General features: G+C 45.2%; 1 protein-coding gene across 1 annotated transcript; it reads right to left on the bottom strand.

Moving 5' to 3' along the window:
* Window positions 1-3,375: 3,375 nt before the first annotated feature.
* Window positions 3,376-196,208, bottom strand: LOC125150393 (contactin-associated protein-like 3). Its single transcript, XM_047830275.1, has 24 exons — window positions 196,155-196,208; window positions 163,462-163,572; window positions 149,929-150,122; window positions 107,086-107,233; window positions 96,445-96,648; window positions 95,156-95,340; window positions 93,944-94,087; window positions 90,480-90,741; window positions 83,665-83,811; window positions 74,056-74,227; window positions 65,810-65,916; window positions 61,824-61,943; window positions 47,813-48,010; window positions 43,931-44,087; window positions 37,955-38,082; window positions 30,094-30,264; window positions 28,651-28,869; window positions 26,077-26,316; window positions 25,078-25,308; window positions 23,156-23,289; window positions 22,264-22,351; window positions 9,299-9,520; window positions 9,001-9,072; window positions 3,376-4,374 (listed from the first exon to the last, which is right to left on the bottom strand). Exons 3-24 carry the CDS (start codon window positions 150,052-150,054, stop codon window positions 4,181-4,183), a joined length of 3,669 nt encoding a protein of 1,222 aa, XP_047686231.1. The 5' UTR covers window positions 150,055-150,122; window positions 163,462-163,572; window positions 196,155-196,208; the 3' UTR covers window positions 3,376-4,180.
* Window positions 196,209-288,358: the final 92,150 nt, after the last annotated feature.

Consider the following 288,358-nt stretch of genomic DNA (forward strand, 5'->3'; position numbering starts at 1 on the left):
TCATTATTAGTAATTTTGAAGCAGAAGGTTTACAGGAAGTAAGCCCTCCAGCTTACTCACCCAGCCGTGTGATTTGTGTATGATACATCCGGCCACACGTCCCGGGAACACAGACCTCTCTTCCTAAAGCACAACCCGTATCGTACGCTGAAAGTTACACCACATATTATGGCTGCTATTCCAAAGAATGTCAGTTACAGCAGGAACTCTAGCAGGAGCTACACCCAGACAACTCGCCCAGTAGAAAAAACAAGGATCTTGTAATCTGAACTCACTTGCTAATAAAGCTGTTTCCTTGGAAAAAGCAACTTGGACTTGCTTAGAGAGCCTGAGCAGAGATGAGACAAAGTTTGCACGGCAAGGCAGTTCATGCCCCTGTTAATGGGAAATCTCTCTGATTCTGAGAATAAGGATTTTTTTTAAATAACAACTCGATACTTTCTCTGAACTTGAATTTGCCAAACCAGTGCTTATGGATACTTTCATCTTCCCCAAAAGGAGTCATTCTCATATGCAGGTTTAAGTAGCCCAAAGATCTATCACTAATAACATTTTTATTCAGCTGTAGTATTTTCGACGTGCACAGAATCTGTTAATGACCTGGAGCTCGGAAATGTGCCCGTGGGCTCACCTACACACATAATCCACCTCCACACTGCTTCATGTTTATCACTTCCTTTCTAATCCTTTCTTGCCACACATTATGAGCTTGGCGGGGGAAGGGGGAATCAGCCAGGATCTATTGAAGGCACCAAAGGATTCTTTAACCTAATCCAGGTTAGTACATGGATTGCAAAACAATAGATTAAGCAACCCAGTAAACATGTTTTCATTCAACATGGGTCCACCGCATCTCCCTTGGCGGTCGACTATTTCGATAACCCAGCTGCATCGTCAGAGCAACTGTATACTCGATATGGAAAACACTGCAATCATATTTGTGCTCCTTCAAGAGCCATGAACTTGATAGTTTATTTTCAGAAAGCCTGTTGAAAACAACTACCTATCGGATGTGCTACAGGAAAGAAAGTGAAAAAGTTCCCGAAGCAGTGATTATTCTAGACAAACAGAATGCCCTGATAGGTTTTTCGACATTGTTAAATAATACTGGGGAGGGAATGAAGCGGGGGGGGGGGGGGGGGGAGGTCTTCACTTAATAATGGAGCAAATAGAAGTTCTCAAGTGCCAGTCCCAATAGTAAGTGTTAATTCCCAACTATTTTCCTTTTCTACCGGGAAATAAATCTTGGGGAATTATGATCTTTCAACATTTATTTCATAGCAGGATGTTATTTGCAACTGGAATTTGTATATTTAGAGTGCTCTAGAAACTCAACTCTGGGGAAAATCACGTTTAACCAGTTTTGAGTGTATCGTAAACATTCAACTCAACAAATAACTTACTGGTTGTTAAATTATTGTTCTCTGGCAAAGGTTTAGACTTCTACCTTCACGGGTATTTTAGCTTGTAATAATCAGTACCTATTAGGTACTTTGTGTTTTACTTTGTGTTTGATAATTTAAATACCATCACGAATAATATTAACATACCACAGTGTTCTCTCTGTAGACAGTACGGGTAACGTAGCACACACACCATTACAGAATGGAGACATTTGCACATTTTTTAATAGATTAGGGGAAAAAACAATATAATTCACAATTCAAATTCCAGTCAATTTCTCTTAAAAATATTTTCCTAATTTAATTCAAAAACGTTATTTTATTAACAAATAAGCAGGTTGACGTTTACAAATCGGTAAAGTGGATTATACATCACCGCAATTTGGTAGAAACATTTTGTTTTCTCTTTTAAAAAGAGAGCAGAGTACAACGGATTGCCCTATCTATAAATCTGTAAAATTCCAGCTACCAAAGTGATGAATTCTCTTGGAACTCAACATGATCATCTGTTAAAGTTGCAACGATTTCAGGATGCTCACATTCAACTATGCGTTCCGTAGAAGCAACAGGGCCCATGATTTCGCGTTGAATCCTTCCCCGACCTGCGCAGACCTTTTGGGCGAAAGGTATGGATACCATTCACCAAGGTAGGTTTCTCATGTATTACTATGTTGAGATCCCGAAAATCCTTCATCGCTCACTTAAAGAAACTTCAATAAAGATATAGTAGTGTAGAGAGTGACTTTAAAGGGACCCCATGATCTCAGCCTGCCGGTTACAAGTCCTACGTAAACCCCTCCTCTTGAGCGTGGGCAGGACCTGTGACTTGCTTTCAACCAACAGAATTTGGCAAAGGAGATGGGCTGTCACTCCCATCATCACTTTATGTTCCATAAAACTCCCTCGTATTTGCAGACTTGCTCTAGAGTAGCTCTCTCTCTTGCTAGCCCTGAACAGAAGCAGGCTTCCGTGAATCTTCCAGAACTACGGAACGGAATGTCGTCAATAACCGTTAAGAACGAGGACTCCCTAGCTGAGTCTCCAGATGAGAACACAGCCCGGGCTGACACTTCATTACAGCTTTTTAGGAAACAGAAAACCCATGCCTAGCTCCTGATCCACAGAAACAGTGAGACGCTAAACGTGTGTCGCGTTAAACCACTACATTGTGGTGGTTTGTTACACCTCATAGAAAACTAATATGAAACCCTAAGAAACAAAAAAAGGGGTTTTCTTGAGAAAAGACTTAGTATAGAGGCTGTTTCTATTCTTTAAAAAAAATCACAGAAAAGTAGGTGTGCACTCAAAGGTAATAGCAAGGCTAAATGTGTATAGTCCCAGGTGGTCCCATTGGGGTCAAAGGGAGCAATCTGATTCCCAGCAGGCACGTGGCCAAGTGGCATCTGAAGAGGGTGGCACATCATTTGTGTAACTGGCTGTTGGGTGCAAATGGTGGGCTGCACACAGTCATCTGGTGACCACTGCCGCGAAAGGAGTTCCTGGCACGGTTCCCGCGGTTCGTGTACGTTCTTTGCTCCCCTCGGATGCAAATATACCCTACTATGAACTGAGCTGGTCGATTTGGGGGGCTCTAATGGAAGCGGACCCCGAGATCCCAGATGCTTGAGCGGAACGCCAGATTTAACTCAGATCCTACAGCCCGCGCCCTCCGTTCGCAAAAGCATCCTTCCACCTTCGGGGAATCCAGGGTTTGCGTGGATCAGTTCAGGATTTAGAAAAAGAAATGGAGAGCTTTAGTTCCAAATTGTGACTCTTCCCTAGTAAATGAAAAGACAGTCGTAAGAAACCAGATTGTTGGGACCACCTCAGAAAAAAGGGAACCACAGGACAACAAATAATAGTGACCTAATCACCCCACATTTGAAGGAAATAAATTCAAGATTATATTTCATTTAAATGAAATGGGTGAAGGATACATTTGCAGTGTTAAATATAGAGTTCATACCTGGGCACAGGTTTAGTTAGAAAATAGATGTTTTGGGGGAGATCATGAGGTCATCTTTATCATAATTTACAAAGATTAAAATGAGCAGTTACAGAATAAAATAAGCAAATACTGCAGATCAGAATGCTTTACACACTTTGCTACCTATGCATTTTTCTGTTCCATAAATGAACAGAAGACTAGAATTTCGTAGCTGACATTCAAGATGCGCTTCGTCACTAAAACGTATGCAAACGGACTTAAAAGAGACAAATAGTAAAAACAAGCAGCCAAAAAATGTTCTTTTCCAAGTCTCGAATGCATTTTTGGCCACCAGGCTCTGGCGTGCAGGAAGATGGAAACGACTCGAACACCATCTGAGAAACACTTCCTGCTTTACGAGTGTCAGCAGGTGATCGATAAGGGAAGCAAAATACAGACCTCCACACGACGCACATCAGAGTCCAACTCTGACTTTTATAAACGTCTGCGTCTCCGTCTTAAGCGAGTAGAGCCACAGCTCAAATCCTTGCCCTCACTTAACACCCAGAGTCATTATGCAAAATACATTTGAATTTTCAAAGATCAGGTCAGAACAGTCAGAAACTGCCACACAGTGATTAATGAGCACACCGAAGTCACTTTTACATCAATAGATCATGAAGCAGCACTGAGCAGGGCCTCCTTGGGGCCACACACGAGCAAGCTGACGGCGCCCCACGGCCACCGTCTGTCCCAAGAGGACGAGAGGGGGCGTCATCCCCTGGGAGCCCCTGGCTCAGCCCGAAAGTCGCGTCACCAGGGCCATGCATGAGTGAGCCTCTACTGCCCATCAGAAGAAATACTCCTTCTGGCTTTCACTGGCTGTATTTTGCAGATCGAGCTCACTTCTCAGAGCGGTCTCGGCATTGTCTCCGTGTTTTGGAATATTCGATTCATTTTTGTGGTACAGCCATCTCTGTTGGTAAATGCGTATAGCTATGGCAGTGATGCAGAGCAAGATAAATATCACAACGGCTATCACACCTAGTGAGAGGAGAGAAAGGAAAAACATAGAATATAAGCTTCATAATCTACTATAATATAGAGCGTCATTTACATCATCTCTCTATATATATCAATTACATCATATATATATATTACATCGTTACATCATATATACATTTCATCATATATATATATATATATATATATATCACCAGAAAATTAGAAACCAAATGGTACTATAGCACTGAGTTTACTTCTAAGTCCATACATCCTTTAGATACAGCAGTTTTATGCCCTCGTCCTAAAGATTGATCAGCGTCACTTTCAGTTAATGCCCTCACGCTTACCTTCCGAACTACAACGTGGTCACGCCCTCACTTCATGCTGCTAATTTAATTACTTTAAAAGGATAGGCAGTATAGACCTGTCATAGAGTAGTTAAATGCTTACGTGTGTTTTTCCTTAATTTATTTTTTATTAATGTTTATTTTTTTGAGAGAGAGGGACAGAGACAGAGCGCGAGTGGGGGAGGGGCAGAGAGAGAGAGAGAGAGAGCGAGACACAGAATCCGAAGCGGGCTCCGAGCTGCCAGCGCAGAGCCCGACGCGGGGCTCAAACCCACGACCCATGCGATCATGACCTAAACCGAAGTCGGACGCCCAACCGAGCCACCCGGGTGCCCTGTTGGTGTTACGTATTTTAAGGAAAACTTGCTACTGAGATACTGCTGACTCACACATCTGTGGTGTGCATACGCTTGTTTCTACAAGGCTAGAAGAGTCTTAAGTGATCTCCGCTGCTGGGGGTCCATGCCTTTGTGTGACCCCCTTCCACTGTTTGTGGGTAGGGCCTGTGACTTGTTTTTAACCAACAAAATGGAACAAAGGTGATACGCTGTACCTGATTATGGGATTCTGTTACATAAGGCTGTAGCCCCTGTTTTATGGGACTGTCCGTCCCTCTTCCTGCCGGTCGTGAGGCAGTGAGCAGTCAGGGTGGGAAACCTTACATGGCAGGGAACTTGCAGGGGAGGCTCCAGGGGCTGAGGTCAGGCTCTGGTAGGCAGCCGGCAAAAATGCAGACGCTCTCAGTCCTACGGCTACAAGCCACTCAATGCTGCTAACAAGCATGCAGGTGATGACGGGACTCCTTCCCCGGAGGAATCTCCAGATGAGACTCCGGTCCGGGTGGACACCTCGATCACAGCCTCATGCGACCCTCGGCGGAGGACCCGGCTAAGCTGTGCCCCGACTCCTAACCCACAGAAACCGTGAAATAATCAAAGTGGGTTGGGTTCAGCCTTAAGCGGTGGCAATTTATCACGCGGCAATAGATAATCACTATGCCATTGTGTTAAACTTTGGACATATTGAGACCATCCAACTCTGGAAAGTAGATTATTTGAGATCTCCCGTTGGAAATGCTTGAAGTACCGAAAACATTCGCTACGCCAGTGGTTCGCAACTTTGGGTGCATAGCAGACAATAGCTCAGAATCTTTGGGTGGGAGGCTGGGACATCAGAGTTGTCTTAAAAGTTCCTCAGACTATTCTGAAGCGCTGCCAGGGGTGGGGTGTTCAAATGAGGTCTAGAAGTGTTCACTCAAGCTATCATAGTAGTGAAGAACGCATGTCCAATCTAGACCAAAACAAAGAGGCAAAAAAAAAAAATTTTTTTTAAAGCATTCACTAGTCAATATGCTTTTAAGACAACTCACGTAGGCATTAGTATTCTAATTAGCAAATGCTAGAAAACACGTTATTGCTTTGTTATGTGAATCAAAATGTGTATTATAAAAAGGAAGATTCTTCATTATACTCTGGGACAGACATAAAGAAGCGTGATGAAATGGGATCCAACAACCTCAAAATTGGTTGGGTATATTTGGTCACAGGGATTCCTGAACACATGCTCTCAGGAACCCAGACCCTTCCTTCCCTGAGACGGGTAGTCTATTCATGATTTTTTGAATATTCTTAAATATCAATAGGTAGAATAAGAAACACTCTCAAACTGTTACATCTCACATGAGAACAAACAGTAGAGCTGCTTTAATTGTTGTTGTGTTTACTTATAGGACTTTGCTTTAAAGAGCTATATCATATCCAATTTTAGAGTCAGAGACGGCAACTCTCCATAACAGCAATCGGGCCACTTGATTATACAATTACTGTCACCATTATACAGAAACATCCACGCTGTTACGTATGTAACTGATCACTAGCTTGTTTGTTTTGTGAGTTTGGGTGGGGTCTTAGAACCACCTCTGTCCTCGGCCACTCTCTGAAGATTGAGGTAACTTGCATAATGCATCAGACGCATTCCATAACCTTCCCTTCAGCAATTCCGGGCTAAATGTGTGTGTGACAAGCACTCAGATCTGCCCGCCCTCCATCTACTGACACGTCTGTCCCTTTCTGCCCAGCTACAGTATGGGTCCCTTGGCCAGGAACCCTCCGTGATCTCTGGTTTACCAGGTTTGAATGTTATTGAGATTACTTCTCTCCTATATTGTTCTCTTTGCTTGCAAGAGGAGAAAACGGTAACGCACAATGCAGAACCCACCTATCAGGAGCCAACTAGGACCTCTCAGGGGAATAATACTGGTGCAACTTACTCACTTCGTACATCTTGTCAATGATATTTAACCAAACGCGATAAAGCGCCGAAGACCACATCTGTTCTGTCATCAATTTGACTATTTTCGTTGTTCTAATAAAGGCACTAACCGCGATATTTTGCCCCGTTTTGGACTGTGATTCCTATTTGGAAAACATTAATCACTCTTGATTTATTTTCAATTAGCTTTTGCTTTCTAGCGAAGTCCCCTCATTAAAAATAAATGAGAACGGCTGAGGATTAAGTTTTGATTTAAAATTTAACACAAAAGTATTCTTTTTAGATACACATTATAAGTAACACATTTGCTTTTTATTTGTTCTTGGAGGCGTGAAATCGGGGCGGGGCGTCACATACTTCACTCATCACAAAAATAGAAATGGTTGAGAGAAGAAAGGGAATATTAACTTTCTTACATAGATTTGGTCGGCACTTGAAAACGTCTGAACGCTTTGCTCACGGTCTGGAGAAGCTTGGTGTCTTTTATGAACGGAAGCGAAAGGAACAGATTCGATCTGACCTGGTGCGCACCCCGCCTGAAGAGCGGACTGCCAATGGGGTCACCCGGCTCTGGGACTAAGTCCCTTCTCTGGAACAGCAATGGAATGACCAGCAGTGCACTTCCTCCTTACCCAGCCGACTTTGCAACGGACACATCGCATTAATCTAAGTAAATACAGTTAAATGTTTCTTGAATGATAAGGAGGGAGACTTGATTATTCATTCTTTAAATGAGACCTACATAAATCCTGTTCCAGAGAATACACTGGGAGGTATTTAAGATGCAATTACTTCTACTTCTTCAAATATATTAACCGTATGAAATAGAAGTATTTTATATTCCTATAAATATATATTCCCATTACATAGGAGTTCCTATGTAATGGGAATATATATTTGAATATATATATAGTTTAGCTATCAGGCTTTGCTTGAAAGAGCTCTATTACATTCAGTTTTTGTGTCACATGTAGAGAATACATGTGACATGAAAAATATATATATTATGTAAATATATAAGTAATTATATTTATAAATAGAAGTGTATATAAATCTAAGACAAGACTGACACCAGAAACAGTTTTACATATTTATGCTTACAAAAATCTTTATGTTAGGGGGCGCCTGGGTGGCTCAGTCCCTTAGGTATCCAACCTCAACTCACGTCATGATCTCATGGTTGGTGAGTTCGAGCCCCGCACCGGCTCTGTGCTGACGGCTTGGAGCCTGGAGCCTGCTTCGGATTCTGTGCCCCCCACTCTCTCTAGCCCTCCCCCGCTTTCACTCTGTGCCCCTCTCTCTTTCTCTCTCAAAAACAAACTTTAAAAAAATTTTTTCGAAGAAAAATCTTTATCTTGGCTACCTTTATGTTTAGGAAAATGACAATTTGCCTAGTTTAGGTGTTTTTCCCAATGTATGTTTTACTTGTAATATTATTTAAAAAAAATTGTTTTAAGGTTTTTGAGAGAGAGAGAGAGAGAGAGAGAGAGAGAGAGAGAGAGAGAGAGAAAGCAGGGGAGGGGCTGAGGGAGGGGCAGACACAGAATCCAAAGCAGGTTCCAGGCTGTGAGCTGTTAGCACGGAGTCCGACGTGGGACTCGAACTCTCGAACTGTGAGATGATGACCTGAGCCAAAGTCTGACGCTTAACTGACTGGGCCAACTCAGGCGCCCCTACTTTTCATAGTATTTTTTAAATGTTTTGGGCTAATGGACTGAGAGGCCCGTGGCTATTTTGAATCGGAGAAGTAAAGGTGAATGCGTCTTAAGCATACATATCCTGAGAAATATCAGTGGCTATTTTCAAATGAAAAACCTTATTATTCTGCAGTCTGGCAACTATTTAAAAAGCGTCTCCGTGGAGCCACCGGGGCCTTGAACTAACAGCCTCCAGAGGCTGCCTTCGGGGCGGTCACACGGGGACCATCGGCCAGTGTCCTGCGTCCCGCATCGACCCGGAACAACAGCGCGGATCCCCACAGACGCTTTTTGGATCCGGCCAACCGTGACAACAACGCCAGGGCCCGGGTCATTCACAGCCGTGTTACCTCCGATGACGGCGGAGTCCCTTCCGTCAGCAGTAACTAAGGGCTGTCCCCCGTCCGTTGGTCCAGAGCCACCTACGGAAGAAAAAGGGAGAATGACAGAGGCGAGAGGGAAGGGGGCCTCCGGAGACGCGCGCGAGCGTCACGCGGGCAGAAGAGCGGGCCACCGTGTGCCAGACACGCGCACGAACCCCACGCCCCAGTGGGGCCGGCCCAGCCCAGCCCGCGGCGGGCTCCGGAAGGTTCCGGGGAGGGACGGGGCGGGGGACCGCGGGCGGAGGGGGCAACGCACCTGCGCCACCTGCCAGCGGGCGGGTGGCCTCCCGCGCCGGGGCTCCGGGCCCCGCCCCCTCCGCGCAGCGGGCCGCGGCGGCCACGTGGCCGCGCACCGTGACCGGGGCGGGGCCCCCGGGGCGCAGCGCGGCCTTGAGCGGAGCGGCGGGGCCGAAGCGCACCGCCGAGAGGCAGCCGGTGAAGCCGCGCGCGCCGGCCCGCAGCGTGTCCGGGTCCGCGCCGGGGGGCTCTGCGGGCAAAGAAGCGGGGCACGCGTTAGGGCGCGGCCGCAGCACCCTCCCCCCGGATCCCCCGTCCTTCCCTGCTTTGGAAGAGGCGGCCAGAGCCAGTGCCCGCGGCCCTGGCACCCGTGGCCTTGGTGAACGACGCCCAGGTGCAACTCTGCGTGTGGGCACGCCGAGCCCCTCCCCCCTGCCCCCGGATGCAGCCACGCGTTCCAAACGAATTAAAAATCCTCTGCGGCGGCATTTTCCAAATGATCAGCACAGTACTTTGAAACAGGATTTGTGGCCAAGAATCGAGGCGGTCCCAGTGAAAGGTCTCCGGAGCTTGGGGACGGCGGTGCTCTGGCGGAGTCCTTACCGCAGCTCTGATCTCCCCACGCGCACTTAGGTCTGGCTCACTGTTGACAGAGGTCCCCCGCTAACTGCAGGCGCCACGGGGGGGGGGGGACCCCACACCCCACTGCCGCTCCCCCCTTTCCAGTGATGGTCTCTGCCCCCTTTCCATAAGTTGAGGCTTGCCTCTCCCGGCCCTCACCCCACTCTGACGGAGGTTGGTTGGCGGGGGATTGACTCAGGAGACATCATCAATTCCTTCGCTTCGACCATGGTCAGGCCCTCAGTGCTCTCGCTCAATGGCCACCAAACCTGACCAGCGGCAATGAAGTGTAGACTCCAAATGTTTCAATGCAGTGAGTCGGGGGGAGGGGGGGGCATCCGTGTACCCCACAAGGGAAGCCACCTCAACTTAGTAAGGACGTGTGGCCTCTTGTCACACTGCGTCCCTGCTTCAGTCAATGAGCTGGCTGACTTCCTAACAACCATGAACAACTACCAAGAATTTATGTGCTGGCTTCCGCAGGCTGGGCATTGCGTCAAGGGATCTGCAGAGGTTACCATGAGTGCCCTTACTCCTACTGAAAATAACAGGGGCGCCTGGGTGGCTCAGTCGGTTGAGTGTCCGACTTCGGCTCAGGTCATGATCTCCAGGTTGGTGAGTTCGAGCCCTGAGTCAGGCTCTGTGCCGACAGCTCGGAGCCTGGAGCCTGTTTCGGATTCTGTGTCTCCCTCTCTCTCTCTGCTCCTCTCACACTGTCTCCCTCTCACAGATAAATAAACATTAAAAAAATTTTTTAAATAAAAAAATAAAAAGAAAGTAATACTAGACCTTAGTAAACAAAGGTCTCTCAAGCGGGGGGACCTGTATCTGAGCTGGTTATAGTAACCCCCTTTTCAATAGGGTATTATCCCTTTTATTATGTCAGTATCTTTTGGACATGTTCGTAATTATTCACATTAAGGGACAGGTAAATGGGGGTCATTATAGTACTCTTTCTCCTTTAACAGATGCATATACCTTCCATAGAATATACGTATACGTTCTAGAAGTGTTTTTTGGATTGGCCTAATAGTCCGTCTTTAATTTCACCCTGAGAATCTCAGCTCTGATCCAGTCTATCTCGATGTTGCAAACCCTTACAGGACAATCTTTATTGCCTTGGAGTTTGAGTTTTTGAGGGGGTACTGCCCTTTTGTCTCCACTTCCTGATACTATAAGTAACTATAAATAGTTTTGATTGGATATGGATAATCTAATACATACATGCTAGGTGCTGTGAAAAATAAAGAACTATTATTTTCTTAGGGGGAAGAGGGTCCCCTGTGAGAAGGGGGTCAGGCTGGAGAAATCTGTACACGCAAACCTTGTTAAAGTAACTCCTACCCCCACTTGTCCCGCCCCCCCCCCCGCCCCTGTACATTTAATTACTCATGCACAATTACTATACCCTGTGTTCAATCTAACATATAAACACTATCTGCTTTTTGGGTCTTCATTTTCCTACGGAGGCGCCATATACATTTAAAAATCTACATGCTTTCCTCTTGTTAATCTGCCTCGGGTCAATTTAATGCTCAGGTTTAGCCAGAAACCTTAAGAGGGGAGATGTCAAGTTTTGCCTCCTCTACAAACTCAGGGGGTGGAGTTCTTCAGTCTCATCACACGTCTCGCCTTTTTTCCTATCAAACTTCGTCTCACCATCTCAGTCTGTCCTTCCTGAAAGTCCAATCTTTTGTATCCTTGCTCCTTCAGCTTTGGAAAAGAGTCATATCTTTAAGAAAAATGATCTAACTTTGGGAAACTTTGAATAAATTCATTGGGAGCTACTCGGACTTATAAAATTCTGTTCAGTAATTTTAAAGTTGCGCAAGTAAGTGCTGTGTAAGAGGCCTCTACAAGCAACTAAAATCAGGGACATGTTTACATTGTTACAATCACACACACACACAAAAAAAGAATTTTCTGAAACATTGCTATCTTGGCCAGGCTGATTATATGAAGAAGCATCAAGGAGCGTTACATATGCTGAATTTCAGGTAGATTCTTACAGTGAAGTGAGATGAGCTACAGACAACTCAATTAAATGGTTATTTTATACTAAAAGAGTTCTTTAAAGATGCGATAACTTTTTTTTTTTTTTTTGCATTCAGGCAATATATATTCCTTGAAGAGAGGCATCTTCACTTGAATATACTTGAGAGAATGTCAAGAAGAAAAAAAATGGGAAAACACCATAATAGTAACATAGGACTTCTTCTGCAAACAAAGAAACAAAAAACCCCCCCAAACCGCAAACAAACAAACAAACAAAAATACGGACCAAAAAAAGGTCTCGGCTGTTGAGCAAAAAGAGAGACTGGTCAAAGTCTGACACGAGCACTACCGGGCTAGGGTGGGAGAACAAATCAGGGGCCGACATTGACCTTAATTCTTTAGACTAATCCTGTGACATGTAGGTTTTCAAAGGTAACTGACCTTCGTTTCTGCAAGCAGTCTTACTACTCAGGAAAGAAACATCAGTAGAACATTACAGTGCACTATATTTTCACGTTCTTCAAGACTGTGTACTTGATGTTTCTCCATGTATGTGCGTTGTGGGTATGGACACGTGTGGGTGGATTTATGTGCCCACATATTACGTATGCATGTTCAATGTCAATATACGTCAAAAGGTTTACTGCTCACCGTTCCCTATTGCCTTCATGGTTTCCATCCTGAGGCCATGGTTGTGATTCACTTTTTGACTGGAATAATTCTCTAGTATCTTCCTCGCGTGGGATGCATGGTCAATATTTAATCTCAATCCTTCCTTGTTATCCAAAATATCTTTTTTTAACCTTGTCAAATACATTATATATCAGATGCTTAAGCTGCAGCTCATTCCTCGGCAGTGTAATGATATTCTGTCGAGTTGTTTTTTTTTTTTATCCCACTGTTACAAATGAGAAGTTGGGTGCTGATGCCATGATCATTATTTTTTCATTGTAGTAACTTCTGTCTCGAAAGTTTGGAAGCTTTCTTCTCTGTGGTTTGGCAATTCAGAAATTTTCCCAGATGTACGTCTTTTCTCCTCAGCATTGAGGAGTCCTTTCAATTTGCGACTCAGGTTTTCCTTCAACTCAGAGAATTGTTTTAAATGCACAATTATTGTCTTTGCTTCTAATTCGGTTTCTGGATCTCTAGTTACTCGTGTTACATTTCCTCTTACTTTCCCTTCTAATTTCTCTCTCTTAAGCTTTTTCGCTCTGTGGTTTGAGAGACTCCACCTACAATATATTCCAGGTCACTGTTTATGCATAATCAGTGATGATCCCCTCCTTCAGATGACCCAGTGAAATCTCGAAGTTATATTTACTTTAACCCCCAGCGTCTGTGTCCGCATGTGTGACTTTTCTCAAATTCCCTTGAGCCCCAAGTTTCATCCTTGTTATATTCTGGCTTCTTTAGCAGCTGTTTGGATGTGGATATTCCATTTGTTGTTTTTAATCCTCCTCCTCATCTCCCTAAGGGGTGACGTTATTATTATTATTATTATTATTATTATTATTATTATTTACTTATTTATTTCTTGGTCTGCTAGTTTCAGAATTCCATGGTTGGGGACCTTACATGATGATATGGGGGTCCTGGCAATGTGGAGAGTGCACCTGTTCTGACACGGAGCCCACGTTGTAGGAAGAAGTCTCTCTCCCTCACCCTCACCATGACAGAAGGAATGTGGCCCAACCAGCCAGCCCATCCTCCGCTCAGGGAGGGACTCTGAGCATGAGCACAACCATGCTGAGCAGTGTTGAGCTTCCTTCCCTTTGGAGGCCCGGAGTTCTCTCCAAGCCAAGCTCTGCCCAGGATCTGCAGGCTTCGCACTCCCTCCCTGAGACTCTGCTCTGTTCCAGCCCACGGGGCAAATCCCCACCGCGGGTCCCTCATGCACACCTTCCCGCCCCTCCTGGCAACTGGGCTGGCCCTCCAGTCCCTCTGTTCAGGGCACAGACACAATGAATTGGGAGCGGAAGCAAGTGTTTACGGGTCCAAGCTGCCATTTTCCAGAACAAGGTCCACACAATATCAGCATCAGAAATAACAGAACTGTGTTCAGGAAGACAAAGAGTGCAAATCTATCTTCCCTAGTAGCTGACTCCTGAAATTCCATAACCGAGGCCCTTCCTTCTGGCTCAAAAGTTTTCTTCCCTTTAAAATGTAAAGAAAAAAAACACGACGGAAACCTTAGGAGAATAGTTAGGCGGTATTAGAAATTCACACATCAGGGGCGGCTGGGTGGCTCATTGGTTAAGCAATCATCTGACTTCAGTTCAAGTCATGATCTCCTGGATTGTGGGTTCGAGCCCCAAGGCAAGGCTCTTTGCTAATAGCTCAGAACCTGGAGCCTGCTTTGGATTCTGTGTCTCCCTCTCTCTCTGCCCCTCCCCCACTTGCACTCTGTCTCTCTCTCTCTCTCTCTCTCTCTTAAAAATAAACTTCCAGGGGCGCCTGGGTGGCGCAGTCGGTTAAGCGTCCGACTTCAGCCAGGTCACGTTCCCGCGGCCCGTGAGTTCGAGCCCCGCGTCGGGCTCTGGGCTGATGGCTCGGAGCCTGGAGCCTGTTTCCGATTCTGTGTCTCCCTCTCTCTCTGCCCCTCCCCCGTTCATGCTCTGTCTCTCTCTGTCCCAAAAATAAATAAATGCTGAAAAAAAAAATTTTTAAAAAAAAGAAAAATCAGGAAACAAAGTGAGTGGTTCGAGGAATCGCAGGAAACCAGGAAGTACATCCGAAAGTGTAAAAATGTGGATAGAATGAAATGGACACTGACTGTTTTAAACAACAGCAATAGTAACATCTTGCGGAACAAAACAACATGTAAACATAAAATACGTGACAACAAGGGTGGGGGAGGAAATAAAATGTTCTGAAGTTTTTTTATGTCAATTTAATCCTAGGAGTAACAGGTAATGATAAAAGGAGGCATAACTATAAAGTTGATGCAGGAGATTAACAGCCCCAAAGACAACCCAGCTGCCCGTCAACATGAGAATAAACTAACTGAGAGATACTCATGCAATAAAGGGCGCAGCAAAGACAATGAGTGAACTTTGTACGCGCAACAGCATGAATGGATGTTAGAAACACCCGATGAATGAAAGCCGTGCCCCTGAATCGACCTGCTGTTTATTTTGGAATTGATGAAACAGCAGAGTGAACTTTTTTTTTTTATTCTAAATAAATGACATAATTAGAAGATGATGACTAGACAGACTTTCCCCGTCTGTCTTTCCAACAATTCAGGGCTGGAGGGATGTGATTTTCAGAGTCAGAAAGAAGTGAATTAATTACACCTCCCTCCTCTCCAAAACACATGCTCGCCATGCACCAAGAATCCCAGCACTGGCAGCCAACGCCTGGGAAGAAATCCGGGGTCATTTGGGACCCAGGGCCCTTTGAACAAGCATTGCCAGCAGGTATTTACTAGAAGAGCAGTCTTTAGTAAATAACGTCACCTCCACGTGTCACGACGTGAGCGGTCTCTGCCACTCGTCTACCTAACAAGGGGATACGGTCACAACTCCGCACGGTTGCTATCTCTGTCCTTAGTTCTTAGTCCTTTTCAAAAGTATGACTAGGCTTGTGCAGGAACCGCTGATGTGGCTTTGCTCCACCTCAGCAGTCTCGGGCGCTGGCCCCTACCAGTTCTCTACTCCCTACCTCCCATCACATCCTGTTCTCAAATAAACTCCTTCACCCTTCAGAATAAACGTCCAGTTATGGCTCATCACTCCGACTCTCCCAGCTGCATGGAAAAAAGGCACTGGCAAAAGAGAGAAATCTCTAATCGATTTTTTTTCTTATTATTGAGATCCAGTTCACATACCATAAAATCCGTCATTTTCAAGTACACAATTCAGTGGGGTTTTGTGATTTACAAAGCTGTAACACCATTACCAGTATCCCCTTGCAAAATTTACCACTTTAACCTGAGTTATTTGTCTTTTTGTTCAGTTGGATGAGTCCTTTATATATTCTGTACAAAAGTTTCTTGTCAGATACATGAGCGGCAAATATTTTTCTTCATTTTGTGGATTGTCTTTTTACTTTCTTGGAAGTGTCACTTGAATTACCAAAGTTTTTAATTTTGATGAGGTCCACCATATCTGTTTTTCTTGTGTTGCTCGTGCTCTTGAGAAACCATGACCTAATGCAAGGCTTTTGAGAAACCTTATCTAAGAAACCACTGCCTAACCCAAGGTCACAAAAATATACAACCATAGTTTGGTCTAAAAGTTTTATAATTATAGCCCCCCCATTAAGACCTACCATTCCTTTTGAGTTAATTTTTGTAAATGGTGTGAGGTAGGGGTCCACATTGTTTTTTTAGCCTGTGGATATCCAGTTGGCTCAGTTCCATTTGTTTAAGAGACTATTCTTCCTCCATTGAATGGGCGTGGCATGAATGTCTAAGTCAACTAGTGATAAATCGAGGTATTTCTTGACTCAAGCTACTTCACTGGCCAATGGGTTTGCCCTTATGCCAATACTACACAGCTTTGATTAGCATGGCTCTGTACCAAGTTTTAAAATCAAGAGTGAGACCTCCAACTTAATTCTTCTTTTCAAGACTGTTTTGGCTACTTGGAATCCTTTGCATTTCCATAGGCATTTTGGGACTTGTCAATTTCTACAAAAATTGCAACTTGTCAATTTCTACAAAAAGGCCATCCGGTTGAATCCGTAGGTCAATCTGGGGAGCACTGCCGTCTTAGCAACAGTATGTCTTCCAATCCATGAACGTGGATGTCTTTCCGTTTACATAAGTCTTCCATAATTCATTCCAACAAAGTTCCATAGTTTCCAGCATATGTGTCTTATACCTCTTTTGTTAAAGTTATCCCAAGGTATTTTATTCTTTTTGATGCTATTTTAAATGGAATTTACATTTCATTCTTCCTTTCATTTTCGTATTGTTCATTGCTAGGATATAGAAATAAAGTAAATTTCTGTATATTGATCTTATATCCTTGCCCGAACTGTGTACTAGCTCCAATAGCTTTTCTCCTGGATTCCTTACAAGACCACATTCTCTACAAATAGAGATAGTTTTACTTCTTTCTTTTTATTCTGGATACTTTTTACTTTTTTTTTTTTTCCTTGCGAAATAGCCCTCACTCCAACGAGTTCTATAGTCTTGAACAAAACCAGTGAGAGTGGACATTCCCATTTTGGTCCTGATCTTAGGGAAAGACTTGCATTATCTTACCATTGAGTATGATGTCATGTCAGCTGGGGGTGTTTGTGGATGCCTTTTTTCATGTGAGGAAGGTTCCTTCTATTCCTAGTTCGTTCAATGTTCTTTATTGTGAAAGCAGGGTGGAGTTTTTGGGTTTTTTTTTCCAAATGCTTCTTCTGTGTCTACTGAGGTAACCATGTGGTTTTCGTCCTTTATTTTACTAACATGGCATATTACATCGATTAATTTTTATCTGCTGAACCAACCTTAAAATCCTAGCATAAATCTTACTTGATCATGGCATATAATACTTTTTTATGTTACCGAATTAGATTCCCTAATATTTTGTTGAGGATCTTCGCACTTATATGCATACTCCTGAAATTTTATAAACGTTTTGTGTCTTTCTTTCTAAATGAGATAAATTCTTTGGCAAAGCATAGAAAAGGCATACATGTCACATAAGTCACATAGAAGTCACATAATATCTAAACAGTAGTCTGTCCATGACGGTGTCGGTAGGTAATTTCCACAAATTATGTATTACTCAATTCTCATATATGGAGCTCCATTTCAATTTATAAACCTTCAATGGATTTCCTTTCCCCACACTGGAAATTGACCCATTAAGGCTTATCTGCATGACTGTATTGATTTGAACTACATTCAACCTATTGTATTCTCTCCCAGGAGGAAATAGAAAGGCACGTCTTTATTCTGCATACTTCAAAACGGATTTTTGTTCTGATATTTGGGGAATTTTGTCATTGTTTCTTTTTATGCACTCACACAAAATCAACAGAATACCGTTTATATAAACATCTCTAGAGAAATAAAACTTAGCAAAACAATGCTAGGGCACCTTACTGGTTTGTTGTATTTTAAAGCTCTCCTACTTTGGGACTATAGGCCACATCCAAGTCAAGACCAGACAGAAAATCAGAAATCTAATGATGTGCATTTAAAGTAGGATTATACTAAAATGATTTTATAGTAACTGGGAAAACTTAACCTGATTGGTCACCATTAAGAAGACCACTAATTAAGAAGAACAAGGACAGCCTGTTAATTTAGAAGGTGATCCTGAACTATTCTGTCCAAAGCACATTAGGGTAAATAATAATAACGCTAAAGTAGATTAGTTATGAACACTATTCCGTTGTTTATATTCCCTATTATATTGCAAGTGCATTAAGGGCAGGTGCATATATCTGTAGGTCTTGTTGGTAGACATCCAAAATATCCTGTGAGGGACAAGTGCGCATTAGGGACCACAGAAGTTTTTTTAATGAATGGATAACTCATTGAGTCAAAACAGCTAACAAAATGTAAGTTCTGGATAGCTTGCCATAGTTTGCGACAACTTTCTTTGGCAAATTAATGGCTCTGTATTAACCAATCTGTTGGGTCTATGAAGGGAAGCTCCGCTTATATTCTCCAAATCTGGACACAAAGCAGTGTCTCCTTAGTTACTCACTGCTCTGAAAGTGCCAGCAGAATCAGGGCAGAAGCCATCCTGAAAGTTGTCCAGAACATGAAAAGTTTTATTCAGCTTTGATCAAGATGCATAGCTCTATGTACAGATGAAATGAATATTTATAATTTTATTAGACTCAATTGCTTCAGGCAATAAACTTCATTGCTGAGTTTCAAGTTTAATTTTTATAGCCTGAGAGAGATGCTCCTGAATATACCATTCTCGAATAAAAACATTAACGTCTTCGATTCTGCACTATTGTCCTCTGTATATTAGCTTGTGGGAAAATAAAACTTTATATGATAAAATTTATTATTCTCCTTTTTTATTAAAATGATTGCTTTTCATATAATGCAGCCTAGTTATTAAATCAATATTTCCATCGTCGATCAAAAGCCAAATTGTCTTTGAAAACATTCCTTTGTCAACTTCACACTTTCTACCTTGCATCACAGACATGTCTTTTTTTTTTTTTTTATTTTTTTTTCAACGTTTTTATTTATTTTTGGGACAGAGAGAGACAGAGCATGAACGGGGGAGGGGCAGAGAGAGAGGGAGACACAGAATCGGAAACAGGCTCCAGGCTCTGAGCCATCAGCCCAGAGCCCGACGCGGGGCTCGAACTCACGGACCACGAGATCGTGACCTGGCTGAAGTCGGACGCTTAACCGACTGCGCCACCCAGGCGCCCCGCATCACAGACATTTCTGAACGTGCCTCACCTCTCCTCTCAGAGGCTCGAGTCACTGAGGGCAGGAAGTTGCGTGTGGGGTGTTCATTTCGTTCGTTGACCCTATCTGTCCTGGTGGCTGGGAAAAGTCCACGGACACCTGCTGTGGCCAGGAAGGAGCGATCAGACGGCTGGGGACAGGCAAAGCCGTCACTCCAGTCGCAGACTGCACCACTGTATGATAATCTAGCTCTGAGGTTTGCACGCCCCTGAGACAATCAATTACTCACGCTGTTCAAACCGAGGAGAGTAACTATCCTTACTATCCAAGAAGAGTAAATAACTATCCTTGAGTGGAGCTCAGTATCAGATAAAAAAGGAGCAAATTCTTTACCGCTTGGATGTTAAAAACAATTATAATATTATTCAACTGACAGCCAAGGAAGGGGTTCCATCCCACTGTTCTCTGAAACTCAACATGGGCTTTGAATTTGTAGGAATCTCATAGCCTCCTCTATCTAAATGTATACTGTGATTGTCATGGGTGAAAGCCGGGGAAGGAGCTCATTTCTTTCAATTGTTTTTCCAGTTCTTGTGGTTTTCTAGACTATGCCACTTTTTAAAATAGAACAAAAAACCCTACTGGGCACTGTATGTAAGCGATGAATCACCAAATCCTACACCTGAAACTAATATTACACTGTATGCTGACCAATTGGTATCTAAATAAAAATTTGAGGGGTGCCTGGGGGGCTGAGTCGGTTAAACATCCAACTTCCGCTCAGGTCATGATCTCACGGTTTGTGGGTTCGAGCCCCGCGTCGGGCTCTGTGCTGACAGCTCAGAGCCTGGAGCCTGCTGCGGATTCTGTGCCTCCCCTCTCTCTGCTCCTCCCCCGCTCATGCTCTGTCTTCTCCTTCTCCCTCTCAAAAATAAAAACAACATTAAAAATTTTTTTAAATAAAAACTTGAGGGGCGCCTGGGTGGCTCAGTCAGTTTAAGCGTCCGACTTCGGCTCAGGTCACGATCTCACAGTCTGCGAGTTCGAGCCCCGCGTTGGGCTCTGTGCTGACAGCTCAGAGCCTGGAGCCTACTTCAGATTCTGTCTCCCTTTCTCTCTGCCCCTTCCCTGCTCACAGTCTCTCTCTCTCTCTCTCTCTCTCTCTCTCTCTCTCTCTCTCTCAAAAATAAATAAACATTAAAAATTAAAAAAAAAACTTGAAAAAAATAGAATGAAAAAAACATCTACTAATGTCACAAAAACATGGGTGTCCAGAAATGCCTAGAACACATCCAAAGTCACACATTAGAGACTGAGAGAGTCCCCTCCCCAGTGGGCTGCAATAGCCATAAACCTCTCCCAATGCTCAAGGGGAAGCAACTGTTCTCATTTTTATTTCTGGGTTAACTGCTCGATGGTTATTTTGCTTGTGCCGCGGGGACCGGAGCCGTGAGCCACACGAAATCACCTGCAGCACCAGCTGCCTTTCTGCCAACACTTTGGGAGGCCCTTTCTTTATCCACCTTGAAGGCATGATTATAAATCAGGACCACCATTTCAGCCTGAGGTCTGCTATTCTTTATCCGACGTTCCCAGCAAAGACCTCGCGGACCCTCCTTCCCTGGTGTAATCTGCACCTGTAACTGCACATGACCGGCCTGGAGCTTCCGGTGATGCTGCAGCATCTAAATTACATGGTTTTTTGGTTTTTTACCATTTTCTTTTTTTTTTAAATTTTTTTTTTCAACATTTATTTATTTTTGGGACAGAGAGAGACAGAGCATGAACGGGGGAGGGGCAGAGAGAGAGGGAGACACAGAATCGGAAACAGGCTCCAGGCTCCGAGCCATCAGCCCAGAGCCCGACGCGGGGCTCGAACTCACGGACCGCGAGATCGTGACCTGGCTGAAGTCGGACGCTTAACCGACTGCGCCACCCAGGCGCCCCGGTTTTTTACCATTTTCAAGAGCACCCTGGGATTCCTCGCCTTCCCTCTGAAAAACTAGAACTCATAATTTTACTACCCATCGTCTGTTTGGAAAATATGATCGTTTTCCCAGTTACTGTGCTTCTCAACATATTTTGAACATCCATTCCCGTGCCTTCTCTAAATCTCCAGTTTGCGATGTTACACACGCGTGCAGCGGCCGAAACGATCAAAGGATCCGGGTATAAATGGCTGGAAACCTAGCAAAGATTCCACCGATCACCTAGGGCTCAACGGAGCCAGGCGAGTATCACGTATCAGAACAGGAATAATAAATATTCCACAAGACGATTTCTGCCAAGTAACTTTAAATGTAGATGATATGGACAGTTCATGCGTAAGTGATCGAAAAGAAAAGATATACCTTCCAAAACCTACTTTTCTTTCGGTTTAATTCTTGGCGACAAAGGGAAAAATAAAGGCATAAATCATTTGATGCCTAAATAGGATAGTATTTTTACTCTGGCGCTCTCATGAACTCACAGCCATCAAGAGCGGGCGCGGGATCTTTAGGCTGCGACGTCCCGAGAAGCAGCAGGGAGCATTAAATACATCTCAAAGCAGGGCCCAGGATATACAGCCCGACACGTACTCACTTGCTACAAGAAAACTAAGCCTTTTCTCTTCTTCTCGTAAATGTAAAGCTATACTTATCATTCAGTGGTTTCTGCATTTGACTCCTGATTAATCGAGAATTTGTGGCCTTGATATCTGCTTTGACTTTGTCTTTCCTCACTTGCTAGAAAAATGCCGAGTTTTGTTCTGCCTGATTGCCAAGGGAGAGGGTTAAGTGTAAGGACTTCTCAGGGATCACCCTGGTGCCTGGAAGACAGCCCTCACTCATGACTGCAGGGGCACTTGGACAAGAGAACAGTTTCCACCTTGATTATCCCTCGCTGGGAAGCCGTGATTATCCCTCGGGAAGCCCCTGGGAAGCTGGGATTATCCGTCACTGGGAAGACCACAAGGAGCCTTACTCAGCGCCGCGACCCCTTCCTGTGTTCGCGACCTAACGCTTCTGACCCATGGGCTGTGGGGGGACGCATTTTCTGCCACTTACCTAAAACTGTGCCCAACATAAGGGATTTGACAGCGTTGAATTCCGTCCCCGATGACAGGATAACTTGTCTCCTTGCATTCTGGTTAACCTATGAAACGTTCCACGAGAAGCAAACATCAAAATGGCAAGCAATTTTGATGGTAAGAGAGAGGGAATCACAGGGACACCAAGAAAAACGGTAAAAATCAGCCATATGTTCGAATTATCACAGAGGCTAAAAGGAGAAAGCTGTTGCATAACAATTTTTATAATAACTCGGATTTCACACCACCCCATTCCTTATTCTTTTCCCTGTTTTTCTTCGTGGTTTAAGGGTCTATAATTGGTATAATCCACAAAGAGACGCAATGAGCTATTGCAAACCTTAAAGCTTTTACTTATTTCGAATAGAAATTAGTAACAAGCCGGAAAAGGTATTATTCGTACAGATTCAATACATAAAGGCTATTCAAAGCCCAGTGCCAATGAATCATTTAAATACCGATGTTTTTAAAAATGTATTCCCACTTTAAGCAAAACCTCGCTTTTCCCCTTGTGTTTACATTTCTATGGCACTTGCTTTTTTTGTAGTCAGATGGGAACAAGTTCCCATCGGAATATCTCCAGCAGTCGCTGTAAACCAGACAACATTCCCCTACCGACAAGGACGGCTTAGCATTCATTCGAAATGGTCAAATATTAACAATAACTCCGTCAGCCTCTTGCTGAACAAACACAAAAATTGCTAAACCAAACACTCTAACTACATTTTCTGTCCCCAACACTTCCGGAAAGACCATGTTGAATGTGTATCTCTTTTATTAGGATTTATTGTCAAAGGTTTGCTTGAAGTCACACATCCTGAGCGTCACAAGTTTGGGGACTGTTGCCGTTGCTGAATCCACCCCCTTACCTCTACAGAGACCATGGCCGCTTCCCTGTGAATCTTCACTTGGTGAAACTGCCCATCGGCAAGGTTTTTAAAACCAAAGTTAAAAACGTCAGGTGCCTGGTTTCTGTCCAGCTTATACCTGATCTGCAAACTTCCTAAAGAAGAGAAAAATGACATTTTTAACTAAACTAGAATCTTAAAAAACCTGTCGACGCAGGTTCTAGAGCATATTTTATTTTTATTTATTTAATACAATTTGAATCCAGTGGGCATTCGCTTAGCACACCAAGGATTTTTCCTGGAAGACTGATTGTACGTGTGCTATTCCAGGGCTGAATTCAGAATCCAATTACACTATTTTATTTAAAAAAATTTTTTTTTCATGTTTATTTCTTTTTGAGAGAGAGACAGAGAGAGCACAAGCTGGGGAGGGGCAGAGAGAAAGAGAGGGGACAGAATCTGAAGCAGGCTCCAGGCTCTGAGCTGTCAGCACAGAGCCCAACGTGGGGCCCAAACTCAGACTGCGAGCTGAAGTCAGACTGAGCCACTTAGGCACCCGGAGAACCCAATTAAACGCTATTTTATTTTATTTTATTTTATTTTATTTTATTTTATTTTATTATTTTTTAAGTTTTTATTTAAATTCTAGTTAGTTAACACGCAGTGTAACATTAGTAAACGCTATTTTAAAAGTCAAGACCAGGGGCGCCTGGGTGGTGCAGTCGGTTAAGCGTCCGACTTCAGCCAGGTCACGATCTCGCGGTCCGTGAGTTCGAGCCCCGCGTCGGGCTCTGGGCTGACGGCTCGGAGCCTGGAGCCTGTTTCCGATTCTGTGTCTCCCTCTCTCTGTGCCCCTCCCCCGTTCATGCTCTGTCTCTCCCTGTCCCAAAAATAAATAAACGTCGAAAAAAAATATATTTAAAAAAAAATTAAAAAAAAAGTCAAGACCAAATAAATGGTCTTTTTCCAAGTTCTGCCATTTTCCTTAACGAAAGGAATAAGTCTAAGTTAAGCATATGAAAACTCCAAGCTAGGCTCTAAGTCAATTATTCATGTGGTATTCATACTATTAAATGGTAAAACCTCAAGCAATATTGCATTAACATTCAGTTTCTATAAGCATAACTTCTTTTAAGGTGACTTACTTTAATGCATTTTAATGTATTGCTGACATTTGCATAAGGATTTTTTTTTTTGCACAACCAGAATTTTCTCCCTAATGTTTCTGCCATAATCAAGAAACAGAGAAAAGAGAAATGATTTGCTACAGTATCTAAATCTCAAGTTATCCACAAATGCACCACTGACTCCTGTCTGTCATAGATGCTCCAGAAGGTCAAGTTTCTGCCCTGCTTCTCTGTGAGGCAAGGTTCCAACTTGGTTTTGCTCTCCAACTGGAAAAGTCTTGGAAAACCCTGGTGGCCATGGGTGGGGTAGCTCTCCTCCCACTTCTTTGTATGTAGAGATGACCTGAAAGGCTCAACCACTGATGGGTAAAGAACAATCCTACTCAGCCCATGCTGATCAAGATTAGATTTTATATGGTTTAATATACTTCTTCGCTTAGAAGGAGGAGGAAACGTTCTCCATGTGCAGAATGAGATATCTTGTTTCAAAGTGAATTGCAAAACTAATTTAGATTATTCATGTCTGGTAGGAAAGACCCCGAGAAGAGCAAGGCACACATCTGCACGGGGAATACATTAAATGACCAAACTTCCACGGGAGAATGGCATCCTGAATGGAACCATTGAAATGTTAACTCTAGTGATAAACATTGAGGTTATCATGAAAAATAAACTACCCCTAAGAGAATGAGAATCTATAAGCCTTGCAATTGTGTTTCTTTTTTGTGGTTTAACGCTGGAAAAGCCCCCACCCCCCACCCCATGTGGTCCTGATATCCTAAGTCAGTCTTCTTGTTTGTAGAGTCTGACACTCACCATTGGGGGCGAGGATAACTGATAGGTACTCTTCGTAGAAAGAGCTCACGTAGAGAAGTAAGCTGGGGGCCCCTGTGGTCCGGAAGCTCAGTGTGGCCATTTCTCCGGTCAGCGTCAGATCCTCATGAAATAAAGCCGCCAAGGAGCTGGCGTTCTTACCAAAGGTGTGATTATGATGTTCTTGAAAGTTGTAGATAACGGACGAACCGCTTCCAAAATATGCAGAAATCTCTGGAATGACACTCGTTTTCGTTATGTTACCAATAACATAAGAAGAACAAGAACAAGGCTCTTCTTAATGGATAGTTACACAATATCTCTAACTCTTAAATTTTTTTTTTAATGTTTATTTATTTTTGAGACAGAGAGAGACAGAGCATGAGCGGGGGAGGGGCAGAGAGAGAGGGAGACACAGAATCTGAGGTAGGCTCCAGGCTCTGAGCCATCAGCACAGAGCCCGACGCGGGGCTCGAACTTGTCAACCACAAGATCATGACCTGAGCCGAAGTCGGATGCTCAACCGACTGAGCCACCCAGGCGCCCCGACAATATCTCTAACTCTTAAACATCTCAAGAGAGAAAATAATAATGGCATGCTTTGCTCATTGTTTTAAACATCTAAGCATATTTAAGATTAAAGAAAATAATCAAGTATGGACAGAAAGATAACATCCCCACCCACATTCCCATAACGTAGAACTCAGTATTTTCTTATTGCCTGCAAAATTCCCCTCAAGATTTCCATAGCTTTGGCTACCGTGGTTCTCCGTGTTGATGATTCCGGATCTAACAGAAGTAGTCACAAGCTTCTCAAGAATAGAATCATGCCTCTTTCCAAGTTAAACACAGAAATTTGGGACCGAAACGAGTCTATTTAAGCTAATCACAGAGAACTGCCTTATCCCTTGTTTACAGGGTCAGATGGCAGAAACACAAAGGGAATGGGAAAATGATGCGCCGTCCTCTCCGGTCCCGGTCCCGCACGTGGGTCACACTCACCATTTTCGCAGAATGGCCCGTCATAGGCAGAGAAGGTGCAGTCACAAGCGATACCCCTGTGTCTCTCTCTGCATCTCCCTCCGTTGCGACACAGGTGTCCGTAGCTGCTGCAGTGTCCCGGGCACCCTGGCTCCACGCCCGGCGTCATTGTCGCTCTTTCTTCCAGGTCCAGGGCCAGCCCGTTCAGCCGCAGCGAACGAATGCACCCCAGGAAGCCTCTCTGTCTGGTGGCCGTCCCGCCTGCAAGGGAAACACTGCAAATGCAAACATGTTCTTGCGTGTCTTTGCGGGATTTCGTCTTCACGTCCCACGGAGGCCATACAGATAATGTCAAAAAAGTGACCCGTCCAAAGTTTTATGAACAAATACAATTTTGAAAACAGAGGCTGTGATCAAATATTCAGAATCATCAAACGACACTGATTAAAGCCATTGACAAAAATATTTTTGAAGTCGGCCTTGGTAAATATTTATTCTAAAAAATACTTCTTTGGGGTTCCAGGGTCGCTCAGTCAGCTGAGTGGCTGACTTCGGCTCAGATCATGATCTCAGGGTTTGTGAGTTCGAGCCCCCATCGGGCTCTGTGCTGACAGCTCTGAGCCTGGAGCCTGCTTCAGATTCTGTGTCTCCCTCTCTCTCTGCCCTTCCCCAACTTGTGCTCCGTCGCTCTGTCTCGCAAAAAGAAATAAACTTTAAAAAAATTTTAAAAATACTTCTTCAAGTTTGATTTAGAAAGAGTTGTACATTTTTACATTGCTTCCTTCATAAAAAACAGAAGACCACTTATCCTTTTTAATGTTTAAGCATAGAAATAAACTTTAAAAAAATTTTAAAAATACTTCTTCAAGTTTGATTTAGAAAGAGTTGTACATTTTTACATTGCTTCCTTCATAAAAAACAGAAGACCACTTATCCTTTTTAATGTTTAAGCATATAAACTATGAGGTGCACAATAAAGTTACATAGTTGAAAATCTTTGCAATATGATATATATTACAAATGTGTATATTAAAATATACAATTATGCATGTATGTATATATATGTATACGTAAAATATACAAGAGTTTTGTTGTACATATTGAACATATATAATATACATTAAAATTTGTATATGCGTTATATATACATTTTTGTTATATATTTGTTATACATATGTATATGATAAATTATATATGTAATACCAACCCTTCTTAGAAGTGCCATCAATGACAAATCCATGAAATCCAGCTCTCAGGTCAGGGGGAGTAACATTAACTGAACACTGTAGCTCTCTGTATTTCTATCATGTCTCATGGGAGCCTACACAACTGGGTGCCCAGGAGTCATCTAGAATGCATGCTAAGAACCGAGGTGGGGTTCATTCTCAGGGACTCTGATTCGGTGGGCCTGGGGTACATATGCCAGATCAGAATGTTCCGCTAGCTTCTCAAGCTCTAGAAACATCTCAGTGGAAATGTTACTTCTAGGTAGACGTTCATGCAAACTCTGTTCCTAGAAATTCCATGAGTCAATCTTCAGCATTACAAATCAGAAAATAAAATTATTTCATTTGATCCAGCGTCATGACTTGATGTGAAGCCTACCCGGTAAGAACTGTGCTGGAAGCAGACGTTTATGGGGCCATGGGTTGTATGCGCACACACGCACACACACACACATGCACACACGCACACACACACACATGCACACACGCACACACACACACTCACGAACTCCCCACACAGCACCAGCCTCCAGATGCTGTAGGTATCCCCTGGCAAAGCACACAGAGTGCTAATTTGTGATTTAGATCAGTGGTTAATTAGTCCACATCCTTATTTACTTGAAAATACATGAAAAATGACCAAGTAAGAGCTACTTCAGTAATCTGCTCGTTTTCGAAATTAGAACAGAGTTGTCTGAAAAGCCACGTAGCAAAACTTAACTTTCCCCGTGGGCAAGAGAAAAAATTATAAAAAATGAGCAAACAAATGAAAGGGGAAGATTCCCACTCCCCAGAGCCGTTGATCTTTAAAGGATGGGCACCCAGGATAAGGAGCCAGAGTCCGGTTTTGAACCCGGCGTCTGCAAGGACTGAGCTGCAGGAGGGCGGTGCTGAGGAGCCGCGGCTGGCGTGGTCCTGGGGAGCACGGCCACGCGAGTCTCCTCCGGTCTGCGTGTGAGGGGGCACTTGGCGAACCCCGCCACGATCGCAAGGCAGGTTCTCCAACTTCCCTGAGACGGGCAGCGGGAGACTCGGATGAAAATCGCTAACAGATTCCTAAGTCCTATTGACAAGAAGTAACAAAAACAAATGCGAATCATCATCGGTGCGATTGCGCGCAAGCCTGGGAGAGAGTCCACCGCGGACAGGGTGTCTCTGCTCTCGGAGTTTCGAGACTGGGAAATCTAGGGAGGCCGTAATCAATGACAACAGTCTATGGGAACGATAGTAACGATCTGGGGAAAGGGATGCTATCACATGGGCGCTCGGCCCAAGGCGCGGACAGAAGTCTGCTGGCTGCCGTCACCGCCTGTCCAGTTAGGACTTTCTCTGGGTCCACAGCGCTCAGCTAGAAACCGGCCGCACTCACCCACGAAGAGCTGGCTGTTGAGCTGCAACCGCGCGTGCCCGTCGGCAGGTGCAGCTTGGGTCTCGCTGGGGAGCTGGTCCACCTGAAGCGACGCTTCCTTCACATTCCTCTCGGCCCTCACGTGGTGCCACTGGTTGTCATTAAAGGGGGTGGGCGACCGCACCGTGACCTCGCAACGTCCGTTCCCCACATCAAAGGAAAAGGTCACTTCCGAGGGAGCTGCAAATACAGATAGGGAGCGTCACTCAGTTGGGTCACGGGGGAGGAAGTTCAGTCTATCAAGACAGGAGGCAAGTGCCATGACATGCCCCTTATGAAAGCACAAAACAGTGACACTGGTGCACACAGATGTCACGCTGAGCTGGCTCGGAGGGCAAGATAAATCTGTATCCCGGAGGAAGAGAAACAAAGCGATTTTAACACATTCCTGCTCAGAGCAGACTGTCCATCTTGCTAAAAACCCTAAAGAGTCGAGATAGTCACCTAGAGGAAGAAAACTAACGTATTAGCTGGCTTCAGATGTATAAGTGGGTTTATTTAAAGGTGGTTTAAATCTTCATATACTTTAAAACACGACATAACATTAAAAAAATTTTTAATGCTCATTTATTTTTAAAAAAAAAAAATTTTTTTTTCAACGTTTATTTATTTTTGGGACAGAGAGAGACAGAACATGAACGAGGGAGGGGCAGAGAGAGAGGGAGACACAGAATCGGAAACAGGCTCCAGGCTCTGAGCCATCAGCCCAGAGCCTGACGCGGGGCTTGAACCCATGGACCGCGAGATCATGACCTGGCTGAAGTCGGACGCTTAACCGACTGCGCCACCCAGGCGCCCCAATGCTCATTTATTTTTGAGAGAGAGAGAGAGAGAGAGAGAGAGAGAGAGAGAGAGAGCACGTAAGCAGGGGAGGGGCAGAGAGAGGGAGACACAGAATCCGAAGCAGGAGCCAGGCTCCAAGCTGTCAGCACAGAGCCAGACGCGGGGGCCCTACTCGGGACTCAACGCAGGGCTTGAACTCACCAACCGTGAGATCGTGACCTGAGCTGAAGTCAGATGCTCAACCCACTGAGCCACTCAGGCGCCCCACTACAAGAAACTTTGAAGTAAGGAATTGAGCTTCGAGGTACATGCATAAGTGATGTAACCAGTCAATTAAATGAAGTGATTCTGCAACGTAGTGAGTTATTTGACCAGTTTGGTTTTAAATATCCTGATCGCACACACAGTTAGGGCAGCTAAGTGCTGCTCCACAGACCGGTATGTGTTTTCTGAATCGCTATTTTCCTCTCTATTAAAAATAGCGAAGTAAAATAGTAGACCCTTAGCATTTACGAAAGAAATACAAGTGACAGCACATTGCAATGTGGCAGGAGTTAGGTTCTCAAAGGGGTCACTGTTAACTCCTGAGCGCCCGGTGGCTTCGTCCGGGGGGTGACTCACCATGTAGCTCTAGCCTGATGAAGTCTGTGATCCCTAGGTTCTCTACAAACACCCCAGAAGGAGCTGTTGTCTTAAAAAAGAAAGACACATCAGCACTGAACTCTCCGCGGAACGTAGGGAAATGAAGGTATGAAGTCTCCGTGTTGAAGGAAGCGGAGTTCCAAAACGAATCTGTTTCCAAAAAGAAAAGACAGCGACAATAGCAATGAACCAGAACAAACAAGAACTACATTTTGGATTTCTAGCATTTTTTGCTGTTAAATGCCATCAGGGGAGATAATCACTGGAAACGGCCTGTGTTTTTTAAAGAAAACAATATTATTTTAAAATTATCATAGAAGGGCACCTGCGTGGCTCAGCCGATTAAGCGTCCGACTCTGGAGTTTGGCTCAGGTCATGATCTTAGGGTTCCTGCGTTTGAGCCCCGCGTCAGGCTCTGCTCGGTCAGTGCAGAGCCCGCTTGGGATTCTCGCTCTCCCTTCCTCTGCCCCTCCCCTGCTCGCACTCTCTCTCTCAAAATAAATAAATAAGCCTAAAAAAAAAATGAAATTATCATAGAGTAAAATTGACTTTTAGAGAAAAATTGATGTTACATGAGTTTTAATACATGCGTGGAGGGGGGCCTGGGTGGCTCAGTCAGTTAAGTGTCCGACTTCAGCTCAGGTCATGATCTCGCAGTTCACGACTTCGAGCCTTGGGTCGGGCTCTGTGTTGACAGCTCAGAGGCTGGAGCCTGCCTCTAGTTCTATGTTTCCCTCTCTCTCTCTGCCCTCTGTTTGCATTCTGTCTCTCTCTCTCCTCTCTCAAAAATAATTTAAAGCATTAAAAAGATTTTTTTTTAAATACACACACGGATTTGTACAACCATCACCAAAATCAGGATAAAGAATAGTTCCATCCCCCCAAAACTCCCTCTTGCTATTTCCTTATAGTCATACCCTCCCCCCACCCCCAAGCCCTGCCTACCATGATCTCTTGTTTTGCCTTTTCCTTTTGACATTGGCTTTTTTTTTTCACTCAGCATAAAGCCTCTGAGATTCACTCGGGTTGCCACGTGTTGTTACTATTCTGTAGTATTCCACCAGGTGGATGGGGCCGCCATTTCTTTGTCCACATTTAGCAGACAGATTCGGTCATTTACAAACAGAGCTTCTATAAACACTCGTGCCAATCAAGCACGTGTTTGTGAACAGTCTTCTTTCTTGCTTTCCAACCTGTATGCTTCTCCCTTCCTTCCGTACATTATTGCACTGGCTACGACTTCTAGTATGATTGAAATTGTGGAACAGAAGTGGTGCCATTGGATATCCTTATCTTGTTCCCAGTCTTGCGGGGGGGGGAAGGCGGGGATCAGTTTTTCACCAATAATTATGCTAGGTGTTCTGGATAGAGATACTCGTTACTAGGACGAAGAAGTTCCCTTTTATTCGTAGTTTGCGAAGAATTTCATTGTGGATGCCATCGTGATACAAATTACCACATTGATTCATGATATAATCATAATACGAGTTATTGTATTTCTATCAATTGATGCAGAAAAAGCATCTGGTGTGATTTTTCTTCTTTCCACTGTTAAAATGGTAGATTACATTGACTGATTTCCAAACACAGCTGATCCCTGAACAACCAGGGGGTTAGAGGCACTGACCTTTGCACAGTTGAAAATCCATGTGTGACTTCTGACTCCCCCAGAACTTAACTACTAATGGCTCACTGTTGACTGGAAGCCTTATTGGTAACGTCAACACATACTTTGTGTGTTATATGTATTAAATGCCGTATTCTTATAATAAAGTAAGCCAGGGAAAGCGTAATATTATTAAGGAAACCATAATGAAGAGAAAATACATTTACAAGACTGTACTGATTTATTGGGGGAAAAAATGTGCATATAAGTGCACCTGCACAGTCCAAACCCGTGTTGTCCCAGGATCAGCTGCACTGAATAAGTCTTGCATCCTGGGGTAAATCTGTCAGTGTCGACGTATCATTCTTTCATGTATTCCTGGATTATTTACTAATGTTTTGTTGAGGATTTTTGCAAATATGTCTGTGATGATGCTATCTGTAGTTATCTTTTTTTTTTTTTTTTTGCATTTTCTTTGTCTAGTTTGGATATCGGGGCCATGTTGGCCTCACGTAATTTTGGGAAGAATTTCCTCTTCTATTTTCTAAAAGAGATTGTGTAAATACGGTGTTATTTCTTTGGGAGAATTCACCAGCAAAACCATCTCAGACTGGATTCAATTCCATGACTACTTTTAGGTCTGTTCCAGTTGTCTGTTTCATCTTGAGTGAGTTTTAGTCGTTAGTGGTTTTCAAGGAACCGATCTGTTTTATCTATGTTGGAAAATGTATGTGTGTAGAGTTGTTTGGAGATTGCCATAATTATGCTACTGATGTCCGTGGGGTCTGTAGGGATACTCCAGCTTTCACTCCTCACATTGGTAATTTTTCTCTTTTCTCTTTGAACAGTTCTGCTAGAGATTTATCCATTTTATTGATCTTTCAAAAATATTTTTTCCTCTTATAGATCTCTATTGGTCTGCTTTTAATGGAATGGCTTTCTCTTCATATCTTTATTATTTCCTTTCTTCTGCTTACTTTGAATTACTTTTTCTTCTTTTTCTAGTTTCTTATGGTAAAAGCTTAAAATTATAGAGTTGAAATTTTTTTTCAAAACACAAGCATTTAATGCTATAAATACCCCTATAAGCACTGCCATAAATGTACCCCACCATTTTGATAGGTTATATTTTCCTTATTGTACAGGTCCATATGTTTCATAATATTCACTTGAGACCTCCTTGACTCGTTTATTAGTTAACAGCTCGGGGTTAAATTTCTGAATGTTTGTGGAGACACTCACTGTCTTTGTTACTTACTTCTAGTTTAATCCATTGATGCCAAAGAATGTAGTTTGTATGATTTATTTGGTAGTTGCTAACGTTTTCCTGTGACAAAGAATATGCTATATCCATGTGCATGTGAAAAGAATGTGTATTGTACCGTTGGGAGGGAGTTCCATAAATGTCCATCAGATTCTGTTGGTTTGTGGTGACATTCAAGCTTCTGTACCCTTGCTCATTTTCCCTCTCTTAGTTGCATAGGTTAATGAGAGAGGCATATTGGATTCTCTAATTATGATTATGAATTTGTCCACTTCCCCTTTCCATCCTGGCAGTTGTTGCTTTCTGTAGTTTGAAGCTCAGTTATTAGCACACCCATTCACAATTCTCATGTCTTCTTAATCACTTTTTGTGTCTATTAATTTTCTATGCTTTCAAGCAAAGATTTTAATATAGAAAGTCCAGCTTTCTTCTAATTAGTAATTAGGCAGTGTGTCTTTTCCTGTCCTTATTTTTAAACTTCTGATGTCATTATATTTGAAGTGAGTTTCTTGTACCCAATACCTAGTTGAGTTGTAACAATCGGTCTTTCAACTGGTTTACTTAGACCAATCTCATTAAATACAAATGTCGGCATGTGGGATTTAGTTCTACCGTTTTATTTCTTCCTGTTTGTTACACCTTTTTTTTTTTTTTTTCATCTACTTCGCCTTTTCTGTCTCCTTTTGGGTTATTTAAACATTTTTTAGTATTCTGTTTTTATTTCTCCCTAACTGTTCCTTGATTGGTTATTTTAGAAATTACAGTATATGTACTTACACATACTTACAGTATAAGTATTTACATGTACTTAGTGTCTGCTCAGAATCTCCATTTCAACCACCTTGGCTGATTCGTAAAAATGTCACCAACAATTCTGTCACTTTCCCTGCTCCCCTTTATGTTGTTGTTGCTAAACGTATTACATCTGTGCACATTCAAAACTCTATGAAATAATGTTGTATTGTCTGCTTTTAACCCTCAGATGTTTTTACGTAACTCAATAGTAGAACAGTCTGTTATACTTACCCAGATATTTATCATATCTGGGTAAATATTTTTTAAAACATTTTTTTTAAGTTTTTTTTAATGCTTATTTATTTATTTATTTTGAGAAAGACAGACAGAGAGTGAGCTGGAGAGAGGCAGAGAAAAAGGGAGACACAGAACCTGAAGCCGGCTCCGGGCTCTGAGCGGTCAGCACAGAGCCCAGCGCAGGGCTCGAACTCAAGGACTCCAAGATCGTGACTTGAACTAAAGTCGGACACTGAACTGACTGAGCCACCCAGGAGGCCCAGATATTTACCAATTTTAATGCTGTTTTTCTACCCCTGATGTCCCAGATTGCCTTCTGACATCATCTCCCTTCTGTCTGAATCTTCCTTTAGAAAGTCTTTCAAAGCATCTTCTGGTAACGAATGCTTTTCGCTTCCCTTCATCTGAGAATTTTATTTTATCTTCATTCCTGAAGGAGATTTTTGCTGAATACAGAATTCCGGACTGACAACCTTTTACTTTTAGCACTTGAGAAATGTTCTACCACTTACTCTGGCTTTCATATTTCTAATGAGAAAGTCACTGCCATTTGAGTTGGTGTTCACTTATAGATGACACATTACTCTCTCTGGCTGATTTCAAAAAATTTCTCACTGCCTTTATTCGCAGCAGTACGATTACGATGTGTCTGGATGTGAATTTCTTTGAGTTTATCCTGTTTGAAGTTCATTCAACTTCTCAAGTCTGTCTTTTGCCAAACTTGGAAAATTTTCAGCCATTATTTTTTTTAAGATATTTTTTCCGGTACCACACTCTTTTGCCTGCTTCTGAGTATTCAATTACATGAATGTTAGATCTTTTCTTGGTAACTCATGGTTCCCTGAGGCCCTGTTCGTTTCTAGATTTGTTTTTTTTTTCCTTTCTTTTGTTCAGATTGAATCATTTCTATTCATCTTTAAGGTCACTGACCGTTTCATCTCAGATCTGCTATTTGGCCCTTCTAGGGCATCTTTTATTTCAGTTTCTGTATTTTTCAGTTCAAAAGTTTTCATTTAGCTCTTTATAGAGCCTATTTCTCTGATGAAGTGCACTTTTTCCATTTGTTAAGAAAGTGTTTAGGATTACTTATTAGGGCTCTTACGTAATAGCGGTTTCAAACTCTATCAGATAATTCTAACCTCTGTATCGTATTTGCATTAGTATCTGTTGATTGTATTTTCCTAAACCAGCTTAGATTTTCCTGGTTCTTTGTGCTAAGTAATTTTGGATTATTTCCTAGATATTTTAAATAGTACATTAACAAACTCCAGGCTTTGTTTAAAGTTTGTGGAGCATGTTGAATATAGACATATAGATTTCGATATCTATATACAGATATAGATACCTGTATATAGATACCGATATATATATACGCATCTATATCTATCTGTATATATCTTATTTTTTTATACTTTTTCATTTACTTTTTATTTAGTTATTTTGCAGGTAGTCGGCCTGGTTAGGATCTGGCCACACATTCCAACGGGCCTTCTGTGGGCTGTCTCTAATGGCAGTCCAGTTTGCAAAGGTTTTGCAGTACTTCAGATCTGCCTCCCTCATGCGCCACCCAGTGGCCAGTCTGGGTCTTGGGTGGTAGCCGCTCCGCTCAGTTCTCAACTTCTATGGTCTACGATTCGGGTCAGATCCACTCGGATCAGATCCAGTAGCTCTGAGATGAGCCCAGGACTTCGTAAACGACGTATGGCACGCCTTCCTGAACAGTTCCCTCTCTGGGCCCTTCCAGGTACTTTCTGGTCCCCTGGTCTCCCTTCTCAATCATGGGACCAGAAAAAGGGTCGTTTTGAGCCCGCTCTCTTGTGTGCTCTATGCACCTCTGCAACTCGACCACGTCCATCGTCAAGCGACGGGTGAGAAGAGAAATAAAACGAAATAACGGGAGTCCGCCTACGGTCTCTGAACCAAAGCTGCCCTATTCAGAGCAAAAGGTCCTTTCTGAAGTTCTGGCTCTTGCGAGCTCCCGGGGCAACTTCTGCTGTTATTTCCATGGCTCTGCCTGGGGACTGGGGCCTCAGAAAACACCAGGAGAAGAGGGAACTGGGATCCCTGCATTCCCTGAGAGTTGGGACTCCTCTGTTCTCTCCTCCGGTCGGGGCTAGAGGGCTTCTCTTGGAACCCTGTCTGTCTGTGACCCAAGTCCGCATCTGGGACCAAGGCCGAGCGATGCTGGCGGGAAACGTAAATGGTGCATCCTGGCTTCTCTTTCTTGCTGCTATTTGCTTCCCAGCGTCCCGAGACGGCTGCTTCAAGGCATCCTGTCCAGGTTTTAGAGGGGGACCCAGGGGGAGAGGGGAGCCGGGGCGTGCTAACTTCATCTTATCCAGAAACAGAACCGTGGTCTGCCTTTTAAGATCACAAGTGGAAAAAAATATCTTCTACCATCAGTCGAGGCACGTGACTACGTTCTTCACATTTTGACTTTCCACGTCTCAAAGCTGACGTTGTCCGAGATAGGAAACGCTTACTTTTTCTCAATAGCAAGGTTGAGAGGGGTCAGGATTTCTTCACAAGGCAACATCTCCTACGGGATGGGCTGTGTGGCTCCACGGGCTCAGAAGGCCACAGCCTCGGTGGACGTTGTGCTTCGGCCTCTCCTCTGACGTGCGTGCCACTGCAGAGTTCGGGGCAGAGGACCGACATGGCCTGGCCTGGGCGCCTGGCTGTCAGGTGGAGTATCAGCTCGGTGGGGAAAAGGCAGCAGCAGGCAGGCCGGCGAAGCCGCAGCAACAACCCAGGTGCTGGTGGTCATGAAGGTGGATTCGGATCCATTTTGAAGTTGGAAACAACACGACTTGTGGGTGAATTAGATGTGTGTTGGGAAAAGAAAGACGTTGTGGGTGACCGCCATGTTTTCAGTCTAAGCAAAGGGGGAATGGAGTTGCTGTGTACCGAGGTGGAGAAGGTTGTTGTGGAAACACTTTTTCCCCTCGTTTTCAACAAACTGATTTCGCAATGCCTAGGGAAATACAAGCCAAGGTACTGAACAGCCAGCTGGATGCCAGGGTTGGGAGTTCAGGGAGACTGGGCTTGAGGTGTAGACAGGGGACTCACTGACATCAGTGTGGTACGCGTTATGCCAATGTCCCCAATGGGCCTGTTGGGAACAGCTGGAGGGCAGAGAGAAGGGGGGCTGAAGCTCGGGGGACCCCAAGACACGATGCCACTGGTGAAGTGAAGGAAGATGGAGGGAACCCAGAATGTTGTGGTATGTTGGCAGTAAGGAGGCGAACCAGGAAAGGAGACCAAAGTGGCCGATAAAGGTCAACGCAGACAACACCGGAGAATAAAATTTGGATTTAGCAACATCGTGGTCTCATTGGTGAGCTGGAAAAAGCAGTTTCTAGGGAGTGACGGAGGAGAAGGTCTGAGGGGTTAGAAAGAGGTAAATTAAATGCAGAACCGATGTATTTTATTTCAATTAGTTTGAGAGAGGGAAGGATATGAAAGAAATCCAGATGTAGCTGGAGGGGTAAGTGGTCAGAACCACTGAGGTTTGCAGAATTGCCAACAGGTATGAATGAACAGGTCCACTGGATGGGTCCTGTCACCCCATTTCTCATCATCTTACCAATTTTAGGCATCTCAGCACTCAGCCAAGTGCCTTATACTTAGCTGTGTACGTTAGATGTTTGCTGACCAGGTGATAGAATATTTCAGCTGATTCCATGAGTATTCGCAGCAAGAGTCTGATTTCAATACTGCAGAAAGGTCACTACTCCAAAGGTAATATCATTTTCTCACTTTTCTTCCTCAGTTACGACGACGACAGCACACACTTCGTTTATTAAGTTAACACATTTCTAATGAAATACGGATTATCAGGGTAGGTAGTGTTTTCATGAACGTGGGCAGCTGCATTTCTCCTGAAACCCTGACACGCGTTTTCAGGGCTCAAGACAGTTCCTCTTCCCGCTACTTACTGTCCCCCCAGCAGAGCAGAGGCCCCAGCGCATACGCGGCTTCTGAATGTGGTCGGCCTGTGTCTCTCATCACAACCTGAATGACCGGCAGGTGCTCCTTATGGGAAAGGACTATTGTGTCGCTGGTCCTACAAAACAAATACGACCACCTTAACATTATTCTCAACGACACCCGGAAAAGTAACAGTCTTTCAATGCAGTTCAAGAAGGTATTTAGCTAAATGTGTGACTATGTAACAGTGGGGAAGTCAAACGGCCCATCTGACCGCTTACACGGTAACGTATTTTAATAAGGTTGTCTGAGGACCCGAGACCTTTGTTTGTCTACGTGACCCCAGAGAAGAAAAGTGGCCAGGTCCAAAATCATGAGCCTCATGCTGGCGTGAGATTACACTTTCACTGCAATTAAGCAGTTCACTGCTCTTTCCAATTTAGCCGCCGTGTAAGATTTAAATGCAGAACTTACACACGCAAGATCTGTCTGGCTTCATTAAAAAAAAAAAAAAAAAAAAAAAATCTGACTGACAAGATTTAGGTTTTCAATTCTTAGATTTTTTTTTAAACTGTATTTTCCAAAATTCCTACTGCAGTTACTAGGCATTTCCTTATTTATTAATGCCATAAATTTAAAAACAAATTAAAAAACAAACCAACCCCAAAACAAAATACCGATTCGAAACCAAATCGAAAGGATGATACAATGGGCACTTAAAATTAATAAATGAGATAATTCATGGGAAGTGCTTTGTCCATGGCTGTCACCATCCATCCATTCGACCAACACTTACTAAACAGCTTCTACTTGCCCGGCCCTGTGTTTTGGGGACGTGGACATAAAAACCATGAACAATGTCCCCAAGAAACCTGGCAGATATTATAACTATAACAAAAATATAACTGTAATATAACCAAATCATGTAAGTGAATATTTAAGACAGCATTTGTAGCTATGGTTCCAATACAACAAAAACTAGAATAAGGGCCAGAGGTCCTGGGTAATAAGCCAGCTGACCACCAACCACCTCTCTGGACAAAGAAAGATTTTTCTGCACATTGTAAGCTGTTCATATTTTTACTGTATATTTCAATATACAATTGTACTTTTGATTTAATAATTCGTCTCATGTGTCATTCTGATGCCCTGTATCTGTGCAGAACCTAGGAAGTTTTCATGCCAAACAATTACAAAGCCACCACTCACTCTTCTAGGTACAAATGGAAGCACTTGAAACTGACAATTCTGCAAGTCGAAACAATCAGCCATTTCGAACGGTTCAGCCCAATAGCTTTGCTGCAAAAAAGAATCTGCATAACTTAATAGCTAATTATTCCAGTTCTGATTAGGCATCAAAGTAATTCTTTTAAGGTAGAAAGTTGAAAATTATTAACATTTTTATTTTGCTTAAAAAATGTAACAACGTGACTGGCAGTGCCTATGGTAAGACATGAAAAATTTGAACTAGATATCCTGAAAGTTAAGAAACAATTTTTTTTTTCAATCAGAGTGTTTCCCCAAAACCAGACTAAATAAAGCCGCATGGCTTTATCTGGTTAAGGCCCTGCAATTTCTGTGGGTGAAAGCACATATCCCAAACACATAACTCCTGGCTTTGTTGGGAACAGGTGGTCACCAGCTAGAAGATTCCATGGATTATGGGGGGAGTCAATCTGAAAATATATCTTGTTATAAATGTGGGGATAATGCACCGAATTAATTCCTCGTGTTAAATATCAATCAGTGTTACAAATAGGCATTTTAATTCTTGTCATTGCTATTTTGGTAGAACATTCTAGAGTAAAAACATAAGTGTATTAGTTATTCATTGAGGATCCCTGAATTTTAAAGAACCATTTAAAAGCTACATTTATAATGCAGTGAAAAAGCTACACTTTTAACTGTTTTTAGCAATGACAAAGCACAGAGTCCTGAAAAGAACTTAAGGAAAATCATAAAAGGTAACTGCGTGTAGGAAGGCAGATACTGTACTAAGTTCTTTTCTCATTCCATTGTTTGTAAAGTAACTTCCTGATTCTGAGGAAATTTGAAACAGCTCCGATTTTAAAATTTATCAGCACAGGTCATTCCCAATTGCCTACGCTTCACGTAGGATGTTATTCATTGCCATGGTCACCAGATTCATTCGAAATTGCCTAATTTAGTTATATCTCAGTTTTCTTCTTGCTTCTCTATTGTTTTCAAAAGTCGGAAGCATTGCATATCTAGGCATGATGATTTCTCACGATAGGTTCCAAGCATTCAGTACTAAGAGAACTTCCAAAGCCACTTCTCTTTTGTTTTCAGTCCCAAGCGCTCCAGAGACCGTTCTTACTGCTGGCTGTTCTGCAGGGGACTTTCTGAAGTCTAACGGGGCCGTCACGACTCGGGATTGTTGCGAAAGCCACAGGGAACAAATATTGGGTCGGCTTTCACATTTCCTAATTGTTCGGGGGAAAAGAGAGACTGGAGACAACCTAATTATCGCCACCCAGAGTCGCATATTTTGAGAGCTCCCAGGCTCGCTCTTGGGTTTTGCTATTCTATTTGACAAACCCTTTGACAAACCCGGGCGGTTTAATTACTGCGGCACCGTGACACTTCACGTCCAGCAAGGCCCGTCTCCTCTCCTTGTTTCCGTCTTCCGTTGTTATTTACCATGGCTTTTCCATGTACTTTTTCCCAGCTTGTCACTGACCCAAACACAAAGCACATGTTTGGCGTTGGCATTACATGGAATCAAGGAACTACATATTTTTCTCACTCACGGCCGTTGTGTGATACCTCGTCTTCTTAGAGTCTCATAATAAAGTTTTACGATGTCTTTTCCCTAAAAATTTTCCATACTTGTGTCATCTTTATTCCAGAGTACTACACTCTTTTTGCTGATTTTGCGAGTAGTTTGTATAATATCGTCTTATACTTAACACGTTCTTCATAGGAATGCAGTTATTCTAAGATTCAGTAAGTAGCCCTACTAAATAAATTCTGATTAATTTCATAATATTTCTGTATATGCTCTTGAGTTTTCCTGGTCGACAACCATATTTTCTATGAATAATGTGATCTTCATTTCCTTGTTTCTAATCATGTGCGGTTTTCAAATGCCTCGTATATTTTTTTATCTCTCTCCTATTCATTTCTAACCTAACTGCACTATAATCAGAGAAATTGTCCATAAGATAACAACTATTACAAAATGTGGGGGGTTTTGCTTTACAGAATATCAGAACAATCAACTTGCAAAAATGTGCCACGTGTGCCTGAGAAAATTATACATTCTATAACTTTAGCTGGCTACCAAAACAAGCTGTTGATTTCATTTAAAAATATTCTGTATGCTTAATAATTTTTGTCCACATGATTTACCAGTTGTTAACAGATGTATGTTTAAATGTCTTCCTACAATGGTCGATTTGTATATTCCTTCTTTCAGTTGGGTAAATTATTTTCTATATGTATTTTGACTCATTTTTATCAGGAACAAATTTAGGATTGTTACGGGGTTTTTTGGTGAAATTAAAAAGCATTATTTATATAGTGAGAGTAATCGTCTCCCATATTAAGACTTTAAAACTGTACTTACCTCTGTTCGTACTTGCTTGGTAAACTTGTGTTCAGCATTTTGCTTTCGACGTTTCTAGGTGCACAAATGAAATATACTTATTCTTAGTTCAATATGATCTATCTGGATTTAAATGGCTATTTTGGCCACATTTATTGTGCATGATTATTCATTTTTTTGCTGCCGTTATCTTGTTGCCTGTTGTTTCCTCTTTTCTAGATTTTATTTCCTCCCTTCTTTTGAACTAACTAGGTTTTTAAAATCCCATTTTGGGGGTGCCTGGGGGGCTCAGATGGTCAAGCGTCTGATTGCCGCTTTGGGCTCAGGTCATGATCTCACAGCTTTGTGGGTTGGAGCCCCACATCAGGCTCTGTGCGGACAGTGTGGAGCCTGCTGGGGATTCTCTCTCTTCCTCTCTCTCTGCCCCTCTCCCACTCGTGCTGTCTCTGTCTCTCTCAAAATAAATAAATAAGCTTTATTTAAAAAAAATTACATGAAACAAAATCCCTTTTGAATATTGCACTCTCCATGGCTAGTCTTTAGTGGTCACACTTAAAATTTTAATCGTATGTGCTATGAACAGTGTAATAATGCTGACAAATATCTACGAAACAAGTTTTAAGTTTCAATAACATTTTCATTTCTAAATTTAACTCCTTTGTCAATCACAATCATTTTGTAATGGGATTGGAATGCCTCCTCCCGTTTCAATTCCGTATATACTGTGATACGTGACTCGTGTCCAGTATGCATCTCCTAGTTTCTTAACCTCTCAGTTGACACATTTCTTTACTCAATATTTCTTCGAGCGCCTGAGACTCTCCTACAAGATCACCTACTCTCATTCTGAAAATCATTCTTCAAACTTCCTCTTGTGGAGTCTGCTGGTGGTGTATGCTCCTTCAGCGTCTGTCTGTCTGTCTGTCCGGGCGTTCACTGTATCTCAGCTGGGGACACGCTTGGAATGGGACATCTTCCTAGTGCACGGCGAGGGGAGAGCCAGCACCCGTGGGTGGCGCTGGGTTCCATGGAGGGGTGGGAGGGGCCTGCTGGCTCCGACTTCCTTTCACCTCTGCTCCCTTTAACGTTCTCTTTAATTTTCTTTGGTTTCGCCGTGATGTGTCTGGCGATGGACTGGCTTTTACTTATCCTGCTTGGGTTTCCGGTACTTTCTCCCATCCGGGCATTTCTTGGCTATTTGATTATCGCCCTTAATGATCTCCAATCTTCTCTTTTGAAACTTGACTCAGATGCCTGTTCGACCTTCTCCACACCACCCCTCCATGTCGTTTGCCTTTCTTCCTGCCATCGTGTGTCTCTCCACACTACAATCCACACGTTTTCCACTTCCCCAGTTTTCTGATCCACCTGTGTCCACTACCTGATCCAACAAGTCTCGAATTTCAACGGTAATATTTTCATTTGTAAACATTCATTTGGTTCTTCCGTAAATCACAATCACCTCCGTCAACAGTATTTTCTCATTGCTTTCTCGTGTTTCGGTTCCACTGCCTATTCTTCAAACGGTTCCCCACATTGATTTTATCTTACGTTCTTAACGTATCCGTGATCTGGGATTTTTAGGCATCTGTTTACTCTGTGGTGTCTTCTGCCTCCCACTTCTGTCCCCTGGGGCTCTGTAGCACTGGACTGCGAGCTCCAGTTTGGTGGCATTCTATCTGTGGGAATCCTTTACCCGCAGGAATGCCCTCCAGTAAGAACGTCAAGTAATTCTATGATGAGCCACCGCCGTTGCCAACCTGCGGCCCCGCTAACTTAATTCAAGGATCGTGTGACATTGGACTCCAAATCTGCGTGAGGGGAAGTCTGTAGACGTGAGTTTTCAGGGAGTTATTTCTTGCTACCTAGGGTGCTAGCAGGAAGAGCTGTCGTCTTCCGCCTTCTTTTTTTTTGGGTCTGGAAGCCTCCTGAGACCTCCAGCGGTACGGAGAGGCTTGTGTTCCACACCTCCCCTTTCGTGCAAGCCAGACCGTGTTTGGTTTCCCCAACGTGGCCATTTAAAAGCACGGCCAGCAGCGAGGGAGTTCAGCAAACAACCCTGGGTCAACCGTGGGGCAATCATCTTATTAACTGGGTTAAACTGAACTTTCGGAAGTCTGCGTATTTTACTTCCGGCGAATGGGAGACGTTAACCTGGTCTTCCTATTCTGTCTTATTAGAAACAAGAAATAAAATGGACATGATTAGTTATTCACAGGTAAACAGAAACAGCTCCCTAACACTTTAGGCTTCAGATTAATTACACTGCACACATCAAAGCTTCTACTTTGAGCTTGCTAGGGAATCCTTTCAGCTTTTCTCTTTATAGAACTGTCTTGTCCAACGTCTGCCTAAGTCACATCGTTTAAGCAACAAAAAAATCACAGTTTGCACAGGGAAATTATATGGAAATCACCATTCATTCCGGTCAGCATCACAGTTGCAGTAATATTGAGAATCAAGGCAGTTCCCCTGTAATCCACAAGCACATTTTTGAGCATCAGGCAGAGAACCTCCCCAGTAAGTGTGTGTTTCATTGGTTCTTCCAACCCACCAGCTCACTGGGGTTCCATCTGAAAGACAAGTATGAGAAAAGTGACACCTACTTTGCCCCCCACTGCCTGCCTCCCCAGCACAGTCCTTTGCTCCCCTCTATTTCAAACACAGCGACTCTTTTAGATGTGAGCAGATGTTAACTCCGCCACAGGATAATTTTTAAGAGGATTTCCAACTGTTTAAAGAATATTTCCATATCAAGACTTACATTCTCACCATATGTTTTACTTTTATTAGAAAATGAGCAAGCGGCCCCTAACTCAATCCAGGCGTGATATGTACGTATTTCTCTTGAGGACTCCAATGACCTAATTTATTTGAAAATAACATTCACAAAAGAATCCTCATTAAGAAAAAAAAAAAAAAAACTAAAGAAAACCAGAGTGATTTATACACTGAGTCTAAAATCTGTTCGAGAGCCTAAGACGCCATTGAAATAACATAATATCATGCAAAACAGGGATGTCTTTCACTTTATTTATTAGCGGAAAACACTGGTCCTTCCTGTCAGGTCTTAGAAGTCTCATGGAGACGTGTGTTTCTTCTTATACTGAATGGGTTGGCTTTGTAGTTGGGAACTACAGACAAGGTCCTGACGAGCCTTCTCCATGCCTGGGGTGCGTCCCAGGCTCAGGACAACTGAAGTTACCACAGCTCAATTCTTTAGCACAACTTCCTTCCTAGTACAACCCGCAATTAACCCGCTGCTGAGGCCCCAGGGTGGGACTGTAGGCCACCTGGAGGTTGAGGATGGTCAGGAAGGTGAGCCTTCAGGAGCGTGGAGGAAAACAGTACCTAATAAACAGAGCATCAGAGCAGGAGGGCCAATGGAAGCGACATCCCTCAGTGGGCCTGCAGAGATGCTGGTCCATTTTAGCGTGCTCTGTCAAACCCTCGGGCCGTCCCCATCCAGCACCCCCCGCCCCCCACCGGGCATCTGGAAGACATCCCAGCTTCTCCCTAACTTACAACCACCCCTGCTCATCATGGCTCCCTGTCCCATGAGACTTCCCGTCTGCCCGCAACCTCCCAGCTTGCAAACACACCGGCCACGTTCATTACCACCCACCGCAGGCCCACTGGGGGAGATGTGTACCAAGAAATCAATATCTGCGGTCTTCCCCCCGGCCCCCAGTGTGTTGAAACCTTATCTGTAGGGGGTAGAAGAGCTTTTCAACATAACAGATATTTTTCAAAACACCATTTGGAAAACATGATTATTCAACACTCACTCTTTCCTAGATCGAGGAGTGAAAAGAATCATTGCACCTAAATGCACAATTGTTTGTTTACATTGGAATTTTTCATTTTCTCTATAAAGTAAGAAGCATCGGGGGTTGCTAATGGTACAGGATGCATTTGGCTCCATTCAAGATTTCTTTGAGAAATCTGGAGAATTTGCATGAGGAATCAGTAAGAACAACACGAAGAAGAACTAAAGCCGAAATGGAAAGGAACATGGCTTCCCGGCCGCCATCATCGGTCCCTGGTTGGCCGTCCTTCATGCCAGCCATAACTACAATCCTCAGGGACCTCAGTGTCCACAGTACGGAGACCGAAGTTACCTGAAATCAGCACTTACCACCCCCCAAGCTCCCTCTTTAGCCACCCATAATCACATCCCCTGAAGCCATCTATAGCGTAGAGACCTAACAGCTGCTAAAGGAAGACGCTGCGGGACCCTAACAAGAGTCAAGGCCCATCTGCTCCCCACTAGCCCTCCTGGAAACCGCAGGACACAGGGGTTGCTGCAGCGAGGCCCGGCCCTGCTTCATCTCCTCTCACAATTAACAAGACCTCAGGCTCCTGGCAATGTCTGAGAATTTGAACAGAGGGAAATTCTTGGGGGAAAGTGGATGTCGACTCCCATTCCCCAACGCGTTTTATGACGTTCTTGAGCTACGTGGTCCCCACAGTGCGGCCGCCTTGAGCGATTTTTGCCATGGCGACATTCTAGCGAAGGCTCCAGGGGAAGGCTGGTTGTGGCCACTCCTTTCGCACAGGGTAGCATCATGCCCCCCACGTCTGTTCGTGCCTATCAATAACACACAGCAAATCAGCGTGCCACAAGTGTCGGGTGTGTTAGGCTACACTATTTTAGGCCAACCTCGTGTGTACTGTAACTAAGAGACTCTGGAATTACACAGGTCTGTACCGAACTTGTCTACATTGACTTTGTGCTACAAACTGGCCAGTGGCAGAATATCGGAAATGCAGCTGCAGGGCGCCTGGGTGGCTCAGTGGGTTGAGCGTCCGACTTCGGCTCAGGTCATGACCTCGAGGTCGGTGAGTTCGAGCCCCGCGTCGGGCTCTGTGCTGACCGCTCGGAGCCTGGAACCTGCGTCGGATTCTGCGTCTCCCTCTCTCTCTGCCCCTCCCCTGCTTGTGCTCTCTCTCTCAAAAATAAAAAAGGTTAAAAAAAGAAAGAAAGAAAGAAAAGCAGCTGCTTGAAGTGTGTACAGATAGAAATCCCTCACTTTGTGCCTTTAGCGAGTGTTCAACGAGTTGGAAAGCTGGAAAGCGTTTTCTCTTTCCACCTTTACCCCAACCCCAATTAAATACTTGTCTTTGCTGCCGCTGTTGCTGCTGCTTTCTATACTGATATAGAAAGGATGACAATCGAGGAGGAGTGATCGCTTGCAAATCAACAGGCGCGGACACCGGCCTTCCAAGTGTGAATTCTCTACTGAGGCAGCGGTGTCCAGGTTCTGGGACAGACCACGTGCGGGAGTTTGCTCCCAGACTCACCCGGTGGGTTTGTTTTCGGACTGTGTTAGGGGCTCGCACACCCTGCCCTGCCTTCGCCTCGTTTCCCTGGTGAGACAGCCCAACCCGCCTTGTTCCACAGCACTGCCTCACTCTCCCGGGGCCCGCTTCCTCCTTCTTCGGGGAACATTCCATTTTAGCTCAGTCGTCTGTTTGGCAGCAATCAGCTCACAGTACGCGCTGAGCCCTCCAGCACGAACTATAAATTCAATAAATTGGAGAGATGCGGATAAGCAGCATTTGACTTGGTGCAACTTCTACGTTGTGCGAGTAAGGCCTGGCGAGGTGGGTGTCTGAGAGCTGAAGGCTCTGAGGGACGAAGCAAGGTCCCAGCTCCCCTGGCTGCTGAGTGACGGGCTCGGAACGTGAACCCGGGGGACCCTGACTACCGCCCTCTGCTCACTCCTCTCCCCAGACGTCTGATCAGCCTCCCACAAACCCAGGAGTTTCATTCGAGCAGGGTGGGGGCTGCACATTCTGAAAGAATGAGCTATTTCAGAGGAAGAAAATACAACACCAAAAGCAGAATTTTCAAGAGCAGAATGGGCATGAAAAACGAACCATGAGCAGGCACGGTGTGTGAAAGGGGTGCATGAGACTAACGTTGTTCCCTAGTTAATAAGTACCCCAGACGCTAATTACATTCAGTCTCTGCAAAAGAATCTCACGGAATAACCACCCCCGGAGAGAGAACTAAGCCACGCATGTCGTCCGCAATCCTTTCTAAGATAACCCCGTAAGGAGGCTTCCACCGTCCAGTTGTCTAGTGGGGTCTGGGAAGGTACGTCAGGTCATTCACAGCTTCGAGCAGGCAGCGATATCTATTGACCTTGCTCTCTGCTCCGAGGAAAAGCATCTCTGTGACTTCCAGATTGTGACGTGAGCATTATGGCCACAGATTCTCACGCATCCGTGGCAAGCCACGGCCACCTGTGGGCACTGCAGCCCACGACGGCTGAGCACGCTGATTACTCACCGTGGCGAGCCGAAAGCCTTGACTTCTTGCAGTGGAAGGCCAGCTCCTGTTGGCAATGGTCCGCACGGTCGATTATGGCTTGGAGCTGGTCCATGCTGGCTGTGTACTTGAAAGCCACAGGGTGGGGGCTTTCTCCATCCGAGCTTTTGACCCTGGCCAGATGTGAGCCATTGTGCTGCACTGAGGTCCCGGTGGTGTCTTGTGGGCAGAAACGGGGTGGGAGGGAGAAAGAGACTGTGACTAGGTTGGAAGAATTAAATATAAATACGGAAGTCCGAAGCATCTTTTATCTGAATTAGGGCTTTTATGTGTGTAGCTATCCGATCTCTTCGATGTTAGAATCAACATGAGTGTCACTGTGAAAATGTGAATAATAGAGACTCTCTTTACCGAGTTTCGTATCACCCTGAATGTGGTCAACGTTGTCTGGGGCCAATTTTTAAAGTTCTGTGTTATAATGCTCACAATTGTAAACACTACTCTTTCTCCCTGAATTTATTTCTTTCCATTACCATAAAAAGAAAGCCAAATGTCTACTGTGTATACATTTATTTTTATTTTTTGAATGTTTACCTATTTTTGAGAAAGAAACAGACAGAGTGTGAGTGGGAGAGGGGCAGAGCGAGAGAGGGAGACGCAGAATCCGACGCAGGCTCCAGGCTCTGAGCTGTCAGCACGGAGCCCGACGCGGGGCTCGAACCCACGGACCGTGAGATACTGACCTGAGCTGAAGTCAGATGCTTAACTGACTGCGCCACCCAGGTGCCCTACATTTACTTTTAATAAGCATATTCCTAGGGGCGTTTGGGTGGCGCAGTCGGTTAAGCACGTGACCTCGGCGCAGGTCATGATCTCACGGTTCGTGGGTTCCAGCCCCGCATCGGGTCGGGCTCTGTGCTGTCCGCGCAGAACCCACTTTGGATCCTCTCTCTCCCTTTCTCTCTGCCCCTCCCCCACCTCTCAGAAATAAAAAAAAAATAATAAGCAAACATTTAAGAAGCACATTCCTCATCTGACTGAGCATCTTTTCCTCTGGAAATCAAGGAAATATGTAGAAGACACATCTGAGGAATAACCGGCTGACGTGATCATGCAAAATAATAAAAAGTAAGTGTTTCTGACAAAAATGGACTGATCGCGAGTCAGCAACTCGTTCGTGGCCAGCACGCGGTCACGCAGCGCCTTGAAGTATCTAACGTAACTATCCGCGGCAGTAACCACAACTCCACAAATGTCTGCTGGCCAACTCGGACGCATTTCTGTCATATTGATTACCTGTATTTTAAAAGGGGATTTAGAAGCACGCCAAACGTGCTCCACAATGTTTGCAACAGAAGAAAAACATCTTGACTTCTTTGACCTTCCCCGAAAACATACCTCCTCCCACGGTATAAAAGGGCCCTGGTTGAGTGGCCAAAAGGCTGGCTTCAGAGTTGCCCTAACTCAACTACATTTATAACATCAAGTCACATAACCTCCTCTGTAACATGTGTTTGGTCCATACACGCTCGGTCTCCATATTTCCAAACTATAGGGGCCGGAGACAGTCATGTGAGGTTCGTTCTGATTACGTTTAATGGCTAATACACACCCAAGGTTAAAAACTCAAAGTAGTGCTACCAGGAACTCAGAGGAGTCCCCACCGCCCCCGCTCCCTGCCCCCGCCCTGCCCTGGGAAAAATCTAACAGCCATACTGGTGCTCGCAGACCCCAAATGCATCAAATACATCCAGAGATCCAAGGAAGAGAACCCCGCGGGCCAGGGAAAGAACTCTGGCTCCAAGCCTATGAAAAACATCACCAAATATGCCAAATCTAGCAGGAACAGGAACAGACTGTGAGTCAGCGTGACTGATGCAGTGGAATATTCGGTGGAGAAAAAAAGGCTTAATAGATCATCCCCTCTCGCTGCTCGCTGAAGGGGCTATGAGTGTTCCTATAGCAACTTGAATCCCACAGGTTTTTTTCTTCCCCCCTCTAATCATGTTTTCGCCAGGCGTTTTATATTTCAACGTCTTCCTGGAAAATGACTTAGATGGACCTGACGTTATTTTTGGTAATTACCTACTCACATTCGCCCTCAGGGTTTCTTCTATCAGACGACACAGGGTATAAAGGAGCCATGGAAAAGCCATGCGTGAGGCTTGGGAGTTCATCAATTATAACGCCTGTGTGTCATCTGTTTTCATGGTTTACGACACAAAGAAAAACGATGTGCCTGAGTAGCTCACGCAGGCTAGCGGTCAGTATGATGGATTCGTGGTCTTGCATGGTTAAAAGGTAATAATGGAACTCTTTTTCAAGTGGAGAGAAGGGAAAGCAGGAAAAGAATCTCAAAGCTGCCTTTTGAAAAAAGACAAATTTAGGGGCGCCTGGGTGGCGCAGTCGGTTGAGCGTCCGACTTCAGCCAGGTCACGATCTCGCGGTCCGTGAGTTCGAGCCCCGCGTCGGGCTCTGGGCTGATGGCTCGGAGCCTGGAGCCTGTTTCCGATTCTGTGTCTCCCTCTCTCTCTGCCCCTCCCCCGTTCATGCTCTGTCTCTCTCTGTCCCAAAAATAAATAAAAAACGTTGAAAAAAGAAAAATTTAAATGCTTGCTCTTTCTGGAAATATTTTTTCCCAAGACCCCAACAAGGGCACATTATGTTTCCCTAATGTTCCGCAACGTACGATTTCCATAGATTTCCAAACTGTAAGTGGGAAGGCGGCTTTGAGACGCAATATAACCTTAGCTTTCAAGCATGAGGAGACAGACCAAGGAATTCAAGTGACCAGCGTGATGGAAAAATACTTGGCTGTTATACACTATAGTCTGAAGCGCAAATTAGATCTGAAGAAATTCATGGTAATAAGGGACATTTTTAAATAGGAGTTTTGAACTGTTGAATCGGGCCACATCATATCATGTTCATCCAGCTCAGTGAGGTTTTTTTCATCTGCACCTGGCGTGGAGAGGCTGTCTGTGGCTTCTGGTCCACCATTTGCTTAGGCAAGTCAACCTAAATTAATTCGATGGTTTAGTTTGGTATTAAAAATAACACTGGGGCGCCTGGGCGGCTCAGTCGGTTAAGCGTCCGACTCTTGGTTCTGGTTCGGGTCACGATCTGGTTCCAGTCCCGCCTCGGGCTCTGTGCTGAGAGCGTGGAGCCTGCTTGGAATTCTCTCTCTCTCCCTCTCTCTCTGCCTCTCCCCTGTTCGTGCCCGCTCTCTCTCTCAGAAATAAACTTAAAAGCGTAACACTGACGCACCATATCATAGAACACCTAGTTTCTCTTTATTTTGCCAAATTGTATCCACTTTGCAAGCTACAACACTGTCTGTACTTCATAGCATACCTCTGAACTATACACGGAGTCTTTTATGGGAAAACAGTGGGTTGAATGGAGGAAAAAAACAGAACAGAACACATTCAGGGAAATGTGGATCCAGAGCATCTCTGCTAGGCTCACTTTCATCTTCCCTGAGAAAAAAAGAAGGAAAAAGACGTCATTACAAAAAAACGTGACGCCTGACCAGCCTGTAGGTCTGTCACCCACGCGCTGGAAGTTGACCTCGAGGAAAGGGAAGGCAAAACATCCCTTTTCTCATGGACGCCTGAAATGCAGTCCGATTTGGGTCTGAACACCACTTCTTTGGGAATGAGGCCAGCTGCCTGCATCTCCTGCGGTGGAACAGAGGGGCCGGAGCTCAAAGGAGCCAAGGAAGGCAATGTGCCAGGTGACCGGACCTGTCACTCTCCCTCCGCACGTTAAGAAGTGGCCGAGGAGGCACGATGACGCATAAGGACAGACTGATGAACATACTAGCGGGTGTCCCTGGATCCGCAGAGATGATGGGGACACCACGTCCTGCCTCTGAGAGGTAGAGCCCCAAGCCTTCTCAGAACTCCACTGTGGAACTCTCTAGAGAGAGACACGGCTGCAGTTGGCTATCATCTGTTCCTCAGCCCAATCCTCCTGGCACACAGAAGCCGAAAGGGAAGCCTAGGAAAAGGCACTTGCCCACCTTGGGGAAACCGGGTAACTTCAGCACACATTTCTAAGCGTCCCTGGGCTTTCTGGGTAGGTCAAGTTCTTGAAGACCACTGAGGTCCATGAGTCTCTCGAGCGCCTCATGCACCTGAGCCCTCTCCCGTATTTCCAAGGAAAACAATCCAGGGGGGAGCAGAACTAGATCACGGGCACTTACGGGCACATATGTGCACACAGGGCTGGTGATGGCCAAGCGGCTGCTGGGAATGTCTGGTAGGTGCCCCGAGGAAGTCAACGGTCGGCCCTCATCGGCCCCTGTTCCAGATCTCGGAGGCACTGGCCCTGCCATGTTGTGGGTCTGCATCCGCCAGAGCCAAGGACGACTTGATGTTTGGGTTTTCCTGGGGCGGGGGCGGGGGCTGACTTTTCTAAGCAGGCAGCTTCCGGGTCCTGGGGGTGGCCCAGAGGTGGTATCGTCACAGCCCTACTCCTTTGGGTCCCTCCTGATCGATACTGGCATCAGGGCCCTTGTGAGGGCGGCTGTTCTTGTCACAGTTCTGAAGCCCTGGAGCTTTTCATGACTTACTTGAATATCTTCGACATAAGAAAATGCTCTACGATCCGACAAGATATCCCCAAGAGGATGCAGCCGCTTCATAGCCTTCTTCCCCTGGGATTTCAGAGGATGTTCTTTCCACTTAATAGGTCACACTGAATACAATCTTATGTGTCTCCTCATTCATCAGTGTAGGCACCTGCTATTTACCACGCAGGGACACTTCTACGACACGACTTACATTCTCTTGAGGCAACAGATACATGTGCTTGGTTGGCCCCATGCCTGGCGTCTCCCGAGGGCTTACTTGCCATGAAATGTTATTCGTGTCTCCCCCTGCGTTGAGCCCAGCACACAGCAAGAGAGCAGAATGATTTCCTCAGAAAGAACACTGCGTACACGCTTAGAAAATTGGACAGAGACCAGTGTCATGGTCAAGAAGAGAACATGGGTTTCAATCTCTGTTCTCGGAAAAGTCAGAAAAATCCTCTAAGCCTCCAATTCCACATTTGGGAAATGGGGAGAGTGAACCAGGTGGCGTCCAAAGATCGAAACTATTGTTCTGGCCATCTTCAATTAACTAGGCGCGTTACGGGCCGAGCGGCTCTCTTGAGTTTTGTATTTCAATTGTTCATCGAGAACGTGCGCCTGTCCGTCCACAAGCAGGGCCATGCTGTGCGGCTGATGAGAGCAGCAAAATGAACTTTCCAGAAACGTGTGTCTCTTCTCCTCTTTGGGAGCAGTGACAGGATCTGTTCCAGAAGTGGTCTGGGCATGCCTACTTTGGGGACTTATCTTGAGAAGCTGCTTGAGATCAGCCAGAATGACATCCCCTCAGTGGGAACGGGAAGGATTCTTTGCGGGCAAACGTCCACATAAAAGAGAATCATGGTGTTGGACCATCATCAAAGAGTCACTCTTCTTTCTCTCTCTGTCTCTCTCTCTCTAGAAATTCTAACATTTCGACATTATAGAATTTTCTGTCAGAGACACTATTTTCAAGCAAGACTTGCCACCCAGGACATAGGGTGATGTCACGCTTACCACCAATCCCAGTTTTCAAGAGCAAAGGAGGGAACAGTGAAATCACAACTCTTCCCGAGCAAAGAAAACTATAGGCACACATTGTGCGTGTGCTTATGAATGAAACTCTCCAACCCACACTCAGAGCCTCGTTTACAAATTTCCATCAAGTGTTCGTATATCCCAGGCATCCCTCAGAGATAGCGCGGGTCCAGTTCCAGACCACAAGAAAAGCACACACTGCGATACAGCGAGTCAGAGGAATTGTTTTGTTTCCGTTGCGTATAAAATGTATGTTTCCGCTCTCCTGTAGTCTATTAAATGTGCAACAGAATTCTGTCTAAAAAACAACGTACATCCCTAAATTAAAATACTTCATTGCTTAAAAAATGCCAACCATCACCTGAGCTTCCTGCGAGTCGTGTCTTCTCCGCTGGGGGAGGCTCTTGCCTGGATGTTGATGGCTGCTGACCGAACGGGGTGGTCGGTGCTGAGGGTCAGCGTGGCTGTGGCAATTTCTCAAAATAAAACAACAGAATTTGCTGCATCAACTGACTCTTCCTTTCATGAAACTCTCTCTGCAGCATACAGTGCTGTTTGATAGCATTTTGCCCACAGAACTTCTTTCAAAATCGGAGTCAATCCTCCCAAACTCTGCTGCTGCTGCTCCATCAAGCTGGCTGATGAGATATTATAGATCCTTCATGGTCATTTCAACGGTCTTCACGGCATCCTCACCAGGAGTAGATTCCATCTCAGAAAACCACCTTCTTTGCTCATCCATGAACAGCAACTCCTCACCTGCTCACGTTTTATGACATGACACCAGTTCTGTCCCATCATCAGGCCCCACTTCTGATCCTAGTTCCCCTGCTGCATCAACTTCCTTCCCTCAAGTCTCGAACCCCTCCACGTCATCCAGAAAGACTGGAATCGACCTCTTCCAAATTCTTAATAATGCTGGTATTTGGAGCTTTCCCCATGAATCATGAATGTTCCCCATGGCATCTAGGACGGTGACTCCTTCCCGGAAGGTTTTCAATTTACTTTTCCCAGATCCATCAGAGGAACCACTATCTATGGCAGCTAGAGCCTTAAGAAACGTTTTTCTTTAACAATAAGATTTGAAAGTCAGAATGACTCTCTGATCTGCAGAATGGATGTTTTGTTAAAAGACACGAGCGAGACAACATTAATCTCACCGTCCAACTGCATCAGAACTCTTGTGCAATCAGACGCACAGTCAATAAGTGACAATATTTTGAAAGGAATCGTTTCCATCTCTGCGCAGGCCTCAACCGTGGGCTGAAAACACTCAGCGCACCAAGCAGTAAGCAGATGTGCCCCTCCCCGCACTTCCACGTCGGGACGACGGCCTCCTTCCTCAAACCTCCGGAAACCACCTCCGCTCGCTTCAGACTCGTCCTCTGCAGGCTCCTCACCCCTCTCAGCCTTCACGGGACTGAAGAGTCAGGGCCTCGCTCTGGGTTAGGCTTCTCTGGGTTAGGCTTCCCGGAAGGGAAGGCTGCGGCCGGTTTCATCTTCTGTCCAGACCACTAAAACGTTCTCCGCATCAGCAAGAAAGCTCTTTGGTTTTCTTATCCGTTGTGTGTTCACGGGAGTAGCGCTTTTAATTTCCTTCGGGAGCTTTTCCTTCGCTTCCACAACTTGGCTGTTTGACGCAAGAGGCCTTCCTTTCAGCCGTTCTTGGCTTCTGACATTCCTTCCCCACTAAGCACAATCACTTCTCACTAAGCGCAATCACTTCTAGCTTCTGATGGAAAGTGAGAGGCGTGTGACTCTTTTGTTCACCGGAATACTTAGTATAAACTGGCCTCATATCAATCCTGTCATGTCTCGGAAGGGGGGAACCCAAGGAGAGGGACCGAGATGAGGAGATGGCTAGTTGGTGGAGCAGTCAGAACAAAAAACAACATTTACCGATGAAGTTCGCAGTCTTAGATGCACATAGTTCATGGTGCCTAAAAACAATCACAGTAATTACATCGAAGATCACCGATCATCGTAACAAGTACAATCTTAATAAAAAAAGTTTGAAATACTGTCAGACTTGCCAACATGTGACACAGAGACACGACGTGAGCAAATGCTGTTGGAAAATGGTGCTGGTAGACTTGCTCAACCCAGGGTTGCCCCAAACCCTCAATTTGTTAAAAAAAAAAAAAGGAGGGGGGGTGGGTATCTGCGAAATGCAGTAAAGCCAAGTGCAATGAGATGACGTATGACTGTATTTAGAATAGTAAATGCAGGGAAATTGGCTGGCTCAGTCAGTGGAGCGTGCGGGCTTTTGATCTCGGGATCATGAGTTGGAGCCCCACGTCGGGTGTAGAGTCACTTAAAAGAACTTAAAAAAAATGAAATAAAATAGCAAATGCAAAATTCTAATATTTATACTCTGTTTAGTTAGCCGAATTACATCTGTCTACCTCACTAGTCTGAAGGTCTATGACAGGAGTCCGTCCCCGTTTTCTTACTCAAACGCACTACGGTGCCCGGAAGGCAGCAGCATAGCAGTCAAGTGTGGAGAATGAGCGAGTGCATACGTGAACTGAATGGCTGGCTGCAAAGGTAGCTGTTTGAGACAGGAACTGTGGCAGGAAGGCAGAGGCGAAAGAAACAGAAAATCTACACAAATAAACCAACATAAAAAGCATAGCAGTATGGCTTCACCGGTACCCATTCCATAGAGTATTTTTTAAAGTAAATGTGAGCTGTACGTAGAGCAACTGGGCTGACCGTGCTTTGTTATACCGCGATGCTGGCTGGAGACCTGTCCCAATTTCTGACACAGGAAAAGACTATTTAAGAAACACAGTGGCTTGGGGCGCCTGGGTGGCTCAGTCAGGTGAACATTCAACTCTTGACTTTGGCTCAGGTCATGATCCTGGGGTCGTGGGATCAAGCCCCACTTCAGGCTCCAAGCTGAGGGTGGAGCCTGCTTGGGATTCTCTCTCTCTCTCTCTCTCTCTCCGTCCCCATCTCTCTCTCTGTCCTTCCACCCCCTCTCTAAGATAAACAATAATAAAAAATTTTTAAGATGATAGCTCATGAAAGAGAGGAAGGAAGGAAGGAAGGAAGGAAGGAAGGAAAGAAAGAAAGAGAAAAGAAAGAGAGAGAGAAAGAAAGAAAGATAGAGAAAGAAAGAAGAAAGAAAGAAAGAAAGAAAGAAAGAAAGAAAGAAAGAAAGAGAAAGGAAACACAGTGGCTTGATTTGCATAAGGGCAACTGACTGAGTCAGTAAGAAATGCTGAGTTATTGACATGCTGAGTCAATGAACCGGGATCTGAAAGGGGAGTGGGCTGGGGTACAAAGACCCAGCCCTCAACTGGTTCCTCAATCCCCTGTTGATTCTTATGAACGTGATATTGAGTCATCGCTCTGACTATAACCCATCTCCTCCCTGTGACAATTGTTCCCGTGGTACCACGTCTGGGAACCAGTTCCCGAAGCACAACTATGAAAATCGCACACAACGGCACTGTGTTTCAGGTGGGTGTGGACAGCCCTGCTCTCCCGCCGGGTATCCTGCCATCAAAGAAATTATCTTGTTTCTTCTGTTTAAAAAGGGGATCGATCCGTTAACAAAGTTCACAAGCAGCCCCTTCAAAATAGTTGATTTTTTTGTTTCGTTTGGTTGTTTTTATACTAAAGGTAGTAAGATGCGTGCAGAGTATATCCTGGCACTAGATTTTTGAAGGCTGTTACCTAGGATGGGACTTTAGCCATTAGTTTAGTATTTTGCTTTTTGTACATTTCTCCAAGTGTTGGCGTTTGTTTATAATAATTAAAGCATACTTCATCGTCCACAGGCATCGTAGTAGCATCAGGGAGAATGCGAACTTCACAGCGGAAAGATTTCCAGGCTGGGACAAGACCAGGATCGTGGTTCTTCCACCACCAATAACTAGATTGGTCACCGGAGCACCTCATGTGACCCAGATCAGTAAGGACCATTTAACTGTAACTCTGGTTCATTCCTGTAATTTTCCCAGGATCATCTTGGATTTTGTACACTTTTGGTTAAATGCTTTGTTGTATGGCTCCTAGAAATATTTCCTGTCTTTGGGTTAGCCTCTGTAGTTCTTTGTCTTCAGCAAGTTGCTTTCCTTATGGCTTTGACCTTAATAAAAACCCTTGGTATTTTGGAAATCCTCTCTGCCGTGTTTTTAACTCTTGCTCCCCATCCTGCTTTGTGTGCGTGTGTGTGTGTGTGTGTGTGTGTGTGTGTGTTCCATCATCCATTTGATGTTCCATCTCAATCCTAACTCATGTGACCTTAGAATATTTGTCTTACCACAAAGAATAGGAATATGCTCATTTCAGGAGTTTTCTTTTATAAGAGCTGGGCAACTATAAACTTCTCTAAAAAACTTAATTACCAGAAAAGTCTTGCAATGATGATCTGTAATGAACGTTTGGTCATTTGCGAAGTAATATGAAGACATACACAGTTATTAAGTATATTTGATAATAAAAATATACACCAATGTTGATCATTAAATTATTCCCCATAATTTTCATGAATTCCACCCCCTCACACACATGTGCACACTTCAAAGCTCTAATAATTCCAAGATGAAATGAGAGAGTTTAATGTCTTAGACATTATCTTAATGTAGATGAGTGATTCTTGTTGCGTTTGTGGATAATTAAATGTCACCACAGCCACCTATACAACCGGGAAAGGACAGGACAATTGCCTAGACAGAAAAGTGAATGGCAGCACCAAAATTTCACATCTGCGTTGGTTTTATTTCTCCATTCTGTGATACTCTCTGCCCTCCTTCCATTTTAATATTTGTGGAGACGGCAGGCTGTGCACGGTCAAACCAAAGATCCTCAGCTCCCTGGCGGTAGTTTCTAAACCCGTGTGTACATCAGAATTTCTTGGGAAGCTTAATAAAAACACAGGGTTTTCTGGGATGCTGCCCCAGAATCTGTGTCTGCAGAGTGCAGAGCTGGCCCTCAGTGGACAGGGGACAAGCGCGTGGGGACCCAGAGATGCCCCATGTTGCTGTAGGATGCTGGACAGTGCCCACCACTGTCCGTAAACCAAATGGAAGCCCACTGGTCTGTCAAATTAATTCACAAAGGCACTCTCCAAAATATATTTTAGATGTTGTACTGCCAAGGATGTTACAACCACCCAGTGGGCTTTCAGACTGACACATGACACTCATTTTTATGACCAACAGGTCCTCACTAACTAGACGAGCGACAGGCAACCCAAACTTCGCGGATTCACAGCGGGAATCCTGGTGCTCCCTTCCAGACATGCTTCGTCCCCACTCTTAATACCTCCACCTTCCTTTCAGGGTTCGGATCCAAACACGGGGGACTTTTCTGGACGCCTGTCTTCCTCCGGCCACGTCCCGTCCCCTGGTTCTGACTCCGACTTCCTTCCCTCCTCTGTTTGTACCTGTTCTGCACCACCGCCATCTGGGCTCAACCACTGGGGCAACCCCCCAACTGGTTTCCTCACCCTCTCCCGCCGCTGGTGTGAGTCCTGGACCTGTCACTTTCCAGTTTCGTGACTCAAAGGCCATCTTTTGGCCCCTCCAACCCGCGTTTGCACAATACATGAGGCTCCCTCTGGCCGCAGGCTTGCTACACTTGTACGCTCCCTCCGTCCAAAGGCTTGCTCAGACTTTCTCAGAGCTGTTTCTTTCATGAGGTTGGTTCAAACGTAACATTCAAACTGAGTACTTTCCTGATCCCTCTTTCTAAAACCGCAACCCACCCAGAGGCACCTGGGTGGCTCAGTCGGTTAAGCATCCGACTCTTGGTTTGGGCTCAGGTCACGATCTCACGGTTTGTGGTCTTGAGCCTCACATCGGGCTCTGTGATGACAGTGCGGAGCCTCCTTTGGATTCTCTCTCTCTGTCTCTGCACCCTGCTGGTGCGAAAGAAAGAAAGAAAGAAAGAAAGAAAGAAAGAAAAGAAAGAAAGAAAGAGAAAGAAGAAAAAGAACAGAATAAAATAAAATAAAATAAAATAAAATAAAATAAAATAGTAACCCACCCTCTCACATCTGTGCCCCTGGCCCCTGCTTTATTCCACTTCACAGCACCCACTCCTTGGCAACAAGCCACATATTCAATTAGCTGCTCTCAATGGTCCAGTTCTGCACCCAGAAATGTGCACTGTATCAGGGGAGGGATCCGTTCCAGCCCCACTCCCTGTTGTGGTTACAGCCATGCCCAGCACAGAGCAGGTGCTGAGGACACACGCGTTCAACGTCGTTAGAAACTTTTTCTCAACTCTTCAGTTTTGTGCCTTTACTCGGACATTTCTTTGAGTTACCACGGGGAAGAAAATGATTCACATCCTCGGCAGACAGTTTGCAAGGCCTTCATCTTGTCTATAAATTCACTAGGAGGGTTCATCAGTAGATTTCACCTTCTCCTTCCTGTATTTAGAGGCTCCTTCTTGCCTCAAGGATAAAAAAAAACTGGCTTACGTATCATCAGATAGTACCCTAAGTTAACGGAAATCAAAAGCTGACCATCTGTTCTTACTTTCTCCTTGCATTTTGACAATAACTACTCTCCCCTCTGGTAGCGGGTGCCGAGGTTCACTCTGAAAAGGTAGCAGCAATTAAGGGAAATCAAAACACATCAGTTATGTTGTGAAATCAGTATTAAAACAAACGTCTCTGAACCAGTCGTACATTCCAAAGGGGCTTTACAAATATGCACCACAAAAACCTCACGGAGACGCCCGAATCGCGTGTTCACTTGTGATGATTAAAATGTTTTTTTCTTTCATTATAACCATACACTGTAGACAAATAGGCAATTAGCTGTCCGTTACTCCTCTTGGCAGCAAATGCCCTTTTTTTTTTTTTTTTTTTTTTTAATGAACTTGACCTCAGCCTTACCAAAAGCTGCCAACAGTTAATTATCAAGAAAACAGCTTCAGTCATTGAAACCTTACTCATCTTGGAATGTGCCAGTTGGGACCATTTTCATCTTTCGAGGGATCTTGAAATTCCTCAGTGTAGAAGGAACTTTGCTTACAGGGTTAACCAGGATAAAAGATAGAAGAATCGTTAACGTGTCCTAGACTTCTATGATAATGAAGCAGGTGACTGATAAAAGGAGAATGTATTATTGGGATGCCAGCATATTTATTTAGCTTTGTCTGTTCTTGGCATTCGCTTGAGCCATGATAATGCAAGCAAAACAGAGCAGAAATTAAGTAACTTGAAGGCCTGTTATAACCTCTGGAGCCCAGAACATCTAGAAAGATCCTCTTGGCTGTTTCGTCACGTACTTGACCGATCACACACCTTCCAGTAAAGGTTAAGTCAATATATTTATCTCCTATGATCACACTGCAATATTTTGGTCAGTATCTAGGAGAAAATGCTTGCCCCAGAGCCCCAAACAGCCACACCTACCTCCAGTACAATGCCGGGGGAGCTCTCGCATTTTCTTTCCTTTTTAACTTTTTTAAGTTCGTTTATTTTGAGAGAGACAGAGACAGCTGGAGTGGGGGAGGGGCAAAGAGAGAAGGAGAGAGACGATCCCAAGTAAGCTCTGCACTGGCAGCGCAGAGCCCAATGCGGGGCTGGAACTCACAAAACCGCTTAGATCGTGACCTGAGCCAAAACCGAGAGTCGGATGCTTGACCGACCGAGCCACCCCGGCGCCCCTCACGTTTTCTATACCAACCTTGGGGGTAGTTTGTACGCTGGAAGGTAGAGGTGCCCCAGTTCGGATCAAATCGGTTGGGTAACCACTGCCCAAATGCTCCGATTTTGTTTTATGTATGAAGTGACAGTAGGTGTAAAAACTGCATCAGGACTTTCATCTACTCACAAACCACCATCATAAATTCACCCACAAATAACTCCTTCCTTACAGAAACTGCGACCCAATCAGGGTGACCTGTGGCCAGAGCGGAGAAACCAAATTATAACTAGGTCATGGTTACCTTAGAACCACGTACGGCTGACTCTTTTCTGACCATTTGTCTCCGACTGTGCGGGGCCAAATTCTGTCGTTGTTGGGGAGTACCTGTTATGTCTACACCACTGAAGCAGCAGGGAAAGTTTCATAAAGGAGGGTTGTTTTCTGAGCACGGGGAGAAAAGGTAGCAACTGACACACACACACACACACACACACACAGGGAGAAAAGGTAGCAACTGACACACACACACACACACACACACACACACACACGAGCGTAAAAAAGGCGTTAGAATTTGTATCAATTCTATCGTTCACTGGGGTGGGTGCACTGGTCCTTTGGAGAGCTGGTTTATTTATGACCTACCTGTACTTATCCACCATATATAATGGGGTCTCCAGGAAAAATGAAATATGACTTATACAGAGTTGTACACGAACCTGCCACTCAACGAAGTAAAACTTGGTTTTGCGCACAGCAGTCAACTACATGAGCTTAACTGGCATAATCAAGCTTATCAGCCTACCTGTCATGTTGCAATATACGAGAGCAGGTTCCAGAGGGCCACTTCCATCGGAATCGATATAGTAGAGCCCGGAAGAGTCTCCTCTGTGCTTGTGGGCTTCACAGGACTGCTCGTACAACGCTGAAAAGGACAGGGATCTCAGCCAGGGGCAGCAATAAGATGGGGCCCTCCATGTTGTTAATTACGCGACACTTGCCCCAGTGACACTCATTCTGCGTTGCTCTCGGGGGCATTTTGGCTAGAGGAGTGTTCCCCTGCTCCGATCAGGCAGCGTGAATACTCTGAGGCACGGAGCAAAAGATGTTAAGGGGTATCTCTGTGCGGCTCTGAACCCTGCGTGCTCTAGAAACGAGACTCTTTCCAGAGCCATGGTAACTGGACTTACACAGTCTAATTTTATTCTGCCCCATAATATCTAAGCATCTGAAGGGCGCTGGCTTCATCTCCCTAAGTGATCTGTTATTATCTAATAATCACGGTGATTTTTTAAATCGCTCAGTAATTATACTCTCTGTTTACTTAAAACACTCCACAGGGGCAACGCATTGTTTTCAAGATGGGTTTTGCAAAGCACCGGCTTTTCTTCGTTCAGCGTTTAAGTGTATTTTAAAAGGAAATTTCCTTAAGTGCTTTGCCAAGGATTACTCAAGAAAACTGAAATTCAAAAAAAAAACAAAAAGCGTATACACACGAAACATCTCTTTGTAAGTTCAATGTATCCTGATTCTTAGTTGAATTTTTTATGTGTGCGATAAATGCTTTGCTAGCACATGGCAAGTGATTAACATCTGCAGATAATGGACTTAATTAATATTCAGCCTAAGCTTAAATGAGTAATCAGCCGAGCAGTGTCTCCCATGCACATCAGTCATCGCCTCGAGAGGAAAGACCCTTTGAAAACCTGAAAAGCAGCTAACGGCCACCAGGAAAGAAACGCATCACTGCTTCTGGCACGGTGTGGACTGGATCTTTAAGCCACCCTAAGGATGAGGTCCGGCATTCAGGAACACAGACTCAGGAAGTGGCTAGCCAAGATCCACCACCGAGAGTGATCCCGGAAGGCACAGAGAGGGCAGAGTGGGGGCCCAGAACTGATGCCCTTCCCCACTCACTGGGTTATCTACATTTAAAAACTCGGCCGATTTCAAAGAATGAAGCAAAACCCGGAGAGGGGGCGGGGTGGGGCAGAGGGACTGTTTTTCTCCCTTCGCACAGAAGAAGAAGATCAAAGGAATGTTTGCTTGTCCGGGGGATGTTACAAAAGAAAACATTCTTTTATTAAATATGGCCAGGTGTCAAATGGGTCAAATGAGATCGGCCCAAATCAATAGCACGCCATCGACTCTGGTGGCTACAGACACAACATGGAATGCTTTCCCAACAGCGTTGGCTTGCATTTTGCCCACTCATGTTTACGCTTCTATAAATACGTAAACGTGCTTGCAACTGCCCTGGAAAAGTGTCCAGAGGGACACACACAAAGTGACGACAGTGGTTACGTTTGGATCGGGGCTGGACCCGCCTGGGGAATGAGGGTAGAGGAGGAAACACCAGGAAGGCACCTGCGTTAATCGTGCACTTACACCGGAAACTAACGGCCTTATGAACCCTTACTGTGGAACTGGAAATCTCTCCCTTTCATTTTGGTCTACTATTAGAGTATCACAACAAAGTCAATGCGGTTATTAGACCAAATCAAATTACTAAGGCCACAAGTGAAAGACTCCATATAATACACCTGTTAATTTTCCAATCAGAGTTGTTTGGGATGATGGTTAAATCAGAGTTACCGGCAACACCGTAGCAAATCATTCCTCGGTCATTAACCTTCAGTAGGTATCTGCTTTGTGTAAGACACCTTGCTGAGTGCCATCTGTGGCAGGGGGAGCACTGTACGTAAGAGACCGCCCCCATACTTAGCCGTGACTCTGGACAAGTCACCGAGCCTCAGACATCCCAGATGTCCAGCTCCTTCCAAATAAAGAGGTGCCTTGGAAAATTCTTACTTGGCACCATAAAAGCAAATTCAGGTACAATTGCTCTGGTTGAACTAATGGGGTGTTCAGTGGGGTGAGTCACCGCCCTTTGACTGCAAGAGCCTCCCGGCTCTTCTGTGGAACATCCCGGACCGGAGGCCAAGGCTTCTCGGCCCGACGCTGATGCCTGCTGCTTTGAGGTTCAATTCGCACAGGCTGGAAACTTGACAATCCGTGCTCTGCCTCGGGGAATGTCCACGGCGGGCTGTTTTCTCTAAAGGCCCAGGGCGGGGACACGTGCTAAAAAGAAGGGGCTCAGAAACGTCGGCAGTGATACGCCAAAAAGGAAAAAGTAGAAGAAAACCATAAACAACGAAAGCCAAGAGTTAGGCAATGAGGATCTCAGGGGCTCTGTGGCAAGCCTCCGGCCGGTAATGAATTTGGGGTCGCTCAAGTTTGGTTGGCTGCGGCCTGGGAGAATGATTCTTCGGAAAAGAGCCTGGTGTTCAAGATGGAAGACGTGGGGATGGTTCAAGGCGGTCGAGAGCCCTGGCCGGCAGCTGTGGGACCTTGATCGAGGGACCTGACCTCTCTCTTTCCTAAGTGCACAATGTGGAACACTCACCTTCTAGGATGATTTTGAGGATCAAAGGAGTAGAAACATGCAGAGAACTACAGAAAACTAGGATCCCACAGGCACACGGTAAGCTTCCAGTGCGGTCACCACCGCCATCATCAAAGAGCATCACGACTGTGAGGGACCTGGACGTTTACCCGGCCTCTGGCTGACTCTAGAAACCCTACCATGTTAACTCTCATCCTGTGCCCCTTTCTGCAACCCCCCTCATTAGATTTTATAAATACTGATATTCAGTAACTCGTCCTCTTTACTGGAGAACTAAAACCGGATCCGACGCGAGGAACAGAGTAACGTGATCATGCTGTCTAGATTGTTTCTCGTACTGGGGGTTTTTATTACATTTTATTTTCCTATATTTATTTTTCTTTGCCTGCTGCTTTCTTTCTTTTTTTTTTTCCATCCTATCTGATACTACGTATTTCTGTAAACTGCCTTGACATCACTAGGAAATAAAACTGATTAAAAATAAACCAGGCATGGGGCGCCTGGGTGGCTCAGTCGGTTAAGTGTCCGACTTCAGCTCAGGTCCTGATCTCACGGTTTGGGAGTTCGGGCCCCTCGTGGGGCTCCGTGCTGACAGCTCAGAGCCCGGACCCTACTTCGGATTCTGTGTCTCCCTCTCTCCCTGCCCCTCCCCCACTTGCGCTCTCTGTCCCTCTCAAAAATTATCTCACCAACCATGAGTTCATGACATGAACCGAAATCAACAGTCGGACACTTAACTGACTGAGCCACCCAGGCACCCCTAAATATGTATTTTTTGTTAAGAAAGATAAAATGTTAAGTCTTACCAGAAAATGTACAGAAAAACCATAAGGGGGGGAATGCTGAGCTCTATCTGAAACTTGATAATGCTTAAGTTTTGTTTCTTTAATAAATCAGCATTTGACAAAAAAAAATTAATAAATATTCTAAAAATTAAAAAAAAAAGAAACCAGACAAAAATTGGTCTCAAAAAACTTGTTTTTGTTGTTACTTCCCAGAACGTGGTTGCACAGACACAGACACATATACACGAAATAATGAAAAGGAAAGAAGGCGGCACCTGGGGGGCTCAGTCGGTTAAGCCTTTTGACTCTTGCTTTTGACTCAGGTCAGGATCTCACGGTTTCATGAGTTCGAGCCCGGCATCAGGCTCTGTGCTGAAAGCCTGGAGCCTGCTCGGGATTCTCTGTCTCCCTTTCTCTCTGCCCCTCCCCCACTCATGCTCGCACGTACACGCTCTCCCTCTCTCTCTCTCTCTCTCTCTCTCTCTCTCGCTCTCTAATAAATAAATAAACGTTAAAAAAAAAAAAAGAAAGAAAGAAAAGGAAAGGAGAACTGCATGGAAATCAGGACAGAAAAGGGAACAGGCAGGGTGTGGGGCTTACGGGAATGGCAGGTCGCGCCCAGGTAGCCAGTGTGCGCACAGTCACAGGAAAAGGTGTCCCAGGACTGGGAGCATTCGCCCCCGTGTTCACAATAGCTGGGCAAACACCTACAAGAGAACACAAACAACCGTTACTTCCCACATTCAGTCAGGAGAAAACGTGTACCTTCACCGACACGTTACAGCAAAAGACAGTAATGACAGTGGCTTGAAGAGAAAAATTGCAACATGAACAAAAATTGTTAGATCTGTCAAGAAGGTTTCCTAAGGCGATACCCACGACCAACTAAGAAACCCATTAGATGCTGCCAATTGTCACGTATTTGCGACAGATAAATTTTCTACCCGCTGCATTATCAAAAAATGTGTTTGCTTTTTCACGAATAAGGCAAGATCCATTTCATTACATGACCCGAGATATAAACTGCTAGCAATGGCCACAGGCACCCACAATTGTTCCCTGCTTCCGTGTCCTTGAACTGGGACCTACAGATCCTTCCGCAGAGAGGCATTCCTCTCCACCTTGAATCTGGGTTGGGCATGTGACCAGCTCCGACAGATGGGACATCAGCAAACAGATACAGCAGAGGCTAGAATTTGGGAGATGAAAGACCTACCCCCGGAAAATCATAATACATTGATGACAGAAACCGAAGACAACACAAACAGAAAGACATACTATGCTCATGGATTGGAAGAACCCTGTTCGTACTACCCATGTCCATACTATCCAAAGCAATCTACAGATTGAATGCAATCCCTATGAAAATGCCAATAGTACTTTTCACAGAACCAAAACAAAAAATCCCCAAATTTGTGTGAAACCACAAAAGACCCTGAAGAGTCAAAACAATCTTGAGAGAGAAGAACAAAGCTGGAGACATAATTCTCGATTTTAAACTATACTACAGAGTTGCAGTAGTCAAAAGAGTATGGTACTGGCACAAAAACAGACACAAAGATCAATGCAACAGAAATAAGAGTGCAGAAATAAACCCACATGTATATGGTCAATTAATCTATGGCAGAGGAGGTAAGGATATACAGTGTCGAAAAGACAGTCTCTTCGATAAATGTTGGGAACACTGGACAGCCACACGTGAAAGTATGAAACCGGACCACGTTCTTACACTACACATAAAAATGAACTCAAAATGGGTTAAAGACCTAAATTTGTGGCCTGAAATCATAAAACTCGTAGAAGAAAACACAGGCAATAACCTCTTGCACATCAGACTTACTAATATTTTTCCTCAGGCAAGGGAAACAAAAGTAAAAATAAACTATTGGGCCTACATCAAACTAAAACACTTCTGCACAGAGAAGGAAGCCATCAACAAAACAAAAAGGCAACTTATTGAATGGAAGAGGATATTTGCAAGTGATAGGTCTGAGAAGGGCTTAATAACCAAAATATATAAAGAATTGGTACAACTCAACAACAACAACAAATAATTCAATTAAAAAAGGAACATAGAATCTGAATAGACAGGATTGCAAAGAAGACATCCAGATGCCCAACAGACTCATGAAAACCTGCTCAACATCACTCATCATCAGGGAAATGCAGATCAAAACCACAGTGAGATACCACCTCAGACCAGTCAGAATGGCTCGTACCAAGAAGACAAGAAATAATAAATGTTTAGAAGAATGTGGTGAAAGGGAGCCCTTGTGCACTGTTGGTGGGAATGTAAATTGGTCCATCAACTATGGAAACGGTCTGGAGGTTCTCCAGGAAAGTGAAAATAGAAATACCATAGGATCCAGTAATGCCACTTCTCAGCATTTACCCAAGGAAAACAAAAACATCACTTTGAAAGGATACATGCACCCCTATGTTTACCGCACCAGTGTTTATAATATCCAAAATATCGAAGCAACCTAAGTATTCATCCATACATGAGTGGATAAGGAAGATGTCGCATATATACACAAAGATATGTTACTCGACCGTAAAATAAATGAAATCTTGCTATTTGATACAACAGGAATGGGCCTAGAGAGTATTACGCTAAGTGAAATAAGTCAGAAGGGGAAAGACAAATACCAGATGGTTCCACTTATATGTGGGATCTAAAAAACAAATACGCAAACAAAAAACAATAAAAAAAAAGAGAACCAGACTCAAATATGAGATGAAAATGGTGGTCGCCAGATGATGGGGGTAGGAGTGGGCAAAATACGTGAGGGGGATTAAGAGGTACAGACTGCCAGTTATAAAACGAACGACAAGATGAAAAATACAGCATGGAGAACATAGTCAACAGTATTCTAGTAACTTTGCCTGGTAACACATGGTAACTACACTTCTCCTGGTGAGCCCCATAATGTATATTCTTGTTAAATCACTATGTTGTACGCCTAAAATGTACTATGACAACTGTATTGCAATTAAAAATGTTAAAAATTTTAAAAGTTAACTCAAGGGAGACCATAGACCTAAATGTAAAATACCGAACTCTTAAACTCCCGGAAGACAACAAAACGGAAAATCTAGCTGATCTTGGGTTTGGTGATGACTTCTCAGATACGGTCTATGAAAGAAAAAAATGGGTAATTTAGATTTCATTAAAATTTAAAACTTCGCCATCAACGACATTGTTAAGGGAATGAGGTTACACACCACAGTCTAGGAGACAGTCTTGGCAAAACACACACTTGACGCAGGCTTGTTATCTGAAATACAGGGGAAACGCTTTTATTTTTTCAGTTTATTCATTTACTTATTTATTTGGAGAGAGGGAGGAGAGAGCACAGGGGAGGGGCAGAGGGAGACAGAGAATCCCCAGCAGGCTCCGTGCTGCCATCGCAGAGCCCGACACGGGGCTCGATCTCGCCAACCGTGAGATCGATCATAAGCTGAGCTGAAATCAAGGGTCGGACGCTTCACCGACCGAGCCGCCCAGGAGCCCCTAGGTAAAACTCTTTTAAAACCCAACAGAAGGCACATGAACCACCAATTAAAAACTGGCTCACAAGATCTGAGCAGATGCCATACAAAAGAAGATATAAAAATGGCAAATACACGTATGAAAACATGCTCCACATCGGCAGTCATTAGGAAAGTGCACACCAAAACCTCAGTGAGATGCCACTTCCCACCCACCAGGATGGCCATCATCAGAAAGGTAGAACAGGTGTTGACAGGAATGAGAAGGATCTGGACCCTTCTACGTCGCTGTTGGGACGATAAAATGGTGCTTTAGAAGTCAATCTGGAAGTTCCTCAGTTAGACGCAGAGTCACCACCGGCAGCAATTTCACTCCTGGGTACACGCCCAACAGAACTGAAAACACATGTCCACACGAACACCTGCAAGTGAATGTTCTTATCGGCACGACTCGTAATAGCCAAAAAGTAGAAACCACCCAAATGTCCACCAAGTGACGAATGGATAAACCAAATCCGTCACAGCCTTACAAAGGAACAGGATATCACGGCTTTGCCAATGATGTAGAAAAGAAGACCCGCGTCAATTCAAAGGTGGAGGACCTGGGTCCCCACAAGCCACACTGCCTCTCAGTTTAAGCTCTAAATACAGTCACTCAAAAGCCTCACACGTTTGCAGGAGCTACGTAACTATTCCCTCTGGAGCTCAAGAAGTCAAAGGGATGAGTAACTTTGGGTTACTTCTACTCTATGAGCAGTGAGCACTGAGCACTCCCTTACTGTTTGAGAGAGAGATGCTGGAAATGAGCCCAATTTCTTGCCAAGGACACACAGGCACGCTCTCTGCTGGGCCTTCTGCCATTTGAGTGGGAGACACCTGATTCCAGGCCAAGAACCAGAAGGCGGGCTTCCTGGGAAAACAGAAGGGTGTCTCTTCACCTCCAAGGATTACGAGGCAGGTCAGTCGACATCGGGGCCCCTCCCTTCGTGACTGCTGTCCCCGTGTCTTTGGCCCTTTTGGTTCTTCCCTCAATGGCTGCAGTTTCCTGGGCCCTCCCACGCCTGAGGTCGGCTTTGTTACCCCAAACCTCCTGCTTTCCTGGCGGGACCCAGCGTGCACACGGAAGACCAGAGAGAGGTATGAGCCGTAGTAACAAAACCTTCACGTGTGTGCGTGTGCAGGCACACCAGTGTGTATCTTAACCTGACTTGGACGCCGCGCCACCGCCAAAGATTGGTGGGGAACCGGAAGTCTAGCGCCCGGGCTGTGCTCACACGCAGATGACGAGAGCTTAGTCTGTACCAAGTTTCTATGGGAAGGGAAGTTATGAAACCTACACACCACGCATGGGCCAGGTTCCTTCCGCTTTCAGGGAAGATGTTGGCCAGAGTTGATGCGCAGGAGGGCAATCAGGGTGGGGATAGTACTTAACCTGTAAAACATTGCTAAGAGAACAGACTCGCGCCCGGACGAGAGCCAATTCAGGGAATTCACCGGGGACTTGTCGGGCTGCGGGGGGGTAAAGTGGGCACAGCTTTACAACAGGGAAGATGAAGATTAAAGCTGGAAATCTGGGTGGGACAGAAGACACGGATGAAGCGTTCGGTGAGCGGGGAAGCGTCCGGTTCCTGAAAGGTGGAACAGAAGCGGGAGCCTCTTCTCCACGGTGAGTGAAAAGGAGATCCCTGCTTGGGGATGGAAGCGTCAGCAGATGTCATGTTTAAGGTTCTCCCCAACCTAAGGATTTTGTGCCCCTAGGGTTCTCAAAATATCTTAAGACCTAATAACGAAACCTCTTGACTCTGGGCCTCCCAAGATGGTGCTTCTCCATCACTATCCCATCGAGCGGTGAGGTCACCCTTGATCCAGCTGTCCAGGCCAGAACCTGAGGCCCATCCTGACTCATCCTTCTCCGCCACCCCACGGCCCGGCAGCACATCAACTTGTCAAGATGTTCCCCAAACATGTACTTGTCACGATGTTCCCCAAACATGTAGGAGGGAGCCCTGTTTTTCTCTTCCCTACTTCGGGCCATCATCGCTTCCCACAGGTAGGCAGCCCCTTCCCCGGCCTCCCACCACACACCCTCTCTCTTCAGCCCACACCCAAATCCTCTCCCCGCCGTGGACCGTACTGCCTAACTGAAGCCTTCAGAGATGCCTCAGGGAGCCTCAGGTCAACGCCCAGACTTCGGCTTGGCCGCCGGGCCTCTGTGGTGCAGCCCCGCGCAGTGAGGCAGCCCCATCTCTCACCACCCCCTGCTCCTCCTTCTCAGACACCCAACTGGTACAGCAGGCCGTGCTCGAACAGGTAGACTCATGGCTGGCTGCACTTTGGGCTTGGGCACAAGGCTGTACCTTCCCTGGATGCGTATGTAGCCCCTCTCACTTGACGGACTTACCCACCTTGCACCCCACTCTAGAGGTCCCTCCCTCCTCTCCAAAAGCCCTGCCTCGTCCCGGAGCAAATCAGGGACCCTTCCTCCATGTCTCCACAACCCCCCACAACCTCAACTACTTATCCTCTCTAAGAGAATAAGCCTACTAATTCTCTCCAAGAAACGACGCGTATAGGGCACGATGGTGCGCTTAGCGTCTAGAAGATTAACGCCGGACAGAGGCCAAAGAAGTGGGAAAAGTGGCCCCATCCGTACAATCCAGGCCTAGCGGTGTTCAAGACGGCACTCCCGTGACTCTCAAAAGAAACCTTGACCGGACTGTGAAACCCGAGGTATATGACATGAAATCCTAACGCCCAAACCACAATTGGTGTAAGACACGATCCCTCCTCCCGGCTACCTCCTCCTGGAAACCTTGTTCCAAAGAACCCACTGCTCTCCCTGTGTCACGGGGGCCCCGGGGAAGACAGACCACCAGGTGCACGAGTCCTTGTGTGGCTCAGAAAGGTTTCCTACGTCCCATGAGATTTCAAACATCCTTTCATAACCCTGCGGTATCGTCGGGCCAGGAATGCTGTTACGCATCATCAATTATGAACTCCCATGCCTGACGGATAAAAGTCATAAAATCACTTGCGTTTTAATAATAAATCTCAGCTTTACTGAGCACACCACGACTTGCTCTGGACAGGCAGGGTGTGGGCTGGGCGGGTGGCCGGGCTCAGCAGCGGGCAGCCGGCAAGAGCCTGGGCGTGGACGTTTGCTCTGTCGTGTGTTCACGTGAATCCAATTTGTGGTGCATTGGACACTCAGTTGGTACGTATGGCCGGAAGGGCTAAGGAGAAAGGGACGTTTTTAGTAGTGGAGAATAAGGACACGTTTTTAGACGTTAAACCGTTAAAAATTGCGATTATCGACTGTATCGGCCAAAGAGTCAACAGCTCTTTTCACACCCATGAACCTCAATTTGTGCCGAAAGGAGGTAACTTAATATGCCAGATGTCTCCATCCATTCTTGGAACATATTTCTAAAAACCATTTTTGCGTGTGATAAGGAAAATCTTTCTATTTGGTGATGTATCATACATATATACACACCTATACATGCACCACACACGCTTTTGGCGGGGGCTAAAAGACTTGTATGCACAAAGGGGCAACATGCATTTCTTATGTCAGAGAAATCACTGTGACCACATCATGCTTTGGGAGGGAATTCTCCAGGCACCGATCTAACTTCCCACAGACGAACAGAAGGTGAACCATGCACATGAACATCGGCATTAACGAAATCACGTTCTCACGAGTTAATACTTCACGTACTGGAATTCACGGTTTCCTAACACGTTGCCAAACTGCAACGTAACTCGTAGTTTATCGGACACGACGTGGAATTGCAGTGAGCGCTAAACTTGGAACAGATTTGCCGTGGGGCACGTAGGTGGCTCAGTCAGTTGAGCGTCTGACTTCGACTCCGCACGGGGCTCTGTGCTGACAGTGCGGAGCCTGCTCGGGATTCTCTTTCTCCTTCTCTGTCTGCCCCTGCACCCCACTCTCACTCATTCCTCTCTCTCTCAAAAATAAATACACATCAAAAAAAACCTTTTTTAAAGAACCAGATTTACCGCACAAAGCACTTTGCAAAGTGCGACCTTTGAAGGGGTTGGCCGGGCACGGACGTGCGAGGGTGTCTGGAGCGCGTTTGTTTATTCAGCAGGGATATATGTCACTCCTACTGCAGGAGGCTACACCCAACAGGCACAGGAAAAGATTTAGTCCCTTTTAGCCAAAATAACTGAAAGTCCGATAGCATGACTAATGAGACCATTTGAATAAAAGGTGCAATGCTTAGCAATTTTAACCCGCTGTTGTTTCAAAGCTCTTCTCTAATTGACTTACATTATATGAGTTTCAGGGGGACAACATGATGATTGGATATTTGTATATCTTGTCCCGTGAAAAGTTTTTTCTTGCGATGAAAGATCTCCTTCCTCCCTTAGCAACTTTCAAATATACAACAGTATTATTAAGTCTAGGCATTATGCTGTACCTTACATCCCCATGAGACTTCTTGTATAACTGGAAGTTTGTGCCTTTTTTTTTTTTTTGGAGAAAGAGAGCACACACCGCGGGGAAGGGGTAGAGAGAGAGGGAGAGAGAGAATCCCCAGCAGGCTCTGTGCTGTTAGCACACAGCCTGACGTGGGGCTCGATCCCACGAACCATGAGATCACGACCTGAGCCAGTAACAAGAATCGGACGCTCAACCGACTGAGCCACCCAGGTGCCCCAGGACCTTTTCACCTCTTTCAGCCACTCCCACTCCCCCACACCACCACGGGCACCACCAATCTGTTCTCTGTAAAAGCCCTGCTTGTCTCATCTCCCTCAGGGAACCAGTACCATGTTCAGCCTGTGGTAACTGGGTTCGTTCCATTCTTTGTTGTGTTTACATGACCAGAAATCCCCAAAGGCTCAACCTTTCTCCAAGGAACAGTTACTTTCCATTTTCCAAGCAGAAAAGGGAAGTGTGGGGTGAATCCAGCTGACCACATTGACTTACTGGTCCTCGGTGATTCATTATCTCTGTAGACTATTCTAACCTGTTTTGTGCAGTGGAAAAATTCTTAAAAGTATTTCTACTCAGTATTTATGCTCAGTAATTATATCACCATCAACAGAATTCTGTAACAACTAAGCAGTGTGGGGACAGACACAGGGAAAATTCATGAGAGTGCGTCTTCTAAGAAAATATTATCATTCAAAGGAGCAATTATTCAAAAAGAAAGACTGTCATTTTCTGGTTTTCAACGTAATCACAACTTTTCCATTGGGACTAGATATCAGGAAGAGAGAAGGAGCTAGAAGAAGGCGCTTTTTCTCCGCTGTCCATTTTTTTCAATCTACGATCAAACGACTGAAATCAAGAATGCTAAAATGACACGCGATGGCTTTACCTGTCTGTGAGGCCGCATGTGTCTATCTGGAGGTCACGGAAACTCCCCAGCGCCCCCTGCTGCACCGTGATGGGATCCACCGCCTTGTCGCCAATGGAGATGAGCCTCAGGCAGCCCTGAAAGCCGCCCAGGGGACCTCCACATCCAGAGCCAGAGACGCTGTCAGGACAGCCTGCACGAACACGGAGATACACAAAGGAGAAAGTCAACCGTCGTGACCAAAATAGGGCACAGTGTTTCTTAAATGCAAGTTTGCTGCCTCCTCCTGAGGACGAGGCTTCCTAACTTTTCGGAAGGGCCATACTGATCGCGGAGAGGGTGGCGGGTGGCTGAAAGAACAGAAGCTAGCGGTTTCGGTAAAGCACAGAAATAACAAGCGGAACCAGGCTTACGGGCGGATGGGCCGAAGGTAGGACGTGCAACCCTACCAGTAGAGTCAAGGCACGTTTAATTCCAGCAAAATTTGATTCCTCTCGTGCAAGCGCACAGAAAAAAATCACTCCTTTTAGCATGATATGAAACCATGCGAATAAAGGGCATGTGATAACAGAATCAGAGAAAAAAACTCACAGGCATGTGAAATTTCTACTCTGTATGTTCATGCGTGCGCACACAGACACAGGCATAAAACATTGTTTGAGGGGCGCCTGGGTGGCTCAGTTAAGCGTCCGACTTCGGCTCAGGTCACGATCTCGAGGTCCGTGAGTTCGAGCCCCGCGTCGGGCTCTGTGCTGACAGCTCGGAGCCTGGAGCCTGCTTCCGATTCTGTGTCTCCCTCTCTCTCTGCCCCTCCCCCGTTCATGCTCTGTCTCTCTCTGTCCCAAAAATAAATAAACGTTAAAAAAAAATTTAAAACAGAGTTTGATTACAACTGGTCAGAGAGGGGTGCTTGGGTGGCTCAGTCAGTTAAGCATCTGACTTCGGCTCAGGTCACGATCTTGTGGTTTGTGAGTTTGAGGCCCTCACTGGGTTCTATGTTAATGGCTCAGAGCTTGGAGCCTGCTTCAGAGTCTGTGTCTCCCCTGCTCTCTCTCTGCCCGCCCCCCCCCCTTGTGTCCTCTCTCTCTCTCAGAAATAATAAATGAATAAACTTGAAAAAAAAGAAAAAGAATTATGTATGTGAAACTTCCACTCTGTAAGTGCATATGTGTGCGCACAAGCACAGGCATATTTAAGTTTTTTCAGTGTTTATTTATTGAAATAACTCCCAGAGTGTGAGTCGGGGCGGGGGGCGCATAGAGAGAGGGAGACAGAATCCGAAGCAGGCTCCAGGCTCTGAGCCGTCAGCACAGAGCCCAACAGGGGGCTCGAACCCACCAATCGCAAGATCATGACCTGAGCCCAAGTCGGATACTTAACCGACTGAGCCACCCAGGCACCCCAAGCACAGGCATATTTAAAACCATGTTTGATTTTAACTGTCCAAGGAAATCTAAGAACAATCCATACGTACATTTCTAATTGTTTCTGAATTAGGCAATTTAATCAAATACCTTTTAACAGTAACACACAAAATGAACAAGGATCTCACGATGATATGGCACTGAAAATAATGGAGAAAAATTAGCATCAGACTACTCCATGAAAAAAAGAAATGGGCTTTGATGGTTTCCAAGAGTAAGAGTTAAATTTTACAAGTCATGCCGCAGTCACTAATTGGTGCGGTGTAATTACTGTTAAATTAATTAAGCAAGGGGGCCACCAGACAGAGGCGGCTCACCAAAAGCTTTGGTGGCCTCGGAAAGCAAACCGAAGTCTGGGCCTTTAAATGCCCCCGGGTTCTGAAATCAAACCCTAAGGACAGCCCATCACGAACAGCTAACCAGGCTTTAAGCTATAGCCAATCAATAATTTCCTTTCTTTGCTTCCGCACCTTCTCTATAGAAGCCTGTCCCCTGGCTCCTGTCTCTACGGAGCCCCCCTAACCACCTCTGGTTTGCTGTTGCCCAATCTGAATCAATCTTTGCTCAAATAAACCCTTAAAATTTCTGATACGCCTCAGGGTATCTTTTACCATTACAAACCACAATTCCCAGTGATTTTATTGTATCCCCTTGGGTTTCCCAAGAAGACGATGCTATCAGAGTAATGATGAGCCAGGTCACGGCTTTGAAATACAATCAAAGCAAATGGGGTTCAGAACCACCTCCTTCCCCATGTGTGGGGCCACGTGTGGGGCTCTCCCAGCCCCTGCTGAGCTGCCTCCTACAGGCATCGCAGATTTGAGTACTGCAACATGCCTCAGGTATGGGAGGAAAGGAACAGAAAATGAGCACAGTCACCGTAAACGCTTTTGTAAAAGGCAACAACTGGAGGAAATCTGCATACAGAGCCTAGTTCCCAAGACACCGCCCAACCCACCGCACTTCATTTTTAGGACAGAGGCTGAGGGTCTCCCCCAGAACTGGGGGGGGGGGGGATGGCCAGTGCCCAGGGATGCAACAAAGTGGTCAGTGGGTGGTCTACCCCCATTTCTCTCCTGGGACGTCCCTGAAGGGCAGAATGCTTCAGAGCCTCCGCGGGACGTCCTGAGGCTCCTGTTGGAACTGCATCCACACCTCAACTTGTCTCTGTTCATCCCAGCTGCTCTCTCGACCTTCGGAGGATTGTTCCCAAGAATTAACCTCACCAAACCCCGGTACACAAATGTGCCAGGCAGAGAGGCGGCTTCCCGGGGAACCCACCTGCAGCGACGTGGGATAAAATCACAAAGTGTTCACCTAACTGAATACTTGATTTCCATAGGCAAACACGAACGAAGCACAGCATTTTTAAATAATCAATATGGCTTTAAGCCCGAGAAATCGCGCACTAAATTGCATGCTTCGTGAAAAATTTACCTATTTTATTTATTCTTTCCCTTATATAATTATGTTTCATTCACATCACCTCCAGGGGAATGTTTTCTTTTAACTTATGAGATAGAAGATCTTAATTATTCATCTTTTTAAAAAAATCATTAAAAAAATCATTTTCCAATTATTTAAATATTAAGGATTTTTTTTTTTTGGTTAATATTTACAGCCTGGGTTTGAGATTATTTTATAAGGCTCTTATTTTTTTTAATGAAAAGGAATCCATAATTTTATAAAGATTTTATTCATTGTACTCCCATGTGTTTCTTTCCTCTCTCTTTGAACGTTTGTCCTGAGGTCACTGGTGTCCTTCCAAAGGGTGGGGGGACAGAACATGGAGCCCCCTCGGTCCCAGGAGCTTGCTGCCTAAGAACTTCCACAAAATGCACTTTTCCTTCAGTGACTGAGGCTTTGATGCTTTGTATTCCTGGCAAATACAATCCAAAACCAGCCAAGGCCTGCCATCAGGTTCAACTCTGTTGGGCCCAATGCAACCCCATAAGGTAGCCTCGTGGAGACTTGACCCTTCAAATGTGGTTCGACGTCACAAAGAACTGCTTAACTCTAAAGTTCTGTACCATTTCCTTGCTTTATGCGAAAATACGCACATTTCGGCACGTAAAAGAATTTCTGAAGGGTTATATTTGGAAGAAACCTGGTACATCTTTATATCTTTACAGGTGACTTCGACTGACAGTGCTTAGGAACAGGGCATTTGCTTACTTCTCTCCAGCCACCGTCCCTTCCTCTGGATCACGAGCCTCAAACTCATCTAAAATACAAGGCAGAATCTGGGGCGCCTGGGCGGCTTAGTCGGTTAAGCGTCCAACTCTGGATTTCGGCTCAGGTCATGATCTCACAGTTCATGGGATCGAGGACTGTGTCTCGCTCTGCGCTGACAGTGTGGAGCCTGCTTGGGATTCTCTCTCTCCCTCTCTCCCTGCCCCTCCTGGGCTCATGCTCACACTCTCTCTTTCTCTTTCAAAATGGATAATAAATATGGGCACCTGGGTGTCTCAGTCAGGGAAGCATCTGACTTCAGCTCAGGTCACGACCTCGCGGTCCGTGAGTTCGAGCCCCGCGTCAGGCTCTGTGCTGACGGCTCAGAGCCTGGAGCCCACTTCCGAGTCTGTGTCTCCCTCTCTCTCTGCCCCTCCCCACTTGCACTCTGCCTCTCTCTCAAAAATAAATAAATATTAAGGAAATTCAAAATAAATAATAAACAAATAAACTTAAAGTAAAATAAAACACAGTGCAGCACCTAACTATTCCCGTAAAGGACAAAACTAAGCAGAATCTAGCGGTCACAAGGAAACGTTGTCAAAGTGGAACGTTCCAAAGAAGGAAAGGTCAGACTGCTAAGTGCTTCATTGCTGCAGAGGTCGGGAAACGAGGGGAGCCACAGCCCCAGAGAAGCCCAGGCCGGAAGACGCCCATTCATTCATGCTCAAGACTGCCTGAAATCCTGACGGTAAAAAGGCAGAGGGTCATTCCTCGCTGACCTGACTCGAGATGGAAGTCAAAGCGGAGAGGGAGTATTCACTGCTACATTAATGGAACACACCCGTCACTATCCAAGGGGTCGGAAAGTTAAGTACCTCTGAGGATGGCGGAGAAACTGTCACTTTATGGCACTCACCAGGATGGGTCCTCAGTGAGGCCTCATCCCGGTCCTCATTGGTTCCCCGGCCTGTTCACGTTTCACGCAAGGACGCTCGAGAGATGCTCAACATGATGTAATAGTCCCCCACTCTGTGGCGCAAGCGTGCTATTGAATGGTACAGAGATCCCTTACCAAAGCTCCGTACGATCCGCCAGAGCAAAACCATCGTTGGAAGAAAAATTTACAAACAAAGCTCAGACTGAGAAAAGTGAGGGAAGTAAAAAGGGAACCCCGGAGTGTTGACAGGACACACGAGAAAGGCTGCTAATTGGCAAGAGGGCACGTCGCGTGGAAAGAAAGCCACAGAGCCCTGGTTTGTGCCGCTGTCCCATCATAATTAAGGAGATCATCTCCTTCATTGGCTAAAGTGTCCTGGCTTGCACAATAAATCATACGGCCACCCTAACTGTAACTGCCAGATGTCCTCATCCGTCTTTATGGGAAAGCATGTGACTGATCGCATGGTAAATGGGAATTTACAATTGGCCCCTCCATCGGGAGAAACCCAAGGGGAACAAGAACTGGTTAGGGAGGGTCCCAGCACATGGGGTATTGGTTTCTGTGAAATACAGGGCATGAATTGGATAAAGTGAATTTGCTTGTTAAACATGATGCATATTCTGCTTCTGGTGGAAATTAATGACGAAGATAATTAAATAAATAGACGCTGGCATCAACCATTCTTGGGACTGGATAAAATAACTCTAACATTGACGTCTCGGGGTCTCAAGGTTTCCACTCAAGTTGAACCTGACATGACCCACTTTACCCAGAACAGAGCTGGAAAGTCAAACAGACTGTAGAGACAAGGGGCTCTGAACAAGGGAGTCTTCACCTGTGCATAAAGCTTGTGAATACAGTACATCTACTGAGAACCAAAACTCCATGTTCACTGGTCCCCAGACCTCCCTTTCTTGATTTTCCTTGACCGCAAATAATATTCGTCTTTTTACTTAGTATCAGTAAATTGGTCTGTTTTGCTTTCGTTTGTTTTAGCCTGGTGAGGGCATCGGTGGAGTGTTTTGGATAGTATATATTCTTCCTCCAGGAAAAAAGATGCTGTGATGTTGGTATAACACGCACAGTTGATTAGGTTAGTTTGAATCATTGCCTGGAAGTGTTCGATAGGCCCAAGTTGGGTATTTACAGCTACGTATGTAGAGGTCATTCTGAATTTATACATTAGTTAGGGATAATGTGCTGTGACCTGCAAGATCTTACACTGTCTTTGCCACTTAGCGGCAAATTACAATCGCGGCCAAAAAACAGGAAAGTGGTAATGAAGAAAAGACATTCTACCCTCTCATGGGATGTTTACACTTTGTAATTCCGCTCATCTGCAGGACGCTATTTGTTACGGGAAGCCCTACTAACAAGACAGTTGTTCTGCACACCAACACAATTTTATGAAACTATGTGAGGAAAGGCCTATTATGCTCTTCTCAACACATCGCCTCCAAATCTCCAGGGTCCTTTCATAGACCAGAGGCTGGGTCTCTGTGCAAAACCCATGCGACTAATGCGAACTCGCGAGCGTCGATTCGGCGTAATGACTGGAGTCTGTCGCTGGAAACACCGCACGCGACCTTGTTTCTTCGTATCGACTGTGCGTAGTAGGAAAGCTTGGTAGTTTGTGCATAAGGAAAATTTTTAAATCACGGGCAAGATTATTCTTGGCCGCCGGAGGAGGACATTTATAGAACTTTTTAGAATAGCAAAAAAAAAAAAACCAAAAACTGGGTACAATCCAACTGTCAATCAATAGTAAAACGGGACAGATTTAGTAAGTAAAACATGGCATAATATACATCAAAAGCCACAGAGCGGTAAAAATTAATTAACTTTTACCTATAGACATTCACACGGTGGATCTCAAAAATAAATATAAAAAACAACCACAGTAATAATTAAAAAAAAAGAAAAGAACACAGAAGGATGCATACTGTGGTACCCTATTTATAAAATTAAAAGCAAGGCAGCACACAACACTCTTCTTTTAAAGTCCCTACATAGATAACAGGTTTAAAGAAAGGCAATACATTAAAAATTACAAACTTTCAGTTGTCAAATAAATAAGTTATAGGGATAATGTACAGCATGGTGACTACAGGTAATAATGCTGTATTATGTATTTCAAAGTTGCTAAGAGAGTAGATCTTCCTTTTTTTAATTTTTTTTAATGTTTTATTTATTTTTTTGAGACAGGGAGAGACAGCATGAACAGGGGAGGGTCAGACAGAGGGAGACACAGAATCCTAAGCGGGCTCCAGGCTCAGAGCGGTCAGCACAGAGCCCGACGCGGGGCTCAAACTCACGGACCGCGAGATGGTGACCTGAGCCGAAGTCGGCTGCTTAACTGACTGGGCCACCCAGGCGCCCCGAGAGTAGATCTTCAAAGTCCTCATCACAAGAAAAGAATTGTAACTATGTCTGTGGATGGATGTTCACTGGACTTACTGTGGATCACTTCCCAGTACAGACAAATATCGAGGCATTATGTTGTACATGTGACACGAGTATGATGTCATACATCGGTTTTATCTGAATTTAAAAATCAAAGGGACACCGGGGTGGCTCAGTCGGTTGAGCGTCCGACTTTGGCTCAGGTCACGACCTCATGGTTCGTGAGGTCGAGCCCCAGGTCGGGCTCTGTGCTGGCAGCTCAGAGCCCGGAGCCTCCTTCGGATTCTGTGTCTCCCTCTCTCTCTGCCCCTCCCTGACTCCTGCAGTCTCTCTCTCTCTCTCTCTCTCTCTCTCATGAATAAATAAACTTAAAAATTTTTTTTCTCAATTTAAAAATAAAAAAAGCAATACAAAGATTAGTAAAAAGAAATGCAGGGTAATACTTAACTGGGGGGGATGAGAATCTGGAGGAATAAGGGAAGCTTTGAAAGCATTGTAATGTATGTTCATTTTGTTATTATTATTATTTTTTTTATTTTTCGAGAGAGAGCATGAGCAGGGGAGAGGGGCAGAGGGGGAAAGAGAATCTTAAACAGGCTCCACGCTCAGCACAGAGCCTGACATGGGGCTTGATCGCACGACCCTGGGATCATGACGTTGAGCCGAAATCCAGAGTCGGATGCTCAACCAACCGAGTCAGCCAGGTGCCCTGAAAGCATTGTAGTGTTTAACTGCATACACTGGGGGGATGAGCCCATAAATATTCAAGAGACATGAGTAGTATTTTAAAATACATACACACGGGGCATCGGGGTGGCTCAGTCGGTTAAGCGTCTGACTTCAGCTCAGGTCGTGATCTCATGGTTCGTGAGTTTGCACCCCGCATGGGTTGTGCGCCAACAGAGCAGAGCCTGCTTCGGATTCTCTGTCTCCTTCTCTCTCTGTCCCTCCCCTGCTCGCCCTCGCGCGCATGCTCTTTCTCTCAAAATGAGCAAGTAAACGTTAAAAAAAATAAAATGTATACATGTATTGCGTAGCAACTACTGATTCATACGACATCAGCGTGTAAATATCTAGGAAGTTACCTACTCAGGTAGGTTAACTGTTGCCCGTTGGGAACACGTAGAGCGTTCAAATTATGAAAGAAGGTTCAAACATCAAAGAAGATTCTGTGGTTTTGAAAAGTATTTTTTTTTTTACTCTTTAATAAATATAACGAGTATTCTATTTTGTATCGTTAAACAACATAGCAAGGATTTTTCTTCCTATCCCTTTTAGTGTCTCAAACTCCTTTACCTTTTAAGTTATAGCTCCTAGATAAATTCTTTATTTAGTTTTCAAGGAATCTGTTCCTCTGCAGAGCTATAAAATCTATCATAAGCATAAAGGTTTAAAAAACTATCTGGGACAGAAATGCACCATATTTAGCAAGCAACGAAGGCCAGCAATCCGATCTTTTAACGCTGCTGGCAATACTCCATGTGCACCGTGATGGCCACTTTCGGGGGCTTGAAAGATTAAACACCCTGATTCATGGTTTGTGTGCTTATTGTCAATTCTTAGGGAGGATTTTATACTTTCTTCTTGGGCTATCAAGCTATCTCCACCATGATTCCAAACTTATTTTAGAAAAAAAAAAAAAACAACTATAAAATGCAAAACAGGAAGAACATCAAGGCCGGCTTGCAGCCAAGATTAGAAATAAGTCTTACAATTGACAGGTCTAAGCTTCTGGTGGCTCAGGATTTTTCACTTGAATGCCTCAGGAATGGAGATTCATTACCCTCAGAAGCTCCCCCTCCCTGGTTGAAAGGATCCCAGACAGACTCAGTCAAAGGTCTACTGAACACGCAGCAGTCCATGGACTATAGTCCAGGGAGACGGCCTGGTGTCGTGTTGGTAAAGTTCATCGCGAAGTAACGAGTGAATCCTCAACAGCGATTAAAGTGCTCTCTTGCTCTGTTGTATACAATGGGGCCCTTCTGTATAGACGGTGGGGACAGAATGCTTCCTAACTATGTAGGGAATGTTTCTGCACTTGGTGACATGGAGATTCTGGTTCAGGAAGTCAAGGATGCTCCATCCAAAGCTCTGATAAACTCTCACGTGATGCTGATGCCGCTGGTTCCCGGATCACACTTGGGGAACCAGGTTCCTCAGGGAGAAGAGAAGGCTACAGAAAGAATACCCACGTGCAGCAATAAAATTGTCACATAAAAACCTGAAGAGAAGGTTGGGAGAGTCACTTGGCATTAGCAAAATTCTCGACAGCAAAATACTAAAGGTAAGAAACAGGGAACAAGGACCCTCCCAGTTGCCCGCACACAGAATTGCCTGGAGACCTTAAGAAATGTGTTGCCCAGGCTTCAGAACCAGATAAATCAGGATCCCTGGGGACAGGACCAGGCGCTAGCATTTTTGAAGCCTTCCAGGTTACTGCAGGGAAAGCAAGTGCCAAATCCAAAGCCAATCTTAGCACAGGTACATTTAAACAAGGCCACACAGGAGACGTGCATTTGAGGCCATAATTTACCGTCTTTGCCGACTCAACATTCTCAGGGACTATCACTGAAAGAGAAAGGTTGTCCTTCAGTATTAGTCTTCATTTAAAACGGTCGGTTACCTTAGAAAGCGGGAGCTGGAAAGACAAAGATGGTTTGACTGCCAACAGAGCCGGTCTTCACTTACCGCCCAAATAATAGGTGTCCCCGGAATCAATCCGTCCACGCAAGGAATGAGCCACGGAGGCTGCCTCGCCATCCACCATCACACTCAGGTGACTTCCTTTCAATGATAAGGACACCGAATGCCACTGCCCGTCACTTAATCCAGCACCTGGAGGTAAACAAAATGGGGAAAAAGATTTTCCTATAAACCCTACAGATGCCTCCAAACAGAGCAAGTGCTCGAAAACAGCACGATGAAGATCCTGGACCATCTACCAAAGACCACCATGAACTCACCTGAAGCCTCCCCAGGCTATTTAGCTGGCTGGGCAATGGAGAACCACCACAGAGGACAGCTGGGGCCTCTCGGGGGGACAGGGTGAGGCTTGGGATAGATGTGGGCTTGCCTGGGGGTTCCAAAGAGGCAATGAGATGATGTGGTATCCTGATCAGGTTTATCCAGGAGGAAGGTGTGGCCCATGCAGTGAGGCTCATCGAGTAAATGTGTGGTTGTGGTGGGTCCTTGCGTCTGACCCTCCACAGTCACGGACTGGCCAGTCTGGTTCTAACAAACATTATTATGTTCGGTCAGGAATATTTATGCCCTGATGGGCGCACTGCAATGGCTGTGTTTCACTGTCTCATCACGCAATTAAATCAGAAAAGTACAGGGAGAAAAGAGGAGAAAAGAAAGAGACCCGAATCAAAGGGGTAAAGAAGAATCAAGAGTGGGCGATCCAGACATTCTGCTTTGGACGCTGTCGTGTTAGTTTCTCCTAGTCCTAGGGCCTTTAGAGAATAACACAACTGACCCTGAGCAACCCTGAAAGAATGAGACCTTTCCAATCACACGGCATAGGGCATACCTCATTCTCCTCTAGCTTGTTCATACTTGAGGATGTGGAGAAGCATAGGCATTTTCCACAATTGTAAGTTACAAAAATAAATTTTTTTCAGACTTTTTTGTATTAGCATTATCTATAATGATAATTATAGACCATTTAGACGATTTACGGTAGACTATTCAGACAAATATATCGTATATATCAATCTAACTTTCTAAAAATATTTAAGTATTTATTAATAAAACATGAAATTTCACTGAAATCATTAAATGTAAAGTTAAGAAAGCATTATATTACAGTGTGTGTGTGCGTGTGCATACTCAATCACTGTATAAAATCAATGTATAAAAATGGAAAAGAAAACTGGTAGGAAATATTCTTAAATATGAACGTTAACTTTTGGAGAAGGGAACGGTGTTTGCTTTCATTTTATGTCGTTTTTCCATTTTGTTTTCCCAAATTTGACACAGCACTCTCCAGCTATTGCTGTGTTATTATTCTGAAAAACTAATATTAGTCCCTCCTAAATCAGCCACCGTCTCTCGAGTCCGTGAGACGAAGTCTCTATTTTTTTCTTAAAGTGATGGAGTTGGGAATGGCCATGTGGTCCAGCCAGCGACCAGCCACCAACCACATGTGACTTTACCTTCTCCTACAGACTTACTGGCCAGGTGTTAGACTGAATGAAAATCCGATGTTGTGTCACGGAGAAGATAAATCAGTCAACAGTAGGTGTACCAGCACACTCACCAAGACAACGTTTGTTAGTTAGCCCCTCCTAGATTATTTTGCCAAAGCAAACAACCCCTAAGCTCAATGAGTAACAATTAAGGGTTTGGTTCTCACTCTGGTCCTGAGCCAGTCAGGTCTCCATCCTCTGTGCCCCCAGTGCCTCTGCATGGAGGACTGGAGCTAATGCATGGCCCCATTTCTGCCTCAGGGCTGAGAACGAAACGGTGCTTGGCAGCATCTTGCCATGGCTTCTGCTCGGATGTGACAGATATCACTTCTGCCCACATTCCATTGGCCAAAATGAGTCATCTGGCCAAATTCCTCCCCTCCAAAACGGTCACGGCGACCCCCACATGCACAGAGATGCCTGTTGTGTTAAGGAGGACAGTGAATAATTGGAGATGATTCAGAAATGGTCTTGGGGGCATCTGGGTGACTTGGTCCGGTAAGCGTCTGACTCTTGATCTTGGCTCAGGTCATGATCTCATGGTTGGTGAGTTCGAGCCCCGTGTCAGGCTCTGCACTGAATTCTTTCTCTCACTGTCGCTGCCCCTCTCCAGCTTGCTCTCTCTGTCTCTCTCTCCCAAAATAACTTAAAATAAAAAAAGAAAGAAATTGTCTTGCCCAGGAGGGAACGAGGCCATAAACACCTTTACTCATTTAAAAATAACAAAATGATGACTTCTTGATTTTTTGATGTCATGCCCAAGCATGATGATGAGTCTACTTGACTCTAATCATCTTAGCGAATTGTCCCAATAGATTAACTAATACCTCTTATAAATGATAAAGTCAAAGACTGCTTAACAGCCCTATATATTTGGAAGTCAACCTACGAGAATCAGAGTTATTTTATAGCCCATGGGGATATAAGCCCCAAAGAAAATATGACCATATTTCCGGTAGAAAGTTAACCAGTCATATTTAACTTAATACCAGATTCCGGCCCGATCAGTCTAATCAACCACACAAATTCATGTCTGTAACATGTTCTTCAATATGTCAATTACCCTTCAATTACAAATTAAAATTAAAATACAGCTTTTTCGTTTTTGCTTGATCTCTCATCAGTGACTTCCACGTGGACCTGAGATCCACATGTGTGGGAAATATGTTTCTGACATGACCCAGAAGGTCATAGATCCCACTCTAAAAATAGCTACAACTTTGGGGCTCTTAGGAGGCTCCGTCGGTTAAGGGCCCAACTCTTGATTTCGGCTCAGGTCATGATATAACAGTTTGTGAGTTTGAGTCAACGCGTCGGGCTCTTTGCTGACAGCGAGGAGCCTGTATGGGATTCTCTCCCTCTCTCTCTGCCCCTTCCCTGCTCGCTCTCTCTCTCTCTCTCTCTCTCTCTCTCTCTCTCTCTCTAAGATAAAGAAATAAACTTAAAAAAAATAGCTACAACTCTGTTCTTCTCAGACTACAAAATACTAGTTAACTTACTTTCCAGCACTCACTTTCAAGGAAGGGACAGTTTTTAAAGTCACAAAGGTGACTTTGCCACGGACACGCATCCAGTGTGATAAAAATGCCAGGGTCTCACTTTCTGTTTCACATTTGTGGAGCCAAAACCGTCGCAAAGGGTCAACACCTGTTAGTTTCATGAATGGATAATGAGGAAGGTGACAACAGAACACGGAGGATTTGGGTTACTTAAAACATACATTATGACATTGGCCCTGAAGCGAGCTGAAGGAGGTCCTGCAGTCCTGGAGCTTAAAAGGAAATAAACACACCAGATTCCGTGAATGTTCCTTCCAGTCTTCCCATTCGGTATGGATTTTAAAGCTTACTTAGCATATCTGTCAGGACGGTAACCACATCCACTTAAAGCCTGGTATTAAAACCCAATATTTAATTTGGTGTGAAATATTCCCTCCCACCCCCTCCTGCCCTCCGCGTGTCCACCCACCTGTCTAGGACATAGAGTTATTTCACGGGAGAGCCTGCAGAAAACACTCCCGAAAATCTCCTTGAATTGGTTAATAGATGCCATTTGGCTCTTTTATAATAAAAGACTGGTTTTTAATAAAATCTGTCATTCTCACTTAAAGTGAAACGCCTGCACTTAACGCGCATTCTTTCCGTCTACCCATTATAATTCTCACCCTTTGTGTGTGCTCTACTCTCCTTGCTTCGGATGGAAGAAGCCAGTCTCCCAGGCAGCCCCGGAGGCAAGGGATAGATGAAGAAGAGAGGGTAGACCGTGCTTTTGGTTTTGCTACTGCGAAAATGATGCTAATTCTTTCCCTCAGCCCTTCCCAGCTCCCCCCTTCAAAGTCTCAATCTAGGAGGTGATGGTGGGGGGGGGGGGACTAGTTGGGGGATAACGGTAACTAAAAGTTACCGAGTGCTCATCAGTAGGCACCGTGCTGACGGTTTGCACGCACGGTGTCATTGTTTACACCGCGAGTCATACTAGAGTCATTTCAAAGGCGAGGACGTGAGGCTTGGCGAGAGCAAAGGAGGCGCCTTATCCAGCCCATCAGACATAAAGGGGAGCGCGCTGTCCCTCCTCCGCTTTCCTTCTGTTCCCACCACACTCCCCTGGGCCAGCTCCATAAACACACGCACACTAGATTACACGCCCTTGGACCGTTCTAGATCCTGAGATAACTATTAGGAAAAAGGATCTAACACCTGGGAACAGGATGAAAGACGAATGGACGTCCTTTTTGCCATTCAATGCGACTTACATGGAGCTTATCCTTTAAAATCTGGTTCTGGGTTTGGTACGTGCTTTCGTGCTTCATACAAGTTTAAGACGAAAACCCATTGCAAGCGGTCTCATTTTCCATCTACAGGCACACCTCGTCGGATTGCGTTTCGCGTTACCCGATTCGCAGATACCGTGTCTTTTACGAGGTGAAGGTTTGCGGCAGCCCTCCCTGGAGCGTGGCTCTTGGTGCCATGTTTTCAACCTCATTTGCTCACTTCGTGTCTCTGTGTCACATTTGGTAATTCTCACAATTTTTCAAACTTTTTCATTACTACGACATTTGTTATGACGTTCTGTCACCAAGTGATCACAACTCACTGAAAGCTCAAATAACAGCATTTTTTAGCAGTAACGTATTTTTTAAAATGTTTATTTCTTCTGAAAGAGAGAGAGCGAAAGCTGAGGAGGGGCAGACAGAGAGGAAGAGAGAATCCCAAGCGGGCTCCAAGCTCTGTCAGTGCAGAGCCCCGTGGAAAATTCCATCTCATAAATTGTGAGATCGTGGCCTGAGCCAAAACTCAAGAGTTGACTATTTTACCAACTGGGCCAGCCCGGCGCCCCAGCCATAAAGTTTTTTTTTCTTTTTTTAATGTTTTATTCATTTTTGAGAGAAAGAAAGACAGAGTGCAAGTGGGGGAGAGGCAGAGAGAGAGGGAGACACAGAATCCGAAGCGGGCTCCAGGCTCCGAGCTGTCAGCACAGAGCCCAATGCGGGGCTCGAACCCACAGACCGCGAGATCATGACCTGAGCTGAAGTCGGACGCTCAACCGACTGAGCCACCCAGGTGCCCCATAAAGTGTTTTTTTTTTTTTTTTTTTTTTTTTTTTTAAATTTTTTTTTTCAACGTTTTTTTTATTTTATTTTGGGGACAGAGAGAGACAGAGCATGAACGGGGGAGGGGCAGAGAGAGAGGGAGACACAGAATCGGAAACAGGCTCCAGGCTCCGAGCCATCAGCCCAGAGCCCGACGCGGGGCTCGAACTCACAGACGGCGAGATCGTGACCTGGCTGAAGTCGGACGCCTAACCGACTGCGCCACCCAGGCGCCCCAAGTGTTTTTTAATTAAGATATATACATTGTTTTTCTAGACTTAAAGCTAATGCACACTTAACAGACTACAGTATACTGTAGACAAAACTTTTATATGCACTAGGAAACCAAAAAATGCATTTCACTTGCTTTATTGTGATATTTGCTTTATTGTGGTAGTCTGGAACCAAGCCCGAATACCTCTGGGGCATGCCTGTATTTCAAATGCAGAAAACATCACCCCTCACAGGCTTCCAAAGCAAGCAGCAAATACCAAGAAAAATTCACCTTTGGTTTGCTTTTGAAAATCAACACGTTGCCCTGTAAAGGCTTAGAAATCAATGCAATAAATTGTGCAATGTTTCAGCACTGGCCTTTAAAAAAAGTTAAATAACTAATATATGTGCGTGTTGGAGGGGACCGCGCTATGTACCCACGTGACACAAGAGTAAAAAAACGATCTTTTTTAGTTAATACTACATGGGGCTTGTAAATCTGTACAAGCAAAGGTTGAAGCAATTTACTGAATCTGATTGGACACTATTGGCTCTGTTCATTTGCTGAGGTCCACAGGGAAACTCTGTGCGCCGGCGGTCAGATTTTTCTGATTTATAAAAAGAAACAAAAAATTTACGTTTCATTCCTGGTTTTTCAATCCCAAACTGGTAACCCCAGGTCGGGTAAGAGGGTCCTTCCCTAGTCAACATTCATGGAAGGACACGCCATGAGCCTGCCTGGGTTTAAATTTTTATCAGCACTCAAATGCAAAATAGCCCCCTAGGTTCAAAGATAAGACATCTCTAGAAGTGAGTTTGGAAACATGGGTGCTTCTTGGAAGACGGGGGCAGAACATCTGCCCATGGTTATAAGAACTTCATCCAAAACAGGGTCCCCAAAGGGAGCAGGAGCTGTGACAGAAAGGGGAAAAATGAGAACTTAAAATATTATGAAAACCAGGGGTACCTGGGTGGCTCACTTAAACAACCGACTTCAGCTCAAGTCATGACCTCACAGTTTGTGAGTTCGAGCCCCACATCCAGCTCTGTGCTGACAGCTCGGAGCCTGGAGCCTGCTTCGGATTCTGTGTCTCCCTACCTCTCTGTCCCTCCCCCGCTCATGCTCTGTCTCTCTCTCTCTCTCTCTCTCTCTCAAAAATAAATAAACTTTAAAAAATTATGAAAACCAGTGTGTAAACAGGCTCAAAAGACAGCAAACAGAACCCTATTTTCCCAAGACTACTCAGGATCAGGCTAATGGCCTCCAGTATTTCAAGTTCACGGCCAATTACTAACCACTGACTTATAAATAAGTTATTTTTTAAACTTTTTGGCAATTATGTTTGATGTAGCTAAATTTGTGTCACACACCAACAGCCTGCAGATACCTATTTCAAAGGTAAAAGAAATTTAGTTCCTTCTAGAAGGATTATGAATATCTTATTGGTTCACTTGCTCATTTATTGTAGAGATGACAAATCTCGGGTTTACACGTGACAAATGTCTATTACCTGCTGTGATATCCCTCGATGGATGTCCGGGCTGGGAGAGACTCAGCTTGAGTTTTCCATCATTTAGAACAAGGACAAGAGCCCCCGACCCGTGTTTTAACTGACTGGTCAGCAACAGCCCTGCTCTGTTCCACGTCCGAAACTGGAAAGCGACTGACACTTTGTCCTCTCCAGAGGCACCCGGGAGAGCCAAGTAGCTGCTGGAACTCAGGAAAGTCACAGGGACAATCTGAAGGTGTGAGCACGAGTAAGACACATTTCCCTGCGAACACAGCAAAAGAGGATTTAGGAAGGTGCCGGAAGGATACTTCCATTTCACGAACAATGGGTTTTCCAAGATTTACCTAGCAAACTAGGACTTTCAAAACTAGGCCTCCCCATCAAACTTAAGTCCAGATTTACCTTACAGGTCCTTCAAACCACAGCACCGCCCTCTCCGGGCAAACCTAGTTCTGAGTCCTTCAGGGGAGTTCTGTCTTCTCCATTTCTGGGCTTTGGCAAAGGAATCTCGAGCCACCTCTTTCCCAGGCCTTGTGCTGGACGTGGGATACAACAGACGAGACAGACTTCTCCCCTCAAGGTGTTAGGTGTTTATATCTGGTACGAAGCCCAGCACCGAGGACCACCTTCTCCAAGAACTTTCCCGAATTCGCCTTGGTTATGTAAACGTGCTTATAGCTGTGTCACTCAGGGTGACGCGTGTACATCTGACTCAGGCGGGCAGTATGCTTCTGCACATCCGAAGGGAAGGATGTGGCCAGGTGACCTTTCCAAAGGCAAACAGGCTGCCTGTCAGAAGCTCTCACGGGCCGGGTCGCCCAGGGTGTTCACCCAGCCTAAAGTCTGACCTGCCTGAGAGGTTTTTATAACTCTTTCATTCTATTTTACCAAAAAAAACACACACCTTTTATCTTTAGATTATTTCTCTGGCTCCAGGAGCAAACTTATTTTTAATCGCAGCATTGGGAAAAGAAGGAACTTAAGTTCTTAACATAACTCGAATTAAGATCGAATTTTTGCCTGGGATTGGATACATTTTCATAAATTCCAGAGGAATATGTACCTAAACATTGCCATTCCTCTCCAAAATATATTATGCAAAGAAATACAGTGAGATGGGACTTAATTCAGCAGACGCCAAAGCATCCACGCCATAAAGGCACCGTAGTTAAGTCATTATTGTATTGCTATAGGAATAAATGTAACAGCAGAGCCCAATAAATAACCCACAGAAAGATCTGAGAACATACGTACAGTCAGTGTGTAAAAAAGGTACGATTCAACTTAGACACAAAAGGCTGGGCTTAATTACTACATAGCATAAGAATAAATGGGTATCCCTAAGGCCTAAAATGACAACTGATCCACAGAAGGAATAAATCCTAGACTATCAAAGGCTTAAAGATATTTTTTTCAATTTTAAAACACATAAAACCAGCTTAAAACTTTTTCCCGGAAAATCCATGAGACTATATCTAGCATCTCGGGTTTTAGAAACATTCCAAATACTACAAAGCTGTAAAAAAATACATAGACACATTGACCACATACAAATAAAAACATTTATATACTCAACGCAGCATATAACATTTAATATAAAAGATACGATATACAATACATAATTATATTAGAACATGACTTCACATTTAATATAAAATTGATTAGTCTGAAAAATCTATCTGGACCCTGAATGACAAAGGGTAATAATCTGCCAAACGTAAAACTCTCTTATAAATTGACAAGGAAAAAAATCGTTTAATAAAATTGAAAATGGGCAAAAGAATAAGAATCAACAGTGATCGGAAAAGCAAATCCAAATGGACAAAAGATTATTTCATTCATCGGTAGTCAGATAAACACGACATAACCATCCCCTATTAGTTCATGTCCGTTGAGCTGGCAACAGTCTGAGAGCTGTTTGACGCGTGTGGCTGCCTGACATTGGATGGAAGGACCGTGTCACACACTGCTGATGGCAAATGTCGTGTTACAGTTTGGGGGGGGGGGGCGGCAAACAGCAACATGAATTAAAATGTCAAGCTGCTTAAAACTTCCAGGCAAGAAATCCTACTCCTGAAACTTTTCCCACCCAAATAAAAGACCCCGTATCTGAAAACAACGGTGCGACTGCCCGTTGGTGGTAAAACAGAAGTAGAAATAAAGCAAACGTCTTGATTAGAAAATGACTTTCCTAATGGCAAACTGTGCAGCCGTGACAACATAGACCTACACCTGCTGACGGAAACGAATTTCCACAAGGTTTAGCGGAGTCGGAAAACCGAGACTGAGAAAGGCTTCTCTAAAACGATCCCCTTTCTGTAAATGGCGCCGGACACGGAGGCATCCACGTTCACACATACGTGGGTGAACCTGAACCCGCTGATCTGTACAGGATTTGGTTATAAGGGCCCAAACGTGGAAGGACGGGTGCTGGCTTAGTAACATGCCAGGCTGGGCGAGGGCTGGCAGCCATATGGAGAGACGGACCTGTCACAACTCTCCCATCCATCTTAGGGGTTAACCTGCTTCCAGATAACAAGCTCCTTACGTTGCTGACCTAAGTCCCTGCATCCACAGCAGGCAGACCACTGGCCTTGAAGACGGAGGGACCCAAACTCTCCCAGCCAGTCGGTTCAAAGCCACGTCCACTTTCTCAACAGCCTAGACCTAACCTTTTTTAGCACGATGTTTTTCCTTTGGGAGTCACACAAATGCTTTTGCTAACCTCCCCCTTGCGTATCCGCAGACCCTGCCCCCCCTTCGCAGAAACAACGGAGCGCTCTCGCACATCGCAAGACGGAACCAGATCCCCACGCACAGCCCCCGAGCACGGAGATAAGGTTCGAGGCCGGCGTGATCAAGAAGTGTCGGAGAAATAGGGGCGCCTGGGTGGCGCAGTCAGTTAAGCGTCCGACTTCAGCCAGGTCACGATCTCGCGGTCCGGGAGTTCGAGCCCCGCGCCGGGCTCTGGGCTGATGGCTCGGAGCCTGGAGCCTGTTTCCGATTCTGTGTCTCCCTCTCTCTCTGCCCCTCCCCCGTTCATGCTCTGTCTCTCTCTGTCCCAAAAATAAATAAACATTGAAAAAAAAAATTTAAAAAAGAAGTGTCGGAGAAATATTTGAGAAATTTTGCGTCGGCTTCCATCCGTACGTACAAATTAGGACAGAACGCGATGGGGGTTAAGGCGTACCCTTGGAATGAGCAGCGGGTGTTGGGGGGAAATGCTGAATCACGACATGGCACACCTGAAGGTGATATTACACCGCTCGTGAACCAACCGGAATTAAAATTTTCGCCTGTAAGCTGCATTTGAAAATCTAATCGATTAATTAACATGGACGAAATATGAACTGACAAGTATATACGACTGGTACTTTCCCTGCCTTCAGGAGAGCTGTATTCTAAAACCGAACCAATCAGGCAAGCGGCAAGTTTCTCTTGACCTCGCAAATAGACTTTCTTACCACGACGAGGGTCTGCGGTTTGCGTTTCTTGGACAAATCAATGATATCCACTCCATTATAATAGAGGTTTTCGAAGCAGCCGTGAAAGTTTTTATGTGGGAACACCACTGATTTTCTGTGTCCGGGAATCCCTCCGAAGCTGATCTTAGAAAGAAAAAAATGACATAAATAATATTGTTTAATGATTTTCTGATTATCTGCCTAAAACATTTATGACGAGCAGGCGTACAATAACTGTCGCAAATCTATCCAGCATTATTTTGCATTATCGTGTTAATTTCAAATGAAGTTTTCGATGTAGATTAGCAATGTTTCATTATATCTAGATAAATAGGTTAAATACCCATCTTGCAAGGTGCTGCTCAAACCGACTCTGTCACTTTAGCCGATGGGGAATATCGCACATCGATTTCCACGGTCACTCTTGATCTATGCGACCATACCGCTGCCCGTGATGACATTCTACTTTATAAACCTTTCTGGAACCCAGGCTTTAGGGTCCTGGTCCTTGCGGTGGCTCTGCTGATAGGTTAGAATAATAAAGCCATTGATAATCTCATTCAAGGCCAGGCTCTCCAGCTGGCCTCCTCTGCTGAGGCCACTTATCCTAAATGAATGTTGAAATCCTCCCATTTGCTCGGACAGATGTGCTGAGCAGAACCGGCGGAACAAAAGGGGCATTTCAGCGTAGGGTCAACCCGCGTAGGCAACACGCTGCGAATACGTTAAACCTTTAAATATCCCAAGAAATGGTATCTGGAATCCTGCACTTCTGGCTCTCCTGCTCCTCAAAAAAGCATGTTGGAATATACAGGGATCACTTCTCCGAGGTCCCCTAGATCGCTAATTCCGTGTAGGATTGCCCTAAAACACAGAGAGATCTCCAAGGTAAGTGTTGACATCCGACACCAGATGTAACACCAAAGAACTGTCTGAACAAATCATTTTTAAGCGCGGCCTGCTGTCCTGGTAGCTCTTCACGCACACACTTCCCAGCTTTAACGCCCACTGCCTCTCGTGTGAAAACTAACATCGACGAGTGATGAAACGTCTCGACGGCACACGGGCACGTCACGCGCTGACGTCAGCCGTGGGAAACGCTTCACCGGAATTCTCAATTGCTAGCCAAGGGGATTTCTCTGTGTCGTGCCATTTTCCTAGAAGGTCAGGTTGCATTTAAATCCGTTAATACTTAAAAAGTAATTTTCACACCTCATCATCAAGATCCAAATAGCGGGACCCGCCCTTTGCCTGGAAATGCTGCGTGTGCCTGTCCACGGTGAAGTTGACGTGTGCGTTCAGGAGCTCCAAGAGGACAGAATGCCAGTGCTGGTCGTCCAGCAGGCTGCCCAGGGTGAGGGTCACACGGGCGTCAGGGGACGGCAGGTTAGCATGGCCTAGAAGGACAGGGGAAGTAATGCACCACTCCAATTCAACACTATGACGGCCACGTGGAGGGCAGCGTTTCTCACAACTACACTTTCCTTCCCTCCTTCTCTCCCAAGCACTGGTCGGCTGCTCTGACATTAGTCTCACACACAACCTTCTCTCATTTGTGAATAAATTCTTCCGCGTTTCTTGTTTATATTATTATTATTATTATTATTTAAATGTTTTATTTTTGAGAGACAGAGCACAAACGGGAGGGGCAGAGAGAGAGAGACAGAGAGACAGAGAGAGAGACAGAGAGAGAGACAGAGAGAGAGACCCAGAATCCGAAGCAGGCGCCAGGCTCTGAGGTGTCAGCACGGAGCCCGATGCGGGGCTCGAACCCACGGACCGCGAGATCACGACCTGAGCCGAAGTCGGACGCTTCACCGACTGAGCCACCCACGTACCCCTTTGTTCTTCTTATTATCAATTATTGCATTTTCATTTTTCTTGAAAATATCTTCTTCCGGGGACCTCATTTCTAATACTGCCTTAAAAATTCAATGCTCCACCCTTGCCGCTACAATGTTATCAGGTTACTAAGTACAAACGGTCTTATACAGTTATCAAGCATTAAAACTTTTCACAGTAAAGTATGTTCAAGATAAATACATGTTGCCCAGAGCACACCTCGACCAGAGGACAGTTTGCCTCGGACGTTCTGGTTTACAGCTGTTGCTCCAGAGTAATGACGTACAGGGTCTCCCTTCTTTCTCCAAAGTGTTCTGGTTGGGGTGCCTGGGGGCCTCAGTCGGTTGAGCGTCCAACTTCGGCTCAGGTCACGATCTCACAGTTCATGAGTTCGAGCCTAGAGTCGGGCTCCGTGCTGACGGCTGGGAGCCCGGAGCCTGCCTCGGATTCTGGGTCTCCCTCTCTTTCCGCCCCTCCCCGGCTCGGGCTCTGTCTCCCTCTCTCTCCAAAATAAATTTAAAAATGCTAAAAAAAAAATTTTTTTTAAAGCGTTCTGGCTTCAGGATGAATTAACTACGTAGCTGTGAAAAATTTAGCACAAAAAGATACTTTCATCTCAACAAGCTCATTTTCAAAAACACCACCTGGTAGGTTTTTACCTGAATTAAGGGATAAGATGAGTCTTCCTTTAACTAACTCCAGGGTGACGTGTTTGCCATTTTGTCCTTCTCGGTGGAGTAGAATCCCATCGGTCTGCCTGGTCTTAAATTTCAAAGAAATGACATCTTTTGTTGGACTCACGGACTTCTGGTTCAATGTGTATATCAAGGAGCTGTTTCCATCAAAATTAACCACCTCAGATCCTACAGGGGGAGACGTTAAAAAGTAACCTAAGTACAACATGTCTTTATTAGTGCGTTGAGACGTGTAAGTCCACGCACACATACGCAAGGGGGAAATCCATGTGGCTAATTTTCCCTTCCTACCAGTAGCCGATACCCCTAAACTCCACTCTTGGCCTTTCCTGACGTTTTCCCCAAAATGTATCATCTAGACGTACATGCGTTGGCCAAGTCCCGGTTGCTCCTGCCTTTCTAATGGCCACTTCTCATCCTGTGAAAAATGAAGATCAGTAAAGAAGTTGAAGTCACCCCCCCGCTGCACCACCCCCCCGTCACACCATGGCTACGACGCTGCCGTTTTCTCTCAACTTTCTGACAGTTTCATCTTTCCAACCATCAAGGTCCCTTGCATCTGAAAAAGTTGTATTTTATCATTAACGTGGAAAGAACACTGGCCGAACCACTTGAAGACAGAACAAGAGAGACACAGAGGGATTCGTATTACCCGGAAAAATCTCCTGTGTTTTTCGTATCTCACAAGTAAACAAGACAAGACGTGACTGTGCCTTAGAAAGACAAACACCGTGTGATTTTACTCGTGCGTGGAATCCAAAAACAAGACAAATCAATAAACAAACAAGAAGACAGACAAACAAGAAGAGAGACAGAGCACGGACAGGGGAGGGGAGGGGCAGAAAGAAAGGGAGACACAGAATCCGAAGCAGGCTCCAGGCTCCGAGCCGGCAGCACAGAGCCCGACGCGGGGCTCGTACTCATGGACCGTGAGATCGTGACCTGAGCCGAAGTCGGAGGCTCAACCGACTGAGCCACTCAGGTTGCCCCTGTTTATTTATTTTTAAATGTTTATTTCCTGAAGGAGAGAGAGAAGAGAGGGAGGGAGGGAGGGGCAGAGAGAGAGGGAGAGAGAGAATCTCAAGCAAGCTCTGCACTATCAGCACAGAGCCTGACGTGGGGCTCTATCCCGGAAACTCTGAGATCATGACCTGAACCAAAGTCAAGAGTCCAGTGCTTAACTGACTGAGCCACCCGGGGGCCCCTCAAAAGAAAAATTTTAAGAACACATATGTATAACAAATAAAGGTGCAAGAGAAAGCCAATAAAATGGGAAAATTCAGAAGCTTGATTTTGATTCACACACACAGTGGAAAATATATAAACACTGCCGTCTGTCTAAAAATCATGTAAACAAGCAGTTATTCTCTGTTGCATAATTAAATGAATGTGCCTGATAAAAACATAACCCTTTGTCAAATTCAAACAATGTCCTTTAGCGTGTTAGATGACAGTAATGAGAATTTGATAATGAAGGATTTAAATACTTTCACATTTTACTAGTCTAGTTTTTCTGCGGGCACATCACCGAAAGGCAATGATAATAATTAAGGCTTCTTTCTTTTTTTTTTTTTTAACGTTTATTTATTTTTGAGACAGAGACAGAGCATGAACGGGGGAGGGCCAGAGAGAGAGGGAGGCACAGAATCTGAAACAGGCTCCAGGCTCTGACTGTCAGCATAGAGCCCGACGTGGGGCTCGAACTCACGGACTGCGAGATCGTGACCTGAGCCGAAGTCGGACACTTAACCGACGCAGCCACCCAGGCACCCCTAAGGCTTCTTTCTGAAGTGAGCAAATGAGAGCTGTTTGTTCCGTGAATGATTTTGTCAGGATTATTCTGATCCGATAGCTTTGGCCCTCAGCTTCCCTGGGGCCACTGTTGCTTTGTAAGTGTAATATTGACCTTCCAGGGATGAGAACATGCTGGAGTGTGGGGTAAGCGCCAACTGCTGGGCCCCATCCCCAGAGTTCTGACTCTGCTGGCCTGGGGTGGGAACAGAGAATCTGCATTTCTAACACGAACCCCCAGCAATGCCGCTGCTGGCTTGATGACTACATTTGAGAACCACTGCTCTCCAGCAGCTAAATTCTGTTTCCTGGAACCTTCCCCTCAGGTAAAATGGAGCAGTGAAAAATCTACTGGATTTATAGAAACGCAAAAGAGTGGCCTTACAACCCTTGAATGTTTTCAGCTCTCTGTCCAACGAGATCACGGACACTTGGACGTCGCACAATCAACCACATGTTAATCATCACATGAGATCTTATGAGGCAGACTTCACATGTCTTTTGACAGGTTTTCTAGGCCTGTAAAGTGGCGGAATTATATCATCCAGCTACGTCATCAACCGAGTCAAACAAAACCACTTCAGAAATGCATCTTGTAACAGTCCTGGTTAGTTTCACTAAAGTCTTAAACGGTAACAGACTTAAGCTCCATTAAGTCTGTTACTTAAATGGTAACAGACTAAGGGGGTGAGAATGACACGGATAAAATTCAGGAATTGCTTTTAGAAGTCTGGAAGGTCAGGCTGCTCCTCCTCTTCATCGGAAACTATCCACATCAGTCTGCAGCCTGTATAGCCCCGGTGAGCTACTTTCTGTAAAGGTTTGTTAAAAGAACAAAGAACAGTGGCAGAGGGTGCCCACCGAGCCTAAAATGTGTGCTGTCTGGCCCTTTACAGACATGCGTACATCTTCCACTCCGTGGAATCGACCGGTGACGGTCACCGGGCTCGATTCCTGATTGTTCAGAGGTGGCCGTGACGAGAACCAGTTCAGGGCCGGACATTTTGTGGTCTTTCTTTGATTTCAACATTAAAAACCCTATTTTAGATGGGAAATCACCAACTTAATTATTTTTTTGATCTGCCTACTGCATAATTCGATACACTTCATCGGTGGCTATTCTTTTTTTAATGTTTATTTATTGTGAGAGGGAGAGAGAGAGAGAGAGAGAGAGAGAGAGATTGTGCATGCACGAAAAGGGGAAGGGCAGAGAGACAGAGAGAGGGAGAGAGAGAATCCCCAGCAGGCTCCTGGCTGTTAGTGCAAAGCCCGATGCAGGGCTCGATCTCATAAATGTGAGACCGTGACCTGAGCCGAAATCAAGAGTCGGATGCTTAACTGACTGAGCCACCCAGGTGCCCCCACTTGAGACTATTCTTGAATGTATATTTATTTATAAAGTATGAGAAAGTATTTTGGCTCCTGTGTCGTATTATAAAAGATTGGTTTTATATTGACAAGCCTCCATAACTTCAAATTCGGCTTCAGCAGGGATTCTGCTTTGGCAAATACAGTTTTGTTAGTAAAAGACCATTTTTCCCCATTTTCCTCCCCCTCCCCCCGCCCCGCCCCTGCCTTGACTTCATTTTCATCCATTCCCCAAATGCAGCCCCATTTTCATTTCATATTGACATAGGCCACGAGGCGCCACACTGTATCGATGTCGGGGTAAAACAGAAGCAGACAGATGTGGCCGGACCCTCCCAGAGCGGACAGTGCTTCCCTCGTGTCCCCACTTCGGCTCTCGTGAAAGAACGCATTTCTGCAGGAATCATCTAGTCTTACCGTGGGGCTAAGAAATTTGGTGACGGGGAAGCAACTCACAGTCAAGATGAGGGAAGCAGGGGCGAGAGGGCTTTTCTCCGGGGAAGCATTTGGCGAGAAAGAATGTAAACATCCTACTAATCACATGGTGCCTGTCACATGCAATTTATAGACAGGCACCAGAAAGAAGCCAACATGGTCCCAACAGTGGGCTGTACTGTTAATCAAGAAGCCCCTCTGTGAAGCCCAGCATATACATTATCACAAAGATGCTTTACAACAGGAGCATTTAGACTGGAAACTCAGTGACAGGCCTCATCAAAGAGAATCAATTCTGCAAAATGCCCTTTACTTACAGATACTCAAAAACCAATCCGACTATCTGAAAACAAATTGACAGGTCGGCAAATCCAGAATGACTTTTTTAAACACGTATCCCTCAAACACGATTTTTAAAGGCCATAGAGTTTTCAAAATTAAACCAAAACATCATATTGTGGGAGACAGAAGGCTTAGCTCAGTGAGTCAGTAGGAGTGAGCTCTCTGAGTATGGATGGGGGACAGCCCCGCGGTCCTCAAGCCTCAAGCTCCACCTTGACAGTAATCTCCATTAAACAGAGGTTCCCCTGATCTCTATACCACTGATTACAGGCTGACTAGAGAAACCACCTTTCCAGTCTTAGAGCTCACTGGTGACGCTCAGGTGACCTTTTATCAGCTCATGAAGGTAAAGTGTTTGATACTGGACTATTGTAAGAGCAAATACAACTTATGATGCCCATAATTCATACAAATAATCGACTACAATATTTATTTGAATAAAAACACCCAAATGATGTAGTAAATTACCGCTTAGCATCACACTGAACTTCCACAAGAAGGCTTCATGAACAATGTCTTTGTATGTCATTCAACTAACTAAATAATTGGGGTACTTGAAATAGAGGTCACTTGTTACGCATTAGAATAGGAAGCGGTACTTTCCTCTATTGGAAGAGTATAGAACCCACATTCCAAAACAGAAAATGTGATACTTAATTGAAAATAACAGCGTTTTTCCAATTTTACGTGATTTTATCATTATGAGTTTTATTTATTTATTATTTTATTTATTTTGAGGGACAGAAAGCATGAGTTAGGGATGGGGCAGAGAGAGAGAGGGAGAGAGAGAATCCCAAGCAGGGTCCGCACTGTCCGCGCAGAGCCCGACGCGGGGCTCGAACCCATGAACCGTGAGATCATGGCGTGAGCCAAAGTTGGATGCTTAACTGACTGAGCCACCCAGACGCCCCTCATCATTAGTTTTATTAACTGAGATTATGCTTTGATGACTGAATCACCAACGGTATTATGAAAAAGGGCCCCCACACCAGCCAATTAGAGACATCCAGGTTACTAGTAGTGAGACCAAATTTGTGCTAATCGACTCATAGCCCCTGGATCTGGTCCCACAAACAGTCGTTCAGGACAACACAGAGCAGCAGCAGCTCAGAGAAAGGACCAGCATTGTCCCGTGAGGGTCCAAATTCTGATTCCACTGTGGAAGACCTTCACCTGTCCAGGTCTGTTTTCTATCCGGAGAAGGATGAAGAGGGCTTTCCCACACAGCAACTGAAATGAGTTTTAAACAACTTAACATCTTGACGGTGTGTGCAGCAGTGACCAAAATACGGATGTTGACTGCCTTATTACGTTTGAGCACCGGGCAAAGAAAAATACAGCAAGAGCTAAAACCGCATTTACGACTTCTGCTCCTGACCAAGATGGAGTGACCAGATTTACTCTCTCACTTGAAGGTAGAAAAAAGGGGGGGTGCTGAGGAGGACATTAAACAATGGTTTTCATGCCCGAGGGATGGGAGACACAAGATGAGCCCTGGAACACCAATTGGGCACTGCCTGGGGAGAGTGTCCAGGTCATAGGGCAGAAAGGAGGAACTGAGGCAAAGCCCAGCTGACGTCCTGGGAAGAGGAGACAGAGTCAGAAGTCTGGGGGGGCACAGAGCACCTGGAATCCACAGGCAGAGTACGAAGAGGAGAAGGATGAAGGGTGAGAACATGGGCGACCAGCAACACGCCCCTCTCGAGTGTTCGGCAAATGCCGATCAGTGTGTGCGAGGGACGGAGCCCATTAAGACCGGGAAATGAACCACCTAAGAGGACGAATGGCTTGGGAACAGTGCCCACTGTTATCATCCAGACCGGAAACCTCACCAACATCTGCCAGTGGGTGGAGTACTCAGAAGGCTCTTACCTCAGTGGTGGGAATAATTACCCTAGACTAAAACACTGCTTTGGTTGGGCTAACACACTTTTTTTTAATTTTTTTTAACGTTTATTTATTTTTGAGACAGAGAGAGACAGAGCATGAACGGGGGAGGGGCAGAGAGAGAGGGAGACGCAGAATCGGAAGCAGGCTCCAGGCTCCGAGCCGTCAGCCCAGAGCCCGACGTGGGGCTCGAACTCACGGACCACGAGATCGTGACCTGAGCTAAAGTCGGACGCCCCAACACACTTTAAAAGCAACACCTAGAAGAATCAAATCCCTTCAATTCAATGTGTCCTTGAAGAAAGCTCAAGCATATAAGAAAGCAAGAATATCCAGCACCCAAGGTAAAAATCAAAATGTCTGGCATCTACTCAAAAATCTCCAGGCATACTAGGAAGCTGGGAAGTACGGCCCGCAGTGAGGGGAAAAAAAAAGCAATCAAAATAGAACTGACCCAGATATTGTAATTAGCAAAGAAAGGCATTAAGGCAGTTGTTACAACTGTCATGCATATGTTCAAGAAGTCAGGTAGCTACACAAGAAATACTTCTAAAAAAGTGAAAATTACAATGTCTGAGTTGAAAAACACACTGACTGGGACGACTGGCAGGTTAAACAATGCAGAAAAATAGACTAGTGAACTCGAAGACACAGCAATAGAAATATTTTAAAATGAAACAAGGCATAAAACAAATTACTTGAGAAAATAAACAGGACATCAGTGAAGCTGTGTGACACAACAAAATCAAACAGCCTAATATGTGTTTTATCTAATGACAATTGGGTCCCTTAAGGAAAAATGTGAGGGGAAAATGTAGAAAAAAAATATTTGAAGAAACAATGGCTGAAACTTTCCAAATCTGATAAAAACTATAAACCCACAAATCAAAATAACCCAGTCAGCTCCAAACACAAGAAACCGAATAAAACAAAAGCAAACTACATCAGAAACAAATTGCTCAAAATCTTAAAAGCAGTTAGAGGGGGAAAAAAAGGCATGTCACATTCGAAAGACACATAGATACAGATAGCAGTGGGTTTCTCTGGGGACAGGATACAAGTGAGGAAACTTAAGAGCAATGTCTTGAAAGTAATGAATGAAAAAACATTATCCTGGAATTCCATACTGAGCTCAGATAACTTTCAAAAATGAAGGCGAAATACCAGCTTTCTCCAGACATCCAAAATGCGAGAGAAGTCCTCACCAGCAGACCCACACGGCAAAAAATGCTAAATGGGGCCTTTAAGGTGGCAGGAAAATGATATGTGGAAATGTGGATCAATACAAAGGAACAGAGAACACCAGAGTTTACATGGGTCGATGAATATAAATGTGTATGTATACACGTATATCCATACGTGTATCTCATCAGATAGAAAATATTAACTATATGTTGTATATAAAATAGAATGGTAACTGAAGGATTATAAATAGTGACACATGTTGAGGTTGTTAAATAAAACCATTTTTGATGCAATCATCGGTCTGTTTTTCTATTTTTATTTTTTTAAATTTTTTATTATTTTTACTCTTGAGAGCGAGCAAGACAGAGTGAAAGTCGGGGTGGGGCAGAGAGAGAGGGAGACAGAATCCGAAGCAGGCTCCAGGCTCTGAGCCGTCAGCACAGGGCCCGACGCGGGGCTCGAACCCACGAACCACGAGATCCTGACCTGAGCCGAAGTCAGATGCTTAACTGACTGAGCCACCTAGGCGCCCCGTCAATATACTTTTTAAATAAACACAATATTTTCAAAGAGTCAATTACCTGTTTTATTCCCTTATTCTCTTCCCTGCTAACCCATTTTATTTGCCTTTTTTTAAAACATTTTTTAATGTTTATTTATTTATTTTGAGAGACAGAGAGAGAGAGGGGGCAAGTGTGCGAGCAGGGGAGGGGCAGAGAGAGAGAATCCCAAGCAGGCTCCACTCTGTCAGCGCAGAGCCCGATGCGGGGCTCGAACTCATGAACCGTGAGATCAGGACCCAAGCCCAAGTCAGGCGCTTAACCGACTGAGCCACCCAGGTGCCCCGAACCCATTTTATTTTCAATGCCTGATCTGACACAGGACTGGAGGGCCACACGGACGACTGGTGGATTACCACGTTGTTCGCCATTCTGTGCCTACATATTCCGCATTCCCAAGGACTCACACACTCCTTCCTTTGTCTTTGCTTTCCTTCTGTCCTCCCCTCCTTCTTTCTTCCTTCTCTTATTCACCAATAAACACACCAATAAACCATGATGGGAATGGAGCCAGCTCAAGGGTAGACTTGAGAAGACACTGACCTTGAACACGGGGAGTCGAAGTAGATGGCCGAAAAGAAGCAACTGAAGATGCCCCAAAGAGGAATAACAATCAAGAAAGAAATGAAGATAGACCTGGGCACAGAATGCCTGTCTGTGACTTCAGAGACCTGCCTCAGGGATGTCAACTTGGAATTGATCAGACAGTGCATAAACGTCCCTGAAAACTTAAGAAAGCAGAAAGACACCCAAGGGGAGACCTTTTCAGAGTAGAATACAAAGCCAAGAACAAGTCCATGGGGAATATGAACACTGGACACTGGGGGCTGCTGGAGGGGGCAGGGGACTCTAAACAGACTGTGCACTCTAGACGTCGGGGGGAGGGATTTTCAGGAAGAGAACACTCGTGTGCCAGGAAGCCACGAAAATGCATGAGGTTGGTTTCTACGAATGGCCAGTGTCATTGGAGTATAACTGGGGTGTAAAGAAATGAAACCAAACAGAGACGTTGCATCTAAGGGACACTATATGCCAAGATAAGCAATCTGGACATTTTCTCACTATCAACAGAGAAGTGAAAATAGAAATGGGGGGGGGAGATAATCATTAGCCCTTTGGGCTATAAACCGTATCATATTCAAACACTGTCAAAAATAAAAGTGCAAAGTGCTAGGCTTCAACAATTATTCTTATTAATAATAAAAATGAAGACAATACAGAGAGAGGCCCTACTATCAAGGAATGTACTCCGCAAAGTTTCACAAGCAGTGAGGACTATTGTAAGTTACGGTGGGAACTCCTGATGCCCGACAGCTCGTGTTTGCTGAATTTTGGATGCACGCAGGCCCCAGGAGAGCTACACAGCCAACCAGCCCTTCCGGGGATCAGGCGCACAGCTTTGATCTTTCTGGCACTGACCTCTAACCGGAGGAACCATGGTAATATCTCCTCAAGAAGAACATCAAGGTGATGGCAAATCCCCATCAAAGAGCACGCACGGCTTTCAAGTAGTAAACCTGACGTTGTTTCCCGGGTAATGGGAGAAAGGAGAAACTCATTTTATGGGATCAAAGAGAAACCGAGTATCAGGCATCCCGGCCGTTGCGGCCGTGAGCGTGTTCGTCGATCCCAGAAACAAAAGGATGGAAGGAGACGACCGACGGAAAGAGAAAGAAAAAGACGGACGGCCACGCAGCGTCACGTGGGCTAAATGGTGCATGGAAATGCCATGCAGAGGTAGGATTTGGAAACAGAGTGGAAGGGGAGCCTGTCATCTGGCAGCTGGATGACGCTGAGGCCGAAGGGGACCCTTGAATCTAGAACGGGGTTGCTTCTGGGATGGTGAGCCTCACCTCCAGAAGGTCTCACTGTCTGTGGGGTTAGCGAAGGGGCAATGGTATCATTCCTACACAATCGCTCCCTGTGCCCTGGAGTGCCCATATCCTCCTTGATCCCTGAGCCAACAGAAGCTGAGATTCCTGCAGCCACTATTTCTCCACGCATTCCTCCTCCCTCCCCGGGACCCCTCCCGGCCCGCAGCTCACCTCCCAAGCCCTTCACTTGGAAAACCGACTGACCGCTCTACTCCCTGTGCCCCGGGGTCACGTTCCAGTATTTTACGTCTGTTTTGTACAATTTTATGGCTTCTCATAAAATCCTGACAACAAAAATGAATCATTCTAGAACGGCCCCCCACCTCCAATGTTTAACACAGTTCTTGGCAAATGGCCAAGTGTCCGATAAATTCTTAGCTGGCGAGTGAGGGAATGAGGAAATGAAGGCCAGGATAATATAGCGGTTATGAGAACCGAATTGGGGAGAAAAGACATCGCTTTCGAAATGAAGTGGGACCAAAAACCCAACCTTACGAGATGTCCCCATCCGATATACTCTTTGAGTTAGTCTCCGGTTTTCTAGAAGGTATTTTTTAATCATTATTTTTTCTTTTCGTATTACTTTAAGTAAATACTGGTATATTCCAGATCATCGAAATGGCAACCGTAGAGTTGATTCCCCCACATATTTCACTGAAGGTGTTTATGCTTGTATTTATGCGATTCTTGTTACTCTTCTCATCAGTAGAGAAAAGAGGGAAGACACGACACGTAAATGACGTTCAAAAGAGGCCTCGAGTAGAGCAAAGTGGAGACGCAAGCAGTGAACCTAAAAGAAGAACTGAGTCATCATCGTGGGGCTCGGGGAAAACAAGATCACCAGCGTCCCCACACGAGGGTCACCCCAGTGACAGCATCAGAGAACAGCATCATCGGTCCCAGTAAATTACCGCTGTTGATTTGGAGTTCGTTACTTTCATGAAGTAAAGGTTCTGAGGCTCAGGCCAGGTGCACCTGTAAATTCGACTAGAAAATAACTAAAGACAGCATAATATCAAGGCGTTCCATAAAAAACCGTTTTACATAGATATTTAAAAGGCTGAAAGAAGTCAGGTTCAGTTTTCAGTTCGGCATTTAGAGCACGTCAGTCCGTCATCGATGTCGGCGGGGGGGGGGGGGGGGGGGGAATAAACACCACTTACTGTATGCACATCCGTACACTTCTATCCGCATCCCAATCCTGCCCTTAGGGTTCCAGGCTACGGGGAGGAAGCGCAGGAACCTGGCTTCGAAGGGAGGCTCGAGTCTGTAATGTACCACGCTGTCTGCGTTTGTGTTTCCTGGAAAACCCTGGGAGAAAACGGAGAAAGGGATCAATGTGTCTGCAGAATGCCGAGTTCACGCTGTCACCTCTCGTGCCTGTGAGGGATGGGTGCCTCACCTCGTTAATATGCAAAAGGCCGCCCGCTTTATAGAAACACCGCTAACATTTGAGAGGCTGTGCGACAACCTTTCTTCAGGGCCTGGATTAGTCGCCATGGTCTAACTTTTCCTTATTTGCAGGGTAAATAAGGAATTTGCAGACGTTCACACGCAGCCCCACATCCAAGGCAATCAAGCGCAACATGGAGCCCGATGCACGGCTGGATCCCACAACCCTGGGATCATGACCTGAGCCGAAATCAAGAATCGGATGCCCAACCAATGAGCTACCCAGATGCCCAACCCCTGATGCTTTATATGGCCTTTTAAAGTTGATTCCATTGATTCGTCATCAGATTCTTAACCAATTTTCCCAGATGGCCTAGGCTATAATAGTCATAACAATCTAAAGTTTTCCTGTTACACAGCATCTTACTAGAAAATGCTACCCCCTCCAAGGACCTTACCGGTCTATGCTCCGCAAAGAACGAGTCAGGGCCCTCAGCTTCTAAAACGTAATGCCAGACGTTAAGTCTATCTAAAATTCTGTCAGTTCTTTGGAACCCACAGTCAAAACTTCCAGTTGTACGCTCTTTGATCTCTCCCAGTTTTATTATTCAGAGAGGCAAAAGATGTCCTCGTAATACTCCTGCATATGACAGTAATATAATTAGGGGGAAAAAGTCGACCCTTCCTTATGCCCACTTGCATCAGAAGGTCAGACTCACCTTCCTGCCTGCATGTCACACGAACAGCCAGATACAATCAAACAGCCCGGGAGCGAAGTTCTTCTTAGCTCAGCCAGGAATGACGCCTGCCTCGTTGTCTGGCCTTGCGGAACACTAGGCCCCAGCTTAACGACCAAATCAAGTTCAATCCCTAGTAAGCCACGACAACGAGGTATAAACAGACGGAACTAAGGATATCAAAAACTCCAATGTGGTGGGAATCTCCGATGCTATAACTCTTCCTCTGGGCTAGAGAATGAAATACCAACTCAGACGCACTCAGTCCTCTCTCTCTCGTCCAAAGGAAGCGTCATCTTTGTCCTTTACGCCGTCTTCGTTTTCAAGGATTAGCAACTGCCACGCCACGATCAGCGTGCCTCCACGCTCCAGGTGTGAATTTGGAACCGCATTGTACCTGCCCCGCCACTTGCCGGCCCGTGGTCTTAGTTGTAGTCATGGGCTGCGGGCCACAGTTCCCTCGCCTACAAAACCAGCTTGTAAACCCTAACTCCACAGGTTGAGATGCTACTAAGTTAGACAATATCTGAAAAGTAACATTCACATATCGGCCTGGAGGTAGGCGGTCCACGAAGGCTGGCCACTGTGGCTGTGCTCCTGACTGCCATTTTGGATACCGTCAGTACCTTCGGCCGAGGGGGCTCATCTGTCAAACTCAGCATCCTGTTACTTAACGTCTCAGGTTCAGTACCCAAGATGTGCAGGTAAACAGTGAAGGGAGAAACATCAGCTCCTACATTCACGGTGATGCCCAACTTGTAATTCAATTTAAGAACTGAAGTCAAGGGGCACTCAGGTGGCTAGTCAGGTAAGCAACTGACTCTCGATTTCCGCTCGGGTCATGGGATCAAGCCCAGCGTCGGGCTCTGTGCTGACACGGCGGAGCCCGCTTGGGATTCTCTCTCTCTCCTTCTCTCTCTGCCCCTCCCCGCCATGTGCTCTCTCTCACTCTCAAAATAAATAAAGAAAAAAGAATTGAAGTCAATATTTATTTGAGCGTAGCTGACAAAACTTGTAAATCTCAGCATGAACCATTTAATTAAATTACTTCCTAAGAAGGATACTTAAGTTGTATTTTCTTGATATATAATTACTTCCTTCTAAAATATTGTTTACTGAATATAAATTCTGAAAATCGCCCTTCAGATTGTGTGATGATAGTGCCAGACAGCAAAAGGAATTTCGGGTTCTATTTTAGTGGAATTTAAACAGAATACTCTTTAAGAAATACTTCAAGTGGCAACAATGTCTTAATAGTCTATGAAAAGTGGGGATTCAAAACACACTCTTCACAACTTCTGAGAATCCGTGTTCAAAACAAAACATTCATTGTGTCCGATTTTAATTATATTCAAATACTTGGAACCTATGTATGTGTATGTATATGTATACACCTAGGTGATTATCATAATTCATTCTAATTTTAAGGAATTACATTATTTGTGTCTCATGTAGAATTATTAACAGTCCTTTTGGATACAAATCAATGATACGTGTCCTTAAAGACACAGAGATTAAGTGAAGCGAGTCCGGCACAGGTGGGATCTCTACCAGCATATCTATGCTCTCATGTTTGGGGCTAATTACTGAAATGATCCCGTATATTTTTGTTAAGCTAACGTTTCTTTTTCAGAGGTGGTATAATCTATTATTCTATTCTAATCTATTATTCTATTCCATTCTATTCTATTCTTCTATCTATATAATCTATTATTCTATATTTTTGGTTTAGTGTTTCCAGAACACACACAGATGCACAGGCTGAACGCAGACGGACAAGAACAAAGGGTCACCCTCGCCCCGTTCTAACACGCGGGAAGGGGCAGACCCCACGGGAGCAGAAAGCAGCGGTCCCGGTGGAAGCGAGCTGCCCTGGGCAATTCCTCAGCAGCTCTCACCCAGCTTCCCCTCCACTCAGACCTACGAAAATCGAAAATCGGCTCCATCCAACTTCTTCCCCATCTCTCGTTACAGGAGTGACCTCAGGGAAGCCAGCACCTTCATGTATAAAGTAGGAAAAAGAAAAATTATCTTACAGTTCTGATGGGCTAGGGTATGAGAGTTTCACGGGTTCATCACCTAACCATTTTCTCCATGGCATTCCTGCTGAGGGTCGCTGGGTGGAGGGATGGGCTAAATAGGCCACGGGCATTAAGGAGGGCACTTGTCGGGATGAGCACTGGGTGTTATATGTAAGTGATGAATCACTAAATTCTATTCCTGAAATCATTATTACAGTATATGTTAACTAACTTGGATTTCAATTTTAAAAAATACGCTAATATTTGAAAATGTTCATAACACTACCTGGCTGGCATGATAAATATTATACATCACAATTAAACTAATTGCACTCAACAAATATTATACATCACAATTAATAAATAACACATGAACTGGAAAAAAAAGAAACCAACACCCCCCCCTCCCCACTATCGATCAGAAACACTTCAGCTAGACGTGGACTCAATATTCAATCACTTTAAAAGCATCACAATTGAGTGTTTCATCCACGATTAGGAACAAACAACGTCTGATGAAGTTTTCCGTTTCCCCGTTAGCTATGCGGAAGGGAACCCGAGTCCGCGGCTTGGGCTCCATTCACATGCTACAGATGCGTTTCCAAAATAATATGTTTTAGCAATCGATGACATTTCTGAAAAGCTGCCCACTCTGCATTTCGTTTATTCGGCAGTCACATCAGTAGGATCTAAATCACAGGAAAGGATCGTTACGAGGCTCAGGCAAAGCCCCAGTCTCCAGCGTAACGTGCCCCATCCCATGGTGCATTAGAGTCAACAAATGACCTTCGAGATGCCGATCATGGATCTGTCACTGTACGTTTGAAATATCTGCGTCGTGAGAAAGGCTTTCCTACCAATTCTTTGTTTCAAAATAGGAGTGGGGCTGTCTACGGAAATGGGTCTCAGTGGTTTTAAAAATAGATAATCATTAGGGCTCTAAGCTGGGCCCCTACGAAATCCAAGCTTCACTCTGCACTCACACTGTTCCCTGCATTTTAAGACCTCTGTGGTAGGAGAGGGGATGTTGCGGGGACTAAGGGGGTATGCGGGAATCCCCGAGCTCTGAGCTCTAATTCTGGCCATTTCAAGTGCCGGACCATGATGGTGTTGGACAACATATACTTAATCTCCCCACGTCTCTGCTTCTTCATGAGTAAGGGGGGAATACTAACAATTATTGCTATTGCCAAATATAACATTTCGTCCCTGTTATTTTTGGAGGCTCGTGGGCCACGAAAGGACGTACTAAAATCATTTCCTGTAATCAGACCATGCGAACGCTGTGGTTGGTTGCTTTCAAGTCCATGCTCTCGTGATAAATTATTTTTAACATTTTAGTGAACCAGGAAGTACCACAAGGTTTACACTTAAAGAAAACAAGGAAAGTATCCTCCTGCCACTTTGGTTTTATTGACTGAACTGGACATTCAGTAACACGGACTGGATGTCACGTGTCGGACCCGGAAGGAGCCGCTCAGTCATCCAGACCAGCAGGCTTCGTGCCCGGTGACCGCTCAAGCTTCAACGCGTGCAGATACGTTTACTTCAACGTGTTCTAGAAAGAGAATGGATAATCTCTCGTCTGGCTTAAAACCAGAAAACACGCCCCCCAAGTGTGCTTAAAAGATTTGCTTGTGTGTAAGACGTATGTCTGAATGCACACAACAGGTACATTACAGGCACGTAAGTAGTATATTCTGATGTGAAAATCTCCATGTGCTGGAAACAGTGTGCACTTAATGAGTGGTTCCTGGTATGTTTTATGGCCTCTTCGTGGAAGCAAGTCACAAAGTCAGACCCACAGCTGACCCAAAAGACACAACCACCTCTCTGTGTCCCAACACCTGCCCCTGCCTCCAGGCGGAACCCACCCCATGAGCGAGTACAGCTACGCCACCCAGAAACCCACGGGGGCCTAGCCCTGGAGCCGTCCACACCCCCGGGGCCAACACAGACGCAAGAAACAGGTCCTAAATGCCACTGCTCTTGATTGACGTGATTTTTTTTTTTTTATCTGCGCGGTATAGAGAAGGGCAGTGTAAACATTGCCGAAATATGGTTGAAATAAAGTATTTTTAAAACTTTATTTTTGCTCAAGTTGTATTGCTAAGTGTTAGGCTTTTACCACTTTGTTTTACCTTCTGCCTGAAATATGAACCCAGGAGAGAAGTCAGGTTTCCTTGACTCTGCAGGAAAACTAGAGTTTGGGTTTCTCCATACTCTTCCCTTCCCAATCTTCCTAAATGATCAGGAGAAATACATTTTATAAGCTATCTGGCCATTTTTTGCTGGCAAAGAGGTAAAGAAAAAGCCAGGAAAAAAAATATTTCCAATGACAACAACATGGTATTTTATTTGATTTTACTTTAATATTTACTTATGTATTTTTGAGAGAGAGAGAGAGAGAGAGAGAGAGAGAGAGAGCATGTGCGTGCAAACACAAGGGAGGAAGGGGCAGACAGCGAGGGAGAGAGAAAATCCGAAGCAGGCTCCATGCTGTCAGCCCAGAGTCCAATGTGGGTCTTGATCCCACGAACCTATGAGATCATGACCTGAGCCAAAATCAACAGTCAGACGTTTCACCGACTGAGCCACCCGGGTGCCTCCACAAGATCGTGTCTTAAAAACAACATACGGTTATTGAAAACAATACCAAAACATTGCAAATAAGTGTGTGTGACTTCATATATGGCACAAACTTAGTTTCTGAAAAATGACTTAGCTTTCAGTATTTAAGGAGTCACACAGAAGAACAAAAAAAAAGTTTAGCTGGTTTTATAAGAAATGCCTCAAATGAGTGTTTAATAGTGTGCACATCCGATCAGCAACTGGAAGAAATTAAATAAATTGGTTGAAATAAAAGAATTAAATAAAACGTTTAAATTTGACTCTAGGCATAGTTTTGAGGGCATTCTTTAACAGTTCAGATTACTGGCAGAATAGCACTATCCTGTTAGCCTCCTGTATATGTTGAAAATAATGATATATAAAATAGATTATTTATACAAAATTGAGAAAGATTTCCCATTGAGAAGAACCAGTGACTTGAACTGATACCAGTTTGTGTTTAATTCGACATTAAGGGGCTACTGGGCGGCTCAGTTGGCTGAGCATCCGACCCTTGGTTTCGGCTCAAGTCATGATCCCAGGGTCGTGGGACCCAGCCCTCCATGCTCAGCATGGGGCCTGCTTAAGATTCTCTCTCCCTCTGTCTCTCTCCCTCTCTCCCTCTGCCCCTCCTTCCTGCTCGTGTGCACTCACATGCTATCCCTATCTCAAATAAAAATACAATTTAAAATATTTAAAAAATAAAATACGTCATAAGGCAGGGAACTCCTGTCACTCACTATGATGGGCTAAACTGTGTCCCCCTCAAAATTCATATGTTTAAGCCCAAACCCATAGTGCTTCAGAATATGACTGTATTTGGAGAAAGGGTCTATAAAGAGGTGATTACGGTAAAATGAAGTCATTGCAGTGAGTCCTAATCCAGTGTTATTGGGTTGTTATAAGAAGGGGACATCTGGACAGACGGACAGACCCTAGATAGGGTACACACAGAGGGAAGACCATTTGAGGACCTGGGGAGAAAGTGGCCATCGGCAAGTCAAGAAAGAGAGGCCTTAGGGGAAACCAAAACGGCCCACATCTTCATCTTGGACTTTTAGCCTCGAGAGTCACGAGAAAATATACGAGGTGCTGGGTGCTGACCACGCTCATCGTGAGGATCATTTCGCAATACGTCCACACGTCAGATCACCACGTTGGACACCTTCGTATGATGTGTCAGTGACGGCACCATAAACTGGGGGGAAAAGAAGACTCCACAGTAGTGATATACAGCTCGAACGAAAACCCTATTTTTAAATAACCTCTGAGGGAGACTGAGCAACTAAATACTTCTGAAATATTCGGTGTGGATTTTAATTTCTTTCCAGAGGCTAACTACCGGGGCGCCTGGCTGGCTGGGTCGGAGAAGTGTGCGACTCTTGATGTTGGGGGCAGTGAGGTCCAGCCCCACACTGAGTCAATATTTAAATAAATAAATAAATAAATAAATAAATAAACTTTAAATAAATACATTTTTTTTTAAAAGAGGCAAACTGCCTGTTTTAATATAGGGAAACAAGTAAACAATCCTGCAGCAACGGAATGCAAATTTTTTCCGTTGAAAATTTTCTTCTCAAATGAGACATTTAGATTTATCCTACACTGTTTATAAGGGAAACATACTTACCATCACAGAATCTTTCTAGCCTTTCTAGAAAAAACTAAGTCATTTCTGAGTGGTAGCTACAATTCTGCGTTCAAAAGGAAGTGTTAATAACTTAAACAGGGTTTAGCCAAAGAAGTTGAAAACTATGTCAAGATCAAATAGCTGCTTTTCAACTAATTATCTATCCCAAACTGTTTGGGTGGTTTTAGTAACAAAACGAGATGCTCTTTTCTTAGCGTTTTAAATCTGAATCAGCAACACCGTCCAACCAAGATGATTAGGGCCACTAGAAGTTCAAAATTAACTCTGACACAAGAATCCTACTTCGCATAGGACAAAAGAAGGCTGTATCTGAAAAGTCAGCTGACATAAACACGAAGGAAGTCCTTTGCGCCACATAATAGCCATTTCATAGGGAAGACAAAAGGCCGTGTGGGGGCCAGAGCAGAGGTAAGACAATTCTCCATGGGTTTCTCACATTTCTGCACCTCTTACAAACAGAAGCCCTGACTATCTTTCATCCCGAACTATCTTCCAAGGACATTTATACAGAAAGCTTCCTTGTGAGATAATCTTTTTCTTCCAAGCTAAGGGCAAGCATGTGTCCTGCACAAAAGATTCAGGTTCCCTAAGCTCTCGTAACATAACCCCACGTGCATGCAGGCATCCACCTGAGCCTATAAACACGGCCCACGGGTGACGCAGGGTCAAGGAGAACTGCGGCCGGTACGTGAGGCTGCCTGCTGGGCTTTCTGGGTAACCAAGCAAGTCACACACGCCTCTGTCTCTGACCCAGGTGTCTCTTGTCTTCTCCCAGCATCCAGAAAACAAGCAGGCGGGCCTGCTGCAAATAGAGCAAAAGTTCAGACACCTCGCAGTTCTGGGTGGAAATTTTAAAGTCCGTCTCCCTGAAGACACTGGAGAACGGGTATGAAAAGGTGGAGGACTAAAGAATCTATTTAACTCAAGTCGCTGTGCAATCATTTATATATTTTCACATGTTGGTCTGTTAATTTCTGTCTTGCTCTTTTGTTCGCCATTATGAATGCACGACGGCAAACTATTTTTTTAATTTATTCCTTTTTTTTTTTTTAAATACTGTGCATTCTCCTGTTGCTTAATACAAAATAACAAGAAAGAACAAAATGTCATCTGTGTTTTCACTAGCAGGAAAACCCTTATTGACTAGCAGGAAAATAAATGATACGCATAGATGGCCTTGGCTAGAAAATTCGAACAGTACAGAAAAGCTTAACATGCAGAAGCCACTCTTTCCCCAGCCCCATAGTTAACCATTTTTTTACGACTTATTATAATTGTCTTCTGCATTTACCGCTTCCCATCAATCCTCTCTTTTCAGATTTTCTAATAGGGATCCCCCTGATTCGAGACAGGGCACGCATCAGGCATAGTGAAATGCTACCTGTCTGCCACAGGACCCTTCCTATCATTAACAACGTTCTAGAGAAGCTCGAGCCTACGTCCCAGGCACTGGGGAAAGCATTAGCAAACACCGCCTGATCCCTCGTCCCTACAGGGAAGACCGCCGGATCCACAAGTCGCCAGTCCCTGTCACTTGGAGATACCCTCCCTCTTTCCTCCTCCAAAAGGGGGGCAGGGAGGAGAGACCCACCCTGTTCCCAATCTTCAGAAAGGCACATGAGGCACTCATCCTGGATGTAATCAGTCAGAGGCAGGATCAAGTGACGTCACTTTTGTAAACTGCTTGCCATTCATTTTTTTTTCAACGTTTATTTATTTTTGGGACAGAGAGAGACAGAGCATGAACGGGGGAGGGGCAGAGAGAGGGGGAGACACAGAATCGGAAACAGGCTCCAGGCTCCAAGCCATCAGCCCAGAGCCTGACGCGGGGCTCGAACTCATGGACCGCGAGATCGTGACCTGGCCGAAGTCGGACGCTTAACCGACTGCGCCACCCAGGCGCCCCGCATTTTTAATCAACCCGTGGCATAATAAAAAGCACGCATCTCATTAACTAGACATCCCATTTGCTCATTATTAGTTTTGCGGCGCTATATTCTGCTCATATAATTAGCCTCCGCGGTTCGTTTCTGCCGTCGAATTTGCACCTACGTAAAATTTTACAGAATTGGAAACTACATTGTGCTATGTGTACAATCCAGATCTTTTCCATTTCAAAATGTTTACCTCAGTGCTTCAGTATGCTTGATGATCTCATTTATAATCTTAGGGTACATTTTGGACTCTTTAAATATGCAGACGGAAGTAGAATCCTGAGATTTCAGAATCACAAGGGATGATGATAATCCGCCCTGAACACCTGCCAGCATCAGGGAGGAAAGATGTCCTGAGTCCCTCGGACGCAGTGACTGAGGGTCTCAGAATAAACGGACATGGGGCGCCTGGGTGGCTCAGCTGGTTAAGCGTCCAACTCTTGGTTTCGGCTCAGGTCACGATCTCACCGTTCGTGAGAGCAAGCCCCGCATCAGGCTCTGTTCAGACAGCGCAGAGCCTGCTTGGGATTTCCTCTCTCCCTCTCTCTCTGCCCCTTCCCTGCTCACACACACACATACACTCTCTCTCTCTCTCTCTCTCTCTCTCTCTCTCTCTCAAAATAAATAACCAAACAGAATAAACTGACAAAAGGCAGATGAACAGGAGAAAAAATGTGTTCACATAAATAGGAGTTAACAAAAGAAGTAGCTGGCTCCCAGTTGGCTCACCAGTTGGAGGCTTGCAGACCTCACTTAGCAGGGAAAGACGGAGGAGACGGGGCTTCTACGGAAAGAACAAAAAGGTGTCTTTAGGAAAGACAAAGCAGTTTCGCGAGAACAAACCAGAGGCAGGGAGAATTATGGTAATATTTGTTCATGCAGGGGACAGTGGTCTTTCTTTTTCTGTGCCGTGAAACCCCGTGGAGAGGGGATTTGTGGGAGGTTTATCTTGATCTCTCTCCCGGGGTCGGATCCGCCTTGAGGAGGGGATTCACGGCAGCCTCACTTCTCAGAAGCAGCTGCTTTTAAGTCAGATTAAGAAAGTTCCAAGAAGGCTGCTTTCTGCAGCCATTCATTCCCAAATGCCTTCAGTGTAAACTAATCTTTATGCCAACTCTAGGGTCCGGAGAGGGTCCCCCCACTGGATGCTCCTCACCCTGTGTCATCACCATTGGCCCCCCTGCCCATGACCCCGCCAGGCAGTGTCTGCTCTTTACTCAGCACAGATTAGAAAACTGGTTCAGTACTCAGTCGTCTGCCCCAGGGGAACAGCTGGCCGGGGTCTGACCAAAGGGCTGTCTGACCCCAAAGCCCAAGCTCATAGCCCTTTGAGACACGACCGCTCGAGAGATCTCAGAGCGCATCTGATCCAACCTTCTTTGTGTCAGTTAATAGATTTGTTTACTTCACTGTCAACCAGTCACTGGGAGATCTTGGACAGTTTCCTTAGCCCATCCGTGCCTATAAAATGACAATAGTACTCCCTTGCTGCGAGGAACAGTGGCCGACACTTGGGAAGTGCCATGTTATCTGCTTACCACTTTGTCATTTCCTTATTACCATTTACTTTGTAGAGATCAAGGCGTTCTCATAAAACATTCAAAAGCTAAGTATTGACTTAACATGATCTACCCGTCCCATATTGATAAACACCTAGGTAGTTGTTGATTTTTAGCTGTTACCAACCATGTTGCAGTGACCACGAATGCCTTGGTGCATATGGGGGAGTGGGGAGATTGCCCAGATTCAAGGAATTCGGAAATACATGTTCCTACGAATGGTATTTCTACTTAAAGGTTGTACACGCTACTGCATAATCACTTTTCCCCTCTATGAGGGAAAAGCTTTTTAATGCATCATCCCAAATCAATTTTTTTTTTAATTTTTTTTTCAATGTTTATTTATTTTTGGGACAGAGAGAGACAGAGCATGAACGGGCGAGGGGCAGAGAGAGAGGGAGACACAGAAACGGAAACAGGCTCCAGGCTCTGAGCCATCAGCCCAGAGCCCGACGCGGGGCTCGAACTCACGGACCGCGAGATCGTGACCTGGCTGAAGTCGGACGCCCAACCGACTGCGCCACCCAGGCGCCCCAATCAATTTCTTTTTTAAGTTTATTCCTTTATTTTGAGGGGAGGAGCCCTGGGGCAGACAGACAGGGAGAGAGAATCCCAAGCAGGCTCCACACTGTCATCACGAGCCTGACACGGGGTTCGATCTCACGACAATGAGATCACGACCTGAGCTGAAACCAAGAGTCAGACGCTTAAATGAGTGAGCCACCCAGGCACCCCCCAAGTCAATTTCAGATGGTATTTTGCCACCAGGCAACAAAAGCCCATTGGTTTCCCAAATTTTGTGAAATTCAAATTCACTGAAATTTGTGAACTGGCTTTAGAAGTATCCAAGAGAAGTCTATGGCCGTACCACCCCGAATGCGCCCCAATCCCGACTGATCTCAGAAGCTAAGCAGGGTCGTGCCTGGTTAGTACTTGGATGGGAGAAGTACCCAAGAGAAGAGAACCCAAGTGAGAAGAAAATATATTACCAAATTATTCACGAAATGGTCATAATGATGATGTTCTGTGTTTGTGGACAGCCTCCTATGAATAAAGTTCAGAGCCAAGAACTTTGCTTAGACCTCCTCACTTAATTATCAGGACAACTTAAACCCCTACCTACATATGATCCAATCAATCTGACCAGACGAGCACGAGAGTTTGTTGATGTTGTCTGGTTTGTAAAGCAAAGTTGCTCGTCATTACCACCCTTCCGGATTATTTCAGAGTCAGACAAAGTTTTAGAAGAAAATCCTCCATTGTGGAGTATAGTAGGTCTGCCCATGTTTTATCACAAGCCTTAGCTACGAAGATTTCAGAAATACTATATAGATATAGGTATACATATACATATATAGGATATCTAATGTCTTATATAAATAAATAAATAAAAGCAAAGATTTATCCCATTCATGTAAATGCTGAAAACACAAGGTGGCAGAATTAATGACTTATGCCTAACACCTGACTGACAACAGGCTTAAGCAGATGAGCAAAGGTCTACAGTAGATAAACTATAAAGGACAAAACGCAGAAGCAACATCCACTTTACCATCCCTGGGCGATCTATGGCATACGACCTGAAAAATACCTGAAATGGTCGTTCTCCTCCAAAATATCCATCCTCTTCTTTCGCACAGAGTCTAAGGGGCCACCATGACATTGAACTTTTGATTCACCCTGAGTGTGAAAGCTTGCAATCCGGAGAAGTCTCTTTCTGAAACAGAACTACCCTTTCAAGGCAGGATCTTTCAAGGGCTCTTTTAAGTCAGGATCTCTCGCTCATTTATTCATCCAACAACATTTATTGAACCACAGCAGCGGGAAGGCTCTGTGTCAGGCTCTGTGGAGGATGGCACAGAAGCGGTCAAGCTGCTTTCTAGGAGAGCTTACATTTCAACGCCCTCTATTCCTACCTGGGGCCAAGGACACAGACGGAGTGGAAGAAATGCTCATCTCTGAACAGGTAGGAGGGAGATGACAGAACGCTTTCTTTGACTGCCTTACTGTCTTGCCTCGGGCTCGTTCTGTGGACGGAACAGAAAACATGCGGGCCCCTGGGGCCCCTGGGTGGCTCCGTTGGTTAAGCATCCGACTTCGGCTCAGGTTGTGATCTCACAGCTTGTGAGTTCGAGCCCCACGTCGGGCTCTGTGCTGACGGCTCAGAGCCTGGAGCTGCTTTGGATTCTGTGTCTCCCTCTCTCTCTGCCCCTCCCCTGCCCGCACCCTGTCTCTCTCTCTCTCAAAAATAAATAATAAAACATTTTAAAAAATTTTTAAAAAACAAACATGTGGGCATCTGCAGGTGCTGAACTGCCAGCCAGGGCACCCCTGCCTTTGTCATTGTCCCCACAGCCTCTCTTTGCTGGCCTCCACCAGACAGACACCCATCTGAAGAAAAGGGCTCACTGGTGTTGAGATCCTCCTATTTCCTGGACACTAAAAGTGATTTTTTGGGGGGAGGGGGGTGGGGCGCCTGGATGGCTCAGTCAGTTAAAGCCTCTGACTCTTGATTTCAGCTCAGGTCATGATCTCACGGTTCGTGGGATCGAGCCCCAAGTCGGGCTCCACATCAACAGCACAGGAGCCTGCTTGGGATTCTCTCTCTGCCTCTGCCCCTCCCTCGCTCGCATGCCCGCTCTTGCTCCCTCTCAAAATAAAAAAAAAAATAAACATTAAAAAAAAAAAGAAACACCAATATTTAAAAGTGATATTTTTTCATAAGCAGTATCTCAGTGAATCCATACCATGACCCTATGTGGTAGGGTTTAATCACGCTGTTTTTGTAGAAGAAAGAAAAACAGTGACTCAGAAAAGGGAAGTTTCTTTGCCAAGCTTTACAGCAAACAGTGGAGCAGGGGATCAGCCCCCCGACGCCTGGCTCCCAGGCTGAGGGCACGAGCCCTTCGGAATAACACCCGCATAGACTGTACTAGGGTGCTGGAGGTTTCATCTACCCATACTTTTGGGTTTTCCTACCAACTAAGACTGCTGAGTCGCTAAAAAACTAAGTCGGAATTCTCAGGAGAAACTCCAAAAAAAAAAAAAGAAATATCAAGAGTATGATGCCAAGTTGCTGTCTGTCTCAAGCCAATGCCTCCTCCGTCTCGCCCCTCGGTACCCAGACGGCTTGGCCAGATGGGTTCAGAAAACCCTACCAACTATGGTTAAAGGCAAAGCCCATGACAAGATTTTCCCAGTTCGCAAGAGTTTAAAGGACAAGGGTTAGAGCCAAGATTCCGCATCAGGAGAAACCAGGGAGGGACGGCTGGGTGGCCCAGTTGGTCAGGGGTCTGACTTCGGCTCAGGTCATGACCTCAGGGTCGCTGAGTGCGAGCCCCGCGTCTGGCTCTCTGTCAGTGCGGAGCCCGCTTCAGATCCCCTTTCTCCCTCTCTCTCTGCCCCTCCCCTGCTTGAACACTCTCAAAAATAAAAAACATTTAATAAATTTTATTTAAAAAAAAAAAAGAATCCAGCGACAGCGGGGGAGAAAGATAGAGCTTGGCCCCTCACAGGCCTGCTCTGCAGGGAGAGGGAGAGAAGAAACGCTGGTATTCCTCCCTCCAAGCATCGAAACACCAGGCTCCCTTCATGAAAGGCTTCTCTCCGGGAAAAGCAAACCGACCAACCAACCAACAAAAAATGTGGGAAGATATTCCCAGGGTTAAGCGGTTTCCACACCGACTGTTTCTTAGTATTATGGTCTTCCAATATCTCACTTTTATTGTTTGACTGTCTCTGCTCTGAGTACATTTCAGAGAAAATTCTTAAGTGAGCATTCAAAAGCAAAGCAATAAAAATGTTCTGGAGTGTGATCGAGTGGGTATTTTAACGATTGATAATTATGCTTCTAACATATAAAATGCTCCAGGCTTCCCAAGTTGGGCTTGTTAGGAGTCAGACAGATTCACGAATGTGTGCAATCTCGATTATATTTCTGTCCTGGGCTATTTTTCTTAAAAATGTTTATAGCTGCTTAAGCAGTGATTTACAAAAAAAAAAATACTTTGACTAGCATTTTCACTTTAAATGTTCACTTCAAATATCATAGAACTATTAAAAGATAGAATTCTCCTGTCCTGTTCTGGTGCCTCGAAGCTTTTTAGTTTGTATCTTTTGAGTTGCACTATGCATCGAAAGTGACATAAACGTGGTGGGTGTCCCGATACACGGATGGCATTTTCCATTCGACACCTGTTTCTCAAAGGTTCAACGGAGCACAGAGGACCGGCTGACATCCGCCGATGCTTCTGTGTGGCCCTGCCTGTCCTCCGTGTCACTGATCGTTTACAGGCCCCTTGGGGTCTGTGTTCTGGGATTCCTGGCTTCTTTTCATCTTCTCGAACTTCCATGCTTTCTATGCAAAATAGAGGCGACAGGGATTGCCCCGGCAACCCCCCACCACGGAGGGAAGGTGTGCTCGTGACTTACAGATTATGAGAAAGCACACGAATTCCGTGGCCGATGATTTGTGGAATGAGGCAAGGTAGAAAGAATGGAAGTGAAAGAAGGAACAAAAACAAAGACGAGGTGTTCTTTTCTTTGAAACAATCATAAAATGCAGTGAGGAGTCTGAGAAGTGCCAGGAGCTGGTGTCCAGAGCCCCACGGACTCTACGGAGACCTGAACACATTGTCACGTGTCTCAATTCTGCGTCACCAAGAGCCAAGAGAACACATTTCTTCTCTTCCAGTGTCAGGTGACTACAGTCTGTTTCTATACTTGAGAACCGTACTGGGCAAGATCAGTCTTGGTTCTCATACCCGGGGAGGGAAAACAAGGTTGAAACGAGAATAAAGAGTGAAGATGATCGGATCGTAAACTGTTGACACTTCTTTTCCTGATGGCTCAACGTCCCCACGCAGAGGCTGTGACTTCCCACCCAGCGCCCCTGTGTGGTCAGGCTGGCTCCTGTCACAAATACCCCTTCTCGCCCTCCCCTGTCTGGGATCCAGTGACACTGAAATAGACCAGTGAGATCCCCTCCAGGCTTTGCGTGCCCTCCTGACCCCCAATAAGGGTACTTGTCCAGAGATGCCCCCGCCTCTGCTCCCCATCGGCCGGGTGGGACCTCTCCCTGGCCACTCCTGCCATGTGGCCACTAGCCAGGTGTGGCCTGCTGTGCCCCCCTCCCTAGGAGCTGTGCATCTAATAAATCCTGTAATTTCTTAGCTTGAGTATAATTTGCACAACCGCATTGAAACGCTCCTTAAAGACCCCACAAGGGGGACTTACTCCCCCATTCACGACACAGTGATACTGGCAGAAAACAGAATTTTAATTACAAATACATGCAGATTGCGAAAGCGAAGTGATTTGCTAACCTAGACTTCTAGAAGGTCTCGCTGCCCCCTAGATGCCTAATAAACTCAGAGAACCCATTTCCTGGCCAGTGGATCACAACAGCTAAGTTTCTCTTGGCTTCCATCCTTGTTTCTCTGCTCCCAATGAACCCTCGCCTCGTGACCCTCAGGCACAGTTTATGACTAGTAAAATCCCCGTTGTGCAAAGCGCACTACAATGAGGACCTTGCACAACAAGTGATTTGGCAGAAGTCAGACTGCTGCCGTATTCTTTTAAAACACTAAATAACTTTTTTTTTTTAATTTTTTTTTTTCAACGTTTTATTATTTATTTTTGGGACAGAGAGAGACAGAGTATGAACGGGGGAGGGGCAGAGAGAGAAGGAGACACAGAATCGGAAACAGGCTCCAGGCTCTGAGCCATCAGCCCAGAGCCTGACGCGGGGCTCGAACTCACAGACCGCGAGATCGTGACCTGGCTGAAGTCGGACGCTTAACCGACTGCGCCACCCAGGCGCCCCTAAATAACTTTTTAAATGTTTATTTATTTTTGAGAAAGAGACAGCGTGCAAGCCGGGGAGGGGCAGAGAGAGAGGGAGACCCAGAATCGGAAGCAGGCTCCAGGCTCCGAGCCGTCAGCCCAGAGCCCGACGCGGGGCTCGAACTCACGGACCTCGAGATCACGACCTGAGCAAGAGTCGGACGCTTAACCGACTGAGCCACCCAGGCGCCCCACTAGATTGACTTTCTAGCCCAGGAATGAAGGATGTCACGGTTATCCTCAAGCACAGGTGGACACGCAACTGAAACTCTGGGCAGGTGCATCCTCAGATTATTTGCCATTTACGACTTATTTTAAAACGACGTTCTGCGCTAAGTAAATGTAACTGAGCTCATATAATTCTGCAATGTTTTATGAGAAGGACAATCATACTGCCCAGGATTATCTTTTTATTACTATGAAAAGAGTTAGTTTGACCCTTGCTCGATATTTATTTGAATGAGATTTTTAGGTCTCATTTTAGTAAATTACATGAACTATAAAGCTATGGGATAGCACGGTATCGGCAATTCAGAAGTCATCAACGCAGCTTAAATGCTAACCCGTTCAAAGAGGATCTAAGTGCATCACGAGGCCCTCAGGGATTGTCACAGTGGGCTTGTGGATCTATCAACCATATGCTTGTGTCACCCGCAACTTTTCAGTCTTAGAATGAATAGGTTTTGTGAATTAAAAACTATCCCGCAAACATTGCCATCGCTGTCCTTGCCTTTAAACATCACTCTGGTGATTCGGCACTAGGGATAATGTAAAACATTTTGCATCGACCCTCCCCACCCACGAATGATTAAACTACAGGATGTTCTATGCACGGTGGGTCATTTCAAAAAGGTTATTATCTAGGAGATGACAGCGGCTTGCACCTGGAAATGCAGTAAATGCTTCCCTTCCTTACAACATTCAGACGACTGACTGGTGAGAAAACACACTGGGCCCGGAGCGCAGGGAGCCGGCGCTGGGCTCTCAGGCTGGTGATGCAGGCGGGGAACCAGCACCACGCGGTCCTGGAGGCTCCTCCCGGGTCCGCGGGGAGACGCAGCAGGTGCGCTGCCCCCTGGAGGAGGTGGCCGCAGGTGAGGGGCTTCCACGTGTGGGAGTTTAGACGGTGGCCAGGAGAGGAGGAGCGGCTGGGGCAGAGCACCTGCCGGTGAAGGCGGAGCTGGAAGGAGGCCGTGGGTGGGACAAGCAGACGCCACAGGGAACGTGGTGGTGGATGAGTTTCCCTTCTTTTCTAACCCCGCTGCAGGGAAATCAGGGTCGGGGCAGAGTGCCAGGAATGGTCACTCTGGCCGGTGGGGGGGCGCAGGAAGCAGGGCCCCACCTCCTTGTGCACACACTGCTCTTCCAGGGCTCCCCGGGAGGAGGGCTAGTGCCCTGAAAGAGTCCGTTATCCTGAGTCCTCACCCTCCCCAGCCTGAGGTCTGAGAGGTGGGCTATCCCCTCGTTCCTCTGGAAGGGGAGCCCTGGGGTGGGGCTCTGAGAGGCGGCCCTGAGGACTTGTCCCTCCTTTGCCTGTGGCATCCACACTGGTGCCTGTTAGGGCCCCTGGGCTGTGAGGACGCGACCCACAGAAGAGGCATCTAGTGAGTCGTCCATACGGCACTGCTCAGCCTGGGTGGGGGTCCCATCTAGACGGCCCTCGGGAAACATCTGATAGGAAATGGTACGTGTGGCTCACTGAAAATGGGCCTGAAGGAGAGGATGCTGGAGGAGGGAAGGGCTTAGGGGACTTGCAGAGCCAATGACAGGCATAGAGGAGACACCCTGGGGGCCAATGGGACATGTGAGGTGAAGGCGTTGAAGGAGCACGCTTTCCAAGCTGTGTCCTAGCTGGGATGTCAATTTCCTATCAGTATCACCTCCGGGCCACACACGTTCCCTGAGGGGTGAAGGCTGCCTTAGCCACTGGCACGTCGTCACATTAGCATACTGCTGTCACTTCCTGAGCACGAACGGACCTGGTCGTTGGCACATGGGAGCGATGTCGGTACCCCCTTAATTCCTGTGAGTGTCCAGGCACGCGGTGCTGTTTCCAGCGGCATCTGGGGAGACTAATGCCAGCCCGTGGCGGAGGAAGCAGATCCGTGTTTAAGGAGAAGCATCTCCAATTAAACGAGGCCGCTTGGTTCTCTGTAAAAAGTGCCAGTCTCCACGCGCAGTTCAAAAGGTCCTCTTAACCATCACACATGACAGACAGGTTGGCAGAGGAAAGACCTTTTTTCTTCCAGCAGGGGCTGGGATCTATCCACATTTTTGTTTTCATTTTAAAAGTACGGGAAAAAGGCAGACAAAAATGGCAGAACACGAACATGTATGCATCAGCACATTTTGAAATAGACGGGGTATTTTTAAAACTGATTTTCGAAATGGAGAGTGATGTCAGCAAGATGACAGACAAGAAAACTCCAGGCCTGTTCCTCTACAGAAGCATCACATCAAATAAACAGCTAGAGACTGACTAAACTCACATTACGGAAATGATGGGAATGATGGCAGTGATCAAAGATCTACAGCAACCAAGTGAACACCCGGTCCAGAACACGCCACCTTTAAAAGCGCAGGAAATTTCGTGACAGTGTAGGGCGGCACAGCTGAAGGAAAGAGACTGCCACCTGCTAGTCCCCTGTGCAAACCAGAGAGAGCAGAGCAGGCTGATCTGTAAGCTTCCAACCTGTCCGTGGGATACCTGAGGGATTGGTCTTGGGACACCCAACTCAGAGTTCGGACAACCAAAAGTGGCTCACATCTCAGAAGACAGAAAGCCACAGGAATCATCAGCAGGTACAACTTAGGAAAACCGCCCTAGACACAAACTACAGACACAGACACCTGGGGCAAAAGATGACTGACTGTGGAATACAATAGAACAGCTGAGGCCCCTAGAATGAGCAAGGCTGCGACCCTCACAGAAATTAAGACATTTAAAAGCAGCCATATAAATGGGAGAACTAGGAAGAAAGCACAGGCACAGATCCAGGGACGACACAGGCCTGAGAAGGTCTGCTTCGCGAGCGTCTTCCCCTGCATGAAGCCAGCACACAAAGACTGGGAGACATGACTGTTTCCTAAAATGCCCAGTTTTCAACAAAAGATCATAAGGCAAAGAAGCGGTAAAACATGGCTCCTCTGAAGGAACAAAATCCATCTCCGGGAACCATCCGTAAAGAAACCCCGGCATTGGGGGCACCTGGGTGGCTCAGTCGGTTAAGCATCCGACTCTTGATCTCTGCTCAGGTCATGATCACATGGTTCGTGGGTTCGACCTCCGCACTGGGCTCTGTGCTATCAGCAGAGAGTCTACTTAGGATTCTCTCTCTCTCTCTCTCTCTCTGCCCCTTCCTTGCTTGCTCTCTCTCTCAAAATAAATAAACTTCAAAAAAAGAGAAAGAAACACTGTTTTTTTGGACTTACTAGAGAAAGACTTTAAGACAACTGGCTTAATCAGTTGGTTAAGCATCTGATTCTTGATTTCAGCTCAGCTCATGAATTCACAGTTCATGAATTCAAGCTCCACATCGGGCTCTGCGCTGATAACACAGAGCCTGCTTGGGATTCTGTTTCTGTCTCTGTCTCTCTCAAAAATAAGTAAATAAACATTTAAAAAAATAACTGCCTTAAATATTCTCTAAAGGCCAAAGGAAATCACGGACAAAAGAAATAAAGGAAATTTAAAAATATATGAATAAGATGAGAATATCTCCAAAGAATCTGCAATTATGAGAAACAATCAAGTGGAAATTCTGGAGATGAAAATATAATCACTGAATTGAAAAATTCATTTGAGGGGTTCAACAGCAGACACAACAGGAAGAAATAATCAGCCAACTTGAAGACTGGCCATTTGAAATTATTTAGACCGAAGAGCAAAATAAGAAAAGAAGGAAGAACAGGGAACAGAGACTGAGAGACTGATGATGGCAGAACATCAAGCCAACCGATGTAGACATTATGGGAGTCCCAGAGAGTCCCATTATGGGAAAGGACAGAGAAAAAGGCAGAGAAGTTATTGAAAGAGATAATGACGAAACATTTCACAAATCTGAGGAAAGACGTGGATACATAAATATAAGCTTAACAAATAATAAACAGGGGGCACCTGGGTGGCTCAGTCGGTTAAGCATCTGAATCTTGATTTTGGCTCAGGTCATGATCTCGTGGTTGCGAAACTGAGCCCCACATCAGGCTCTGTGCTGACAGCACAGAGATTCTCTCTCCCTTTCTCTCTCTGCTCCTCCCCCTGCGCTCTCTCTCTCTCTCTCTCTCTCTCTCTCTCTCAAAATAAATAAATAAATATTAAAATATACCAAGTAGGATACACACAAAGAGACCCACACCAAGAGAAGAGTGACTCATCCCATACAAGGGAGCCTCTGTAAGATTATCAGTGGATTCCTCGGGCCAAATGCAGGCCAGAGGGAACTCTGTATTAGGCAAATGTCCTACAAAAATGAGGGAGAGATAAAGACACGCCCAGAGAAACAGAAACTGAGAGTGTCCATTACCACTAGACCTGCTATAGTAAGTCTATCAAGTTGGAATGAAAGGGTGCTAGAGGGCAACTCAAGGCCATATAAAAATATCAAATTCCGCAATAGAGGTAAATACGTGGACAATCGTAAAAACCAGTTATATTGTAATTTTGGTTTGTTACTCCACCTTTTTACAGTTTTATTGAGAAATTATTGACATACACTATAACCCCACTTTTTACTTTTCTACAAGATTTAAAACAAATAGCATAAAATGATTATAAATCTATGTTAATGAGTACAAAATATATAAAGATGCAATCTGTAGCATCGATAACATAAAATGCGGGAGAAAGAGCTATAAAGAAGACTTTCGGTATGCAATAAGGTATCAGTTTAAAATAGATTATGATAGGGGCGCCTGGGTGGCGCAGTCGGTTAAGCGTCTGACTTCAGCCAGGTCACGATCTCGCGGTCAGTGAGTTTGAGCCCTGCATCAGGCTCTGGGCTGATGGCTCGGAGCCTGGAGCCTGTTTCCGATTCTGTGTCTCCCTCTCTCTCTGCCCCTCCCCCGTTCATGCTCTGTCTCTCTCTGTCCCAAAAATAAATAAATGTTGAAAAAAAAATAGATTATGATAACTTCAGGATATTCTATGTAATCTCCATAGCAATCACAAAGAAAAAAATCTATAAAATTTATAGAAAAGGAAATGAGAATTCAATCAAAATGAGTAAAAAAGTTAACTAAATACAAATGAAGATAAGAAAAGTGGAACAAAACATATAAGACATAAAGACAACAAATAACAAAATGGCAATAGTGGTCCATCCTTACCTGTAACCACTTTAAATGTAAATGGACTAAACTCACCAATCAAAAGATATAAGTTGGCAAAATGATACCTAATGAGAAGAGAAGAGAAGAGAAGAGAAGAGAAGAGAAGAGAGAAAAGGGAAGGGAAGGAAAGGAATGAGAAAAAAGAAAAGAAAAGAAAAGAAAAGAAAAGAAAGAAGAAAAGAGAACAAGATCCAACTTCGTGCTATCTTCAAGATACTCATTTTAGATGTTAGGACACAAGCATAGATTGGAAGTAAAAAGGATAGAAAAAGATATTCTGTGCAATTAGTAACCAAGAGCAGGGATGGGTATATTAATATATTATTTCAAGCAACAAAGAAGGACATTATACAATGATTAAAGGCTCAATTCACCGAGAAGACACAAGAATTATAAATACAGGTGCAACCCACATCAGAGCATCTACATATATAAAGCAAACCACAGAACTGAAGGGAGAAATAGACTGACCCAGAATAATAGAGGGAGACTCCAATGCCACATTTTTGATAACAGATAGAAGAACCAGACAGAAGGTTAATAAAGAGCTAAAGGGCTGAACAACACTATAAGCCAACTGGTCCTAACAGAGATCTACAAAACGTTCCATCTAACGACACGCATCTTTCTCAAAAAGGCATGGAACATTCTCTAATACAGACCGGATGTTAGTCCACAAAGCAAGTGTTAAAAGTTTTAGAAAGATGGGAATCATGCAAAGTATCTTTTCTGATCAAAATGAAATGAAACCAGAAACCAGTATCAGAAGGAAAACTGGAAAATCTACAAGAATGTGGATACTGAACAACACGACCTTAAACAATCAATGAGTCAAAAGAGTAAATCACCAAAGAAATGTGAAAATGTTTTGAGACAAATGAAGACGAAGCCACTACCTACCAAAACTTACTGGATGCAGCAAAAGAACTGCTAAGAGGGAAATTTATAACTGTCAATGCTGACATTAAAAAAAGAAGAAATATCTCAAAATCAGCAACCCAACTTCACATCATAAGGAACTAGAAAAAGAAGAACAAATTAAATCAAAAGCTAGAGGAAGGAAGAAAACATTAGGGGTTAGAGCAGAGAAAAGCAAAACAGAGAAGAGAAAAGTCGAGAAAATCCACAAAACCAAGAGTTGGTCCCTCAAAAATCAACAAAATTGACAAACCATTAGCTACGTTGACTAATTAAAAAGGAGAGAAGGCTCAAACAGCTAAAGTCAGGAATGAACGTAGTTCATTACTAGAGACTTTGAAGATACTAAAGGGATTATAAGAGAGGATTAGGAACACTGAACAGTAACAAACTGGATAATCTAGATGAAATGGATAAACCCCTAGAAACACCAAATTTGATCAAGGCTACACCGAAAAAGAATCAGAAATTATGAACAGACCCATAACAAGTAAGGCTCCTAAATCAGTCATCATAAGTCTTCCGACGAAGAAAAGCACTGGAAATACTAACGAATATTTAAAGGAGAACTAACACCGATCCTTTCCAACTTTTCCAAAAATATGAAGAGGAGGGAGAACTTCCTAACTCATTCCGTGAGGCCAGCATCGCCTTGATACAAATCCAAAGAGATGCTACAAGAAAAAACAACTACAGACCAACATCCCTTATTAAGACCAATGCAAAAACCCTCAACAAAATACTAGCAAACTGAATTTGACAGCCTATTAAAAGGATTAGACGCCATTACCAAGTGGGATTAATTCCTGGAACGCAAGAATGATTCTATATACAAGAAACCATCAGTGTCGGACGCATTACAAAATGAAGGGAAAACCACATGATCATCTCAATTGCTGCAGAAAAAACATTTGACACCGTTTAGCACGCTTTCATGATGAAAGCACTCAACAGACTAGGAACAGAAGAAACTACCTCAACCTAATAAAAGCCATATATAAAAAAAAACCCACACGGGGCGCCCGGGTGGCTCAGTCGGTTGAGTGTCCGACTTCGGCTCAGGTCACAATCTCGCGGTCCGTGACTTTGAGCCCCGCGTCGGGCTCTGGGCTGACGGCTCGGAGCCCGGAGCCTGCTGCGGATTCTGGGTCTCCCCCTCTCTCTCTGACCCTCCCCTGTTCATGCTCTGTCTCTCTCTGTCTCAAAAATAAATAAACGTTAAAAAAAATTTTTTTTAAAAACCCACAATGAACATCGTATTCTATGGTGAAAGGTTCAAAGCACTTCCTGTAAGACTGGGAACAAGGCAGGGATGCCAGATGTCGTCACTTCTACTAAACACGCACTGGAAGTATTAGCCAGAACAATTGGGCATGAAAGGCATCCAAATTGGAAAGAAATAAGTAAAAGTATCTGTTTGCAGATGGCATGATCTTGTATGTAGAAAACCCCAGATTAAAAAAAAAAAGCCATTTTTAGAACTGATCAATGAATTCGGTAATGGTGCAGGATACAAAATCAACACACAAAAATCTGCTGCGATTCAACACCCTAGCAATGAATAATTTAAAAGGAAACTAAGAAAACAATTCCATTTACAACAACATCCAGAAGAACAAAACACGCTGGAATAATCTTAGCCAAGAGGCAGTAGACTTGTACCCTGGAAACTATAAAATGTTGCTCAAAGAAATTGACGAAGACACACATAAATGGAAAGCCACATCATGTTTCGGCAAACCTCATATTTTTAACATGTCAGTATTTCTCAAAGTGATCTGTAAGTAATTTTCAACACCAGTGCCAGGACTGTTGAATAGGGAAAGGGCAGTTTTTCCAAGAAACGGCACTGGGAAATTGGATATTAGTATGCAAAGGAATAAAATTGGACTTTATCTTATACCATACGCAACATTGAACTCAAAACGAAACAAAGTCCGAAACATAAGACCTAAGGCTGTAAAGCTCTTAGGGGGGAGAAAAAAACAGGACAAAAGCTTTATCACAGTAGATTTGGCAATGATTTCTCAGATATGACACTAAAAGTACAGGCAACATAAGATAAAATAGATAAATTCAAACACATCAAAATTTAAAACATTAGCGTATCAAAGAACACTATCATCAGAGTGAAAAGGCTACCCGTGAATGACAAAAAGTATTTGCAAATCACATATCTGGTAAGAGGTTCCTATTCAAAATACAGAAAGAACTTTGTACATCCCAGCAACAGAAAAATCAAACAACTGGGTTTTAAAACGCACCAAGTACTCAACCGACTTTTGTCCAAAGGAGATTGGAGACAAGTGTCCAACAGAGCACATGAAAAGATGCTCAACATCAGTCGTCATTAGGGAAATACAAATCAAAGCCACAATGAGATACCACTTCTTGCCCTTTAGGATGGCTATTTTTTTTTTAATGGAAAGTAAGATGCGTTGTGTAGTGCAGTGTGACGATCCTTCAAAAAGTTATAAATAGAATTACCATATCGTCCGGCACTTTCACTTCTTGGGACATACCCAAGAGAATCGAAAGCAGGGTCTCAAACAGATACCTGCTCACCCAAATTCAGAGCAATGTGATTCACTACAGCCCAAAGGTGGAGACAATCCAGGTACCCATCAGGAGACGAGGGGAGAAATAAGTCACGGCACATACACACAGTAGAACATGATTCAGGCTTAAAATGACGGAGATTCCGGCACACGTCACAACATGGATGATCCTTGAGGACATTATGCTAAGTGAGACCAGCCAGTCACAAAAGGACAAAAATTGTATGACCCCACGCACATGAGGTAACTTGATTAGCCAAATCCATAGAGTTAGGAAGTGGTATGGCAGTTGCCAGGGTCTGGAGAAAGGGAGGAATGGGGAATTAGTATCTAACGGACAGTGAGTTTCAGTTTGGGAAGACGAAAAGGATCTGGAAATGGATGGTGGGGACAGGGGCACCCAATGTGAATGTGCTTAATGGCATTGACCTGTGTACTTAAAAACAGTTACAACAGGGGCGCCTGGGTGGCTCAGTCGGTTGAGCGTCTGACTTCAGCTCAGGTCATGATCTCATGGCTCGTGAGTTCAAGCCCCACGTCAGGTTCTGTGCTGACAGCTCGGAGCCTGGAGCCTGTTTCCGATTCTGGGTCTCCCTCTCTCTCTGCCCCTCCCCTGCTCGCGCTCTGTCTGTCTCTCTCAAAATAAATGAACATTAAAAAAAATACAATACAGATGGTCACAACAGGAGCGCATAGGTGGCTCAGTCAGTTGAGCCATCTGACTGGGTATCAGCTCAGGTCATGATCTCACGGTTGTGAGATGGAGCCCCTCATCGGGCTCGGCACCAAGCGTGAAGCCTGCTTGGAATTCTCTCTCCCTCTTTCTCTGTCCCTCCCCTGCATGCTCTCTCTCTCTCAAAATAAATAAATAAAATTTTAAAAAATATAGTTACAATGCTAACTTTCATGGTATGTATATTTCTACCATAGTAAAAACTTTTAAACAAAATTAAAGGTGCATTTTCATTCATGTGAAGGTTGCCAATGAGACCCAGACTGATCTGCGATCAGTTCCTGCAGATAAATTCCCTGTGGTGATGGGGAATGCCACCTGTCCCAGTCACAGGTACAGGTTTCCTACGCATCGGCCACCATGCCTATCCCCAATTTCATGTCAACAACATGGGATCCACCTGCCATCACACCCCATTTGGAGTCACAGAGTGTCAGCACGCATGGCAGAATTTCTCTTCTGTACCAGGAATATACTCACAATTGACTTCACACAGTGAGAATCTCAAAATGCCCACAATTGTATCTGGATGTTGCTAGCACTAACACCTTTTTAATATTAGGGTTAATGAACTCCCAAACCTTAATCCAAATAAAGCCCTGAGAAACAGAAAGTTAGAATCCCAGGATTCAATCAGAATAAAAGCAAGGGGTCTACCTCCCACCCCCTTATGATTTGCTCGGTTACAGGTTACAGCCCGTGTAGCTGAGCAACCAGTTCTGGCAGAAGCTACCCTGCTCTGAGAACAGGTAGCGGCCTCCCCAGGAAGGTTCTCCGTGAGCCTGCCTCTCCCTGACTTCTGGGGAACCCAAAGTAGGAAAGGGATCATCTCGGCAGGCTGCCAAACAGGCTGAACAGGACTGAGGCAACAAAATCAGCCTTGGGCAAGCAACGTAAAATGGTATTCTAAGGGAAAGTGGCAAAAAAAAAAAAAAAAAAAAAGTACGACTTGGAAGTCATAAAGCTAAGATCAGTAGAAAAAAGCAGAAAGCACAACCAAAGGATGTCCCCCCACAACGTGTAAATGAGAAAGGGAATTAAAAAACGAGACTTGACGATAACACAGAGCACTGCAACCGGAGCACTGGCCAGCCCCCGGCCCAGAGAGCATGGAGCGAGGTGCAGCAAGCTGCCGGTCTGAGGCTCTGCAGGTGGGGATGGCCCCAGAACCTTCCTACCGCCTCTCATCTGCATCCCCTTCCCTGCTTTCTCCCTTCTCCTCACTCATTCTTGGCCTGCAGTGGTTCTTTAGGACCAGGCTCTGGGTCTGGAGTAAGTTTGAGAATAAGATGTGTAAGGGCTGGAGAGGAGGGTCTCCTGTGGCAGGGGCTTCAGAAAGGACCAGTGAAAGGCAGAGAGGCGGAGAGAGAACTGAGTTCAGAGACACTGTGCCTGGACAAGGGCCAGAGAAAACGAGCCAAGCCTGCTATAGCAGTCCTCACTGTCTTCCATTTTCCCGAACCAAGATGCCCCAAGGTGCCGAACGACTCCACACCCCTATATAAAGCAGGACAGGTTTTCCCAATGCTGAGCAACTCTTTGCTGGGTCCCACACCTGAAGGAACAGCCATGCCTGGTCTACGTTTCGCTCCTACCGGAGACAAAGAATCCACAGAGGCACCATGTGGGAACCCTGAACAAAGATGGCGGACCTCTAGGAACGGAGGCACCACCTGGGCTGGGATGGCAGCAAATCCCATGGTTTTGAATACCACCGAGGAGCCTGAGGCCAGCAAGTCCCCAAATGTCTCCTAACCACTGTCCTCGGGCGCACCTTCACCTGCTAAACCCAAGCTCTGGGTGACGCAGATTTGCCTCTCTCTCACCAAGAGCACGACCGTCCTCTGATGACGTCCCCCTCCCGTTCTCAAATGCCTTCTGTGTTTGCCAGGAATCTACCTCACAGCAGGTGACAACGATAACAACAATAATGAAAAGGAGACCAAAGGGCCACTTCAGTCGTATCTCACAATATTCCAGGGTGGCATAGACACTGTCCGTTGTGTAACCCTGACCTTCAGTTTCTTGTTCTGTAAAATGAAGACACTCGCTGAAAAAGATGAGGTCATCAGGGAGGTGCCTGCGTGGCTCAATTGGTTGAGCATCCGACTCTTGATTTCAGCTCAGGGCATGACCACGGGGTCATGGGATTGAGCCCTGCGTTGGGTTCTGTGCTGAGCGTGACGCCTGCCTGAGATTCTCTCTCTCTTCTCGTGCCCCATCCCCTGCTCGTGGTCTCGCTGTCTCTCAAAAATAAATAAAACGAGCAAAAATTGTTTTTAAAAAGATGAGGTCATCAGGATGGGCCCTAATCCAACATGACCAGGGTCTTTATAAGAGGAGGAGAGACAGAGTGGAGAGGAGAGGACACGAAAACACACAGGAAGATGCCTTGTGATGACGGAGGCAGACATCAGACCGATGCATCTGCCAGAATCACCGACAAGGTCACGTGCTATGAGAAAGATACGGAAAATTTTCCCCTAGAGCCTTCCGGGGGAGCGTGGCCCCAACAGACTGAGTTCAGACTTCTGGCCTCCAGGATTGTGAGGCCATAAATATCTGTTGTCTTAAACCCTAGGTACTTAGTTAACAGCGGCCCTAGGAAAAGTTTACGGGGCTAGACTTAATTCCTTTCCACCTAAAGGTGCCCGAGAGCGTGAGAAGCAGGTTTTTCAAGAGAGCCTGGAGATCACAGTGCACTTCCTTCGACAACTGATGAAGGCAATTAATCAATTTCAGGGTAGGAAATCTACTGGCAGTGCAGTGAACGCATTGACCATTTCACTTATTATTATTTGGGGAGGTACAGATGGAAAAGCAGCACCACGATAATTTCGCGCTCCACTCTCAGGATACTTCTCTGCTAACCCTCAGATTTCCGTACAGGAAACAGGAGCTTTTCGTGTGTCTGAATTTTCCCTCAGTGGGAACTTGAGCTAATAAAGCTTTTGCTGCAGCATACACGCGAGCTCCCCGGGGGTCCCTTTCTGCTGCTCCTGAAAGTTTTCTCTCCTCTCTTAAAAAAAACAAGGATATTGAATCGTTAAAATGTTCAAAGGTCTGAAAGGAGGATAAACCGCTCAGGTCTGAATTGATTAAGAATGTGTAAAAATACACAAGACAGGACTTCAAATCCAAACCAAGTGCATTTGCCTAATGCACATCCAGTGTGATTTATTTCAAACTTCTCTCCCTCGGTCACAGGCGTAGCGTGAGGCTAAACTCTGCGATCTCCACTGCCTGCCCTTCTTTCTTGCTCACAGCTCCTTCTGGAAAAGGGCTCGGACCTTGGGCTCTTTTTCAAACCTGGGTTTTTTTGATGGTTCGAAGTGATTTCTCCTCGAGGGCATACGGAAAGGAAGATTATGCCAGGAAGGAAATAAACAGAGTGCTCCGAGCACAGCACAGGGTGACCGGGATATGACTGGCTGGTGGCCATATCTTCCAGGTGTGGCACTCACCTGGCAGACAGATACACAGCAGACGGATGAGCTCGTCTCCAGGCACACAAACTTCTGTACCGTAATCCCAGAGGCAGCTCGTCCTTTTAAATGCGAGAAGAAAGTCACCTAAAAAAGTTCCCTTAAATTGGAATAGTATTTGTTCCGATCTGTACCATCAAAAAGCCTGTATCAGGAAGACAGTCACAGTGAGGAGGACCTAAGATTCTTTTTACGTGGAGGACACTCGAGCCTCAATCGTCTTTTCAGCTGATAATCTCAAATAAGTGCTCAACATATTTTTATTTTTTTTTATTTTAATGTAAAGACAGTATGAATGATATGCCTTGTATCCATTAGCATATAGATCTTAGACTTGACATAATTTATGCGAGAAATTATGGCGAGAAAAGCCAGCATAGAAGTGCCGTGAAAGAGGAAAGTCCGTGACTGAAGGCATTCCAAGTCCCAGCAGGGAGAGACTGGGCATCATGTAAATCACGGTCATCCAGAAAAGTATCTGGGAAATGACACCAGTTCGGAAGCCAGAGATGCAAAGGGGCCCGGACAAAGACACCCAGAGAATGGCCTGCGTTAAAGCACAGCCAGGGACTTGCGTTACCCAGCAAGGACATGGAGGGCCGCTCGGGGGCCATGAGGGATTGCCTCTCCTTACAAATCTCAAGGGTGAGAGAACCAAATAAACACGCTGTTCAGATGAGGGCGCAGAGAAATGAGAACCTGGTGCACCGCTTGTGGAAATGCAACATGGTGCAACCACTGTGGAAACCAGCTGGGAGGGTCCTCACAAACTTAAAATAGAATGATCATACCCAGCAGTTACACTCCTGGGTTATGTCCCCCCCAAAAAATTCAAACCAGGATATCCCAGAGATATGGGCACACCCACGATCACTGCAGCATTCTTCACAATAGAAACTCAAGTAGCCATTGATGGATGAATTGGTATCTTAGAACGGATAACAGAATACCCCAGACTGCATGCCTTATGAACAACAGAAATTTAACTGCTCACAGTTCTGGGGGCCGGAAGTCTGAGACCGGCGTGCCCGCATGGTCGGGTGAGAGCCCTTTTCTGGGCTGCACGCTTTCCGTCCTCACCAAATGGAAGAGGGCGGGGATTTCTCTGAGCCTCTTTTATGAGATGCTGTCCCTTTCAAGAGGGTTCTGCCCACATGACCTAAGTACCTCCAGAAGGTCCCACCTATTAATACCATCAATACTTTGGGGGAGGGGGTCGGGTTACAGCAGATGAATGTTAATGGGACACAAACATTCAGACCATAGCGATCGATGAAATACAGTGTACCAATACGATGGAATATTATGCAGCCTTTAAAAAGGAGAGGCACCTGGGTGACTCAGTCAGTTAAGTGTCTGACTTTTGATTCAGGCTCAGGTCACGATCTCACCGTTCACGGGCTCAAGCCCCGCATCGGGCTCTGTGCTAACAGTGCAGAGCCTGCTTGGGATTCTGTCTCTCCCTCTCTCCCTGCCCTTCCCCTGCTCGCTCGGTTTTTTCCTCTCTCTCTCAAAATAAGTAAGAAACACTAAGAAAAATTCCTCAAAAAGAAGGAAATCCTGTCACATGCTATACGTTGGAGGACTTGCAAGGACATCACGCTACGTAAAATAAGCCAGTCGCCCAAGGCCAGACACCGTATGATCCCACTTACCTGAAGGATCTAGAAACGTAGAATCAGATAGCAAAATCATAGAAACAGAGAGTAAAAAGCTGGTGGCCAAGGGCTGGGGGGAGAGGAGGGAAAGGAAATTTGTGTTCCCCGGGTTCAGACCTTCCATCCTGCAAGATGGAATACTTCTAGAGGCGTGTCGCACAATACGAACCTACCACGCCCCACTGAACCGTATACCTAAAAATGGTTGAAGTGGTGAATTTAATGTTCTGTGCTTTTGACCACAATACAAAAAGAAAACTCTACTTGGGATTTTCTTTCTTTTTTTAAGTTGTTTCAACGCCTAGTATCGAATTGTACAGCAATACGTGCACGTGGTTTAAAAGTAACAATTATTGTGTATTTTTAGCCTCCAGCCCTTTACCTGGAGTGAGTGTTCAGCTTGGGGACTTTAAATAGGAGCACCTTGCTTTATTTTTTTATATATATTTTTAACATTTTATTTATTTTTGAGAGATAGCAACAGAGTGCGAGTGGGGGGAGGGACAGAGAGAGAGAGAGAGTGACACAGAATCGGAAACAGGTTCCAGGATCCGAGCAAGCGGTCAGCACAGAGCCCAACGTGGGGCTCGAACCCAGGAACTGCTAGATCATGACCTGAGCCAAAGTCGGATGCTCAACCGGCTGAGCCACCCAGGCTCAGTGCCCCTGGAGCACCCTGCTTTAAAATAATGTTTTCAGGGGCGCCTGGGTGGCTCAGTCGGTTGAGCATCCGACTTCGGCTCAGGTCATGATCTCAGGGTCTGTGAGTTCGAGCCCCGCGTCGGGCTCCGTGCTGACAGCTCGGAGCCTGGAGCCTGCTTCCGATTCTGTGTCTTCCTCTCTCTCGGGCCCTCCCCCACTTGTGCTCGGTCTCTCTCTCTCTCAAAAATAAATAAAAAGTTTAAAAATAATAATGTTTCCTTGACTCATTATCAATAAATAGATTACCTCACTTTTTTTTTTTTTAATTTTTTTTTCAACGTTTATTTATTTTTGGGACAGAGAGAGACAGAGCATGAACGGGGGAGGGGCAGTCTAGAGAGAGGGAGACACAGAATCGGAAACAGGCTCCAGGCTCTGAGCCATCAGCCCAGAGCCTGACGCGGGGCTCGAACTCACGGACCGCGAGATCGTGACCTGGCTGAAGTCGGATGCTTAACCGACTGCGCCACCCAGGCGCCCCTACCTCACTCTTTTCAAAGGAACGCATTCTACGCAGTATTAGATTATTCCATAAAACAGAAGTATCGTAATTCATCTATGGGCTCAGTGACCAGTGGAGACCTGGGTGGAGACCGTCAGGACATGAGCACTGGTGTCACAGGACCTTTCCGTGCACCTAACCTGTCTCTGCGGCATTCATCCCCAGAAGTCAAGTTTCTTCTTGGTGTGGACCGTGTATTGAAGAGACTTAAAAGTACCTCTCTTTTTGGACCATCACCTTCAGAGGTCTGAATAACAGGAGCTTTAAACACTGTAATTTTATGGAAATCCCCTGCAAGGGTTTGTGAGAGCGAATACCTTTTCATGCACGTATAAGCCTCTCTGTTTCATTCTGTTTACTGTCTATTTATATCTTTACCCATTTTTATGTACGGGATTTTTAAAATCTTGCCCATTTATTTTTAAGAATGTTTTATAAATTAAGAAAACTTGGGGGTGCCCGGGAAGCTCAGTCGGTTAAGAGTCTGACTCTCGGTTTCAGCTCAGGTCACGATCTCACGGTTTGTGGGTTCGAGCCCCACGTCAGGCTCTGTGCTGACAGCTCGGAGCCTGGAGCCTGCTTGGGATTCTGTCTCTCCCTCTCTCTCAAAATAAAATTTAAAAAATTAAATAAATTAAGAAAATGTGTTCCTTGTCATATATATTTAAATTTCCCCCAATGTATGTTTGTCGTCTTCTGATGGCATTTTGTTTTTGCACATCGTTTTTAAATTAATCGAATTTATCACCCTTTTCTTTTGTAGCATCTGGGTTTCCATCTCACTTAGCATGCTCCCTCCAATAATTAGTACAACACATTTTCTAATTGCGTTTCATCCTTTCTCTGTGGCTGATTTCTTTGAAATTGTATCTACTTTAGGTAATTAAGGCAGGGATACAGCTTTATGTTTTCCAGGTGGCTAGCAAGTTGTCCCAGTATCGTCAATTGAATAATCCATTTGTTATCATTAATGTGAAATGCCACCTTTATTTCGTGCTAATTCTATAAGTATATTTATTAATGAACCCTATGTTTTTTCACTAATTTTTGCATTAATATGCTAATATAAACAGCATTCCTATTAAGTAGCTTCAAACAGCTAGATTTAAGCTTTATAAAGCATTTTCCTAGCTTACCGGGAATAATTACCTTTAATACTATTCTCATTACCAATTGCTGTGGCTCGTCCTGCATACAAACATTTTAAGATGAAATTTAGAAAAACCTCCTTTGATTTCAGGGTTAGTTGAAGATGAGTATACATCATGATTACACTATCAAGTCTTGATAGGACAGGGATTAACCCCACTTTTCTTTTACGCCTCTTAGTGATGCTTTCGATGCTTTTTGGAGCATTTCTTATCAATTTTATTGCCTGTGATTCTATTATAAATGAGGTCCACGGTTCCTTTATCTGTTAGCTAATTACTTGTAGGTATAAAGAGAAGTTAATTAATTTTGGAAATTACTTTCGTAAGGAGGTACATCGCGGAGCTTTTTTTTTTTTTAATTTTTTTCCTCAGGAGATTTCCTTATGTTCTCAAAGAGCATATAATGATAATTTACCTCCAGTTCTAATTTTTGTGCTCCTTCTATGACTTCCTTCTCTACCTGAATGTACTTGATAACTTGAGAATGTGAGGATGGAGACTTAGAAAGGGCTTCACACATTTATCTTTTAAGGTCATGTGGAATAAACGTTTTTTAAAAGCCCTCTATAGCCTCAAAAGCAAGGGAAACCCCAAATTGATTGTCTCTGGGACTAAGCTCTGAAATAAGGCAAAAGTAGAGGTCTAGGGCTGTATCCAGAGACGATCAAAAAATAAGGGGAAAGACTACTTTCTAGGAGAGTAATCCAACCCGTTGGTGAAGACAAGTCACCCATAGGAATCCTCATCACCCATGTGATTCCTCATCACAGAAATGTTGCAAAGCACTGATCTATTTCAGATTGGTGAACAGGCACCTCTTTTACATCAGTGTCAATACTATTTCCTACTTAATGCTGTGCAATAAATGATACTGGAATAACGAGGTAGCCATTTGAAAAAAATAAATGAAGCCATATCCCTACCTCACACCTTCAACAGACAGAAAATGAACTACACCAGGGATCGAGCAACCTGGAGGCCAGGGTCAAAGGCAGCTGCTTGCGTGTTTGTGTAAATAAAGTTTTATGAGAACACAGCCACACCTGTTCATTTACCTAACGCCTGGGGCTGTTGTCACACAACAGGAGAGTTCAGTGGCCACGACAGCGACTGTACCGTCTACAACGCTGAAAATATTTGCCACCTGTCCCTTTACGGAAAGAGTCTGCAGACCCCTGGTCTACCCTGCTGTTTCCCTCAGTCTGAGGCCTTTAAATATATTTGGAGGACATCCAGCTTCTCAGCTGACGCCCCGATCTTCTGCTCGGAAAGTATGAGGATTGCCAATCAGAAATTCTCGTCATCTCAGAGTTTTGAGACCCCGTCTGGCACGAAGCCACTTTTGAATCTTTGATGCCAAAATGGCAGGCCCAGGAAATCCTCCACAGAGAGACCAAAGTACACACCATGCTTCCGCATCTGTGTAACTACAGCATGTGTGCAAGCTGCAGGATGTGTAGAGTTGACTGCCATTGCAAAGGAGACCAAACGTTGGTACATCCTCCGAAGCTGAGCTGCCCGAGTTGCAACAGGAGATCCTGATGGAAATGCTCCCTGAACTCCCTTGCTTCCCCCCACCCCCACCCCCGGGGACGTGGCTCAGCACCATTTCCTTTCAACGACCGTGCTGCTGGAGAAGCTTTTCTGCTAAGAATTTCATTTTTCCGCCATGCGCCTTTCTTGCGTAAGACAAAAACAGAGCACTTTTGCGCTCTTTCAATGAATAAATAACCCTACTTTTCAAGCTATCTCCCCCATGACTCTGCCGTACTCCATTCACATTACGGTCTACAATGCACCTTTTTCATAAAGTCTATCCTAATTTCCACGGGTTGCTACACACAACCGCTTGGTTATATTCAGAGTAAAGGTGCAACTTGTAACATGTCTCCGGATTTCCTATTCGTCTTGTTACATATTTAAGATTCCACTTCCCTCCCTCCCAAGGTGATAACGTGTGGCAATTCTAATAAGCCCAAACGTTCCTTGTACCAAGCGGTGAAGTAGGTACAAAGGATACAGAGATAAACAAGCCTTAGTCCCTGACTCCAGAACTGATGTGAAATAGGCACGAGATGGGTAAATATAGTCGAAGAGAGGAATATGTGAGAAATGAAAAAGAAGGGAGCGTCTAAGCAATTTCCGTACACAGTGAAGCTTTTCCGGTTGCGGAAGGTTGTCAGTGACAGAGAAGGAAGGATATTCTGCACAGAGAGCAGGGAGCTCGGACAAAAAGCAGTTGTTACAGGACACCCCGCCTCTGGGGAGCCCTTGGTTTCTTTGCGCTTCGAGCTCAGAAGGCTCATTCGCTTCTCTGCCTCAACCTTTCCAGCGGCTCGGAGAGTTTTCCGCAGATCGAATCCAGCATTTATCTTGTCACTGACCCCCGCAGTTAAAGGCAGACGGGACCACCTTAGGTTCAACAGGACATCATCCTCGTACAACCTCGTGGGGAAGCAATGTTAAACTTCTTACACTCAGATGTGGCACCAAAAGCCTCCTGCTGCGGAAGCAGCATCACATGGTTGGCTAAGGCTTCGAGATGCGTTGACTACCCATCTGGCGGAGGTCTGTTGAGAACAGCAACTTTTCCTTAATTCAATCCAACAGCCCTTTACTGAGACACCATAATACGCCTGGGCCTCTGGGGAGATCAATCCCTGACCGAATGGCTCTCAGCGCCCAGGAGGGGGAGCCACGCATAGGAAATCCGATTGTGGCCCACAGCGGTAAGCGCAATCAGCAAAGTACGGTCTGTACAAAGTCACTGCCGTGGTGGCCAATATGCTGAACGTGAGGAGGTGGCTGGTTAAGAAGGAGACAGCCACGTCCCCCACACGGCTGAGGATGGAGGTGATCGATAACAGAATCACCAAAACGTTACTCCTGTTCCTTCTGCTGAAAGCCAATCGGTCTCAGAGCCGAACTTGGCAGTGGTGGGCACGGCTGTGGTTGGCCGGGGCCTCACGTCGGACCCTGCAGACCTGCAGACCCTTTCTGCAACATCCCGTGTGATGTGAGGCTTGGACTTGTGGAGTCATGAACTCCACGATAAACGTATTAACCTAGACCTGAGATAAACCAACACGTATTTAAGTGACTGAATTAATATGAGCCTCGATCAGGTGAATTTCCACTTCCGCTCCCAACAAAGCTTCCCATATAGCACAGTGATTACCTCCCTGCACACGAAACACTCTTCCTTATTTCTGATTCAAGTCGTTCCTACGATAATTTGACGCGGTTCTTATCCCTCTCTATTCTGAAATCACATATGGGTCACATGATCTTTCTTTTTATACCAAGCAGTCACGGTTCTTTATTATTTTTTTTTTTTTATTTATGCAATATGTCAAACATACCCATACATACATGTACCTGTGATCCGGACTTAACAGGGTGAATATTTTGTTATCTGTACCTAAGCTCCCTCCCCCCAACAGATAAACCACTGCAGATATAATGAACACCCCCTTATGCCATCTGTCTTGCTTCCAATATTTCCCTGTCATTTCTCCTACCCTAAATCCTTGGGGTCACCTCTGTCGCTCTTGTAGAACACTGTAAGGTTGTCATGTCTTTCAATACAATATTAATTAGCCTCACTAATTAGTCTACATTTTTCTATTTGGCTTAGGTTATAAATTACCGAAAGTAGACTAAAGTTTCAAATGGTTGGCTGTTTCGATTTTATCTTCAGCTGTGGACCTACTGATACACATTTTTTCAAGGAAAAAGGAATCTATTCAATAGAATTAGTTATACTAGATCCTATGTCTATATCAAATAATTTCTTTTATTTTTTTTTTTCAAATACAGTTTACCAGTCTGTTCTTAGAAGAATTCCTTTTTCACACAAACGTCCTGCATAGGGAAGAAACATACACTTGAATTGTAAGTTGTCAATGCATTCAGAGTTAACAACCCAGTCTTGAGTTCCCATGGGATCTAATCGTTGAATTTGAGTTCTGAGGAGTTCAAAACAGAAAGAATGAAGTCCTAATTAATGCAAAATGTACAGATTCAAGAAATAACATAGTTCTCAAAGACGGAACTCACTTTAAGCACCTGGTTGTTATTCGTCAATAAAAGCAACGAGAAGACACTCTGGGCTTGTGTCCCACGAGGTTGGTGACAGCTGGGGAGAAAGAGGGTGTTCTCCAGCCACAGGACAACAGAGCGAGGTTCCTGCAGGGAGGATCGCCTGATCAGGCTGACACCGCGTGGGACACCTGCGTCCTCCAGCAGGGGCATGACCCCCTGTGAGCCAGGCATGTACAGATGTCCTTGGTCATCTCAGTCAGCACTTCTGGGATCCCCTGAGAATCTTCTTTAAATGCAGATTCGGATTTAGTACACCAGATCCAGCCCCCCTGAGATTCCATTTTCTATCGAGATCCCAGGTGATTCCGATGGTCTGTGCGCCACAGGTGGAGATGTGGGGCCTAGAGTCATCTGGGCCCTCTCTCTTGTAGAGAAGGAGAGGACAGGAGAAGAAAGATGTGAGGATAAGGAGAGAAAAGCAGAGAGAGATATAAGAAAGGCAAGGCTCAAGGAGAGAGAGACGAAGGACAGGAAATGTGATAACACGGCCGTCCCATGAGGGTGGCCACTAGGTCCTTACATGGCTCCACCCACCATCCAGGGGCTTTGGTCCCCAGTGCGGGGCAGATGGAGCCGGCTGGTGGCATGGGCTCTTCCGACGACCAGGGACATGCGTTCCCCGACGGCCCCTCGGCAGAGCCAGGCAAGTCACGGCGCGTCCACAGACTTCTGAACCCGCCCTTCTGTACAGGGAAATAAATGCCAGGAGCGAACCCAGGGAAGGCGAGGGGCAGGGAAGGCTCTCGGGTACAGCCAAGACAGAGACCACCGAACCCCGTCCTTACAGTGTGGCTGGACTCTCAAATCACCTGGACCGGTTCGAATCACAAGGCTGGCCCGTTCCCAAGACCCTAATGATGAGAGCGGCTCACTGTGCCTAACGTTTGTGCAAACGGTATAGTTTATACTCAACACCGTCGTCCTTGTAGGGGGTCTCACAAGGCAGAGGGTGCCTATGCGACCAGCCCCCCCAAAAAATACCCCGGCTGTTGAGTGTCTAATGAGTTTCCACGGTTGCAACACCTCACGCAGATTGCCAGAACTTTCTTGAGGAGGAATGAAGCATGTTCTACGGGTGTCCACGTGGACAGGACTTGTGGGGGCTTATGACTGGTTTGCCACGGGCTGTGCCCCAAGCACCTTCCTTCTCTCCTGATTTTGCTTTGTGTCCTCTCAACATCAGTTTTAGGACTACACACTGGTCCTGTGAGTCCCCCCCCCCCCCGCCCCAGTGAGTTGCACAACCTGAGGGGGGTCATTGGGATCTCTCCAGCCCTTCCCACCCCCTACACAGAGGACCCAGCCGGTTACACCCCAACTTCAGACCTGCAGAAACCGTGACGTCACAGCTCTGCCTTGCATCGGGCCGCGAAGGGCACGGTAACTTCTTACCCTGGCAGCACGAAACCAAGAAAACGGCAAAGTGTCGCTAATGAAGAGTGTAAACCTTTCAAGGGAATTTTGTTTAGACTCTCAAATTCACTCTCCAATTAAGGTCAGCGATCCGTAATGAAAACCACACCCTGACGGAGGGGTCGAGCCTCCGTTGTCATTAAGAGCCGCTGCCTCTACGTGAGAGGGCCAGAGAGCAGCCAAGTCGGCCTCATCTTTTTCCAGAAACTGTACATATAATCTCGTAATGATCGCCCCGTGGGGCGTCCCGCTGTCAGAGTCAACTGTATAGAGAGGCGGGCCCGGAGCAGGAAACGAATCCACTTAAGCCGCGGTGACGGACCAAAAGAAGGCAAGGATGAGCCACCTTTCCTGACGGAGATCAAGACGCAGGAGAAATCTTTGCAGTGGAGCGTCAGAGACCCCTGCGCTGAGACCAAGGGCTTTCGAGCACAGCAGTCACTCAAGAGCGACTTCCTGCCGGAAGGGAGACCCCACGCACGCACGCACGCATCTAGCGAACGCGTCCCAGCTTTCTGCTGGGGGCCAGGCACCGTGAAGTTCTGGGGATGCAGAGGAGGAAGGCGGGTCTTTAGCTCCCCAGGACGGGGAGGTAGGCCACCACACCAGTCCTTACTGTGTGATGGGCGCAGGACCGGGGGGCGCTCCCCTGCGTGGTCGCCGATCGGTAAGGCCACTATCCCTGCCCCCACCTCCCCTGGGCTCCTCGAAGCAAAGTGCCAGATGGTGACGCTTGGAGATGGTTGCCCCCGAGCTGCTGAGCCGAAACACAGGAACTGTCACAATTTCTCAGCCATGTATCAGAGTGGGATGGGGGTAAAAAACATGAGCCGTAGTTAGCGCGACTAAGAACAGGCGTGCACGAAACTCTACACCTGAAACCAGTTTTAGCGTATATGTTAACTAACTAGAATGTAAATAAAAATTTGACATCAGCGGCGCCGGGGTGGCTCAGTCGGTTACGCGCCCAACTCTTGATTTCCGCTCAGGTCTTGACCTCACGTTCGGGAGTTGGAGCCCTGTATCAGGTTCTGTGCTAACAGTGTGGAGCCTGCTTGGTATTCTCATTCTCATTCTCTCTCTCTCTCTCTCTCTCTCTCTCTCTGCCCCTCCCGTGCGTGCTCTCTCTTTCTCTCTCTCTCTCTCTCAAAATAAATAAACTTTAAAAACTTGAAATAAAAACTAAGCATGCACTATCAGTTACCTGATTTCCAAAACCAAGACTTAATTTTGAATAAAAGTTCTCTATATAAGTAGATGCTTCGTTAAGCTTTAACTGTTACTTGTTCTTCTTTTTTCTAAGAGAGAGAAGTGGGGATGAGGGCAGAGGGAGGGACAGAGAGAGGGAGAGGGAGAGAGAATCCTAAGCAGACTTCCACCCTCAGCACAGACCCCGACACAGGGCTCAATCCCACAACCCTGGGATCATGACCTGAGCTGAAAACAAGTCAGATGCTCAACCGACGGAGCCAACCCGGGCGCCCCTAACTGTCACTCATTCTTAATTAATGTTTATCTTAACCCTGCTTTGGACCTGCTGTTCTAAGAATTAACTCCACCTCAATATCTACTTCTGATCACACACTTGGCAACTGCTGGTTTGGGAAGTCAGCCAGCCCTGAAACCCCAAATCCTCTCCTAGTCTGTTTTACCTCCTGTTAAGACACCTGACCAGTTCGGGGCGCCTGGGTGGCTCAGTCAGTTGAGCGTCCAACTTTGGCTCAGGTCATGATATCTCACGGTTCGTGGGTTCCAGCCCCGCGTGGAGCCCCAAGTCGGGCTCTGTGCACCGACAGCCTGAAGCCTCCTTCGAATCCTCTGTCTCCCTCTCTCGCCGCCCCTCCCCTGCTTGCACACGCACTATCTCTTGCTCTCTCTCAAAAATAAACATTAGAGGGGCACCTGGGTGGCGCGGTTGGTTAAATGTCCGACTTCAGCTCAGGTCATGATCTCACAGTTCATTGGTTCGAGCCCCACACTGGGCTCTGTGCTGACAGCTCAGAGCCTGGAGCCTGCTTCAGATTCTGTGTCTCCCTCTCTCTGCCCCTTCCTTGACCACACTCTGTCTCTCTCTCTCTCTCTCTCTCAAAAAAGTGAATGAACGTCAAAATTTTTTTTTCAAAATAAACATTTAAAAGATATATTTTTTTAAAAAGTTACATAATATCCTTAGCCTAAATTAAATGGAAAGTAAGCTGTACATTTTTTTATTGTGGGTAAATAGTCACGATATAAAATTTAACACTTTGGCCACTTTTAAGTGTGCATTTCTCTGGCATTAACTAACATTCACACTGTTGTGCACCCGTCCCCACGGTGCATCTCCAGAACTTTTCATCTTCTCAACTGAAACTCTGTCCCCACTCCACGCTGACTCTCCATTCCTCTGTTCCCCTAGCCCCTGGCAAGCATCTAAACTACATTTTTAGTAACAAGAAAAGAATAAGTCCTTCTCCACCTGACACATCTCCCACAGGCCACACACCCCCCATCAGCCGCCCCACCAGCCAAGTGCAAACACTGTGCACACAGAGCTTCTCATTCAGGGCAGACTGTGATTTAAAAACACAAATGCTGGGGCGCCTGGGTGGCTCAGTCAGTTAAGCGTCCGACTTCGGCTCAGGTCGCGATCCCGCGGTCCGTGAGTTCGAGCCCCACATCAGGCTCTGTGCTGACCGCTCAGAGCCTGGAGCCCGTTTCGGATTCTGTGTCTCCCTCTCTCTCTGACCCTCCCCCGTTCATGCTCTGTCTCTCTCTGTCTCAAAAATAAACGTTAAAAAAAACCACAAATGCTAATTAGATAATAAATTTCACATAGTTTCATAGTCAAAAAGTCAGGCAAGGGGCGCCTGGCTGGCTCGGTCAGCTGAGCGTCCGACTCTTGATCTCGGCTCAGGTCATGATCTCACAGTTTGTGAAACTGAGCCCCAGAATGGACTCTGCACTGACAGCACAGAGCCTGCTTGAAACTTTCTCTCTCTCTCTCTCTCTCTCTCTCTCCCTCCCTCCCTCCCTCCCTCTCCACTCATGCATGCACACACACTCTCTCTCTTAAAATGAATATTTAAGTATTTTTTTAAAAGGCAGGCAAAATTCAATTCTTCCAAAAGAAACACGATATGTAATCAGAGGTCGAAACTATGTCACGGATGCAAAATAATCACGATTCCAACGAATCCCAGAGATCTAGCTCCCATGAATTACAAGGGGCCACCCAAGTACACAATTTCCTGTTGGAGCCGGATTTGTGTCCCCCAACATGCCGTCCATAGGGAGACTCTCCATTACACCTATTTTTAAACGTTTGGGGTTTTCCAGAAATCTCACTTAATCGGAGGACACAGAAGAATGAATTTACTTAATTGAACAACGCCAAGGCAACACCAGCCGCTGGGTTCTGGAACAAAAAATATAGCAGGTTGTATATGTGGCTTTATTCCTTAGATTTCACACTATGTTAAGGAATCATGGGAAGACATTTTCAATATTTCACTACATTACAAAATTGTTTTACTTTTACTTATTTCATAAATTATACATGGGCAGCACATTTTAAAATGCCACATGTGTCTTACAGTCACTTGGAAACACTTTTCGAGTAATTTAGGAGGCTCCATTCTACACTTGATCCAACAGATTTGCAGCAACAGGCAGTAATTGGCATAATTCATGCTCTGACAGACCCACTCGCAGGGAAGGAACATACCGAGATGCTTTCTTCTCGCCGATACAGCTTCCAGTTCCTCCCGCCATCGCTGAACATAAGGACGTAGCTGGTCACCCAGTCGGAGCTCCCGTATCCTCCCTGGGTGGCCACAGCTGTGACCTCCATTCTCTCTCCGAGGTCAATCTGCAGCCACTGGTATTTATCGGACACGCGTGGAGACCAGCCGCCAGCCCCTTTTAGTGGAAATAGAAACAGGAAAAAAAAAACCAGTAAGGGGAAAGAAATCTTTGGGATCTATACTATCCTGTAAGAAGGGGATCATAAATAAAATTTATGAAAATCACAGTTTCAAATTCTGGAACATGTAACTGCTCTTAATTACACACACACACACACACACACACACACACACACACAGACTCAAAACCATGGGTTAAGTAAATAGATGAATCCTACGTAAATTACTTTGGTTTCTGGCTCATAACCCCTAAGTCCCCGGTGGTTCCCAATAAAGTGAAAGTGCTTAACGCAACAGGTGGATGGTTGAACCTGCCACGTCAACACTCAGAAGGGTGTTACTTTACTTTATGTATGACCTACCCTTGGCTGGACCTAAAGGAAACTATTTAGTCCATGATAGAACTAGAGAGACTTAATTCTGGAATGGCAACGTAAACAAGTACAGTATTACATATTGGGAAAAGGAAAGGGGCGAGGGCACAGTCCTACACTCGATATGCTCACAGATTCACGCGAGAAACAGACGTTTCAAAGAACGATTTGAAATGCAGCGTGGCAGGGGGAGGAGGTGAAGGTTTCTCTGTGCAGGGAGGGAGAGCCCTGAGAGGCAGCAGGGAGGTGCAGGGAGAGCCCAGAGCGAGTGACAGGCAAGGGCTTTCTCAGGTTTCCAGACAACAGGTGCAGAACAGGAATCACGGCACTCGGCTTTGTCCGGTGCCGATGAGAAACAGAAAAATTAGAACTACCCGATTGCGTACGGCTGACGTGTTTGGGTCTTCGAGATGCATTCCGGAATTCGTATTTTGCTACTTATCCATGTCTAGAAGACACGTGGGATGGAAACCATCCCTAATAGGACAAAAGTGGTTTGTTTTTTATTTTGCCCCACTGTTCTGACACCTGACTTGAGGTCCCCATGATAAGGTCTAATGCGTTAGACAACATTTACTATCTTCTCATCGGGAGCTCTGATTGACATCCACGCTCGGGATGCTAGAGCCACCAGGACTGGCTGTGTGTCAGGAGGGGCGTGACGTGGTCGCGTGGCACTCGGAGGGGAACAGAAGCGGGGCGCTTGCATCGGGGTGTGGGGGCATCACCAGGAGGTGAGCGCGTGCGCTTCTTCCCCGCGTCTTCCACGAGCAGCACTCGGTGTACAACCTTTTAGCAAAGTCTAAAGCTTCCAAGTTCTTTAGAGCCCAGATCCTTTCTAAGATCTGCCCATTTTCCTGCCGTGAATCTTTGCTCAAATACTGCACATTTTCCTCTCGACGTACCACAGGTGCAACGCCTTCTCCTTGGACTCAGAATCCTAAATACGCTGCGATTTCGGTTGTTCTGTAATGCAGTTCTGAACATCTCATTCTGAAAGAATTTCCCACGGACAAAAGAGCCGCAAACGTGTACAGGGGATTCCTGTTTGCTTTTTACTCAATTTCCCCGACAGCTAACACCTTACACCATCATGGCACTTTTATCAAAACTAAGAGATTTATAGGGGCGCCCGGGCGGCTCTTGATTTTGGCTCAGGTCGTGATCTCAGGGTTCACGGGATCGAGCCCTGCATCGGGCTCTGTGCTGACAGTGCGGAGCCTGCTTGGGATTCTCTTGCTGTCCCTCTCTCTCTGTCCCTCCCCCACGCATGCTCCCTGTCTTTCAAAATAAACAAACATTAAAACTAAGATATCTACACGGGTACAAGAGTAATTAAAAGGATGAACTTTATTTTGGTTTCTCCAGTTTTCCCATTAACTCCCCGTGTCTGCACCAGGATCCTATTTAGGGACCGTGTCCTCCAACCTGGGACAGTTTCTCAGTCTTCCCTCGTCTCGAATGACAGGCCTGGCTGTCATCCAGCACACCTACATTTCTACTGCTTTGTCCAAGGGTCCCACTAAGTTGAGAAATGGAAGTCCTTCCAGATTCTACAAATTGGTTTTAAGTGTATTTATTCATTTTGAGAGAGAGAGAGAGAGAGAGAGATAGCAGAGTAATGGCAGAGAGAGACAGGGAGAGAGACAATCCCAATCTCTGTGTTAACAGTGTGGAGCCTGACTCGGGGCTCGAACCCATGAACCATGAGATCATGACCTAGGCAGAAAATAAGAGCCTGATGCTTCACCGACTGAGCCACCCTCCTTCTGGATTCCAGCTGAGAACTAACTAACAGCCCTGGGGACACTACTCTGCCACTGTGGGTGGTTTTACAGTTGTCACAAAAATAAAGTTAAAACCTAGGGGTTGCCATATAGCTGATCATCTTAACTTGGAGATGCCACGCTGGAAATTTTATATGAATCAGTTCAAATCTCTAAGAAACTACATAACGTCCTGTCTCCCAGCTCAGGCTGGTTGGTATTAAAGTTCTAAAGAAGGTACTAACAACACCCTCTTTTGCATTTCGTGATCTTTCTGTCATTTTTCATCTCTCTTGAAGCCAGGAAACACCATTGGGACGGTACCGGAGAAAAGCACAGGGAGTAAACAGACGGTGATGTTTCCAGCATGTCGACCTGGCCCAGCCTCTCCCACATGCCAAGCGGCCTTCAACGCCTACCCGTTCCCTACAGGTAACAGACCCTGAACACCTTCCGATGCTACCAGTATGCAAATTAAGCTATGTGATTAACTAGGTACTTGATAAAGGAACAGAGCTTGAGGACCCCCTGTGCCACGGGGCAGTTCACTTCAGCAGGCAACAGGGCCCCGGGTCGTCCCCAGATCGCTGCTGGGTAATGACTCAGGCTGCCGTGCATTCCTTCCTGTGTGCGCCGTGCACTGTCTTTTTCCCCCACCACCTGCCTCTGTCCCACCTCAGGCCCTTGAGGAACAAAGCGTCCCAATTTGTACAACGGAAAACACATCCAGAGGGCCCAACTTTCACAGAACGAGGGTCCAGTGCCTGGATCGCCAAACAGCCTTCTCACTCCTAGGGAAAGTGTGGTAGGCGTGTGTTCGGCCTGGAGGGAGGACTCGGCCAGAGGAGGTGTTAAGCATCCGTGAGGATGTGTCATTAAAGCTCGGGCCCCCTTCCCACCCTCCACCCCCTCTAAGAAAATACCCCTGCGGTTTCTCAGTTAGGCAGTGTGGGCTGCCTACCAATAACCAGACTGTATTTTATGTCTATCTATTGGAAGGTTCCTGTCTCTGGTTACTCCTGTGTGATTGCTTCCTGCCCCTTAGGTCAGCCCAGACACAGGCAGTGACAATTCCTCGGGGACAGGAAGGGTTGAATAGGAAACGTTCACCGGGGCCTTAATTACTCTGTCCACTGATCATGATGACAGTGACCGCCACTCCTGGTGGCCACGGGGCACGCGCTCTCGTAACTGCTGGCTTTACGCAGAGAAGAACATCGCCCAGAGGCGAAAAGCAAAAGCCTGTGCCTTCTTCAAGTGTCAACGAGTTCCAGAGCCGGGAGATACCCAAGGGAGCAAAGGTCAAGTGGGTTAACTTGACGTGACCACACCCACCCATCTTCAGGGCATCCAAACGCCTAGCAAGTAAGTGGTGAAGTTGAGACCACTGCCAAGGGAAGCTTCCCCCCAAGGTCATTATTCCATTGTCTCAAATGGGATCTCACCCGGTTGTGAGGGTCCTTAGCTCCCTGGCACACATCCTAATTCACAGAAGCTTTACTCGGGAGTTCCGGGCAGGGCCCAGGGCGACAGGTAAGGGCACCAGAGTGTCCCCCTGGGAAAGAAGGGCCAGCACGCAGACACCCCCCAGATCTCCCCACTCAGAGATCCTGGGGTTCGACACGCTGAAGCCCGTGTCACAACCCTGCCGACATTGCTGAGGGTCTCGGCACATTTGCTGCAGCTCGGATTCCTTAGGAAGCAACCCCAGCTACCTACACGGGGCGTTTCGGGCTCTCAGGAAGGAGCCAGCACAGAAACCCCGCTCTGGGTCTGCCTAGGTGTGCTCCGATCCCCTTCTGGATCCCCTTCCCGAAGTGCTTCCTGCATTCCTGGGCAGGGGGGAGGGTGGGGGAGGCAGGAGGTGGGGGGTCGCGAGTGGGGAGGGACGTTTCCCAAAGAGTGCATCCCTAAGGGGAAAGTCACACGCGGGTGCCTACTTGTGAACCAGATTGCTATACGCAGTGCAAAGGTAGCCTGTAATGGTTTTGTGAACAGACAAGTCCACAGCTAAATAAAAATAGGGGCACGCTGGTCGGTTTGAGATTTGTCTGCGAGGCCAGTGAACCATCCACGTGTGGCTCCCGGAAGCTCCCTCTGTGTGCTGCATCCCCGGGGAAAACTCTCGATGCCCTCTGGCACCGAGCGTGCGTTACCGCGGCTCCTTCTGTGAAAAATAAATAAAAACCTATCGAGACGGCGTGTCTCCTTTTGCTGAGCCCACATATGTTCCTGACCGGGTTTTCCAGGAATGTATATCCTCGAGAAGCACTCAGACCTGAGTCGATGTGAGGCTTTTCAGTTCTTACTTGTTGGCAGTTCGGCACGGACAAGACTGTGAGAGGATTCTGCTAATTTCTCACCTGAGAAATAGAACAAGAATTGCCCGGCAAGCCTCGAACCGTCTGAACATGTAATCGGTCCCTCATTTACGACCGAATAAAATGTGGGACAGAGCCTCCTCATATCCCGTGAAATCTCCATGTTTACGAGGAGTGGCAACTCTGGGACGTGTCCTAATTCCGTGAAGGCATCATTCCAGAGGCCCCCTGAGTTGTTCAGAACAGACAGGAGGGCAGTCAACCCTCGAGGCCAGCGGGAACAGCAGCACCTCCCTCTGCTGCGTCCAGACGGCCAGGGAGGGCAGGGGTCCAGGCACCGAGCTCCCCCCTCCTCACGGATTTCCACGGCTTTTCTTAAGGCTCTGTCTCCTTTTCTAAAAATCAAATACGGTGCGGGATCATGTCAGGAGACGCAAGGGTGAGACGCTCAGAAATAAAACCAAGGCCACTCAATGATCCGCCCATTTGTGGCCGCTCGGTCAGCCAAACGCCTCTGGGAAAAAAAACCCCACTGACGCTAAAACTTACATTCCCTTTAAGGACGTCGTGCGGCTCAATTCGTAACCATCTGTAAGCACGCCGTGAGAGCCTCGGATGAAAAGAGTCACGCACAGATGACCTGTTCTACCAAATAGGGTGTTCTAATGAATGCGAAAAAGAGGAGACCCGGTGCTAACGGGGAGCCCTTTGGGAGGGGGCACAGGAGGGCCCTTGAATGCGTCAGAGCAAAGCCCGTCCCGCTTGATTTCCTTAGAGGAAACGTGGCGACAGGAAAAGAGCCGAGCTGCAAGAATCGTGAGAACAGTGAGCCCCTGGATCACCGTCTCCCAGGCGGCCCCTAGTCCGGGCAGGTCTCTGCAGAGCTGTAGAGCGGCTGACCACAGGGCCCAGCGAGAGGTCCCATCAGCCTCTGTCACGGGCTACGATCTTCCTGCGTCACAAGAGACGCGTGCCGTTCAGGACTCCCGTGTGCTTTGATTCTAACGTGGCATCCAGGTACCAGGAGGGATCCCAGGGGCCTCACGAAAGATTGCCGATTGGACCTGACCACTTTGGCAGAAAGGAAGGTCACCTTAGCAGGTGCACTTTTACCAGGGGTCCTGAAGAGAATAAAAAAAAAAAAAGGAAATCCCCAGAAGGGGCAATACAGCTAAATGTGGGTGGATGGGAGACCCTGGAGAAGCGTGTGAAGGGATCAGACAAAATACAGCTCTGTAGGGATGATGCGTCTTAAAAGTTCAGTGAACGAAGACATCATAAGATACGCCAACGGTACGTAACTGTTGGAACGCCCGGGTGGCTCAGTCAGTTAAGCGTCCAGCTCCTTTTTTTTTTTTTTTTTTTAACATTCGTTTATGAGAGACAGAGAGAGAGTACGAGCAGGGAAGGGGCAGAGAGAGAGAGGGAGACACAGAATGTGAAGCAGACGCCAGGCGCTGAGCTGTCAGCACAGAACGCGACACAGGTCTTGAATCTATGAACCGTGAAATCATGACCTGAGCTGAAGTCAGACACTTAACCAACTGAGCCACCCAGACGTCCCAAGCGTCCAGCTCTTGATTTCGGCTCAGGTCACGACCTCACGGTTCGTGGGTTGGAGCCCCACACTGGGCTCTGTGCTGACAGTGCAAAGCCTGCTTGGGATTCTCTCTCCCTCTCTCTCTCTCTCTCTCTGCCCTTCCCCCGCTCACATTCCTGCTCTCTCTCTCTCTCAAAATAAATAAATTTCTTAAAAAGGTATTGTTAAATAAATAACTTATATGAACCTCTCTGTGTATTATGAGTGATACAAAAAGTGAATTCATTCGAAAAGAGCCCAGACTAGAATTTTCTGGACAACTATTTTAGAATGTGATAAGCCCTTAGTAAGGCTGCCACACACCATGTGGGAAGTTGCCCCGTTTGTCACAGGCACTGCTGACTCTTGGAAAAGTGAAAACTCTCATGGCAAAATTATGGCCGCCGTGAGGCGCTTACTATGCAGATTATAAACACAACAAATAACTCTGAAAAGTTAAGTTGCTGTGTTTTTTCACTCTTTTTGTCCAGCAAATCCTGGTAGCCAGTGACCATTATACCACTGAGCCCCAGAGAAGCCAAGAGGGCAAAGAACAACTCAGAAAAATAGGAACGCCAATGCGTGAGGAGTTGGTGTGGGACAGGAAGAGAAGGTGGGAACCGGGGGCCTTGGAAAGAGCCAGAATGGAGGACGAGTGAAGGTGGCTGCACAAGGTGAGTCAGACATCTTTGCTCGGGAATGAAGCCCGTGGACCAAGAAAAGGGAGAGGAATAAGCAAAGAGCAGAGGACCGGCTTTGGCTTGGCTTCCGCTGGAATTCTGGGAGATGCGCTGGTAGGGGCCATGCAGTCACTAACTGTTTGCCAAACGTTGCCTGCTCTCTCCCTTCTGGGCATGTGGAGGACAGCAGTCCAGGCCCCTTGCAGGGGGGGCAAGGCTACATGACCAACTCTGGCCAACGAGCCGCGAGTGGAAGTGACAGGTCACTTCTGGGCCTAAGTTGCCAGGACAAAACCAGGCGGTGCTCTTTTCCCCTCGGCATGGTGACCCAGAATTCGCCATTGGCCATCAAAAGGGGACACAGAAGTTAAAATGAGAGTCCCGACTCGATCGTGTAACGTGTAATGGAGGGCTCAGGCCGGAAACCAGGTGAGACTCACGGTCAGATCTCAGGGAGCCCGGAAGTGACATGGGACGTATATTCCTCAAGGGACAGAGGACCCAGGGAGTGCGGCCTTGCCAAGAAAGCGCCACGAGGTATAACCACCATGGGCTTTGGGAGAGGATGCCAACTAACCCGCAGGGTTAAGAGCCAACAACCCACCCTCAGCAGACAGCAGAGGGAGTCCCTCTCACCATCCAGCTCCAGGAGGGCATGAGCCCATCCTCACCCAAACGTGGTCTTGAAAAGAGCAGGAAAAAATGCTCAGAAATCTGAGCATCTCCAGGAGACACTCACCCACCCATCAGAGGCCACTGAATCTGGAAGAGAGGGAGGACTCCCTCCTCCTAGGGTAATTCTATAATTTTGGGCTGCTTGGGAGAGAAAAGGACCAAAAACACCGCCTCCCTGAAGGTCACTGGCGACACTGGAAAACACTGGGTTTGTTCTGGTTTGTCTCATCAAGTACCATAGACTCCATGGCAGGAACCTGGGGACTCTGGAGCTTGAGGAGGGCTCCGGGAGGATCAGAGCAGCTCCGTGTGTGGTCCGTGTGACAACTCTACAGTAAGGTCAGCACACACCCTGCTGTTCGGGCTTCTCTTCCCACGTGCTGCCATCTTGCATTTTAGACAAGCTGTGATTTAATAAAGCTGCACAGCCATACAGACAGTGCTCATGGGCATATTTTGCATCAATGCTCTTATGTTTGGCCTGCCCACTGCACTCAGTATCCACAGTGCATCTGCAAAGTTATTTTGGGAAGGAGAGGAGAAGAGAGGAGGGGAGGGGAGGGGAGGAGAGGAGAGGAGGAAGGAAGGAGGAAGGGAGGGAGGGGAAAGAAAATAAATTGTGGTTTAAAAAGAGAATGCGCATGGGATGCTTGGGTGGCTCAGTCAGTTAAGCATCGACTTTGGCTCAGATCGTGATCTCACAGTTCATGGGTTGGAGCCCCACGTCAGGCTCTGTACTGACAGCTCAGAGCCTGGAGCCTGCTTTGGGTTTTGTGTCTCCCTTTCTCTCTGCCCCTCCCCAGCTTGTGCTCTGTCTCTCTCTCCGTCCCTCTCTGCCCCTCCCCTGCTCATACTCTCCCAATAACTAACTAAATAAATAAATAAACTTTAAAAAAAATTAAAAAGAGAATGTGTATTAGTCCTGCTAGGTCTAAAAACTTTTAAGGAGGACAGACAAACAGAATTCAGAATCTGGTGTCCAAGACCCTTCACTGCAATTGCTCAGTCTCTCATCTGGGAATACCGGCCAGTTCCATCAGCCTCCTGGCCTGTGAACAAAAGATAGGAATATACAGGAACTGCAATTTAATGAAAAAAAAAAAAAAACATGACAGAAAAGTTTACTATTATGAGATTTGCATCAAACATTTTTGAGGTAATATTTTGATGCATGTCGGGAGTTGACACATTTTCACTTTACTTACTCTTTCAATTTTTAAAAACATTTCTTTGTTAAAAACCAATGACTTTTACATCATGTCCCGTGTAGAATATTGCAGAGTTCAAGTAATCGGAGTCCCCATGTTATAAGAAAGCGTATCTAAGCACTTTCCCTAATGTAGTCAGTTTTCTTTATCTTGCTAAAACCTACAGTATAAACTTGTACTTGTCACTCAACTTCATTACCAAGAAATAAATATTGTAAATCTGAGAACAGTTTCTGAAATCCTCAGCCATGAATTGTATTGGCATCATTAGACAAAAATCTTTCCTGACTCTGCCCAGTAATGCAGTCTGCATTTTATGGGCTCAATGTCTCCATATGGGAAAGATGGAAAACTCAAAGAGAAAAGAAAACACCTAGTCAGTTCAGTTTTCCCCCATTTATTTTCTGTGTGCAACAATTAACGTGGTATCCTGAAATGCCATTTTTGAGAAAGTTGTTTATTTTTTTTATTTTTTAATGTTTACTTATTTTTGAGAGAGACAGAGTGCAAACAGGGGAAGGGCACAGAGAGAGGGAGACACGGAATCGGAAGCAGGCTCCAGGCTCCGAGCTGTCAGCACAGACCCTGACACGGGGCTCGAATTCACAGACTGCGAGATCATGACCTGAGCCGAAGTCGGACACTTAACCAACGGAGCTACCCAGGTTCCCCTAAGTTTATTTTTTTTAATGCTTATTTATTTTGAGAGAGAGAAAAAGAGAACAAGTGGGGGAGGGGCAGAGAGAGAGGGAGGGAGAGACAGAGTCCCAGGCAGGTCCCACACCACATTGTCAGCATGAAGCCTGACACAGGGCTCGATCTCACAAAGTGTGAGATCATGACCTGAGCTGAAATCAAGAGTTGGGTGCTTAACTGACCAGGTGCCACAATAAAGTTAAGTTTAAAGCACTCTCACTGCATTGTCACCAATGACGTGACTTGCCGCATTAAAACCCATGATGTTCAGCATCCGGGTGAGGAACAGAGCAGCTCGTCTGTCTCAAAGTGAGTGTTCATGCAAGCATTTGAGGGGAACACACAGGGAGGACAGCGCGTGTGCATGTTTCTTCCTAGTCAATTTCAAATAGCTTCCGGCAAGACCACGCATCTCACCATCACGCCTGCACTTACAGATCACATGACTGAAAAGAACATGGTGTCCAGAGCTGGAAAACAGCCTCTGCAGTGCTACTGAGCCAGCTGGAGGAAGGGTCACCCGGAGTAACAATAATTGGAAAAACACAGAAGGCTATTTCACAAGCAAAATGCAGAGTACAAGTCCAGCATGGCTTACTAGAACATAGTTGGCGGGGAGGGGCTGTTTTTGTTAATTAACTTTTGTCTGCATGAACTTGGGAGTACAAAGAGTCTTTAGGAGATTTTTGAGAAGACAGATATGAAGTCAAGCATGTTCTTATTTATATTATACAGCCAGATTCCTGCAGTCTTGATTTTGCATAAGAAATATTAGATAACTTGTAATTTTAGGAAATATTCAATTTAATATTGATGGAAACAAAATCAGCCAATATGAACGATCCAACCCAATTTTCAAGGACTTTACACTTTTATCTAATGGCATCAATTTTCTGGAGCAGGTACATGAATAAATGTATGTGTCTATGATTTACTTCTTAAAATCTATCAGTTTTGAAATATTACACATTCAGGCACATGGGGATGCTAACTTTTCGGCAATTTATGTTCCTTTGTATAAAACAGTAGCGTGCATTGCATCAGTGTGGGCATTTTGTGCAATGTATCATCGGGAACCCAACTCCGGACATCATAATGGGAACTTTAAAGGAACCCGAATAGAGATTTCAAAAATAAATTACAGGAGCACTTAGTCTTATGTTGAGAGATGATACTAACTCAGCATTATCTCCACAATGACTGGCACTTCCATTAGAGAACTCGCAAGAAAACACGGAAAAACATGTGGTTACGTAGGAGTCAGGAGTCATGGCTTTCTGAGCCCCTTAAACCCCGCTCTCCCCTTTGACTTGCAGATATATATTCTTACTACTCTATGCAGTGATCAGCTATATACAAAATTCCCGGAAGAGGCCATGATATTTCAGATATTTCTAATTTTTCATACAAAGTCGTAAAAGCTCAATGACTTCTATGCAAAATAAGAAACTAGGAAGGTAAGAAAGACCACCTTCTTTAAAACCTCCAAGTCCCACAACACAGACCAAGGAAACTAGTCATACAATCAGGTAGTCTAACAAGATCTTCGTCAGCAGACCACGCACAGAAGTTTCAAAAAAGCTAAAACTACTATGTATGAAGAATCATCATCATCATTATAATCATCCACATTTTATACAATTCACATTTTGCATCATAATACCCTAAACTGAAGTGAACCAACACGTTCTCCAGCATTTACAAAGGCAAAGGAGATGGCAGGAAAGAATCTGGGATGCTGGCTTTTAACAGAAAATATATACAGATAATCCTTCCGAAGGAATATTGATTGATAAACTGTGTATCTCGGTCTCATTTTAGGAATGCGTATGAAATCAGATGGTAAAATGAAGGAACAGTCAGTGAAATGTGCATTGTGTACAATCAGAGTAGCAACAACCTCGTCAGTTGATTGCCACTCTCTTAAAAAAATTAAATTTGCAAAGAGAGTGGTCTGAACATAATAAATAAGCTTTATACTTACCATTTTATAAAGGCTGCTTATCATATGCTGTTATTAACTTCTTAATTAAATGTAGTAGAAATAAATTCATCTCAAACATCAGGATTTTCCCTTCTAATGTTTATAAACTTCCCAGTGTCACCATACTGACAGCACAAGAGGCCTGAATCATAAAGATATTCTGTCCGTGCAAATCAGAAACACAATACACAGGCCCATTGGGATTCTTTAAACTAATTAAATATGGTGCTTATTTAGTTTTGACAGTCTTTGGGCAACCACTGGAAAGTTTAGATGTTGAGCTGGCTATTAGAGTAACCACCAGACCAAAAATAGTAAATTTGATCATTTATTTTTTTAATGTTTATTTATTTATTTTGAGAGAGAGAGAGAGAGGACATGCGCGAGCCCAAGAAGGGGAGGGGCAGAGAGGGGGAGAGAAAATGTCAAGCAGGCCCCATGCCGTCAGCACAGGACCCGACCCGACTCGGGGCTCAGACTCACTAACAGTGAGATCATGACCTGAGCCGACATCAAGGGTTGGACACTTAACCAACTGTGCCACCCAGGTGCCTCTGATCATTTAATTATTAATTGGAACCTAGCTTCAAATGAGAAGATATTTTTACTGGAATGCTAAAAATTATCATGAATGATGCTTTGTAATTATCTGGAGGAATAAATATCTGGCCAGAAATGCTTCTTCATAGTAAACGGCCATGAAGGTGGTCGTCGGGTCAACAGCGGGCATGCTCTCCCACCCTAAACTCACCAGAAGTCTTCATTGTGTCCTTACTCCGCCCTTCCAGTCTATTTGGCCACTTACTGGGTTCCCACACTTGATTTTTAAGGACATAATAAAATTCAAGCTATACTTAAACTATGATCTTAGAAATACCAAAGGAAGGGAGAAAAATACTCAGTTCCTTAGTAATACCTGCAGACTTTACATTTATAAGGGACACGGTTAATTTAAAATTTTACTTTCTGGGGCGCCTGGGTGGCTCAGTCGGTTAAACGTCTGACTTCGGCTCAGGTCATGATCTCACGGTCCGTGAGTTCGAGCCCCGCGTTGGGCTCTGTGCTGACAGCTCAGAGCCTGGAGCCTGTTTCATATTCTGTGTCTCCCTCTCTCTCTGACCCTCCCCCATTCATGCTCTGTCTCTCTCTGTCTCAAAAATAAACGTTTAAAAAATATTTTTTTTAAATAAAATAAAATTTTACTTTCTGAATTAATCTCACCAAAAAATGCATCTATCCCTTTACTTTTAGGTAATCTCTACACCCAACATGGGAGCTCAAACTCATGACCCCAAGATCAAGAGTCACACACTCTTCTGACTGAGCTAGCCAGGTGCCCCTAATCTATCCCTTGAAAAGGTAGTAAAATATTTGATTTTTAAGTGTGCTTATTAACTTATTTAATCCACTGAACTAGTATTTGTGCAAAAGATAAAAAGTAATGTAATCAGTGACACTCAAGAAGCAAGAGTGAATGAATGCATCTCCAAAAAAGAAAGCCATCAGCTCCCTTCCCACCGATAGGAAGGGAATCTGTTTTCAACAGGAGCTGTCACCCAGGTACCTGCCAGGCCACGTCCTGGGACGGAACCGTTTCCCCATCACGATCCCATGGCAGCTTCACATCGCACGGATGCCAGGCAGTGGCTTGTTAAGTGTTCTGCAGTGCCTGTGACATTGGCTCATTCACTCGTTTTAGTTACTCATGAGAAGCATACTTGACTAGTCACCCATCCGGAGTGTTCTAAAACTAAAAAGGGATGATAAAATAGGAAATAGTCTAGAGCCTCCAATAATTCCCTTCTGATTTGAACCTCACTTACAATCATTTGCTGGCAACCAACAGGGAAGGGAGATGTCAAAACAAACAAAAGAGATTAATACTAAAGAAGGAGGGAGCTAGCAAAATGATAACATGTTGAACCTGCTTCCTCATTTTCATTAAACTGCAATACAATTACTTTTTGAACCGCAAGAATGAATATTAACGAAGAATAATTATTCTGAGGCAGAATCATGATGGATTAGCAACAAGACGGCATCAGACTCACCATCTCTGCGATTAAGACTTGCAAACCCAGGGCCGTGGCTGCTGGACAGCTCCGAGGAGCTGCTGAAGGACGCTCGAGGCAAGGTGGATGCCAGCGGGGCGTCACAGCTATCTGTGCGGAAAATACCAAGTTCAAGTTAACCCACTGCTTGAGGCTGTTCTGTCTTCTTCTCTGCTTCCCTCTCTTCTTCCCTCCCACCCTTGCTCCTGTCCTTCCTTCTTTCTTTTCTTTTTAGTTGACAGGCTAAGAAAATGAGAGAACCTGCAGCAAACAAACATCAGCCTTAAGCAGAAACGTGTTAGTAAATGTACAACCACGGTCTCTTAAAGCAAATAAAAGCCCTGATTGGGGACCTTGGCCATTTTCCGTGGTGTAAAGATTCCCATGGTGGCCACTTCGAAGCTGTCAATGTGACATCATCAATCATGGAATTGGAAAGAGGTTCACACATGTCACGTCATTAGATAGTATTTCCACCATATGCAAATACAAGATACAGAAACAACATCCAGCGCACAGATAAATAAATAGAAAAAGGCCATGAAATTAAGTAATTAAGCTGTGTGTTTGGAAAATTTACCTTTGTTTTTACCATGATTTACTTAATTGTAACTTCCTATCATTTCATCTTTAATGACGGCTGTATTTTAACAGCTGACTTAACAAAATTCATGAGAAGTTAGTGATTGGCTCTTGCTAGCTGCTAAAAGTTGGCTCCAGCCCACTGCCCCTCAATGGGGAACTATTAGAATTTCCTTTAAAATCAAAAAGAAGATTTTAATAGGCATCACCACTTCTGTTGAATGCTTCTCTGAAAGGCCTATCAGTACATAAGAGAACATTTAAAAATTAAAAGCACAGAATTGGGAAAAAACAAAAAAAGGAACTGTCATCACTTCCAGATGATATGATTGTGCAGGTAGAAAATCCAAAAGTAACTGACTAGCTTAATAGCCCGATTTCATTTTAAACTCAATCTAGGGTTAGAAAATAAATTAACCAGAATATCAAATAATAACAAAACACATAAAGTTTTATCTAAGAATGAATCTTCCAAAACTGAAAAACATTTATGGGGATTATTATAACAACTGTATTGAAAGACATTACATAAAATACAGACTCCAGTCGTCGCCAACAGGAAGACAGTATTTTTAAAGGATCAGTCGTCCCCAGGTTGATCTAAGGATTCATTACAAGTCCAATGAAAAGCCTAAGAGGGCTTTTCAGACACACTGAATCAAGGAACCCTGCCTGACCTGGTTCATAACATGGAATACAAATAGGATTTAAGAAGCCTATAAAGACAAATAGAAAACAAAAAACAAAAACGACACCTTCATTTTCATTAACCTCTAGCTAAAATTCAGCATTGTCTTTAATCGTGAATACAGGCAAATCACAATGTTTTCAGTAGTGCCCACAAATTTGTTACCATCCTAAGTTACAGACATTTTTATGGCAGTCATTGTTGTCACGGCTATCTAGAAATATTATTTATGATTCTCATTACTTCAAAATAGCAATATTCAACTCACCACCGGATTTTGTTATTTAATGTGCTAATAACTAAGGAGACTTATTATATTACAATTTCTAATTTATTGATATCAGCATTTCACTATAATTAGCTTTCTTCCCAATCATATATATATATATATATATATATATATGTATACACACACACACACACACACACACACACACACACATATGGGTGTGCACACTGGAAGCACAAAGCTGTTGAGTTATTACCGGGGCATCATTAATATTTCAGAAAATTCCAGAGGAGGGGGGTTGTCTACAGTTCACAGTCAACAGTGCTAACTTGAGTGTTAGCCTAGAACTTTCTCAGGGGATGCCAGCACGTTGAGCAGACCAGGCCCGCATTATTCTGCCGGTACGTAAAGAGGTCCCGGGGGCCTCGCCACTACCTTGAAGGTTGAGAGCAAGACAGGATTATTTCCACTAACGTCGGTCTTGGGAAGCCTGCTCTTTTCCCAGCCTTGGCCGCCACACAGATTCCTTCGAGAGTCTTTCCCGATGCTGCCCCGTCAGCCCCCTCCACTCACACCACTGTCATCTCACTATTTACAGTCTCCCCTTAAGCTGGAAACCTAATGAGAACTTAGCATAGATTTTGGAGCCAGACTTGGGTGGGGCTGGCATTGGCCAGGCTGCCTACTCTTCCGGTGGCACTCACCCTTTCCTAAGCCTCAGTTTTCTCATCAGTTCAATGGGAATAACTGTGCAGATAGCGCATAATTATACCATGGGGAGTCAACTCTCCCAGCAGTACAGCAAGGAGTCACTTAACTGTCAATGGGGAGTCACACACTAAGAAGACCGCTATGAGCGTTAAAAGTATTTGCTTTTATTATTCTAACTATCATAAAACAAGTCAGCGCTTCGTAAGTTCCTTCAAAATATTCTAGAAGGACACTTTCGTGTATATGTGGAAGGCAATGTTCAAAGTTCCAAACCATATTGTCATTTTTTTATTCGTTCCTCAAAGAAGACATAAGAAGCTTGGTCTTTAAAAAAAAACAAAAAAAAGTAATAGCTTTTGTGATGTAATCCTTCCTTTGGAATAACAATTTATAAAATTTATTTTAAAACTGTCTTTAGTCTAACTCAGAGGCTTCTAAAGACGGTGTTCCAATTTACTCCAACAGAGTAAATCTTGAGAATATGTGTGGTCTAAAACAAGGTGGTCACATCCTATGAGGCACCTGGAGAGGAGAGGTTGTGGATTTGGACAGTGTTTTCCAAGCATTCGGTGTGTTTCTCACTGAATTACATCCACGCAAGGTAAAGCCTCAGGAGTCATCCCAAACCTCCAGTAACTGCGGTTTTCAATCTGAAATGTCTCTATTTTCTACTAAGATTCCTGGAGCAAAAAAGTGTCAAGACCCAATTTCATTTTCTTTTTCTGGCATCATGAAAAGACATTCGAAACCCACTAAATGAATATCATGCTTACGAATAATCTGATGAATACTATTTCTGTCCAAAAAAACAGAAGATCCCTGAAATGTTTCAAAGCTACAAGAATTATTCACAAATTATGGCTTTTAACAAGTGAAATGGCAAAACAACTTTAAAGAATCACTACTTATCACTTAGGGGGAGAAGCAACTTGAGTACAAATAATGAGCTTATGAGAATTAACATATGAAAATAGACAGAGAATATTACAGTTAAAGAAGCTAAAGTAATTTTATTTCCCTTCATAATAACCACTCATAGTCATAAGAAGGATTCTATGCAATAATCTTAATTTTGAAATGCATTCATCCGTCAGTGGTCCAAATGTACTCAAGGTTACGTTCTCAGAGAAGCTTAAGGATGCTAACAGAAAGGCGATGATCCATTGTCATGTGTTTTAGAGGAAAAAAAATAAACACACCACAATTGTTCATGATTTATGTATGACTCAGATCAGAGTGCTAGGGACATCCTTGTGTGCATTCTGATATAACAAATTCATATTTATGGAATGCTCAAACCTGGTCTCAGTAGTTGTCCCTATTACAATGCCATTTTAATCAAAAGCCTATTGTTTGTCTCACCAACAGAACAGCCTTAGACTGAAATTATAAAACAATTATTTCAGCTTCCGTTTTTCAAACTCGTATCTTTTTTTTTTCCAGATGAAATCTTAGAAATCTGGAACTTCCCGCAACTGGGGAACATAGCCAATCTGAGTGTGAAGAGTGGGGGAGGGGCAGAGAGAGAGGGAGACACAGAATCCCAAGCAGGCTCCAGGCTCTGAGCTGTCAGCACAGAGCCCGACACGGGGCTCGAACTCACAAGCCTTGAGATCATGACCTGGAGCCGAAGTCGGATGATTAACCGACTGAGCCCCCCAGGCACCCAGATGCATTACCTTTTGGACAAGATTAACAATTCCTCAACACAGAAAATTCATGGTTGCTGGCTGCTTGTTTTTCGGACTTGAACATATCATAACGGACTCTGGTCCCTGGAATGGACAAGAGAGCGAGTCACAAAGTCCCCTGGAGCTGGACTTCTGGCCCTACTTGCCCTTCCCAAGTGGGCAGCTTGAATCAAGGCCCAGATGCACACAATGCCACGCCCCTTGGCCACTGGACCAGCAAGAACATTTGGACTCAGTAGAGCCTGGTGATACCTGGGAATCTCTCTCTGTCAAGAGGACTAAGACCTGGAGCCGGTCTGTCACTCCAATATCCACCATTCCTGGTGGCCCATCGAGGCCTCTGAGAACTTTGGGAACATCTAGGGCCACCTTCCTGCCCTTCCCGAGGTATATGCTTACAAAGTCCCAATCCATGCAGATTCCCAATCAATGTCTTCACTACTTTGGACCACAGTACTGAACAAATGTTCTGGGGCATGGGCCCGTTTCCAACCTTCAGAGACATACACCGTGGACAGGAGGTAATGACCCCCCAGAATCTGTAGGACATTCCAAGTTTGTAAGCATGGCATACGGGATGCTCTAGTGACCCCTGAATAATTCTCCACCCCATCTCACCCACCCCTACCCTCACTTGCCCCTGAAAATGTGTGCTGCTGTGTGCTCAGACCTGCAACTACCCCATGTGGGTCTCTACTTGGCAATAGCAACTGGGCATTCCATGAGCTTGGACAACTGCACCAGTCTGTGCTGGTTACCTGCGTGACCCTCATGGCCCAGCCTGTTAGAAATTCAGGTGGAGAAAAGCAGAGGTGATTTCAGATTTCTCGTCTGCTCCAATAAGTTACACATTCCAATAATAGAATATAGTTGTATCTCTGGGAGAACAAAGTCAGAAAGGGCACATTATTCCAAGTTCCTGGCTACTTTATTTAATAATTGCACACCTGTCCATTAGTACAGTCCAAAGTGAAACACTTTTGTTTTTACTTCTAGGCTTCCTCTCTTATCATAACGTATGTCATGAATTATCTCAAAGATTTGGTTTATGTTCACTGTATTGAATCACAGCTGTTGAATGAATACATCGAGATCCAGATGTTGCCTATGAAATTACTCCTCAGCAATGAAGGATTCGCTGTTTATTGTAAATCAAATAGTAACACTACAAAAACAACTTGCCATTAATTTTAGTGATGCGATATAGCAAATTAATATCCATTAACTGCACCTATTATTAGGTATGAATGTGAAATAATCATTGTTCTTACGATTAAATTATACCTCATGTTCCCTCCAGCTGACTGAATTCATACCGGTAGTGTTTCCTCTTTTAGATCAAAGCATTTGTAAAATGCCTTATATGTTTTTGAGAAAATTTTAAATTACAAAATACTATATTCCAAATTCTGAAATCCAAATGGTAGGTAAGATGTAGCTGGGCAGATATTTGCTAATCAAAGGAGCTTCCGGGGCGCCAAGGTGGGCTCAGTTGGTTAAGCTTCCGACTTCGGCTCAGGTCATGATCTCACACGTTGTGAGTTCGAGCCCCATGTCGGGCTCTGAGCTGACAGCTCAGAGCCTGGAACCTGCTTCCAATTCTGTGTCTCCCTCTCTCTCTGCCCCTCCCCCACGCATGCTCTGTTTCTCAAAAATGAATAAATGTTAAAAAAATTTTTTTTAAAAAAGAAGTTTCCTGCCTACTGATCTGACTTTAAACTTCCAGAAAATCTGTAACTCAAATACACAAAATCACCTTTGAAAAAGTCTTCTTGTTAGAACACAAATCAATAAAATTAAAAATAGGAAATCAGTGGAGAAAATCAACAAAACCAAAAGTTGGCTCTTTGAAAAGATCAGTAAAAGATTCTAGCCAAGCTGGCTTAAAAAAGAGAAAGAGAGAAGACAAAAATTATCAGTATCAGAAACGAAAGACAGAACATCACTACAGATCCCATGGACATTAAATGGCTAATAAAGAAGTAATACGGACAACTCTTTGCCCACAAATTTGATAATCTAGATGATATGTGAGGGTTGATGGGGGGTGGGAGGGAGGGGAGGGGAGGTGATGGGTATTGAAGAGTGTGTCTTTTGGGATGAGCACTGGGTGTTGTATGGAAACAAATTTGATAATAAATTTCATATATTAAAAAAATAAAAACAAAACAAAATTAAAAAAGATAATCTAGATGATATGGACTCCTTATAAGATATAATCTGCCAAATTCACACAAGAAGGAAGACAATCTGTATGGGCCTATATCTATCAGAGAATTTGAATCTATAATTAATAACCTTCCAAAGCAGAAAGTACCAGGTCTAAATGGCTTCAGTGGTAAATTCTACCAAACGTTTAAGGAAAAAATTTTATCAATTCTCTACAAATTCTTTCAGAAGACAGAAGCAGAGGGAATACTTTCTAATTCATTTTATGACAACTGAATTACCATGGTACCGAAGCCAATCATTGATTTTACAAGAAAAGAAACCTATAGACCAATATCTCTCATAAATATAGATGCAAAATCCTCAACAAAACATTAGCAAACTGAATCCAACAATGTATAAAGAGAATTATATACCGTGAACAGGTGGAATTTATCCCAGGTATACAAGACTGATCCAACAACATTCAAAAAGCAATTAATCTAACCCACCACATCAACAAGCTAAACAAGAAAAATCAGTCATTTAAACAGATGCACAAAAAAAGTATTTGACAAAATCCAACACCTATTCATAGTAAAAACTCTTAAACTAGGAACAGAGGGGAACTTCCTCAACTTGAAAAAGGATATCTACAAAAAACCTACTGTGAAATCATACTTGATGGTGACAAACTTAAAACTTTCCCACTAAGATCGGTAACGAGACAAGGACGTCCCATTCTTTTTCAAAATCCTACCGGAAGTCTTAATTGATGCAATGAAACAAGAAGAGGAAATAAAAGGGATACAGATTGGGAAGAAAGAAATCTGTCGTCGTTCACAAATGACACGATCATCTATGTAGAAAATTCCAAAGAATTGACAAAAAAAACAACAACCCTGAAACTAATAAGCCAAGAGGATATAAAGTTAACACAGAAATATCAAATAGGTTTCTATATACCATTAATGAATAAGTTGAATTTAAAATAAAAACACACCATTTACATTAACGCCCGCCCAAAATTATGGAATACTTGGGCATAAATCTAACAAAATATGTACAAGATGTATATGAGAAGAACTATAAACACGGATGCATAAAATCAAAAAAAGACTAACTAAATGGAGAGATATTCCATACTCCAGAATAGGAAGACTCAATACTGTTAGGATGTCAGTTCTTCCAATTTGGTCTATCAACCAAGGCAGTCTCAATCAAAATCCCCGCGAGTTACTTTGTGGCTGTCAACAAAGCGATTCTAAAGTTTACGTGGAGAGAAAAAACAACCCAGAATAGCCAACACAAGGTTAAAGTTGGAGGACTGACACCACTCGGCTTCAAGACTTACTACAAAGCCACGGCGATCAAGATGATGCGTTATTGGCAAAAGAACTTGACAAACAGATCAGTGGAACAGAACAGGGCCCAGAAGCAGACCCACACAATACAGCCGCCTTATCTTTCAAAGGAGAAAAAGGCAACACAATGGAGAAAAGAGTCTTTTCTTTTTTTTTTTTTGAAAGAATTAGATTAGCACTTTATTTTTTTATATTAAATATAATTTATGGTCAAACTGGTTTCCATACAACACCCAGTGCTCATCCCAACAGCTGCCCTCCTCAATGCCCATCACCCACTTTCCCCTCTCCCCCAACCCCCCCCCCCACCAACCCTCAGTTTGTTTTCAGTATTTAAGAGTCTCTTATGGTTTGCCTCCTTCCCTCTCTGTAACTCTTTTCCCCCTTCCGCTCCCCCATGGTCTTCTGTTAAGTTTCAGGATCCACACATGAGTGAAAAAATATGGTATCTGTCTTTCTCTGCCTGGCTTATTTCACTCAGCATAATACCCTCCAGTTCTATCCACGTTGCCACAAATGGCCAGATTTCATTCTTTCTCACTGCCAAGTAGTATTCCATTCTCTATATAAACCACATCTTCTTTTTCCATTCGTCAATTGATGGACATTTAGGCTCTTTCCATAATTTGGCTATTGTTGAAAGCGCTGCTCTAAACATTGGGGTACAAGTGCCCCTATGCATCAGCCCTCCTGTATCCCTTGGGTCAATTCCTAGCAGTGCTATTGCTGGGTCATAGGGTAGATCTATTTTTAATTTTTTGAGGGACCTCCACACTGTTTTCCAGAGCGGCTGCACCAGTTTGCATTCCCACCAACGGCGCAAGAGGGTTCCCGTTTCTCCACACCCGTTCCAGCATCTATAGTCTCCTGATTTGTTCATGTAAGCCACTCTGACCGGCATGAGGTGGTATTTGAAAAAGATACATCTGACAAAGAACTGTTGTCCAAAATACAAAAAAAAACTCTTAAACTCAACAATTAAAACAAAAACAAAAACAAAAAAACTCCATCTCCAAGATGGTCCAACGACTTCCAGGCACCTCCACAAAGAAGATACGCAGATGTCAGATAAACATATAACAAGAGACTCAACACGATATGTCATCAGGGAAATGGAAATTAAAACAATGATATGCCAACATGCACCCATCAGAATGGCCAACACCTGGAACACTGCCAACAGAAAATGCTGGCAAGGGTGTAGACCAAGAGGAACTCTCATCCACTGCCGGTGGGAATGCAAAATGGCACAGTCTTCTTGGAAGGACAATTTGGCACGTTCTTACACAACAACTAAATATACTCCCGCCATGCATCCCAACAAGTGTACTCCTTGATATGTGCCCAAAGGAGTTGAAAACTTAATGTCCACACAAAAACACGCACACGTGATTTACAGCGGCTTGATTCGCTGATTGCCAACACTTGGAAGCAAACGCAATATCCTTCAGTAGGTGAATGGATAAAACAAAAAACCTCTGGGTGCCACAACCAGGTAATGGAGTATTTTCAGCAATAAAGAGAAATGAGCTGCCAAGCCATGAAAAAAACATGGAGGAACCTTAAATGCCTATTTCTAAGTGAAAGAAGCCAGTGTGAAGAGGCTACATCCAGGTTGACTTCAACTCGACGACATTTTGGAGGAAGCAAAATTATGGAGACGGGAAAGAGGTCAGCAGTTGTCAGTGTTCAGGAAGTGGTCACCGGATTTTGTGTGACACAGCGATGAGGGGTGTGTGACATTACACATTTGGCAAATGCTGCAGAATACACACCAAGAGTGAACCCGAACTTGGGTGAACTTTAGGTGGTAATGACGTACCAACCCCAGAGCATCAGTTTGAATAAATGAACCCCTCTGATAGCGGCTGTTGATAACGAGGGAGGCTGTGCATGTGCGGGGGGGAAAGGGGGAGATATGGGAAATCTCTGTACCTGCTGCTTAATTTTGCTGTGAACAGAAAACTGCTCTAAAAACTAGTGTCCATTAGACAACGAAGGCTTTCTTTGTATCAACAGCTGAGAATTCACTTAAGAATCCAAGGCTGTGATTCAAATAAGTTCCCTGAAGAGGGACATAAATGCTTCATCCTTACGCTGATTTTGTTCCAGCTCTCTGTCAAGAAGGCCCTTTGTGAAATTCAGCTCTGGCACTTGGCCCGGCAACCGAAAGGATCAAGTCTATTCCTTCCTGGCTTTAAAAGCACGCACCGCTGCGTGAGTTCCGAACCTCAGAGGAATCACGGCTCTGGAGAGAGAACTTTTCAGTTTCCTCTCCGATTTCCCTGCTTCCGCGCCCTAAAGGAGCCGAGAATTTGGACCTGTTTGAAAGGCAAAATCTTAACAATCCCAATTATTATCCGCCAAGGCCCCTGAAAACTGACATTCAGCAAAAGGCACCAATGACAACTGTGGTTCTAAAAATTACACCTGGTGCCATTTTCATGAATCACCCTGTTCTCGTACGGGGTCAGCAGGTTTTGTAGAGAACCGGTATTTGTCTTTATTTCCTCAGCTTCCAGCACCGTGCCTGCCACGTGGTCAATGTGTGCTGAATTAAATCGGCCATGAGTTGGAGAAACACTTCCTTATTTAAAAAAATTTTTCTAATCTTTATTTATTTTTGAGAGAGAGAGAGAGAGAGAGAGACAAAGCGTAAGCAGGGGAGGGGCAGAGAGAGAGGGAGACCCAGAATACAAGGCAGGTTGCAGGCTCCGAGCTGTCAGCACAGAGCCCGACGCGGGGCTCGAACTCCCGAACCACAAGATCAGGACCTGAACTGAAGCCGGACACTTAACCCACCGAGCCACCCAGGCGTCCCGAGAAAAACTTTCTTGAGTCTCCGCATCTAAGCCCTGGTTCCTCTCCGACGCATACTGAGCTTGCAACACTGAGGCAGCCAAATTCGTCCTGAGAGACAGAGCATGCGTTTCCTTGCGGGGTGTGGGACAGGCGTGTCACAGAGGGACGCAGGCAAACACGAGGAGGGGAGAGGGGTCCCCACCAGCCTGTGGAGATAGCGCAGGAAGGATTCGTTGCAGGAGACATTCTAGCTCCTGCTTAGACACGGCGTGTCAGTGCGAGTCAGTAACTCGCCACACCCAGGTATCTTTCAGGAAGAAATTCCAGAATGGAAAGAACATCCCTGAATTAGAAGAAAGTGACATCTCTTGATGGGTCAAGATCATATGATTTTGTGCAATACAATTCGGGCAGGGGCGGGGGGAGGGGAACGGGCAGAGCAATTAGTCTCTCGTACACTGATGCCCACGAGACCTGTCTTCATATGTGAAATTACATGGCTCCCCGACAGGACCCCCAGAGACACAGAGGTGCTCTGGCTACAAGGTGGCAGGGGTCCCACGCGGTGCTTGCTGGGGCTTCTCCCAGACCCCAGGCAGGACCCACTAATCCCTTACACATCAGTGAGCAAGTCACCGAACTAGAACATCAGTGAAAAGCACCCGGGACATTTTAAACATTGGCATTCTCAGGGGCACGTGGGGGGCTCAACCCGTTGAGCATCCAACTCCTGATGTCATGGTCTCATGGTTCACGAGTTCGAGCTCCACATCGGGCTCTGCACCAACAGCGTGGACCCTGCTTGGAATTCTCTCTCCCTTCTCCCTCTGTCCCACCCTCACCCCTGCTTTCTCTCTCTCCAAAAATAAATAAATAAACTTAAAAAATAAAAATAAAACATTGGGCCACCTGGGTGGCTCAGTCACTTAAGCGTCCAACTTTGGCTCAGGTCACGATCTCGAGGTTCACAAGTTCGAGCCCCGTGTCGGGCTCCGTGCTGACAGCTCGGAGCCTGGAGCCTGCTCGGGATTCTGTGTCCCTTCTCTCTCTCTGCCCCTTCCCCGTTCGTGCTTTGCGTGTGTGTGTCTCTCTCTCTCTCAAAAATAAATACTTAAAAATAAGTAAGTAAATAAATAAAATACAATAACAAAAATAAAAAATTAAAAAACCGGGCATTCCCCATGCCCCACCCCGGGAAACTCTTGATGTAGTGAGTTTTGAGCCCCACCAAAGCAGGGTATTTCAGATACAACCGATGGTATTTGTGTCCTCAAGGCAGACACAAATCTTCCCCTGCTCTTCAGAGGAGGAAACTCACACCATCTCTGCTGTGCAAGAAAGCCTCCCTTGCAGGGACGGCGTCTCTACGTGGCCACCTGTTTGCCCATGAACGGCCCTGGCATCCGTGTCCTGTTCGGCGGGTAGCGTTTGAACCAGGATGGGCGAGCGGGCAGCACAGAAGACACCGTCTCAAAAGTCTGAAACCCTATCGAGCTACTGCCCGGAAAGACGCACGTGAGAAACAAAGCTGTAGGCTCGTGTGGGCATTGATTTTGCCCTAAATGTTTAGGTTGAAAAGATTTTAGCTTGCCCACAGCTCATTAGCTAGAGAACCAACCGTTCGCACGTCAATCTGAAACAGCCGGGTCAAGGGGCAGAGTCTGATGGCCCACAAACTATCCTCACCTTGTTAAAATGGTCACAGGGCAATCCGGGGTGCCTTGATTCTCAATATTCTTAATATTTCTGTTTGCGCATTGCTCCCGTGAATTACCAAAGCATTGTAATTGTCACAAGATCACACAGCTTCATTCTATAAACGCTGCTTCTAGAGGAACTGCTTCCTAGAGCAAATGCCTAATAAACATTTCTTGAGTGAGGAGTGATTTCTTTTGAAACGCTGGGCAAACTTTGTAAAGTTTCTCAATTTTCTCCACTGAACATTGGAAGCACAAGTTTTTTAAATTTTTTAATGTTTATTTTTGAGAGAGAGAGAGAGAGAGAGAGAGAGCAAGCACAGGCAGGGGACGGGCAGAGAGAGAGAGAGACACAGAATCCGAAGCAGGCTCCAGGCTCCGAGCTGTCAGCGCAGAGCCCGATGCGGGGCTCGAACTCATAAACCATGAGATCATGACCTGAGCCGAAGTCAGACACTCAACTGACTGAGCCACCCAGGCACCTTCAAAATTATTTAATTCCCTGAGACTACATGATTATAAAACAATTGAAAACTTTTGCATGAGTTTTTTAAACTTAACAAAATGTAACCAAAAATCCTAAAAACGTGCTATCATATTTGATCCATAAATATTGTAACAAATAGTTGGATTTTTAGGACAAGACTTAGGTTACATGAGAACTTTTTATACTATCTTGGAAAGAATATTTGGTGTTTGGGCATTTTCACTGCAAAGGATTTAAAACAATACAAACAAAATAACTAACATATTCCCAAGCTAAAGGCTCACTGCTTTATAAGAATGAGAAACAGGATACACGCCATTGTAAAGAAATATGTATTTCCTGGGATGCCCGGGTGGCGACCGACTTCGGCTCAGGTCACGGTTCGTGAGTTCGAGCCCCGCATCAGGCTCTGTGCTGACAGCTCAGAGCCTGGAGCCTGCTTGGGACTCTGCGTCTCCCTCTCTTTCTGCCCCTTCCCTGCTCGTGTTCTGTCTCTCTGTCTCTGAAAAATAAACATTAAATAAACAAGTAAGTATGTATTTTGTGCTTGAAATAACCAACTGGGAAGTTCAAAACGCTGGTGTGACCTCAGGTGAAAGTCTGGTCACAAGCTTTGTTTTGTAATATGGATACACTTGCCTTTTCTACCCATCCTCCCTCCCTCCCTCCTCTGCTCCTTCCTCGGCTTCCTCCTCCCTTCTTCTTTCCCCTCAGAGACTTAACAAAGGACAGTTGTTCAAAAGGGGTTTGCAGGTGATGGAAGGAAGTACAGTCAATGCATCCCAAGCACGGGTGTTTGTACATCATTCCTCCACAAAATACCGTTTCTCCCATTTTGTTGGGGGGGCGGGGGGCAGGGAGCACAGGACAGTAATTTCTTTGCAGAGTTCCAAGAATGTATACAAAATATATGGTGGGGGGGAGAAAGAAAGGTTTTGATATTATGGAATTAGATGCGGTATGGAATTCAGACGATACTTAAAGTTTTAATACAATTCACTCACTGTTAAATATTTTGTGGTTTAAATCTACCGAGGTTCTAGTATATTACAGCATTGCTGTTTAATGTAATGTTTACCCAGAAATTATTTAAATGTAAATAGTAACAGTTCGCTGGAAACTTGGGTCTCTGCCAAAAAAATTTCCATAAAACAATCATTTGCTTTAATTGTTCATGTTTATTCAAAACTAGAGGCCACTGCTGTTACACGAGTGGAAAATCCAATCATTTTTAGGGAGCACGCATGCGCGGGCGTGTTGCGTGCACCTACATACCCATAAAACTGAGATTACTACCGAATAAAGCCCTACATTCTCAGATATCTCATTAGATACACTTATAAACATAATATATCTACTTGGTGTTATTTTCACAGGGTACAACTAAACATTTCTTTAAAAAATGTACCCAAAGAGGGTGGGTTTTTCTACTAACCTTCCAGGCTGTGCTGATACATATATAGCACTCGTGTCAAAAAGGAGGGGAAATGTTTTAACTCAGGAGCGAGCAGAAATTTAAAATTCACAGCATGCGCTGAATTATACCATGTATAGACACTGCCTTTTCTTTTATAAACCTGACTCTTCTCTCTCTACCATGTAAAGCATTATATAAAACCACACAACCTAAAATTAGTTTATACAAGACACAAATCTGCTAACCCTCAGGGAACGCCAGATTTTAACAGCAAAATGCATGATAAAGTCTAATATTTTGTTCTCTTCTAAAAGATGAGACATAGCTCGAGACTTCAATCGCCCACAGAAAAATGTCCCAGTAACTTATCACCAATAATAATTGCTGAAACCAGTCTACCGGTAAGGTGTGACGAGCATGAATTAAATTGTGCCACCCAGACCCGCCAGTGCTACCAATTGTCGTTTTTACAACTGTCACTGAAACTCTGCCAGCAGGGCATAAGGAAAGGAGATTAGGGGCGCCTGGGGGGCTCAGCCGGTTGAGCGTCCAACTTCGGCTCAGGTCACGATCTCATGGTTCGTGAGTTCGAGCCTCGCGTCGGGCTCTGTGCTGACAGCTCAGGGCCTGCTTAGGATTCTCTCTCCTTCTCTGCCCCTCCCCTGACTCTCTCTCTCTCTCTCTCTCTCTCTCTCTCTCTCTCTTTCTCTCTCTCTCCCTCTCTCTCAAATTAAATAACTAAACTTTGAAAAGAAAAGGAAAAGAGATTAGATGAAACCCTCCACATACTTAAATGACCCCACTCACCCATTCTCAACATAAACACATTTCCTTTGTTTAATGAAGAATACTCTCGATATCAGATAAGAGACAAATGAATGAATAAAAGCATACGATCGTAGCAAAACATGAAGCAGAAAACACGACTTTTTCCTAAAGAGGCACGTCGGCTTCGGGACGTTGAACGGCATGCGTAATATCACATTTAATTCATTTTCCACTGATTATCCTTTATTTTAACGCAACACTTTTTTTTTTTTCAACGTTTATTTATTTTTGGGACAGAGAGAGACAGAGCATGAACGGGGGAGGGGCAGAGAGAGAGGGAGACACAGAATCGGAAACAGGCTCCAGGCTCTGAGCCATCAGCCCAGAGCCCGACGCAGGGCTCGAACTCACGGAAAGCGAGATCGTGACCTGGCTGAAGTCGGACGCTTAACCGACTGCGCCACCCAGGCGCCCCTTAACGCAACACTTTTTGAACAACATCCAGGGCTAAATTTTACTTATTTCCCAAAGAAGATTAGTAAGAGTTTACTCTCCCTTGTCATGCTCCCCACTCATGTCTTACGGCGTTTTACGTAACAGTTCGACCGCAAATTTCTAGCATAAAAGTTATTTTCCCTCCTAGCTTATATTTCTCTCTGCCCTTCCTTTCCTTTCCTTCCTGATTACTGCTCCACAGCAAGCAAACTGTCATTCCCTTATAGCAAATCAGTTCACGTCATTCTCTTCGGTGGCCAAACCCGGGACCGTGTTTCCCTGTTTTTCCACTTCCGCTATTTTCATTTGACAATTTCCACTGTTGTCCTCCATTTATCTAACTCAGCACCACATGGGCTTCTGTAATCGAGATGCATTATTTCTTTTCCATTTTGGGAAATTTTCGTTTACTTTTATGTTAACAACACCTTGAAATCGGTTGAAATTGGCTTTTTGGTCAAATAAAAAAGTATATATTTTATATGTAGTTGAAACTGTGAATAATACTGGCCGATGTAAAATAAGCCCATAAAAATAAAACCTGGAATTACTTTATTCAAATCTCTAATTTTTTTTAATGTTTATTTATTTTTGAGAGACAGAGAGACAGAGAGTGTGTGCACGCATGCACACGAGCAGGGGAGGGGCAGAGAGGGAGGGAGACACAGAATCCGAAGCAGGCTCCAGGCTCCGAGCCGTCAGCACAGAACCCCCACATGGGGCTCAAACTCAAAAACCACAAGACTTGAGCTGAGCTGAAGTCAGATGCTTAACTGACCGAGCCACCCAGGCGTCCCTCAAATCTCTATGTCCGTATCACTTTGGTATATTTTACTTTATGCGCTTAATTTGTCTATTGTATCCAAAGCTTTTCTTTCTTCCCCTCTCTTCTTGCTTTCTAGTGAATAGATTGAAATTTCCCCCTGGACTTATTCTATTTTTTTTTTATTACATTGGTTTGGAATGTGTACTCTCCATTACTATTCTTCTCATGGGCCTCCTTAAAATTTTACACTGCATTCTGGTTAACAATTTAACCAAGTCTACAATTAAACAGATTTTAATTCCTTCCACAAAACAATGCAAGGAGCACAGCACGCTCTGTCTGATCACCCCTTTCCATGTTTCTTTTCAGTTGCTCACATCAATCTACCTTGTCTTCTCTCTTTGCATTCCACCAACTTTCATTCCACACCAATGCCATACATACAGCTTTATTACTGCTCAAATGTGTGATCAGATTTGCACACCAACTACCAGATTCTCACCTCTCATAACTGCCCTCTGTAATCATTTCCTTTCTTGCTAAACTTATCCATCAACATCTCTTTTTTTTAAGTTTTATTCATTTATTTTGAGACAGAGGGAGGGCGAGGGAGGGAGAGCACAAGCAGGGGAGAAGGGAAAAGAGAAGGGGAGAGAGAATCCCAAGCGGGCTCTGTGCTGTGAGCAACGAGCACAGAGCCCAACACGGGGCTGAACCCACAAACCGTGAGATCATGACCTGAGCCAAAACCAAGAGTAGGATGCTCTACTGACTGACCCACCTAGGGATTTTGAGTGACTACCTGAATCTAAAAGATTGGTGACTTTGCAATTCTGGACAATTTCTTTTTTTTTATTTTTTTAATGTTTACTTATTTTTGAGAGACAGAGAGAGAGAGAGAGAGAGAGAGAGAGAGCGCGCACAAGCAGGGAAGGGACAGAGCAAGAGGGAGACAGAGAATCCAAAGCAGGCTCCGTGTTATCAGTGCAAACTCCAACATGGTGCTTGAACTCACAAACCATGAGATCATGACCTGAGCCAAAGTCAGATGCTCAACCAACTGAGCCACCCGGGCATCCCTATTCTGGGAAATTTCTATATATTACCTCTTCAGTGTTTCTTCTTCCCACATTTCCTCCTTCTAGAACTTCTATCAGACACAGAGATCTTGTCACGCTCTTCACCCTGCCCCTTGGTCTGGCTTTCGTACTTCCTGCCTCTCAGTCTCCCTGTGGCGCATTCTCGTTATTTATTCCACATCCGTCTTCTAATTTGCTGAGTCTCTCTCCACCTGTGTCTAATCTGCCATGTCAGCAGTCACTGAATTCTTTATCTCAGGGTATCCATTTTTAACTTCTCGACACTGTTCTTTTACACTTCTGCTATTCATCTTATTCTCTCCATTCTTCCCGTCTTTTATTTCTTTGCACATACACAACAAACTGTCGTTCTAAATTGACTTCCATATCTACATTTATTTTTATCTGACTGGGCAGTTTCTTATTTCTTCTGATTCTCCCTCATGGTTGTTTGTTTCTTTTATGTGTCTCATGTTTCTGTTTTTACTGCAAGCGTGTGTTTCCTGGAAATGGATCCACGAGCCTAGATGACTGCAGAAGTAAAACACATTCAACAGGAAGACAAGACAGGAGGAGACAGAGCTAGAAGCAGAGGGAGAGGGCGTGAAAGCCGTGGTGAAAGAAAACCAGTGCCGTGAGGTGGCTGTAGTTCAGGGTCGGCTAAAGGAGCGGGTGAAAGCAGTGAGTAAAGAGAAGGGACCTTTCAAGGACTGTGGGTGCGTGTGTGTGTGTATGTGTGTGTGTGATGTGAGAACACATAGGAAGGTTTTACTGAGGAGAGTAAGATCATCAGGTAAGCAATCTTTAGAAAGATTACTCTGGCGATAGGATGCAATGGACTAGAAGGAGGTAAGTTGGTGACAGGGGAACCGTGGAGACAATTATAGTATACAAATTCTGGAGAAATGGAGGGTGTGAACAAGTCTGGGCTGGGATAACTCAAGAAAAGGGAACAGGAACAAATTGGAGAGACAGAGCTAAACCTAAGCTTTCAGAATCAAGCAGTAACCCTCCCTTCTCCAGGGATCCACACCAGCATCTTCATATCCGTTTTAATTGAGACTGCGTCTCAAAGCATAGGCAAATATGTGGCGTGAGACTCACACTCATCTAACAATCATAAAGGCTGAACAATCCACGCTGATGCCAGATACTATCGATCCTCGAAGACTTCAGCAAAAATAGCCAGACAACAGGCAGTACAAGTTTCAGGGACATGTTATCTTGATCTGGGGAATCCTTCCCGGCTAAGGGAGAAATATATATGATTGAAAGAAGTTAAAGATTAAAATTGTTAATGACAAGTTAACACACGGAGGGCTAAATCTAAGGAACTTCATTATTTACAGTGATATGGTATTACAGAAAGCCGAAACATATCAGTGTTCTGTAGGAGTTTCTGATACTGTACCGTGGCCTTTTTTTTAACATTCTTAGGAGGTAATATTACCTTAATCTTGATTATAATGATATGTTGGACAATGGAAATACCCATTACAAATGTTTTTCTTAAAATATTGCTTATCTCATTATTCCACCCAGGATCATGGAATAGAGTCACATTTCAGCAAGAACAATAATAATGGCCAAAATTTCCTCAGGATTTGCTATGTTCCAGACATTATTTACAGAAGTAATTAATGTAATCTTCCTAGCAACTCTATGAGGCAGGTCACTATCGTTAATTATATTTTTTAGAGATGAATAAACTGAGACACACAGAGGGTAAGGAAATTACCCAAGACCACACAAAGGACATTAACATTAACATTAACATTAACATTAACATTAACATTAACATTAACCGAAGCAGAATTCCCATCCAGGCATCCCGATCAAAACGACCCCACCCCTCATTATAGAACCATCTCAACAGGTGCAGAAAAAGCATTTGACAACATTCAACGTCTGTTCGTGATAAAAACTCTCAACAAAGTGGGTTTAGAGAGAACATACCTCAACATAAGAAGGCCATACATGAAAAACCCACAGCGAACACCACACTCAATCGTGAAAAACTGAGTGTTTCCACTAAGATCAGAAACAAAGCAAGGATGCCCACGATCATCACTTTTATTCGACATGGTACCAGAAGTGCTAGCCAGAGCAATCAAAGAAAAAACAGGCATCCAAATTGGGGTGGAAAAAGTAAAACTGGCACTATTTGCAGACGGCATGACACTACAGATGGAAAACCCTAAAGACTGCATTAAAAAAAACCATTAGAACTAACACACTAATTCAATAAAGTTGCAGGATACAAAATCCAAATCCAAAAATCTGTTGCATTTTTTATACGCAAATAACAAAGTAGAAGATATAAAAATTAAGAAAATGATTCCATTTACAAGTGTAACCAAAAGGAATAAAATACCTACAAATAAACTTAACAAAGGAGGTGAAAGTCCTGTGCTCTGAAAACTATGAACACTGATGAATGAAACTGAAGATGACACACACAAAAACTAGAAAGATATCCCATGTTCATGGACGGGAAGAATTAATATTGTTAAAACGTCATATATCCAAAACAATCTACCAAATCAATGAAATCCCAGTCAAAATGCCGACAGTATTTTTCAAAGAGCTAGAATAATTCTAGAGTTTATACAGAACCACAAGAGACCCTGAATAGCCAAGGAAATCTTGAAAAAGAAGAAAAAGCCAGAAGCATCGTAATCCATTTCAAGATATAGTACAAAGCTATAACAACCAAAACAGTATGGTACTGGCACAAAAACAGACACATAGGTCAATACACTACAGAGCCAGAAATAAACCCACGATTATGATCAATTAATCTACCACAAAGGAGGCAAGAATATACAGTGGGGAAGAGAGTCTCCTCAACAAATGGTGCCAGGAAAACTGGACGGCTACGTGCAAAAGAATGAAACTGGACCACTTGCTTACACTATATACCAAAATAAACTCAAAATGAATCAAAGACCTAAATGTGAGGCCTGAAACCATAAAACCCCAAGAAGAAAACATAAGCAGTAATCTCTTGGACATCAACCTTAGAAACATTTTTCTATAATTTTTTAGGTTTATTTTATTTATTTTGAGAGAGAGAGAGAAAGAGCACACACAGGAGGGGCAGAGAGCGAGTGAGAGAGAGAGAATCCCAAGCAGGCTCCACACTGTCACCACGGAGCCTGATGCGGGGCTCGAACCCACAAACTGTGAAATCACGCCCCAAGCTGAAATCACAAGCCAGATGCTTAACCGACTGAGCCACCCAGGCACCACAGAAACATTTTTCTAGATACGTCTTCTGAGTCAAGGGAAATAAAAGCAAAAAATTTGTTACCCTAAAACAAAAAGCCTTTGCACAACAAAGGAAACCATCAACAAAATGAAAAGGCAACGTTCTGAATGAAAGAGAATATTTGCAAATATCTGGTAAGGGCTCAATATCCAAAACACATAAAGAATTTATGCAACTCAACACCAAATAAATAAATACATAAGTAAGTAATCTGATGAAAAATGGGCACAGGACCTGAACTGACATTTCTCCAAAGACATCCAGATGGCCACGGACCCACGAAATGAGATGCTCAACGTCACTCATATTTGGAAGAGCGCACACCAAAACCTTACACCTGTCGGAATGGCCAAACCCAAAAAGACAAGAAATAAACAAGCGTCGGTGAGGCAGTGGAGAAGGAGGAACCCTCATGCACTGCCGGTGGGAACGTAAATTGGTGCATCCACTGCAGAAGCAGTACGGAGGTTCCTCAAAGAAAAATTGAAAACAGAAATACCATACGATCCAGTAATTCCATCACTGGGTATTTACTCGAAGAAAAATAAAATACTAACTCGAAACAATATATGTACCCCCCAATGCATATAGCAGCATTATTTACAATAGCCAAGATATGGAAGCAACCCTAGTGTCCATCAATAGATAAATAAATGTATAAAGGAGATGTGGTATATGTGCATAATGTACATATACAAAGGAATATTACTCAACCATAAAAAAGAATGAAATCTTGGGGCGCCTGGGTGGCTCAGTCAGCCAAGCGTCTGACTTCGGCTCAGGTCACGATCTCGCAGTCCGTGGGTTCGAGCCCCGCGTCGGGCTCTGTGCTGACCGCTCAGAGACTGGAGCCTGCTTCAGATTCTGTGTCTTCCTCTCTCTCTGGCCCTTCCTCTCTCTCTCTCTCTCTCTCTCTCTCTCTCAAAAATAAATAAACATGAAAAAAAATTTTTTTTTTTTTAATTTTTTTTTCCAACGTTTATTTATTTTTGGGACAGAAAGAGACAGAGCATGAACGGGGGAGGGGCAGAGAGAGAGCGAGACACAGAATCGGAAACAGGCTCCAGGCTCTGAGCCATCAGCCCAGAGCCCGACGCGGGGCTCGAACTCACGGACCGCGAGATCGTGACCTGGCTGAAGTCGGACGCTTAACCGACTGCGCCACCCAGGCGCCCCAAAAAAAAATTTTTTAAAAGAATGAGATCTTGCCATTTGTGACAACACGGACGCACCTAGGAGGCACAAAAAAAGACAAATGCCATATGATTTCATTTATATGTGGAATATAAAAAAAAAAAAAAGAACAACAACAACAACAAAAGTAGAGAGACCCATAAATGCAAAGAACAAATCGGTGGTTGCCAGAGGGGGAGGACAAAATGAATGAAGGGAAGTGGACGGTGTAGGCTTCCAGGGATGAAATGAATTAGTCATGAGCTGAAAGGTACAGCCTGGGGGGTGGTCAGTGGTCTTGTGACAGTGTTGTACAGTGACAGACAGGCGCCCCGCTTCGAGTGAGCCTAGCGCAAAGTACGGAGTTATCCAATGACCACGCCGTGTGCCCGAAACTACTGTTAACGCTGTGTGTTAGCTATACTTCAAATGACCTCTCCCTCTCACCTGTCTGAAAGTGTGGCCCATGACTTTAAAGATTTGTTGAATTTTATCGTTTTATGCTACTTGAAAGAAGCCTGCTGGAATCATCGTTTATACACCTCCACGGTGCCCCGCTCCGTAATTCTGAAGATGAAATTAGAAACGATGTTTGTCTGAAAGTAGAGATGATAATTACATGTCGTCATGCCCTTGAGCTAGCCAGTCATAAAAATGGCCGATAATAGCAGGTTTTGTTGGCAGTAAGGACCATCCAAGAACAGACTCAGAAATCCCCCCAGCCCAGACCAGGCAGGGGTCTGTCAAGTCTGAAGGCACACCGGGAGCTTCCTCTCGGCGCGACAGGTTACTGGACACAGAGTCCACGGCCACCACGCCAGAGACAGCTGTGACTCAAATGAATTCAGCCTCCCGGCTGCCAAGGAGAGAACTGGACACCCACACTGAGGTGCCACGGCCATCTGTCTGCCCCGATGCACCACCAGCCTTTCCCACCGGGATTAAATGCCGCTTCCCTTATCTAGTTGATAAACCAGGCTTCTGGAGAACTCCAGGTACACGCTGCTTCCCGGCACCTGTTTCAGACCCCGACTATGGAGCCCGGCTCAGACTTGATCTAGGATCTCCCTAGAAACAGACATCTTGTCTAACGGCCCCTGCCCAGAGGCCTCCTCTTTCCTGCTCACAGGTCCTGGGTAGCGCCCCTGACACCTGGCCTGTTCAGTGCTCCCTCGGGGGCTCCCAGCAGTTTTTTTGTTTTTTTTTTTTTTTATGAAATGTATTTTCCGATTGGTTTCCATACAACACCCAGTGCTCATCCCAACAGGTGCCCTCCTCAATCCCAGCGGTTTTTATAACACGCACCATGCCTCTCATCAAAGCCTCGGGGCAGAAATTATGTCATGCGTTTTGCTATCGAAAGAAAATGAAACATTCAAAATCAGCCAGTGGATCTTTCCATGGACAAATGATGAGCTTGGGGATACTCACGTGAAAATTAATTTTTTATTAGGCTACCTGCAAAATGATTCTAAAATACACAAGAGGATTCTCCAGGATTTCACCATATACTTTCAAACTAGCGTATTTTCAATATATTAATTTCTTCTCTCTTTTTTTGGTAAATAGTTACAGAGCACCATCAGCAGAACTGTAGGGACAAAGAAATGTGTTTCTGTTCTCAGGAAGTTTAAAATCTAATGAAGGAGGCATACACGTAACCAGCCATCTGTTGTATGAAGCAGATAAGAGCCCCAAAGCCAATGCTTCATAATAGATGTTAAACTAATTACCTAAATGGATGGTGCATTTCACTTTCTCATCAAGAGATGCAGGCAGAGCACCCGGTCAAGGACCAAGTCCCGGTCACTTCTTGGCCCCACCCCTGGTCAGTCAGAAGGCCACCCCCTCCTGTCACAGTCCCCGGGGAAGAACGGTTACCCAACTCAGAAGAGACAACGCAAGTCAGGTCTGGGGATTTTGCTGGCATTTTGGGAAAGAGAATCATTCACCTTTTTACTTACCCTGCAGCCCCCTGTCTCCGAACTACCCCTGTTCCCTCAAGCAGTCCCTGCTTGCTTGGAGTTTGGAACAAGGGAACGAACAAATAAATAAGTGCTCACTGCTTCAGAGCGATAAGGGCCACAGTCCAAATAGGGGGAGGCATTCCCTCTAACAGCGCTGCCCAGACAGCTCGACCTTGGCCATGGAGCTGCCAAACAGAATGCTGCCTGAGCCTCCGGCCAACGTGGAAAGCCAGAGCCGAAAGAGGAAGAGAGGCCAGCCCTCGTGGCAGTGTCACCAAGTGTCTCCAACTTGCCTGAAATGAAATGATGTGCACCGACTATTCCCGTTCTGGTTTAAGTCCACTGGATTGGGTCTTCTGTTCACTTGTAACTGAAAGATGCTTGCCAATACCTAATCCTGACACCCCCCACCCCGTTTCTTACTAGTCGACGTACCAAATCCAACAACCACTGAGTCCTAAAAAGTGTTCCTGGGCACACGCAACCTTCTCCTCCTCACTGCCACCCTCCCACTCAGTGCTGATCCCACGGGCAGCAGCGAAGGCAGAGGGACACCTCTTGGGACAGCCCAGTCCACCCAAGTCAACCCAGGCAGACATTTGGCCTCACAGCCCAGTCTTCCTCTGTCCAAGACAATGGAGGAGGAAGGTGCTCCTGGAGGCTCCCGGAGTGGGGGGTGTGGGGGACCCGGGGGGACTGCCCAGCCTCATCCTGGAGAACAGGGCCACGATTAACGACATCGGTGTCTTTTTCATGTTAAAGCAAACACTAGCCCTCCACTCCCTCCTGCCTCACTTTGCAACAATATTCACGAGGGAAAGGATCTTTTTTCCAGGCAAACGTGCAACCTGTCCTCCAACAAATGAGTCTCATCGCTTACAAGGAGAATGAGTAAAATCGATCATCAGCAGTGATGTAAATTTGTCAAAGACCAGGTTTTCGGGTTTACTAAAGCAGATCAGTAGCTCATCATGACAAGAAATAATAATAAACTCTTACGATCAAAATTTTATTCTTATGATCCAGAAAACCAACATCGTGCTTTCTTAGCCTTGCACTGTAATTCAGAAGGGATCATCTGCCTTTCCCTAACAGGGAACAGACTTTGGTATCTGTCGACTCTCCTGGGTTCTATGTCTGCAAAATTTATTTTCAGAAATGTTCGTGATTCTTTAAGAAAGCCTAATTTTGGTGTTTGCTCCCCTAAACTCCCTGAAATACACCTTAAACTCTATCAACCTACCCTCCTTGAGCCCTCCAATTTTTTTTTTAACTCTTAGCACTGCCTACACATTCCACATCATAGAAAAGGATGTGCTTGAGAATGTCAAGGCTCACGGGGAATCAACTCAACAAGAAGTCTAAGAATCACATCACAGACTGGCTAGCTTGCCTGATGACAGTACACAGCTATTTATTTTTTCCTTCATGTTGTAATACCATTAATGTCACAATGCTCTTATTCTCAAGTTTTATTTTTTTATCTTTTTAATGTTTATTTTTTTTTTTTAATTTTTTTTTCAACGTTTATTTATTTTTGGGACAGAGAGAGACAGAGCATGAACGGGGGAGGGGCAGAGACAGAGGGAGACACAGAATCGGAAACAGGCTCCAGGCTCTGAGCCATCAGCCCAGAGCCTGACGCGGGGCTCGAACTCACGGACCGCGAGATCGTGACCTGGCTGAAGTCGGACGCTTAACCGACTGTGCCACCCAGGCGCCCCGAATGTTTGTTTATTTTTGAGAGAGAGAGACAGGAAGAGCATGAACAGGGGAGGGCCAGAGAGAGAGGGAGATACAGAATCCAAAGCAGGCTCCAGGCTCTGAGCCATCAGCAGAGTCCCACATGGGGCTCGAACTCACAAACCGTGAGATCACGACCTAAGCCAAAGTCGGAGGCTTAAGCGACTGAGCCACCCAGGCGCCTCCATCATTCTCAAGTTTTAGACGTCAAAAACATGGCAAATGTAAAGCTACACAATAAATCCTTAATCTTGATAATCTCGAAACATTTGAACAGATGTCTACAGACACGTATTATTTTTCTTAAATCTGCCAAATCGGAGACATTAAAATCGATCACAGTTCTTTAAATATTTTCTTCCAGGGGCGCCTGGGTGGTGCAGTCAGTTGAGCGTCCGACTCCAGCTCAGGTCATGATCTCACGGTTCGTGGGTTCGAGCCCCACGTCGGGCTCTGTGCTGACAGCTCAGAACCTGGAGCCTCCTTCAGATTCTGTGTCTCCCTCTCTCTCTGCCCCTCCCCTGCTCGCGCTCTGTCTCGCTCTCTCTCAAAAATAAACATTTAGGAAATACATATATTTTCTTCCATAATAGTGATTTTGATTAAAATGACTTTCTTTGATCTGAATCAAATTATTGCATTATTTTCTAATGCTAAAATGCTAGAAATTCGTGTATCTACTGGCCTTTAAATCCAAACCCTACCAGCGCTTCCTTGGTAAGCTCTTCCCAGGGACCAGGACGGGGTAGGGGCTGCGAGATGGGGACGGCTGCGTACCAGCTCCAGGGGACCCAGCACCCGTGAGATCAACGGGGACAGGGCGGATGCCGTATTTCTTAATTGCTCACACGCTCAGAAATCCAAACTGGAGAATATCCATCTTACACAATAGCTGGTAAGAAATGACTCCATCCTGCATACCTGGATTGCCAACTAATCCACCACGTGCCTCGCTTACAACGACTGACAGGGGTTCCTAATCCCTCCAGCAGCTCTCTGCCCGTCCACATCCTCGGGACACACACACACACACACACACACACACACACAGAGCAGTCACTCCACCACCCCTGCCGTCGGTTCCCCACTCCCAGAAACAGTGTGCTTAGCTTAACTTTATCAAGCTCTCTGGTTGCCTGGGGATTTATAGATGGTAAAATTTTTTTAAAAAAACCACACACACTAATTAGAACCATGAGTCCCGAAGGCAGCGCCTCAGTTAATGTCGCAAGGCAACCGGTCACTCCTGCTGTCATGCAAGCTTGTAATTTCCCTGGTTGCTCGCAAGCTCCGGAGAAATCTTCGGCTGGGTCCTGAACACCCCGAGCAACGGATGGGAATGACGGGGGCATGTGGGACATTAGATCTCAGCCACAGCGCCCGAGGTTACAGGACCACTACAGATTCCAGCAAGGTTGTCCGGCCACATCCCACCCCCCCCCCAGCCCCCAGGGGTGGCCCCACGAACACTGGGCATAGGAATCCCTCCTCCGTGGACAACCACCACGCAGATTCGCGGATGGGACCCCCAGTGGGGAAGTATCGGAAAGCCACATCTCAATAAAACTCAGGAAGACATGAATTTGCGTATGTGGCGCACTATTGACCATATCCCCTGAAAGGATGCGTTCAAAAATATTATATTTGCCGGTTAAAAAAGCAAACTCTTCTCGTGTTTCTCTCTCTGAGTTAGAGGTAACACACCCTCCGCGAGCATCTTATCAGAGTGCCACCGAGTGATAAAAGCCACAACCCACAGAAGATACATTACACCATTTTTTTGTCCTACGACTGCGCTAGCGTGCAATAAAACCTTTATAGTTACCCTTCGAACCTAAAAAAAAAAAAAAAATCAATTTAACTTGCAACATCTTCGTGTCTAAGCTCTGGTCAAATAGTAAATGACCAAGTCAGGCACGGGTGCGTTCTTCTGAATAATTAAACGATCATGTGGGCATTAAACAATGCTCTGCGTCACAGTAAAAAGGTCATGGTGTCATACTCTTTTCGCAGAATTTACAGGCTGTGTATAATTTTTCTTAACGCATGATAAAAGACTTGTTTTCATTTTTTAAATTTTTTAATGCTTATTTGTTTTAGAAAGGGGGAGGGAGGGGCAGACAGAGAGGGAGACACAATCTGAAGCAGGCTCCAGGCTCCGAGCTGTCAGCACAGAGCCCGATGCGGGGCTCGAACCCACAAACCGGGAGATCATGACCTGAGCCGAAGTCGGACGCTTAACCCACGGGGCCACCCAGGCGCCCCAAGACATTTTTAAAGCGTGTAATCCTATGCCATCAAATTCAAACTAGGAATCACAAGGATGTCTACTTTGAAAGAACGTGTTACATTTAGTCTAATGCCTTTCAGAAAAAGGCCGACATTAATAATTTAGTTTTTAAAAGTTATTCAACACAAAGCAAGCGCCGCCCAAAGCAATCAGCAGCACAGCAGGTCACAGGTGACAGGCGGGTGCAAAGGGGACCCTGCAGAAGTTACTCTGAAGAATTCTGTACGTGGAAGCCAAGCCTTTTAAAGCCTCTAAAAGTAAGTGGTGGGAAGAACCTTGGGTCTATTACTTCCAAATTGTTGGAGCTATTCTATACTTTTATATTCAAAGTCTAATTTTGACTTAAGGAGAAAATTTCAACTTGAAATCTGTTCAGTTGAGACGTTTTTGTTAGTGATTATGTCCCTTATGAAGTAGTTCTGAATGAGCTGGGTTTTGTCCAAAATCAACTCAAAAAAGTGGATTCTCATGACCTCCAGTCCTCTCCCCAAAACACCCTTCCAGGCTTGGGAGGGTCACCGATGATATGTCCTCAGGGTTATTTCGTTTATTTTTGCTTAGAGAATCTTCCAAAATCGTGAAGTGTCAACCCCCAAAAAACCCAGCTCTGTTCTTGCCTGTCACTTTGTGCTGACAGTCACCATGGACTTTGCAAGTTTTCCGGAGAGAAGAGGTTTTTGTTTTCTCTCTGCTTCTGAAAAGCACCTTCACCTTCAGTATTTCTGGGAAGTGTATTCGAATACTATAACTACGGATATATTTACTAGTTTGTGGAAGGCTCTTTCCAAAAATCCCTCAGCTCCAGTTCCTGCTAAAACACACATCCCCATATTCTGGGCTCATCTTCCCCAACACGTTTCACTGCATCGAGAATGGGTTCCCCATTCACCTGCTCCACGGGCACACCCTCTGACACCTTAGGCTGATTAACTTGGAAGACTGGGCTCCCTCTAGACAAGCACTAAGCATGCTATTAAGGCAAAGGAAAGCCTGAGCCTATTAAAATACTGGAAGGATTTTAGTCCGTAATAGCCAAGGCGAAACTTCTTTGTCGACTACATTGAGCCTCTTAGCACTCATGACATTACTGGAAGATTGAGTAGGCTCAGTTAGCAGTAAAGAATTTTGATGACACTTAGCAAATAATTACAAAGAATCTGCGTCCACTATTTCTGAAAAACAAAACCCTCGAGAAGAGATATATGACAAATACTTTGCTTAAATAAGTTGTCGTGATTTCATACTTCTTAGCAACTGTACCATTATGTCCAGTCACCCAGTCTGCATGCCTATATTTTTATACCAAATTATTAAGGTTAATCATGTCACCAAGTTAGGATAATTCACATACTTCAACTGTCTCACTATTACATCAAGCTATGTATGTTATTCATATTACAAAAGGATACTATTGGACGATAATTTCTACCACGGGATTATATGAATGCACTTTCGTCAAAGAAGATACAGTAATGCTTCTGCACATAAAGCAGCTTAGGCTCGAATGAAGATAGGGTTCAACTCTGGTACAAATCTTCAAATTGAGGTGTTAACATGTTTATTGCTTAGATCAAACACTTGGTAGTTGTGAAGGTCATGGGTTTGTTTCCCACGCTGGCAAACAAAATGGGCTCGATCCACACCCCCTTTCATGGTCAGAGACCTCTCTGGTCTAGGATTTAATGGGGAAGAGGACAGGTGTCAATATAGAAAAACAAATTTACATGATCACCCCTACAAGGGCAATTCAAAGTGTATACCCCACCTGCAGTGGGCCAGAAATAAATCTTTTTTTTTTTTCCTTGAAACGAGAAGGGTGCTTTTGACAGGGGAAGGAATCACAAGGAAGCTTCTAGAGAAAATTACAAGTACTGAGATTTAACGAAGGAAGAACAAGTCAGTCATACTCACTAAACTGAATCCCGCGATCTGTAAAAATGTCATCATTTATATCACAAAGAATCACCATCAACGACTGAAGTTTCTAACATATGCGTCTGTCCTTATTCAGTGGAGATGGCGGGGCGGGGGGGGGGGGGGGGAATCAGCTATCAGCCACAGCTTGTACCTTACTTACACGGGGAAAATAATTCAGCTGCACATTAACTTTCACTTGTGTTGTTCCTAAGTGGGGAGGGGGTGAACGTTACCCCTCAGACTGAGGTGCGATCCAGGAAACAGGCTTACAACACTAAATACACAATCGAAATGTTGACATTTTCATATTCAGATCCTATCTCTTCTGCCTCCAGAAAGGTCTTGAAATTCATAAAGGAGTCGTGGATTTACAAGAATAATTCTAAAACAGAGAGCTATTGCCTTCTTCCATTTGTGGTGCTTCGTAAGAATTAAAGGAGGCAACAGCCTACATAAGAACTTCTAGAAAGCAGGGCTCTAACTTGGAAACCTATATCATAACCTCCCTCTTGAGTTATTTCAGAGGACAGATCATATTAGAACACTCTCGTCTTGACTTGGGACAGAGGGTTCTAAAAGGCAGACTAGATAGATGCTCACATGTTTTTTCTAAATCTCAAGTCCGTGGCCATATTTTGGAGGAGGCAGTTCAGCCCACTTGTTTTATCTTCAAAAAGACAGAGAATACAGAACAACAAAACAAGCCCATGGTCGTGGCCATTTAGAAACATTTTCCCTCCAGTGTGTCGTTTCCTGATTTAAAATTGCTTGAGCAATGTTGATGTTCGCCATTTCTTGTTCGTAGCTTAAATCCCACATTGCTGGCAAACTCCTCTCTAGAATTTCTCAAATGATGGGACAGAACAACAACAACAAAAAAGACCCCTCTGCCTTGACTTAGTGATAAGAGACTACAAATCCGTGTCTGATGTGCCCTGCTTGCACACACATCAAACACACCCTTCCCAAATATGCTGCAGTTAAAGAAAAACTGAATCCGGCAAACTAGCTAATTCAGCCATGAGATTCATTCACCATTTACGTCTACTGCTACACATGATGCCAAAGGGGATTACTGGGAAATTATCAAACGCCATCTGGGTGGCCCCTGTGAATCTTCAAAGTCATTGAAATGTATACTTGACCCTTGAAGAGGGTCATCTTTGTGGTGATCCCATCAAGGACTTGAACTTCAGTTATCTAAAATGTCCTTAGCACAGAGAAAGACAGATACCATATGTGTTCACTCTTATGTGGATCCTGAGAAACTTAACAGAAACCCATGGAGGAGGGGAAGGAAAAAAAAAAAAAAAAAGAGGTTAGAGTGGGAGAGAGCCAAAGCATAAGAGACTCTTAAAAACTGAGAACAAACTGAGGGTTGATTGGGGGGGTGGGAGGGAGGGGAAGGTGGATGATGGGTACTGAGGAGGGCACCTTTTGGGATGAGCACTGGGTGTTGGATGGAAACCAATTTGACAATAAATTTCATATACTGAAAAAATAAAAATAAAAATATAAATAAATAAATAAATAAATAAATAAATAAATAAAATGTCCTTAGCAATGCAAATTTACATAGGTTCTTTAATTTATGGAACTTTTGATAAGAGTCCCAAATACACCTAAGTACACGAGGCTGAGAGGCAAAAAAAAACAGCATCAACATCTGAAGAGTCACCCAGAGACTCAGTCCCAGGGGGACTGAGCTCGGGACACATCCAATTCAGACACGGGAACTTGCATGGATAATCAGACACAGGGCACCCCAGAGCAGGTGCCTTGTAAAAAGGATGCTCTGTGTGAAAGAACACGATACCTACGTGGGTTTCAGGGAGTAAAATACTAAGTGAAAATAAATACCACTGATCTTGCCCATATGTTGCAATCACCACTAAGAAGCCGGCCCTCTGCTTTCTCTCCTGGGAAGGATTTTCGAAGCCACGTCTCCTTGAAGTAGGAGTGACCTCCGGTGACTTTTTAATGGCACCTCAGAGTAAGGACGTTGAGTTATTCTCCAATGTACGAACATCAGCAAATCACTTAGTACTAGTCATTTTGAATTTCTTAGCACAATGACAAGTGCTCTGCCGAAGGATTTAAGGATTTGATTGTATGTAACCGCCCCCGTTTGAATTAATTCAGAGCAGTTGTCCCACCAAGCTAAATTAAAATTGTGTCTGAAACGCGGGGCAGTAGCTGCTTCAAGGAGATTAAGGCTCATTCTGAGGAGTGACTCACGCACGACATGGCATTAAATAAGCTGATACTAGACCATGACACCGCAAAACCTTCACAGCCCCGCGGCCTCCGTGCACGAATGGGCGCGAAGGTAACTTTAGGTGCAGGGCTTCCCGCTTGAGCCGGCTTCCCAGTGAGGACAGAGGTGGGGCCCCAAGAGCTAAATCCGGATACCCAGCAGCAAAGTCGGTTTCTGAGCACGCCTGCTAGCACTTTCTTGAAATGTATTACTAGCTTGTCCGAAGCCCTACACCTGATTTTTTTTTTTTTTTAATTTTCTTTAGGCGGATGGGACAGGAAGGGAAGCGGGGGGGCAGGGGGAGGACGGGGAGTTTCTTAAAATGCATCAAGGGAAGAAAAGCCCTGGATGGAGATGTCAATCTGAACAACACTCCTCAAACTTCTCCTGATTTCCAGAGTCAGATACCTCGAGGCGGGCTAGCGAGCATCTTTAGACGGGACTCGGCGGCAGCTAGCCCGGGACCCAGAGGCTACCGTAGCCTCAGGGAACCTACAAAAGCAGAAACACGCACGTCGCCACACACAAGCAGGTGCACGGACTACAGGAGCTTGGAAGGCAGGCTGTCCCTCCCTTTACCTCGTGAGGGGTCCGGCTTCCCGGAATCCCGGGGACCCTCCAAGGCAGGGTGGGCGGCGCCGCGGCGCCCCGAATTCCGCAGAGCGCCCGCTGCAAACGTGTGCGCTAATGCAGGACCCGCCGCTTCGCGCTGACACGCTTCCTCCCCGACGCGTGTACACCGCAAGGAGATAAATGACCACGCCGGCCTGCTGGCCTCCCCTCCTCTGAAGCTATTCTCCCGCCGGACTCTCCGCGCCTCAGTATTCTCATGCCCGCTGCAGGTTTTACTAAAAACTTGAGCTTTCTCAGGGAAGATTCAGCTCGCCGGCAAAAAAAAAAAAAAAAAAAAAAAAAAAAAAAAAAAAAGTCAAACACAGGCTTTTGCTGGATCTCAGACTTGGCAGGAGGGAAAAAGCAAGAGAAACCTTCCTATCTTGGCGCTGGTACTTGGGAGAGATTTTTTTTTTTTTTTTTTTGGAATGCCTCCTTTTCCCAAACACGCCAGCGCTGCCATCTGCAAACACTCGTTACTAATAAAAACACAAATCCTAAGTTGTCAACGCAAGTTGGAAAAGATGTGCCGTACTCACAAGGGCTCCCTGCCGCCGCCGTGCTCCACGGCCGAGCAGACAAAAGAAAGAGCATCCCGAGGACGGCGCCCGCCGCACGGTCCATGGTCCGCCCGCCCCGGCACCCGAGGCGTCCGGCAGCCGCTCCGCGCGGGCCTCTGCCCGCTCGCTCCCGGCCGGGGTCGCGCCGCCGCCGCCGCTTCCGCGCTCTGCGCACCCGCGCCGCGCGGCCGCCGGGCGGGCGCCCCACCTGCGGCCACACCCACCCCCGCCCTCCCCGCGCCCGCGCTGCGGGCTCGCGCGGCCCCGGGCGCCCCTGGCGGCGGCGGGCGGAAGTGCGCTCGCGGCGCGGCCGGCCTGCCACCTGCGCGGGGCGGGGGGAGGGGGGAGGGAGGAGGAAGGGGAGGAGGGGCGGAGGGCAGGGTCGGGGGGCGCCGCGCGTCCTCGAGTCCCAGCGCCTTCACCTGCCGGGCGTCCCCTTTCCCGGCGACCCGCAGTCCGAGGGGGCGAGCGCCACCCGCGTGATGCTGCTGCTGCAGCAGCCGCCAGGCACTGAGCGTTCGCCCTGACGCCAGGAAAACTGCCTTTCCTTTCCTTTCCGTTTTTTCTTTTTGCTGTTGTTGTTGTCTTTTTTTTTTTTTTTTTTTTGGTAGAAAAGATGAACTTAGGAGAGAAATAACGAATCGGGTTGGGAGAGAATATTCACACGCATTGCAACTATTGGAAAGAAGATTTCTTGTTTTCTGAACGCATTTCATGATTCGCAGTGAAAACACCTTAATGAACTCCATATTCGTGTATCAGATGGTCGCGTGGAACCCTCTAAACTTTGGCAGGGATGGATGGCCAGTCAGAGCTCAGTAAGGGGGAGAACAGGAAAATGTATCTATTTTAAAAGTGTAACCCCCACCCCACTTCCGCTGGAGCGTTAGCATTGTAATTATGTATATTCCTACCTGGGAATTGGAGGGCTACGACCAGCAGCAGGTCGATACAACCATAAACTGGCATCCTGATGGAAGGAATGTTGTTCCAAACACAATCGCAGAAGTGACCTGATACCAAGGAGGTGAAAGGAATAGATTTCGTTGAAAAATGAAGTTATTTTGAAATAACTTGTATCTACTGTAGCTGTGTTGCTTTGCACTCAGATTGTCTCATAACAATCCCCAAAGGGGACATATTTTTTATTTTTATTTTTATTTTTTAAATGTTTTGTTTATTTTTGAGACAGACGGAGAGAGAGCAGGGGAGGGGCAGAGACAGGGAGGCACAGAATCTGAAGCCAGGCTCCGAGCTGTCAGAGCCCGGATGAGGGACTTGAACTCACAAACCGTGAGATCATGACCTGAGCCAAACTCCAATACTTAACCGACTGAGCCACCCAGGCGCCCATGGGACATATATTTTTTTAATGTTAGAATATTAAAGGAAAAGCATCTAAAAGTCGGGGGGGGGGGGGGCTTCAAAGCCTAAAGACCGAAGCCAGATGGCCCACGGAGAGAGAAGGATTTCAAGACTCGTGACTTCAAAATCCGTTGCCAGATTAGCGGTTACTCCCTGCAACAGCCATCAGAAGGTGTAAATCCAGGAGTGGCGAGCCCGGCATCACCGGGATCAATACTCTCCTACAACTGTGATCAGACTCCCCGCAAAATGTGCTGAGATTGGAAAACAGGCTCCAGGCATTCTTGTACCTTCCGGAGTGATCAGAATACAAAGGGAACTTTAACCTTTAGCAGAGCCCCACCTGCCTGACCACAAAGCAAGCAGAATAGGTGATTTCATTATTCTTATTTTGCGGCCTGGGAAACAGACAAAAACAAGACACAGAAAATGCGAATAGCTTTGGCAAAGTCGAAGAATTAACAGCCAGAAGTGCTGAGAATCAGACCCAAATATAGAGCTTCGGATCCCAACTTTACAGTAGGCTTGTGCAGCCCACGTGGGGCCCTCCCTGAGAATCCAGAACACCTCCGGCCCACCCCAGCTGAAAGGCAGTGGCCCGTGGCGGGGAAACGCTGACCGCAAAGCCTGTGCAGCAGGTGTATTCGGAAACTTGCAAAAGCCACAGGCAGTGGAGCGACATTCATTCATTCATCAGACACTTCTCCAGGGCCCCCTGGGGTCCTGGGACGAGAACATTGTATTTCTAATTTTGTAAAGCAAATATAAATTAACTATTTACATTAAGGATGTAAGGTATTTTTTAAAACAACCCTGAGACCAAGCCGTGTGTGTGTGTGTGTGTGTGTGTGTGTCTAAATAAATGGTCACAACATTCCTTTGAAGTCAATACTATGCCCATTTAACAAATAGGCTGGACCTCAGAGAGTGTAAGAGTGTCCAGGGTCACTCAGCAGGTCAGGAATGGAGGCCAGGTTAACCGAGCTCGGGAAACACCTCACAGAGAATCGGTGTCTCTGTAACAGAAAAGTTGTCACCCTATGAACACTGTACTCAGGGATTCACAGGAAACCCACGTAGAATGCATTAGTAATCACCTCAATAATTGATGCCGATAAAGCCCAAAAGGACAGTGATGGTAAATCACCTGAGCAGGGCTTAGGATGGGTTTTTACAAGTCAGAGGAGACCCAGCAAACGCAGGGAGTGAGGCCCCTGGGTGGTCTTCACCCTGAAGGTGCACAGCACTGGACTGTTAACAAAAATTCAACTGAGCAAATTTTAAAGCCTCTTTGACTTTTTTGATCAATCCCAGAAGTGGGCCGCATCTATCCCATCTAGCAAGTGGAGGGGAATTCCAAAGGGCTATAGGAGGGAACAGGTGTTTAGAGAAAGGCTGAGGAAGTCATAAGCAGAAAAAGAAAAAGAAAAAGAAAGAAGGATTATTTTGGGTGACGTCATCTTCCTTTAGGCGGATTACTTGATCTTCCTTTGGGGATTGGAGAGGGCCCATAGCACAGATTACCTTATTACCTTATTAATGCTGACCAGAAAAGTCCTGGTTGAAAGGGAGGTGGAAAATTTAGGTTAGATATTAAGCCCCAGTTTGATGGCTTGGCCTAGCCTAAGTGACTCCATCTGGGGCTTGTGGTTTTCTTTTTAACAGAATGCCGGACTGGACATCAGCACGGGGCCATCGTATGGCCTCCCAAGACAAGGGGGACATCAGGTGAGGAGGGTTCATACCACACACAGTCGTACCCAAAGCAGAGACCTGCTAGCCTGGGGCCCAAGTGGTTTCTCGGTTCGTCTCTTTAGTAGGCGAATTAGTGGCCCCTGGGAGCCTCAGCATCCTCGTCTGTCTGGTAAGGTTTTCATGGTCCCTCCACAGAGCACTGGTCCACGCATTCAAGGAGAAAGTGAATGGCGAGTGCTTAACATCATGCCAGTCGAGAGGGCACTGGATCAGGCAGGCGTGATGCTCCAGGCGTGGAGCTCTGGGCTCCAGGGAGATAGGGCACCTGCCGGAACACCACCAAACACCGGAAGCTAACTCGGTGCATCCCTGACCCATGTCCCTAGCTCTTTGCTATTCTAAGTAGGAAAGACAAGGGAAAAAATGTGGAGACGTAATCTGGCACGTTTCTAGAGCTGATGATTCAAACCCACAAATTGCGCCCGCGGGTACGTGGCTGCAGTCAGAGGTTATACGAAACACAAGAGAGAAGTTAATATCAGCAGGAGTCACAAACAAATGACAAGGAAGGAATCCACTGCTGATGTCCAGGAGTACGTGGACACTCAGGTAGGAAACTGCAGACGGGGTGCCTGTTCTAAGTGAAACTGAGCCCATAGCATTTCCTGACCAACGTCCTCTGTCTTCCCTGCACACCCGGGTCCACTGCATCCTGGAGCAGAGGAAGGACCAACTTTCCCGACCGGAGCGAAGACCCTTCTCAAGGCTCGCCACAGATTAGAACGAGATTCCATTCATTCCCTCTTCATTCAGCAATTTTTTCCCTATCAATTCTGATTTCTGCATGTTTTATTTAAATCTAGAAATACATTTAACTTTACTCTCATAATGGGAACAGATTTGTCATTAAATCCTCTGAAAGTTAGAATACTGTGAATAAAATATAATAGTATTTCTATTAGGAGTAATTTTTCCCATAAGCCCCTGAGCAACAAATCCTGAAGAACAATTATCGAGAGACAGACTCCAGCGAGAATAAATGTCACACGTGTGATATAGGACACACTGCACAGCGTCTTTTCAGGTTCTCTCTGATGAGCTGTGTTCCCTATAATTAGTCCTTGGAAAGCAGAGGTTTTAACAGCCAAAGGATTATGCATCTGATGACATAAATCTCGGCTACAAGCATAGTCAACCTCATATTTCTTACACATTCAGCCTGTTTCAACCCAGTAGGACTTTTTGTGACCAGCACCGGTATCTAAGACAACCCAAAATAAGGCACCGTTAAAGAACTTGACATAGAAAAACAATACTACACGGCATTTCCCGAAGGGCATTAGGGCACATTCCCCATGATGGCTTCTAGGTAATCACACACCCTTTCCCTGACATTCTGGCTTGGATAGAATCAGAGAAGCTTAACGTTAAACTGGAAGGGGGCCTGGGTGGCTCAGCTGGTTGAGTGTCTGACTCCCAGTTTCGGCTCAGGTCATGATCTCACGCTTCTGGGCTGACGGTGCGGAGCCTGCTTGGGATTCTCTCTCTCCCTCTCTCTCTCTCTCTCTCTCTGCCCCTCCCCTGCTGGCACTGTCTCTCTCGCGCGCGCTCTCAAAATAAATAAATTAACTTTACAAGAAATAATTAAATTAAATTAGATTAAATTGGAACTCGGAGTCAGCTGGCCAGCAGTCCACCCAATTCAAACACTCCACGCTCCAGTGTCAATCCTCATACATACCCACTGATGGCAACAGTCAGGGCGCACCCTTGAGGAGAGGCAGGAGACACTGGAATCTCCTTCAATCACGACACGCGGGCGGATACACTCATGGGATCGATTACACGAGTTCCCACAGACATTTCTCTTTTCCTTTAAAAATAAAATGAGATACCTTTGTACCTTTTGAACCAGACGTCTAATTTTATGGGAGGCATGAAAGGTAATTGGGTTTTTTCCTCACTTCTTTAGGGATAGGAGTGTATCTGAAAAAGTTGTTTTTTTTGGTTTTTTCACTCAACGTTGAAATCAACACGTGATCCGGACATAGGAATCTTAAGAGCTCTACTTGAAGAGGCACGATTTCTAAATACAATTTTATGCATCCAGAATCTAAACGATACCTCTTCCAATATAGGAAGCAAAAATAAATAAATAGGTAAATACATAGGTAAATACATAAACAAACAAATAAATGCATTTGGATTGAGAGATCTGGAGCTTTTTGCCCAAAAACAAAATGCCGTTTGAGTAGAAACTGAAAGGGAGTTAAAAATTTGTACGAGTTTAGCTGTTGAAATTGGTAGGCTTCCTGGTGAAAAGCTAAAGAAATCCTTTTTTAGAAGTATATACTTCATCTCTAAATCGTGGCCACCTCAAACAAGATAGGAAGAATGTAAAAAAGAGGAGAGAGAGAAAGAGAGGAAAGCAAAGAAAATGGGGTCTGTGTGAAGTTTTATTACAGGGTAGGACAAGTAATAATATCACCTTGAGTATCCAATTCCAGGTACAAAACTTACTTTCTAAATTTGGTTGAGAATAAAATTGGCTTTAGTCTCCATGTGAAATCTACCAGAAGGCACTGAGCTGTTCGCAGAGACGATATGCACCATGTTTTATTTGCCATAGTCAATAAGCATAAGGTTCATGCTTCAGAGAGAAAGCAGCATGAAAATTGTTGTATTCTTTTCTCCTCTTAGGTTAATACTTGGATAAGACATTGCATTAATTTCACCATCTTTTTTTTGGAGGGCGGTGGGGGGGACGGGGGGGATAAAGGGCTTAAAGTCCCGAAATGATGTTTGTAAATGCCATTTATGTTGATTTGATCACTGGTGAAGAAAGGGGACCATTTGTGGTCAGTCTGTATCTGACCCTTACTTTGACAATAAAGCACGTCCCGAACTGTGCAGAATTGGAGAATATTGAAACTCACCATGCAGAGATCACACCCACAAGATGGCTATAATTAAAAAAAAAAAAAAAAGAGAGAGAGAAACGATCATAAATGTTGGTAAAGATGTCCAGAAGCGGGAGCCCTTATACGCTGCTGGAAGAAATGTAAACTAGTGCAGCTTCTTTGGAACGAAATCCGGGGGTTTTTCAGGTGGTTAAACGTGGAATTACCAAGATACAGAGCAGCATGGCTCCCAGCGACATATGCAAGAGAAAACATGCCCACGCAAAAACTTGTACACGAATGTCTATACCAGCATTATGCACAGTAGCCAAAAGGTGGAAACAACCCGAAAGTCCATCAACACGTGAGCGGATAAATGAAATATGGCTGCGACATACAATTAAATACTATTCAGCCTTTAAAAGGGAGGATATTCTCATACACGCTCCGACCCGGGTGAACCTTGAAAGCATCACGCTCAGTGAAAGAAGCCGGTCCGAAAAGGCAAAACATGATATGATCCCGCTTCCATAGGGCACCTGGAAGAGACAAATGCAGGGACAGAACACAGAGTAGTGGTCACCAGAGGCTGTGGGGAGGGAGGATGGGGAGATGATGTTTAATGGACACAGAGCTTCAGCTGGGGAAACTGACAAAGTTCTGGAAGGTATAGTGGTGAGGGTTGCATTGTGCATTGTGAATGTAATGCCATTGAATTTTGTGATTAAAATGGTGAATTTTGTGTTATGCATAGTGTATCCCAATTCTAAAAAAAGGAAGAAAATATAGCTTCGTTAGATACAAAAGGTGTAACCTTAGTAAGATTTACAGATCTTAATTTGGATTGATTGTGGCTACAAAAATGCTGACTGGAGAAAAAATGCTAATAAAGGATTGGTGCGTACTCCAACATAGAGGGGCTTTGAACACATAAGTGAAAGTCAGCCTCGAGGACTGTGTATTATATGGGTCCATAGATAGGAACTTCCCCAGAAAAGGCAAATCCATAGAGACAGAAAGCAGACAAGCTATTGCCGAGGGCTGGGAAGGGATAGAAGGATAACATCTAAGGGGAGTAGCTGTTTTCAGAGCACTCTTTTTGGAGTAACAGAAGCACCCGGAAGTGGCTTGTGGGAGTTGAATGTCCAACTCTGTGACTATATTAAAAACCATTGAATTGAACACTTGAAAGAAGGGAATTGGGTGGTAGGTGATCTCAAAGCTATTTTTAAAAAAGAATACAGGAACTCTAGAAATACACTGAAGCCATTAACATCTACTTTACCACGACTATCCCAAATAGAAATGTAACGAGAATTCAAAACCATAAGCGGCTCCGTCAGGTAATTCTTGCCGTCATAATGCTGTCAAACAACCCCCCCCCCCCTTTAGTGGCAGGCAATTTGCAAGTGTCCCCAAGACAGGTGTGCTGAGCGGACCGTGGCCCTGAGAGTAGGGACACTTGGCCCATCTGGGCTGATCTAGAATGGCCCCCTCTGGAATGACTCAGTTCTGACTCACCATGTGGCCAACGAACCCAGGCACCCCTTACCATGGTGGCAGGGAAGCAAGAGAAGAAATGGGGAAAAAGGCAAGGCTGTTCCAAACCTCTTCATGTATCAGCGTTCCACTACCCAAAGCAAATCTCGGGGCCCAACTCAGAATCCGGGGTCAGGAGAGCAAATTCTGCCTCGTCTGTATTTCCTCCCCACTACAATTATATCAGAAACTTTGAGACATCTTGCCTTTTTCCCCCCAGTTTAATCTTGATTTAAATAATAGAAACATTTAACATTTTTGTAATTCAGCTGGATCATGACCGCATCATTCAAGTAGATTTAAAAGCAACTAGAATCTGATACGTAACAGCACATTCTGATATCAATGCCCCCGGACGATACTGTGCGTGATGGGAGCCTTGACTGTGTCTGGTATCTTCTCTCTAAAGCATCTTTGTAGCAAGATGTCTCTGCTGCAAGTATTTTTCACCACTGAGCATTTTTGCTGTGCCACTTAGCGGTGAGGCAATTTTGCCATAAAAAAATTAAAAGAGATAAAAAAAATAAATAACTGTTGACAGTTTGGTTTCATTTCTCCATTGACATGATACCCTCATTTTTACAGCCTATAAATCTTAGCCCTCATAACGGTCCACACGGGGGCACGGATTTGAACCCACATTTCCATTAGAACTTTGGAACGTCTATCAAAGGACATGTCGACAATATGCCAAGAAAACAACAGTGTTTCACAGGGGCGCTTTCACAACACGCTACCATAATCAGTTACAAACATGTATCCCAGTATTTGGAAACTGACACCTCTCTTAAAGAAGGAAGGAATGTTAGCAAAAGAAAAAAAGAAAAAAAAGAAAGAGCATGATGCCAAACGAAGAGACAACTTAAGATGAGCAAATATGTACATATGGATACTCTGAATGAAGTCTTCGAAGACAAGTGCTTAAGTACAAACCACAAAATAAAATCCGTTATTTGCACAGTGTGCATGACCCTCCACACACTTTAAATGCATTCAAATATTTTGTCCTTCTCAACAAAGCCTTTTCAATTTTGTTATCGATCTTTCAATGCTTCATCGTGTCCTTTTTAAGGAATGGCTCTCCTTAAAAATCTTTTCGTGATTTTTAGCTTTTATGGCAAAATCGCCTTATGGCCAATTAGGAATGTGGCAAAAGCGTTTGCAGCAAAAAAAAAAAAAAAAAAAGCTTGTGGCAAAGATGCTTACGGCCAGACTACGGAGAATCCAGCTTGATGATTTGCCTTTTAATTATAGGAAATTTTAGCTTTTACAAAGATAACTACTTTTTAAAGTGCCTTTCTAAATATTCTTGTCTTATCACTGAAATGCATGCCTGTACGCACAAGTCTAACTGGCCTAGGAAAACGCCCGCTCGCGCCCACACCCCCACAGCTCTAGACTGTGGATAAAAAGTGCTATGTCACTGATAGAACACATGATAACTCTTTATGTTCGTTGACCAGACTAGGTTCATTTTATCTGTGTTGTAATTAGACTGTGATGTCTTTCTGCATCTCGTTCTGCCTTTAAGTTTTGGATTTGCGTTTTTTATTTCCAGAGAGTGGCTTCTTATGTGGGAAATGAAACCCTATTTTTGCCTGGCAGTCTAAAATGACTTTGAATCCTAAATGGGTCTCACGTGGTCAGCCTTTAAGACCTCCTTTTTTTGTTGTTAGATTTTCTGCGTGATGGACTGGATCAGTTACATGAATTATGTAACAAACGCCCACCTTATATTGTTGGGTACACTTTTCATCCCCAGGCAAGGATCAGAAGAAAGAAATGATTATATCATTAGATTTTTTTTTTTTAAGAGGTGGCTGTGGTTGATTTTGTAGGGAGTGATTTGAAACTGGTGGCTCCGGGTAGGAATCTAAAGCCGATCCTTTACTGGGAGGCTTAAGTAATTGTACCTGCCAGGAAAGAGACCAGAGCTCTGTTCTCACTCACCTCCCCCTTTCGTGTGTTCCAATTACCGGGAAGGTTAATGGTGCTGAACAACAGAGGTATGAAGGCGCCTTTCATTGCCTGCAGCGTCAGGAAACCACCCCCTCCCCAACTCATTTACCTTCCCTTGGGGTTTATGGAGAAAGACAGAGCATTCTCTCACACGCCAGAGAACCTGAGAACCGACTTCTCACAGCCGAGCACAACTTGGCCAACATTTTCTGGACAACAGTTCTGTCCCGTTCAGAGCCAGCCTGGAATGTCATGTGAACTCGAAGACCGAGCCCAATGTCCTGTAAGAGGAGTTAACGAAGTTCCTTAATCTTGGGAAATCAGCAAACTGCCTTGTGCGACCACACTCTTCTAAATGTTATCCCCAGTGAAACTATTTACTAATCGGGCAAATGCAGAGGAGGCGAGGAGAGTTTTTCCTTGCATTTTTTTATGCTGAATTAACAACAAGAATTGGGGTATAAAGGCTAAGAGGCAGTACCGGGCCCGTGTGTAAAGGCACCTACCTGTGCTACGTAGATTCTTTCATCTTTCTTTCACGGTGTAGCACATCGCGATGTCGCCACGCGTAACGACGAAAGCATCCCGTAGATGTCCTTTGTGACCTCTCTTCTTGAAACATCGTCCTCCCTGCAGACTCCGTCAGGATGAACCTTACAGGGAAGTGATAGGTGCCTGTGAGCAGGGCAGATTTTCAGCGAGTGGAAATGAACTTCTGACCCCAGCAAATCTCTCTCGTTTGCTACAGACTTGCTAACATTTAGCCTAAGACAAAACCCTTGCCTCCTTTTCCTCGTTATTGTTTCAAACACGTAGCCGAGGCGACTGTAAGGCAGGCAATGTTGCTGTAAAGGCTCCCTCATCCAATCCCTCCGCTTTGATCCGGGGCAGGACATCAAGCCCCAAGAGAGGGTGACGTATGTAAAGAAAAGATCACTGGAATAGGGTTTGCCGAGATAAAATACAGCAGGCCCGGATGAATTCGAATGTCAGAGAACATGTAGTTTGGGGGACACCTCTATCCTGAACAAATATAAACCTGGCAACTCTCCATTAGGGTGCAATACAGAGATGGGGGTGATAAAGGGGGGGGCACAGAAGTAATAAACATGATACTTCACTGTTTTGTCTAGGGCAAGGGTCAGCAAACTCTGGCCTCAGGGCCAAATCTGGTTTCAATGAAGTTTTACTGAGACACAGCCACATCCACTCTCTGGATACAGTCTAAGGCCGCTCCCGCTCACCAGAGTCCAGAAGCTGCAAGAAATGCAGTGTGGCCCATAGAGCCTAAGATATTTACCATCTGACCGTTTACAGAAAAGGCTGACCACGCTTTTGTCCCAGGTAAAGTCCTGAAATGACAGTTGCCATCGTAAATACTTGTGATTGTCATCTCTGCTGAAAGGCTTCTTTCCATAAGCGTGCCCTCAGTGACAAAGCAGAAAATACGTAGGATATTAAACAAGGGACACTATTTTACTCGTCGGGATTAAACATAAGACCGTCATGTTACTTTAAGAAAAATAAACAGGGGCGCCTGGGTGGCGCAGTCGGTTAAGCGTCCGACTTCAGCCAGGTCACGATCTCGCCGTCCGGGAGTTCGAGCCCCGCGTCGGGCTCTGGGCTGATGGCTCAGAGCCTGGAGCCTGTTTCCGATTCTGTGTCTCCCTCTCTCTCTGCCCCTCCCCCGTTCATGCGCTGTCTCTCTCTGTCCCAAAAATAAATGAACGTTGAAAAAAAAAATTAAAAAAAAAAAAGAAAGATAAACAGAGCTTTGAGAAAGTGTCCTCTACGTCACCGTTTGTGTTTCAGAGCTCCAGACAGCCTCGAGGCGACCTTTAATCTCTGGGCACAATGAAGCAGAGGATATTATGGAAGATTCGGGGGGGGGGGGGGGGAATCCAATCCACCCGCCCACCAGCTCTCCCAATCTTCAGCAGGACATTTCCTACCCAATGTGGTTCCAAGTGGCTTAAGGAAGCAACTGTTTCATTCTCATGCGAATCACTGTGGTTCTGGAAGAAGGAGGGAACTGTAGAATTAATCTCCAAGTAGTAAGAAGAAAAGGCGGGCTTACAGAGTCTGTTGATGCGCCGGTGAGCAGCTGGAAGAAAGAGCCTTCACGTGGAAAGTGGGGTTCTATTCCCCAGGGAACCGACACGAGCCTGGTGCCCTGGGTTGAAGCCGGCTTGGTGGGTGGGTAACGCGAGAGCGGCCTGGGGACCAAAGTCGCCCCCCCCCCCCCGCCCGTCCGCTGCCGCGGATGGCAGGCAGAAACAGGATGAAGTTCGCCCGGCAGCTCAAGGTTTGAAAATCTAGTTTGCAAACCAAAATCAAAGACGAAAATTCTATTTCCAGTCTACCCGTACAATGTCTGCGTTTAATTTTCAGATTACGAAGGGTCAAAGGAGGAGCGATCCCTCAAAGCGTATCAGCTGCCGGGATTCCCCGACTCGGCAGCCGAGCGGTGATGGTGAAGGAATGAATCTAGACCACTGCCAGCCGCCTGGCCAGAGACTGAAGGACGCAGGTGAAGGGATTTCCTGCCGTGCACGGTAAACAACGCTGCACACAAATGGGCCGTGACCTACATGGTGTATGAGACCAAAGAAGAAATAAGGAAACCAGCTGGTTGGCGTTGAGGACAGAGGACCAGAGCAGAGTCAGTGGGGACTTGAGGCTCCCGAGTGTCTGGGCACGGAGACGGTACAGAGGCCAAAAGTCAGGACACGACAGCTTGGCACGGGGCCCCTCACCGGAGGCCCGTACACCTGTCTCCGCACTTCTGATGGGAAAGTGGAATCGCCTGGATTTTATAAAAGCGCTTCGTAGAAAATGGCCAGGCCCAGTGACAGAATGATAATTCAATAAATGCACATGATTAGTAATAGAAATAACTGTAAGAATCTCATAAAAACATGCCTAATAACCTAATGCCTTTTGGGTTACCCATTTCTATTAATTTTTTTAACGTTTATTTATCTTTGAGAGGGAGAGAGAGAGAGAGAGAGCATGAGCAGAGGAGGGGCAGAGAGAGAGAGGGAGACAGGACGGAAGCAGGATCCAGGCTCTGAGCCGTCAGCACAGAGCCCGACGCGGGGCTCGAACCCAGGAACCGCGAGATCCAAGGATTTAATCTCTCCTACCGTGGCCTCTAAACCGTAGTCTATCCTACATTTGCCAAGACATGCCAGGATGAAATGTTACTGTTTTTGGCCCCATATTCCTGTAGTTCCCCGTTGCAGTGTTTCAGAAGGATGCTCCCCAGGAGTACTTTTTATATGAATAAACAATTGAAAGTAAGAAACCTTCCTGTAGAATGCATATTAAATATTAAAGTGGGAGCAATTCTAATTTGAAAATAAAAGAATTACAATTATAAGTGAAAATCTGACTACGGTGCCTTTCAGAGGCTGCTCTCTTCACCGCGGAAAATGTTAAGTTGTGATAGAAACATTCCTTGTGGAAATCGCACCTGACAAAGAGAACTCTAACGAAACCTCACATCCCCCAGCTAAACACATTCCTAAATAAGTACTGGGATGTGGGATGGGGGAAATTATCAGATGGGATCAGAATCTGTCAGCTGGTAATCTCTCGGCGAAGCAGACCTAAATTAATTAAACCTCCAGCAGTGAGGACCCTCTTGACAGAATCGTAGCAGGAGTCAGAGGCTGCGAGTCGCGGGAGCACATTTATAGGCCTCGGAATGGGAACTCAAAGGGTTTGAGGTGGATGTTCCAACACGAGAATCTGGCTGGGTTTGGGAAACTCTTCTGACATGAGAGTTATGATTTTGAGGCTCGTTATGAGGGACAAGGGCAATTCAGTGGAGAAAGGATAGCATTCTCAACACATACCATGGGAGTGATTTGTGTCATTGTTTTTAATGAGCTTTCATTTGTACTTCATAGATTGGACAAAAGTTAGCTCGAAATGGACCATAGACCTAAATAGAAAACCTGAAACGATATGATTTCTAGAAGAAATGTAGGAGAAAATTTCCGTGACCTTGGATTAGGCCAATATTTCTTAGGACGCCAAAATCACAATGTATAAAAGAAACATCAATGAACTGGGTTTTATCAAGGTGAAAACACCTACTCTTTGAAAGAAGCATTCACAGTTCGTATTTCTATGAATTATTTGTATCTCATAGAAATAGAAGCCATGAACTGGTTTAAAAAACTTCTTGCAAGTAACAGATTTTATTTTAAAAAATTGTATGTATAAATAGCTCTTAAAACTCAATAATTAAAATCTGAACAGGGGCGCCTGGGTGGCTCAGTCGGTTGAGCGTCCGACTTTGGCTCAGGTCATGACCTCACACTCCATGAGTTCGAGCCCCGCGTCGGGCTCTGTGCCGACGGCTCGGAGCCTGGAGCCTGCTTCGGATTCTGTGTCTCCCCCTCTCTCTGCCCCTCCCCTGCTCATGCTCTGTCTCTCTCTGTCTCAAAAATAAATAATAAACACATTAAAAAAAATAAAAATAAATAAAATAAAATCTGAACAGACCAATTTCTGGTAAGGAGACTAAATTAGTAATCAAAAACCTCCCAACAACAACAACAACCACCACAAGAAGTCCAGGACCAAATAGCTTCACTGGATGCCAATAAGGCTGTCAAAAAAAATTCGAGGTCAATATCCCTGATGAATACAGACAAAAACATTCCTGACGTAACAGTAACGAACCAAACCGAACTGTACATTAAAAGGATCCTATGCCCTGACAAGTGGAATTTATTCCAGGGATACAAGAATGGTTTGGCATCTGCAAATCAATCCATGTGACACACACAGTGACAAAATGATGGGTAAAAACCATATAATCATCCAACAGATGCAGAAAGCACATTTGCAGAAGTCAACATCCATTCATAATAAAGAACTCTCAGCAAAGTGGGTACTGAAGGAACATACCTCAACGTAGTGAAGTGGTGTTTCTAATCTGTGGTGTTTCTATACACTACGAAAAAAAAAAAAAACTAGTAGAAAGAGAAATTAGGAAAACATTTCCAGTTAAATTTGCATCCAAAATAATAAAATTCCTAAGAATGAATTTAACCAAGGAGGTGAAAGACGTATACGCTAAAAACTGCAAAACATTAACGAGAGAAATTGAAGAGGAACCAAATAATAAAATTTTTCTACGCTCACTGATTGGAAGAATTAATGTTGTTAAAATGCCCGTACTACTGAAAACGATCTATAAGATCCAAGGCAACCTCTGTCAAAATTCCAGTAGCATCTTTCACAGAAATAGAACAAAGAAGTCCTAAGATGGGTATGGAACGACAAAAGACCCTGAAGAGACAAAGCAATCTTGAGAAAGAACAGAGCTGGAGGCATCGTGCTCCTTGCTTTCAAAGTATATTGCAAAGCTATAGTGATCAAAATGGTAGGGTGCTGGCATAAAAACAGACACATAGATCAATGGAACAGAACAGAGACCCCAGAAATAAATCCATACACATAGAGCCGATGAATTCATGATGAAAGAATCAAGAACGTATTATAGGAAAAGGACAGTCTCTTCAGGAAATGGTGTCGAAAAGGGTCACACACCAAAGAGTGACACTGGACCACCATCCTATACCATACACAAAAACTAACTCAAAATGGATTGGAGACTGGAAAGAAAGACTTAAACCATAAAAATCCTAGAAGGAAACATGGATGGTGAACTTCTTTAAATATATTTTTTTAATGTTTATTTATTTTTGAGAGAGACAGAGACAGAATGCGAGTGGGTTAGGGGCAGAGAGAGAGGGAGGCACAGAATCCAAAGCAGGCTTCGGGCTCCAGGCTCCGAGCTGTCAGCACAGAGCCCAACGTGGGGCTCGAACTCACAAACCACGAGATCGTGACCTGAGCCAAAGTCGGACATTCAACCGACTGAGCCACCCAGGCGCCCTGATGGTGAACTTCTTGACATCAGTCATGGCAGTGATTTTTGAGGTCTGATACCAAAAACAACGGCAATAGAAGCAAAAATAAATAGGTGGGCTACATCAAACTAAAAAGCATCTTGCGCAGCAAATGGAACCACCAACAAATAAAACGGCAACCTACGGAATGGAAGAAAATATTTGTAAATCTTATATCTGATACGGGGTTAAGAGCCAAAATATATAAAGAACTCTATAATTCAATGGCAAAAAAAACCAAACAATTCAATTTAAAGAGAGTTAGAACTTGGGCGCCTGGGTGGCGCAGTCAGCTAAGCATCCGACTCTTGACTTCGGCTCAGGTCATGAGCCCAGGGTCGTGGGATCAAGCCCCGCATCGGGCTCTGTGTTGAGCCTGGAGCCTGCTTAAGATTCTCTCTCTCTCTCTCTCTCTCTCTCTCTCTCTCTCTGTCTCTCTCTCCTTCTGCCCCCCTCCCCCACCTGTGCTCTCTCTCTCTCTCTCTCTCTCAAATGAAAAAAAAGAATGGGTAGATATAAACAGACATTATCCCAAAGGAGACATCCAGATGGCCAACAGACACACGAAGGATGCTCAGCATCACTCATCATCAGGGAAATACAAATCAAAACCACAAGAAGATATCACCTCACCCTTGTTAAAATGGCTATTGTCAAAAAGACAAGAAGTAACGAGTGTCGATGAGCAAGTGGAGCAAAGGTAACCCTCATGCATTATTCATGGGAATGTAAATTAATGCAAAATACTGTGGAAAACAACGTGGAGGTTCCTCAAAAAATTAAAAATCAAACTACCGTATGTTCTTACAATTCTACTTCTGGATATGTATCCAAGCGAAAACCACCAACTCAGAAAGGTATATGCACCCCCATGTTGGCTACAGCATTATTTATTCTGGCCAAGAAGTAGGAACGACCCAAATGTCAATCCACAAATCAATGGTTAAAGAGTATGTCTGTGTGAGTAAGGTGGGGGGAGGGGTACGCTCATACACACCAGAATATTCCTCAGCCGTAAAAAGTATAAGATCTTGCCACGTGTGACAACAGGGATGAACCTTGAGGACACCCTCTACCATGAAATACATCAGGCAGGGAAAGGCAAACACCAAATGATCTCGTTTGTGTGTGGAGTCGAAAAAGAAAACAAAAAACTGAGCTCCTAGCTCCCAGGAACAGATCGGTGGTGGCCAGAGTGGGGGATGGGAGGGCGGGCGGGGGGGGGGGGGGGGGCGGAAAAGGTGAAAGGGGGTCAAATGAAGCAAACTTCCAGCTATAAAATAAATGTGTCCTGGGCATTAATGTACCACATGGTGACTACAGTTGATAATGCTGGACTGTAGCTTTGAAAGTTACTGAGAGAGTCAATCTTAAAAGTTCTCATTCCAAGGAAATAAATGTGTTATCTATGTATGGCGTAGGTGCTAAATACACCGAGGGGAATGATCACCCCGCAGTATATACAAATACTGAATCATTAGGTTATACATCTGAAGCTAATATGATGTTATAGGATATCAACGACACCTGAAAAAAAAAAATAATAATCAAACAACCCAACTTTTTAAAAAGTGGCCAAAAAATTTGAATAGACACGTCGCCAGGGACAGATAGAATGCAAATTAGCACAGGAAAAGATGCTCTGATTCACAGTCATTACAGAAATGTGAATAAAATTCACAATGGAATCACGCTACATGCTTATTAGTATGGCTAAAGCTAAAAAGACAGAGACGATACGCAAATGTGTTATCTGTAATAGCCTGGAACTGGAAACTACACAAATATCTGTCAGTAGGTGAAGTATCTATCAATGAATAAATGGGGGCATAGCCATACAGAATATATGACAATAAAAATAAATGCATTACAGGTAAGTATAGGAAGGTAAACGAATCAGAGAATAATTACAAAAAGTCAAAGAAACCGGGCAAAAAGTAGCATATATTTTGTGAACTCTGTATGAAATTCTTTATGAACACAAACTTATATCTAGTGGCAGAAAATAGATCACTTATGGTCAGTTGATGAGATTGACAAGAAAAGTTTATAAAGGAGTAAGAAAAATCTTTGGGTGGAGATGGTTATATGTTCCTTATCTAGATTGTGAAGGTGGGGTCATGGGTATATACATATATATCTCAATACTTACCAAATTATACACTTCAAAATAGTTTATTTCATATAGATTACATGTTCATAAAGTTGTTTATAAAGAAAAATATTCTTTTTTTAAATGTTTATTTATTTTTGAGAGAGAGACAGAGCATGAGTGGGGGAGGAGCAGAGAGAGAGGGAGACACAGAATCCAAAGCAGGCTCCAGGCTCTGAGCTGTCAGCACAGAGCCAGACATGGGGCTTGAACCCACGAACTGTGAGATCATGACCTGAGCCGAGGTCGGACGTTTAACCGACTGAGTCATCCAGGCGCCCCTAAAGAAAAATATTCTTACAAAAAAGAGAACGTAAAAATATTAGCGAATGAGCATTATTACCTTTACTGAGTTAGAATTCTCAAAGCCACTTTGTTAAATGGTACTTTTTCAGCGAAATGTTGTAAAGTGTCCTCTTTGGTGTGGAAAAAAAAAAAAAAATCAACTCCTAAGACACATTTCAAGGGATCAGATAACACACTCCACTTATTCCTTCTGTCACATCCTGCTCCACCATTAAACACACATCTACCCAATAAAAGTATAGAAAAGACCGACTACAGTCCAAAAATGCCCTGAAGAATGCCCAGCCTCTCCCCCATCACCCCACCCCAGCGCACCAATGGAAAAGCTGTTCTAAAAAGTGTATCCCCACTCAGAAAAACAAACCAGTGTACTGAGGACAAAGCTTGTAGAATTCTAGCAATCAAATGAAAACAAGAAGCTCGTTGGAATTAAGCCTATTGAGAAAGACCGATACAGCATCCAGGAACCTCTCCTCTTTGCAGGCAAGTGGTGGGATTAAGGCACGTAATTTAACTTCACTAATAAACCCTCAAAAAGGATTTCTGAAAGCAGAACAGAATGGATCCTTCCTGTCAGGGCAGAAAGGCCTCTTCCACGTGCTTGAAGGCGCTGAAACATCAGTGAAGGCGATCAGGGTATGCCACCCCCAAAATATGCCACTTTGGCATCAAGGTTTGTCTTTTGTTTTGTGGTTTTTTTTTTTTTTGAGCTAAAGGCAACTGGAAATCAACAGGTGCAGCAAGAACTCTCCCCTCCCCCCCTCTTTTTCGGCTAAAATCAGAGCTTCAATCTCCCTTATGAAGGTGCACCTGCTCCCGGACAACCCATCACCAGAGACAGCACTGAGATGAATTCACATAAGCCAAGCTTACCAAAATAGCTCTTGTCTCCCACCATTTCTCTCATAGATTTCCTAGTCACCTTCCTACGACTTGTCTCTTCAAGCCCGAACCCCCTTTCCTTTGTTAAAAATGGAATGTAAGTTCCCCAGCCACCACTGTCTCACTGATTCTTTGATTTTTCACTTCCTTTCTGTGGACTCTCATCCATAATAAAATATCAATAAAAATTTTATGTCTTTTCTCCCGTTAATCTGTATTCTCTTAGTTTAATTTGCACACCCCCGGGGACCAAGTCAAAGAGGGTAGAGGAAACGATTTTCTTCTTTACTAGATAAAAAGGAGGAAACGTGCTTTCGTGGGGAGATAAGAATAAACCTGGGAGGTGATCCAATCATTACCTGAGTCACATCAGTCTTATGTCCTTAGCACCCCTCCCTTGGTGTCCTTGTCCTGCCCCTGCTTCTCAAGACACCTGGGAGAGCTGCAGCGTCCAGGAACATAATGTGCTGTCTGCAATGCGAGTCCCATATACAGACGTTGTTTTAGAAACGACTTCCATACATCCCCTAAAACACGTTCGAGGTAAAGCCGTTAAATTCATGTTCTAAGCATGACAGCGGCTCAGCCCACATGGCAGAACCTTGAGAAAGTGCAACACGCCCAGGGACTCCGGGTGTGATATCAATATCCGCCCCAGGATTGTGTCGAAAAGCAGAAAACGCTGCTGTCCCTCGTACTGGCCGAGCAGGAGCAAAATACATCTTTTGGTGCTTCATTCTTCCCAGTGATGCGCTTCCCTGGGAGCCTGCAAGATTTCACCAATACCGTGCTTTCTAAGAGCAATTTCTGCTTTCACTCAAATTTATACCCAACAAAATCTATCTTAAAAAAATTTTTTTTTCATATGTATTTATTTTTGAGAGACACAGAGAGACAGAGCGTGAGCAGGGGAGGGGCAGAGAGAGAGGGCAATGCAGAATCCGAAGCAGGCTCCAGGCTCGGAGCTGTTGGCACAGAGCCCGACGCGGGGCTCGAACTCACGGACCACAAGATCGTGACCTGAGACGAAGTAGGACACTTAACCGCCTGAGCCACCCGGGCACCCCAAAACGATTCTTGCTGGACAGCAATACAGACAAACTTTGTCCAGCACAACTGATTCCTGTCTGAAAGGGACGAGAATCCCCCAAGTGGAGAATTTGAGCTGGTGGTTCCTATGGAACGTTGGCTGGTTTTTTACCGAAAGTTAGTAATCTTGTGTAAGAATTCTCTTTTCCAGCCACTGTAGAGGCTTCTGCTCCCTCCAGTTCTCACCAGTGTTACCGTCATGCTGGGTCTTTGATTAATGAGCTAATAAAGCCTATGACATGTACTCATGTTACACTGGCTTGAGAGTCCTGGGTTTAAGTTTCAAAAATTGCACTTTAACAAAGAGCAAATGTGAGTCGCAATGCCTGCACCAGTCGGTAAGCTAAGGGCGTGTGGAGAACGGTCACCTGTTCAGATACATACACACGGGAAGACTGGCCCCTTTCGAAAAGTATCTCAGCAATCTTTCCCTGCTTTTATTCTGGTTCATAAGAGCTAAGATTTCACAATATCTGGTAAATATGTTAAGTTTTGGGGCTCCTGGGTGGCTCAGTCAGTTGAGGATCCCACTCTTGATTTCAGCTCAGGTTATGATCCCAGGGTCGTAGGATGAAGCCCCGTGTTGGGCTCTGTGCTGAGCATGGGGCCTGCTTAGGAGCCTCTCCCTCTCTTCCTTTGCCCCTCTCCCCTACTCACTCTCTCTCTCTCATAAAAAATTAAAAATAAGTAAATATGTTGTTTCTCTGTTAAAAACCCACCAGCTCTGGGGCGCCTGGGTGGCGCAGTCGGTTAAGCATCCGACTTCAGCCAGGTCACGATCTCGCGGTCCGTGGGTTCGAGCCCCGCGTCGGGCTCCGGGCTGATGGCTCAGAGCCTGGAGCCTGTTTCCGATTCTGTGTCTCCCTCTCTCTCTGCCCCTCCCCCGTTCATGCTCTGTCTCTCTCTGTCCCAAAAAAAAAATATATATATATATATATTTAAAAAAAAAAAACCCACCAGCTCCTATTTGTTCTATGCCATCGTAGTTTTGGACCACGTCCTTTCTCCTACTTAATGCCCAGCACTCTGTGTGTGGGTCTGATAAGAGGCTCTCAAGCTGAGATGGGTTCTAGAAAGTTAGAACCTACAGTTCCATACTTCCTGAACACTGGGACAGCCCCATGACACCCCATCCCTGCCCTGGCTGTTCCCACTGTCTGCCAGAGAGAGAACCCCTCTCCCTTCCCTCCGGTCCTCCCACTTTCCCGGGGAGGCTGGAAGGGAAAGGTTTCTCTTCTTCCCTCCCCGTAGCTGCCCCCCCCCACCAAGTCTAACCATCCCTGTTTAAAGGGGCTATTTTGGGGCGCCTGGGTGGCTCAGCCAGTTGAGTGTCTGACTCTTGATTTCAGCTCGGCTCATAATCCCAGGGTTGTGGTTTTGAGCCCCGTGTCAGGCTCTGTGCTGAGAGTATGGAGCCTGTTTGGGATTCCCTCTCTCCCTCTCTCTCTCTGCCCTTCCAGTGCTCTCTCTCTCCCTCTCTCTCTCTAAAATTAAAAAAAAAATTTTTTTTTAATGAAAAAAAAAATAAAGGGGCTATTTCCCATACATTCAGTTTCATAGCAATGACTCTGGTGGATACCGACACCATCCCACTTTCAAAAAGAACTGATCAGATATCTTACCTGCTGGGTGGGGATCCATCCTGCTCTTAGGGAAGCTGAGACAAGAGCGATTTTGTAAACGTCCTAGTGAAGTTTATACCTGTAAACAATTTTCTGTCCCTGCACTGCTCGGTCCTGGTCGATCTGTGAAACTGAGTTTTCAATTAACAAAGACTCCTGGTTATTCGAGTCAAAGGACGTATGCTACTTAGTGCTGTGTACCAGAACACGTGCTGAACGTGGTCTGGAGATGAACAAGGCATCCCAGCAGCACTCACGAAGGCCCCCGTCCAACGGGGTTCACAGACATACACGCAGAACACAGAGGGTCTGGCTCATAAGTATTAGAGAGGTACAGACCAGGTGAAAATAGGGCATGATCAGGGAGAAGCACTTCCAAAGGTTTCAAGGGCGTGAAATTTTAACTGGGCTTCCCGCAATTGATTAAAATAGGGCAAGTCAGGGGCGCTTGGGTGGCTCAGTCGTTTAAGCGGCTGGCTTCAGCTCAGGTCACAAACTCAGGTCATGGGTTCGAGCCCTGGGTCGGGCTCTGTGCTGCCAGCTCAGAGCCTGGAACCTGCTTCGGATTCTGTGTCTCCCTCTCTCTGCCCCTCCCCTGCTCATGCTCTGTTCTCTCTCTCTCTCTCTCTCAAAAATAAACATGAACAATTTTTTTTCTTAATTAGGGCAAGTCAAAATCAGCATGGGAAGAAAGGATACCCAGGTGAGGAAGCAACCTGTTCAAGAAGGAACAGCCTGTTTCTTTTCCGTGCCCCGAAAAATGTCACCGTCACTGGCAGTCATTACTTAGATATGATACTACTCGAAAGACTTATTTTTACCAAGAAAAATTTTTCTTAAGGTAGACCGAGGCTCTATTTGAATTAGATCCCCTCAAGCACGGTATCACCTTTTGATTTTGATTACAAGGAGCATTTTCAAATGGGGGCCTGTTTAAAGACACACAATAAAAACAATGGTTTCTCTGATTTCCAAGCAACCTTCTCTCTCCTCCCGGCCTCCCCCCAAGCCCATCACCATCTGAGAAATGTCACCCATGGGCCACGAGAGCCAGAACAGGAGGCCTAGCCATGCGCCCCCGAGAAGGCACCCAGGGGAAGCAGCAGATCTCCTACCTCTCAAAGACACGCGTGGAACATTCGGCATTCTCTCGCACCTTCTCAAATTGCTTCCCAAATCTCGAATCGCCCATAATAATGAAAATTCCAGAGGTCACCCAGAACCAGATCGAAAGCCAAAAGCCGAAAGAAATAGCTTGCAGTCCCAGTCTGACCACAGGCTGTAACCTTGGCCTTTGGCGGGTGGGATGAGAATGTTTGGGCAGGTGCAGATCGGGAGCTCTGGCAGAGAGGCTGTGGACATAACACGGGGCTCCATCAGAGAAAACCGGGTTCCAGCCCTACCTGGGAAGCTATAGGAGAGGTGGCTGACCAGAGGAGGTCACGGAGAAAGGGGTGCATCAAGAGAAAACAGGAGAGCGCTTGGGAGGCAGGGCGCATGCACAAGTTATTTCGCTGTTTCCAGAAGGGCAGGGGACAGAAGGGCTGTTGAGAAGGGCAGCTGGGGAAGGCCGGTGGGAGAATACGGGACCAGCAAGACCCTGGGAGACTGACTCTCCACGGGCACCATGGCCAGAGCATATGTGAACGTTGAACTCCGACCCCAAACCTGCAGTCACCGCCAGGAGGCCAACCCTTTGTCTCTAATAACTGGCCCAGCAAGGGAGCCGGACTTGTAACTCCGTATACACCGCGGGAAGCCAAACAATAACTTCTGAAACGATGAGGCAAAAATGGCCAGGACTTAACTGATAACTGCCAGCTTTCCTAGCTCGGGTCTTACTTTCCAGCCTAGGACCAGCCAGAGACAGCCAAATGTGCTCCCCGAACCCCCATCCCCAGGATGCGCCCCTGCCGGTTAGCCGCCTCCAGCTTCCCCCAGCCCACTGCTTCTGCCCAGGGCACACCCGAACCTCCCTTTTCGTCCCACTAGAAAGTTTTCCCCCTCCACCCTTCTGCCTCTGAGTCTGTGCCAGAGGCAAGCGATGGTGGCTGACTCCCTTGCTTTCGCGAGCTCAGGATCGACAGCTTCTCCTCGTTTTGGTGGTGTTCGTTTGCATCCACAGCACGATGGGCAGATGTTTCTAGGAGGCAAGAGTGTTTAACCGGGTGCATCACTAGGGCTGGGCTGAGGGAGAAATGTGCTTGGCAGAGGAGGGCCATCGGTGACCGTGTCACTTCCCAGGAGTGCTGGGACACAAGCCAGATTTGAATAAGGTGAAGAATTAAGAGGGGGTGAGAAAGGGGTGCCCGGGAGGTTCGGTCGGCTGAGCGGCTGACTCTTGGTTTCTGCTCAGGTCACGCTCTCAACGGTGTGCGGGTTCGAGCCCTGCATCGGGCTCTGCGTTGACAGTGCAGAGCCTGCTCGGGATTCTCTCTCTCCCTCTCGCTCCGCCCCCCTCCCTCACTCGTGCTGTCTCTGTCTCTCTCAAAATAAATAAATCGAAAAAAAAAAAAAAAAAAAAACAATCCGAGGGCGTGAGGAAGTTGCCCCAGCAAACACGGGCAATTATTTCGTAAAAATTCTACGGAGACAGAGGAAGAGAATTTGGACAGGAAAGGAGTGGAAATAGACGGTTTTATGACGGACTTTTTAAAACGATCCTGGAACATGTCTGTTGTGCTGGGAAGAACCCAGTTTACAGAGGAGCCTCAGTGACGCCAAAAAGAGTGCAACTGATCAGAGACAGGAAGTCAAGAGGGCAGGAGACTGAGAGCAGGGGTGCCAGGCAAGGCCTGTCTTCGACAGGAGGAGGGGACTTTACCCCCTGAAGGGACGGAAGAGGCATGCAGTTGGCAGGAAGTAGGTGGCTCGTGGAGGGAAGAGAGAATCCTTCCAAAGGCTTCTGCTTTCTTCATTAGGTAGGAAATAAAGCCATCACCAGCTGAGGGGAAGGGAGGGTCGTCGGGGGGGGGGGGGGGGGGTGAAACTGTCCCAATCACTGAGCAAGCAGCCTACGGGGAAGTGTCACATGTCTGCGTCTCGTGAGGGACCAAAATCTCAAAGTGAGTCTGGCGAGTCCGGTGACTAGATGTGCTCCTGCTGTTGTGTTCACAGGAAGGCTTCCACTGGTGTTGGGTGGGGTTCGGTCTAGAAAGATCTGCACCGTGGAGGGTCTGTGCGTGGCGCCTGTCACAGGCTGGAGTCTGACCCGAACGAGGAGGAAACTCAAGGCAAGAAGTGGCAGAAACCAGCCGCGAAGGGCTGCCTCTGGCTTGCCAGTGACCTAGGAAAACGTGGGGTGGGCTGCTGAATTGAGCTGGAGGGACAGAAAGTCTGGACTGTTGTTGAATAAGGAGGCGTCGGTGGTCACAGCTCCAAGGGGGGGGGGGGACACATGGGAAGCTGGCGGAGGTGAGCAAATCCGAGGATGGGGAAGTGCACAGCCACAAGCACCTGCGAGTGTAGAACACCACCAGCTGTGTAGCACGTGTCGGCTGGCCTCAGCTTCCCAATCTCGGGGGTGCGGGAAATGTTACGGCATCTTGCGTGTTTTTATTTTCGGTAAATCCGCTCAGGTGACATTCCAGGCTCGGGCGGCAGGCAGATGAAACCCTCATCGTTCTCGTCCCTCCTGGATCCAGGGTCACACCAAGTCTCCAGCGGCCCCCGTGCGGGGTCCCGGCGAGTCCCGTCCACACGCAGCCCCCGCAGGTGCCTCAAAAGGCCACCCTCCTTTTGAGACCTTGTCACCTTCTTGGGCACTGCTGTCTCCTGCCCCTCTTTCTCTCTTGCCCTCAAACAAACCAGAATAATCGCTCTTGGAGACTGGCGTCAGGCTTCTCGTCTTGGAGGAAGCCCGGTGGAGAGCCACAGGCAAGGAATTACGGAGCTGGGTGGGGAGAATAAAAACAGAGGAGGGGGGACGATGTGGGCGGAAGAAGCAAGATTTAATGTTTCCATAAATTATTCTGGGAGAATTCCAAAATTATTCTCGGTGTTTGTGATGGTATCTGCCATATTCTGAGCATAGTAAGCATATTCCAAAATGTAAATTGACATCTGTTGAAATAAGCGAGTAAGTGCGTCTCGAGTCTCATTATGACTTTTCAGATGCCTGTACAAAAATCTGAGCACACAATGGCGACATAATCAAATATTACTATTTATTTTATTTATTCATTATTTGGGGTTCAAAAGTCGTTAGAGGGTAATTGTCTTTCCTACCGACAAATTAACAGAAGAAAACAAAAAGGGAAATGTCATTCACTTTAAGCTTGCATTTCACTTTAGGATTTAGAGGTAATTACAACGTATCCATTCAATCAAAGGGAGCCCCCCACCAAGGGCGGGGCGGGGGGGGGGGGGGGGGAAGGGAACAGGCAGCAGCATGGTAATTACAAAAACAAAAGCTATTCTCGTGGTGGTGTTTTTATTGGACCGAATAAAAATCCACGAAACCTAGAAACTGAAAGGCAATTTCATTCACAGGAGGTGTCCGACTCCCCCTGTCCCCATCTTCATAGATTCCTGGGGTTAAAAATCCTTCTTTCCCGTCCTTTATACAGAATTAGGCTAAAACTGTGAATAAAAAGCCTGCTGTCAGTACTCGATGGTGGATTGCACCTCTAAAAGGGGTTCCTTTGCGACTCCGTCTGAGCGCTGCCCTGTCCCCCAGCAGTGGTTTGGGGGGATTCTGGCAGCCGCCAGGAGCTCCGGGAGATCCTGCCTACCGCACGTCCCGGGACCAGATTCGTGACAGGTGAACAGATTATAACTACAGGGGTTTAAGCTGTGCCCCCGCTATCCTGGAAAATAAAACCAAACATTGTAAAAATGCATATGGCGCCAACATTGGAGAGAGGCTTTGCAGAGGAGGTCAAGGGCGCTACCAGGGCCCCTGAGCAGGGAGGAGTCTGGGAGAGCCAGTCTGAGCCCTACAGACTCCCGGTCCCATTCTGATTGTGCTGCTTACAATCGCCAAGTGAAACTCTTGGAAACTTAGCTTCCTTTTTATTGGAAGAATTTTAAGCACGGAGAACGATCTAGATTTTCCCTTGATTGAACACATACTTTGTGTTCACCTCTAATCCCACTGATCATTGGTTCATGTGTTGGCCTGATTTTATTAACTTGATTTTATTTATTTTTTTTTTATTTCTTTTTTTTTTTTTTCAATGTTTATTTATTTTTGGGACAGAGAGAGACAGAACATGAACGGGGGAGGGGCAGAGAGAGAGGGAGACATAGAATCGGAAACAGGCTTCAGGCTCTGAGCCATCAGCCCAGAGCCCGACGCGGGGCTCGAACTCACGGACCGTGAGATCGTGACCTGGCTGAAGTCGGACGCTTAACCGACTGCGCCACCCAGGCGCCCCAGATTTTATTTATTTGAATAGATTTGCTAACAAATTATATTTCGATGAGTATTAAAATATTCACATAGGGGCACCTGGGCAGCTCAGTTGGGTTGAGCGTTCGACTCTCGGTTTTGGCTCAGGTCATGATTTAGTGGTTCACGGGATCGAGCTCCCCATCGGGCTCTGTGCTGATGGCTCAGAGCTTGGTTGGGGTTCTCTCTCTCCTCTTTCTCTGCCCCTCCCTCTACATGCTCACTCTCTGTCTCTTTCTCTCTCTCTCTCTCTCAAAATAAATAAACATTTAAAAATTTTAATATTCATCTAAAAATAATAAAGGTAACAAATACTTGTGATGCTACCCAGAACCCCAAAAGCAAAATAGCCGTCAATGTATTTTTCCCTCATAATGCCCCCCTTTTATCAATAGAGACACCGTCTAAATAACTTACTGTTGGTTCGTAACTCTCCTGGGAGCTGGTGAATCTGAGCCTGACTCCTGTACACAGAGGGCAGGGAGAAACCAAAGAAAGAGGCGAGTTACTCTAGTTGGAAGGTGGCAGCTTTAAAAAGCAAAGGGAACTTACATACAAGGCTTGTCTTGGGCAGAAGTGGGATGAATAGGGGCACCTGGGTGGCTCACCTGGTTAAGCGTCCGACTTCAGCTCAGGTCATGATCTCATGGTTCGTGGGTTCGAGCCCCGTGGCTGACAGCTTAGAGCCTGGAGCTTCCTTTGGATTCTGTGTCTCCCTCTCCCTCTGCCTCTCGCTCTCTCTCTCTCTCTCTCTCTCTCTCAAAAATAAATAAACATTAAAAAAAAGAAGTGGATGAATGGATCCCCAAATCTTAAACATTTACAAAGGGACCCTCACTGGGTTCAGTCACATATACCATGCAGGTGTTCTCAACACCACATCACTGTCTCAAGGCCATGTCCTTGGAGCCTCTGGGAGTGGGAAAGGCAAGCAGAACCCACATTCCAAGGGCGGAGAGGGGTGAGGGGCCTCCGACTGCCAGCGTCCAGCTCACAGGTCAGGCAGCAGGCACGTCTTTTTGATGACGATGTTTCCCAACGCTTATTCTTTGACTGTGTTTGCTCTTGATCTCTCTAAAAAGGATATTATAATGACTGTTGTCTGACTTTTTTTCACTCAGCAATATCTTATTATGTTCTCTCCGCATCGTCCTGCAGAGCTGTAGCACATTTATTTTCACAGGTGTGTCAATATCCATCGTGAGGATATCTACAATCTGATGATCCATGTGCATTCAGGCATTCGGGTGATGTCACTCTTTTTCTTATCGCGAACCTTCCTTTCTATCTTCTTCGTTTTTCTTGCATACCTAGGAATCGTTAGCGTCAAAAGTGTAATAAAGAGTCTGGCCCCGTTTTTTGACGTTTGAGGCTTTCACGTCTCACTCGTGCCTCTTCCCCTCTGTGCCCCTATCTGGACAAGCCGATAAGACATGCCAGTTCCCCTCCTTCGGTGCAGGTGAGAGATCTGGGCCACGAGCTAGGATCTCCATCTGAACCCCAGCCCCGAGCCCTAGCCATCATAAAACCTCCAAGCCGGTTTTGGACCAGCTTAGGAAGTCTTCCTTGCTTTCCCCCGCAAGTCTCACAGAGAAGTATAAACCTTTTCATACCCTCTTGGTGGTGGTGGTGGTGGTGGTGGTGGTGGTGGTGTGTGTGTGTGTGTGTATCATCATTTTTGACAACTTTGGATGGAAATCCATCCCGTTTCTGCAGATGACTGAACACAGCCCACGCTGCAACAGAATATCTAGACATCGGTCACCACCGCTTGGGGGCTTTACCCTCTTGTCCGGCTGTGCTGAGCTGCTCGGTTGCCTCCCGGAGAGCGTGCTTTTTGCCCAGAGCCGCTGCTCGCTGGCAACGTTTCCCTTAGCGCGGTACTGGTTTGTCCTGCCTTTGCTGAGTCCTCCCGAGCCTCTGTTACAGATTTAACTGAAAGAAGTCAGAGCTTTCAACAGACACTTGGGGCCAGGAGTCACGGTCCTGAGCCCGGACTGGAGGTGGCAATTGCAACACTCCCAGAAGCCGATGGCTTCACTAGGTCCTTCCCTTTCCTGCTATTGGCTGTGTCTAATCCTGATCCTCAGGGTTAGAGGAAAAACACTCATGGCACCCCATGTGGTACAGCGTAGGAGTTCATGACACCATTGTCATGGTGTGACACGGATTTGAGGGTCTCTGGAGGAAGAAACTTATAAGAAGCAGGGTTTATGCCCCGAAGCATGGAAAGAAAGAAAGAAAGAAAGAAAGAAAGAAAGAAAGAAAAGGAAGGAAGGAAGGAAGAAAGGAAGGAAGGAAAGAAGGAAGGAAGGATGGAAGGAAGGAAGGAAGGAAGGAAGGAAGGAAGGAAGGAAGGAAAGAAAGAAAGGGAGGAAAAAAGGGGAGGGGAGGGAGGAGGAAGGTAGAGAGAAAGGAGGGAGTGGGAAGGGAAAAAAGGAAGGAAGGAAGGGGGAGAGGGGGAGGAAAAGAGAGAAGGAGAAAAAGAAAGAAACCTGGATGCAGAGGGAAGGAACAAAAGAACTAACACAGAAGTCCACAATTTGGCCCAATTGGAAACCCAAAACATACTGGAAGGATTCATACAGCAAATAGATTAATAAATGCTGATCGGGGCCCTTGGTCGACTCAGTGGGTTAAGCGTCCAACTTCAGCTCAGGGCAAGATCTCACGGTTCATGAGTTTGAGCCCCGCGTGGGGCTCTCTGCTGTCAGCACAGGGGAGCCTGCTTCGGATCCTCTGACACCACCACCCCCACCCCCCGCCCCTCCTCTGCTCTCACTCTCTCAAAAATAAAAATAAAAAGCAGTGAAAACGACAACAAAAAGTTGTACCCTTTGACCGACATCCCCCCCCATTTCCCCCACCCACATCTGCAAACCACCATTCTGCTGTTTCTGGGACTCTGATTTTTTTTAGATTCCACATGAACAGGAAATCATACAGTGTTTGCCTTTCTGCGCTGACTTATTGCACTTAGCATAATGCCCCCAAGGTCTATGCGTGTCGTTATAAGAGGCAGGATTTCCTCAGGGTCGTTGTGGTTGGTTGGTTTTTTGTTTTCAATATTGTCTGATCTCTGCTTTTGTTGCTTGCATGTTCATCAGGGTTTTTTTTTCCTGCAGAACTTCCTTCCCTACTTTGTCTTTTTATTTCCATATCCGTTTTGCAATCATATTACCAAGTTATTTGAAAATTTCTACAAAGTTTTCTTGAAGTTGCCCCAAACCCACAGATCAGTTTAGGAGAACTGACATCATAAAAACTGAAGACTTCATATCTGTGAGCATGGGCTTACCTTCACCGTTAAGTTTTACACATATTTCACTCAATGTTTTACTGTTTTCCACATTCAAGGTGGGTGGCACAGTATTGCTGGACTTCTTCCCAGGTGCTTTCTTTTATTTTAAGTTTATTTTTTATTTATTTTGAGAGAGAGAGAGATAGAGAGAAAGCACAAGTGGGGGAGGGGCAGAGAGAGAGAGGGAGAGAGATAAGAGATAATGACAACCACCTCGGTGCCCAACACAGGGCTCGAACTCACAAACCACAAGATCGTGACCTAAACCGAAAAGGAGAGTCAGACGCTTAACCAGCTGAGCCCCCCAGGCGCCCCCCAGCAGGAGCTAATTTTAGTTGTAAATGGTGGATCACTCAAAACACCACGTGTTCTCATCCTTACTGCTGTATAGAAATGCTCTTGATCTATATGTATTAATCACACACTCTATTTCTACAAACTCTGGTTTTTCAATCTTAATATTTTCAACTCTGAAGTACCTATTTTACATGGCTCTTCCAAAACTAAAGTGAAGATGGGGCGCCCAGGGGGCTCAGTGGGTTAAGCTCCAACTTCGGCTCACGTCATGATCTCTCAATTCCTGAGTTCAAGCCCCATGCCAGGCCCTGTGCTAACAGCTCAGAGCCCGGAGCCTGCTTCAGATTCCGTGTCTCCCTCTCTCTCTGCTCCTCCCCCGCTTGTGCTCTTTCTCTCTCTCTCTCAAATATAAATAAACATTGAAAAAAAGTTGAAACTAAAGTGAAGAAAACGGGTATAAATTCTGTAGCTTTGTAGGGGTCCTGGATTAAATCTTAGTTTGCATGGCCTTTCCTTCTCTCAGAGACCCGCCCCTCGGTTAATGCCGAATGGGTTTAGGAATCCAGGGCTCTGGAGAGACTCTCAATGAAGTATTCTCTCTTCCAAGGCGAGAAAAAGTACAGCAGAAAGTGTGTGCCCTATTGCCTACGACCCTCATATCCTGTAGGGTCAGGTGAACTTCACAAGTCTTTGTCCCTGAGCGATGTACTTTGGACGGCCCCAAACCAGGTGAGGCTGTGCGAGCAGCCAGTCCCAAACCCCACAGTGACTTCAGGGGAACAGCTTTCTCCTGCAGCTCGGCAGCTCGGCCTCACGCACTGTCCCACCCACACTTGCCGACAATGACTGTTTGCACCGTGTCCTTATTCCATTATTTCACACTCACGAAACACATAAAGCAACCAAAAAATCAAGAGAGTGCATAAATGAAAAAGCTGTTACTTTGTCATAATAGATTTCTTAGAACCAAAGCAAGATAACAGTAAAAGGAACAGTTTTACTTCAGTGTTAGGTTTCTTACAAAGAAATTCTGGGGGCGCCTGGGTGGCTCAGTTGGTTAAGCGTCTGACTTCAGCGCAGGTCATGATCTCGCGGTTCGTGGGTTCCAGCCCCCCGTCGGGCTCTGTGCCGACAGCTCGGAGCCTGGAGCCTGCTTCGGATTCTGTGCCTCCCTCTCTCTCTGCCCCTCCCCTGCTCATGCTCTGTCTCAAAACTAAATAAAACATTAAAAAATTTTTTTAAAAAAGAAATTCTGCATTACTGGATGTGAGGATAAATTGCATAAAAGTGAGGCATAAGTCAGAGTACAAGGGTGAGATTTTAGGAGTTACACCCTCAAATTTGTCTAATTCATCATATGGATATTGAAGACCAGAATATAGATTTTTTTTCATTATTTTGAAACTATTCTTTCTTCCAAAGCTAAACTTATTGATCATAATGTCAGTATCTTCAGTGTAACAGTCAGTTAACTATAGATTATTAATAAATATGAATTATTTTGTTGATTAAGATCCATGGTTAACAGGGTGTCTTCCCGAAGAAAGTCCTTCCTCACATGTGAAAATATGAATGGTCATTCCTCTGTAAATATTATATTAGGAATCAGTATTATTGAAATTAATAAAAGTTAATATGGAATTGGTTGGCTTTCAAAGGCTAATGATACTAAAAAATATTTTCAAACTACGGAGATAGTTTTAATTAAACAAACAGAAAAACACTGCTTTACCTCATGTAGAAACAATTCAAAGAAAAGCTGTTTTTCCGAAGGTTATTTATTCATAAGAGTGAGAGAGAGAGAGAGAGAGAGAGAGAGAGAGAGAGAGAGATTGCGCGAGCACATGCGTGCATGAATGGGGGAGAGGCAGAGAGACAGGGAGAGAGAGAATCCCAAGCAGACTCCACTCCCAATGGGGGGCTTGATCTCACAACACTGAGATCATGACTTGAGCTGAAATCCATAGTCAGACGCTTAACTGACTGAGCCACCCAGGCTCCCCCAAAGAACAGCTTGTTATATTACATTCAAAACTTTAATTATAAATACCAGTTTGGTATCTATTTCTACAATTATCATATAATATATATGTATTTTTTTTTTATTTTTCAGAAATAGAGTGACACTCTAGAATTTCAAGAATCCGGTAAAGTTCCATCAATCTAAGACTGTACCGTTTTGGGCAGTGAACACATTTGCCAATGTGCAAGGCAGTAAGACACTTTTCGTAGCTCTTATCACCAGTTTCTTTCTCAAAAAAAAACCCAAGTCTTTAGCTTATTGTTTATTTTTCTACATAGAAAATATATATACAAGAAATAGCATGTATATAAATATGTATATATATATATATATATATACATATATATATATAGAACACATTTATTGCACCTGATGAACCAATATTAACACATTATTGTTGCCATGGTTGACATTAGGGTTCATTCTTTGTGTTGTGTATTCTACAGGCTTGACACACGTCCACCATGACAAACACAGGATACTTCCATTGCCTTCCAGCCCCTATGCCTCACCCCTGCAACCATTGATTCTTCCACCAGCTTTTCCCAGAATGCCCTAGAGTTGAAATCATTCGGTACGGGGCCTCTTCAGATTGTTTCTTATACTTTGTGATATGCTTTTAAGTTTCCTCCTCCGCGTGTTTTTGTGACCTACCAGCTCATGTCTTTAGTCTGCTGACTAACATTCCATCGCCTGGATGTGTATGTGTCCACTTACCCACGGAGGACATCGCGACTGCTTCCGAGTTTGACAAGTATAAATAAAGCTGTTATAAGCATTCACGTGCAGGTTTTGTGCAACAGAAGCCTTCCACACCTTTGGGTACAATTGGTGGATGATATGGTAAGCGTATGTGGATTTTGTAAGAAATTGCCAAACTGTCTTCCCTAGAGGTGGCACCATTTTGCATTCCCACCAGCCGTAAGTGAGAGTTCTTGCTCCGCAAGAACGTGTGGTATTATCAGGGTTCTGGATTTTACATAATTCTGTTAGGCGTGTGGTGACATCTCACCGCTGATTTAATTTACAATCCCCTAGTGACATACGATGTTAAGCATCTTGTCATAAGCTTATTTGTCATCTGTGTATCTTCTCTAGTGAGGTGTCTCTTCAGATTTTTTTTTTCGCCCAGTTTTAATAGGTTGTTGAGGGTTAAAGATTGTTTGTGTATTTGGGGGGCACCTGCGTGCCTCAGACAGTTAGGCATCCAAGTCTTGGTTTCCGGCTCAGGTCGTGACCTCATGGTTTGTGAGTTGGAGCCCACCGTCTGTGCTGACAGTGCGGAGCCTGCTTGGGATTCTCTCTTTCCCTCTCTCTCTCTGTGCCTGTCCTGCTCATGCTCTCTCTCTCTCTCTCTCTCTCTCTGCCCCTCCTCTGCTTATGCTCACTCTCTTTTCCTTTGAAAACAAATAAATAAATTTTTTTAAATGTTGTAAAAAAAGATTCTTCCTATATTTTGGATATCAACCCTTTATCGGGCACATGTTTTCGCAAATATTTTTTCCCAGACTATGGCTTGACTTTTCATTCTATTAACAGTGTCTTTCTCAGAGCAGGAGTACTTAATTTTCATAAAGTTCCATTGCATTTTATATTGAATTCTTGGATCTGTTTTTTAAAATATTTATTTATTTATTTTTGAGAGAGAGAGAGAGAGCGAGCGAGCAAGGAGGGGCAGAGAGAGAGAAGAGAGAAGGAATCCTAAGCAGGCTGCACACTGTCAGCACAGAGCCCCACGTGGGGCTTGATCCCACACACCATGAGATCACGACCTGAGCTGAATCAAGAGTCGGATGTTTAACTGAGCCCCCCAGGCACCCCCATGAGTCAATATATGTGAAAGGTGTGAAGTTTTTGTCTACATCTCTTTCTTGCATGGCGATATCCATTTGCTCCAGCACCAAAGCTCACACAGGGAAATGGACAGTCTGTCTAGCCCTCTATCCATGAAAGAATTTGAATCATGCTTAGTATCTGACAAACAGAAAACACGAGGGCCAGATGGGTTCGTTGGTGAATTTTACCAAACATTTTAGGGGAAAAAAATACGCTTATTTTCTAAAATCTTTTCCAAAAACATAGAACAAAAATGTGTATGTCTTAATATATTTTATGAGGTCAGTATCACCCTAGTATCAAAAACACAGAGGGGTGCCTGCGTGGCTCAGTCGGTTAAGCGCTCAACACTTGACTTTGGCTCAGGTCGTGATCCCAGGGTCATGAGATTGAGTCCTGCATCGGGCCCTGCGCTGAGTGTGGAGCCTGCTGAAGATTCTCTCTGTTCCTCTCCCTCTGCCCCTCCCCCAATTGTACCCACATGTGCACTCTCTCTTTCTTTTTTTTTTTTTAATGTTTATTTATTTTTGAGACAGAGAGAGACAGAGCATGAACAGGGGAGGGTTAGAGAGAGAGGGAGACACAGAATCGGAAGCAGGCTCCAGGCTCTGAGCTGTCAGCCCAGAGCCCGACGCCGGGTTCGAACTCACGGAGTGTGAGATCATGACCTGAGCCGAAGTCAGACGCTTAACCGACTGAGCCACCCGGGTGCCCTTCACTCTCTCTTTCTTTTAAAAAAAATATATAAAGTCTTACGAAACAAGAAAAATTCGAACAGATATCTTTAATGGATATGGACACCAAAGTCCTCAATAAACTAGTAGCAAATCATATCCAACAAGATATGAAAAGAATTCTATACCAGGCCCAAGAGGGATTTATTCCAGGTATGCAAGACTGGTTCAATGTTAGAAAGCCAATTAGTGAAATTTGTCATCTCAACAGGCTAAAGCAGAAAAACGATATGATCACATCAGAAGATGCAGAAAGAGAATCTGACAAAACACATCATTTATTCACGGCGAAAACTTGCAGCAACGTAGAAACAGAGAGAACTATTGCAATTCGGTAACGAGCATTTACCAAAAGTCCGCATCACACATAATCCTTACTGGTAACAAACTAGAGGCCTCCCGCTAAGGTCAGGGACAAGGCAACCACCTCCCCTGTCGCCCCTCCTTTTCAACCTTGTCTGGAAGTCACAGCCAATACAACTAGAAAGAAAAGGGCATAAAACGTAAATAGATTGGAAGGGGAGAAATAAACTATCTTCGTTCCCAGATGACAAGATCATCTATGCAGAAAATCTTATAGAATCAACAAAAAATTCTGGTAACCCAAAAACACTTACGGCAAGATTGCAGGATATATTTTCACATACAAAAGTTGATTACTTTCCTATATACCAGCATTGTATACTTGGGCTTTAAATTAAAAACACGGTATCATTTACATTAGCACCAAAAGAATGAAATAGCTGGGCATAAATCTAACAAACTAGGTACAAGATATACATGATTAAAAGCCACACACCTCTGATAAAGGCACAAAAGGGTATTTAAATACATGGAGAGAGAGTTCATTCTCCTTTTATAGGAAGATCAAAAATTGTTAAGGTGTCATATCTTCCCAACTTGATCTACCGACTCAATGAATCCAAATCAAAACCCCGGCAAGTTATTTTCTGGATATTGACAAACGTATTCCAAAGTCCATAAAAAAACAGAGTAGCCAACATAATATTGAGGGAGAAGAACAAGGCTGGAGGCTTGCCACCACCCATCATCAACACTTACTATAAAATTACAGTCATTAAGGCCATGTGATATTGGCAAAAGAAGAGACAAATAGATCAATGGAACTGAATAGAGAGCCCAGAAATAGAACCATACAAATACAGTCAACTGATCTTTGACAAAGGAGCAAAGGCAGTTCTGCCTTTCAGAAAAATTAACTCAAAAAGGATCACAGACCTAAATGTAACACACAAAGCTCTTTAACAGAGGAGAAAAATCTAGGTCACCCAGGGCCGGGCAATGACTTCTTTAGACACAATACTAAAAGCACAATTCTCGAATGAAAAAAATTGATAACTTGGATTTCACTAAATTAAAAACTTCCGGGAAACCACAGACTGGTGGGAATGCAAAATGGTACAGCCATTTTGACGTGTGTTGTTTTTTTTTTTTTTAATTTTTTTATTTTTGAGACAGAGAGAGACAGAGCATGAACGGGGGAGGGTCAGAGAAAGAGGGAGACCACAGAATCCGGAACAGGTTCCAGGCTCTGAGCTGTCAGCGCAGAGCCCGACGTGGGGCTCGAACTCACGGACCGTGAGATCATGACCTGAGCCGAAGCCGGACGCTTAATCGACTGAGCCACCCAGGTGCCCCGAAATGGTACAGCCACTTTGGAAGACAGTTTGTCAGTTTCTTACAAAATTAAACATATTCCAATTATACGATCCACCAATCACACTCCTCTGTATGTACCTTCCGTAGATGAATGGATAAACCAATGTGTTATATTCAGACAACAGAATCCTTTTCCACAATTAAAAAAAAAAAAGAGCTATCAAGTGAGAAAAAAAAAAGACAGAGGAACCCTAAAAGCATATTGCTAAGTGTAAGAAGCCTGTCTGAAAAGGCTACATATTGTATTCTTCCAGCCATATGGCATTGCAGAAAAAAGCAAAACTATGAAGACAGTAAAAAGATCAGTGGTTTCCAGGGGCTAAGAGCAAGGGAAGGAGGGATGAACAGATAGATTGCAAGAATTTTTAGGACAGTCAAACTACTCTGGGGGCGCCTGGCTGGCTCGGTGGGTTAAGCGTCCGAGTCTTGGTGGTCAGCTCAGGTCATGATCTCACGGTCCATGGGCTCGAGCCAGAAGTCGGGCTTTTCACTGGCAGCCTAGAGCCTGGTTGGGATTCTCTCTCTCTCCCTCTGCCTTTTCCCTGCTCTCTCGCTCTCTCTCTCACTCTCTCTCTCTCTCTCTTTCAAAATAAATAAATAAACTTTTTTTTTTAAAAAAAAGGAACTACCCTGTATGAGACTGCAATGGTGAATACATGACGTTATACATTTGTCAAAACCCATAGAATGTACAACACAAAGAGTGAACCCTGATGTAAATTTCAATTAACAATAGTGTTTCAGTATTGACTCATCAGTTGTAACAAACGTACCACTAATACAACACGTTAGTAACAGAGAAAAGGGGACGAGGGTGTTGCATGGCTGAAGTGAGTATATGGGAACTCTGTCCATTCTGCTCAATATTTCTATAAACCCAAAACTGCTCAAAAAATAAAATTCTTTTTTTTTTTAACGTTTATTTATTTTTGAGACAGAGAGAGACAGAGCATGAACGGGGGAGGGTCAGAGAGAGAGGGAGACACAGAATCTGAAACAGGCTCCAGGCTCTGAGCCGTCAGCACAGAGCCCGACGCGGGGCTCGAACTCACGAACCGTGAGATCATGACCTGAGCCGAGGTCGGCCGCTCAACCGACCGAGCCACCCAGGCGCCCCAAAATAAAATTCTTAAATTCAAATAATAGTGGCAGAGAGTTGGAGATTTATATCAAAGTGCTGATTCATGAAGGTTTCAGAGGCTTGAACAAAGTGAATTAGTGGGGGCTTAGGCTCGGGTCTTGAGATGGTAGGGTGACCACCCAAGGGTACGGGATTCCTTTCTGGGGCGATGAAAATGTCCTGAAATTAACGGTGGGGTTGGTTGCAAACTCTGTGAATGTGCCAGAAACTACCGAATTGTGCACTGTAAGTGGTACACTGGGCGATATGTGAATTATACCTCAATACAGCTGGTAAAATAAATTGAGAAAGTCCTAGATCTATGTTACAAAGTTCAACGAACAGCATTTAATAGTTTGCCTCTTGCCAGAGTGCACGTTCTAAGGTCTTAACATCTGCCTTCTTACCAGAAAGTCAATAATGTTTAAAAGTATAAAACTCCAGAGTGAACATCAATGTTTTACAGATTTCGGTGAAGGTTTCGAGAATCACAGGTGTAAGAGGCAAGAGCCCTTAAAACATTTTCCTTGGGGCGCCTGGGTGGCTCCGCCGGTTGAGCGTCCGACTTCAGCTCAGGTCACGATCTCGCGGTCTGTGAGTTCGAGCCCCGCGTCGGGCTCTGGGCTGATGGCTCAGAGCCTGGAGCCTGCTTCCGATTCTGTGTCTCCCTCTCTCTCTGCCCCTGCCCCATTCATGCTCTGTCTCTCTCTGTCTCAAAAATAAATAAAACGTTAAAAAAAAAAATTAAAAAAAAACCAAAAACATTTTCCTTCCTCTCCTTCCCTTTCCTTCCCCGGACTGTTGGAACCAGATTTTCAAATGTCATGACGTGGAAACTGTTTACAATGTTAATTTGGGGTGACGTTTTGAGCATTTGTTTTTGGAGAGAAACAATTACTGTATCCCCGCCCCCAACCCCCCACTCGGGCAGAGAGCACATCCTCCTTCATCAGACTACCAGCTCAGCCCAGGGCCCCCCTTCAAAGAAGGGAGTACAAAAGATAGAGCCAGCACAAGCATCCATTGTTGCCATCAGCTCAGTAACAGCGGTGGCTTTGTCATCAGAAGTAATGGGAAGAATGAAAAAGGAGATGATCGTTCAGATTACAGGGATTCACAAAGTAAGCTTTGTCTTACTGTGGAGGGCTTGCCGAGAAGAGAGATTAGATGTTAGAAAGAAGAAACGTGAGAGCAAGAGAGAGAGGAAGAAGGTTTGGAAAATGAATTCTGCCAATTACTTTATGCGGTTGTTTAATTTTGGGGTGTGTATCTGACAATTTGCACAGAACTGCATTCTCTTACGTGACTGAAATTGAATGAGTGTGATTCCTTTAGACGGAGGCTATCTTATAAAAGATTCTCAGAGCTAAAACTGATAATATGATTACGTGCTGGTTATTTTTAAATATCATGTGGGAATCTAACTTTTTCTCGTATCTATTCCTAGTTTATTATTTTTTAATTTATTTGAATCCAAGTTAGTTAACATATAGTGAAACAATGGTCTCAGGAATGGAACTTAGTGATTCCTCACTTACATACAGCACCTGCTGCTCATCCAGACAAGAGCCCTCCTTAATGCCCATCCCCCATGTAGCCCCTCCCCCCTTCCCCCTCCCCTCCAGCAACCCCCAGTTTGTTCTCTGCATTGAAGAGTCTCTTATGGTTTGTCTCCCTCTCTGTTTTTATCTTATTTTTCCTTCCCGTCCCCTGTGTTCATCTGTTGTGTTTGTTAAGTTCCACATAGGACTGAAATCGTATGATATTTGCCTTTCTCTGACTTATTTCGCTTCGCATAATACATTCTAGTTCCATCCGTATCACTGCAAATGCAAGATTTCATTCTTTTTGGTGACTGAGTAATATTCCATTTTACACACACACACACACACACACACACACACACACACACACATACATATATACATGTATCTTCTTTATCCATTCATCAGTCGATGGACATTTGGGCTCTTTCCATAGTATGGCTATTGTTGATAGCGCTGCTATAAACATTAGGGTACATTGTGTCCCTTCGAACTAGCATTTTTGTATCCTTTTGATAAATACCTAGTAGTGCAATTGCTGGGTCATAGGGTAACTCTATTTTTAATTTTTCTTAATTTTTTAAAACATTTATTCATTTTTGAGAGACAGAGAAACAAAGCGTGAGTGCAGGGGGGGGGGCAGAGAGAGAGGGAGACACAGAATCCGAAGCAGGCTCCAGGCTCCGAGCTGTCAGCACAGAGCCCGACGGGGGGCTCGAACCCACAGACCGCGAGATCATGACCTGAGCTGAAGTCGGACGCTCAACCGACTGAGCCACCCAGGCGCCCCATCTATTTTTAATTTTTTGAGGAACCTCCATACTGTTCTCCAGGGTGGCTGCACCAGTTTGCATTCCCACCAGCAGTGCAAAAGGGTTCCCCTTTCTCCGCATCCTCACCAACGCCTGTTGTTTCCTGAGTTCTTAATTTTAACCTGGGAATCTAACGTAATAGGGATGTTTAGACAGCTGGTATTTCGAGGTGATTCATATGCTTTTCTACCATAGTTTCCAGCCCAAGCTCACTCTCATCTCACCAAATGAAGATCGCATGTCGGTGTACTTTTCAGCCTTATGGGACACTCCCACCCTCGTGTTGGGGATTAAATCTTAGATCCTGGGGGACCGGATCTAAACTTGAGGAGTCCCATATAGATGGTTTGAGGGCATCGGTCAATTACCTGTTTGAATTTAAGAGACTAAAAGGGACAGTGGTGGTAATGTCACAAGGAGAGGACGTCCATTTGTGACACCTCTCCCATGTACATTCTGCAGGTATGACTTCACTGTAACTTTATGACGAGGGCATTTAACCACCTGACAATAAAAACCTGTGCCGTTATAAATTCTAGACATAGTCTCCAAATGTATTACTCCAGAAACATTTGGATAAGCAATTGAATTTCAAAGGCACCTTTCTTAAAGCTTTCTTATTACATATGCATATAGATCAATTATTTAAGTTCTGGAAGGGTTGGAGAAATTTCTGCATATAGGCGCCTACTTTATTATTATTATTTTTGTGTGTGTGGACATGTTAGAAGAAACACTGCAGGCTAAAACTGACAGTGCTTGTGCATGGAAAGTCTGAATGGGGCAAAATACAGTGTTTTATATCTTATAATCTATAAAAATTGCAAGGACGTAACTGGAACGTTACCTCAATGCTAACTCAATGATGTTTGTAGCACATTGACCATTACCTATTAGCATATATTTTAAGAACGCTGACTCACATAGGAGGTATCTCCAGGCAAAAGATGTGTACGTAATGTTTCAGAGAATAGAATAGAAGTATTTTCATAATATATGTATAGATGTAAATGTACTTGTTAGCCAAAATCCATTTCTGAACCTTTATTTTAGTCATCAGACTCAGTAAAAAGATATGTCCATGTAAAGTCAATAAGGCTCAACTCTTAACATGTATGCGTATCTGTGTAGAAGAAATACAGGTGAAATAAACCATATTCAATTATTTAAATTTGTGTTTCATCCCATAAATTGGACTGCACTGCATTATGTAATATTCCGTAAGTACTAAGTTAATACCGAAGATTGGGCAATTTTTTTTTTATCTAGATGATACGACTGGCCAGAAGGAATGACCTGAATTATTACAAACATTGCAAAAAAAGAAAGATTATTTATAAAGCCTTTTTCATCTGAAGCGTAGATCTTATGATCTGGATAGAACTTTATTTAACATGTATATGGTTTCCTGATTTCCTCTGAAAAAACAGATATGAAATTCCTCAAAGGAAGAGAAAAGGGGAAAAAAAAGGAAAGAGCAAAAACAAGAAGCAAATTTATTCAGTTTACGTTAGTCCTCGTTTTCCGAGATCTTACTTAATTTGAAATCAATTTGAAATCTGTCGTAATATGTACCTCTTAATTAGGCGGAAGCAATTAGACAAATAATGTTTCAAGCACAGGTATGCCCAGCCACTCTGGTAATTCTATTTAAAGATGCATTAAGACAATAGGCTGTGATTCCTGAATAGAATTTAATGCAAGGAGTTCTGGCTAACAAAAAGGTCACTTCTCAAAGCCTGTGACTGATATTATACACATGAATTTAAAACGTGGCATAATATCTTTGGATCTAATTTTGCATCAATGTTTGCAAGCCTAATATTGCAACTGTTAGACCCAGAAAAATATAATGGGAGGAAATAAATCTATCTTCAAGTGGAATTTTTAAAAATTTTAGTTACAAAAAAAAAGTACAGGCATGTAGTTTAGAAAGTCAAATGGCGCTAAGAGGTTCACTCTGACAATTATCTTTGACACCAGGTGTGCGACTTTGGAGTCATTTAACCTCGCGGCGTGTCGGTTCCTCATCTGTAAACTGGGGATAATAATGTGTCAATATTATGTCCCTATGAGTATAAAGATGCTGTGAGTATCCAAGGAGCTGGTAGGGAAGAGACTAAGGACTAAAATAAAATAAAGTGACCTTCTTGATTTCTCTAAATAGGCTCCATCCTTCTTGGAACAGACTTTGAGTTCCTACTCTCAATTAAATGTAGTCTGTTTGGAGGGAAGCATATGATCCATGTTCACATTTAGTTGCAGTTAAAATTTCAAAATTTGGAACGCGTCCGCGTGCTGTCTTTTTCTCATCCTCCTTCAAAGAATATGGAATTCTTGTTTCCCCGAGGGTTTGACAGAAAACCCTCAGAACATCTTCGGTATCTGAATCGTAAGCATCTTTCAGAACGGAGTCTGAATTTACAACTGGGTTAGGCTTGTATCTTTCTGTCCCAGGACGTAGTTCTGAGAACTGCTTCCGTTTCGTGGCTTCTCATAAACCTGTGTTCCTCTAGAATTTATAAAGATATGGAAATATACCTTGTGGCCTAACTATTCCACACTCTAGGCCCAGGAGGTGGTCCCTCTTGCTGGGAGGAGTGTATGGATTCATCTTTGCCCCAGAGTCTCACTGGCTCAGCTCATGGGGGCTCCGGGATCCTACTCACATGTCCTGACTTTCTCTGCAGCAGGTAGCACGGTGCCTCTCCTTAGGAGAACACGTCTGGGGAAATTCGTCAGAGCCAGGCCGGTGGGTGGGTACCGAACAGTCCAAAAAGAACAGGCACGGCCTCCCAAAATTCATACGCATTCTTATACACAGAATTAGAGACACTTCAAATGTTGGGGGTTAACAGCGTAGTTATCTTCTGAACGGTAAAGAGTGCCGCACTGACTTACCAAAAGCAGGAAGCCTCCAGTCTCTGCTTCCTGTCCCAGGGCTAGGGTCGCTGGGCCCCAGCCAGTTCTCTCCTCCAAGATGGTCACGGGCACAGCTCCCTCCTCTGAAACCCACAGAGTAACAGTGAATGTAACCATCCATAAAGACTACATGAACGTTTCACAAAGCAAGGGGAGGGGGAAGGGAAGTTAGCTCCAGAGCGTGGAAGGAAATTCAGTGTCAGCATGTACTTCTGCAACAGTCCTGGCATTGTGACGCCCTTCGGCCACTCTCTGCTCTCTGCACGCTTTGCTTTGCTCTCAGGCAGCACTCAGCTCGTTGGCTTCTTTCCCTGCTATCCTGACCCAGACTTCCATTTCAGAGGAATCTGAGACCTTAATATTAACCAGATGTAGAATGTAGGGAGGCAAGACACAGGATCCCTTGATAATCGGGATGGATTCCTCCTGCCCATCCCATAACCCTTCCCCCCCCAACTCACCCAGTGATTTGCAGTGACTGATACCCCAGGAGGCAGTCGGGGCTTCAATGCAGGGGGAGCACTGTTGCGTTTGGGGGTGGAAGCAAGCAGCCCTCACCCCGGGGGTCCGACAGTTTCTAAATCCAGGGTCCCCAACTCGGGGGCAGGAAGAAAAGGGTTTGTGAGCAGATCATTAAATGGTTCATAAGTGAAAGCGGTCGCTAGTTCGAGTGCTAACCTGCTCCTGTAAAACAATACGCCAGGGAATCGGTCAGGATGCAACCAGGGCACCGACAGACAGCCGGACGGGCCACTGCCCCCCGCACTCGGGAGAACAGCGGCCTTCACCACGATGAAGTCCAGCCGCTCCTTTGTCTTTGCCCCACTTGGTCCCGATCGTGTCTCGAGTTGGAGGATGGCATCGGCCGAGTCCGAGGCTTATGCCTCCTAGCTGGTGGCCGTCAGCAGCTCCCAGAAGGGGACTCTGCCTCCTTCATCCACGATCGGCATGAAGTCAAGCCTCCAGAATGTAACAGCCGATCCCGCAGTTGACACGTCCGTTCCTTGCTCCCCAGCGGCTCCCAGAAGCAAGCCGGGACCCCCTGAGAGCTTCCGGTCATGCGCCGTCGACGTTCTTTTCAGTGGCCGGAAGTGGGCCCCACGGGGCTCACGTGGTTCATTCCCCGCAGCACCGGCCTGATGATCGCGCGTCGAGGACGCGTGCATGCCACGCTCTCTGGTTATCCGGGGCCTGTTGCAAAAGCGGAATCGTTACAGGGGCCTCGTCTCTGACGCTCTGCATAGAAAAAGCAGGTGGAGGCAGCGCTGTGCGTTTTCCCCGCCAGCGGTCCAGGGGTGGGGCGTGTGCTCACGGAGAAGCGCTTTGCTGGGCGGCCACGGGTAGGGATTTTAGGGACAGCATCCAAAGTAGGAATAGTAATCCTCCCCCAGAGGAGGTCTGGCGGGGTTTTCTTGTTTTCTTCTTCAGCTGCTTTTGAAGTCATTTACTCTCCCCCTCGAGAACCGCTGGGATAGAATCCTCACGCATGTAAGCTGAACGGGCTCCTGGCCAAGCCGGTAATGACACAGATGACAGATGAGGGAGTAGCCTCGGGGACCAGCTGCCCCGGCGGGGGGCTCGTCCCAGACCTGGTCCCCAGGCCCGGTCGCAGGCCCACGCTCATCGAGTGCCCGCCACTTGGCCAACGTCGCATTGGGTTTTACAGGGAGATAGTGGCCACGTTTCCCACCCTCTTGCAGGAGGTATTGCCTTAATTTTGATAGTGAGAATGCATTAAAACAACCTTTTTTAAAAATTGATTTATTTTGAGAGAGACAGAGACAGCACCCTGGGGGTAGGGAGGGGAGAGAGAGAGAGAGAGAGAAAGGGGGGGAGAGAATCCCAAGCAGGCTCTGCACTGTCAGACTGGAGCCCAGCGTGGGGCTCGAACTCATGAATCCATGAGATCACGACCTGAGCCGAATCCAAGAGCTGGAGACACTTAACTGTCTGAGCCACCCAGGTGTCCCTACCAGAACCCTTTTCAAGGAAATCTTTCCCCATGTAAATATGAACGTGTGAATGGTTTTGGTCTGGTACACTCGATAACATACAACTAAGAGGATAAAGGAGTACAATCAAATTAGAAGAGAAAAAAACAACCACTCTCTCCTTCCTCGGTAAAATTGTGTCTCAGAATAACCGGGCTTACGAAAGCTCGAAATACAAAGGCCTCTGATGAAAAAAAATATGTGATTGGGAGAGCTCCAATTAGACACTTTCTAAAATATTTCTCTTTCTTCTGACTAGAGTATTTTAAGCTGCAGAGAAGCTCGTTAGCTGGAATGGGACTCATTGAGGACTGATCCTTCAGAGACAGTGCGGAGCCAGCCTGCCATCAGGCACGTGTGCGGGGGACGCATGCAAGGTAGGCTCTCTGTGCCCCAACGTCTGGCAGAAACCTCACACCCAGGCGTGAAGGCAGTGGGTGAGGACAGAGGGCGCCAAGCGGGGAAGGACAGAGGATGGCTCTCAGGGAAGATCGCGGGTCCGGGGCCAAATAGTCTTGGACTTGGCCAGTCCCCAGTTCCGGGCGATCTCGGAAATGTCACCAGATCTCTTCAGAGTGTCCCAGAAAATGTCTCTGCGCGAAGGCTAAATTCTCCGCCAGCTCCACAACTCTGTGTTCGTCATTGAATTCGTTTGCTGCAATTTACTGTGTAAACCTTTATGGTCCTCTTTAAATTTCAGGAGCATTGGACTTGTCACTGATCGGGACATCAGAGCTCTACAAAATTGCTTAAATTAATGAAAAATTCCATACAGCCCAATGCCGCGTGCCTTAAGAGACTGCCTTCCTGTCCTGACGTTACTCTTTGATTACTAGATTTATCTGCACATGGTTAACCTATCTCAAAAGTGAGCAAATATTATTCAGCAGAGGAATATTTCTAATACAGTGTGTCAAAAGTTACATTAAATTCTCCCTGAAATATAGTCCCCTTACAAAAACTGTGCTTCTTTTATTATATTACCAGTGATAAACTGACTGCCTCAAAGTTGAAATTCTCTTGAACAGGTGAGCGCTCTCAAAAAACACTTTTACATAGAATTTTTCTTATTGTAGCACATCGATTTCTTTTTTTGAGAGAGGGAGAGCACACACACGAGTGGGAGAGGGGCAGAGGGAGAGAGAGAGAGAGAGAGAGAATCTCAAGCAGGCCCAACACAGGACTCGATCCCACGATCCTGGGATCGTGACCTGAGCCGAAAGCAAGAATTGGTCTCTCAACCGACAGAGCCACCCAGGTGCCCCATGCATTGCTTTCTTAATTGTTTTGTTTGGAAATAATTAGAGATTGGCAGAAAGTTGCGAAAATGAAGCAAAAACAGCTCCATATAATCTTCATCCAGTTTCCCCGAGTGGTTGCATCTCACGTAACATCGGCACACTATCAAAACTAGGAAACTGACGTTGGTACGATGTACCTGTGTCATTTTATTGCAGGTGTAGCCACCACCACAATCTGGACACATAACTGCTCCGTCACCACAAAGATCTCCCTTTTGCAGCCACGCATGCCCTCCTCCCCACCCCAGCCCCATCCACCATCCCTACAACCCAGCAGTCATCTACCTGTCTCCTTTTTTGTCATTCTGTCATTTCAAGAACGCTGTATAAATGGACTCCTACAAGATGTGCCTTTCAAAAGCCAACTCAAAAATTAGCTTTCATCATTCGGCCTAAGGTCTTTGAGATCCAGCCAAGTACCTGCACATATCAACAGTCGATCATTTGATTGTGGAATAGTGATCTGGCGTATTCGTATGCTATGGTTTAACCGTTCACTTATTCTGGACTATTTGGTTGATTCCAGTTTATGGTTATTACAGATAAAGACGCTATAAACAATCATGAGCACATATCTGCATGGACTTAAGTTTTAATAGCACTTGGATAAATGCCTAGGAGTGCAATCACCAGAATAAACCCCATTTGGACACGGTGTATGATTCCTTTTATATAGTGTCAAATTCTGTTTGCTAATGTTTTGTTAAGGACTTTTACACCTATGTTTATGAGGGCCGTTGATCTGCAGTTTTCCTCTTTTGTACAATCTGGTTTTTTTAAGTTTTTTATTCAAATTCCAATTAGTTAACATAAAGTGTACTATTAGTTTCAAGGGCACACTGTAGCGATTCAACACTTCCGTACATCACCCTGTGCTCATCACAGGTGGACTCCTTAATCTCCATCGTGTATTTCACCCATCCCCCCACCCTCCTCCCCTCTGGTGACCATCAGTTCGTTCTCTACAGTTAAGAGTCTGCATACAGCCTGGTTTTTATATCAAGGTACTACTAGCCTTATGATATGAACCGGGAACCATTCTCTTTGTCGACTTTCTGGAAGGGATTGTGGAGATTGATGCTAATTCTTCTATGAACATCTGGTAGAATTCTCCGGTAAAAACATCTGGGCCTGGAAATTTTGCTGTTGGAAGTTTTTTCGGTTATGAATTAAATATCCTTAATACAGGTTTAGGGCTATTCAAGTGAGGCAGTCCATGTTGGGTGAGTTGTGGTAATGTCTGGTTTATGGGGACGGGGGAGTATTGTAGCACTGATCTATTTTCTCTAAATTATCAGATGTATGTGGGTGGAACTGTTCAAAGTATTCTCCTAGTATCATTTTCACATCTTCGGGGTCTGTAGTGATAGCCCGTATCCCAGGTATTGGTAACTTGCTTTTTTGTCTATGTCAGTTAGTAGAGGATTGTCAATTATAGTGATCTTTTCAGAGAATCAGCTTGTTTTCGTTGCTATTCTCTATTTTCCTTTTCTATTTTATTCATTTCTGTTCTTATGATTCCCTTCCTTCCGCTTGCCTTGACTTTATTTTGCAACTATTCTTTTAGTTTCTTGATACGATAGCTTAGATTTTTTGAAGCTTTTTTTCTTTTCTAATTATACGCATTTAATAAAATAAATTTCCTTCTCAACAAAGGCTTTGCCTGTTCCACAAAGTTTGATATGTTATATTTTTATTTTTATACAATTTAATGTATTTTATTATTTCCCTTGAAATTTCTTGAAATTAGAGGTGTATTGTTTATTTTCTAAGTGGAAATGTTCCTATTATCTTTATTTTACAGTTTTATTTTATTACAGTTTATTTTACAGTTTAATGCATTTTATTATTTCCCTTGAAATTCCCTTGAAATTAGAGGTGTATTGTTTATTTCCTAAGTGGAAATTTGCCTATTATCTTTATTTTATATTTCTGGTTTGATTCCATTTTGGATGAAGGACACATTGTACATGATTTAAATTCTTTTAAATTTGTTGAGATTAATTTCATTGCTTAGGATATGGTCTTTTCTGGTTTACATTCTGACAAGAATGTGTTTTCTGCTATTGGCAGGTGGAGTGTTGTATAAATATCAATAAAATCCCATTGATTCATGGTGTTGTTGAGTTAGTCCATATTCTTGCTAATTTTCTGTCTAGTTTTTCTATCAATTAATTGTTGAAAGAGGAATGTTGAAATCTCCCAACTGTAACTGTTGATTTGTATATTTCTCCTTTCAGTTCCATCAGTTTTTGCCTTACATATTTCATGGCTCTGTTGTTTGGTGCATATATATTTAGGATTGTTACATCTTTTTGGTAGAGTTGACCCTTTTATCTTTACATAATGTCCATCTCTGTTGAAGGTTTGAATAGAACAAGAGATAGAGGAGGGAGAAATTTATCCTTTTTTTCCCTGTCTCATTGCTTAAGCTGGAACATCTCATTTCATTTTCTCCTGCTCTTGGACTAGGATTTATACCATCATCTCCCCTGGTTCCGAGGCCTTTGGACTTGGACTGAATTACATCAGCAGCTTTCCTGGGTCTCCAGCTTGCAGAAAACAGACTGTGGAACTTCATAGCCTCCAGAGTCATGTGAGCCAATTCCACATAATAAATTTCCATATGTGTGTAGAGATAGATATATAGATATAGATTAGATATAGATATAGATATAGATATAGATATCGCTCTATCGGTATTGACCGTGGTTCCAGAGAAACAGAATTAAAAAGATAGGTTTTCTGAATTGTTTCTAGATTTCCTGGAATTGGTTCTCTAATCTGATGATATTTTAAGATGTGAATGAATCTGTTTCAGTAGTAAAGAGAGCACTGATAGTCCATTGTGTGAAATATTTATAGAAACATGAAAAATATCTGCATTGGATGCTTCTAACATTATAAAGAGGCTAAGTGACTCTCTATATAACACTTTTGAACATTGGTGGAAAACTAACGTATATGATTTTGGCTGATTGCTCCTAAGGTCATTGGACAAGATGCTGAAAGAAAGGCATGGGCTTAGGGATTCGAATTCCCAGTTCAAATGCCACATAAATGACCTAAGAGTGTCTATGTGCGTCCTAAAGGAGACCATCACCTCCTGTTGCTACAGGGCTGGCACACACGCACAGAACCTTATCATGCACCTGGTTGGATTACAATGCAAGTTGAACTCCCAGCCTTGAAGGGGGTCTCCTGTTAAAATGAGGCCATTGATTGGGAAAGGGTACGATCCTGTAAGTTGGTACAGGCACTGTGGGAAGATCCTGATGAAGCTGGGGACATTAGACCTTCTTGTGGTGAGACTCCTTTATCAGCATTATTGTCCTCCTCACTTCTGGCAGAGATGGCCTCTGCAATATGACTTATAAGGAGGTGTGCTACACTCTAGAATAACTACTTTGGCTTTATAATTTATACCCACAAAATTTATACAGTTTTATAATTTATACAGGAGGAACGTGTGTGGGAATGGATAGTAAGGATGTGAGATAATGGAAGAAAGAACTCATTATAAGTCTGGATCTGAACTTAAACAGATCTGCATTTGAAACATTTTTAAAAATTTTTTAACGTTTATTCATTTTTGAGAGAGAGAGACACAGCATGAGCGGGGCAGGGGCAGAGACAGAGGGAGACCCGGACTCCGAAGCAGGCTCCAGGCTCTGAGCTGTCGGCACAGAGCCCGACGCGGGGCTCGAACTCACAAACCGTGATCACGACCTGAGCCAAAGTGGGACGCTTAACTTCCTGAGCCCCACAAGCGTCCAGAGCTTCTGCATTTAATGTCACAGCTCAGAGAATTAGAAGGGGCTCTAAATGGTTAGTTGGTTGACCAAAACGTGGACCAAAATGGGGCCCACGCTGATTGGCTCTACAGCCTACTAAATTGTTTTTAAGTTTATTTATTTTGAGGGGGGCGGGGCAGAGAAGAGGGGGAGAGAGAGAACCTCAAGCAGGCTTCGCGCTCTTTCACGCGGAGCCTGATGCAGGGCTCAACCTCACGAACCTTGAGATGGTGACCTGAGCCGAATTCAAGAGCCGACACCTAACCAACTGAGCCACGTGGGCGCCCCACGCCTACCAAATTCTTACGTGATCTGTATAAGCAGAAAATTTTGGGTCAGGTGAACAAAAGCCTACATTAAACCATAAAATAGGAAGTCACGGCTCCTCGATCGAGACATGACATGAGCCAGAAGCTCTCGAATGAAGGGAGGGCTGGGTGTCCGGCATACTACTGAAAGTCCGCACTGTTATTCCTCGTCCCAGCTTTCCCCTAAGAGACCCATCGCCTTGTACCAGAGTGACCGTGACTTGGGGAAAAGGAAGGATCTGATCAGAGCTTTAAAGGACTTCTGGACACCGGCTCTGAAGTGATGCTGTTTCCAAGAGACCCAAAACATCACGGTGGCCCAAAAGTCAGAATGAAGTCTTACGGGGGTCAGGTGATCAATGGAGTTTTAGCTCAATTCCGTCTCACAGTGGGCCTGCTGGGTCCCCAGACAAATCCTGTGGCTATTCTCCCGCTTCTGGGATGTATGTTTGGAACGGACCTAACTTAGCTGCTAGCAGAACCCCTACATATTTGCTCCCTGACCTGTAGCGTCAGGACTACTGATGTGGGAAAAGCCAAGTGGGAGCCACAAGAGCCCCTGCCTCTCCGTAGGAAAATAGAAAAACAAGAGAAGGACCACATTCCCGGAGGGACTGCAGAGGTCAGCGCACCCATCAAGGACCTGAGAGAAGCAGCAGTGATTTCTGCCACACGCTGTCTGGCTCCCAGAATGGCAGTGGATGATTACACGCTTAACCAGACAGTGACTCCAGGACATGGCTTCATCGCTTGAGCAATTTAACACATCCTCTGAAACCTCACGTTCGGCTACTGATCTGGCAGGTGGATTTTTCCCCTACTTGTCTACCAGGCCGACAGCAGACGCACTTTGTTTTCAGCTGGCAAGGCCCTCGATAGGTCTTCACGGCCCTACCTCGGGGGCGTATCAACTCTCCAGCCTGATTTCGTTCTCAGGGGCCTTGATTGATTGCCTTTCCCTTCCGCAAGATATCACACTAGTCCATTATGTTGATGACATTATGTTGCCTGAACCTAGTGAGAAAGAAGTGGTCACTGCTCTAGACTCATTGGTGGGACGTTTGTGTGTCAGAGGGCGGGAAGCAAATCAGACAATAGGCAGAGGCCTTCTGCCTCAGTGAGATTTCTAGGGGTGTGGGGCATGATGAGAGGTCCCTTTGAAGATGAAGGATAAGTTGGGGGCGCCTGGGTGGCTCGGTCAGTTGAGCGTCTGACTTCGGCTCAGGTCATGATCTCACCGTTCGTGGGTTCGAGCCCCGCGTCAGGCTCTGTGCCGACAGCTCAGAGCCTGGAGCCTGCTTTGGATTCTGTGTCTCCCTCTCTCTCTGCTCCTCCTCCACTTGTGCTCTGTCTCTCAAAAATAATAAACTTAAAAAAATATTTTAAAAAAGATGAAGGATGAGTTGTTGCACCTGACTCCTCCTAAAACCACGAACGGGGCGTGATGGGTAGTGGCCGTCTTTGGATTTTGGAGGCTACGTGTTCCTCATTTGAGTATGTTACTCCAGCCTTTTTGCCAAGTGACCCAAAAAGCTGCTCGCGTTGAGTGAGACCCAGAACAAGAGAAGGTCCAGGCTGCCGTACAAGCTGCTCTGGGCCATATGAGGCACCATTTGGGCCACGCGGTGCTTAAAGTGCCAATGGCAGATAGGATTGCTGTTTGGAGCCTTTTACAGGCCCTTATAGGGAGATCAAAGAACAGGCCCAAGGATTTTGGAGCAAGGCCCTTCTATCTTCCATAGGTAACTACTCTCCTTTTGATAAACAGCTCTTAGCCTGCTATTGGGCCAAGAGACTGAACACTTAACCATGACCACTAAGTGACCATGTGACCCAAGCTGTCCATCATACGCGGAGTGCTCTCTTACCCACAAAGCCATGAAATTGGGCTTCCACAGCAGCACGCCATCATCAAATGGGAGTGGTGTATACATGATCAGTACAGGGCAGGTCCCGAAGCACAAATAAGTTACGTGAAGACGTGACCCAAATACCCATGGTCCCCACTCTCGCTACACTGCCTTTCCTCTCTCAGCATTGCACACGTGGCCTCTTGAGGAGTTTTCTACAATCAGCTGGCAAAGAAAGAGAAGACCCAATTCTGGTTTACAGATGGTTCTGCATAATATATAGGCCCCACCAAAGAGTGGACTACCGCAGCACTACAGACCTTCTCTGGGACATCCCTGCAGGACTGCGGTGAAGAGAAATCCCCGCAGTGGGCAGAGCTTCAGACAGTTCACCTGGTTGAAAGACACACTCTCGCAGGGAGAAATAGGCAGACAAGTGATTTTATACAGAGACATGGGCTGTGACCAATGGTTTGGCAGGATGGTCGGGACTTGACTGGAAAATGGATCATAAGGTAATTCGAGGAACAGGTATATGAATAGACTTCTCTGTGTGGACGGAAAATGTGAGAATATTCGTATTCCATGTGAATCCTCACCCAAGGATAACCTCAGCACAGGAGGATTTTAATAATCAAGTACATAGGATGACTCGTTCTGTGGCTACCGGTCAGCCTCTTTCCCCAGCCACACTTGTCATTGTCCAATGAGCTTATCAACTCATGGTGGCATCATGGAGGTGACGCATGGGTTCGGCAACATGAACTTCCATTCACCAAGGCCAACCTGGCCATACTCACCACCGAGTGCCCGATCTGCCAACAGCAGAGTCCAACACTGTCTCCAATATGGCCCATTCCCCAGGGTGATAAGCCAGCTACTTGGTGGCAGATTGATGACATTGGATAGCTTCCATTATGTAGGGGTCTACATTTTGTGCTCACTGAAATAGACACTTGCTGCATGCAACACTTCTGCCAAAACTATTACCTCCGGACTTACAGAATGCCCTGTCCATTGGCATGGTATTTCATACCGCATTCGTCCTGATTAAGAAACACACATCATAGCAGCGGAAGTGTGGCGATGGGCCCGTGGTTGTGGAATTCATGGTCATACCACGTTCCCCGCCATCCTAAAGCGACTGGCTTGATAGAACAATTAAATGTCCTTTTGAAGACTCAGTTAAGTGCTGGCTGGGTGACAATAACCTTCAGATAAAGCTTGTCCTGGGTAAGGTTCTCCAGAGGGCTGTATGTGATCTGAATCGGTATCTTGTAGTGCTGTTTCTTCCATAGCCAGTGTTCGTCGGCCCAGGAACCAAAGGGTTGAAATGGAAGGAGTACCACTGTTACCCCTGGTGACCCATTAGAACATTTTTGCTTCTTGTTCCTGTGATCTTACGCTCTGTGCCGGTCTGAGATCCAAAAGGGTGAATGCTTCTACCAGGAGACACAAAAATGATGCCATTGAACTGTGGAGTTCAGACTGCCACCCGGCCATCTTGGACTCCTCCTGCCTCTGTATCCACAGGCAGGGAAGGGAGGTAAGGTTCATTGATCCTGACTACCAAGGGGACTGCTTGCAGACTGTCATTCCACAGTGAGGGTGGGAGAGTGTATCTGGAATATACAGGAGATCCCTCAAGGCATCTCTTAGTGAGGCCTAATGGTCTGCAATTAGGTTCAATGGAAAACGTACAACAACTCGATTTAGGCATGACTACCAATGACCCAGACCATTCAGGAATGAAGGCTTGGGTCACCCCACCAGCTAAAGAACCACGGCCAGCTGGGGTGCCTGCAAAAGCTAAGGGAACACAGAATGAGCAGCAGAAGAGATAGTCGTCACAAATACCAGCTACAATCACATGACTAGCTACAAAAATGAGGACTATCATCGCAAGGAGTATTTACTCCTTTTTTTGGCTATGAGTGTGTGTGTGTGTGTGTGTGTGTGTGTGTGTGTGTGTGTGTGGTTTTTTTTCCTCTCTTATTCCCTTATCATGTAACATCAAGATGTATTGATTTTATACCATAGTACATAAGCATTACTGATTTTCCATTATATTACTCAAGGACTTTACCTCCTCTTGTGAGGATGGGGCTAGTGCCTTCTCTGTTGAATGTAAGATTGTTGTGTCATGTTAGAATCAGGTTGAATTATGGCCTTGCTATTGTCTTTCTTAGAGGTTAAGTATTATTTAAGGAGATTCATTTGAGTGTCACGTTGACACAGAGTTTGTTACTTGTGATGGCTAGCTTTATGTGTCAACTTGACTGGCCACGCAGTGCCCAGATTAAGCATCATTTCCAGGTGTCTCTCTGAGGGTGTTCCAGATGAAATGAGTATTGAAGTTGGCGGACTCAGGAAAGTAGATTGCTCTCCCCAGTGTGGGTGGGCATCACCTAACCTGTTGAGGGCCTGCTTAGAATAAGAATAGAATAAGCGCCAGAGGAAGGAAGAATTTTCCCCTTTTCCCCTGCCTCACTGTTGAGCTGGAACATCTCCTCTCATCTTCTCCTGCCCTCAAGACTGGAATCTACACCGCTGGTGTTCCTGGTTCCCAGGTCCTTGGAGTGGGACTGCGTTATACCTCCTGCTTTCTTGAGTCTCCGGCTTGCAGACAGCAGATTGTGGAACTTCTCAGCCTCCATTGTTGTGTGAGTCAACTCCCCATCACTCACACACACACACACACACACACACACACACACACACACACACCCCATGCAAGTTCTCTTTCTTTGGAGAATGCTGACAACATGTATTAGTTCGTAATATCATACAGGATAGTTTCTGCTCCAAAATCCTCATGCTCCAACTGTTCATCCCTCTTTCCTCCCAAACCCCTAACAACCACTGATCTTTTTACTGTCTCTCCAATTCTGCCTTCCAAAATGTCATAGGGTTGGAATTATACAGTATGTAGCCCTTTTAGATCGACTTCTTTCACTTAGGAAGATGTATCCTAAGGTGCTTCCATGTCTTTTCATGGCTGGATAGTTCATTTCTTTTGATCACTAAATAATATTCCATTACATGAGTATAGAATGGTTTATTTACCCATCCCCTGGAGAAGGACATCCTGGTTCCTTCCAATTTGGGGAATTTCTGAATAGAAGCTCTGCAAACATTCATGTATAGGTTTTTGTAAGTATATAAGTTTTCGACTCATTTGAGTATATGCCAAGAAGTTTGATGGGCAGATTGCATGTTAAGTGTATATTATTTTTTTTAGAAACTGCCAGAGTGTCTTCCAAAGTGGCTGTACCATTTTGCATTCCCACCAGCAGTAATTAGAGTTCCTGGGGCTCCACATCCTCACCAACATTTGATGTTGTCAGTGTTCTGGATTTTGGCCGTCTTTAATAGGTACATTTTTGTGGGACTTTATCGTTGTTTAAATTTGTAATTCCCTAATGATGTATGACATTGAACATCTTTGCATATGCTTATCTGACATGTTCATAGCTTCTTTGTTGAGGCATTTATTAAGGGTTTTTTTGTTTATTAAGATTTTTAAATGAGACTCTTCCATTTTTTTTAGGTTGAGCCTTAAGAGTTCTTTGTATATTTTTATATGAGTCTTTTATTAGATTTGTGCTTTACAAATATTTTCTCCCTTATCTGTGGCCTGTCTTCTCATCCCCTTGGTATTCATTTCTTTTCTAAGTTTCTAAAATTTTATTTGCGAGTTTATTTGGGATAATATCTATTGCTTTTTGTTCAAGTTCGCTATTTATTTTCTGCAGTACCTTATCTGCAGGTGATCCCATCCAATGTACTTTTGACCTGAGCTATTTTAATCTCTAGAAATTTGATTTGCATCTTTTGTATACCTTCCTTTCTCTACTGAACATGTTCAATCCTTCCTATAACTTCTCAAAAATACAGAATGTAATTATAATATCCATTTTAATTTCCATCTAATGCTTTAATCTCTCCATTTCTGGATCAGTTCTAATGGATTGTTTTTTTGCCTTCTCGTTGTGGTTCGATTTTCCCTCTTTTTAGCGTACCTAATAATATCTAATGGATGCCAGTCATTGAAATTTTTACTTTTTTGGTGCTGAATATTTTAGTATTTCTGTAAATATTCTTGCCTTTGGTTCTGGGATGCAATTAAATGACTTGAAAATCATTTTGTCCTTTTGGGTCTTGCTTTTAAGCTTTTTAGGTGGGGTCCTACCAATGCATGGTTGATGTTAATGAGTCCCCACTTTTCAGGATTGAGTACTATTCTGAGTACTGACATACTGAGTGTTTTTCCATTTTGGCTGGAGGGACCAGGCATTTTTCTTGGCCGTGTGTGGGTTCTAGGGATTTGTTCCTTCTGATATTTTGAGGTCATTCTTTGCCCTGCCTTGGGTAGTTGACCTACATGCTGATCTGTGCTCATAAGCCCCCATAGCCTAGTTTCCACTCACCTGGCCCCTTCTCATCCCCTCCTTTACTCGGCCACATTCACAGTGGGTCTTGTCTGGCTCTTTGTACGCAGTTTTTATTCCTTCCACCTAGAATGTGCTTCCTCAGCCCGGCTTCACTGGGGCCAACTGGCATTGGGCTCTGAGCTCCCATATCGCCTTTTCTTATGCAAATGCGCATCTCTAATTTCCTCTCCAACCCTGTTTCTCACCTTCAAATCATTTTGTGATTTAAAATAACTTGTTTGCATGCTTTGCTTTCCTAAGCTATCTCACTGTGTAGTTGATAATCACATGGGGACAGGAACTCTCACTTTTTGCTTACCACTGGATTCCTTATGTCTTGGTCGACAGAACACTTGGTTAATAACTGTTTAAATAGGGACCTTTGGCCTGATCGCTGACTAGAAACTGCCTCTATCAATTATTGCATCTCTGTTGTATGACTTATAATATCAACATAGTTATGGCTTATGGTCATATTTGTCACATGTTTACTAGTCATTTTCTGCAAACTCATCCCCGAGGATCTGGGTTCAATCATAATATTTAAGCGAAAGTCCAACTTTATATGTTAGATTCTGTTGGTTTTCCACTCATCCGTCACCGAGTTGTATTTCCTTTATATTTTTTATTTTTTAAAACATGCAAAAATTTTTAAATTTTATTTATTTATTTTTAAGTTTTACAATTTAGACTGGGGTCCAGCTCAACAGGGCCTTCCACCTTCGCTGATTCCACTGGGCCCGTTGCTTTGGCTGTGGTTTCACTGGGTGGTAGGTAGGGACAGCGGGAATGTCCCTCATCCATTCATGAGCGTCACTAATTAGATGATGAGGCTTTTGGCTACTGTAAGAGAGTCATAGCAAAAAAAGAGAGAGAGAGAGTCATAGTTATTCCTGCTGTTTACCTGAGCTTCATTGAATTCCTTCACTTCGGCATTCAGATCACTGTGTTCCTGAGTTGTAAAGGTCACATATTGAAATAAATTTGGTAGAGGCAGAAATACATTTTTCCCAAAGATATGCTGATAATAAACCCTAATAAATACCTTTTTCCATTTTTTTCTGATTCTGACAAAAAGTCCCAGTGCATGGGGCGCCTGGGTGGCTCAGTCGGTTAAGCGTCTGTCTCCAGCTCAGGTCATGATCTCACGGTTCGTGAGTTCGAGCCCCGCGTCAGGCTCTGTGCCGACAGCTCAGAGCCTGGAGCCTGCTTCTGATTCTGTGTCTCCCTCACTCTCTGCCCTTCACTCCCTGCTCTCTGTCTCTCAAAAAATAAATAAAAGTTAAGATAAAAGAAAATAAAGTCCCAGTGCTGAAAGGCTTAACAACAAATTTTTCAAGTCTTGAATCGCTATATTGTACATCTGAAACTAACATAATACTGTATATTAACTAGCTGGAATTAAAATAGAAACTTTTAAAAAATCTTCCAAATCAATGGAAAAAAAAAACCTTGTAATTGAAGTTTTGAAACTTAAGAAGATATTTTCTGAGTTAACTAGGTTATTGCTCTGAACAAATATCTTCTTGTCATTATCATATCTATTTAATTTTGGCTGTTAATGTATACTAGTAATTGGCTTTTTATAGACCTCTGAGAAATCACATTGGCTTAAAATATCTATCATTAAATTTTAAGTGCAAATAGGTTAGGAGAATATGGATGTAACAGTATACCTATAACACGATTTAATTAGTGGGAAAGTATTTTGCAAATATTTAATAAGCCACTTGTACCAACTCTCTTCCAGCTTTGGGATCGTTTATTTTTTCTAAGGAAAGAGGGAAAATCCTTAAGATGAGAGTTGATTAATCTTTTTCCACAACGGTGAAGTACACAATTTCAGAATTATTTGGACTCTGAGGATTGTTCGCTTTTAGGCCACAATTATATACATTTTATCGGTTTTGCTGTTGCGAAGTGACACGGGAATCACTTGCCAAAATGTCCTGCACTCAGACAAAGAACACGGCGGTGACATCGGTCTGCAGTGCAGAACGCTAGCCCGGCAGGAAGCACAGCTTTGCCGATACTGACCGAGTCATTTCGGTCCTATCGAGACATAGAAACGTCGATGCAATCTTGATCCCAGGAAGGAAGGGAAATTGCAGAGGGATTGGGCTGAATGACTCCTTTTTCCTCCCTAAAGGGGGATACATGCGTTGATTCCAAACGTTTGTAAAAACAACTAACCAAACACTTCTCGTTGACAACATCAAATGAGATGGGCTTCAGGGGCTCGTGGGAAAGGTCTGATTTTGTGAGAATTCAGGACCTTTCATCTAAAGACGCGTTTCTCTTTTCAAAGCGATCTCTTCAAGAAGCCACATGTTACGTCAAATATTCTGCCAGGTCTTGGAACCCATTATATATATATATACATATATATATATACATATATATATATACATATATATATGTATATATATATATGTGTGTATATATATATGTGTATATATGTATATATATATGTGTATATATATGTATATATATATGTATATATATGTATATATATATATATATATAGAGAGAGAGAGAGAGAGAGAGATAACAAACCGCAAAATCTTGAGCTGGTGTATATTACCAGGTAATAGGCGAAGTGAAATTTTTCCAAGTTTATTTGCGGTTTCAAGACTTGGCCCTGTCTCCTTGAAAGGTCTGTAAGGACTCTGTGCAGCTCCTTCCCACACATTTTTGTGAGTGTATCTTGGCCCGGCCAGTGCCAGGCGGCCATGGGCTCACTTCCTTCTCCTAACACGGGTCTAGAGTCACCAGTTGACGCTGCGTGTCCGGACTTTGAAATCCTCTGACGTGCAGACGAGATGTGCTGCAATCCCTGTTTCTGACGGAGGCGGAGACGAAAGCCAGGGCGTGTAAGAGATTTGCCCAAGGTGCCAGGACCGTGACCCCCAGGGGTGTATTAGTTTCCTATGGCCGCTGTTAACCAATCTACACGCTCAGTGCTTTAAAGCAACCGCTGTTCACTATCCTACAGTTTTGGGGGTCAGACATCCGAGGTGGGTCTTCTAACGAAAGTCAGGAGTCGGCAGTCCTGCTTTCCTCCAGGAGGCTCCAGGGGAGAATCTATTCTCTTCCTTTTCCAGCTTCTGGAAGATGCCCACATTCCTTGGCTCGTGGCCACATCTGCCCATCATATGAGGACCCTGGTGACCACACTAGGTAATCCAGGATCATCTCAAGATCCTTAATGTGCAAAGTCCCTTTTGCCCACGTGGGGAGACATAGACACGGTTCTGGGGATTAGGATGTGGGCATCTTTGGGGCCATTATTCTCGCCAGCATGATGGGCACGTTTCCATTGTGGACTGTTGCCTCCATTATGAAGTGTGTGGTTTTTTTTTTTTTAATGTTTGTTTATTTATTTTGAGAGAGAGAAAGAGAGAGCACAGGCAGGGGAGAGGCAGACAGAGAGAGAGAGAGAGAGAGAGAGAATCCCAAGTAGGCTCTGACAGTGCATAGCCTAATGCGGGGCTCAAACTCACTAACCATGAGATTATGACCTGAGCTGAAATCAAGAGTTGGAGGCTTAACCGACTGAGCCACCCAGGTGCCCCTAAAGTATTAAAAGTTCCATCATATGACTCTGTTAGTACAAAGACAAATATAATTATGGCCCAATTTTTAAAATATATTCACTACTATAATATTCATTTTTTTCTTACAATTTTGAAAGGAATTAAAGTTAAGCTTTTTTTTTTTTTTTTTTTTTTTTTTTTTTTTTTTTTTTGTCAACCTGCTGTACCTCACGGATAAGTAGGTCCTGGATGAAAAAGCTAAAAATGCAACTTGGGTGTTTGGACCCCCATTTCCATCCTCTTTGCACTAAATTTCTTGGGCGTAGCTTGGAACTTGAGACTGAACTGTGCTGTTTAGTGCAGGTGCTTTGGAATATGCTGCCACGTATGGCTTTCTTCGACTTGGCCAAGAGTTTACTTGGTCACATGATGTTTTGGCTGATCCCTGCTGTCACTGAAGCTGTCCTTAGGCTTAGCAGCCCTCCACCCAGGAAAGCCAGCCATCACACCCGCACAGGTCTTTCCTCACCGGGAAACACTTTTCCGGAGAGGCACACGCGAATCCATTTCCCACCTCCTGGTTTATGCGAAGATCCGGGAGGAAATTCGTTCCCCTCTGAAGTAGAAATCGACCTTCTCCAAATTGCTCTCTCTCTCCGGCACACGGCGTGAACGGGGAGTCTGACAGTTTATTATATGACTTTTGTGACCGTCGATGGGGCACACTCGGGACAGCGAGATGGCCCGAGACCTCCAGCTGCATTGGGTTGCCTGAGTTCCCCCGCCTCCCAGGGGATGAGTGGTGCTCCCCACAGGCTACTGACATGGCTCAAACTAGCCAATCTGAAGCCTGCCTCCTACCCTGTTCCTTCCCAGGGAAATCACACTAAGGGCCCTTGTCCACATTTTCCCCTCACTCCCTCTCCCTCTCTGCCTCAACACTGTGATTCCCACATGGCCCTCCATGGTCGCCCCCCCCCCCCCCCCCCCACCGTGGGAGCCTGTGAGTATAATAAACTAGCTTTTCAATGGCGGTCACCTTCTGATCTGTTGACCTTACACACACATGCCTCCATATCAAATCCCCATTGAAATAATGAGATTTTCACAACCCAAAGAGCTCATTGAACCCAGGGTTACATATATATATAAGAGTCCATGCATTTAACAATGGGACGCGTGAATTGACATCGTGAAACCTGAATGTGAGCAGCAAGCCATTTGGAAGTCAAAGGTGAAGGAAGGTATGTTTAAAGAAGGAATTAATAAACGAGATCTGGTTCACAATTCACCTTCTGGGAAGGAAGACAAATGCTCACTTTATTGAATATTAATTACACGTAAAGCACTTTGTAAGGACTGTCTAATTTAATCCTCACCACAAACACATAAGTTGAGAGTTATTATCTCCTTATTAGAGATTTAGAAATTGAGATTTGAGAAATGTAAGTGATTTCTTAAAGTCGTATAGTAAGTAAGTCGTTGGCCCGATTTTCAGTCAAGTCTGACTCACCATTGCCATTTCCAAAATGCAACATTATATACTTCTAGGTTTCTGCAAACATTTTTGAAAAACAGGAGTTGGGAACTGAGGCCAAAATTCACAGTAACAAGTTGAACGTGGAAAAAACTCCTTCAGAAGATGCCGAAATTTTTAATTCATTTAAAAGGAGAAGGAAATTGTAAGGTGTATGAGATCTGGAAGGAAGAAAAGCGATCTCCATATTTTCACAGAAAAGTCAAGGGCTCTGGTCCCTTTGAAGTTTGTTTACTTTACCCCGGAAAGATGAAAGCATCTGCAACATAAGGCCAATGGTGGGAAACCCGCTGTTACTAGATGCTTCGTTTTCAGACCTGTCCTGCCAGTTTCAACCAATTCAGGCTTTGACCTTGTTACTTCCACCTTGAGGATAGTGTAAATACCCTGCACAATGGGAATGATCTCAAGTGATTATGTTCTACTAAAACTATTGTCTATAGCCTATTAATTCTTTGATCAAAGTCTGTGCGGTACAGGTAAAACACTTTGAAATTTTTATATCATATTTATATTCCACTCGAAGTGTTTCACTAACTTCAATTCTTTTCTGTCTTAATTTTATAGAAATAGTAGATTTATCAATCCTTCCCTGTGCAGTATCACATAATATTTTACTAAGTCTAGTTTTTGTCATTGTGCACTTTTGCCTGTATGAGAATGACTTGACCAATCAGGTAACAATGACCCAACGTCGGGGCGCCTGGGTGGCTCAGTCAGTTAAGCGTCTGACTCTTGATTTCGGCTCAGGTCATGATGTCACGGTTCATGGGTTCAAGTTACCTTCCTTAACTTCTCTCTACCTTGGTTTCCCCTTCTGGCAACCATTGATAGAAATAATGCCAAGCTCAGGGTTTCTGAGTGGCTCAGTCAGCTAAGCATCTGACTCTTGATTTCGGCTCGGTCATGATCTTGCGGTTCATGAGCTCGAGCCCCCGCATCGGGCTCTGCTCTGACAAGGAAGAGCCAGCTTGGGATTCTCTCTCTCCTTCTCTCTCTCTGCCCCTTCCCTGCTCACTCACTCTCTCAAAATAAATAAACTTAAAAAAAACCCACAGTTATCCAATGTCTTATTGTAGGTTTAAGATTTGTCCATTTTTACTCAAACTTTTTTACCACTTGAAATTTTATCTCTTCTCAGTATTATTTCAGGTCAGTTATTTCCCCCAATTATAAAAGTTTGCATGTTTATCATTGCCGTTTAAAATATTACCAAATTATGTGACTCAGTAGTATTTTTGCCACAACCAACGAATACCAATTCTAGTTTGTCTTGATTTCTTCCGCTGGCACAAATTAACTACGAATTGGGTAGTTTTAGATGTGACTGCCATCGTGTTTTTATGACATATATTTCAAACTCTTTATAAAGAACTCTTTGGCCTGGTAAAAGGTTACCCTACATATATCCTCTTCAAATGAAAAAAAAAAATCTTCATAGACTGAATTATAGCAAAATAGAACTCTAATTCCATGGAATAGTAATTGTGGGAAAAGATGATCATGCCGTCTGCCAACTCCTTTTTTCTTTTATTTTTTTTTATTTTTTTTAACGTTTTATTTATTTTTGAGACAGAGAGAGACAGAGCATGAACGGGGAAGGGGCAGAGAGAGAGGGAGACACAGAATCAGAAGCAGGCTCCAGGCTCTGAGCCATCAGCCCAGAGCCCGACGCGGGGCTCGAACTCACGGACCGCGAGATCGTGACCTGAGCTGAAGTCGGACGCTTAACCGACTGAGCCACCCAGGTGCCCCGTGCCAACTCCTTTTTTCTTAAGTTTATTTGTCAATTTGGAGAGAGAGACAGTGAGAGAGAGTGGGGGTGGGGCAGAGAGAGAGAGAGAGAGCAGGCTCAACCCAAGCAGGCTGTGCACTGTCATCCCAGAGCCCAATGCGGGGCTTGAACTCATGAATCATGAGATCACGACCTGAGCCAAAATCAAGAGTTGGACGCTTAACTGACCGAGCCACCCAGGCGCCCCTACCAACTCTTGATCAGGAGAGTGGCCTCAGACTTGGAACATTTCCTCCCACCGAAACGGGAGCCCTCATAGCCTGTGCTGGGCTTATCACCTTGTTCGGGTCTATCTTCTCCCGTTCCGGATTTGCGATGTGATTCTTTGTTCTGCTTCAGTGTGCCTGTCATATGGCACCTGGCCGGCCCCACTGCTCTATCTGCTCCCAGTGGAGGGAAAACGAGGTGCTTCCCTGTAGCCAAGGGGGGTGCGTGCCCACCATCACCTGCACGGGCTCAGGGGTTAGACCCACTGCCCCTGGAGACCAGTGTTCACTCTTGCGGCCCGTCTTGCCCTGCCTCTTCTCTGTGTGAGGAGAGCATCGTTTCATCCAGCGCCTGTGTGAGTCATGTGATTTTTGGCAACCCCAATCCCTGCAAACCCTGCAGGGCGCTGACCCCCCTGCTATGCTTTGCGGCAGGATCCTCCAGCAAGGGCCCCCCCCCCCGGGGGTCGGGGTGGGAGGAAGAGGAACAGGTGTTCCTTACTTCACAGTAATGACAAGACTCCAGCTTTGTTGGACCTCCCACGCAAGACCGATTGTTCAGTTAAGTAAGCATAATATTGATTTTGTCTCGGATTTAGGAGAGGTACTTGTGCTGTATTTTTGAGAATCCAAGAAATGTCTGCAAATTGGAGGTTATTAAATCAAAAACAAAAAAAATCTAAACCCTGGAGAACAAACCAATATTCCTTCCTTCCTTCCTTCCTCTTTCTCTTTCCTTCTCTTTTTTCCTTTCTTTCTCTTTCTTTCCTTGTTCCTCTTTCTTTCTTTCTTTCCTTCGTTCATTCTTTCCTTCTTCCTTCCTTCCTCTTCCTCTTTCCTTCCCTTTTTTCTCTTCCTTTCTTTCTTCCTCTTTCCTTCTCTTTCTTTCTTTCTTTCTTTATTCGTCTATAAATTTTTAGTCTGAAACCAGTGAACAAATATTGGTCTATTTGTGTAGACTGTCAGAGATGCACTATGACAAATAAAAGATACACGCTTTGTAATTCAAAAAGTTGTGGTTGAATGCTGGTTTCACCATTGAGTACGTACTTGACTTTCACACATTTACCTCCTCACACGTGGCTTTAGTTTCCTCACTGTAAAATGAAGTTGACAGTGCCCATTTCTCAGAATTGCATGGAGACTAAAGGAGCTAGTGAGTATACACTTAAACTCACAGAACATATTAAATAGTCAGTACACGGTAACCATTAATGACCTAGCTTTCTTTTTTTTTTTTTCCACAACGAGGAAAATCTAAATTTGAATGTGAGAGCCTACCTCTGCATTTAATTTTTTCTGGTTAATTTTCTTTTGTCATGTTCCTTAAATCCAAGGAGGTCTCCTGACGACATGACAAGATTTAGAACTAAAACACATGCCGAGGGAGATTTTTACCTCTCCGCTGCGCAGATCCCTTAGTCGATAGCAATATATATATATGGCCATTTACTTAATGCTACCTTTCCGCAATGGGTGACTCGATTTGCTTTCTATGTGTATCTCTCTGAGGGATTGAGGCAAGATGGGGATTACTAGGCTGCCATTTGCATCAGGTTCTGTGCTAAAAGATTTCTCACTATTTCTGTCTCAATTCTCAGAGCACCTTTCCATAGTAAATATAACTCATTTAGGGGCGCCTGGGTGGCGCAGTCGGTTAAGCCTCCGACTTCAGCTCAGGTCACGATCTCGCAGTCCGTGAGTTCGAGCCCCGCGTCGGGCTCTGGGCTGATGGCTCAGAGCCTGGAGCCTGCTTCCGATTCTGTGTGTCTCTCTCTCTCTGCCCCTCCCCCGTTCATGCTCTGTCTCTCTCTGTCTGAAAAATAAACGTTACAAAAAATTTAAAAAAAAATATGACTCATTTAATTTTACTTATCAAGAAATTAATACTCGGAAGACTTGTCCATCGTTCCAAAGACACCAGACAACCACAAAGAAATGGACTGGGTTTGGCATTCCCATCCGACTCTGGGTCCTCCCTACCGTACCGGGTTACTACAGACATGAAAATAACATCTTCATAGTCAAATGAAATTATTATTATTACAATTACTTTTCAAAGAGCACCCATAATAAGCTCTACTATCTGCATCCGTTATAGATATTTTTACCGATTCTGTGGATTGCTTTTAATTTGAGTGTGTCTCTTACATAATCTACAAACTGCAGGCTTAGCTGGGCAGAATCCAAATCAACTTGTACATATTCCCATACATTCAGCCCTCCCATTGGCCAGCATCAGAGAAAATTAGCTTTTTTTCCCCATCGTGATAGATGTATTGAAGATGAGCTTTCTACAGAAAGAAATGACAAAATTATCAGAAAAAGTAGGCAAAACCAAAGAAAGTTGCAAAGTTTCCTATCTTCTGCAATAGAAGAGAAATAGTTTGGGGCGCATTCACTCCTTTGGGCCAGTTTTTAGCAGGAGGGTCAGAATTTGATCACCAAAACTTGAGTTTTCATATGGCTTTAGTGAGATTGGTGGAGTCTCTTGATTTTTAAAAAATGTGTGGCAGACTGTATCCTTTGGATAAATACCTAGTAGTGCGATTGCTGGGTCGTAGGGTAGTTCTATTTTCATTTTTTGAGGAACCTCCAAGAATGGAATCTTGCCATTTGCAACAACGTGGATGGAACTGGAGGGTATTATGCTAAGTGACATAAGTCAGTCAGAGAAAAACAGAGATCATATGATGTCACTCATATGTGAAATTGAAGAAACACGACAGATGAACACAGGGGAAGGGAAGTAAAAATAAGATAAAAAACAGAGAGGGAGACAAACCATAAAAGACTCTTCAATGCAGAGAACAAACTGAGGGTTGCTGGTGGGGTGTTGGGTGGGGGGAAGGGCTAAATGAGTGATGGGTACTAAGGAGGGCACTTGTTGGGATGAACACTGGGTGTTATCACTAAGTTCTATTCCTGAAATCATGATTACACTGTATGTTAACTAACTTGGATTTAAATTAAGAAATAAGTTTAAAAAGAAAAAAAAAGTATACTGGACTGACTCAGTGAGGTTATATATGACTCATAAAAGTGATTTTAGTTGATTCATAACAGATCAGTTCCTGAAAAAATTTTAAGGCAGTGGAGATTAAAACATTTTTTTTTATTAATGTTTATTTATTTTTGAGAGAGAGAGGCAGGGGACAGAGAGACAGGGAGGCAGAGAATCCGAAGCAGGCTCCAGGCTCCGAGCTGTCCGCACAGAGCCCGACGTGGGGCTCGAACTCACAAACGGTGAGATCATGACTTGAGCCAAAGTCAGATGCTCAACTGACTGAGCCACTCAGGCGCCCCTGCAGTAGAGAATTTTTTTTTTTTTAATGTTGATAACAAATTACAAAAAGACTGAAAGGGAGGTAAGACATCTTGGTGTTGTTTAATCTGGATAACGTGCACAAGAGATTCCTCAATCAATTTCAGGTATGTGTATTTGCATAAATCCAGATGACAGGGATACACGCCACGCCCTTTCCAGCCGCATCGCACATGTTTCCTTGAAGGTGTATTTACAAACATACCTGTTCTTTGTTCCACCCTTCCATTCCTCCGCTTCCACTTTTGCATCATGTTTTTTCTCTGCTGAACGTTTCCACGGGGAGGTTTATATTTATGATTTTGCATCTGACAGCATCTTTGCTATAATGATTCTACCTTCTCGTTCAAAGGAACCGATTTTATTGCAGGCCCTGCTTTCAGAACCGTATTCATAGGAGTAAAATAAACCCACAAATTTAATTTAAAAATCTTGCTCATCAGGAGCAGCCTTTTAAAAGGACGTTATCTGTGACTTTCAAATCGAACACTGAGAGGTTTTTAGCGTGGCAGTTCCATTTGTAATTATATTTTGAATGGTGTGATGAAGTAATTAGAAACGAAAGGAAGGTTTCAAAGTTTTGACTCTTTCCTAGCTGCTCCAAAGATGTCTCTTTGCCATCGATTCTTTTTATGTTTATTTATTTATTTAGGTAATCTCTACACCCAACGTGTGGCTCGAACTCACAACCCTCAGATCAAGGGTTGCCATGTTCTTCCGCCTACGCCAGCCAGGAGCCCCACTGTATCATAGATTACTAACATGGATTATTATTAACATGGATTTGCTAAAAAAGGCCAAGGTCTGGTGTTTGGCTTTTAGTTTTGTTTGGGCTCACCAAAAATCTCGGGGTTAATATTTTACATCAATTCTGGAAAATTGTTGGCCAGTATTTCTTTAAATGCTCTGAATTTTGCTTCTTTTTGATTCTCTTTCTTCTCTCCTATTGAGACCAAAATTACGCATCTTTTAGAAATTTTGAGCGTGTTCTGCAAGTTTCTTATGATTCTGTTTTCCATCTACCCTTATTGTCTCTCCCATTCATGTTGGCTGTTTTCTACTGATTTGCCTTCTGGTTCAACAACCCTGTCCAGTCTCCTCATACTCATCCACTGTTGTCATAATTGAAGACACTGTATTCTTTTCAGTTCTAGAATGCTCGCTTGCTTTTTATACATTCCAGTTCCCTGATAAAAACCCTCCACTTTTGGTCTTCTCCGTCTATATCTTGAACTCATCAGTCAGTCTATTGCCCTCACTAGCCAGGACACCTGTGATTCTGTTCCTATTGTCGTTTGCCTCTCTTGGTTACTGGTTATGTCACCTTGCCTCTTTGCTTGACTGCATTCTGAGAATGTGGCAGGCACGTCCTTAGAGGACCCGATGATGTCTTCCACTGTGGAGGGGGGTTTTCCTCTCTCTGTTAGACCATTTATGGGGACTGATTCCCCACATCTACTGCCGGGAAAACACTTAAAAATAAAGCCTGCTGCCAACCCAGAAGACATTTCCACAAATGTGAAAAAGAGCGAGAAAACCGTGTTCATAGCAAATAAGCATTAAATTCGACGGCAATCCACTCAAGAGGTTGCAAAGACAGAATGGAATCCCACTCTTTCTTACAGCCAAACATACGCATCCCATTGCGTTCTTGGAAACTGCCTTTATCAGAAAGAAAACGAGAACTTCCGGTGTCTTTTTAATAAGCAAGAAGTTACCTCTCGGAGCTAAGGGTCTAAACGTAAACCCCCAGAGACAGGAAGACATGGTGTCATGCTCCTTGCTGTCTGCATTTCAAAGAGATCTCTCCAAGATCTCCAAGAAAGATATTCCCAGGATGCGAAGAGTCCGATTTAGCTTTAACAGTTTTTTATTAGTTAATTTATTTTTTGAGAGTGAGAGAGAAAGAGGGAGCAAGGGATGGGCGGAGAAAGAGGGAGAAAGAGCATCCCAGGCAGGATCCTCACTGTCCACACAGAGCCCCGTGCGGGGCTTGAACCCATGAACTGTGAGATCATGACCTGAGCCAAAATCCAGAGTCAAACGCTTAACAGACTGAGCCGCCCAGGTGCCCTAGCTTTTAAACAGATTTATGTACATCTGACAGAGGCAGCGAGAGCACCTCCAACTTCAAAATTCTGAAAGAAAATGATAAAGAGGAGGGAATAGGACAGTTTTCCTCCCTTATGCACCAGGGAAAATTTTTAATTTCCTTTTTTTTCTCCCAGATTGGTATTTAGCCTTTACACCAGTCGGAGTTATTCTCCGTCAGAACCGGGTGGCAGTTTGGGTAAGTTTCAGTGAGATTCCGTCTCCCTCCAGTTCACTTCCCTTCCTTTCAGTTGAGAATCTATGGTGGATCCAGTGGGTTGTAGAGGACCCGCTTCCTGTTTTTGACCTTCCTCTTGAGCCAACCCGACCACCGCTTCAGAATCTCATGACTGTCTTGAGTTTCAGCGCCCTCCCCCAAGTCACTCTAGTCTCATGCAAATGTCCCCTGCAGAGGTCGTCCTCCAAATGCAGTAGAGACCTCCAGGCCAGAAGCAAGGGTGGACCCTCAGGGTCAACTCCTGTCTCCCTCCAGAGGCCCCGTCTCAGGCACCTAGTGGCCCAGGTCTTTGTGTCCCGCAGGCCCTGACGCCACAGGGGATCTTACTCTGCCTTTCAGATGCTTTGCCATCACGCTTTCACCTTCCATGCAAACTCCTCCGGCAAACGTCTTCAGGGAAAACCAGCCTGAACTTCATGCCCCCAAGGACTCCCGCGGTCCAACTCTGTGCAACTGGGGGAGTTTGCCGCTTTCTCTTTTCCCCAGAGGTGCTCGTTGGCCTTGGTCAGCCCCTCGTCCTCAGCCAGTGCCCAGAGCTGGCAGACGGCCCTGGGGGGGGGGGGGGGGGGGGGGGGAGGAAGACAGAGGACTCTGGACGTGCCCGAATGGCCACCCCCTCTTTAGAATTGCACCCCACCTGGTCCTCATGGCTCCCACAGCCCTCGGATGCCATTCCCAATACAGTCTCTGCAGTGTAAGCCTCTGTTGTACGCGGGGCCCATGCTGGGCATACAGGCATGTACTGGAGGCAGAAATGTCCCCCCGGATCACTGTCTAAGGCTTCGCTTCTGGGACCAAGCCCTGAGTCTGTTTTCTTAGTTAAATAAACAAACAAACAATCCACATTGCTCCATAGCTTGTAGCCACCGATTCTTTAATTTATTTATTTCTTTTAAGTTTATTGATTTATTTTGAGAGAGAGAGAGAGAGAGAGAGAGAGAGAAAGAAAGAAAGAGCACAAGCAGGGAAGGGGCAGAGAGAAAGAGCTCAGAGCCTGATGCGGGACTCGAACCCAGGAACTGTGAAACCATGACCCGAGACGAGAGTCTGATGCTTAACCGACCGTGCCACCCAAGCGCACCAACTCTTCAAAAAGCACAGTTTCCACAAACATCTTTTTTTTTCTTTTTTCCAAGCGTCCCTGTGCCTTCCTCTTCTGTGTGACCATCCTGACCTGTCCTGTTTTTCTCGCATTTCAGCACCTCCCTCTTTGGCACTGAGACATCGTCTCCACCGTCCATGCGCATCGGCTTCCTCTCAGCTTTTCCGTCTGAGATGTTAACTGCTTTCAAAAAGAAGTCATTAATATGTTCCGCTGAGGTGTGAAGGCAGCAGGATTGCTTTCATTTGCGTAGCACAAGAGAGGAGCGGTTTTATGTGAATACTAACTCCTTAATTTCTCTGGCTTGCCGCGTTCGTGTTCTTAACTTTACGGAGAGTGCCAGTCCAGTGCGTGGCATAGAACGGCTCGGAAAATCTGATGTTTGGTTACCGAGTCATAATCACAGAGACCAAACAAAGAGTCGATCGCAGGTCCTACCCACACGGCAACAGAAAGACAATAACTTAGCGCGTCTTTGATAAGTCGGAAGCGACTTCAGAGTGAAACGGTGCCCTTTTGATGTTGTTTATTTATTGGTTTGCTCATCGATACAATGAATGTTGATCACGCCTTGATCAAGCGCTTTGACGGTCATCGGCCAGTGGCTGTTCAGAACGCTAGTTGACGGAGACAGTGATTAGTGGCCTCTTGTAGAGGGATCGATCGGGAAGATGGCAGACCTTCTCGAAAGTGCCGGACGATTCGAAATCAGATTATCTAAGGGGGAGAAAGTAGGGTGTTAACAGCCAAGTATGAGACGTCCACATTCGAGTGCTGCCTCTGCCCCTATTCAAGCGCCAGCAAAAACGATCCGGGCCAAAAACAGTTTATGTGCTCTGTGTATCGCAGACATTGATCAGTAAGCCACTGCTTGGGCAAAAAGCAAATATCATAAATCACAGAAATCGGGATCAATAACACCAATATTTTGCCGTCTACCCCATAATGACACATTCTTATGCGACGAGGTCTAAAAAAATTAGGAGTCCTCGTATTTACTGTCAGAACGACCGTAAAATAGCCAACGGGAAGACAAAAGCATACGGGTGTGTGTTATTTAACACTGCAGCAGGTGGGAGCCCTGCGGGTGAGGTGCTCGAACGTTCCCCCCGGTCGGAAGAAATCGAGGCAGCGGCCGGGCGCTAATGAAGGAGTCGTGTTTCAGCCGCAGCAAACGTGAAGCAGATTTCAAACTGCGAGGGGGGCTGTGTGTCCCCGCAGGGCAATCAATGCGGAGTAATTCCCTTCCACCCTCACAGTCTACGTGTAACCCCGGCACCACCTGACTGTCACCTGCTCCTGGCCCAGAAATGCCTGTGGTCGCAAGTGCCTGCGTGTGGTGGGTGACGGGAAAGCCCCGCCACCTGCACTCGCGTCGGGTCTCTTCCCGCCGGTAAATGAAACGCGTGTTGGTCAGGATACGAACACGGACTCGGGAGAGCCTTTCAAAGCCACATCGGCCGACTGGGGCAGGGAGTCAGGAGTTCCGCTCTCAGGGCCACCCTCACCTCTGGAGGCCAGACAGACAACTTGGGGAGCCAGTCCCGGGCGGGCTGTGCCCGGGCAGCCCCACTGCCCCCCTCCCTCCTCCTCTGCCCTTCACGTTCTGTGTCTCCCTCTCTCTCCGCCCTTCCCTGCTCATGCTCTGTCTCTCTCTGTCTCAAAAGTAAATAAACATTAAAAAAAAAAAAACCAAAACCCTCATTGAAGAGGCACAGAGAGCGTCCAGGTCGGTGACCAGGTGGCGGTGCTGGGAGGTGACGCACCCGGAGAGCGCGTGGAAGCTCCTTGTCCCTTCCCACGCGGCCCGCCCCCTGCATCGCAACCAATTTATTGCATCAATAAATTGATGGTGGTAAGGAAAAGCACTTCCCTCAGTGCTGTGATTCGTCCCGGCAAATTTTCAGCCCTGAGGAGCAGGCCGTAGAATCCCCGGTCTCTACCGGGTCCCGCAGAAGCATGAGTGGCCCGGGACTTATGGCTGGTTTCCAAAGTGGGGGGCGGTCTTACGGATCCGCGGGGTCTGCCCTAACTCTGGGTCAGGTGGCGTCAGAATCGGTCCCGACTGTTCGGCGCCCAGTGGTCGGGGCACCAGAGACGCGGTCGTCGGTGTGGAAAACGCCCACTAAATGGAAACATGCCAGAACCATGGCTCCCAGGCCTGCCCGCCATGTGCAGTGGGATGGAGGTCAGAGACACGAGGCAGGGCCAGAGAGGAGAGAGGGCAAAGGTGGCACCGGGGGTGACATCCAGGGAGCTGGGAGGGTGAACCGGCAAGCCTCAGCCAGGGCGGAGAAGCAGAAGATCCGGAAAAAGGCAGTTTGGGTCACGCGGATCGCAGCGTGGGGCCGCCACACCCGGGACGCGGAACAGTCCTATGTTTCTAAAGACCAAGTGCCCACGTTAGGGAGGGCACAGCCTCTTGAATTTTCAAAACCGAACATCCACTCGGGATTTACTCACCTGACGCAGAATATCCTGTGTATTAGATAAGTTGTGCTAACGTTTCCAATGTATATTTAATCTGCAGTGTCTCAGTTCGCTCTAACTTTCTGAAGAGTTCTTGGTCTTTTATTAAATTACGCCAGAATGAAATGAGTTAAGAACTTAGATGACTTTCCCAGTTCAAGGTCCTGTATGCAATTATCCTCTGTTGTCTTACATTATTGCTTTTTTAACCTACGTTATGTCTTTAACATTTTATTTCTCATTAGCCTGTTTCTGCACCCGACTCAAGAAAAATCTAACCAGAACTACCTTCTGAGACAGCCTGTGACAATCTGAGGAACCATTTTTTATGGTAGGTGTTCCCAAAGAAAGAAACACGACCAAGTCGATCTCATTCAATCACCTCTAAGTCTGAATTTCCTGTGCGCCTCTGCTCGGAGCCCTTGTCTTCCCTTCAGGAAGGAGAATTGAACTTCACATTTTGCTATGGCTTTCACTGCAGGAACAAGGAGTGATTTTACTGTCCCCTCCTTCTCTCTCTCTCTCTCTCTCTCTCTCTCTCTCTCTCTGGCTTTCCAGGATCATTTGCTCTTTCCCGCAGGGCTAAGGAAGCAAGTCAGGTCAAATCACATTTCCTTTTATCTTGAGGGACCGCTGGTGACCAGGAGGGCCTGTTGGGACAGTGGGGCGTGTGGGGGGATAAATAAACTACTTCACTGGTTTCATTTTGTGAATTAATAAAGGTTACCAGTCTTCCTTATAAATCCAGCGTCTTTCACAATCATGGGAAAGTGGAAGCGATCTAGAAGTCCTTCAACAGGGGAATGAGTTAAACTGTGGTATGTCCATACAGGGGGACATGGCTCGTTAACAAAAGGAACTACTGATTCACCCAACAATGTGGATGAATAGTAAACGCATTTCATGATGTGAAAAAGCCAAAACCCAAAAGGCTCTCTATTCGATGATCCCATCCGTATACATTCCGTAAAGGGAAAAACTCTAGGGATGGAGAACAGATCGGTTACCGTCAGGGGACGCAGGTGCAGGGAGGGTTCGAAGACAGAAGCAAAGCACGATGGGCGTTTTGTAACAAAGGAATCATCGAGTGTCGTGTCTTTGCTGGGGTCTGTATACATCTTGGTCAAAATAACATAGAGCTGTGCACCCTAAGGTATACAGTTAATTAATGTAAACTCTTAACTGATACATGTTACCTGGGAAAATCAACCAGGATGCGGGAGTAACCAAAAAGGACCATGAAGTTTAACAAAGGAAACTGACTCTGTTACAAATGACAAGCATAATCACACGGGCTCCTTTGAAGAAGGTCATTCACTTCCAACCTGGAGAATCCCATTCCTGGGGATCAAGAACTCACTTTTGGCAGGGGCGTCTGAGTGTCTCAGTCCATTAAGCATCCGACTCTTGACCTCAGCTAAGATCTTGATCTCAGGGTCATGAGTTCAAGCCCTGCACTGGATGTGAAGCTGACTTGAAAAACAAAAACAAAAACAAAAACAAAAACAAAAAACAAAAAACAACCCACTTCTGGGCAGGAAGAAAAGCAACTGAGCCTGAAGCCACCACTAAGTTGCAGACTCACAAAGTTGGGAAGGACCCTAAGGGTCATTCAATTCACCTGTTGCTTCCAGGTTTACAACTTTGTCTCGTCCCTAAATGAGATCAATTCCAGAGGAGAATCCGAAAATCAGCGGGATGGGTATTTTTGACCCTCGGGGGTCACCACTCATCTGGGTAATGGGAGAACAGAGAGGGGGCCGGCCTGAGTCTCTGTTTACCATGTGCAGCTCTTAGCAAAGCTCAATACGAGAGGCTGGTGAAATTCTGGGGCTGTGTGCAAGCCTTCGCTCCGTCACCTCGGTGATGAGAAGAATCCTCTCTTCACGGATTCCCTGAATTTCACTGTACTTTTTGTCCTTACCCTATTCTGGGGACTCCCCCTGCTTACCACGCCCAGCCCGCAGGGAAGGTCTACACTACTGGGTGTTGTATAAAAGGACTTCCACGTTCTAGTTCTTTGCCGACTGCTCTGACTTCATCCACCTGCCGACACCCTATTCCCAAGATGCCCTCCGGTCTGCGTAGAGTTTCACATACCGCCCCCCCCCCCCACTCCAAGCACATTTACGCTGCAGCACTCTGACCTCTGCTGGTGCCCTTGATCTCCCTCAGGCACCTACACTTTTAATCGTTTGAAATAACACTTAACAGACAAGTTTTAATGGGAGTAATGGACAGACTCAGCCAGGTGAGTCTTAAATTCCTTTGGACCTGGTCCCCTCAGAAAAGCCTTCGGAAACTTTCTTCGGAAATTAAAAAAAAAAACAAAATAGGAAAGTTGCCAACCAGTCCGGGAGACGGCGGACACGAAGTTGGGGTGAGCAGTAGAGACGATGCAGAGCGGGCAGGACCCCGAGCGCCTCGTCCACAGCAGAGAGCGTTGCAGAGCTTGGACCAGGGAAACAGGCTGGTCAAGGGGCGCCTGGCTGGCTCAGTCCGTTAAGCATCTGACTCTCGGCTTCGACTCAGGTCACGGTTCGTGAGTTCGAGCCCCGAGTCGGGCTCCGTGCTAACAATGCGCAGATTCTCTCTCCCCTCTCTCTTCCTCTCCCCCTCTTGGTGTCTCTGTCTCTCTCTCAAAATAAATAAGTAAACCTAAAAAATAATGACAAGCTGATCAAGCTCTATTTTAGGGCAAAAAGTCATTTGTTTGGTTAACAAAGCTTAGATGGACCGAAGCAGCTAAAAATAGTGAGTAACCTTACGACAGCGGCTTTGCAACGAGAAATGTGGGCAGAGACCGTGGAGCCCAGAAGTGGATTTTATGTGGATCGGTAAGGAATGGATTGACGGGGAAGGAGTCAAGGGATGCCATGACCGGAAGTCACCTGAAGAGCGTCCTTACATTTTAGAGACGGAGAAAGGGCAGACGTGGTGTGGTGGGGACCCTAGTTGGGTTTTCCTTCTGTTTTGCTGAGGACTGAGGCGCCCCTGGCCGGTCACAGGACCTCGGCGACCGGAGGAGGGGCTGGTAAGGCATCGCACCCCCTGCACCCTGGGTCGTCAGAGCAATGCTGAGCCGGGACCCCCATCCGTCTCAGAAAACAGCCAGGTCTTCAGAAGCAAGTGGGGCTCAGGAAGACGGTCCTCCGGCCCTTTGTCCTCAAGCAGTCGAGTCGCTTTCCTCTGAGCGGCCAGCTGCTAGGGACCCCTCACCCCGCACCCCACCCGCCCAGCACCCAGGGCACCCCACCCAGCATCCTACTCACCCAGCACCCAGGGGCAGCATAAAGCAGAGATACACTAACAGTGGACTTTGAAGGAAAATTGTTTCAAGATTGAGGCGCTTGGGCGGCTCAGTAGGTTGAGCGTCCAGCTCTTGATCTCAGCTCCGGTCATGATCCCAGGGTCATGGGACTGAGCCTTGCATCGGGCTCTGCGGCGAGCACAGAGCCTCCTCGAGATTCTCTCTCCCTCTGCCCCTCTGCCTCTCTTTCTCTCTAAAAATAAATAAATGTTTAAAAAATAAAATGAAAACTGTTTCACCGTCTCTGAAAGCACCTCTCCACCCATGGGTGTGCAGGGTCCAGGATGCTGAGTATCCGGGATCCCTTTCTATGTGTGACATCGTAAGCCCCCTAGTTTGGTCTGTATTAGTTTTAAATAGAGTATGTTATTTGCTCTGCTGCTTTATTGAGAGACTACTATGTGGTCAAATTCATCAGTCATAAAAATACACCCCGTACCACATTGCTAGGAAAAATTCTCTCTGGTTTTTTTTATACTATTTGTAAAGTGTTAAGTTGCTTTTGGTGTTTTGTTTGTTTGTTTGTTTGTTTGTTTTACTTTCTATTTTGAAATGAATTTTAATTTTTACTTAGTTTTACAGAAAAGTTGCAAAGGGCACAGAGTTACCAAATAGGCTTGACTCAGTTTCCCCTAATGTTACCTAACATAATCACTGCGCATTTACCAATACTAAGAAATTAACACCACGGGCGCCTGGGTGGCTCAGTCGGTTAAATGTCCGACTTCGGCTCTGGTGGTCATCTCACGGCTTGTGAGTTCGAGCCCCGCATAGGGCTCTGGGCTGACAGCTCAGAGCCTGGAGCCTCTTCAGATTCTGTGTCTCCCTCTCTATGCCCCTCCCCCACTCACACTCTCTCTGTCTCCCCCCCCCAAAAAAAAACATTAAAAAAACTTAAAAGAAATTGACAGTGATACATTAATATCAACCAAACTGCAGACTTGATTGACATGTAACTATTGTTTCCACTGATGTCCCAGGATCCACACTGCCTTTAGTGATCATGATTCCTAAGTTTTTTGTGTTTGTTTTTTTTCCAATGCGAGAGTTTATCCATCTGTCTTTGTTGGTCCCGATGCTTTTGAACAGCACTGGTCAGGTATTTTATAAAATGTCCTTTGGTTTGGGTTCGTCCGACGTTTTCCCACGATAAGATGGGGTTTCTGGGAAGATTTGAAGACGAATGGATTTGGGGGAGGGTAACCACAGAGGCGATGTGCCGGTGTCACTACGCTGTATCACATGTAATGATACAGTGAGTCAACATGACTTGTTACTGGTGACCTTAACCTTCATGGCATTGGTGCCTGCCCGGTTTCTCTACTGTAGAGTCACTAGTTTCCCCTTTATATTCACTGTTTCTCAGAAATGGGTCATTAATTCCAGCCCACACTCAACAGAAGGGAAATTAAGCTTCACCTCCTGGAAAGAGGAATATCAAGTAATTTGTGGACATATGTTAAAACCATCATAGTAATTAATAAATATTTGGCATTCATCCATGAATATTGCCTGCTGCAATAGCACCGTGATCTTCTAATGGTGATTTTCTATTTCCCTCACTCTGTGTGCATTCATTAATTGAAATTTTTCTGTAAGGATGGTTTGCTGCTTTTCCCGTGTTTATTTATTTATCCGGCTGTTGGATCCAGAGTCGGACTCCAAATAGATTAAAGATCAAAGGAAGAAAGATGAGAATATAAAGCCAACCTAGGGATGGGGAAAACATTATAAACACAGCAAAGACATTAAAAGCAATAAAGCATTTCTAATCGACATTAGACACCCACAGAGTGTCAGAAGAAACATTGACATACAGGGTACAACATGTATAAAGCACACTGTATGTTTTTTAAGCCGATCTAAAAGACACTAGATAGGGACACGTGGGTGGCTCAGTTGGTTAAGCATCTGACTCTTGATCTCAGCTCAGGTCACGATCTCACGTGATCTCAGGTCACGGTTTGTGGGTCGGGCTTGGCATTCTGTCTCGCCCTGTCTCTGCCCCTTCCCCGCTTGCTCTCTCTCTCTCTCTCTCTCTCTCTCAAAATGGATAAACAAACTTAAGAAAAATAAAACTCTCTCTCAAAATGGTGAAAGAAACTTGAGAAAAATAAAAGACAATAGATCAAAGTCTAGCATATACAAAAGTTCTTACACATGAACTGCGAAGAGGACAACAGCAACAGAGCTAAGAGGCTCCTGTTTTTAAAAATCAACAGAAGATAAGGACGGGCAATTTCCAGAAAAGGACACTAACAATCTGTTTGGTGGAGAGATGCTCACTTACTGGTAAGCCAAGAAACCTGAGTTGAAATAATGAGATACACTTCACATGCCTCAAGGTGACCGGTAAGGCAGGTGACAATCATCTGTGTTGGCCAAGATGTGAGGAAACGATCTTTCGAGCCCTTCTGTGTGAGTGTGAATCACAGAGCATTCTGGAAAGGAATCTGAGGGGCATTCAATGAAGCAAAGTAAGAGTGCGTCCTGTGACCCGCTCTCTCGTTTCCAGGCGTATATCTGAGAGATACTCTTCAATTTGTCCGTGAGGAGACACAGAAAAGGGCTGGGTCTGTTGCAACAGGGAATTGGAAACAACCTGCTTCATATTCTTAGCGGAATAGATGAGAAGGACAGAGCTGGTGCACGCTGTGGAACACCCTGGAACAAGGAAAAGCCCGAAACAGAAGGAGGGACATGCAGCAACGTGGGTAGATCCAGAGAGCACAGGGGAAAGGGAAGGTGCAGAACGAGATTTCTAGCACACAACTATTTCACATAGAGTAAAAGCACGTGCTCAAAGCATTCACGTACTTGACCAGGCTGCAGGCATCTTTAAGGTCACACCAAGCATGTTAAGTGTCTCCACATATTTGCAGAGAAAAATATCACAGGGGGCGGATGAGAGGGGAAAATACTGTAAGGAGAGAAAGGTGTTAGGGGACCACTGGTTATATTAATCTCTGAACAGAGGAAGGCAACTAACTTACTTTAAATTAGGAAACAGTAATGTGCAAATGCCCCGGGGCACAGAAGAGACTGTTACCAAAGGGGCACGAGGAGAATCCCACAGACAGTATATTCAGGATATGGATAAACAATATGCGGTCTATTCACACCCCGGACTATTATTCAGCCGTAAAAAGTAATAAAGTACTGGGGCATCTGGGGGGCTCCGTCAGTTAAGTGTGTGACTTTTGATTTCGGCTCAGGTCATGATCTCACAGTTTGTGAGTTCGAGCCCCACTTTGGGCTCTGCGCTGACAGTGTGGATCCTGCTTGGGGTTCTCTCTCCCTTCTCTCTCTGCCCCTCCCCTATTCTCGCTCTCTCTATCTCTCTCTCAAAATAAATAAATAAACTTAACAAAAGAAAGTAATAAAGTACCGATGTTTGCTACAACGTGGATGAACTTCAAACATCACAGTCAGCACAAGAAGACATATGATGCAGTTCCATTTATATGAAATATTTAAAATAGGTGAACCATAGAGACAGAAAACAGATTCATGGTTGCCGGGGGGGGGGGGGCTGGGGGAGGGGAACGGTGTGGCACCTCCTTTTGGGACAATAAAAATGTTTGCATCTAGAGAAACGTTACGTTTCTCTAGAATTGTGAATGAACTAAATTCCAGTAAGTTGTAGACTTCAAGATAGTAAATTGTATGTTATCTGAACTTTACTTCAGTAAAAACGTAATTGTCAGTATCGGGGAAAAGAGCAGATGACTCGTCTCTGAAGGGACACAGCCCTAGCATACATCCAAATTTACTAAACAATTCGTCTCGGTCCTACAAACTACGGAAAGCACATCTCTCAGAGTGATCATTTACAGCAGAAGGACCAAATATATCTCAAGTTTTCGTAACCCATACTTTGACCAGGAAGCATATAATGGATTTTAATAATGCTTCAGACTATGCATTGTTATGTTAATAATTAATAACATTTAGGGGCACCTGGGTGGCTCGGTCGGTTACGCGTCCGACTTTGGTTCAGGTCACGATCTCATTGTTCGAGCGTTCGAGCCCCGCGTCAGGCTCTGTGCTGACCGCTCAGAGCCTGGAGCCTGCTTCGGATCCTGTGTCTCCCTCTCTCTCGGCCCCTCCCCCACTCATGCTCTGTCTCTCAAAAAATAAATAAACATTAAAAAATTCTTTTTAAATAATTAATAACATTTAGTACTTCTTTGTGGGATAGATATAGGTGGTTACTATGCATAATAAATATATGTCTACATTATATAATCATAAATTATAGTTATATGTAATGTGTATTTATATAATTATAATATGCATTTCACATATAATTATGTATAATTTTACATTGTGTATATAATTATATACATTATGCATTAAGTATAACATATAATTACATAGATATACATTGGATAGCCATTCAAATGTATTAAGGCGAGGACTGAGACATTTGGCAAACATTCTGAAAAGACCATTCTGGTAGCAGGCGGAAGGAAACAGACGGGAGGGGTCCAATGTGGGTGCAGGTCTGTCACGTGGAGGCTCCCAAAGGATTCAAGGACAACAGGTGACTTAGATGTGGCTGAGGTCAGGGGAGAAAGACTTACGTGGCTGAATTGGAATTACCCTTGGGAGAAGGCCACCATGACTGGGACTTGAGAGACAAAGACAGCAGAGGTGACCGTGGAGATTCTGCCCGGGCTAACGGATCAGGCAGTGCTGCCAGGGGTGAGATCCTGGTCCCGTTGAAGACCTGGCGGGTTTGAGGCGTGTTTGATGATTCCTAACATGGCTGAAAAGGAGTCAGTACATCCAAGAGGAGGCTGCGTCTATAACCCTTGCTCTGCTCACACGTGTCAACTGAAGCCAGAGCCACGGAGGAGACGGTTTCTTGGATTTGAAGGTGGAACCAGCGTCCATTTCTGGCGAACGATTTCGGGGAGGAACGATTTAGGTGAACTTAAAGTTTTACCCCAACATTTGAATTAAAGGGGGCTAAATACTCACATTTAGCCCGGACTCAAAGCCGTATGTGAACATCACCCAACCTATTCCAGCCTTTTGGCGTGCAGGTACCGATCTCCCTAGCAGACAGCCTAGGCTTCTCTGAACCAGGCTGAATCTGGATGTAACTTCCTGTTTTAAGCGCCATTAAAAAAGCAACATTGCAAGAGGCCAACTTTGATTCCAAAAGTTATGCCACGTCGGAGGAAATCCCACAGTCCTTTGCTTTCTATCTCCTTAGGACTTGTGGGTTTTCAGACAACGTGCTGCTTCTACACGTATCTACACGTGCTCTACACGTATCAAAAAAATAAAAAATAAAAAAAATATATATATATATATAAAGGTGTAACCTACTTGCATGGAAATTTTCCAAACTTTCAGATGTCATGTGTATACTTCATCCTTGTACATCTGATGAACATGAGTAATGAAGTTCCTACTCCAAACCTACACGCAGTGAGGCATCGTCGGATGTATCGATAATGTTGACCCTGGCCGCACGGTATTATGTTTATTCCTTTCTTTGTCGGCCTCCCCCCCCAACGGACGGTGGACTCCTTGAGAAGAAAGGCCTTGCTCATCTGATCACGTTTCTGTCCCCCCGCATACCACGCGGTGGAGGAGATGGCTCGAAAACAGGCTGAACCACGAACGCATGTGCTACATCTGTAAGCACAAAAGTGCTTGCAAATGAGCGGAGAGCAGACACAGCAGGCCTCTCTGCTACCCTTAGAAGGTTGCTCTTCGTCCGCAGTCCGGGTCTCGCATTGGGGCAGGGGGCGCTCCCCCTGTGACGCCCAGGATAGTGGCTCACACCTGCCACTGCGGTGCGATGGTGGGTGTTTGCCGAACATCTGTTTCCTTCCGGGAGTCTGGGATTTCTGCACGGCCCGCTAGAAGGTGCCCACGCGACGACACTCTTGGACCCCCAGGTTCAAGCGAGGGTCCATGGCTGGTAACAGTTCACGCCACGCGTTGTCGTAACCCACGGATGGCAGAATCGAGCGCGTGCGGTGTGGCTCCGGCGGGAGAGGACTCTTGGAAGCCTGTGATGGTTTCCCCCAGACTTTGTCCCATGTGCCTTTTCGCTTTGCTGGTTTAGCCTTGTGTCCTCTGCAGGGAATAGATCATGGCTGTGAGTCCTGCGAGCCCTCTTCATAAATCATCAAATGTGGGTGGTTCTGGGAACCCCCAAACCTGGCTCCAGCATGTAAGTGTCCATGGGCACGAGCCGTGGCGTGGTCCCTCTCTTCCATGGGCCTCGCTCTGTCACTACTTCACGTCACTGCAGCTCGGCTCAGCAATCATCTGTCGACCAGCCACGAGAACGGGACCCACGGAGGGAAGATATAAGGAAAAAAAGGAGACGAGGGACCAGGTTGAGTCAGACAAACATGTCGCCTCTTGGAACACTCACGATTTGGTTCCGGTAGACCAGTAACCAGAAAACAAGTCAGACCGTGGAAAGCTAGGGCAGAGGGAAGGCAAAAGGTCCTGGGGATGAAGAAGAGAGTGGTGTTCCAACTTTATAATGACAACAGGCTTGAGAAGCAGGTGCAGCCCAGATGAGATACATTCCCATCTGAAATTAGTTTGGGATAGTCTGTCATCTGGTTACATGGCGAGGCATTCCTTTCCTTTACAAGTTTTCAGGGGAAAAGGGAGAAGATTTTCACGGCGTGAGCATGAGGCACCAGAGACTGAATCTGTGGGCAAGAGGGCACCCTGGTCTCCGAGTCTCGGCACGTTCAAGCTGAAGACACCCCGTGGGGACCGTCTGAAGGCTGAAGACTCACAGGAGTGTCAGATGATGTGCTGTGTCTGCAGGTTTTCAGTCCTTTCATGATTCTGCTTGGTTCTCCGAGTCTGAAACTCGCTTCTCTGTGTCAGGACCTGTGATCCGGGCTGAGGACTCCATCCGGGTGGAGAGTAAAGGACCTCAAGCTGAGAAGCTACAGGTGCAGGAACACGGACGGCAGACGTGGCCCAGGGGTCACGTCTGAGCCCGGCCAGGACCGCCGGGGTGTGATACACTGAACCCAAATCGGACTGATGTATTAGCCCTGAGTGCAGACAATGGTGTCATTACCATCCTGTGGGTGACCGGTGCCTTCGTTCGTCTCCGTTCTTTAGCGTGAATCACTAGATGAGTTACTAGGGGAGCTTTGAAAAGTCCTGATGCCCAGCTCACCCCAGACCAATGGGGCTGGCTCTTCTCTGGGAATCAGGAGTTTTAAAACTTCACAGGCACTGACACTCTATACCAAGCCTGGTATGAAAGTTGTCACATTCTTTTTTTTAATTTAATTTTTTTAGTTTTATTAATTTTGAGAGAGAGAGAGAGAGAGCCTGAGCCGGGGCGCGGGGGCGGGGGGCAGAGAGAGAGGGAGAGAGACAGAATCCCCAGCAGGCTCTGCACGCTGTCAGCAGGGAGTCCAATGGAGGCTTGATCTCACAAACGGTGAGATCGTGACCTGAGCCGAAACCAAGAGCCGATGATGAACTGACTGAGCCACCCAGGTGCCCCGGAAAGTTGCCACATTCTCAAAGAGGGGCAGGTACAAAGGTTTTATTTTATTCTTTTATAATTTTTTAATGTTTATTTGAGAGAGACAGGGTGTGAGCGGGGCAGGGGCAAAGAGAGAGGGAGACACAGAATCCGAAGCAGGTTCCAGGCTCCAGGCACAGAGCCCAATGTGGCGCTCGAACTCACAAATAGCGAAATCATGACCTGAGCCGAAGTCGGTCGCCCAACCGACTGAGCCACCCAGGCGCCCCCAAACAAAAGGTTTTAAAGACTGTCTATAGCAAAGTCACACCAGGAAAAAACCGAGGCTAACGTCTCCAGGCACGGTTCAGAAGAAAGGCTGTCTGCGAGACAGGGCCCAGGAGGAGACCGGCAGCCATTCTGGGGAGATGTCTAAGGGACGGCTTGTCACAGTCACCAATAGCACAGCCTTGACACACATTCGTTCCTCAATACGCTTGATCCCTGTGCTCAGGATTTCATCCCGACAGCTCAGAAGACAAAGGCCGTATTTTCCTGTGTCGTGTGGGCCTTACGACCTCTACTGCACAGTATTACCTTACTTATCAAAACCCAGAATCTTGTCCTGAGAGGGGCCGAATAAACTGAATTGGAAGCCTTGCACGGTATCTGCTATGGAAGGAAAGGAATCCTGAAATTTGCCGTGGGGACGGTTGGGAAGGTGTTCGTGAAACTGGGAACTGAAAGCCTAAATTCTGATGAGTCTGCTTTGCCAGTAGAAAGAGGGGCTCCACGGGGCGCCTGGGGGGCTCTGTCGGTTAAGCGTCCGACTCCTGATTTCCGCTCGGGTCATGATCTCACAGTTCGTGAGTTCGAGCCCTGCGTTGGGCTCTGTGCTTACAGAGCAGAGCCTGCTTGGGCTTCTCTCTCTCTCTCCTCTCTCTGCCCCTCCCCTGCTCACTCTCTCTCTCTCTCTCTCTCTGAAAATAAATAAAAATAAGTTTAAAAATAAAAGAGCTGCTACATACCCATTGGGGAGATTTATCCTGCTTTGCGTAAAAACGAGCTACAATGGCCTCCCTGAGGGAGTCGCCTTGAGAGACGCTGCTGATTCTCCTTGGACCCAACCCCACCAGCCCTCTTTTGCTTCCTGACCTTTGCTTCCTGGCCCGTAACTAGACTCAAGTCCCGGCAGACTCCAGAAGGTGCAAAGTGTGACCTCTGGGGATGTGCCCTGAGCTCCGAAAGGACCGTGTGACTTTTCTGGTGTAAGAAAAGGAATTTGTGCGGAAACGGATGTAAAGCATGTGGGATGAGGGTGGAAGGAACAGGACGTGGTTCCGGACGGATCTGTGGCTGTGGGCCCACTAAGCAGAGAGGCTGAACTTAACATGGCGGCTTTGGGTTGGAACGGGTTCTAACGGTTTGAGGGGCCGGTTGGCTGAAACATAACCCAAAAGGCGGCTTACGCTAAATAACGGTAAAGTGCCAGACCTGCTTTGGTGTCCTACCAACGCAAATATTCAAAACTTAGGGAGTTTCTCAGCCAGTTTGGGCTGCTAGGACAAAGCACCATGGACTGGGTGGTGTAGTCACAGCAGATACTTCTTTCTTATAGTCCTGGAGGCTGGAAATCTGAGATCAGGAGGCTGGCGTGGTTGGATTCTGGTGAGGGCCTGCTTCCGGGTTGCAAACTACCAACTTCTCTCTGCGACCTCATATGGCAGCAGGAGGAAGGGACATCTCTGGGGTTTCTTTCACGAGGGCTCTAATACCAATCCTGAGTAGCACACCCTCCTGATTGGATCATTTCCCCAGGGACCCCTTCCCAAGACAACCGCACTCGAGATTAGAATTTCAGCATACGGGGGCGCCTGGGTGGCTCAGTCAGTTAAGCGGCCGACTTCGGCTCAGGTCACGATCTCGCGGTCCGTGAGTTCGAGCCCCGCGTCGGGCTCTGCGCTGACAGCTCGGAGCCTGGAGCCTGTTTCGGATTCTGTGGTCTCCCTCTCTCTGACCCTTCCCCGTTCATGCTCTGTCTCTCTCTGTCTCAAAAATAAATAAACGTTAAAAAAAATTTTTTTTAAATAAAAAAAAGAATTTCAACATATGGATTTTAGGAGACATAAACATTCAGTCCGTTGCCGAGGGATGAGACAGAGTGTAGCTGTCATTCGAGGCATTCTAGCCTGTTCTGGGAGGGACCAGAAGACACACTTTTCACCAGGACTGTGAGGAAATAAACTAGCGAAGGGAGCCCCAAGTCTTCGAAGCGTCCTGTGATGGCTCTTCGCTGTAGGTCAGATCTTACAGTGGGAACGTGGTTATAATTGGGAAAGCTAAACGCTATAGAATTAATTGGATCTGGGGTGGCAAGGGCCAAGGGGCAAGACCCCGCACCAAAAGCAACGTGGACGTGGTGGCCGTAGTGGAGACCGTACTGGGCAGCAGAGTCAAAGCAGCCATCAGAGTAGAGACTCACAGAGACCCATGGCATTGGCCACTTGGTCGCTGTGTTCCTAGAAATGAAAGAAATGGGAAGCCCAATGCTCGATCTTTTGGAGCGGAAGAATACAAGGCCAAGCGAATAAACCTTCACCTGAGTCATAAAAGCCGAGTCATGGCTTCTCAGTCAGTTCCCAGACCTGAGCCAGTTTTTAGACCCTTGAAGGGACGGAAGGCCAGGAGGAGTGACGCTAGCACATCGCCCAAAATCTTGCTGCTAATCTTTCACCCAAACTTCCCCGCGGGAACGTCGGGCCTTCTACAAGATGACTGCGCATTGCAGAAAAGAGAGTAATCAGATTTTCCAGAGACCTTGGACACTGGCTGTGAAATGGCACTAATTTCAGGAGAGCCAAAACGTCACTGTCGTCCACCAGTCAGAGTTGAGGCTTATGGAAACCAGATGGTCAATGGAATTTATCTCAGGTTGATCTCAGAGTAGGTTCAGTGGATCCCTGAATTTATCTTGTGGTTATTTTCCCAGGTCTGGCATGCGTAACTGGAAAGACATTCTCGGCACCCGGCAGAATCTCTGTATTGATTCCTGGGTCTATTGAGTGAGTTCTATTATGGTGAGAGGGCCAGGTGGAAGCCTCTAGAACTGGGAAGCAGGAAGCCGCAAGGAATGGCACACTCCTGGAGGGATTGCAGAGATGCGCAATCAAGGTCTTGATTGACCGCCATCAAGGACTCGAAGGGCGCCTGGATGGTGATGGCCAGGACCTCTCCACTTTGACTCGCCCATTCACTCTTTGCAGAAAACAGCTCCTCAATAAGGACTATGGAGTCTCATAAGTTTAGCCAGATGGTGACTCTCTGGTCCTGTACCAGATGTCGTTTCATCGCTTGTACGAATTCATACCTCCCCTGCTATCTAGTAGACAGCCGTTGACCCGAAAAACGCTTTCTCCTCCAACCTGTTAGTAAAACCCACCAGAATCAGTTTCCTTTCTGCCAGCCAGGCCAACAATACGCCTTCCCCTGTCCTGTCCTAGGGGCCTATCAGCTCTCCAGCCCTATGTTACGGTGTAGCTCACGGGGATCCTGATCGACTTTCCCTTCCGTGAGATACCACGCTGGCCCATTACATTGATGATATTATGCTGGTTGTACAGAGTGAGCAAAGAGTAGCAATTACTCTAGAATTACGGGCAGGACATCAGTGTGTCAGAGGGTGGGAAATAGATCAGGCAAAATTCAGAGGCCTTTTACCTTAGGGAAACTTCTAGGGATCCGGGGGTGTGAGGCATGATGGGCGATCCCTCCTAACTTGGATAACTTGCCAACCAGACCCCTCCTGCGCCCGTGAAAGAGGCATGATGCCCTAGTGGCCCTCTTTGACTTTTGGAGACAAATAGTCCCCGTTTGCGTGTGTTACTCCGGTCCATTTACCGAGTGACCCAAAAAGCTGCTAGTTTTGAGCAAGGCCCAGGACGACAGAAGGCTCTGCAACAGGTCCGAGCTGCCGCACCAGCTGCTCCGTCACTCGGGCCATGTGACCCAGTAGTTCCGATGGTGCCCGAGGCGTCAGTGGCAGAGAGGGTTGCTATTTGGAGCATCGGCAGGTTTTTAATATGTGAATCATGGAGGCGGGACCCTAGGATCTGGGGACCAAGCCTTGCCATCCTCTTTGGATAATTACTCTCCTTTTGAAAAGAGACAGCTCGTGACCTGTTAGAGGGCCTTGGTAGAGATGCTTCACCTTGGGCCACTGAGCTTACCGTGTGACCGGAACTGCCCATCATGAGCGGGGCGCCACCTGACCCACCTCGCCACAAAGTAGAACATTTAAAGCAGCATTCCATCATCCAGGGGGACTGATAGCCACCTGATTGGGCCCAGGAAGTCCTGGATAGCAGACATAAGTTACAGGAAGAAGTGGTTCGAATGTGCACAGTCCCCACTCCGGATGTGCTGCCTTTTCTCCCCTTTGCATCCGTGGCCTCCTCGTGAAGACTACGTATAATCAGTTGAGGGAAGAAGAGAAAAGTCATACCTGGATCGTAGATGATCCTGGCCTGTATACAGGTACTCCCCCTGAACACGGACAGCTGCATCAATACAACCCCGCCCAGGGACATCCAGGAAAGGAAATGCCCCCAGTGGGCAGAACTTTGAGCCGTGCACTTAGTTATTCGTTTTACTTGAGAGCAGTGGCAGGAAATGCAATTTTATACCAACTCAGGAGCGGCAGCCAATGATTGGGCTGGAAGGTCAAGGACTTGAGCATGATTGGAAAACTGGTGACAAGGAAAGTTGGGGAGAAGATTTATGGACGGACCTCTCTGAAGGGCTGGAAAGTGTAAAGATATGTATATCCCGTGGGAATGCTCACTGAAGGGTCACTGCAGCACAGGAGCATTTTAATAATCGAGTACGCAGGATGGCTTGTTCCGTGGACACCATTTCCTCTTTCCCCAGCCACCCCTGGCATTGCTCAACGGGCTCGTGGACAAAGTGGCCAGAGCGGCGGGGATTATATTTGGGCTTAGCGACACTTGCTTCCACTTAGTCCAACCAGGCTATGAACCACTGCTGAGCCTCCAATCTGCCAGCAGCCGAGTCCAATATGGCACCATTCCCCAGGGCGATCAGCCAGCTACCTGGTGGCAGGCTGATTGCATTGGACCACTTTCCTCCTGGAAGAGGAAGTGTTTGTTTCTTCTTACTGTAATAAACACTCACCCTAGATATGTGTTTGCCTTCCCCGCAAACAGGGCTTCTACTAAGCCTACTGTCTTCGGCCTTATCCACTGGCACAGTATTGCACACAGCACTGCCCCCGATCAAGGAGTGTATTTCATAGCAGAGAAAGTACCACAACGGGCCCGTGATGCTGGAATTCGTGGTCTTACCACGCTTCCCACCATCCTGAAGCAACCGACTTGACAGATCTGTGAGCCGGCCTTTTGAAGTCTCAGTCCAGTGCGAGCTGATGGCAATAACTTACAGGGAAAGCTTGTCCTGGGACGAGGTTCTCCAGGGCGCCGTGTGGGCTCTGACTCAATACATCGATACATGATGCCGTTTCTCCTTCAGCCCGGATTCGTGGGTCAAGGAACCGAGGGGTAGAAATGAGAATGGCACCTGCGTCACCCTAGTGACCTCACTGGGAAATTTTTGCTCCCTGTTCCTATGGCCTCATGCTCTGCAGATCTAGAGGTCATAGTTCAAAGGGAAGAATCCTACCAGCAGGAGACATATGCCAGGGATTCCTTTGAACTCAAAGTTAAGAGTGCTACCGGACCACCCTGGGCTCCTCACGCGGAAAGATGAGAGATCGTGTTTACTGATCCTGACTACACAGAGAAAAGGGAGGCCGTTCCTCCACAGTGGAGGAAAGGACGGCCATGTCCGCAATACAGGACGCTCGTAGACGTCTCTCAGTACCATCGTGCCCCGTGGTTAGTATCATTGAGGACCTACAACGACCCAATCCAGGAAGGACTACTGGCTGTCCGGACAATTCAGGAAAGCAAGTTTGGGTCACCCCAACCAGATAAAGAACCATGACTGGCCGAGGGGCTGGCTGACAGCAAATGTCTAACATGAATAATAGAAGTCGTCGTAAATACCAGCTGCGACCGCGTGACCGGTTGCAGAAACAAAGACTCTAATCCTTAGGAGTGTTTCTTCCAAATTTCTTTATATTTTTGTGGGTCTCTGTGTGCATCTTCGCTTTCTTCCTTCTCTTCGTCCCGTATCGCGGAACATAAGATGTATGGAGTTTACACCATAGGTATTTAAGTTACAGGTTATCCAGGAGAAGAGTGAACATCTCCAAGGACTTTGTATCGTCCCCTAGGGAATGTACTAGTACATTTGAAGTTGCGTGGAGGGCAATCGTATCATGTTAGACAGAAGTACGACCTTGTTATTCTCTTTATTTGGAGATGAAGCATGGCTTGAGGAGACACATATGGGTGCTAAACTGATGAGGGTTAATTGTGATGGTTAATTATATGTGACAACTTGCCTAGGCCAGGGTACCCAGATAGCTGATCAAATACCTGTCTGGATGTTGCTGGGAAGGTTTTTTTTTTTTTTTATGTGCTTTTCACTTAAATTAGTAAACTTTGAGAAAAGCAGATTACTCTCTGTAATGTGGGTGGGCCTCATCTAATCAGTTGAAGACCTTAAGAGAAAAGACTGAGGTCCCCCAAGTAGGAAGGAATCCTGCCTCCAGAGAGGGTTCAGGCTCTGGCTGCCACATCAGGTCTGCCCTGCGTTGTCTGTCTGCTTTCAGCCTGTAGCATTCAAACTTGCCAGCTTTCACAATTACACAAGCTAATTCTTTAAAATCTCTCTTTCTGTGTCTCTGTCTCTTTCTCTCTCAATAAACACACACACACACACACACACACACACACACACATCCTAGAACCCTACTACAGAAACTCCTTAACATTCATAATTTAAAAGAAGATGAACAGGGGTGCCTGGGTGGCTCAGTCAGTTAAGCATCTGACTTCAGCCCAGATCACGATCTCACGGTTGATGAGGTCTTCTGCGGGTGCAAGAAGCAAATTAGAACCATTTTCATAAAAGTCTCCCCGTATCATGTACAGTAAGGGACGGTCCCTTCCTTGTCGCTTAAAGACCAAAATAAGCCACACCTTTGAACCTTTCGTCCCATATCGTATTTTGATCCTGAGAGTCATTTTATGGTCCTTCTGGGGACCCATGTGGTAGGTTGTCTTTTCATCTCGCTGATGGTTTCCTTTTCTGGGCTCCACACGTTTTCACTGCTCTCAAAACACGTACACAAGCCTGTTTTTAAGATTCAAAAGCTCCTCCTGGAATATTCCGGAGGAGACGACAACCTTTTGCACCTCACCAGCGTATATTAGAGCATCTGTTACTGTTCACCTGCTCCAGCCTCGTTTTTTAGTTTAGCCAATCTGATGATTGAAAACACATTACCACATCATCCAATGTGCGCAGCTTGTGCTGTCAATGCAAAGTCCCGGGCAATGGGGCAAACTGGATGCAACTTAATTAATCATAGCAAGCTAAAAGGATAAAGATTATATGCAGCAAAAGCATCCTCTGTGTGGCGAGAAGGACAGTGAAATTGTTACTCTTCAGATCTCACCAAACTGGCTTTATTCACAAACATATTTATATTGGAACCTAAGCGACTTTCTAGAGACTAACACGAATATGAGGAAATTGAGCTTCTCGAGCAGCATTTCCCTGCACGCCTGGGAGAAACGTGGAATCCTTTGGAAGTTCTTGTCTATTTCAGGGCTGTGTACGTCTCTGTGGCCAGGAGTTTGGAGCAGGTCCTCAATTTACCTCCCTGAATTTGGATAGATGGCACAAAAGACTCCGTGTTACGGCCTGGGCTGGTGAGCGAGCACTCCCGAGGGAAGCATCTGTCAAAGCTTGGCATGCATCGCGGAAGGCGTAAGACGGCCCAGCCTGTGTCCTGTCGGCACAGATCTTATCACGTATCAGGGAAAGCACCAGGAGGAGGCAAACAGGGATGGAACCCATCTCCAGGAGCATCCGTGTCGTTAGGAAGCATGTGACGATCAGGATGTCACTCCCGCTCCAAAACAGCGCAGTGCGAATGTCTGTCCCGGGGAAATACACAAAAGCGTTGTGCTTTTCTTATAAAAAGATACCCGTTACACATAAACATTTGGGTCCGTGTTGATAACTAAACAAGCAAAATGCAAGTCCCATCTAAATTTCTCCAAAGGCAGCTATTTCAAATTTTTACATTTTCCCGTAGTTTATTTGGAAAATCACCTTTCTATCTGTCACATGGCCAGCTCAGGGCTGGTTAGCCTAAAAGTCGCTGGCCTGAATT

Source organism: Prionailurus viverrinus, chromosome D4 (genome assembly GCF_022837055.1).
Source record: "Prionailurus viverrinus isolate Anna chromosome D4, UM_Priviv_1.0, whole genome shotgun sequence".
Taxonomy (NCBI): domain Eukaryota; kingdom Metazoa; phylum Chordata; class Mammalia; order Carnivora; family Felidae; genus Prionailurus; species Prionailurus viverrinus.

Bases quoted from the DNA above. Each gene is read 5' to 3' on its own strand.
- LOC125150393 (XM_047830275.1), bottom strand. From the start codon at position 150,054: ATGGAGGTCACAGCTGTGGCCACCCAGGGAGGATACGGGAGCTCCGAC. The intron at 28,870-30,093 runs GTGAGTCACCCC...CTGTATTTGCAG, and splicing joins CATCAGGCTAGAGCTACATG to CTCCCTCGGAAGTGACCTTT. The intron at 9,521-22,263 runs GTAAGTGGCAGA...CTTTGCCCGCAG, and splicing joins TATGTTGGGCACAGTTTTAG to AGCCCCCCGGCGCGGACCCG.